The sequence below is a fragment of the Saccopteryx bilineata genome, chromosome 12 (genome assembly GCF_036850765.1).
Source record: "Saccopteryx bilineata isolate mSacBil1 chromosome 12, mSacBil1_pri_phased_curated, whole genome shotgun sequence".
Taxonomy (NCBI): Eukaryota; Metazoa; Chordata; class Mammalia; order Chiroptera; family Emballonuridae; genus Saccopteryx; species Saccopteryx bilineata.
This window is the reverse complement of record NC_089501.1, coordinates 50,656,000-50,944,357: the sequence shown is the minus strand read 5'-3', so window position 1 is coordinate 50,944,357 and position 288,358 is coordinate 50,656,000. Positions and strand designations below refer to the sequence as shown.

General features: G+C 47.5%; 3 protein-coding genes, 2 long non-coding RNA genes and 3 other non-coding genes across 12 annotated transcripts; 3 read left to right on the top strand and 5 right to left on the bottom strand.

Annotated features, from left to right (window-relative positions):
- Window positions 1-5,103: 5,103 nt before the first annotated feature.
- Window positions 5,104-6,625, bottom strand: LOC136316381 (uncharacterized). The gene is made up of 3 exons (XR_010727697.1): window positions 6,561-6,625; window positions 5,694-5,843; window positions 5,104-5,325 (listed from the first exon to the last, which is right to left on the bottom strand). It is a non-coding gene; the product is annotated as an uncharacterized lncRNA (long non-coding RNA).
- A 1,776-nt stretch (window positions 6,626-8,401) lies between these two features.
- DYNLT1 (dynein light chain Tctex-type 1) lies at window positions 8,402-15,029 on the top strand. The gene is made up of 5 exons (XM_066248436.1): window positions 8,402-8,453; window positions 10,984-11,025; window positions 13,686-13,809; window positions 14,232-14,309; window positions 14,593-15,029. Exons 1-5 carry the CDS (start codon window positions 8,427-8,429, stop codon window positions 14,661-14,663), a joined length of 342 nt encoding a protein of 113 aa, XP_066104533.1. The 5' UTR covers window positions 8,402-8,426; the 3' UTR covers window positions 14,664-15,029.
- A 638-nt stretch (window positions 15,030-15,667) lies between these two features.
- On the bottom strand, window positions 15,668-77,868 carry TMEM181 (transmembrane protein 181). 3 transcript variants are annotated; one of them, XM_066248433.1, is made up of 18 exons: window positions 66,256-66,385; window positions 54,788-54,819; window positions 54,568-54,671; window positions 49,569-49,624; window positions 47,453-47,543; window positions 45,574-45,695; window positions 40,576-40,686; window positions 31,871-31,951; window positions 30,272-30,371; window positions 29,689-29,819; window positions 29,354-29,445; window positions 27,938-27,995; window positions 25,260-25,362; window positions 24,611-24,662; window positions 21,863-21,945; window positions 20,780-20,869; window positions 19,225-19,291; window positions 15,668-18,846 (listed from the first exon to the last, which is right to left on the bottom strand). In XM_066248433.1, exons 3-18 carry the CDS (start codon window positions 54,659-54,661, stop codon window positions 18,768-18,770), a joined length of 1,410 nt encoding a protein of 469 aa, XP_066104530.1. In that variant the 5' UTR covers window positions 54,662-54,671; window positions 54,788-54,819; window positions 66,256-66,385; the 3' UTR covers window positions 15,668-18,767. The 3 variants fall into 3 exon arrangements, with proteins under 3 accessions (XP_066104530.1, XP_066104531.1, XP_066104529.1); XM_066248434.1 differs by lacking the exons at window positions 54,788-54,819; window positions 66,256-66,385 and adding an exon at window positions 77,718-77,868; XM_066248432.1 differs by lacking the exon at window positions 54,788-54,819 and having other exon boundaries at window positions 66,256-66,396.
- TRNAG-ACC (transfer RNA glycine (anticodon ACC)) lies at window positions 36,212-36,287 on the top strand. The gene has a single exon. It is a non-coding gene; the product is annotated as a tRNA-Gly (tRNA).
- Window positions 77,869-90,201: 12,333 nt separating the features above from the next.
- On the bottom strand, window positions 90,202-274,935 carry TULP4 (TUB like protein 4). Of its 3 annotated transcripts, none has more exons than XM_066248421.1 (15): window positions 274,251-274,935; window positions 215,528-217,710; window positions 165,762-165,890; window positions 150,347-150,508; window positions 132,865-133,045; window positions 129,759-129,893; window positions 122,828-122,994; window positions 116,219-116,443; window positions 114,512-114,746; window positions 110,919-111,063; window positions 107,849-107,993; window positions 106,740-106,833; window positions 102,192-102,335; window positions 97,337-99,849; window positions 90,202-94,895 (listed from the first exon to the last, which is right to left on the bottom strand). In XM_066248421.1, exons 2-15 carry the CDS (start codon window positions 215,849-215,851, stop codon window positions 94,779-94,781), a joined length of 4,716 nt encoding a protein of 1,571 aa, XP_066104518.1. In that variant the 5' UTR covers window positions 215,852-217,710; window positions 274,251-274,935; the 3' UTR covers window positions 90,202-94,778. The 3 variants fall into 3 exon arrangements, with proteins under 3 accessions (XP_066104518.1, XP_066104519.1, XP_066104520.1); XM_066248422.1 differs by lacking the exon at window positions 274,251-274,935 and adding an exon at window positions 273,438-273,556; XM_066248423.1 differs by lacking the exon at window positions 150,347-150,508.
- On the bottom strand, window positions 198,572-198,647 carry TRNAS-AGA (transfer RNA serine (anticodon AGA)). The gene has a single exon. It is a non-coding gene; the product is annotated as a tRNA-Ser (tRNA).
- On the bottom strand, window positions 222,062-222,217 carry LOC136316545 (small nucleolar RNA U109). The gene has a single exon (XR_010727773.1). It is a non-coding gene; the product is annotated as a small nucleolar RNA U109 (small nucleolar RNA).
- On the top strand, window positions 273,550-275,025 carry LOC136316378 (uncharacterized). The gene is made up of 2 exons (XR_010727692.1): window positions 273,550-273,658; window positions 274,916-275,025. It is a non-coding gene; the product is annotated as an uncharacterized lncRNA (long non-coding RNA).
- Window positions 275,026-288,358: the final 13,333 nt, after the last annotated feature.

The following is a 288,358-nucleotide window of genomic DNA, read 5'->3' as shown; positions in this document are numbered from 1 at the left end:
TCACTGTGAAGATCACCTCCTTGATGGGCAGCTTTAGGTGTTCAAATCCTACAATCACTGCATACTGAGTGTAATTCAAGTAGCCAAGGTGAGCCACGATCATTTCTGCACACTTCTGCAAATGCACAAGGAAGAACTGTGTCTTTAAAGCGAGCAAGACTCACTCTCCCACCAAGTGACCCACGAAGTGACACATTTCAGCAACACATGATGTGAACAGATCATCTCTAGGAAGCTTGTCAGAAGCCCAGAAAACTTCAGATGCCAGCCAAGAATAATTCTTAGAAAGAAAGACCCAAATGGGTATTTTTGGAAACAAACAAAAATGATTTATAGTCTTTAGCCTCTACTTTGGATGATTCAAAATAATGCGCACCTGCATGAAAAAGTGAACAGTTAAGACAAACCCGACATTTCCACAAACACACGTGCGCAGGGGGATGTAAGCTGAGACACCACCGAGCAGACCCTCCCCCCACTCCCCCACCCCTGGCCCACTTGTGCAATCGCTGTAACGACAAAGGGAGCAGACTGGGTTTTTCTCTCTCTCTCCTATTGGCCTGTCACCCTGACAGGGAGCCCCCTGCAGTCTTTGTCAGGAGGTCAGGACCCATCCAAGGCAGAGGCTGTGAGAAGCGCTAGTGTGACTATGCTGGTGAGGGTGCCCAGTTCCCCCAGAGCCCCTTTCTTTGTCCTTTAGAATTAAGAACTGGGTCTCCTCCTTTCAGAGTGGCAGGGGGACCCAGATGTGTACTCGTGGCCAGGTGATGAGGGATTCTGCCCACAGTCCTCTGCCCAGTCTCGCTGGCCCTGGCCTGGCCAGCAAGCTGCCCCAGAACTTCTCTCAGTATCTGACACGAGGCGCCATGTATGCCCCAAACAAACAGGTACTCTGTGGCTTTCTGGTGGCATTTGCTAGAGGGGTGGCTCTAAACAGGCAGGATCACCCTTCATGTTAATCAAAGGCTTCCCAAGCCAGGGATGTCCAAGCCCAAGGGAGGAAAACAGATCTGGGTGATCCATAAGAAACCCTACAGAGATAGGATGACAATCAGCAGGGGGGTGCTGACCTAAAGACCATCGATCAGTGGGAAAATCCGTGGGGGTGGGTGGTGCTGACCCCAAGAGACCATTGGCCGGGGAGCTGACCTAAGAGACCATCAGGGGGGGGCTGACCTGAGAGACTTAAGGGGGAGCCCACCTGAGAGACCTGGGGGGAGCTGACCAAAGAGACCTGGGGGGAGCTGACCAAAGAGACCTGGGGGGAGCTGACCAAAGAGACCTGGGGGGGAGCCCACCTGAGAGACCTGAGAGGGAGCTGACCTGAGAGATAGGAAAGGCAGAGAAAGGCACGTGTGTGTGCTGTGAAGACAACATGATGGTACCAGTCACACGTCTCAAAACCCTCAGGGGACCGGGTGACGTGGGACTCATGAAGCCCACACGGCGGGCCCGGGAGGCACAGGAGCTCTCGATGCCCTGGGCCTGCTCGCCCACAGTGGATGCCCAGCCAGGTGCTGTTCATATTGTGTCTGAGCTGTAAGTTCTCGCCCACCCAGTCCACGTCCCTTTGTGTACTGGCCCCCTGTTCTCAGGGCGTGAGTGTGGGGCCCTGGTCTCACAGAAACCAAACCCACCTTTCGTCTGCAACACTCGGGCCCAGGATGGTGGGGAGGGCAGTGAGGACTCCGCAGGATGAAGGTTTGCATTAGTGCACATATATATTTGTGCTGCGTAGACAGCGATTCTGACGGTGAAGAACCGTCTGGATTTAGAGGGGATGTTTCAGCTAACAAGAGTCCTATCTCAGGCTGTATGTCTCTCCATGTTTACGGCCCTCCAGTGAAACCACCTGAGGATCTGGAGCCCCGAGTTCAAGCCGTGGTGAGTGCGCTGATTACAAGCCCCTCTGAAACTCGTCGTGAGAGCACTGCAACCTTCTCACCTGCAGGGTGCAGACCACCTTGTTACCTTAGGTCGACCATGTTTTTCTTTACATCAAAAAAGGTAATATGAAAAAATGTGGCCAATGTCTCTGTGACATAAAAATTCCATCTTTTTTTAAGTCAGGGCAATGTTCCTGGCAGGGTTAGGGGAGACCTGAGCAGAGGGAAACCACGGAAAGAGAAGTCCCCAACGCTGACACAGTGTCAACTGTTGCAGGCCACCAACAGGGAGGGGACCACGGGGAGGCACGGAGGACCACCGTCAGGTGCACAGCATGGCAGGTGCTTCCAAGCAGCAGCAGGGGAGACAAGTGGCCTCTGGGAAGCCTGGTTCTGGTCAAAGCCCAGGCTTCGGGGGGCATGGCGGCCGAGTCACCCCAGGGGGCCCGAGACTTTCCCATTTAAAACAGGAAGTCCTGGGCAACCCTTTGGTTTCAGATAAACCAGCAAGATCAGTCATACCAGATTCAGGACAAAGTCACTGACCGCCTGTTCATCACCCGCTCAGTCCAAGAAGCAGCAAGCCCAGGTACTGAGGCCAGACTCCAGGCGGCTGCTTGGGCAGTGGTCCTTTCAGACTCCACACCCGCAGTCCCTCCTGCTGATTCAGCAGCCCTGATGCACACCTACTGTGCGCAGGCACGGTGGGGATCGGGGGATGCCTCCTGCAGGCGCCGACACTGCCCGCTCTCAGGCGACATGCGACCTGAGCCCTGTCCACAGACAGGCAGAGGTGCAGTCCTGCTTCGCTGAGCTGCAGTTCAGCACCGTCCCGTCACAGTGGTAAGTGGAGGCAGGCGTGAGCAGTGCTTCCCCAGGCAGCACCCACCTGTGCACCTGCCGGCCCAGCGCGGCAGAGCCGCTGCTCAGGTCTGGGAAGGGACACGGCCATGATTCGGCCAGGAGAGGGTAGCACTGCTCCTCCTCAATGACCCAGCCCCTTCAGGCAGTGGTTCTGTCCCACCTCAGGGTGTCCTAGAGCCGTCAGCAGAGAGAGACCACAGCCCGGCTCACCACTGAGCAGCAGTCCTCCCTACCCGCACCCTGCTGGCCAGGACGAGCAGGCTGCGTCTCCTTGCTGTCAACGAGGTGCGTGCGTGCGTGCGTGCTGCGGCCGCCATCTGCAGAAGGAAGGAGCATGGCCTGAAGCCCTGGCCCCGCCCTCACCATCTGGGTCACTCGAGGCCAGTGTTCTGACTCCCTGAGTCTTGGGTCCTTCCTATAGGAAACGGGCTCTAATAACAGCCCTGCCCTGCAGTCCGCTGGGAGGGATGAAGGCAGTGCCATCCGGGAGCACCTGGCACGAGGCCCAGCAGGGGAAGCACCGTCCTGACCCTGGGCTGAAACGCAAGCTCTGCCCGGTGCTCCCCACGGCCCCTGCCACCACGCAGTCCTGACGGCTACCGCAGGGACCTGGCCTGCTTCTCCCAGTTCTGACGACAGCAGGTGCTGACGAAATCGAGGGTGAGGGCTCCCTTCCTGCTCTGGGCAGCGGGTCTCCCGGCCCACTGCCACACGCTGCCCGTGAAGTACACGCTCAACAGCAGGCCACTCTTCCCACAGGCCTGCGTCTCAGCCCAGACGGGCCAGGGCGTTCATCCCACGGCGGAAAACGCAGAGCCCGCGATCAAACTGACCACGGGACGGTGGCAGGCCTTCGTATGCGACAGTGGCCTGTCGACAGTCATCCACGGACACCGCAGGGGATAAGTTACACAAACAGTGAAAGCAGATATCCATGTACTCGGGGGAGTGTTCGTGTGTCTGTTGTCTGTGCATGTAGTAGGTGTGCATGTGTCTGTGTACATGTTTATGTGTGTGCTTGTGCATGTGTGTCTATCACGTGTGTACGTTACTAAGGGTGTCAGTGGTTAGATGAGTTTTCCATACCAACAGTGGCATGAATTCTTTTATTTAAGAAAGCAAGTCTGGCCTGACCTATGGTGGCGCAGTGGATAAAAGCATCGATCTGAAATGCTGAGGTCGCTGGTTTGAAACCCCAGGCTTCATTAGTCAAGGCACATATGGGAGTTGATGATTTCTGCTCCTCCCTCCTTTCTCTATCTATCTCTGTCTCCTCTCTCTAAAATGAATAAATAAAATTAAAAAAAAAAAAAAGAAACCAAGTCTGTGATCAAGCAGCACGGTAGGTAATCACGGACCACGTGAGCACACTCACCCCTGCACATGTGAGGGTCCTGGTCCGATTGTGAACTTTGTTGTGAATGAACATGATGGTTCCATCTTTACCTACACCATCAACTTTTACAGTCATGGGAAAGCTTGTCTGAATAGATGTCTCTACAAAAGAAAGAAATTCAGTGTCAGGGACCACGTCCCACAGGAAAAGGAGCCTGCCTGGCTCTGCGACAACCCAGGAGGGTCGTGAGCGCCTCAGCACCTTCGAGAACCCCCACGTGCTGCGAAGGGAACCCTTTCTGTCTGCAGTCCTTCCCCAGGGCCTGTGTCAAAGCCTACACTTCAGGTCCATCAGTTCCATTCACAAAAGGACAGATATTTCATGGCTAATGAATTATTTTTCATTTTGCACATACATTTTTTTTTTTTTGTATTTTTCTGAAGCTGGAAACGGGAGAGACAGTCAGACAGACTCCCGCATGCGCCCGACCGGGATCCACCCGGCACGCCCACCAGGGGGCGACGCTCTGCCCACCAGGGGGCGATGCTCTGCCCCTCTGGGACGTCGCTCTGCTGCGACCAGAGCCACTCTAGCGCCTGGGGCAGAGGCCAAGGAGCCATCCGCAGCGCCTGGGCCATCTCTGCTCCAATGGAACCTCGGCTACAGGAGGGGAAGAGAGAGACAGAGAGGAAGGAGAGGGGGAGGGGTGGAGAAGCAAATGGGCGCTTCTCCTGTGTGCCCTGGCCAGGAATCAAACCCGGGACTTCTGCACGCCAGGCCGACGCTCTACGGCTAAGCCAACCGGCCAGGGCTTCCATACATTTTTAATATAATTTTATACCAACATAAAAACAGATTTTTTTTCTGATTAGACAATACCTTTTTCTGATTACATGCTCAGTGTTTTAAAAAATCAGAACAAAACCTGCACAGATGGCATTAAACACTAAACTCGCACCACTGAGAGACAACCAGTTACCACGAATGTGGCCAGCCTCCCAGACCACTTTCTAGGCATACCGACTGCCCACAAAAATTATTACTTTGCTAAGGCCGCTGTAACCAATACCGTGGACCAGAGAGCCGAAGGGCAGAAATGGGTTTTCTCAGCATTCCGAAGACCAGAGGTAAGTGTGGGCGGGCTGGCTCCCTGGGCCACCTGATTGGCCGGCTAACAGTCGTCTCTGTGTCTTCAGGTGCTTCTCACTCTGTGTGTCTCTCTGCCGGAGTCCCCTTTTCCTATAAGGACACAGCCAGATTGCACAAGGACTCACCCTAACAGCCTTATTTTAACTTAACACCTCTCTAAAGGCCCTGTCTCCACGAACAGAATGTCTCATTCTGAGTTTCTGGTGGTTAAAGCACTGGTCGTGAGAAGACAGGCCAGCGGAGGCTCCTGCTATGACATGCACTATCCCTTAGCTGTTCTCTCGGGGCTGCGGTCCGAGGGATGCGCAGGGCAGCCAGGCCTGGGAGGAGGAGGGTCCTGAGGGGCTCAGAGCATCAGCCATTCCCAGCCGGTACCACGGTATTTCGGTCCCATTGTGCCGGCCTTTCCCAGCTGACAGCATCTCACTAGCATGTCATTCCTCAGCCTGGAGTCTCACCTCAGGTGTGTGTCGGCCACAGCTTTGTCTTCTCCTCCTTACAGCCTCAAATCCCTCAGACTGGAGGGTTTCGGCATTTTCGGCTTCACTGTATTACCACCAGTATTCCTGGCTTGGCACGACTCCACAGTGTGTCTCAGGAACACTCTCCTAGGCACAGGAAAAGGAGGAACCACTCGAACATCCAGAGGGTTGCACCTGGATGGTGGGGGGCGCACATCACAGGCAGCACTGTGAGACTCAACGGTGGCCGTTGACTTATCACCCGAGGTGACCAGGCTAGGGTTATTAGGCTCGCACTTGCTAAATAAAGGCATTGGCAACGTCAATCCCTATGTCTACAGAGTCCGTAGTTAAGAGACTTGGCTCAAAGGAAGAAAGCACGCAGTACCTGCCAATCTGCGGCTGACTCCCAGATTGAAAGGCAAACCCAAGATTACTCCGCTGATTTACTGCGTAGAAACTCACCATTACTCTAAACTGTGGCTGGGTCCCAGAGGTTTACGAGCAGCTAGCTATGGGTCTGTTGGACATTCACTCCTGGGCAGTCGGGGAGCTGGGAATGGCAGCTAGTCCCAGTGATTTGAAATTCCTCAGCCCCCCCAGAGTGGACATCCACAATACAATGCCATATTGCTGCCTTTTCCCAAGAGCTACAACATCACTGAGCCCAGAGAATTCAAATCCTATTTACAGAAAAGTAGTTTTTAAAAACTATCCATGGAGACACATCTTAGTCAACTTTGTAACCTCAGCGCCACTTCAGGCTGGCACAAAGCCAGTGCTTAATGTAAGTTTGTTTCAAATAGTGAACAAAGAAGAAGAAAAAGCAAATAAAGAGTTCACAATATAAACAGACCGACTTACCCACTTCTGGGACAGACACAATATGCTGTATTCCATGAGCAGTTAACGAATGTTCTTGGATGGTTATAATTGGAGAGTGGTACCCAATACATAAAAGCTAAAGTCATGTAAGTCTTTTAGAATTCACATTTACATGTTTTCTGTTGATTTCTATACATGCGGCGATTGTCCGTTATGACATTGCTAGGGCTCTGCATTGCTGAAGAACCACCCCCCCCCGTCATTCAGGACGCTTATTGGGACCAAGAAGTTCCTAAGAGGCTGTGGCGCAATTTTTAAGATACGTTCCAAACCTCGTCTGCCTGCTCACTCTCACTTTGCACATCATTCTGAGACATGCAGCTCCTCCGTGTCCACAGCGGAGGAGAAACCTGGAAGAGAATGAAAGGGACCCTTTTCAGAAGCGTGGTGCCACTGAGGGCCCGGAACCGGGAAGGTGAGCTCAAGGGAAAGGAGAACACCTAACAGGGATCTCAGGGGCAGCTGGGGTGTCAGGAAGACAAAACAAAGACACATCAGAATTAGAATCACATGTAGACCACGAGGCACAAGACAAATACTGGAACAGGTGAGACGAAGCCAGATAATGGGAAGAGAACAAAACTCAAAAAGTAAATCATGTTCAGAATTCGAGAAGCAGAAAGCAGGTGTTGGAAAGCACCCAGTCCCACCAGCAGGTCTCCTTGTTCAGGCCAGGTGTCCAGCAGCCTGTGTCCTTCCCAGCTCTGCCCTCTTCTCCCCACCCCAGTTTCCTACAAGGAGGCAGGCAGGCAATTGTACCTTCCTCCTCTCCCCAGGTCTCTGCTGTTGGGTATGGGCAGCACTAACACCTGTGGGGAGAGCGTGCATCCATTCAATACAATTTCATTGTGTCTCTACCTACTACGTGCCAGGCACAATTGAAGTGACAGTGAATAAAACAGATTCCGCCTGCATGAAAATGAGGTTCGATACCGTACAAACAACAAAGGTTGCTGATGGGCTGAATGTGGACTCTGCAGCTTAATCCCACCTACTCTCAGGTCTTGTGGTCAGCTCTCCCCGGGTGGGGGGATGGGATGTGGGTTTCAGCAGCTGGGCCTCTGAGAGTTAAGAAGTTACAGCTTGACTTCAGGGGTGTGGTGAAACCAGAAGAGCAGTCTGCAAAGTCCAAGATCTTAACCTCGGAGTCCATGCAAGCAGGTGACTACATCCCAGCCCTTCTTGGAGAATCAGAGCCCTGAGCAAGTGCTGATTTGCATAAGGACTGCTATAGACACGTCAAGTGTATGTCATTACGGATAAAGGCAGCCAGAAAGTGCGTAGCATTTTACCAGATTTTTCATCCAAAAATGTTTTTATAAATGGTGCTTAAAATAAAAATAAATTATATGGAAAACTTGCCTCTCCAAAGGAAGGAAAGTTTCCATCAGAACTAAAGGTTCCTAACCCTGGAGCCCCGAGGGGCTGTAATCAGTATCTCACACTGCCCATCAAGGTCAGAAGTCACATTTCCATTTGTTACCAGGAGCCCAAGCCCGTCTGGATATGCAGATTAACCCAGACCTTACAGAACAGGCTAGACTCGGAAGAGGCCAGCACGACTCTCCCCTCCCGAACTGGCTTCGTGCATTTGTTTTACTTGCTGCGGTCTAGTCCGCGGGCAGGCTACTCAGACGGGCTCCCGCGGAAACCACCACTCGGGGAGGACGAGAGGAGACTACGATCTCGTTTCCCCGCGCGTCAGAGGCACTGCGGGGAGGGTCCGGCCCTCGAGCGGGGAGGGCGGGACCAAAGGGGGCGAGGCCAGGTAGGCGGGGCAGGGTCTAAGTGCGCCGGCGCACTGCGCTCCTCTCCGAGAGGCGTTGGCGACGCGTCAGAGGGAAGATGGAAGACTTTCAGGGTTCCGAAGAGGTAACCGCCGGGTAGGCGACTGGAAGGGTGGAGGCTGGGGTCGCCGGGCCCAGGTGGGCGGCTGCAGCCAAGTGGGTGTGTGTGTGAGTACCTGGGTGGCGTCAGGACGCCGGCAGCGGTCGTCCCCCGCGCAGGCTGGCGACTCCGGCCCCTGCCGAGCGGTTGCGGGGACCCAGGCCCGGCCTGCCCCGGGTGTTGTCAATCAACGTGCGGGGGGGCGGGCCGACAAAGGCACTGCCGGCGCGGGGCGCACCCCGTCCCTCCACACCCGCGGGCCCAGGAGCGGGGCCCCGAGCCCCTCGTACTCAGTGCTGCAGGACCTGCTGCTCGTCCAGGGGTGGGAGACAAGGTCCCTGGCTGGGACCGTATTTAACGTGGGACTCCAGAGTAACAGGCACGCGTGACACGCCCGTGCAGTCCCATCTCTCAGGTCCCTTCGTTTGCGGATTAGATGCTCGGGCTGTCTGCAAAATGCAGAAGCACAGGATAGGAGGACCTGCCTTTGTCTGCCGGTCCCCACCTTGCGCTGCAGTGCCATGCGCACTCCCACCCGGGCCCCGTCGCGGACTTAGTGGGAGACAGCGGAAAGACAGCCCCGGTTTGTGGGGACAGAGGCTCTCCTTGCCTCTGTGAAGAAGCAGGGGACAGCCTACCGTTCTTGGCCGAGCAGAAGACACTCATTGTAGCTGAGTGCTGTTAAAGTGGGCTTCTTTCAGGCTAAAAAGCAGCATTCAGGGAACACAGCTGATGGCTGCTCCTACTTTGGAAGAATGGTTGCCCATTTTCTTCTTGCTCAAGTTTTTGTTGAAATTCAAATAAATTTGAGTCCTATGCACTATGCAGCCTGTCAAAAATAAAAACTAGGTAAATTTGGTGAGGTTTGACATTGTTACTGTTTTGAAGGCAACAGATAGAGAAGGCTTAAGGAGTGATCTCAGATTTCAGTGTTGATATGATTTAACGAGCAGAAGCGCTGCGCCCGCATCACCAGCAGAGTTTGAATGCTGGTCGCAACCCAGCGAACGATAATGAGAAGACAGGTTTCAGAAGCAGCTTTTCCCTGCAGATTGTTAGCTGACGTAATATTGGGAAATGGCTCGTATAATAGGAATATTGAGTACAACTATAGAAAAGGAAATGGCAGAGTCAGAGAAAGCCCTTACTGCTGGCATTGGAATATTGTGCACTCTAATTCTGGCTCTCCCCAGTGAGGTGGCCCAGTGACTTCATTATTCCAGGGCTCAGTTGCAGGTCTGGGAAAAGAAGGGGCTGAACAGAGTGGCCTGTGTTGACAACAAGCTACAGCTCTGCAGGGATGCAGCCATGACTGTTCCTTCCAGTGGGCACGTCTTCAGTTCTCACTAATTCATGCCAGTCCTCCTGACATCCTCTGACCCAAGCCTTTTCTGCGTCTCCCCTAACTCCATGTGGACACCTAGGCCTCGATAACTACTCTCGAGTCACTGTTTCTCTTGCCCGCAGAAGTTGAAACTGCCCCGTGGATTCTGGACACCTGCTCTGCTTCCCACGAAAAGGCCACTGAAATGCCCCTCAAGCTTTTTCATATTTTAACCACACAGGAAGTAATCTAGGGACCTTCCTGTATGGTTTAGGGTCTTTGAAGTCCCTTGGAGGATCCTCTAAACTTTGAGAAGTAATTTAATCTCTAAGGTACTTGGACTCCCAAGTCTGACTTCTGAGTGGAGCAGGTGAGAGGGCTTCCAGCCATGCGTGTTTGATCTCCCCAGAAAGAAAGGGGCCTCGCTGGAACAGGCCATGGAGGTCAGCTGACAGCAGGGAAGAAAACTTTGTGTCGGGGGCAGGGCCTGCTGCCTTCGTCCCCAGGATGCACACTGACTGAGCGCTCAGGGTGGCTTCCGCAAGGCATGTTCAGAGCTGAGCACTGTTCCCAGGATTCAGGTGACACCCGTACCCATTCATATGTACCACACGTAAAAAGAAAGAAAATAAAGCCACTTATAAACTCCTGGCACTAGACTACCACTGGCAGCGCACCTCGCCCACTCCGACCTCACGGCTGTGCTAGCAGCTGGTCGTCTAGTCCCCAGAGTAGGACAGCGCTGAGAAAGAAAAACAACCCGAACACCGTAAGTTTCAAGCCTCCTTATCGGTTTATATCAGGGAAAGTCAGTTAATTTATACAAGTCAATAACTCATTAACTTTGTTTTTTGTCAGTGATCCTAGCTGAAATGGATGGAGAGATTAAATTCTAGTTTCAAGTCAGTCATTTGGATCATGGCATGATCACAGCAAAAGTAAAACAACCTTTTATATTATGAATACATGAATTGTAGTCTCCCGACTGCTACTCCCAGCTCTGTGACGCTCAGAGCCACTTAGTGTTTCTGAGTCTCTGTCATGTTTTCCTCAGTAAAATGAACAGTTCCGTTAGATCCTTTCTAAGGTCTTCATTTCTAAAGTATGCTTCTTACCAAAATTTGCATTTATCAATGCTACAGTGGGTATGAATCTTTTAAATCAAACTTAGCTCATTTTTTTCCCTTTCAGACGACTTTTGTTGTTGATGAAGTGAGCAGCATTGTCAAAGAGGTAAGAGGAGAAATGCCTACTTTTTAAATACTTGATTAATGGCTTGTATGCGTGAAAGAATGTGTTTTAAACACTGTCTTGGAATTGTTTCAGCGGAGCCTGTGTTTTGGCATTTCAAATAACAGTTTTTACTTCATTGAATATCTAGATAAGACTTACTCCCATATTGTAGAAATTACATGTATGTATGGTTGGGGTGTTTATTGGGGAAAATATATTTTAAATCAGACAGGAACTTTCATATACAAGCATTAGTGTTGAATATTACTAAGGCTTGAGTCTATAACTAGAGCATGAAAGACTGGTGGGATACAAGTCACTGTTTCCAGTGATTAGTGAAGAAAGAGTGGATGTAAAAACTGAGCCAGCTGCCAGTTCCTCAAGGCCTCCTGTTGGTTCAGTTGAGGCTTGTTTTATTTTTCTTACATTCCTATACTGCCCACTTTCTCATTGACCAGGTTGTTTCCCTTGGTAATGAGAATGGGAGACAAAAAATCGACAGCTAGTCTTCATTGAACAAAGAAAATCCGTCGCCCGAGCCGGATAGCTGGTTGGGTAGAGCCCTGTCCTGAAGCGCAGAGGTTGCCGGTTCGATGCCGGTCAGGGCACATAGAGGAGCAGCTCGATGTCTCTGACTCCTGCTCTCCCTTCCCCTCTCTAAAAAATCAGCCAGTAAATAAAAAGACAAACCAAGGGGGCACGCAGAGGACTGACCGTCACAGAGTTTCCTTGTAGGGGCAGAAAGGGCAGGCGCTGGTCAGATAGCCACGTCGGACAAGTGACCTTGCACTCCCCGTGCGGTCACTGCACGGTAGGTGGTGGGTCCAGAGCTGGACTCCAGAGTTGGGACAGCACGAACTCAGCGAAGAGGGGCCACATGGCCCAGCGGAGGCTGGTGGAGGGGGCCTGCAGGAGTGAGGGGAACAGGCAGGGCAGCCACTGGCTGAAAGAAAGCCAGCAGATGGTCTGAGAGAAACAGACCCGTTTGAGGCACGTTTGATTTGGAATTGATCCTAATGCAGATTACTGGCTGCTGCCAGAGTGGTCAAGAGCCACAGCCTAGTTCCATGAACATCAAAAACAAAGTGACTGCGTTCTACCGTATATATATTTACACATTCATCTTCGTCTAATAGTGTTTCCCGTGGAAGGAGTGTGGGGCGCAGGAAGGTGGGCGAGTCACAGCAGACCTGTGGGAGGGGCGTTGGTGAGGAAGTAGCCTTTGGCCCCAGTTTTCTGCAGTGGCTGTGACTGGGTTCCCAGGCAGCAGTGTAGCTGAGGCCGACCTTGCCAGTGTCGCTGGCAGCATGGAGCACTCTGGTGTGACTTTCCCGTGAGCACCAGCCTCGACAGCTTTCCTCTGCTGAGGAAATGGCTACTCGAGCTATTTGAACTATTGGGTGGGTCCAAAATGGGAGGCAGGTTTTTCTCCTTCCCTGAAAAACAGTGATTCCCAAAGTGTGTGTGGAGGGTCCCCAGAGTTAGAGCTGTAGCTTGAGCAAAGGTTCTTGGACGGAGCCCAGATCTAGTAATAACCTGGCCCCTTTAAACCAGGGCTCCTGGGCCTTGGCCCCAAGTTGTGCCCAGAGCTGGGGAGGGGAACGACCTGGCAGGGAACGCAGGAGCTGAGGTAGAACGGGCAGTGGGCTGTGGGTGGAGGCAGCAGGGGCCAGGTGACTTGGGTTTCATGTGATGGCTCGTGGTCCCGGGAGCAGTAGGGGTTTCTGTAGGCTGGAATTGGGGTGTGACTGCCGGTGCATTCTTCCTCAAAAGCAGGCTCACTGGGCTTATGCTGAGGAGCAGACCCGTCGCCAAAGGTGCACAACTCAGACCCTGGCACTGGCTTGCTCTGCGTGCCCCGGACAGAACTCAAAAGGCACCGGATACTTGTTTTAGGCCACTATTGTCATAAAACTCCACGTTCTGGTTTCTAGCACAGAAGTTAAAAGAGGAGTGGAGAAGAACACAGATTAGAAGCCGGAGCACTGGCATCAGCACAGAAGGCCCAGAAAATCATAAAATGGGAATATCCTGACATAGACTGGAGCCAGAGTCGGGGCGAGGGACCTTGCGTACCCTGAATACCCCTTACGGCATGTACCCTTCCCAACAGCACACAGAGAAGACAGGGAATTTCCTCAGAAAGAAAGAATTCATCATCAACTTAAATTTTAAGATACATAAGGCTGTTTTTCATTTATCTGAAAAATGTCCTTATGTGGTCAAGAAATTCCCAGAAAATGCTGACTAAAGGAAGTACTTATAAACACATGAGAATTTGGATAAGTTTGTATACTGTCAGTCATACAAACAACTGATACAGATTCCTGTATCTAGTATACTTTTAAGAAAGGAATTGACAAAGGAAAATATTTTCTGTTGTAGGAAAATTATTGCTATTCTCCAGGTGCTAATAGCAACAGTTAACATTAAGTCAAAATGTTAACAGACCCTATATAATTATGAATTCTTAAAAAACAAGTATAAAACCTAAATAAGATGTTATTTAACAAAATATATATGCAAAGGAGTACTCGTGAATACAAATAAACTTACACTTTATTCAGACTCAGCTGTTCTGAAGGCGATGGGCTCCCTACTCACCCGAAGGTGTCTGGCTGTGTCCTGCTTGACAGCGTCCTCTGTGCTTTGTCTTCCAGGCCGTGGAAAGTGTCATTGGGGGCAGCGCCTACCAGCACAGCAAGGTCAACCAGTGGACCAACGACGTAGTGGAACAAACTCTGAGCCAACTCAGCAAGCTGGGAAAACCATTTAAATACATTGGTAATGGGACTGGGCTTCTTGTATATGTGGGTGCTGGTTCTGGGAACTGACCAGAGGAGGGTCTGGTGTCAGAAGAGAGGGATGGTGTTAGTGTTAGAGGGATGGGTGTTAGCCCGTCCTCCAAGTTCCTGGTACAGGTGTCCCTTGTGATGTGCACATGATTTTACTTTAGGTCGTACTGCCTTAAACTGGCCTGTGTGGCCGCTGGGACAGCTGCGGGATCTCACGCAGGTGCCTGTAGAACGAGCGCAGGGAAGGAAAGGGACATGCATGAGCTGTCCAAGTCGTAGGACGAGGCGATCTACCCTTAGAACTTTTATCATGAGCCTCAGCCATGAAATCAACATGCACATGCTAAAAGTGGCAGAAGGGAATTTGTGTTGCCATGGAGATTTCGCTAATAAAAGCTGTTTTCATTGAAGTGACATGTGTAATTATGCAGAAGAACGGAGCAGGATTGCACTCGGCGAGTTCTTGCTTCTGGGACAGCTCTACTGACGGTATGGTTCTCATTCACTGGGCGCAAGGGTGTCTGGGTATTTTCCTGAGAGGTTAGCAGTGTCTTCTTGCACTGTCCTGAGATCTAGCTTGTCCAGAGCAGTGTTTTATGACCTGTGTGCTGGGCTGTCGCATGTCTGGGGGTGCATGTGTGTTAGTCATCTTTTAAAGCATTTTGTAGAGAGAGGATTTCCACAGAGGTGGAGACTCGAGCGTGTTGGCCCTGTGGTGAGAACTGGGGACCGGTGGTGCCGTCCTCCTGACCGCTGCCCGTCTGCCCCGCAGGGAGCTGCACCGTGCGGTGGGAGAACAAGACCATGTACTGCATCGTCACCACCTTCGGGCTGTCCATCTGACCTCGTCGTCGCCCGCGCTCTTCTCCTCTGGCACCCTCTCTCCTCCATCTGCTAACCACCAGCCGTGAATTCAGTGAGCACCTTCCCCGTTCTTTGTTTTTGTAGCACTCTCAGAATGGAGAGAAAACACCAAACGACCGCACTGTTCTGCAGTCGGCACACCTCGTCAGAGGAGTCGTTCACCACAGGCAGTAGAAGCCTGGGCCGCCACTTGTCTTAACTCGATTTCTGCTCAAAGGTGCTAAAAGCTCAAATCTGCTAGTGTGAAACTTTCTCTACTCTTTCAAATGATTCAATCACACTAAGTTTTCACACTTTGTACTTTTAAAAGTTAGAATAAATTTAAAGTTTGTGTTTTTCTTCAGAGTCTAAATAGTATCACAGATGAATTCTTCATATTTAGCGGGCTCAGCACCTCTAAAACCATAAAAAGTGAAAAATCAAAGCTGTGATTTGGCTTTGGCCCTCTCCAGTCCTAGGATTTGCTAACATCCCCCATGAGCTTAGCTGTGTTCTGGTTAGACTTCTGTCTGCCCGGGGAATCACACCCTTCATCCTCAAGTCCCCTCCTAGGGAGCCTGGGCGGTGGGAAGCAGGCGAGCTGACTCCGCTAGCCGGGGGTGCTAATTCGCACACGGGCCTGGGGCTGCAGCTCCTGTGTTCTCTATGTACAGGAACAGTCACACCCACAGAAAAATGCTGTAGTCTTTCAGGGTTTGCAGAATGCCTTCCCAGTCATTCACTTTGTGCCTGTCACAATCACCCCATCATTTATGAATCAGAAAGTGTCTGGAGGACATCCGAGGGAGTGAGGAGGTGGGCCTCAAATGCAGGCCTTGGGGCCTCATCGCACTCCTCCAATCACAGGCACGTGGTGATAACGGCACCTCCACTCGCCTGCCGAAGGAAAAGCTCTCTCTTGTCCCTGACGCATTCATGTGTGAGTAGTTCACTTAACTCCATATGCAAAGAGCAAAAAAAAATCAGTATACATAAAAAAGATCAAATATTAAAAATTTATTAACATTTACCCAAAAGGTAGTATCCAAATATCAAAATGGAGCCATTCCCAAAGTTTGCCATAAATAAACATTTATTACCTTTTAATTGATTACAGTGCTCATTGTCACTAGGTTGCCTGTGCTCACGGACAGAGTTCCGGGGTCTAACTCACAGCTCTGTCCTTTGGAGCTTGAACTTCAGTTTGTTTTATTTACAGATATTTATAGTCTTTGTAAAAAGGCAGTTTTCAGTAGCAGACGATCCTGTGTTTCATAGTATGGCATGAGAGTTATCAGGATATCTAAAACAAAATTACAGTGAACAGGACGAGATGTCACAGACGGAAGCAACTTCCCTTTGGCCCGGGGAAAAGATTTTTTTCAAAAGTCTAATCTCTAAGGCAACTGGTTTCTAATACCCTTAAAATACATAAATATACTTTAGTGTTTTAAGTCCAGTCTTCACTAGACATCCCTTTTAATCATCCCTTCCGTAGATCTGTGTTTTTCTCTGTGAAAGGAAGTCCAGGAAGTAAGTTACTGACCACATTATAACCTATTTAACATGACCATACCTTTATTAAATAGTTCATGAAAGACTTGAGGCTGGTGACATTTGTCTTAATTATCTGCCCATGTAGTGGGCTGGGCGTACACAATGGATCTAACCCTACTGCAGTCGGTCCAGGAGCGGCCTGACAAATCTTGAATGTAGTTTATGTGTCCCCTTCTCTAGCCTTTCCAATGGGGCTTGAGAGAGAGACCGCATCCCTTTGCTGCAGTGATGATTTAATAGTAAATCAAGCGGACCGGTTACCCACACGGATAATGCCGCTCTCCCTAGGGAAAAGGAAGCCCCAGTGAGTGCCCTCCAGGTCCCCCAGACGGGACCTGTATACACAGTCATCCCAAAGATGATCTTATTTAAGCTGTTACCATGAAAGAACTAAAGTTAGCCCTTTGATTTTATAATTTCAGTTTGCAAAACTTGATGCTCTCCAAGAAAAAAAAATTTGCTACTGCCTAAGTTTCTGGCAGACTTTAGCATTTTAACCTAACACCAATGGCACATAGAGTACATGCTAAGTATACTTTCAGCAAAATTTTACATGGATTAGGTACTATGTTGATATAGATCATACACCAGGAAGAGAAATTAAAAATGCATGATTTAAGAACCTTTTTTCACCTTTCATACTTTCTCTTGTAATTTTTTCTTATTTCCAACTTTGTTACAAAAAGTAAATAAATATGCCCACATTTTTCATTTCCTTGACTTGATGGCGTGTGAATCAATATATGAAGATATAAACCATCCGTTTATAATGATACTTTTGGACAGAAACAGGTTTTTAAGAGTTCTACATTGTACGGCCAAAGCCCTCAAACATTTTACATTTACTGATAACAGCATTCCTAATTATGGACAATTATTTTTATAATGATTAAAATGTAAACTATATTGCATACTAGAATACATTATTCAGTAAGTTTTTGTCAATTTACATAAAATTATTTATAGTTTTAACAGAGGTTGGGAAATTTGGTAACAAAATTTTACAATACCTCTGAGTACACAATCAAAATAAGTAATCACACCATTGCAAATATAAAAAACCAAAAATTTGACTTACCCTTGCGATAATACAGTTGCTCAATTCAAGCACTCGTATTTATAGCGTTTTAAAAACAAATGGAATCCATATTAAAGGTGTTGTTATTACTATTTAAATTAAAAAAGAAAGTATGGCGTGGTAGTGAGTAGTCTCTCATGAACCTCTGCAAGGTCCCAGCACTACCTAAGTGGAGTCTAGTTTTCGGCTCGGCTGGGATTTGAGAGCTAATGCAGAGGAGAAGATGAAGGTGCTGTTTGCAGGGCAGAACAATCGTCCTAGACCTCTGTACTTGCCAAGAGGGCCTCCCTCAGGACGTCTGCAGGATCCCATGTTAACAGGTGGAGACACTACTGAGCATGTCAAAGCCAAAGCAAAGGAGCATCTGCACAGAGTTCTAAGCTGCCTGACAGAAGGAACGGGAAGGCCCCAGGCCCTGTGATGCCACATTCAGCAGCTCCAGACAGCTTCCCCCAGGGCAATCCAGGGGCTCACTGACCGCGGCCATATGACAGTCCCAGCAGGTACCTTCTACCCAAAGACGTTCTTCCACAAACCATCTAAAATGCTTTACTTTCCTTCATCCAGTCTCCAAATAAGAAACTGCAAAACCTTTTTGGCAGTAAAGAATCTGTAACAAACCAATCGTTTATCTTTCATTTTGAAAAAGCCAACCTACTGGGCGGCAACTGCAGCAGAACTGCAGAAATGCAGGCTTTCTGTAATTGAATGGACACTCTCCTCCCCACCTGGCCACAGGGACACACATGTATCCACATATGGAACGTGCACACGTGTGCGCACAACCACGGGAGCACCACATGGCAAGACCTTTCCCACTGAAGCTGCAGCCTATCTTCCCCTTTCCTTAGAAACCCTATCAGACCCCTCCACGCTCCACAACACTACTGCGTGGGTGGGCAAGGGGCTGGAATCTGCCATCACCACTTCCCCATTTCACATCAACAGGAGTTACGGTCACTTAAGGTGCTCAGTTATCCGGAGCCACAGGCCACTCAGTGGCGGAGGACAGCCCTGGTGAGGCAGCCACACAAACAGGCTTCCCTGGGAGTTGAAAGGGTCGAAGCACTGGAAGCCCTGGGCAGCGGAGGAAAGGAACGGTGCCATGCTGTGGACCTCATTCAGAAGGGCTGTCCACGAACTGGGAGTAAGTTATTTTTAAATAAGTACCTAATTCTTTTTACTATAAACAAGAGTAATTCCCTCCTCACCACTGAAAGCAAGCTAGCTCTCATCTGAAATGTTTGAAAAAGAATTTGGCGACTGACCATGGTCTTTCTTCCCAAATAAACGCAGCCACTCTAACAATCAAGTTGGCCAGATGTTACTGAACATTTGTCCTCGGTTTTGGTTTTCCTTTCAGAAATATGTAAACAAATAAGGACCAGGAACTCTGCTTATAAGAGAGTCTGAGCACGGGCAGGTACGGGGAAGGCGGGGGTGGCCACTGGGTCCGCCGGCCACCCAGCTCAGTCGCTGTCGGAGCCTTCCTTGTACTGGGCCCGGATGGCCTGGCCGTTCTGCAGGGGCATTTCTTCATAGTCACTCCTGTTAGAAAAGGGACTGCTGACACGGGTCCGCCTGGATGGCTCTCAGCCTCCCGCACTGATAGCCACGCTCACAGGCACGCAGCTCACAGCTCCCCCCTTCTCACGCCAGCTGTAGGGCCCCACCCCACCAGGACCATTAGCCCAGATGAAACTGGCCTTTCTGTGGTCACTTGCTGGGCCTGTTCAGCAAAAAGGAAACCACTGAATCTAAGCCTGAAAAACGTAGAAACAAAACCACAAGACACTGCCAGCTAAAGAAATGTTATAATACCTTGTAAATCATTCTGGAACGATTAGCCACCTGCTCAGTAAAGGTGCGAAACCAGGATGAACGCCCGCCCGGGGGGGGGGGGGGCCTTCCAGAGGCGGGACTTACCCGTAGATGACATCGTCGTCAGAGTCGTTGAGCATGGAGAACGCGGGGTTGTCCTTCAGCTGGGACTCTGCAAACCGACAAGAGCGTGTTTCATGTTATCAGCCTGGAAAGACTGTCGGAAAGAGCTGGATTCCGATCCCAGCTGCCACCACTGTCTTTGTGACCGGAACACAACACCTGTCATGCTGCCCTGAGCCTGCTGTGCCGCCTCCCTCACAGGCAGCATCCCTGCTAGGTGCCCGAGGAGTGCGACGCCCCTGCAGGGAGCCACTCACATGGAGATGCCATTTCGGAGGAAAGCAGCCAAGCCAAGCCTGGGCCCACCCTCCATCCCTCGGGCCACAGCAGGTGTTTCTCCATCCCTCAACCGGAGGGGCTGCACCTTTATCCGTGAGGCTCAAGTCAGACTTCTCACAAGGTGCTTTGAGAAGTCACAGATGTAAAAGTCAGAGGGTGGTCCTGACATGCTAGACCCCTGCCCGGGGCCCAGGAAGCTCCCATCCTGTTCGTTCCCTGTGCGACTGAGCTGTTCTGTTTCTGGTCTTGCTTCCTGGGGAGGGGGGGGGGGACAGGACATTCTGACATTCTTCTGCGTGGTCACAGCACTAGTATTCAACACTCTCTCATGTGGCTGATGGCCATCCTTGTGCTGGGACCCCCTCACGGTTTTTTCATCCTGAGCTGTCATGACACATGCTGTGTTCTGAAACTTGGGATCGCTATTTAAAGTGAAGTGTCAGGGCCCTGGCTGGCTGGCTGGCTCAGCAGTCGAGCATCAGCCAGGCATATGGAAGCCCCAGATTTGATTCCCAGTCAGGGCACACAGGAGAAGTGACCATCTGCTTCTCCATCCCTCCCTACCTCTTCTTCTACAGTCATGACTCGAACAGTCGAGCAAAGTAGCCCTGGGCATTGAGGATGGCTCCATGGCTTCACCTTAGGCACTAAAATAAATTGGTTGCTGAGTAACAGAGCAGTGGCCCCAAATGGGCAGAGCATCGCCTGGTAGGGGGCTTGCCAGGTGGTTCCCAGTCGGAGTGTATAAAGGAGCCTGTCTCTCTGCCTCCCTGCCTCTCACTTAATAAGGAAAATAAAAAATAAACTGGGTCTGACCAGGCGGTGGCGCAGTGAACGGAGCATCGGACTGGGATGCAGAGGGCTCAGGTTCGAGACCTCAAGGTCACTATGAGCACGGGCTCATCTGGTTTGAGCAAAGCTCGCCAGCTTGGACCCAAGGTCGCTGGCTTGAGCAAGGGGTTACTCTGTTTGCTGTAGCTCCATGGTCAGGGCATATATGAGAAATCAATCAATGAACAACTAAGGTGTCACAACAAAAAACTAGTGATTGATGCTTCTCATCTCTCTCCATTCCTGTCTGTCCATATCAATCTCTCTCTGACTCTGTGTAAAAAAAATAAAATAAATAAATAAATAAATAACGTGACCGTGTCTCTCTGCGAGGGAAGGAAGACACAGAGTCACGGGCCTGGCACCAACGGGAAACCCAGGAGGCGGGTCCTGAACTTCCGAGCTGTCTGACCCCGGGGCGGCTTACCATACAGGGCAGTCTTCGATGGAGAGTACACAAACGCCAAGGTGTAGAGGTAAAAGTTCAGCAAGCCATAGAAAGATAAGAATTCAGCTGGTGACACTGTCAAGGAAAGCAAGCCGTCCTGGACACTCCACATCCAATACTGGTCAGCATCTCTGCTTCCCGCCTGTTGGCTCCTTCTCACCACCACGGCCCTTCCTACTACTGCTGACCGCCGCAGACCTCGGGGCCCCAAAGCCAGGCCTTGGGACACCACAGGGCAAGCTCACGGCCAGAGGCTGCAGTAACCTTTCACGGTTCCCTGCAAGTCAGGTTAACTGCTCTCTGCTACCCATGGGACCTCTCAAGGGGGCTGGACCCAGCGTGATTCAGCAAAGGACAGGAAGGCTGCCCACGTAGGGGTGAATCAAGAATGAGGTGAAGAACTGGACACAGACCCCAAACCAGTCATTCCTACCCATTTTCTGGATTACAAAACCCTTTGAGAATCAGACAAAAGGTTAGTGTGACATTCACGAAACTTTGAAAAATCATGCATTAATTCTAAGGATGCAAGAGGCCCCAGGGAAAGAACGCAAGATGTAAAGGAGTAACCCCCAAGCCTCCCTGGGTGGCCCTCGCTCACAGGGCGAGTGGACACACACCCTTACCCTACCACGTGCCCAACAGTGTCCCGTGCAGGCTCCGGCCACAGGCGCCCACGCAGACACATGGAGGGCCCGCTGGGTCATGAGCCTTTCCTGCAGACAGGCTCCGGCTTAACTGCCACAACCCGGGGCACTGGTCAGACAGGCCGAGAATGGCCACAGACACTAGGTCCCTGGGCCTGAATCTACCTGGTCACGGACCAGGGGGCCGGGCTACCGCCTGTGGAGGAACAACAGGTCTCGGGGCTGAGTGTGTGTGAGTGTGTGTCGGGGAAAGTGAGCACACCTCTCTGCAGACAGGTGTGGGGGCCGCTGGGGGCTCTGCAGTACAGGCCACAGGAGGGCACGTGCCTCTTCTCGAGGCTGAGAGACCTAACACACTAACCACTCCATCTAGAAGGCGTTCCTGAGGCCTGATGTCTTCTCATGAAAAGGATATAATTCTGGTAGTGAGTTGACAGTTCAGCTACAAAATTGTCTTGCAATACTTGTGCTCCAAACCTTAAATAAAGGATGACGATGCTGAAAAAAGGGGGAGAAATATGTGAAATACACAGAAATAGCACTGGCTCCCGAAGTTGTTACATTCACCCTATTAACAGTTAGTCTTGTTACTATTCTTGCTGCATGGAAACGTGTCCAGGCACACACACACCCAATCTCTGCCGCTAGGGGGCCTGCCGCTGGGACAGTCAGCTAGTCCTGATGTCGGACACGTCACAATCTCAAACTGGGGGCCTTGGCACCCACCTTGGCTGACCCCTCTCTCTCACTCGCTTAGTTCCCATCATCAAAGCCTTCTCCAACAGCTCCCAGCTCCCGAGGAAAGCCTGCTTCTCCACAACCACCGCACCCACCCCCGCCCGGCCCAGTGACCACATGCCTCTGTTCAGACACCTGAGCCAACACAGAATGGCAGAGGCCTGTGAAGGGGAGCTGGCAGCCAGGCTCTGCCCCGAGCCGCCCTGACTCTCCACCCCACACTGGCTTTCCTGTCCCTCCCCGCGGTCCATTCTCCACAAACACAGACAAAAGTGTACACTGGCTCCTTCACCTGCGGCCTAACACCCTCAGTGGGTTCCTGTCACTGAGAGTCACAGCCTGGCCCCTGCCGGCGGCCTGTGGGTCTCCCCAGCCTCTCCTGACCTCTCCAGCGACCAGCCTCCCTCGTATCTTCACTTGCTGGGGTGCTGCTGTTCCTCCTGCTCCCCGGCCACCTGCTGTCTCCTCTGCCTGGGCAGCCAGCCCTGTATTTCCAGGGATCCTCCTTCAGGCCCTGGCCCAACGTTACCTCCGAAGAGCCATCCCCTCCCCACCACCTACGGCAGCCCCGTCCCGCCTGCTGCCGTCACCTCTGCTGTGTCTGCGTCACAGCACTCAGACTGCCCGTCTCCTTGTTCTCACTGTCCTCCTGCCGCTCCCCTCTGCTGTGTCTGCGTCACAGCACTCAGACTGCCCGTCTCCTTGTTCTCACTGTTCTCCTCCTGCCGCTGTCCCCTCTGCTGTGTCTGCGTCACAGCACTCAGACTACCCGTCTCCTTGTTCGTCACTGTCCTCCTCCTGCCGCTCCCCTCTGCTGTGTCTGCGTCACAGCACTCAGACTACCCGTCTCCTTGTTCGTCACTGTCTTCCTCAACAGGAACACAAACGCCACGACGGGGAGGCCATCTGCCTGGTGCCACGTTGGCACTCAATAAGTGTTTGTCGGGTACATGAATGAACCCCCTTGAAATGTATGTGACAAAGAGCACAGAAATATAACAACTTCTGAGACAGACTGCACAGAGGTCACAAGTAGATATTAGCTCCCAACCTGTGGCCGGGGGTAGCTCAGGCATAGATGTGTGAGGGCTGTGAGGAGTGTATAATAGGGTGTGAGAGTGTGTGTAATGGGCTGTGAGGAGTGTGTGTGTAATGGCGTATGAGAGTATATAACAGGCTGTGAGAAGTGTAAGTAATAATGTGTGTGAGTGTGTGTATAATGGGCTGCAGGAAGTGTGTAACGGGCTGCAAGGAGCGTGTGTGTAATGGCGTGTGAGTTTAACAGGCTGCGAGGAGTGTGTGTGTAATGGTGTAATGGCTGTGAGAAAGTGTGTGTAATGGCGTGAGTGTGTAAGAAGCTCAGAGACTGCCTGACCAGTGGTGGCGCAGTGGATAAAGTGTCGACCTGGAAATGCTGAGGTCGCCGGTTCGAAACCCTGGGCTTGCCTGGTCAAGGCACATATGGGAGTTGATGCTTCCTGCTCCTCCCCCTTTCTCTCTCTATCTCTCTCCTCTCTCTCTCTCTCTCTCCCTCTCCTTTCTAAAATGAATAAATAAAATTAAAAAAAAAAAAAAAGAAATGGTTTAGAAGCTCAGAGACAATGTGGCTCAGAGCCACGCTGCAGGGACCACATGTAATACACGCTCTACACTTCCAGGTGAAGTCAGATGCTGAGCACATCTCCAGCTCATTCCCAAGCCCACGGAGTTCTCCCACTCGGGTGAGCACGGCGCGCCTCCTGGTGGGATGCCCTCAGGAGTCCCCACTCAACCGGGGAAACCAGCCTCTCAGAGTCCCCGCGTGGCTCCCACCCAGGGAAGGGGCTGATGGCCACTTACTTGCCATCCAAACAACCAAGGGAGAAATGCAGAGAACTAGCTTTCCCCCCTCTGGATTTTGATTTTAGGAGAAGGAGAAACCAAAAACCACCAAACAATGACATGGAACGCATTCAAAGACACAACCTCCCGGGTGCCTCTGCGGCCCCTGCCACCCCGGGCACCTCCGCGGCCCCCGCTGCAGCTCTCTCAGGCCCTGTTCTCTGGGCTGTGCTCAGCTCAGTGATGTCTGCTGTGCGGAATTTAAACAGAAACAGCTCTCGCTCAGAGTCCTGTCCTCAGAGCATCAGCAGGATGCCAGTGCTAAGGACATCGCACGGCGTTCTCATCTCAGACGTGTGTTCCATTGTCTGCTCCCTGCGTGGCCAGCGTCAGAGCAGGTCAGTAACTCCACCAGCGCCGGGCAGCACGCTGCAGTCACGCTCTGCACTCCTCCGGGCACTTCCACAAACCGTGTGCCCTCTCTGACTCACTGAACACATCTGACTGCAAAGACCCAACACTTAACTCCGTGAAAGAGAAAGGGCGATCGTGAGAGTATAATAAAAATGCAGTCTTGCTTCTTTTCGGAATAAAGTTCTCTTACCTAATGATAAGCACTGCAAAAGTCAATGCAGTCAGAAATTTTAACCTGAGATCTGAAAGAGAAAGAAATGCTCCCATTACACCACCACGGATGGTGCGTTCCACTTACACCTCAGACAAAAATAAAGCAACCCCCCCGAACAAACCGTCTTCTCTCTGGATTTGAAACCCGTCTGTACCTGAAGCCCAGGAGAAATGCTCCCACATCCCCAGAAGCCAGAGGGGAGGGACCCATAGAGGCCATGCCATTGTGATTTGTTGAGACAGACTGGGGGAGAGGACCCCACGACATCGTGTGATGTTTCCTGACTCAAGGACTAAGAAAAGCACCCAGCCAGCCCTTCCACAAGGTGTGATGCTGGAAGGATCCAGGCAGGCCCATTGGCCACACTGGTACCCAGGGCCCAGCTGGCTTCCTGCCCATAGGCCTCCCTCCTGCGCTGGCCCGAGGTTCTGTCCATATGGCTCAAAGTTATCCCGTTGTGGCTCACCAGGGACAACAGTGCTGGTCCTGGCCTGTGGGAGAGGGGCAAGTCCTTGGGTCCCCCCTTCCAGGTCGGGCCACTAGCCTGGTGGCCTGCAGCCGCTCCTCCCACATGTGAATTGAGCCTGACCCACCTGACACCGGGCATTTGTGATGTGGCGCTTACCCACATAAGGCATGTGCCGGAGCTCAGAACAGGCCCGCACGACCAGGAACAGCAGGTACAGAACGTAGGCAGCCGCCACCACCATGAAGAAGACCTTCATTCCCTGCAATAGAGCCACATGGGCACCTGAGTAGGAATGGGGCCTCGAGGTGGCCTCGCCTTCCCACGCCACACCGCAAAGGGGAAAGGCAAGCATTTTGAAAAGGGGCGTAGAGCCTGAAGGTGCCCACAAAACAGAACGAGAATGCACTCCCACCGCGAACTGTCTTTGTCCAGGCTCAGCCCTGCACCCTCTCTGTCAGTGCAGGTGGCCCGCCCAGTGAGGGTGCCAGCTCATGGGCTGGGAAGAGTCCGAACTCCTTCCCCTCCAGACGGAAGCCCAGCCCACGCAGGGCCAGGAGTGCTGTGGGTGACAGGAAACGGCAGTGGCTTCTGCTCGCTCCCCCTGGGGGGCCCCCTGGGTGGGCCCAGCTCCCCGCCCTGCCCCCCCATGAAGGTTGTGGCACATGTCAGAGACAGACTCCACAACCTGATCCTGAGAATTCCTCAGGCAGGTCTCAACTTTCTGGAGCTCGGCTTTCTTATCGTAAAATTAGGGGACTAAAGTCACTGCTCTAGATTAGAGGATGGTGGGTCTGTAACTCTGTTGCAGAAAAGACAAGAACACTTTGTCCTGAGGTTAGGGGCTGTTTCACGCCACAGGACCAGCTCCGCATGGCGCGTGGCACACCCTCTGCTGTTCGAGCTCCCAGCCGCCCCCATCCGTGCCCTCTTCTCCGAGCCAGCACCCCTCCACGTCACGGGCCTGCCGGCCATGGCCATGGGCCGGGCAGCTGCTCTGCCTGGGCAGAGCCTGTGACTCTGTCTGGGCTGCCTCTTCCTGCCTGGAAGACCAGAGGGCTTCACCACACCAGCTGTGGGTCTCGAGCGTCCTTCAGCTCCCAGAAGTCTCCTTCCGTGTTTCCTCCGGGGACAGACCAGGCCACGCTGTTCTTCCCAGGGGCTGCGACGACTCCTGAGCCCGGAGCGGCTGCTTCGCCACCGCCTGAGGGGGACGGCCGGTGGCCGTGGTGACAGATGCCTTCCCAGGTACTCCTTAGCGGACATTCCACTGTTGCCCCATCGTACAGATGAATACGAGAGGCCTAAGTGGGGACTGCCCTCCAGGATGGCTCCCAATTCAGGCGTCTGGGAGCGCTGGTGGCCGGGGACCCAGGACAAGCACCTTCGACCCCGCCCCGTTTCCTCACACGGACAATGAGGGGACCGTACCAGACAGAAGCCCTGGAAACAGCCGAGGAGTGTGAATCTGTATCATTTTATCTACATCTAGGGTTACACCCAACCAGTACCTCAGAGTATCTGTCACCAAGGCCTGCAGGCCTGCCTTAGGAACGTGTCACAGCAGTCCTTCCTCTCCCTTCCTTCAGTGTCCCCGTTCCCAACTAGAGAAGCCCCCTCTGGGGCCCTGCCCCTCACATGACGTGGCCTCTGCCTTCCTAGGGCGCGCGATTCCTTCTGCAGCACGGCCCCACGCGCCCGCCTGCCTGGGCCTCCCTGCCAGGCGCGGGCGGACTGACCCGCCCCGGCCGTCCACACGTCCTGGACCAGTGTCTCTTCCCCGGCCCTGAAGGCCTCCCCCTCCTCTCCGGCTCAAGCTGCTCTTCCCTCCCCCCTTAAAACTTACTGAAGCATTCTAAGGTGAAGAGTCAAAGAAAAGGGACAAAACACAAAGATGCCAGTCACTTGGGCCCTCTGTCCACGGGATGCTCTGGCTGGGCACTGCACACTTGGTGGTCCTGGCCTGTTTTCTGTGCCTTTTCTCCCTCACAAGGTCAGACCTTATTTGAGGGCAACGGTCATGGAATGTTGTCCGTAAGGCATACATACATTCAGTGACCTTCACAACTCCTCCAACGGGTAAGTCATCGACTGGAAAGGCTCCGGCAACCCTAGCGGATGCCAGTCAAGAATCAAGGCGCTGACGCTGTTTCCTGTGGCACTCACAGTCTCAGCACCCGTTCAAGATTTTTCAACATCATCACCCATGATACCACCCTCTTTCTCAGGGGCCATTCCCCAGATTTCACTTCACAGGAAGCTCTGCAAAGTCACTCAGAGAATAGCTGGACGTCACCCAAGGTCAGGATTCACCTCTGTGCATCTGCGGCTGCCTGGCCTTGGGGGCCAGAGGGCTAACTGGTCCCGGGCACCGGCTACATGCAGTAGAGAGAGAGCCACACTCAGGGCTGACTGTATCGAAGGAAACGCTTGGACCCCTTGTTTAAAAAGGACAGGGACTGCAGGAGAGAGATGGTGCAGCACCTCACGGGGCAGCAGCCTGGCCATGCTGTCCACTTGCTGGAAACCTCCTGCTACTTTACAGAATTAAATGAGCAAAAATGTGTTCTTAATGCTACATGTTCCCAACCTCTAACACACCTTCTGGCCCTGGCGCTTCAACCATAAGCCAAGACCTGGGAGTAACAATGGATTTTTTAAAAATTTAGTTTTCATACAATTCAAACACGTTGTTCTAAGATCTCCATGTGAAGTTTCTATACTCCTTCCCAAATAGCCAGTTAGCAAATTCTTGTCTACAGCACGGTTTGTTACAAAATTCATTTTTTAAACCAGCATTGAAAAAACAACCCTCACTGGTCATGAACAGTTCTTACCTGAAAATTTCCCGTGTCCACTCGATACTGGTACATTGGATCGTGTAATTCATTAATTCTAAAAATATATTATTTAAAAAAACACAGATTAAAAACTAGTTTGCTTTTTACCTTACCTTTATACTTTCACTTGGATTTTTTTTTTTGCATTTTTCTGAAGCTGGAAACAGGGAGAGACAGTCAGACAGACTCCCGCATGCGCCCGACTGGGATCCACCCGGCACGCCCACCAGAGGGCAACGCTCTGCCCACCAGGGGGTGATGCTCTGCCCATCCTGGGCGTCGCCATGTTGCGACCGGAGCCACTCTAGCGCCTGAGGCAGAGGCCACAGAGCCATCCCCAGCGCTCGGGCCATTTTTGCTCCAATGGAGCCTTGGCTGCGGGAGGGGTAGAGAGAGACAGAGAGGAAGGTGCGACGGAGGGGTGGAGAAGCAAATGGGCTCTTCTCCTGTGTGCCCTGGCCAGGAATCGAACCCGGGTCCTCCACACGCTAGGCCGACGCTCTACCGCTGAGCCAACCGGCCATGGCTTCACTTGGATTTTAAAAAACTTATTAACATAAACTACTTGCTAACCAACAATAAAGGACTTGTAAAAAGTAACCGAAATTTAGAAGACTTAAACTTCATACTGACGACACATACGAAGCTATGAATGTAACTGTCCACAGTCAATATTGGGAAGCGAAGTATTTTCATTATGAAAACCCCTCTAACTGTTACTCTTGCAATTTTCAGTGCTGTGTCTCAAGCACCTGTCAGTGACATATGTGGGCACTAGCAAACAGATGAGGACACATAAAAAGCAGTAAAAGGAAATATAAACTTCCGTGACCCTTGCTGCAAAGTGAGACCGGTTGGCCGAGAGGACAGTAGGCGGGGAGAGGAGCAGAGAAGGTGTGAGCTCAGTCCTGTCATTACTGTGCCACGAAGTTCATGTGCCAGGTACCGAAATCAGGCCCCTAACAGGGAGCTAGTTCCCCAGAAAGTCCAGGCTGCTGCGGCGGTACCATTTTACAGGAGCCCAGGGATGTGGAAAAGGTAAGCCCCAGAGGGTGGTGCACGGACGGGAAGTTTATGGACGCACGACAGAGGAGCAGCACAAGCGTCTGGTGGCCAGTGGCAGGCCAGGAGCGACTGAGCGTCACTGCTACAGATAAACGAAGGCGTCTTCGCCTTCCTGCAGGAGGCCTCCGAGACGACACGGCCTTTCCGTTTTCCACCGCAGGTTAGGAGGATCGTGTGCATCCCCACATGCCATTCTGGCAGAGATGACACCTCAGTTCAAGTCACACTGCCCAGTCGTGAAACTCGGTGACAGAGCTTCTCTGATGAGCACACAACACACAGCCTTCAGATCTGTCCACAGCACTAAATGCTTTCCAGGACAAGTCTCACACACGATAAAGTACTCACGTCTGCCATATTCCTAGGGTCACAGAAGCCAACCACAACAGTCCAACAATGAGGAATTTAGGCAAATAGAAAGTCAAACACTTCCTTTCTCCCTAAGAAGCAAAAAGAGTAAGAAATCGAGGTTAGTAATTCTAGCAAACCACTAGCCCCTAACATACCAGCTGGACCACAGACCCTGACGTCATTTCCGCATGGCATGCAGTCTTCTCTCAACTACGAGGTCAATGAAGACAGGCTCTCTGGGACAAGCTCACCCCAGGCCGACCGGTGGAGACGGGCCCAGAGGGACAGGGTCCCGCTCCCTCGGTGGTGCGGTGCCAAGGGCTGGCACTTACCTGCACCCGGATCCCGTGGTACACACACAGCCAGAAGAGCAGCAGGGCGCACAGGAACACGGACTGGAAGAGGTCGTCCAGCATGCCCAGGGCCCAGCTGTTCACCAGGAAGGAGAGTGGGAAGAACGGATCTGGAAGGCAGAGCCAGAGGGCCTGGTGAAGCCGGTGCACTGAAGGCTGTTTTGTTTTTCAAAACACCTAAAAGCCAGTGAACAGATGGCCCAGTGGTGGTTACAGAACGGCGTCTGCTCCCGCCATCCGAGCCTCTGCGGGCCGGGAACCCTGAGGCTGCAGCTCCGGAGCCCGGGAAGAGGAACAGACGGCACGCTCGCGGCCTTCAGCCAAGTTCCCAGGAGGCTGTGTCTGCGGCCTTCCAAGTTTCTGCCTGCAGAGCAGTCTCTCGTTTGTGAATGCTCCGGGCGTCCTCCGATCCCGGTACAGCACACCCCTCCCACGCTGGGGGGCACTCTACCTGCTCCTCCAGGGGCCCTGGCACTTCTGGAGGCAGGGTCAGCCCCCCTTTCGGGTGCCTCCCAGCTTTCACTCCTACAGGGGACAGCTCCACAATAATAATGGCACCTACCGTTGTAAAGCAGTAGCAGAGGCAAAAGAATGGCCATCCACTTGTGCTCGATGCCCCAGTCCCGCATGGAGAACTTGCGGAGGGAATGCGCAAACAGACACTGCAAAGCAGAGCAGGCAGTCACCGAGGGCTCGCCTGGCTGGGTGCCGGGCGGCTCTCCCCAGACATGCGGAGAACGCCGCATTAACCCCTTGCAGTGCCAACTGAGACGAGATGGTAAACTGCTGCATAGGGGCCAGGTCAGGGGGCAGGAGGGGACCAGAGCCACATGGAGAACTCCCAGGGCACAGGCCACACAGTCCCATCAGGATCCCAGCAGGACAATGCTGCCAGACGGCACAGGACTCCCAGAGGAGAAGCCAGGGGAACAAGTCCTACAGCCAGGATCAGAGGATACGTTTCTTTCTAAAAAACCTCGAAGAAGGTGTGGTGGCTTATGGGAGATGTTTCTTTAAACTGCTTTAAAACATTATATAATTTGGGATTGGGGGGGGTTGGGGTTAGTTTTTGCTTTATCTTTTCTATAACATGATACAAACCAATCATTTCTCAGCAGTGTGGACTTCCTGAGCAGATGGCCGTTTCCGCTAGTCTATTTGTTAGGCCGTCTCCCTGTGTATGAACGCGGGGCCCTCGGTGCCCGTGCTCCGGGCCCGACTGCGGGAGCAGAATCCCAGGCACCAGGAGCGCTTCCAGAGACAGCGAGGATTGCTGGCTGACCAGCCACAGATGGCGGTTCTCCATCATCCTGTGGTCAGGTCACGAGGGAAGCCCTGGGTCTGGCCCGAGCCCCAGCTCTCTGCGTGTTCCAGTGGCTGTGTCCTGCCCTCCGTGCAGCAGGACCCAGGCCACCATCGCCTGGCACCTCTCTCATGTCCCCCTGAGCTGTGTCCTTCTGTTTATGGCCAGTCTGCAAAGCACTAAGCATTCCTCAGGTGGCAACTAGAGTGGACACAGCTCCTAAATGGCATGCCCTCTGCGTCCGCACGGGCCAGGCAGCGGGTGCAGTCGGAATGCCACCCTTCAGATGGGGGTCAGCCACCCCGTGAGGCAAGCTTCCCCCTCCTCCAGTTCATAAACCCCGTCTCCACGGATGGGGCTGCTGTAGGGGCTGCTGGGCAGCAGGGAGGGGTAAGCATTTCCCCAAGTCACAATGCGCCTGTGGACACTGAGCGCAGATCCTACAGCCGCCCGTCTGGGCCTCACTCCCAAAAGGCCAGACGGAGCGGTGCCGTACAATTCTCCAAACGCGAGAGCCCAGGAATTGAGCCTCCTCCGCGTGCAAAGGGCACTCAAACAGGGCGGCCTCCCTGACACTTGGGGTCAGGGCACTGTCACTGCACACTGACGAGTTTACCCGCAAGTCGGTGGTCTGCGATTACTCTCACATAACACAGAAGTCCTTGCTAACGTCACCACATGGCCATGCGCACTGCGGCATCCGGCGGACACGCGGAATATTCGGTAACACCAGGCCAGCCGCCAGATGGGGTGCCTCAGAGCTCAGATCACGCTACCCTGCGGGGCGCACTGTGTGGATCACACACCGACGTTGCCCTGTCAGGAACCTGGCGTGTCTGTCAGGTGAACGGTACTCACAGTGACAATGAAGGTGAGCACCACGAACACGAACCGAAGCCAAATCTCCAACTGGGAAAATGCAGGGTTGTAAGTCTTCCACTGAAACGGAAAAAGGGGAAACCATTTGAGAAAAACAAAAAAGGCATCTATAAGAAGTACACCACGGCATAGGGAATGGTCAAGAATACCGTAAAAACTATGCATGAAGCCAGGTGGGCAGGGGAGGGGAGACCACTTGTAAGTACATTTGTCTAACCCACGCGCTGTACACTTGAAACACAAAATAATACTCAGTGTCAACTGTAATTGAAAACTAAAACTAAAATAAAAAGCAAAAAAAAAAAGAACAGTATACCAGATTATTAATAGTAATCTATAGATACAAAACTGCACATAATTTAAAATGTTCTCCTTTCTTATAACTTTCTTATATGTCCTAAAATTTTAACACTTAGTACATTTTATTTTTATATTAAAGAACACAGACATTGAAAATATTAATTACCTAGAGCTAAAAAGTTTTTTTCCTAATCATTTTTCATTTTTCAAATACAGTTGACATACAATATTATATTAGTTGCAGTTGCACACCGCAGTGGTTAGAGATTATATAACTTACTAAGTGCTCATCCTGACGAGTCTAGTACCCACTGGGCACCATACACAGTGTTCCTAGCACTATCGCCTGTGCCCGTGCTGTACCGCACACCCCGGCACTGTTCTGCGACCTCCGGTTTGTACCTCTTAATCCCTTCACCTTCCTCACCGAGCCCCCCCCCCCCAGCCCCCTCCCATCCGGGAACAGTCAAAATGTTCTCTGTATCTGAATAGTTTCCAATGGCATTACACTAATGATGCATCTGGCAGCTAAATTAGTCTATAATCATAATAAGGACACTGGGCTTTTAAATCTTATAAGAAAATCTACACTGTCAATCGCTTTATTAGAGATTGCCAGGCTTTCTATTAAAAGAAACAGATTTTTTAAAAGATGTAAACTGTGAGTAGGTAGGATGTTCTAAAAAAAGATGAAGTGAAAGGTAAACATATCCACCTAAAAAGCACAGTGGAGTCGGTTGTCGGACCGCATGCTGACTGAGCCGTTTCTATGGAACTAGGGGGCGTGGTTTCTACAGATATTTTTAAGCACCAAAATGTATATTAGAAATTAAAAAGTAAAATAAGTAAAAGGAAATAGAGTAAAACCCCAGCAAACACGCAGGTTTTAGACTTTACTTGAACATCTTACGAGCTTACTGATCCCTTCTTGGCTTTTGTGTCAAGATTCTTTGCGTCCACAAAGCTGTCTTTGTCCTTTCAGAGACTGGGCTCACCGTGTCATACTGTGAACTGACATTTGGAATGAGACTTGATTTTATGACCTGGGTCACTTCACCCTCAGTAAAATCTCCAGGTTCTGGTCCAGTTCCTCTGTTCAACACTTGCTGAGCACCTACTCTGACTATAACGGGCACATATGACGTTGAATCTTGTGCGGACATGTAACGATTAAACTTAAAAAAAAGTAATGGGAAAAATGCCTCCAGGAGCTAATGTTTTGGCAGAGAACACAGATGTTATGACACGCTCAGACTCCTCCGACAGGGAAGGCTCAGGAGCCCAGGCGAGAAGGGTTGGGCGGACGCACACACCCGGGAGACCCGTGCTGCTCCCGGCCGCCTGTGCAGCGGTCAGCAACGCCCCGGGAGCCGTTCCCATGCTCAGATGCAAGTCCTGAACACCGAAGTGAATGATACGACACAGAACCATTTGGGGGAAAGCCCAGCACGTGCGTTTGTAATCTGTCCCATGAGAACATTGTCGAGTGTGGTCCCAGCAGTCAGTCGGTGCTCATCAAGCCAGTCTTCCCAATCACAGGGAGCCCAGAGTGTCCACTGGACAGGAAACTGAAGTACTAGGGAACACGGGTGTTTCCGTCTCACCCCCCAGTGGAAGGTCGTGGCTCAGGAAGAGAGCAGAGGAAACAAGCTGTGAACAGCTGCCAGAGTCACTCAAGAAGCCACCTGAAGAGCATTTAACCAGAGGGGTAAGAGGCCAGCGTAGCTGTGAGGACACAGGAACTGATGTGATGTGTGCAAAGCAGATTCTCACAAGATTTAGGACAAAATGACAGAAAAAAGAGTAGAAGCAACCTGCATGGCCTAAAGTCTACATTCCATTGCATATGCAGAGTGTGGCCAATGAAACAAACTTTTTTTTTTAAATCAGTTGTATTTTTTAAATACTTTATTTATTGATTTTACAGAGACAAGAGAGAGAGAAGGGAGCACGGAATGAGAAGTACTAACTCATACTTGCTTCATGTTAGTTGTTCATTGCTTGTTTGTGGCACATGCCTTGACCAGGCAAGCCCAGGGTTTCAAACCGGCAACCTTGGAATTCCAGGCTGAAGGTTTACCCACTGCGCCACCACAGGCCAGATGAAACAAACTTTTAAAAAAACACAAAAGACAAACAGTATCTCCTAAGTACCTGCAAGACCTGGAGGGTGGTCTTGACTTGCAAGTGGCAATGGAGGTGGGCAGGACGCATTCAGAAGACTAAGAGCCGATAAAACAGGCAGAATGAACCAAATGATCACAGAACTGCGGTTCAAGACAAAAGGAGAGAAATCAAGCTTCTCAAGTTCAGGCGAGGTGGCGACAACAAGGCCAGACAAACCTCGATGCCTACACGCAGGCTGAGACAGGAAGGGGGTGTCAGCCATCCAGACTGAGCTGCAGGGCAGACGCGCTGTGCTGAACACAAAGCATCGGCCGGCCGCGGTGGGCTTGCCCGGTGAGGATCCCCCCACAGGGTACAGAGACAACTAGGGTCATTTTCACTCGGAACTTGACCTTCCTCGAGGAGGAAGAACTGGCAAGTGAAACAACTGCTGAGCCCAGAGGAAGGTGACCCTTGGCCCTGGTGTCTTACGGAAGAGCCCAGGACACCACGACGCACAGTGGGAATGGACCCTAGACTCTGAGAACTCAGAACTCAAAACTCCAGTTGCCAAAAGTTTCCAAAATAACGCCAAGAAAAGGAACAGACACTCTCCTGATGAGCTCTGGTTCTTACAGTGCGGGATGTATTTTGTTAAGTTTTCACTGAAAGATAATACATTTACCAAAAACGGTACACATCTCCTATACGTACAGTTCAGTGAACTGTCACAAACTGAACACACCAGTGCCAACATTTCTTTTTTTTTTTTATGTATTTTTCTGAAGCTGGAAACGGGGAGAGACAGACAGACTCCCGCATGCGCCCAACTGGGATCCACCCGGCACGCCCACCAGGGGCGACGCTCTGCCCACCAGGGGGCGATGCTCTGCCCCTCCGGGGCGTCGCTCTGTTGCGACCAGAGCCACTCCAGCACCTGGGGCAGAGGCCAAGGAGCCATCCCCAGCACCTGGACCATCTTTGCTCCAATGGAGCCTTGGCTGCGGGAGGGGAAGAGAGAGACAGAGAGGAAGGAGAGAGGGAGGGGTGGAGAAGCAGATGGGCGATTCTCCTGTGTGCCCTGACCGGGAATTGAACCCGGGACTTCTGCATGCCAGGCTGACGCTCTACCACTGAGCCAACTGGCCAGGGCCTACCAGTGTCAACATTTCTGATCAGAAAACATAGCCCCTTTGAGTCACTCGCCTGCCAAGAGAAACACAATTCTGATTTAACCACACAGATTCGTTTTGCCTGCCTCTGTCATCTATATGAATGGAATCGTCCACTCTGTACTAGTATTGCTGTTTGGGTTGTTTCATTTGACAGGATGCTTACGAAAGTCACCGGCAATGCTGCATGTCATTGCACGCATCGTTTGGATGCTGTGTAGTACTCCGTTTCGGGGACAAACCACTCTGTGTGCTCCTAGTGTGCTGAGCAATGACGGTCAGCAGCGACTGAGGACTGTGCCACCGAGACGGATGGGTAATGCATGTCTTATGGCCGGTCCGCGCCCGTGCTCCCAGGCGGCCGGTCCGCGCCCGTGCTCCCAGGCGGCCGGTCCGCGCCCGAGCTCCCAGGTGGCTAGTCTCACTCGCCCCAGCAAGGCAGGAGATTTGACACCTGCACCCCTGCCAGCTCAGGCCTTGTCTCGTCATTGTCAGTCAGCCATTCTGGCATGTGTTTACTAGTGTCACAACATACTTTTAAGATGCATTTTATTGCTTATACATTGTTTACTTCCAAAAGGAATAAAGGCAGCTTATAATACAAAAATGGTTTTGATTCAACAGAAAAAATTTTTAGTTTTTTGAATGGTAAGAATATAAATAAAGAGGGTAAATAACTACACCTGAAACCTATGCCAGAATGATAGTAGTTACTCCAATTCAGCATAAAACTCACTTCTGAGCCCTGGCCGGTTGGCTCAGCGGTAGAGCGTCGGCCTACCGTGCAGAGGACCCGGGTTCGATTCCCGGCCAGGGCACACAGGAGAAGCGCCCATTTGCTTCTCCACCCCTCCGCCACGTTTTCCTCTCTCTCTCTTCCCCTCCCGCAGCCAAGGCTCCATTGGAGCAAAGATGGCCTGGGCGCTGAGGATGGCTGTGTGGCCTCTGCCTCAGGCGCTAGAGTGGCTCTGGTCGCAACATGGCGACGCCCAGGATGGGCAGAGCATCGCCCCCTGGTGGGCAGAGTGTTGCCCTGGTGGGCGTGCCGGGTGGAACCTGGTCGGGCGCATGCGGGATTCTCTCTGACTGTCTCTCCCTATTTCCAGCTTCAGAAAAATGAAAAAAAAAAAAAACTCCTGAAATGTCAGCAGCTGACACCGCACTGGCTGTGTGACGGGCCCACGGCTCCATTCCTTCACTAACGGGGTCCCGACAAACGAGCAAGAGGAGCTCCGTTTGGAGGGTCAGGTCACGCTTCTCACCGGGACGCGTGCTGTCTTCAAGGAGAACTTCATCAACGAGACAGGCAGGCATTGCTGAGGTTCTCTAACTGCTGAACGGGGCTGTACAAGCTGCAGACACAATGTTATCCATGATTCTGAGGTAGCTTTCCAGTAACTGAGCTTTTTAGAGTGAATGGCCAGAGTGTATCCTGGACTTCCCCTTCAAGTTTTGCCTTAGGAGCCTTTTTAAAAAAATAATTCTCTCCTCTGATTGTACAGATAATAAGAGCTCATTATAAAAAAGAAAGACAGAAAAATAAACATTAAACCCACCACCCGGAGACATCCTTCTGGGCAGTTTATTACAATATTTACAGCAATTATTCCTAACAGCCAAAACAGGAAACAGCCCAGATGCCACTAACTGATGGTGGGACACACAAAACGTACGAGACACACCCCGCGTGAAATATTTTTCGGCCAACAGAGCAATGCGGTACGGACACCCACAACAGCACAGGTGAACTCTGACAATGTTACACTGAGTGAAAAGAGTCGTTCACAGAAGACCACACACTGACGACATTCACCGGAGATGTCCCAGCAAGCAAGCCCACAGGGACAGACAGAGGAGCAGGGACTGCGGGGCCGGGGGAGGAGTGGGAACAACCACTGACAGACACGCAGCGGGGTGGGAAGACACTCCGCTCAGCATCAGGCAGCGGGGCAGGCGCGCGGCTCAGTGAGTGCACCGGAAACCACTGAAGAGTCCACTTTAAAGGGAACGATCTCAGGTTCTGTGAGTTCAATAATGGAGCATTATTTTAAAGAAGGAACCCATCAGAGCAGTCACAGCTTTACGAGGTAGCCATTTTACAGATAAGGAAGTGGTGGCTTACCAATGTCCAACTATAAAGGGCGGTGCCAGGGTGGGACCCCAGTTCGCCTGTCCAATCTGAAATCTGTATTCCCAGTCACTGTGCTGGTTATACTGAGTCCCAGTGAGTGGAAGAAATAAGGAGGTTGCCTTCAGGGGACACGAGAAGAAGGTCTAATAGAACTGCCACGTCAGAGCAATGCCGTGGCTCCCAGGGGTTCCGGCAGGGCCCACTCATGGGGCTGGAGAAGGGAGCCCTGCCTTCCTAGGAAGGTTCACCTGGTGACCTCTTAACCACCCTTCACCTGAAAGCACACCGCTCTACTCTCTCGTTCTAAATCTCAGAACACTACAAAGATTTTCCAATTTCATGTTGTTTCTTTAAGCTACTCTTGGTTCCAAATCCTTAAAATACAATGGTTTTCACAGGTTAAAAAGATGTTCAGCCTGCCAGGCAGTGGCGCAATGGATAGAGCATTGGACTGGGATGCGTAGGACCCAGGTTCGAAACCTCAAGGTTGCTGGCTTGAGCGCAGGCTCATCTGGTTTGAGCAAGGCTCACCAGCTTGAGCCCAAGGTTGCTGTCTTGAGCAAGGAGTCACTCGGTCTGTTGCAGCCCCCCAGTCAGGGCGTGTATGAGAAAGCAATCAATGAATAACTAAGGTGCCGCAACAAAGAATTGATGCTTATCATCTCTCTCCCTATCTGTCTCTGTCTCTGTCCCCCCCCCAAAAAAAAGAAAAAATAAATATGCTCAATCTCAAAACATCAACAAAGATGTATGAAACAAAAACAGAAACAGAACACATTAATTTTAAAAAGCCCAGTCACAAATGAGTACAGTAACTGAACTAAGGGCTACATTACAGAGAATCAACAGTAGAGCAGATAAAGCAGAGGATCAAATCAGCAATTCAGAACATAAGGAAGCAGAAAACACCCAATCAGAACAGCAAAATTAATCCAAAAAAGTGACAGTATAAGAAGCCTCTGGGACAACTTTAGGCATACCAACATTCACATGGGGGGGGGGGAGGGTTACTGGAAGGAAGAAGAGAGAGCAAGAAACTGAGAACCTAATTGAATAAATGACAGAAAACTTCCCTAACCTGGTGAAGGAAAGAGACACAAGCCCAGGAAGCACAGAGTCCCAGACAAGGCAAACCCAAGAGGTCCCACCAAGAGACATCATAATTAAAATGCCAAAGGTTGAAGGAGAAGAGAGAATCTTCAAAGCAGCAAGAGAAACATAGTTACCTACAAGGCAGCTCCCATAAGACTGTGAGCTGCCTTCGTAACAGAAACTTTGCAGGCCAGAAGGGACTGGCATGAAATCTTCAAGTTGGTGAAAAGCAAGGAGTATAACTAAGATAATTCGACCCAGCAAAGCTATCATTTAGAATTGAAGGACAGGTAAGGGGCTTCATAGACAAGAAAAAGCTAAAGGAGTTCATTACTACCAAACCAGTATTACAAGAAATGTAAAAAGTCTTAAGAACTAGAAAGCCTGACCAGGTGGTGGCACAGTGAATGGAGCGTTGGACTGGGATGCAGAGGACCCAGGTTTGAAACCCTGAGGTTACTGGCTTGAGCGTAGACTCATCAAACCTGAGCATGGGTTCATCCGGCTTGAGCGTGGGGTCTCCAGCGTGAGTTTGGGATCATAGACATGACCCCATGGTTGCTGGCTTGAACCCAAAGATCGCTGGCTTTGAGCAAGGGGTCACTCACTCTGCTGTAGCCCCCTGGTCAAGGCACATATGAGAAAGCAATCAATGAACAACCAAGGTGACGCAATGAAGGCTTGATGCTTCTCATCTCCCTTCCTGTATGTCTGTCCCTATTTGTCCCTTTCTCTGTCTCTATAGCAAAAAAAAAAAAAGAACTAGAAGAAAAAAAAGATTAAAAGTATGAATAATTGGCAATAACTATGTATCTATCAATAATTACTTTAAATATAAATGGACAAAATGCTTCAATCAAAAGATATATGATGGTTAAATGGGTAACAAAAAAAGACCCTTACATATGCTGCCTACAAGAAACTCACTTCAGACTTAAAGACACACAGACTGGAAGAAAAGGGATGGGAAAAGATATTTCATGAAAATGTAAAAAGAAAAAAAGAATAGGAAAAAAAAAAGCTTGGGTAGTAATACTTATGTCAAATAAAATAGTCTTTAGAACAAAGGCTACATAATGAGACAGAAAGGACCCAACAATTCTGTTTCTGGGTGTGTACCTGGAGAAACCCAAAACACTACGTAGAAAAGACGTAGACATCCGTATGTGCATAGCAGCACTGTTTCCAATGGCCAACATAGGGAAGCACCCTACGTGTCGCTCAACAGATGAGTGAATAAAGAAGACGTGGTGCAGATACAGTGAAATAGGACTCAGCTATAAAAAAGAATGAAATTTTGTCATCTGCAACAACACAGATGGACCTAGAGGGCACAATGCTGAGTGAAATAAATCACAGACAAATGCCAGACGATTTCACTCAGGTGTGGAATCTAAAAACCAAAATAAGCAAACAAGCAGAACAGAAGTACATTCGGATAAAGAGAATTTAACGGCTGCCAGAGGGGAGTGGGGTGCGGCGAGGGGTGAAAGGGTGAGGGGATTAAGAATCACGAATTGGTAATGACTAAGTAGTCACAAGGAAGTAAAGTACAGCGCAGGGAATATGGTCAATAACAGTAATAACTATGTACAGTGCCAGATGTGTATCAGAGTTACCAGGGTAAGCACTGTATAAGTAATATAAATGTCTAATCACTGGGTTGTACGCCTAAAACTACTATAATATTGTACATCAGATGTAACTGAAAAACAAAAATATTATTTAAAAAAAGAAACTGTAGTTTTCCTATAACTTTTTTTAAACTGTCCACGTTTCCCACTATCCAAAGTAACCTGACTTCGATGCTGTTATTTCACTCACTCAGCAGAACGGGAGCTAAACAAATAAGCCATGAAAACAAGGTCAGCTGCCATACTCACTGTGAAGATCACCTCCTTGATGGGCAGCTTTAGGTGTTCAAATCCTACAATCACTGCATACTGAGTGTAATTCAAGTAGCCAAGGTGAGCCACAATCATTTCTGCACACTTCTGCAAATGCACAAGGAAGAACTGTGTCTTTAAAGCGAGCAAGACTCACTCTCCCACCAAGTGACCCACGAAGTGACACATTTCAGCAACACATGATGTGAACAGATCATCTCTAGGAAGCTTGTCAGAAGCCCAGAAAACTTCAGATGCCAGCCAAGAATAATTCTTAGAAAGAAAGACCCAAATGGGTATTTTTGGAAACCAACAAAAATAATTTATAGTCTTTAGCCTCTACTTTGGATGATTCAAAATAATGTGCACCTGCATGAAAAAGTGAACAGTTAAGACAAACCCGACATTTCCACAAACACACCTGCGCAGGGGGATGTAAGCTGAGACACCACCGAGCAGACCCTCCCCCCACACCCTCACCCCTGGCCCACTTCTGCAATCGCTGTAATGACATAGGGAAGCAGAGTGGGTTTTTCTCTCTCTCTCCTATTGGCCTGTCACCCCGACAGGGAGTCCCCTGCAGTCTTTGTCAGGAGGTCAGGACCCATCCAAGGTAGAGGCTGTGAGAAGCGCTAGTGTAACTATGCTGGTGAGGGTGCCCAGTTCCCACAGAGCCCCTTTCTTTGTCCTTTAGAATTAAGAACTGGGTCTCCTCTTTCAGAGTGGCAGGGGGACCCAGATGTGTACTCGTTGCCAGGTGATGAGGGATTCTGCCCACAGTCCTCTGCCCAGTCTCGCTGGCCCTGGCCTGGCCAGCAAGCTGCCCCAGAACTTCTCTCAGTATCTGACACAAGGCGCCATGTATGCCCCAAACAAACAGGTACTCTGTGGCTTTCTGGTGGCATTTGCTAGAGGGGTGGCTCTAAACAGGCAGGATCACCCTTCATGTTAATCAAAGGCTTCCCAAGCCAGGGATGTCCAAGCCCAAGGTAGGAAAACAGATCTGGGTGATCCATAAGAAACCCTACAGAGAGAGGATGACAATCAGCAGGGGGGTGCCGACCTAAAGACCATCGATCAGTGGGACCATTTGTGGGGGCGGGTGGTGCTGACCTTAAGAGACCATTGGCCGGGGAGCTGACCTAAGAGACCATCGGGGGGTGGGGGCTGACCTAAGAGACCATCGGGGGAGGGGGAGCTGACCTAAGAGACCATCGGGGGAGGGGGAGCTGACCTAAGAGACCACCAGCAGGGGGTGCTGACCTAAGAGACCATCGGGGAAAGGGGAGCTGACCTGAGAGACCACCAGCGGGGGGTGCTGACCTAAGAGACCATCGGGGGGGGGGCTGACCTGAGAGACCCAGGGGGGAGCCGACCTGAGAGACCTGGGGGGGAGCTGACCTGAGAGACCTGGGGGGGAGCTGACCTATGAGACCATTGGGGGGGAGCTGACCTGAGAGACCTGGGGGGGAGCCCACCTGAGAGACCTGGGGGGGAACCGACCTGAGAGACCTGGGGGGGAGCCGACCTGAGAGACTTGGGGGGGAGCTGACCTGAGAGACCTGGGGGGGAAGCTGACCTGAGAGACCTGGGGGGGAGCCCACCTGAGAGACCTGGGGGGAGCCCACCTGAGAGACCTGGGGGGGAGCCCACCTGAGAGACCTGGGGGGGAACCGACCTGAGAGACCTGGGGGGGAGCCGACCTGAGAGACTTAGGGGGAGCTGACCTGAGAGACCTGGGGGGGGAGCTGACCTGAGAGACCTGGGGGGAGCCCACCTGAGAGACCTGGGGGGGAGCCCACCTGAGAGACCTGGGGGGAGCCCACCTGAGAGACCTGGGGGGGAGCCGACCTGAGAGACCTGGGGGGGAGCTGACCTGAGAGACCTGGGGGGGAGCTGACCTGAGAGACCTGGGGGGAGCTGACCTGAGAGACCTGGGGGGGAGTTGACCTGAGAGACCTGGGGGGGGGCTGACCTAAAAGACTATCGGGGGGGAGCTGACCTGAGAGACCTGGGGGGGGAGCTGACCTGAGAGGCCTGGGTGGGAGCTGACCTGATGACCTGGGGGGGAGCTGACCTAAAAGACCATCGTGGGGGAGCTGACCTTAGAGACCTGGGGGGGGCCACCTGAGAGACCTGAGGGGGGAGCTGACCTAAGAGAGCATCGGGGGGGAGCTGACCTGAGAGACCTGGGGGGGGTCCACCTGAGAGACCTGAGGGGGGAGCTGACCTAAGAGACCATCGGGGGGGGAGCTGACCTGAGAGACCATGGGGGGGGAGCTGACCTGAGAGACCTGGGGGGGAGCCCACCTGAGAGACCTGGGGGGGAGCTGACCTGAGAGACCTGGGGGGGAGCCCACCTGAGAGACCTGGGGGGGTATCTGACCTGAGAGATAGGAAAGGCAGAGAAAGGCACGTGTGTGTGCTGTGAAGACAACATGATGGTACCAGTCACACGTCTCAAAACCCTCAGGGGACCGGGTGACGTGGGACTCATGAAGCCCACACGGCGGGCCTGGGAGGCACAGGAGCTCTCGATGCCCTGGGCCTGCTCGCCCACAGTGGATGCCCAGCCAGGTGCTGTTCATATTGTGTCTGAGCTGTAAGTTCTCGCCCACCCAGTCCACGTCCCTTTGTGTACTGGCCCCCTGTTCTCAGGGCGTGAGTGTGGGGCCCTGGTCTCAGAGAAACCAAACCCACCTTTCATCTGCAACACTCGGGCCCAGGATGGTGGGGAGGGCAGTGAGGACTCCGCAGGATGAAGGTTTGCATTAGTGCACATATATATTTGTGCTGCGTAGACAGCGACTCTGACGGTGAAGAACCGTCTGGATTTAGAGGGGATGTTTCAGCTAACAAGAGTCCTATCTCAGGCTGTATGTCTCTCCATGTTTACGGCCCTCCAGTGAAACCACCTGAGGATCTGGGGGCCCCGAGTTCAAGCCGTGGTGAGTGCGCTGATTACAAGCCCCTCTGAAACTCGTCGTGAGAGCACTGCAACCTTCTCACCTGCGGGGTGCAGACCTCCTTGTTACCTTAGGTCGACCATGTTTTTCTTTACATCAAAAAAGGTAATATGAAAAAATGTGGCCAATGTCTCTGTGACATAAAAATTCCATCTTTTTTTAAGTCAGGGCAATGTTCCTGGCAGGGTTAGGGGAGACCTGAGCAGAGAATAACCACGGAAAGGGAAGTCCCCAACGCTGACACAGTGTCAACTGTTGCAGGCCACCAACAGGGAGGGGACCACGGGGAGGACCACCGTCAGGTGCACAGCATGGCAGGTGCTTCCAAGCAGCAGCAGGGGAGACAAGTGGCCTCTGGGCAGCCTGGTTCTAGTCAAAGCCCAGGCTTCGGGGGGCAGGGCGGCCGAGTCACCCCAGGGGGCCCGAGACTTTCCCATTTAAAACAGGAAGTCCTGGGCAACCCTTTGGTTTCAGATAAACCAGCAAGATCAGTCACACCAGACTTAGGACAAAGTCACTGACTGCCTGTTCATCACCCACTCAGTCCAAGAAGCAGCAAGCCCAGGTACTGAGGCCAGACTCCAGGCGGCTGCTTGGGCAGTGGTCCTTTCAGACTCCACACCCGCAGTCCCTCCTGCTGATTCAGCAGCCCTGATGCACACCTACTGTGCGCAGGCACGGTGGGGATCGGGGGATGCCTCCTGCAGGCGCCAACACTGCCCGCTCTCAGGCGACATGCGACCTGAGCCCTGTCCACACACAGGCAGAGGTGCAGTCCCGCTTTCTTCGCTGAGCTGCAGTTCAGCACCGTCCCGCACCGCCCCGCCCGTCACAGTGGTAAGTGGAGGCAGGCGTGAGCAGTGCTTCCCCAGGCAGCACCCACCTGTGCACCTGCGGGCCCAGCGCAGCAGAGCCGCTGCTCAGGTCTGGGAAGGGACACGGCCATGATTCGGCCAGGAGAGGGTAGCACTGCTCCTCCTCAATGACCCAGCCCCTTCAGGCAGTGGTTCTGTCCCACCTCAGGGTGTCCTAGAGCCGTCAGCAGAGAGAGACCACAGCCCGGCCCACCACTGAGCAGCAGTCCTCCCTACCCGCACCCTGCTGGCCAGGACGAGCAGGCTGCGTCTCCATGCTGTCAACGAGGTGCCTGCGTGCGTGCGTGCTGCGGCCGCCATCTGCAGAAGGAAGGAGCATGGCCTGAAGCCCTGGCCCCGCCCTCACCATCTGGGTCGCTCGAGGCCAGTGTTCTGACTCCCTGAGTCTTGGGTCCTTCCTATAGGAAATGGGCTCTAATAACAGCCCTGCCCTGCAGCCCGCTGGGAGGGATGAAGGCAGTGCCGTCCGGCGAGCACCTGGCACGAGGTCCAGCAGGGGAAGCACCGTCCTGACCCTGGGCTGAAACGCAAGCTCTGCCCGGTGCTCCCCACCGCCCCCGCCACCACGCAGTCCTGACGGCTACTGCAGGGACCTGGCCTGCTTCTCCCAGTTCTGACGACAGCAGGTGCTGACGAAATCGAGAGTGAAGGTTCCTTTACTGCTCTGGGTAGCGGGTCTCCCGCCCACTGCACACGCTGCCCGTGAAGTACACGCTCAACAGCAGGCCACTCTTCCCGCCGCCTGGGTTTCAGCCCAGACGGGCCAGGGCATTCATCCCACAGCGGAAAACGCAGAGCCCACGATCAAACTGACCACGGGACGGTGGCAGGCCTTCGTATGCGACAGTGGCCTGTCGACAGTCATCCACGGACACCGCAGGGGATAAGTTACACAAACAGTGAAAGCAGATATCCATGTACTCGGGGGGGTGTTCATGTGTCTGTTGTCTGTGCATGTAGTAGGTGTGCATGTGTCTGTGTACATGTTTATGTGTGTGCTTGTGCATGTGTCTATCATGTGTGTACGTTACTAAGTGTGTCAGTGGTTAGATGAGTTTTCCATACCAACAGTGGCAAGAATTCTTTTACTTAAGAAAGCAAGTCTGTGATCAAGCAGCACGGTAGGTAATCACGGACCACGCGAGCACACTCACCCCTGCACATGTGAGGGTCCTGGTCCGATTGTGAACTTTGTTGTGAATGAACATGATGGTTCCATCTTTACCTACACCATCAACTTTTACAGTCATGGGAAAACTTGTCTGAATAGACGTCTCTACAAAAGAAAGAAATTCAGTGTCAGGGACCACGTCCCACAGGAAAAGGAGCCTGCCTGGCTCTGCGACAACCCAGGAGGGTCGTGAGCGCCTCAGCACCTTCGAGAACCCCCACGTGCTGCAAAGGGAACCCTTTCTGTCTCCAGTCCTTCCCCAGGGCCTGTGTCAAAGCCTACACTCCAGGTCCATCAGTTCCATTCACAAAAGGACAGATATTTCATGGCTAATGAATTATTTTTCATTTTGCACATACATTTTTTTTTTTTTTTGTATTTTTCTGAAGCTGGAAACGGGAGAGACAGTCAGACAGACTCCCGCTTGCGCCCGACCGGGATCCACCCGGCACGCCCACCAGGGGGCGACGCTCTGCCCACCAGGGGGTGATGCTCTGCCCCTCCAGGGATTCGCTCTGCTGCAACCAGAGCCACTCTAGCGCCTGGGGCAGAGGCCAAGGAGCCATCCCCAGCGCCTGGGCCATCTTTGCTCCAATGGAGCCTTGGCTGCGGGAGGGGAAGAGAGAGACAGAGAGGAAGGAGAGGGGGAGGGGTGGAGAAGCAAATGGGCGCTTCTCCTGTGTGCCCTGGCTGGGAATCGAACCCGGCACTTCTGCACGCCAGGCCGACGCTCTACCGCTGAGCCAACCGGCTAGGGCTTCCACATATATTTTTAATATAATTTTATACCAACATAAAAACAGATTTTTTTTCTAATTAGACAATACTTTTTTCTGATTACATGCTCATTGTTTTAAGAAATCAGAACAAAACCTGCACAGATGGCATTAAACACTACACTTCCACCACCGAGAGACAACCAGTTACCAGGAATGTGGCCAGCCTCCCAGACCACTTTCTAGGCATACAGACTGCCCACAAAAATTAGGGCTATTTTATCACTTCATTTCTGAAATATCCCTCATTTTTGTGAGCAGTGTGAATACATGGCAATATCAAATCTATCTTCTTAAAATGTTACCAAAAAGAGGATTGTTTTTTTCTCATGTGCATTTTTTTCACTTAATTTACTGTGGCTAAGGGTTCTTTTCAAATTCTTTCCCAACCAGAGCACCTCCTGTGAAAGACAACGCAGAAACCGGCGTGGGTGACGCCGCTTGGTCTCCCGGCGTGCACAGCTAGTGCCCATCCGGGCGGGCAGAGCTCACCCAACAGAAGCCACGGCTGCTCTGGGCAGGCTCTCAGCCCCGGCACCACTGCTACCGGAGGCCAGGGGAGTCTTTGCTGTGGGGCTCTGTCCTGTGCACTGTGGGGTATCTAGCAGCCTCCCTGGCCTCCACCCACTAGCCACCTCCTTCTTCTCCCAGTTGTGACAATCAAAATGTCACAGTGTCTCCAGACACGTCCAAGTGTCTCGGGGAACAGAGCCTCAGCCTTGGGACACCAGGACTTAGTTTTCTCCCAGAACCCCCGACAAAAGCTGCAGCAGCAGCACCTGCCCTGTGCGGTCGCCGAGCTGAACGATCTAAGCTGACCGGCACTCCCTGGAGGTGGGGGACTCCCCGGGGGAGGACCGGAACTCCCTGAGGGGGCCAGCACTCCGAGGGCTGCATCATAACTCACTCTGGAGGACATGAGGGCATCTGAAGGACTTCCAATCTGTTACTATTATAAGGAATAAAGACCATCCTTGTAATCCACCTTAAAACACCTTTTAAAAGATTTCAAAGCTCTTTCAACTTTTAAAATTCTGTATGGTGCTTTGTACAAATAAACATCAGACCAAATGTCAGGCTTCTTACCTTTTGATTGATTCAACTCAATAACACATGTCAGCCACAGTTGCTGATTATACGTAGACAGTGGATTTGAATACACTTTAATTGGCTTTAGCTGAGGGAAAAGAAAAAAAAGTTAAGTAACCCATGTGACCTTGTCATTGCACCGACCAAATACCTCATCTCAACATCCAAAATCTACATTTAGCAAAATAATTTGAGCGTTAGTGCTGAAATAGAAACAGCGTGCAGTTTTCCTTTTGACAATGTGAGTAAAATTCTACCTTTCAGGAAGAGAAAGAACTAACGTGCTGCTGCAGTTCACTTCTGTGCCTCATGAGAATCTCTAGGCAGGCGGTTTCTACCGCCCGCTGCCCTGGGACAATACCCTACTTACATAGCAAGAGCAGGCCAGCTTGGAGAGAAATTCAAAGTGCGTATAATGAGAGGTATAATAAGATAATATGGATACCAAAGAAATATATTTGCAAGAATCACTGATTTAGTATCACTATGCCAGACATGTCGCTGTTTGATGTCTGTTACTCTCAACTTTAGAAAAGTCTTAACACCCGTGGGGATAAAAATTAGAGGGGACTGCCAGTGAGACTTCTGCAATTGTCTGTTAAAAAACGCAACAGTGCCAGTGTCCACGGCAGAGGGGAGGGAGAGAGTTGCTTAAGCAGCTCACCCACGGTTCCAGAGAAAAGCCCTGTTGAAATGCAGTCTTTGAACAGGAATGCGTGCTTTTTGTGTTTTCGTACTTCCAAGGGATAATCTATCACCTTTTAGAAGTGAGGATGATCCTTAGGAAGCAAGTCAGTTCTGTGGGACTGCTGCTCATTTCAGTGTCAAAAAAAAGGATTGACATCTTGAGAGACAGAAAATGCAAAAGACCAAACTACAGTCAGGAAACCATGGCTGCACCTCTTCAAATCCCCTTCTTGGACTGAGCATTAAAGAAAACGAGGAGGAGATGACAAGAAAATAGGCTACGCAGGGGACCCTTCCAAGCTAGCAGCAGCAAAGAGGGGAATTAAAAGGTGTATGTTTCAGGCCATCTCTCCTTTTGCCTATTTGATAATTGGAAGGGTGGAACCACAGCAGGGAGCACACACCACACAAGGGGATATTTGGGGTCAGATAATCAGATTTAAGCCACACAGTTATGGTGCCATGAGAAGGCAAGTATGTTCAGTTTACAGAGAAACAGTATGTTTGATATGCAGAAAAATAAAAGGGTTTAGTTGTTTGAGCTCTCACAAGTTGGTGTTTGTAAAAAAATAACAAAATTCCCTGGTTGGGAGACCTTTTTTTTTTTTTTTTTTTTTTTTTGTATTTTTCTGAAGTGAGAAGCAGGGAGGCAGAGAGACAGATTCCCGCATGCACCCAACTGGGATCCACCCGGCATGCCCACCAGGGGGCAATGCTCTGCCAATCTGGGGTGTCGCTCCGTTGCAACCAGAGCCATTCTAGCGCCTGAGGCGGAGGCCATGGAGCCATCCTCAGGGCCCGGGCCAACTTTGCTCTAATGGAGCCTTGGCTGTGGGAGGGGAAGAGAGAAATAGAGAGGAAGGAGAGGGGGAGGGGTAAAGAAGCAAATGGGCGCTTCTCCTGTGTGCCCTGGCTGGGAATTGAACCCTGGACTTCCATATGCTGGGCCGACGCTCTACCACTGAGCCAACCAGCCAGAGCCCTGGTTGGAAGGACTTTTGTTTTTCCCTAAAGATGGTGAAGAATGGAGGAATATTAAAAAGGAAAAAGGATATTTCATTGGAATTGAGTTCGTGTAAGGAAGAACTGTTACTGTTAGACACTGGACAGGGAGATGACGTCTTCACTTGGGCACATACAAAGTGAGCGCTGTCAGAACTGAGCCTAGTGAGACAGGACGTGAGCGAGCCGGGTGAGTTTATCCACCCTCCGAGCTGAACGGCTGCACCCAGCATGACCCACGACCTCTGCAGTGCTGAGGCCCCTCCTCCAGCAGAAAGGCAGTCTGCGCCAGGCCAGTGGGGACCCGGAGACGGCTGCCAGAGAAGCACCCTGCAGGGCACAGCGGGCCCTCCCAGGCAGGTCCATTTCCCGGTGACCTGAGAGTTTACACGCCCCACCGTCTGCCACTCACACCCAGTCTTACCTTGTTGCTATTATTCAGTGAAAAATTAGCTTCAGAAGTCTGGATCACTTTGGGCCCTGAAGTGTAAACAGAGAAGGAAAAAAGCAGGTTATATCCCACATTGGTAATAAATTTATTAATATTGTTTTTCTCAAATGCCAGGAAAGACATACATTCTATGGAGGTGATCTTATTTTTCTGGCCGGCCTTTAGAGGTTTCATCCATATGTAAAACCCCGACACACAAGCACAGACACACAGCACCACTGGGTGAGCCCAGCACTACCACCACACAATGCCGAGAATCTCCATGCTTCCATCCGTGCAAGAGCCTCTCTGCTTGCGCCGAGGGCTCTCTGCACTCTGGGTCCAAGAAGCATTTGTGAGCAGCTTTCTACTTTATAAGGCATAAAGATTTCTGCTAAAAAACTAAGACACTTACCTATTCATCTAGTTAATCCAGTCCTCAAAAAATATTAAGTAGCGCCCTGGCCGGTTGGCTCAGCGGTAGAGCGTCGGCCTGGCGTGCGGAAGACCCGGGTTTGATTCCCAGCCAGGGCACATAGGAGAAGCGCCCATTTGCTTCTCCACCTCCCCCCTCCTTCCTCTCTGTCTCTCTCTTCCCCTCCCGCAGCCAAGGCTCCATTGGAGCAAAGATGGCCCGGGCGCTGGGGATGGCTCCTTGGCCTCTGCCCCAGGCACTAGAGTGGCTCTGGTCGCGGCAGAGCAACGCCCCGGAGGGGCAGAGCATCGCCCCCTGGTGGGCAGAGCGTCGCCCCTGGTAGGTGTGCCGGGTGGATCCCGGTCGGGCGCATGCGGGAGTCTGTCTGACTGTCTCTCCCCGTTTCCAGCTTCAGAAAAATACAAAGAAAAAAAAAATTTAAGTAGCGTATATAGAAAAGCATAACGGCTAATATGTACTCAAGGTCTTTCCCGAAATAACTGATAAAGAAGCTTCATAGAATCTTACATGGCAGTTTTTCTAAGCTTTGTTCTTCAAAGGAGAGCTCAAAGGAAACACTGTGACTGACTTCATCCAGTTTAGAGCTGCATTTGCCCGGAGACAAACAGCCTGATGCCAGTTTCCAGAGCGGCCTCAGTGACCACCCCCCCAGCCTGCCGCTGGCCCCGTCTCTGGACGCCCTGAATACCACAGAGTTGGTTGGGTTCTAGAGGATTAAATTATTAAGGGTGGGTTTCCCATATATTGGTTCTGGGGTTTCTGGGATTGGGTCTCTAACCTGCTCCAATTTAAAGATGCCAATGACTCTGCCCAGCAGTAAAGAGAGCGCTGACAGTCCATGCAAATATGCTAAAGATCTCTGTCGGACGTTTTCAATTAACCCTGATGGAAGCAAGGAGTTCAGAGACTGTTGATGACACTTGGGAACATGTATGCTCAGCTCACAAGTGTAATGAGGTTGTCCGGTGGCTCCCGATGTTACTGGACGGCGTGGTGGAAGAGACGGGTGAGCAGGGGCTGCATTCCCAGCTCAAGGGCAGCATCAGTGACCTGCCAGCTCCTGTGTGCCCTGAGAGCCCCGTGCCTCCGCGCCACGGCCGAGGCTGCTGACAACCGACCCGACCCGCACTGCCGCTGGCTGACCGCACCTCCCCGGGAGCTCCCCACCTCGCAAGGTGTCCCACGGGCCAAGCGAGGGCTCTGACTGGGAAGATCCTGACAAACCAGGGGAGGGAGGACCCTGAGCCACGACATTCTGACGCGTCCTCTTCGTCAGTGACAGAGTCCCCACTTCCAGAGGAAGCAGCCTTGCCCCTCCGTGAAATTAACCCTGCACTGCCTACAAAAATGGTAGCGGCCTCGGCCTCGGCCACTGCCTATGGGACAGTTCTGAGTCTTCTCAGGACCTCACTCTTTGCTTCCATAACTCTAACTGGACTCAAGTCCCCTGGCCCCTAGGAGAGGTACAAAGGGTGACCTGTGAGGAGGTGTGCTATACCCAAAAAAAACTCCCTGACTTTCCTGACTTCCACAGACAGACATCAGAGAACGTGCGGTGGAAGGAACGGAAGGCGGGGGCAGGCCGAACTGGGGGACACGGCTCACCTAGCAGAGGCTCTGCACTGAGCGCTGTAGCTCGGGGAGTTAGGAAGGACCCGAACAATTTGTTTGGTTGGTTGGCTAAACCATGGTCCCCAGTGAGCCGATCAGAAATGTGGCACCTGCCTCGCTTTAATGTGGAGGGAGGGATTCAGAGGCTTGGGGGATTTGCCATTTAAGACCTACTGTGAGGTTCAGAGACATCTCTTTTACCATTCTGCAGATTAGTGAGGGGAGCCCTGCATCCTTAAAGCCCGTGACTGCCTTCTCTGTAGCCAGACCTCACTTACAGTGGGCACTGCGGCCACCGAGTTGGGAAAACAAACTCCACTGGTAAAGTGGAGTTACAAAAGTAACTGGTAAAACTGGGAGTGGCACCACCACTCACTCTTACCTCTAGTGACCCCTAGGGACCCCACAGCACCATGCTTGCTTCTGTTCCCTGGAGGCCTTACTTCTACCAGGAGACACGACGATGATTCCGCTGAAGGAGGCTAAGACTGCCATGCGGGCACTTGGGGCTCCTTGTGCTTCTAGATAAACAAAGGGAGTTCCTGTGCGGGTGGGGCGGTCCTGACCGCCAGGGGACACTGGGCTCCTGGCGCGGTCTCTTCGGATTCCCACGTCCTGTGACTGCAGTCAGTGGGCTAGGACCATTCAGGAAGGAAGGTCTGGGTCACCCCACCAGGTAAAGAGCCATGACCACCGGAGATGCCTGCTGAAGGCAGCGGGATAGGGAAAGGGTAGTGGGACAGGCAGTTAGGAGTCCAGCCAGGACCACGTAACTAGTAACAGAAACAAGGACTTGGACTGTCCTAAGTATTTCCTGGGACAGGTAGTTAGGAGTCCAGCCAGGACCACGTAACGAGTAACAGAAACAAGGACTTGGACTGTCCTAAGTATTTCCTGGGACAGGCAGTTAGGAGTCCAGCCAGGACCACGTAACTAGTAACAGAAACAAGGACTTGGACTGTCCTAAGTATTTCCTGGGACAGGTAGTTAGGAGTCCAGCCAGGACCACGTAACGAGTAACAGAAACAAGGACTTGGACTGTCCTAAGTATTTCCTCCTTATTTTGTTACACATGTCTGTTGTATGCATAAATATATATAAAGCAAACATCTGTTTTCATACCTTGCTTATTCCCTAATCAAGTAACACAAGATGTATTATTTTTATAACACAGTATTTAAGTACCATTAACTTTACATCACAGTATTTAAGTTACAGGATATGCGAAGAGTGAACATCACTCAAGGACTTATTCTCTTCTGGGGAAAGGGTTTGTGTGTTTTTGGTTGTATGCAGGGTGCTTGTGCCACATCAGGTGGGATTATGCCTTGTTATTTTCTTTTATCTGGAGATTGATTATGATTTAAACGAGATGCATATGGATGCCAGGCAGACAAGGGGTAGACTTGTGATGGTTAATTTTATATGTTAACCTGACGAGGCCACAGGGTGCCCACGTATTAGGTTAAACGTCACTCTTAAGTGTGTGGGGGGCTGTTTGTGGATGGGGCTGACACTTGAAGGGGCAGGTGAATAAAGCAGTCTGCCTTCCCCAAGAGGCTGGACCCCATCCAATTAACTGGAGGCCGGGTTAGAAGGAGAAAGGCTGAGTAGGGGAGAATCTGCGCTCTCTGTCTTCGAGTGGGGACATCGGTCTCTCTGGTCTTTGGACTTGGACTTAGATCGGAACTTACAGCACCAGCCTTCCTCCTCTCAGGCCTTAGGACACAGGTTGCAACTCCACCGTCCACCTTCCTAGGCCTCCATCGTCACATGGGCTACTCCTTATACTAGATCTGGACCTCCAGACAGCCTCTGGGTCTGTTTCAAACTATTGGTCCGTTTCTCTGGAGAACCCTGACCAATTCTAGTGCTCTATGGAAAAGGGAAAGGATGAGAAAATCCAGACAATTGTTTTTCTTATCTCAGCCTGGAAGCACTGCCTTTCACTTCTGCAAGAGAGAAGGTGGACGCAGTTCCGGATGTCTGAGAGGTGGCTGAAGGAAACAAGGTGTCTGAGGTCCCGTGAGACGGCAGACCTCAAGAATACTAATGCTCCCCTACCCATCTTAAGGGACAGCTGTGAAAATCAAGTAAGATGATGACTGTTGTCTTGAGCTGTGATTAATGGAATTGCTATTCCTTGGTGACTTCGGGGGAAGGAAAATGAGGTTGGCTATAGTCGCCGTTGTCACCATCATCATCATTTTCATCAGCAGCAGGAAAATGGCACTGAAATGATACCCTCTCCCCAGTTTCCTCAGTCTGTCCACCAACCCAGGTCTCAGTGTAGCCTAAGGAACTAGTTTTTTGAGGCACAGACCATAACAATTTTAGCTTCAAAAATGCCCTTTAAATGGTCCTGTTCAACCCCCTCTCCCAGAGATGAAAAACTGAGGACCAGAGAAGTCGGCTGGTTTCACGAGGTTCTCAGAAATCCATTTCTCTTCTGCTCAAACAGCACACTAAGGGTCCACGGGGCACCTGGGGCCCTGACAAGGCCAAAGCCACTCACAGGCTCCTTCCTGCCAGGAGCTGGGGTGTCACCAGAGCGGCCTCCCTGCGCCCCTGCAGCCACGCAGCCGCATGCTCCCCCATCTCGGGCCCTCCCCCCACTCGCGCACTGGACGCTCACACGGCCTGTCTCCTGCGTCAGCCAGCATGCCCCGGGTTCCCTGCGCCCAAACACAATCCTGGCACACAAGAGACTCTCCAGAAATGTTTGTCCAGTCAAACGTACACAGTGAAAGCCGCCCAGGGCTGCCACACTGGACTTAGGCCCTGGCTGCTGTGCGGGGCGGGACAAGGGTCACTCCACCCAGCAGGTGCGGAGAGAAATGGCTTCACCCCCCAAGATGGGCCTCGGTGGAGGAGAACAGGGCTCAGCTGGGCCAGGCTGGGCCAGGGTAACAGTACATGAGAAGATGATCAAAATCTGCAGCTTACCTCTGATCCCGACAATGACGGTGAGGCCAAAACAGACGAAGAAGACGACGAACACAAGGACAAAGTGGCGCTTGGACAGCGTGTACAGCCGCATGGGCGCCAGCCTGCGGGGCAGAAGCCAGGGTGAGGGGCAGCAGGGGCAGCTCAGCCCACGGGAGGCCCTCCCCACCGGCCACCCCTCCCCTCAGAATCGGGCCTACTCTGAAACCAGGTGACCCACCTGACAACACAGTCTCAGTGACCTCGTGGCCCCTGCAGGGAGTGGGTGACATTCCGGCATGCTCATGAAAAGGGCCTTTGCCACCTGGCAGCGCCAGCCAAACCCCACCCCTTGTGGCAGGACGACAGGCTGTCTTCCAGGCCCACACAGGGCACATTCCTCCACACCACATACGGAGGGCCGGGCCCTCTACACACATCCCACCTCCAGCCGCCAGAGCAGAGCAGAGCAGAGCCGTGGTGGAGGCCCGAGTCACTCCCGTGCAAGCACACAGCTCTCCCTGCCAGCTGTCACACTCAGGCCCAGACTGGGGACTCCCGGTGCCGCCAGCACCACCTTTCCTCCCTGGTCTTCCCATGGACCCGCAGGGTTCTGTTCCCTGACCTCCACTGTGAGGGTCTGGTTTCGGTGCAACTAAGCAGGCTGCCTGCAGTTTTCCGTAACTGAGCACCAACACGGAAACCTATCTAAGACTAACCCTCTCGGGTCCCCTCTTAGTCACCCCTACTTGTCCCTTGGTCAGGAGAAAAAGGAGGCGGGGTAGGTGTCACTGCTCTTTTATAACTCCCTCCATCAGAAGTGGACAAACTAACGAAAAATCGGTGAAGGCCAGAAGACACAGGTGTGGGGCTCGGCAGGACACACGGCCATGTCCAGTCCTAGGGGCGGGGCGGCCTCAGACATGACAACACGCATGTGCAAGGCTGTTCTACTCCAACTCTACTACACAGAGGGGGCTGACTCCGCCCTGGCGCCTGAAGAGGAGCCCGCAAACCCAGAGAGATGAGAGCCAGGGGAGGGATCCTCCGCCTTTGCTTTTCATGCCTCTAGCACTTCCTGGTCTAGGAAGCTGAGACAGCAGGAGGGAATTTTTCTGCCTCCTCCTGCCTCATAGGTAACAGCACACACCCCACCCCAGGAGAGGGAGGGACAGGCTTTGAACCAACAGGATAAGGTTATTTGCTTTGTGGTGGGAGGCTCACAAGGCTCTTTGCGCGCGCGCACGCGCGCACACACACACACACACACACACACACACACCCTTTCCCTTACAAGGCCAGATTCCAGCTGGGTGGATCTCAGGGCAAAGGTGGGGCCCATAAGCCAACGTGGCCTTGTTCTCTCCAGCTGGACCGGCTAGGCCTCTGGGCAAGTGATGGTGAAGGTCAGTGTCACCCTGAAGAAATATAGGACTGACCTCAAGTTTTTCCTTTAGGGCTCAGGCCCAATGACTGAGCCACATGCAACTCTGCTGTGTGTGAGAAGAGACAGCCAGTGGATGAAGTGGCCTGGGCCCAGCTAGGTTTTAGACCCAGAAATATTAGAGCCAGAAATTACCTCAGGGAGGAAGTCCACCCCCTTCAATCTGCACATGGAGAAACTGAGGCCGGGGAGGGGGAACCTGCCTAAGTGGTCACAGCTCTTGCCCCAGCAGTAACTGCCACTCCCTGGGGAAAGGCTCTGGGAAGCAGGACAGCTAAGGGAAACGGCTCCACGAAAGCCCTTCCGGGGAAGCCCTGTGCAATGCAGTGCTGGCGGAGAACAAGGTCTCCTCTGTCACTTGTCTGTTATCCCCAGGTGTCCGGGCTCTGGGCGCTGCCCCAGCACTTCTGAAATGCACGCTGACACCCTGCAGAAGGGGAGGTCTCCCCGCAGCTGCACACGGCCTTCTCACTCTGAAAACGTTCCACAGACTGAAGGGATGAGACCCTGGGGCGTGCAGTCAGTGAAGACAGCACTGCACCCACACTGGTCTCCCAGTCGTGCTGAGTGTGCCCCGGTTCCGAGAGGCCAATGTGAGGGCAGCGGGCGAGGGTGTCCCGGCCCCTCTTCTGTAACCTGAGGTTGTTTAAAAAATTACACAAGGTCATGCATGGTACCCCATTCTGCAGCTCTCAGGGCAACCTGAACCCCATGGGGCCAAGGCTTTGAGGACTAAGGGCTCCCAGCCAAGGCTAAAGCAGAGAGGGAGGTTACTTGGGAGCAGAGGAAAACAGAATAAGAGTAGTGTTATTTAAATGTCTTATTTTTAGAACACATTGTCAATGACTGGTTACAAAAGCAGTTATTATTAGCAGGTGAGAAGGAACCTGAAGAGACTTAAGGAAGGGACCACGCAGCACAAGACCGAGCGGCAGCACACCACCCTCCCCCGTGTCTCCCCAATTTTCTCCCCAAACTTTCGGCCCTGGCCGATCACGTCAGTCGGTTAGAGCGTCATCCCGAAATGACCAGTTCCATCCCCAGTCAGGACACACGGGCAGCCACCAGTGAATGCATGACTGAGTGGAACAACAAATAAATGCTTCCTTTCCCCCTCCCCCTTCTCTCCCTTCCTCTCTGTCTCTCTAAAAAATACATACATATAAATGGGGGTGTGTACGTATACGTGTAAACACACACACTAATATATATATAAAATTAAGCCCTGGTCAGATACGTTGGTTGGTCAGAACATCGTCCCAAAGTGCAGAGTTTACCAGTTTGATCCCATCAGGGCACACAGAGGAACAACTTGATGTTCCTGTCTCTATCTCTCTCTGCTTCTCTCTAAAAACAAATAAACAGCAAATAAAAACTTCCACTTAAATTGATTTTACTAGAAAATTTCCTGGTGCAAGAAATTAGAAAATCAAGCATCACCCAATTCAGAAAAAAGACAGAGAAAGCAGCCCCTACTTAAGAAAATGTCGCCAGGCACAACCACCCCGGTGACCAGGCTTGCTGGGACAGGGTGGGCAACAAGCCTCATTTCTGCTCCGTCTGCAGTTTCCTGACAAGCAGTAAACCTTTTAGGGTGACTCCTTCGGGGGGGGCCTGGGGAGCAGAGATACCCTCCAGTCACAGGGTGGGGAGTCAGCACCACAGCACAATTCCATGCGACAGTGCCTCCCTGTCCGAGTTCTTTCTGCCTAGACTTCCCGTCTAAAAGCTTTGAAGCTGTAACACTAGAGACTCTGACAGCCCAGGAACATCACCCTATTCCAGACAAATAATAAGTCTACACTGTCACACAGGATGACAAAACTCGGAGATGACCACATAAAGACAGGAGGAGCGGCCACAGCAGCAGCGAGGAGTCAGGCCATGGTGAGACCGCTCAGGGCACATGTCCCCCGCCAGTTCACCTCCACCTCTCACACCCCCCGCTGCCTCACAGCACACTTTTTCTCTACCAACTTCCTGTTCCACCTCCCTGCTGAAATGCCAACGTGTTTCGTGTTTCTAACAACCAAGCTAACTGACACCAACCGACAGTCCGGCACGCCTCGGTAAGTGGACAGCGTTTACACTCCACGATGAGATCACTGACGGGGGAATGTTTTTTTTTGTTTTTTTTTTTTGTATTTTTCTGAAGCTGGAAACGGGGAGAGACAGTCAGACAGACTCCCGCATGCACCCTACCGGGATCCACCCGGCACGCCCACCAGGTGCGATGCTCTGCCCCTCCAGGGCGTCGCTCTGCCTCGACCAGAGCCACTCCAGCGCCTGGGGCAGAGGCCAAGGAGCCATCCCCAGCGCCCGGGCCATCCCCGCCCCAACGGAGCCTCGGCTGCGGGAGGGGAAGAGAGAGACAGAGAGGAAGGAGGGGAGAGGGTGGAGAAGCAAATGAGCGCCTCCCCTATGTGCCCTGGCCGGGAATCGAACCCGGGTTCCCCGCACGCCAGGCCGACACTCCACCACTGAGCCAACCGGCCAGGGCCGGGGGAATGTTTTTGTAAATGCTCAGAGGCAAGACGGTGATGCAGAAAATACACACCGTCTGCCAGCCAGACGCCTCTGCCCACCCTTGGTCTCCTCCTCTGCTCTCACCCTCCCTCTTCTGGACGTTCTCCAGCCCGAGACACGGGACAGACCCTGGGCTCCGATGCGGGCTGACCAACAGTCCTTTCTGCCCCCAGGAACCATCCCTGACGCCCCTCGGAAGCAGCGCCCCCCAAGACATTTTTACTTAGAAGTCCTATTGCACTTTATGATCGACAGATTTAAAACTGAACCCGCCCTGGCCGGTTGGCTCAGCGGTAGAGCGTCGGCCTAGCGTGCGGAGGACCTGGGTTCGATTCCCGGCCAGGGCACACAGGAGAAGCGCCCATTTGCTTCTCCACCCCTCCGCCGCGCTTTCTTCTCTGTCTCTCTCTTCCCCTCCCGCAGCCAAGGCTCCATTGGAGCAAAGATGGCCCGGGCACTGGGGATGGCTCTGTGGCCTCTGCCCCAGGCGCTAGAGTGGCTCTAGTCGCAACATGGCGACGCCCCAGAGGGGCAGAGCATCGCCCCCTGGTGGGCAGAGCGTTGCCCATGGTGGGCGTGCCGGGTGGATCCCGGTCGGGCGCATGCGGGAGTCTGTCTGACTGTCTCTCCCTGTTTCAAGCTTCAGAAAAATGAAAAAAAAAAAAAATTAAAACTGAACCCATTAAAAAACAAAACAATGTAAATGAAAAACCTGCTTCCGCTCCCCATTTCCTGCCTCTACACATCCTGAAACCTTGCGGTCCCTTCTTCCACCATCCTCCCTCCGCCATCCTCTCGTCCATCCCACACTCCCCGCTGGGAAGCAGTGCCTGTCCTTCCTTGGTTCCCTTCCTTCCCGCACACTGGTCCTGCCCCACACAGCCCACACCAGTCCCCTCCTGCACACACACACGCACACGCACACAGCTTCCTCTGTGGGCAGCCGCGCTCTCCCCACGCGGCCCCTGCACAAAGCCTGCGTGACTCCCCGGAGCCAACTTGACCAAGTTCACACTGTTCCTAACAGCTTTCAATGCCCCCCAGATCGTTCCTTAGTCACCACCACCACTTTCTGAGGGAGGCACGAGTGCCCCCTGCCCAGATGAGACAGCCCAGGCTGAGAAGGGCAGGTACCTGGCTCTGGGCTGCAAAGCTCTGAGTGCCAGGGGCAGTCCTGGAACGCCAGCATCAGGCTCCGGGCGTGAATTCTGCAGTGCTTCCCAGCCCAGCCACGCAGACCTGGTACCAGCCCGCTCGTGACAGGCACTCAGGAACCTCAACTTTCTTTAGTTATCGCACGAGTGTTCATGTCGTGCCCTCAAATTGGTGACAAGAGGCCCGGGAGCAGGGAGAGGGCTCCTTACTTCCCCCAGGGCCTGGCCAGGTCAGGCACGGCCGCTCAGGAAACCTCCAACCTAGATACCCAGGGCAGGGAGACTTCCTACAAGAGCCTGCCAGCTCGGTCTCTCAATTCCTTTTCCTGACGAGACCCACGGTCAGTCTTCCTCTGCAGGCCCCGCACCTCTCCACACTCAGCACCCAGCACACATACCCTAAAACTCTGGCCTACTTGGAGCCCCAGGCCCTCGGATGACCTTTCAAATGCAATGGCACAGACTGTCCCTTTAGGGCCAATGCGGAATCTAGGTACCTTCTAAATTAATTTCAATTTCATGTGTGATTTAAAATTTCACAGACATATTTCCTGGAGAAACTAAAAATACCTTTATTGGAAAACCAAGCCCAGGGATGAGGCCATGATCCAGTCGCATGTGAGCCTGGCCTTCCCTCACTACACACATTCCTAGCCACTCCCCCAAGGACCACTCCAAATAAGGCACGGTCTGTGGAGACATCGGTTCTCATTAGAAGACATTCTGCAGGGCTCTCCTGTCCAAGTGTCATATCTTCCTGGGACATATTTGCATAATACTGCTCTGTCTCTCCCACCTCTGCTCCCCCTCCCCTGGTGACTCTCTTCCTGTTTCCGGCTTTAGTGACAATGAACATATGAACAATTCCCATGTCAGCCCAGCTGAACTCCAGACCTACGGGAAGTGCCTGCTTGATGTCTTCACTTGGCTGTCTGGTCAGCATCTCAAATATGATGTGCCTAAAACCAGACTCCTGGTCTTCCAGTGACCCTGACCTGCAGCCTTCCCACCTCAGGAAATGGCCACTCTAACCTTCTATGGGCACAGGCCAAAAGTTATGGAGTCGTCGTCAACATCTGTCTTCTCCCCACACAACGTGTCCGCAAAGCCTTCGACACATACCGAGACCCAGCCCTCCTCACTTCCCTGGCCTGGCCTCTGCCCCTTCCTCTGGGCTGCAGCGCCGCTCCTGGTCTTCCTGCTTCCACCCTTAGCACCCACACTCTCCTCCCCACCCAGCCACTGCAGGGTCAGCCAGCTGTGGTCAATCTCCACTCAAAACTCTCCAATGGCTTCCCTGTCACTCGGAGTGACAGCCAAACGCTTCGCAACCAGCTGTCACTGACATCCTGCTCCATGTTGATGCGTGTTTGTTCACTGGACACAGCTCTCCCACTGCCAGGCCCACATCGTTCTAAAGAAGGAAGAGGAGGCACGGGAGGTGAAGTGGTTTTCTTTGGGGCAGGACAGAAGCACCAACTGCTGTCTGACCAGGGCCACTCTGCCCCCTCCCACCAGGTCCCCTGCCAGCGAGACCAGCCTCCTGTAACAGAGGCCAACCATGCCGGACCCTCCCCTCCCCAGTGTACCCCCCCACTAGGGTACAGCCCCTGTGGGAAATTGACCCCGTGCTCCAAGGAAAGGTTTCCCCATCTAATGCAGAGCTGGGTGACAAGGAAACCCCGTGTCCTCCATGGACATCACTGCATACATGAGCACTGCCCAGGTGGCTGAGGAAGAGGTGGACACTGCCAACAGGCCCGGGATGGAGAGCCGAGACAGGGAAACCATCCTGGTCACCAGAGACACGGAGCCCCTGAGTTCACCCTGGGCCTACCCAGCTCAATTTCCGGAGACCCCTCCCTGTTGCTTAAGCCACTTTTTACAATGTACTCTTTTTTTTTTAAATTTTTTATTTATTCATTTTAGAGAGGAGAGAGAGAGGGAGAGAAGAGAGAGACAGAGAGAGAGAAGGGGGAGGAGCAGGAAGCATCAACTCCCATATGTGCCTTGACCAGGCAAGCCCAGGGTTTCGAACCGGCGACCTCAGCATTTCCAGGTGGACGCTTTATCTACTCCGCCACCACAGGTCAGGCCACAATGTATTCTATTAGAACTAAAAGCTTCCATTGATATGCATACTCAAACAATAAAACAAAGTTAAAAATCACACAGGCATGGAAACCCGCTAGCTCCAGGCACCTGGCACAACCCCTTCAGAATGCGTGATGGTTGACACGCCCTCCCCCACCCCTATCTCCAGCTGGCACGTAGCCATCCTTCCCAGCTCAGTGGAGGTCCTGACTCCTGACCACCGAGGAAGCAGCTGTACCCCCGGCTGCCAGACAGGAGGTGCTCACTCGCTGCCCATTGCTGGATTTCACTGTGGGTGACAATTGCTCATACACTTTCAAGCATCCCATGACCCGGGGCTCCTTCTGGCCTCTTGGGGCCCAATGCTGTCCCTTACGCACAGCAGGTGTTCACTAACTATTGATTACTCCATTTCTATGCAATCTTCCCTGGTTTCACTCTGGTTCCCTACGTGTTCTACTATCTTCCCTGCTACCTCCGATAAATTACCGACCAACGAATTGCAGAATTTAACTTTTTTTCTCCCAACGTGTCTTTCAATGTTTTCTTGTGGCTCTGGCCTTTGGCCTCTACATCTACGAACTGGCTGCAGTGGCTCTAAGCAGACGCTGCCTCCGGGATGGCAGCCCCCCAGGTCACACATCCCCATCACACGACCTTCCTCCCTGTTCCTCCAGGGGGAAGGCCAGGGTCCCCATTAGGGTGGCTGAACTCTCCAGAACCGCTGAAGCCAACATTCCTTTTCCCACTCAGCACCGCTCCCTCCCACACGGACCCAGACAGAGCTGATGCCAGAGCACTAGAAGGAAGTGGGGAGGCGGCAGGCAGGGTTCCTCTCCAGGGGCCTGGCCAGAATGACTGCACACGGAGAGAACCTGGGTGAGCAGAGGGTGCGGGAAATCACCCGGCGGTGCAGGGGGAGGGGCAGGGGCAGGGAGGGCAAGCCAGCAGCACACCAGCCGGGACCACCCGCGTGCCCCACTGCAGCGGGAGGCCGAGGGCTTACAAACTCACTCCATCCTGTGTCAGGACCTCGCAGTAGGGCCACCGCAGGTCAGGCCTAGGGCAGGTAACTCTGACTGAAGAGTGCAGTAATTACTAAATTTGCTACCTATTCAACTCAACTCACGCCTGGAGTTCCACAGAAGAATTAAACACTGGGATCCGGAAATTAGGAAGAGACTTGCACTCTCTCAGTCCTCTTTCATTTTAGTTAAGGTTTAACTTTTCTTGTAATCTGTATAAAAATAATCTCTTCTGCGATCCAAAGTCCTAGCCAGGTGCCTGTCTGCCTGGGTTCAAATTCTGGCTCCCCCACGTCCTAGGTGGATGAGCGTGGGCCTCGGTGCCCACATCTGTGAACCAGAGACAAACAGAATGCGCACAGGGCTCAGGCACCGCCACCGTTACTGCGCAGAGGTAGAGTGGACGTCAAGAGCGTGAGATCTGGGCCGGCTACCCAGGCTTCAGCCTCAGCTCTGCACCTTACTAACTGAACTTGAGACACTCACCCGGCTTCTCTGTACCTCAGTTTCCTGATCTGTCACATGGGGATGACAGAAACTCCTTCCTGGGGTGGGTGGCTCTGAGGATTACATAAAATGATGTATATAAAGTATATATTTACAAAGTAAACACTCTGTTATGTCTTAGTTCTAGAGATCATTTTGGTCCAGGGCAGGGGTAAAGGGGAATATTCTTTTTTTTTTTTTTTTTCTGAAGCTGGAAACGGGGAGAGACAGTCAGACAGACTCCCGCATGCGCCCGACCGGGATCCACCCGGCACGCCCACCAGGGGCGATGCTCTGCCCACCAGGGGGCGATGCTCTGCCCCTCCGGGGCGTCGCTTTGCCGCGACCAGAGCCACTCTAGCGCCTGGGGCAGAGGCCAAGGAGCCATCCCCAGCGCCCGGGCCATCTTTGCTCCAATGGAGCCTTGGCTGCAGGAGGGGAAGAGAGAGACAGAGAGGAAGGAGGGGGTGGGGGGTGGAGAAGCAAATGGGCGCTTCTCCTATGTGCCCTGGCCGGGAATCGAACCCGGGTCCCCCACACGCCAGGTCGACGCTCTACCGCTGAGCCAACCGGCCAGGGCAAAGGGGAATATTCTAAGAGACACAATCCTAAATATCATAACTCCATGGTTGCAGGACCAGGATACTGACCGAGGCCTGGTGTTCCCTTAAGCACCAGGACTCTCGGGAAGCCTGGGACACAGAAGCCACGGCAGGGCTCCACTGTTAACCAAGCTGAGCCACCCCTTCGCTGCTGGCACTTAAGTGTCCCAGGATGAAAGGGACACGTAGAATACACTCTCTAAAAACAGGATGTAAATGCCAAGCAAGACACAGACAGCACACCAACCATATTTAAGTTTATAGAGAAATGCTTCAGTAAGAGTAAAGCAACAAATGTACCTGAGAAATCTCAACTATGTGCAGCAGGAGCTCAACAGGAAGTCTCGACAACTATTTGAGACCTGCCCTCCGTCCTTCCTCCTGAACTCCCAGCATCTCTCACTTCCCCGGTTATCAGGAAAGGCCTTTGCAGGAAACTTGAATGCAAAGCTTTAAGAACCGGAAATGCTTTATTCTAACTGGTTTGAATGGCACTCTCTCCTGTCCTTTTTAAAAGAACAGGCTGGGCGGCACGTGAGCAGGGTGGTCATGGGGCCAGGACCTGCGTGCCACGGACCCCACTGAGCGCCCTGGCCCTCCATTCTCTTCATTCTTCCCCACCCCATTATTTCTCCAGCTTCTCTTCCTGTTCTGGTAACTTGTCATCCTTCTCAGCACTGGGCTCAGTCACACCTGCAAACAAGAGCACTCTGACCTCTGACCCCCTCTCCTCCGGGGCACTTAAGTCCAGTACACCCTTTGGATTTTCAGGCTTGTTTTCTCCCAGGATTTTTATTTGCTGCCAAAGACTTATTCTGATTCCCAGGTCGGTACAGTTCTGAAATCTGGAAGATGGTGGCTGGCTGACCTCCAGATAAGCACATCCACCACTCAGCACTTGCTTAACGGAGCCTGATACACAGCTTCCAGGGCAATCCACGCTGCCCACCACTCCACAGTGGGGCAGACTGCCACTAAGTCACCGGACAGACAGCACAGGACTCCAGCAGGCTCACACTCACACCACGTCAAACCCTCTGCTTCTCAATGTCCTATGAAAGGGATTAATACCACCACACACACACCCAGGGCTGCTGTGCAGACCCAAGGAAAACCATAGGCCACAGAACCTCCTATAACATGCCAGCTGTCAGTCTGCTACAGGCTTACAACTTGCCCACCTCCAGAAGGCACCCTTCCTGCGGTGTTCCACCTGCTGCTAGTCACATATCGCACAAATGAACAGTGCCTCCTGGCGTGGTGCAGAGGCAGGCATGCTGACCCACCTCCACCTGGGGTTTAATTCAAAGACCTTTAAACCTGTTATGGAGAACTGACATTTGATGCTAGTGCTAGTCTGGTTGCCTCTACTGTGCTAAGGTCAGAAACTTCCGAGATAGCAAGAAGAAAAAAACTTTCCTTCCATCATACGTGTTTGCATTTGGACAACAGCCCGGAACTTACTCCCCTATGTCCACAGTCAGAGAAAGCAGCAGAGGTTCAGGGCAAACCCTTCGGGCCTCTGACACCCCAAGCACACAGAGAAGCCCAGTCCTGTCTTCAGTCTGCCCTGGATTGTGGGAACCTGCCCTGCAGTCGTCGGCCATAGAGCAGAAGCTCACGGCGTCCGTGTCCGTGACTTTCTGCAACTGTAACTCAAGTGCTAAACTTCTTTTTAATTCTCTCTCCTTTTCTGGAGAGTCACCGAGGTGACTGCTACGTCAATAGCAAGCTTCAGGGATGGCGTCTCTGGGGCCCTGGACAGGTTCTTCCTCATTAAAAGCCCTGAACTTCACGGAGGTAGTGAGGCCCAAAGTCAAGAGACTGTAAAACCCCTAGGACTCGGCATCCCCGAGATGTGAAGAAGCTGTGGCGGGCCCCCAACGCGCCAGCGTCACCGAAACGCCCCCGGAAAGCGCGTCCCTGCACCGGCGCGGCGCTTTTCACGGAGAGGTGATGAATGGGCCACGGACCCCGCGGGGGCCGCGCCTTTCCGGGGGGAGGACCGGAGTCAACCGAAGAAAGGGGGCAAGGGGCTCCAGGCGCAGCCCACGCCCCCGGCATCCCACCCGGGCTGCCCGGGGGGGGGGGGGAGGACAGGGCCACCCGGAGCATCTCGAGGGCCCTCCCAGGCGCGCTCGGGCCGAGGCCGCTCCCGGATCCCGGCCGACAACCCCACTGCGCAGGGCGGGCGGGCAGGCCGGGAAGTCCCTCGCCGAGCCCCCCCCACGCAGCCCGGCGGCGCCCCTCCTGCGTCCCCGTGGGCGGAGGACCCGGCTGCAGGGCTCGCGGGAGCGGGACGCCGGAGCCCCAAGCGCGGGCCCGGGCGCCCGGGGACACCCCAGCCCCGCCACCCGTCCTCCCGGGCCCGCACTCACGGTTCCATCGCGGCGTCCCGGGGGTCGTCCCCGGCCCTGGCCCAGGAACACCCAGCGCCGCCCCGCCCCCGCGGCAGCCAGAGCCGCAACCCCAGCGACAGCTGGGTCCGTGGAGTCCTCCGAGCGCCGCGCGGTCACGTGCGCGGAAGCGGCCGGCGCGGCGGTGGGCGGGGCCAGGAGGGGTGGCCGGGCAGCCGGAGGGGGCGTGGCCGGAGTGAAGGGGGCGCAGCCAGGAAGGTTAGGGGCCGAGCTCTGGGAGCCCGTGCGCGCCCAAGCCGGGGGCTGGGGTGGATGGGCGCGCGGTGAGTCTAGAGCGCAAAGATCGGCCCAGAAGTCTAGAGCACACAGATTGGCTCAAAGGTTCACGAATGACTTAATTAACAAATGGTGAATGAATGAATGAATGAATGAATGACTTGACCCTTACTCCTTGTCCTTAGCGGAGGGGACCACTCAGCCACCCCTCTGCTTCCAGGACATCTTAATGGGGCACACGAATGGAATCCATGAATGCCCTGCGGTTGTCTCAAAGACACTATGGTGATTGCATTTTTCTGGGAGGAGTCTCTATTAACTTTCCATATTCCCAAAGAGGTTTGTGACCTCAGAGAGGGAAAAAGCCAGGGCAGACCTCTGACACCTTGAGTGATAACAGGAAAGCAGTTCTGGCTTTTTCTGGTACCTTCTGCAAATCTTTTCTAGATAACAGCTGCAGTGCACGCAGATGTTTAGTCCCCAGTACAAGCGCTGTCCCTCAGGAAGTGTGGATGTGGCTCCCATTTTCCACAGAGCTGAAAATGTCACTGATGGTGCAAGCCCTGAGCCTGCGGAGGTGCAGTAGGAGCGAGTGTCAGGGGACCATCCTTGTTTCTGCAGAGTGAGGAGATCAGCTAACCAAAAGCATTTTCTTGATTTGGGACGTTGACTGTCAGTTGTGGATTGTAAATAGCCGAAACCCACATCCTGGATAGTTTGAGATTTTCTTGGGAGCATTGGTCAAAATGTCCCCTTCCCCATGCTGCTGTGGGCTTAAAGTCAAACCAAGCAAGGAAAATAAAAGTCTCAAGGTTCCTTTCTGATTTATTCTCATTCATTCACTAAGCTGTCAACAGGATTGGTACTGGTGGGAAGATACCAACATGAATAAGATATAGTTCCTGCCCTCAGCAAACTTACAAGCAAAGTAAATTACCAAAAGTAAATGTGACCAGCACAGGTTGCTACAGTGGCACTGAGGAAGGGCAGCTGACTCATCTGGGGCTTGGGTAGAGAGGGCCAGGTCGGAGAGAGAATGCCCGATGTCTGAGCTGATCTCAGGGAAAGGAGAGGTGGGGAGGTCAGGGAGTCGGAAAGCAGTGGGTATAGCAGGCAAAGCAGCGGCTGGAACACGCAGTACGAGATTAAGACAAATTCCATTAGCACTCTGGACCCTAAGCCGCAACTCTTACAGGAACCTGAACAAAAGATTACTTCTCAAATTCTTCTTATAGCACTTGGGGAGAAAAGGCAACAAGACCGGGGGACACGATCACCAGTGCGGGGACAAGTAAGTAACAAGGTGCGGGTCAGGTGGTTACCATGAACTGGAGGTGAGCATCGTCTAAAGGTGCAGCTGCCATTCAGCACTTTGAAACAGCTGGATTTCAAGTAGGACTTTTCCTGTGATCCTTATGATCCTAAAATGTTAGAAAGTAATTCAAAAATTATTTTAGACTCAGCGAGGATGAAACAAAATGTCGAGGCAGCCAGTGTGTACCTCCTGTCTGAAGCAGTCTCTTCTGGGGCAGAAACGCCTGCTCGGAGGCCGGCTTCGCTGAGACCCGCCCACAGACCCATGCTGTTTCCGCGTGACTCAGGATTTAAAATGAGTTGACATCTGTGAGGCCCAAACTGCCCCTGGTAACTGCCCCTGGTAACTTGCGTTGCTGTTGCCCTGAACTGCTGATGAGCATTGCTTACCACACTTTTTCTCGATTATTTTTTTCTTCCATCCTTAACTGTGATGGAAAGGGAAACAGAAAGGTGCTATGGTGACGGGAGAAGGACCCAATCGATTCTGGGGCTCCAACAAAGCTTGTCCGGTCTGTCAGCTAGGCCTCCCAGTGAGATCCCTCCCGCTCACCTCCAGGCTTCCCTTCCTCTCCAAGCTCAAGCTGGAGCACGTTCCATGTGAGGTTGCTATCAGCTCTGAGAACAGTGTGCGTTTTGGCAGCATCCCACCCCCACCCCCATTCAGCCCACTCTTCCAAGCTCAGGATGATCCTCTGCTCTCTGCGCGGGGTCCTGCTATCCAGTGAGAATAACCAATGACTGAGCACCCAGGAAACCCAAGGCCTGAGCCAATAAACCCTCTTAAGACTACTTTTTTTTTTTTCAGACCAAGTTCTCACAATGGAGTATCTACCTTATTCTTCTTTTCTTTCCCACTTTTGGATCCAGCTCTGATAACTGGAATTTTGTTTTATTTTCTATGCTTTAGACCTCATCTTGAAACCTTCTAATATTTCCAGGCCTTTGTAAATAAAGACAGAAATGTCAAAAAACCTTGCAGCTCCAAGTGTGGGTCACAGACAGGCCACTCTGGCATCAGCTGGGACATTTTGGAAATGCAGAATCTCAGGCCAGAGCTACCGACTGAGAATCTGTGCTGTGCAGGGTTCCCAGGTGTGTACACTGGTTGGGAGACCGTGAGTAGGTGACAGCTGCTTCGTCCATGCCCAGCCCTGTCTTCTACAAAGACCGGAGTCCTTTCTTTGAGCCTCAGCCCAGGAGGGTAAGAACCCTCACCAACACCAGCCACCTGTCCTTCCTGCCCCTGGCTACCCTGTCACCAGGCACGTCACAGGGCCTCCAAACCAACATGGTCCTGGCCGTCTGCCTGTGGTCTCGTCCACGCTCTGCAGAAGCTGCCGCCTGTCCACAGGACTGGATGTCCTCTCAGCACCGAGCAACTCTAGCTCCATGTCCCCAGCCTCCCAGCACACCCCAAATGGCCTTATTGAATGCCCCATCCTAAGAGTCGGTGCTGTGTTGGGGGTTGCACAGATCTTTTCTTCCTGAATAATCTGAATTCTGGAAACTTCTACCACACTGGTTATAGGCAAGTACTGTAAGGATGCATAGACTTAAATGTGGGTTTTGGCTCTAAAACGTAACCTTGGGCAAGCTACGTGGTCTTTCTAGACCTCATTTTCCTCATAGGGCTGTTGAGAAGATTCTTTAAGATAATACGTGTAGCCCTGGCCAGTTGGCTCAGCGGTAGAGCGTCAGCCTGGCGTGCGGGGGACCCGGGTTCGATTCCCGGCCAGGGCACATAGGAGTAGCTCCCATTTGCTTCTCCACCTCCTCCCCTCCTTCCTCTCTGTCTCTCTCTTCCCCTCCCGCAGCGAGGCTCCATTGGAGCAAAGATGGCCCGGGCATGGCTCCTTGGCCTCTGCCCCAGGCTCTAGAGTGGCTCTGGTCGCAGCAGATAGACGCCCCTGAGGGGCAGAGCATCGCCCCTGGTGGGTGTGCCGGGTGGATCCCAGTCAGGCGCATGCGGGTGTCTGTCTGACTGTCTCTCCCCATTTCCAGCTTCAGAAAAATACAAAAAAAAAAAAAAAAGATAATACGTGTAAATTCTTAGCCCAGGACCTTGTCCACAGTGAGTACACCATAATCTATCTGACAAAATATAATTCAAGGGACAAAGAAGGGCATTATATACTACTAAAAGGAGCAACAGGGCAAGAAGTTCATTATACACATAAATACCCCCAACAATACAGCCTCAGAATAGATCGGCCTTTGGCGGTGTGATTAGAGGGATTGCTAATAGAAGGGTAACAGACTCCGGCCTGGAAATGATGTCCAAAGGTTGGAGGGAAAAGGTGAACGCAGCCCTGTTTCCGCACGGGCGGACCATCACGGAGGGACCAGTGCTGGATGCTGCACGTTAATAGGGGCTCTGACAAACCAGCGTACCACTTCCTTCCTCCAGTCCACCACCCCTTTCTTAAGGGGGCATCACTGATTTTTCCGCTGGCTATGGTAAACCCCTCACACAGTTCCATGGCAGTGACACGATTCAGGCCTGGCCAGTCACATCGCAGGGATTGGTTCGGCTATCGACATTTTACCCAATATGAGCCAGGGCAAAAGAAACAAAGCTAAAGTCTTAACTGTAGAAATATAAAAACTGAAAACGAGAAGGCACACATCAGACCTGGACCAGAAGATGGCTCATGGGCCAAAGCAGAAAGGTGACAGTGATTTGGTCTTTTGGCAACCAACACATACCTCCATTCCCAGCCCAGGCCCTCATCCCTGAGAAGCAGAACATTCATGTCCTTTGAGGGCCAGGCAAGGGTGTCAAAGGCTGCCCCCTGCAGCCAGTCTTCCCCCTGACTCACTGCAAGACTGTGAGAGCAGGCGTCCTGGCCTTCCTACCAGTGGCCAACCCAGTAGAGAGGTTAAGAGTCTGGCCCTGGACTTGAATTTAAATTTTGAATCTCACCTGACCTGTAGTGGCGTGATGTGTCAAGCATTAACCTGGAATCCCACGGTCACCGGTTCAAAACCCTGGGCTTGCCTGGTCAAGGCACCTACAGGAAGCAACTATTATGAGTTGATGCCTCCTGCTCCCCTCCCCCCCTCTCTCACTCTGTCTCCTCTTTCTAAAATCAATAAATCTTTATATTTTGAATCTCACCTGAATATTCTCTTTTCTGGACCATATAGCTTATTAAAAAACATCCTCAAATGTCCCTGAATGTGACCTGGGTTCATGACACTGTCCCAAGGCCATGACAAAGAACAGGAATTCTCGGAAGTCATGGAATGACCAAGAGCAGGTCCTGATGCCCTAACTGGGGGTTTCCAGGGTGACACAGATGTGACTCCGCCTCTATCTTCTGGGGACCGATGCTCACCATCTCCTGTTGACCTGAAAGCCTGCCCGACAGGTCACGAGAGCTGCTAGTGTCCAGTTCATACAATACAACTCTTCTCAATCACACGTGAATACCATGCGGAGGAAAGGGTCACTGTGTCACACGTGTAACCCATCTGATAGGTGGTTTGAGGCAGTAAACAATAATATTCCCACTTCCACTGCTGGGATGTTTAATGCTGTTAATCACAGTGCCATGGCTCCAGGAAAACGTGGGATCCATACATTCAAACAATAAACAAGAAGAGGTCTGTTTCTTCCAAAAGCATGTAAAGGACAAGGAGGTAGGAGAACATTATAGAAGGGCATCACTGGAGCCCCTGCATGGGCAAAAGAGAGTCCCAGCTCCAGTCAGATCCTTCAGGATTACATAGTGTGAGGGTCTGGACAGGATCACTGGGTTTGATGCTAACAGGTCACCAGTGAAGTGGGCAAGAGCAGTTAGTTCCAGGACATGTGGTGAGTTCAAGGGTATCCCGCTCCTAAAGGAAGAGACAGGACCACCAGGTGGCAGTGTTGCCAACAGCTTCAGTGGGCGGGACTTGGGCAGGCTGCATACAGGGGGAGGTCCCTGTCAGCAGGAGACCCTCCTGGCCTCGAGGTCAGGGCGGTAACCCGGGGAGGCGGAGGACACGTGACCTCCCAGAGGAGAGGGGAATCGTAGAGGGGGCTTACATGCCCAGTCACTCAGCAGCACGGGGAGGACACTGGGCCGCAAGGCTCCGAGGGCAGCAGCAGTTTGCGGCCCGTCATAGCCATAGGCTTTGTCACATCTATGGCTAGCCTGTGTTGGGTGCAGTTTCACAGGTATGCAAACTCTAAATGGCTAAAAATAGGCTCCTTGCGACTGTATTTAATAAAGCAATTGGGTGTGTAAGAATTTGAGATAGTGACCTGTGGGAGTGAGTTAGGCAACTTCTATGAAATAAGTGGGGACACAAACAACATGGGGCCGATGTGCAGGAGCCACCCTCACCCGGCTTACAGGACAGCGTGGAGGGGGAAGGGCCGGGCTGGCCCGGCTGCAGAAGGAAGTGTGGGTGCTCCCAGAGGAGGCGGGCTGAGGGAACTTGGTCCAGACAGAGTTATAAGCGGACAGGAAGGAGTCAGAAGTGAGGAGCAAACTTGAGCCATGAGGATGAGCAGGGACCACTGATGGGGGAAGGTCCAAGAAGGAGCGGAGAGCCCTCAGGAGTAGAGGGGGTGGGGGTAGCACAAAGACATGGATACGTCTGGGGGGGCTGACCATGCTGACACCAGCCACGGGCCCCTCACATGTGCTTGCTCGGTCCTCGGAGCCTGGCCCGGCTGGGGCCTGTATCTTGTCCCAATAGGAAACAACAGTGCCAGCCTCCCTCAGCAGACCGGGCTTGTCGCTAACTCTAAGTCCCGAGCATGTTAAGTTTAATGAAATTCTTTGTCTAGCTTTGACATAATGGAGATGGAAAAGCTGGCTCTAAAATCACAGCCTCATCAGGGATGCTGACCATTCTTCCCACCAAAAAAGAAACAAGACAGAGAGGGATGTCAGGACTCCGCAGTCAGAGCGGGTTGTCCCTGAGAAGTTGAGAACGAGGAGAAAAGCCGGCCTGCTGGAAACATGGACACTGTGTCGCTTTCCCTGATTAGGAAAGCGGTTCTCAGACCCTGCAACTGGACTGGAACCCGACAGGACGGTTTCATCCAGAAGGGAGCTGGGCAGCCTGGAGGCGCGCACCCCGCAGCATCGGCCGGCCGAGGAGACCGCTGACGGGGCCGCGGGGACCGCTGACGGGGCCGCGGGGATCGCTGACGGGGCCGAGGGGATCGCTGACGGGGCCGAGGGGATCGCTGACGGGGCCGCGGGGACCGCTGACGGGGCCGTGGGGACCGCTGACGGGGCCGCGGGGTGTCGTGTCGGGGAGAGGGAGCCTCGCCTACTGACTCTTGGTACTCCTGCCCCCTGAGGAGCGGGTGCACCAGGCTCTCTCGACCTGATGCTCTAAACGTGCCACTCACCCCTTTCTGGGTTCTCCGTCCTGGCTAAGACCCAGTCCAGGCTAATTAAACCATAATCCTCAAGGGTATGGCCGGGGTGTTTGTATATTTAAAAGCTCCCCAAGGTGATTCTGATGCACGGGCAACATTAAGAATCCCTGATCTAACCAATTCCCCTGCCTCGACGCTGTGCCCACCATTACCTGTGTTCTTGTGGGTCTGCATCAGAGAGTTTAATAAACTGGCATCTGATTCTGTACATCAGTCCAGAGCTTGGTTAATGCAAAGCCTTCACTGAAAACAGGCTATCTAAAATAGGCCAGCAAGACCGAGGGCTGGCCCGGGGGCCGGATGAATCCACTGAGGGGGTGGAATGTTGCTTCCAGGAGCTTTTTGGGTGAGGACACTGCGGGCTGTCACTTCACTGGCCAAGAAAAAACAACCCCAACTCTGTGGCTCATACATTTTACAGAGGCAAGGTAATCAATCGCATGGGACACGAAGTACGGATCAGCCAAAATGGCCAACCACAAACTCTTCGAGAACTGAGCTCCGGAGGAACCTATTTCCTGCCCCTCACACTGCGTCGGCCCTCTGTGTGCCACGGACACAGCCAATCGCCTCGCCTGGCATCCGTTCCTCATGTCTTGTTCCTAGCAGAACCCCAGTTTGGTCTGGCCCTCTACCACTCCTCCCTCAGGGAAACTGGGTCCACCCTCAGCTCCTGGGCCCCCGGTTCGCTCAAGTCCGATTCCATTCCCTCGTCAGTATGTGCTCAAGAAAGGGCCAGGGTCCTGAGCTCATCCAGGAGACCCAGAAGTTGGTTTTCTTTTCAGCTTTCTATTGAAGCATAATGAACACACGGAAAGTACATACAGCATGTAAACGGCTTGATAAACGTTCATAAATTAAATGGACCTGTATGACTGGTACCCAGATTAAGAAGCAAAATATTTTCAGCACCGAGAAAACCCTCTCCTGCTTCCTTCCATCCACAGTCCCCTTAAGGAGAACCACTACCCTGACTTCTTTTTTTTTAACAGAGACAGAAAGACAGAAAGACAGAAAGAGGGACAGATAGGGTCAGACAGACAAGAGAGAGAGATGAGAAGCATCAGTTCTTCATTGTGGCTCCTTAGTCTCCTTAGCTGTTCATTGATTGCTTTCTCATATATGCCTTGACCCAGGGGCTCCAGCCACCCCTTGCTCAAGCCAGTGACCTTGGGCTCAAGCCAGCGACCTTTGGGCTCAAGCCAGAGACCTTTGGGCTCAAGCCAGAGACCTTTGGGCTCAAGCTAGCAACCATGGGGTCATATCTATGATTCCATGCCCAGGTTGGCAAGCCTGCCTTCAAGCTGGTAAGCCCACACTCAAGCCAGTGACCTCAGGGTTTTGAACTTGGGTCCTCAGCGTTCCAGGCCGACAGTCTATTTACTGTGCCACTGCCTGGTCAGGCAAGTACCTCAGAGGAACTGCCGGGGCAAAAGGCATATGTACGTTCACTTTAGGAGGCACTGTCCAACAGCTCCCACAGTGAACGTATGAATTTACCCTCCACCACCCCATCTGCAGGGAATGAAAGTTCTATTATGTCCCTGTCTATACGTGTCTGTCTTCTTCACTGCTATCGTTTTGGTGGGGGTGTACTAGAGTTTCTAGAAGTCTTGCTGTGGGCTTCGAGTTATTCCTTCTCTTTTAGAGAGCTAAAGAAAGCTCTCCCATGAATGTGAATGAGAAGCAATAGCCCAAATGCTTCTTAGCAGCCAATTGCAGCCCAGATAGAAAGAACGTAATGATATCACGGACCTGCGGCTCACAACTCCACCCATTACCTCCCTGCTTCGGCTGGCTGCTCCAGCTCCTCTGCATCTGTATCTGAAGGCATCTTAGTGTTATCTTCATCAAGCACTTGACCTCACAACAGCCTAGCTTGTTGTTTTCTGATGTGGAAATTGATCACCAGTGAAATCTGATGGTTTACCTCAGGCAGGGAGTTAGCGAAGGGCAGAGACGGGACTGGAAGCCAGGATTTCAGACATCCAGCCCACTGCCCTTGCACCTGCACCGGATGGACTCCTCGTTCCCTACCAGGCAGGACAACTGTCATCTCTCATTTTGTGAAAGTGATTGTGAGGCCTTTGATCTATAGCTGCCGCTTTCTGCTGATGCCAAATGACATAGCTAATATGCAAAGCGCCATGCCAGCTAACGGGGTGGGGGGCACCGCCTTTTTAAAACAGAGCATTAGCAGCTGTCTCCTTGCTGCACCCAGTTCTGAGGAAACTGTCGGCTACATGAGGTGATCCCAGTCCTCCAGGGAATAAAGGACAGGTGCATTTTAGTCATCAATCCCTAATGAGGAAATGAAGATGGTGAGGAGAGTAGGAGCGAGTTCATCTCCCAGTCAGACAGACGCAGGAGCTGTAACTCAGCTTCCCCACTCAGAACCCCAGCAGTGTTCACTGAATTCTGTAAAGGTGCCACCCATTGATTGATACAAACACTCAGCGGAGCAGTGGAAGGCAGTTCGGCGACCTAAAAGCTCTCCCATTATAAAAGAGTCTCTGTGACTCAGCTCAAGTACCCTGTCGTCACACGATACTATGGAGCATGCTGCAGTTAACTTGTTTTCAAGGCAGGAGGGCAGAATTCACCACGGTTCCCTCGTATCCATGGTGAATCTGTCTTTGGGAGCCAACTGAAATAATGAAGTTGCTCCTGGAGCAAGGATTCAAGTGCCGGCTGTGGGACCGGCAGCTAAACTGCTGACATCACTTCCCCCACCTAAAACCCTTCACTGGCTTCACACTGGAACTCTAATCAAACCCACCCAACCTGGTCTGGCCTTCGAGGCCTTTCACGACCTGGCCCTACCTATCTATGACCACTAGTCTCCAGACACGCTGGTCTTCAGTGTGTTTAAGGTCTCAGGGACTTTGCACATGTCCTTCCCTTCTGGAACTTTCCTCTCCCAGCTCATTGCCTGGTGAGCTACCCATTCTTCAGTTCTCAGTCAGATGTCCTCTTCTCAAAGAGCCTTCCCTGACCACCTTCTCTGAAGTAGAACCCCCGTCATGCTGTATGATACTACTTTGTTCATTATCTTCCTAGCATTCATGGCGATATGTAACCACTTTCTTGTTACCCAGAAGCCCCACGACAGCAGGTACTGTCTGCCTTGCTCACTGCTCTATCCCCAACAGCTAGAACAACAGCAGAACCATAGCAGATGCTCAACAACTGTTGGTTAAGTAAATGGATGCAGGGATCAAGGATAGTCCAGTTGTGGATTAACCAGTAATGCGGCTTCGTTCTCTCCTCTGCTACCTGCATTAAAACTATTTCTCTATTCATTTAGTCCTTAGCCAAAGACACGCTCGCAAGAAATCAAAATATAAAGAAAAAACAGCAGGGTGTGGGGGACTAGTGGGAAAAGAGATTGAAACATACATCAAAAATAAGATTTGAAACTATCTGCTGGTGGTTGGGTTTTTTAGAAATACTGTCCCCAAGGAGGCTGCAATAGACAGATTTTGAGGCACATACAAAAGCTACACCATATGACACTAGAGTTACATTTTTTAAAAGGCCCTGTATAACTGACTCAGTAACCGGTTGTGGACGAGCCCTTGGGAAGCCACTGGGCTTCGGGAAAGATCTGATGACAGGTGTGATTCTTGCTCTCCTGAGCACGCATGTGCGGCTACCACCACCTGCAAGATGGTGAGCAAATCCGTGCACAGTGAGCAGATCACAGAATCCCGACTTTCAGAAAACTTCTGGTTCAAGCTTCCCATTTTACAAAGAAACCTGAAACGCAGTTAGCAGGTAACCTCCAGAGGGTCACAGAGTTAGATGCAACAAAATCAATCCAGGCTTCAGTCTCCAGCTCCTGATAGGGCCCTTTCAGCCAGCACACAGGAGGCATCAGGTAAGCCCAGCCATTGGCAATGAACACACTTTCCCGTTAGAACAGCAAAGCCGGGGGAGAAAGGGGCTAGTGCCCTGTGCAAGGGTGTGTGGGCCCCCACAGCTCTCACCTTAGCTACAGGAGAGGGTACAGAAATGACACAGACAAGCCCAAACCAACAGCTCCTTGTGCTGCTGATGAATGGATTCCCACGCATCGTCACCGATGCTGCTTGGCCAGCCTCAGACATTTCTACGGAAGCCCAGGGGCTCGAGGACGTCAGCGGAGAGGCCAGCGCCCTCCCTGCCCAAGGCTAGCGTGGGAGTGACCTGTTCCCAAACCAGGACCAAGCAAGGCCGAAGCAGGAGGCAGCAGAGGAGGCGGGGAACAATGACAGCAAGAGAAGGGAGAGAGGGAGGGGCGAAGCAGGGAAGAAGGCCAGTGAGTCCCTTCCTCGGGAGCTCAGGTTTCTAGGGAATAGAAAACAGCCCCTCACCCCTTCCCCCCGGATCTGCCCTGGACCCCCAGAACGCGGCAACGCCCCCCACTCCCAGCCCGCTCCCGCGGCGGGGCAGGAGCGGCCGCAGCCCGGGCTCGCCTCTCCCCGCAGGCCCCCGCCCCGCGCTGCGCCCACACCGCCCCTACCTGTAGAAGCGCTCATCCCGGAATGGCGTGAGGTCCTCCTTCAGCTCCCGGTACGCCTCCTGCAGTCGCTTGCACAGGACCTTGAGCTCGCTGCAGAGCGGGGGCTCGAAGGCCGGGTACTCTGAGGCCATGCCTGCGACCGCCCTCCCGAGCGGAGCCCTGACGACCCCTCTTCCCTCCGCTCCGCCCTTTGTATCGCTTCAGTCGCCCCCTCTCTCTTCCCAGCTCGGGATCGGGGCTGCCAGCGCGCAGGGCGGGCGGGCGGACGGAGGAGGAGGAGGAGGAGGAGGAGGAGGAGGCGGCGGCGGAGGCGGCGGGGGAGGTGGGGAGGGGGCGTGGAAGAAGGTGGGGTCAGCGTGCTCAGGGGGCCTCGGGGAAGGGACGCGGGGAGCAGGCCGCGAGGGTCGCGTAGGGATCAGCCCGCAGCCCGCGGCCCTGCGAGGGGCCTAAGAAGAGGGGGCGCCCGTCAGTCGAAGCCCAGGGAGTTGGAAGAGGAAACGGGGTGGGAGAGGGACTCCTACACAAGATCCTCTGCCGCCCGAAGAAAAACATAAAGGGCCACTCTCGCCACTGCTCGTCCTGGGAAAGAGAAGAAACTTGTGGTGAGAGCAGAGAGAAAAATGGGCTCCCGGACGGACGGAGAGCCCTTTCCTGCTGCGAAGGTCAAAGGTGGAGCCGGCTCCTGGGTTCAGCACCACGGACAGCTCCCGGGAAGCTCTCCCTGCCCCGCCCCCCTCCTCGTGTCACACTTGGCGCAATGCAAAAACACTTACAATCAAGCCCGTTATGGTGAAATCATCATAAACATTATTTTTAACTATCAAAGAACGTGCCCAAATGAGATGTCTTCTCCACACGTTCTACAGCCACTAAAACAACAAAATCTGGGCAAGGTTCTCATCCTCTACAAAGCTCTGCACCAGTGTGTAAAATAAAAACTCACAAATCATCATGGACGGCTTGTCCAAAGATGATGTCGTGTCCTCTTGTGAATTTTTCCAATAAGAAGTGTTGGAACAGTTGTCCCAGGTAACGGTGCGTTTCCACCTGAAGCTGGGACAGGCTTCCATGCGAGACTGATCTTGTATGCATTGCAGGAACCTTTTACAAATACACATTTGGGGGGCCTAACTTATACTATTGAATCTAAATTACATAATGTGGGTCCCAGAAATCTGCATTTTTCAAAGCTCCTTAAGTGAATCTACTGATCACTAGTGTTTAGTGTCAGATTTCCTACATTTTCTGCTACCTTAACCTATGCTCTTATTTTCATCCACTCTGCCTTGCTTTTTATTTTCATGGCCACATTTTACTCCCCCTCTTACATTTTGGAACAAGTTTTTGTCTGCTAGTCATGTTCTCCTGTCAGGCCTTGCAAATACTGCCATAACCTCTGGTCACCCTGCAGTGTGCACACTTAGGTGTTAGCCTTAATCCATTAACATGAGCATTATTTGTATTTAATCATCTCAGGAGCACAAAGAATGGAGCTTGGAACTGGCTAACCTCAAAATACAAGGCAGAGGAATGCTAAGAAGAGCTCCTTCACAGACACACATGCTCATTTGTTTTCTATAATGGAATAGAGACTGCGAGACCAGCATATACCATATTTCAAATAATTTATAATTGGTTACAGAGAGCTTATCATTAGGGAAAACATTAACCAACCTCAAAAATACCACAAAACACTTAAAATCTGTTGGGAAGTCTTCCCTCCCTCTCCAGCCTTGCCCCCACCCCTTTAAATGACAGGAGTCCCTAGAGGACAATGCTAGTTTTCTAGCTCCAGCATTGTGGAGTACTAATCTATTCTGTTACTTTGTTCACCACAAAGAGATACGCTAGGTAAAAGATAGCATATACACACATGCATGCACATACACGACTGTGTAAATGTTACACACAACTGAGCTATATAGTATACCATAATTACTATCCCCTCTGTATATTTTATTTGCATTATGGTTATGTAATAATAAATATTATTTTTTAATTATAAAGGAATATGTCCAAATGAGATGTCTCCTACCACACATTTTAAAGCCACCAAAAGAGGGGGGTGTAATCTGTTCCTATTTCTATAAAAATTTAGGTTAACTTATTCCTCCTTTTGTTTGAAACTAAAAACACTGTGAAAAATGCCAAACCAAGAAAAATTTAAATAAGTGAAATAATATGGGACTCTGAAAGCAATTTTAAACATTAGACTGGTCTGCCTCAGTTTTTCTGAGTTAACCCCAAAAAGGAAATTCACACTTAAATGGCTAAATATTGGTGATGTGAGATTTGTCAGTTCAAATACCAATTTTCTAGAAAAGAAATAAAATGTGGCAGTCATTTCTTAAGTGAGAAGACCTGTTACTTCCCCTTTTGATATGGTTTGCGTATCAGTATCCTGCTCTCATGGTGAGAGGGGGGTTTGTTTTTTTTAAATTTCTAGAAGTGTTTGTATAACAGAGGAAGGATAAGTTACTTGAACCTTGATAAGATTTATCAGTAAAGCCACTTGGCTTGGTGTTTTCTTTGTAGGAAGATTTTTAAACTAGCAAGTATATCTCTAAATTTTCCAATCTTGTGCCACACAATTATTCAAAGTATTCTCTTACCTTTTAAAAATCTGTCTGCAGATATTTCCCATTTTAATTCCTTTGTATAAAAATTTTTATTTATTGATTTTAATGAGAGAGGAAGGGAGACCGAGAGAGAGACAGGAATATCGACCTGTTCCTGTACGTGCCCCAACTGGGGATTGAACCAGCAACCTCTGCTCTTTAGGACGATGCTCCAACCAACTGAGCTATCTGGCCAGGACCCATGTTAATTCCTAATATCTATTTGTGCTATTTTTTTCTTTATAAATAGATCATGCCAGATATTTGCCAAATGCATCAATCTTTTTCAAGAACTAACTTTTGACATCATGGATCCTCTTGAATGTAATTTCTGCTTTTATATTAATTAAATTCTGTTGTCATTATGCTTCCTTCTCCTCTTTTTAAAAAAAGCTTTTCTGTTATTTTTCCAACGTCTGAAGATGTGTCCTTTGATCACTAATTCTCAGGTTTCGCTCCTATGCAAAAAATAAGCATTTAAGGATGCAGACTTATCCCCATTTTCATGGCATCTCTTTTTTTTTTTTAATTTTAGATAGGAGAGAGAAAGGGTGAGAGAGAGACAGAGAGAGAGAAGGAGGGAGGAGCTGGAAGCATCAACTCCCATATGTGCCTTGACCAGGCAAGCCCAGGGTTTCGAACCGGTGACCTCAGCATTTCCAGGTCGACGCTTTATCCACTGCGCCACCACAGGTCTTCATGGCATCTCACAAGTTTTCATTCACTATCACACAGTTCTTTGACCTTTGGGTTATTTAAAAATTTATTTCAAAATTTCAAGTGTTTAGACAGTTTTGTCTTTTTATTATTAATTGAGATACCTCAATTGCATTGTGTTACAGGGACACAGTCTACATGATACAGATCCTTTGAACTTTGTTGATACTTCCCAGCCTAGTTAGTATATGATCCATTTTTATAAATGTTTCAGAAGATTTGTTTGTGCCAGCCTGTGTGGGTGTCCTGCTCACTAGCTGGTGACTGGGCCCAGATTATGTGGCAGCTCCGTATTTGGCTCGCCACCTGAAGAATGAGGATAATGTACTGCCGTGAATGGGGGAGTCCTGAGGGTCACGTGAGCCAGCAGATGTGAGGTGCATGGAACAGTGCATCAGCACCCGATCACCACCATCCCTGTGTAATGCTGTACAGGGCCCGGCCTCTGCTCTGTGCTCCGGAACCCGGTCCCTCTGCACGGTTCCCCCACACTGCCCCCCCATACCCGAGGAACATTTCTTCCAGTATTTGAAAACTATTATCCGATGTAGTGAAGAAATCACTCATGTCATTAACATGAGTGTCGAGTTCTGACACGTCACTGAACATACAACTTTGTTGTTTCACTTATGTCTTGCTCATGAAATCTAAATGAAAATATCAACCAACATTCATGTCGGAACTACACCCATTTGTCAACTGTAACCACAGGCTGGCCATGGATAAACGTGGTTGGCAAACATCAATGAAACCGTTCTGTGAGACTCCGTTGGCTGTATAGAATCATAATGAAGGGTATTGTGCATTTTATTCTTTGTCTTTGGGTGCTAACACCCTTCACATCATTACAATTTATAATGCTTACGTATGCAGACCGACGCATTGGGTGTTTGGTTTGTGTCCGGAGAGCTGGTTACCAGCACGCCACCGTGTTCAGCCCTCTGCTGAAAGCATCATTCTCATAAAGAGGGAGCATGAGGGAGACAGTGTCCACACAGGAGGGCGCTGGGTGGGCAGAGGGGGCATGCTCACGTGTCTGGGTGGCAAGGGCACGGGCAGGCCCTTATGCCCATGGGAGTAGAGAGATGTCAGAGTCCTGCTGAGGCTGCCATCTGCATTTTATCCTTGCCACCTTCTACTGCGAGCCAGGCTTGCAGGTTCAGTGAGCTCTGGGCAGAGAATTAGATGCTCTGTGAATTTCTGACACATTGGCTTTAGTGCTCATGCGCAGCTAAGCGCTCTCAAGGTGCTCCTCCAGCAGCCTCCCCCGCAGCGGGGCTCAACCCACTCTCCTCCGTAGGATGGCGTTACTATTCAAAGGTGGGAGAATCCTTATTTAAACCTTTCAAAAGCAGGTGACTTGGTGACTAACTGCACAGCCCCGTTAGGGGTGGGCACATGTCCCTGAACTAATAATCCCTATCAGTGAAGAGAGTCATTGTTTCAACTCCGCCGCGGAACGCGTGAAGCTTTCAAGAACTCGCCACGTGCACTGCAGGGCCTGCTTCTGTGTTCCCGAGGCGTGAACTAAGAAAAAGGAAGCTTGTGGTAAAATGTTACTGTAGCTGGAATACGATCTACAGAGTATTTCCTAATGACCTTTCTCCATCACTTCTAGTGGTTCCGGGGCGGCTCTGCCCTTGGGATTACTTCGGAATGTGTGTAGTTGGCATGCCCTTCCCATGTTTGCAAGGTCAGAGTAGAAACCGGGGCGAGATGCACATGTTTGGACACATTTGTTCCTCCTTGTGTATTTAAAGGTATAATTGTGCAACTCTTAAGATATTCTTACTAATGTCAATTAATTTATCTTTCATTGGGGGTAAGCTGGTTTCATTCTTATGATGAAAGAATTCAGGAAAATTCAAAATTTGCTTATTTAAACTGAGAGATTGAATATACAAATGGACAATGGCCAGACCATGTATAAAAATTCTGTCCTAGGCCCTGGCCGGTTGGCTCAGCAGTGGAGCGTCGGCCTGGCGTGCGGGGGACCCGGGTTCAGTTCCCGGCTGGGGCACATGGGAGAGGCGCCCATTTGCTTCTCCACCCCCCTCTCCTTCCTCTCTGTCTCTCTCTTCCCCTCCCGCAGCCAGGGCTCCATTGGAGCGGGGATGGCCCGGGCGCTGGGGATGGCTCCTTGGCCTCTGCCCCAGGTGCTAGAGTGGCTCTGGTCGCGGCCGAGTGACGCCCCAGAGGGGCGGAGCATCGCCCCTGGTGGGCGTGCCGGGTGGATCCTGGTCGGGTGCATGCGGGAGTCTGTCTGACTGTCTCTCCCCGTTTCCAGCTTCAGGGAAAGAAACAAAACAAAACAAACAAACAAAAAAAAAACCTCTGTCCTATAAACTACTGTAACCAGCCCAGGAAGAAAGCCTAAATCAGACTTATAGGAAGTCAGACTGCTATCTCTTCCAATAGTCCAGGAAGTCAAACAACACCTTCTGTAACAATTGGCCCCAAATGGCCAGGACTTGAATAATAACTGGCAGCTTCCCTAAAATTTGTCCTTGCTTCTAATTTAGAACCAACCAGAGAAAGCCAAATACGTACCCTAACCCATCACATGGATGCCCCGCCTCTAGCCAGCTGCCTCCAGCTTCCACGCCCACCACCCCCATCAGGGCACACCTGGGCCTGCCCTTTCCGCTACTTAGAAGTTCTCCCCCTCTTCTGCCTGCCTTTGCGTCTCTGCCAAACACCAGTGATGGTGGCTGACTCCCTTGCTACAGCAAGTTCTGAATAAATAGCCTTTGCTTGTCCTTGTTTGGTTGGTCTCTGTTCATTTCCACAAAAGTAAGACAAAAAGGCACCCCAGATCATGTTGAGTCAACCCTGACACCTGGGCTCTCTCCCAAGAACCAATGAGCACAATTTAACATCTTTCTAGTGGTGCCTTTCAGGGCTCTCAACTCTGAGCCTCGAGAGGGAGGTGTCACCAGAGGCTTGGGAACCTCCCGGGAAAACAGCGAGGCCCTGTTCCCTTTTCATGTAGCCATCTCCAGGTGGACACCACCTGCTTCCCTCCCTTTAGACGTCTCCAGGTGGACAGCAGCTGTGCCCTCCATTTAGGCAGTCCCCCAGGTGGCTGCTAGCTTTTAGGGACTCCCAGAGGACATTGCTATCAGACCTTCAGGCCAGATGAATATTCTCAGCCTTTGGCTCTTTATTTTTTGCCAATTGGAGCAACAAGTCTTTTGCAAGAGAGTTCAGACGAGATACTGGCTTTTGAAAATCACCTACTCAACCTGATGGAGTTCTATTTAGGACATTTCTGGATATGCATTTCCAACCCATGGAGAGCACAGAACTCAGCATGGAGCCTGGTGTAACCCACTGGCTTCAACCTCGATGAATGCTTGGTTGACTCTTGCTGGTTCTCTTCTCTAACTTGAGTAAATGAGGAACGCCTCTTCAGTAAATGGTGCTGGGAAAATTGGAAAGCCACATGCAAAAGAATGAAACTAGACTATGGTTTTTACCCAGGTAGAAAAGTTAATTCAAAATGGAACAAAGATTTAAACATAAGATCTAAAACAATAGATTACCTAGGGGGGAAAAAAAACCCATAGGCACTAAACTTATGGACCTTCTTTGTAGATAACATTTTATGAATTTGACCCCAAAGGCAAGGGAAATAAAGGCAAAAATGAATGAATGGGACTATATCTGCAGAGCAAAAGAAACTGACAATAAAACAGAAAGGCAACTGATTGAATGGGAGATGATATTTACAAATGACAGCTTCAGCAAGAGGTTAATATAAAAAATATATAAAGAACTCATAAAACTCAACACCAAATGAACAATCCAATTTAAAAATTGAAAGGACCTGAACAGACACTTCTCCTAAGACATACAAATGGCTAACGGATACATGAAAAGATGCTCAATTTCTCTATTAAGGAAATGCAAACCAAAACTACAATGAGATACCACCTCACACCTGTTAGATTGACTGTTAACAAGACAGGTAAGAACAACTGTTGGAGAGGCTGTGGAGAAAAAGGAACCCTCATTCACTGCTGGTGGCAAAGTACACTGGACAGCCACTATGGAAACCGTCTAGCAATTCCTCAAAAAATTAAGAAAAGAGTTACCGTATGCCCCAGCAATCCCTCTACTGGGTATCTACCTGAAAAACTAAAAAAAAAAACCATTTGTTCGCAAAGATATGTGCACCATATATTCATTACAGCATTATTCACGGTGGCCAAGACCTGGAAACAAGCAAAGTGTTCCTCGATAGAAGACTGATAAAGAAGATGTGGTACATATACACTATGGAATGCTACTCGGCCATAAGAAATGATGACGTATTGCCATGTGCGACAACATGGCAATTGAGAGTATCATGCTAAGTGAAAGCCAGCCAGAACAAATCATTAATGTGGTATGATTACTATCTATCAGAAGAGTGCCTGTGACCCAGCCTTTCTCAAGGGCTTTCCATGCAAGCGTCCTCCAATGCGCACAAGCAGGTTAGGTGTTTGGCATTATGCTTGTTAAGGAGATATACTTCAGAAGTTTTTAATAAAACCTAAACTGTTTCCAATAAAAATGCCTGGGTATGCATGCTCAAATCCTGCTGACTTGTTCCTATTCCCCTTACCTGTTTCCACGCTGGTCCAAAGACGCGCTGCACAGAGCGCCTCCCAGTGGAGATGACTAGGCATGGCCAGGTACCAGGTCTAGCAAGGGCTGCAGCATTCAGGGCCTGGGAAGGGGAAGGGAGCCCTGGACACTGCACAGCACAGCGAGCCTGAAGGAGACCCCGTGCAGCGAGGGTTGGGTCAGGCCTCTCTCATCTCATGCAGCTCTCTGCCCTGCCGATGTGGGAGGTTCGGAGATGAACTCTGTCCTTCCCTTAGGAAGGCGGCTGGTGTGGGAACCTGGGGATGTTGTCTTCTCTTGTCCTTCTCTTTGACCAGGGCCCTTTACAGCCACTCCGTGGGTGATCCCCCCACCCCCACCTGGTCCAGGCAGGTCTGGGAACTTGGGCTCAGATGTCAGCTGTCTGGGAGAGCGACCCCTCTCCTCTGAATTCTGACTTGCGGAGTTTCTTCTCCCTCTGAGACGTCCAGGGCAGGGCTCTGACTTGGGAGCACGGTGTCCCTTGTGGGAAGCTGCCTGCAAAGAGAAAGGCTGAGATGAGAGCAAATGTCCTGGCCAGCTCTGCCTTCCAGCCCTGGCCACTGGCTGGGGAGTCGTTTCCCTGGAAGACGGTTCCACAGTGAGGTGCCAGCTTCCAGCTTCTGCTCCCCCGGGGGGCCGGCGCCTGTGCTGTCATTTATGAAGCTCCGTAGGGGCTCCGTCACAGAGGAGCTTGGTTTGGTGGCTCAGAGCTGTGCCCCTAGCCCTCTCTCAACATGGCCTGACTTTGAGCAAAGTCACTAGGATTTCCCATCTCCCATTTCCCCTCTAAACGGGGACCAGACCTTCCGCTGGGCTTGTGAGAAGGGGCTTATGGTGTCATGAGAGCTGCTTCTGCAAGGACGGGGTTGCAGAACTTGCTGTTACTGTGCAATTGGGTTGTTGGGGTCATTTCTACCTTTGCTTTGCTTTTTTGTGGGATATTACACATAAGCTACATTCTTATGCTGCATGTGCCATTTAGAGAGATGATTTTAGCTAATTACGTTTTCGGCTGTCTCTATAGCATACTGAGGGGTAAAAAAAGGTGTCAGGCTCCATGTAAAAGTCTCTTGGTACAAATGCACTCATCTCTGGCTGGTTTATAAAAAATTATTATTTTCAAATCTAAGTTTACTAGTCCTTTACTCCACTCAGAAAAATCAAGGTTTTCAAGTAGCGTCTCCAGACTCACATGATGAAAATGGGATTAAGAAATGAGAGGCTGGGTTGGCGCCAGCACCTCTGTTCTGTCCTGCCGCTGCCCTGGAGGGCGGGGCTGCTGCAGGGAGCTGGGGACAGGAGTCAGCCCTCATTGCTCCGTAGCTGCATGCTGGCCAAGAGCGCGGTGGGGCTGTAGAATGAGACCTTCTCAAGTGGCCAGTGCAGTCTGGTTGAGGGTTTCCTGGGAGCCCTGCCTGGTTGGCTCAGCGGTAGAGCATCGGCCCAACGTGTGGATGTCCTGGAGAAGAACCCATTTGCTTCTCCACCCCTCCCCCTCTCTTTCCTCTCTATCTCCCTCTTCCCCTCCCACAGCCAAGGCTCCATTGGGGCAAAGTTGGCCCGGAAGTTGAGGATGGCTCTATGGCCTCATCTCAGGCAGAGAATGGCTTCAGTCTCAACAAAGCATTGCCCCCTAGTGGGCATGCCGGGTGGATCCCGGCCAGGTGCATGAGGGAGTCTGACTGCCTCCCTGCTTCTCACTTCAGAAACACACACACACAGGGTTTCCTGGGAGCAGTCTGTGCAGAAACTTGGCTGTTATACTCACTCTGCCTCAGCCTCCCAGGAGGTTAGCACTCATTGGAAGTGTGGGTGCTGGAAAGGAGAGTGTTTATAAACTCATCCTGTGGGTGGGGAGCCCTGGGAGCCCAGGGGAGACCCACTGAGGTGCAGCCAATGCAAGTGGAAGGGCTGATCTGTGATGGGATCTGAGGTCATCCAATAAAGTACTTGGTACTTGGCTGGGGTGGTCTTTCGAGTGGAATGAATGGAGATAGGCTCTTCCGGCGACAGAAGTGTTTCCTTTCAGGGTCTAACACGAAGGAGCCTGTACTGGTGGGAAGGTGGGAAGTCATGACCGCAGGACTTAAGAGCCGCTTGCGGTCAGCATGGTCCACACAAGGCTGGAGGGAGGCGGGATATGAGACACAGTGGCCCCGGGGTGGGGGGCAGAGGCACAGGAAGAAAAAACTGACTCAAGGACTCTCCTCCTTCCGGGTGTCCCCGCGGCCCTCCTTTCTACTGGGGACAGTGAGAAAATAGAGCAGCAGTGAAGCCCAGCTTTCTGACACCACCTGAGTAAGAACAGGGATTCAAGAATTTCTTTGAATATAACAGGAATTACACCCACAACTGGGTTCAAGTACAAGATTTGATAGATAGGTGGTTCATACAAGACCCCGTGTGGGCAGGAAACACTGAAGAAACTCACTGGAAAAGAGGAATAACAGACCATTTGAATGAGCTGGAAGCCTACCCAGAAAGACATGGTGACCTGATTCCCTGCGGGCAATGGGAAGTGGTTCCACCATACTTCCCCCGTTTTGGAAAAGAGTGGGAACAGTAAGCCCAAGGTTCCCCATACCCCAATGGTCGAAGATGGTGGAAAGTGGCTGGCATAACGGAAGGAGGCAATGGGACCAGCAGTGTGAGACCCTGCCACTCGAAGCCTTCACCATCCAAAGCCCCGCCTCTCCTGGGTGGGGCAAGGGGTTGTCACTGTACAAGAAGTGGAGATGGGCTCAGGAAGTGCCTGCGACACAGCAGAAGCATGAAAGTCAGAGAAGGAAAGCATGAGGTATAACTATTCTCCAGACCCGATGCCCAATTTCTTTCTGGGGTCCTGCTTCTGCGCGGGTGTCCCTTCTGTATTTGAAGCGATCATCCTAACAGGAACTTAAAGCAAATTTGGGAAATGAGCCGATTCTGCACATGGATGATTTAATAGTCTTTAGTGCACGGAGCAATTGTTCCTAAGATATGCAGGGAAAGAAGTCGCAGGCCTGCTCCTTTGTGTCACCCAGGTGAGTAGCAGCCGGGAGCCCCAGCTCACTCTTAACAGCTCAAGGACTAGCGTTCTCGGCAGCAGGACAATGAGCTCACCTGCTGCCGGTGAGCGCACGCAGCCGACCTCGATGCTGCCTTTCTCAGGGGAGGACTAAGTGTAAGTAGCTCATGGCTCATTATAGGCAAATCATTACGAAACACCAGAGAGAGAAGCTGGCAATAAGCTAGGTCTGTTCATTAATGTGACCCAGAAATCTTGGATTCTACTTCAGATCGTTTTCCATTTCAGATCGAATTCAAAAGTCACTTCCACCTCTCAATGCTTCCATCTCCTCCGGAAAGGGAGGGAATGGAGCCCGGAGGTTAGGGGCTCGCTCTTGGAGAACTGCAAGGCAGCTGTTTCTCTTCTACCATGAGTTTTTGGGGCAACAGTACAAGAGCTAACTTGATGCCCTATTCTCTTAATGTTCCCAGGAAAAGAACACTGAATACTAGACTAAAAAGAGCATGTATCTTTTTCAAGACAAGTTTGTAGAAGGAAAGGGATTTGCTAAGTTTTCTTACCAGGGCTTGAAAAACAAATCACTTCTGGAGACGCTGACTCACACTGAATGAACGGCCCCAACGCTGACCGTGGGGCAGGTGGGGACAGTGATCCTAGCATGGGTCCTTAGCACAGGCTCGCACCCTGCCTGCTCTTAAGGTTTTGGTCCCTTGTTTGTTTGGTTTTTGAGGGAGAGGGAAAGTGGGAGTTTGCTTTCCGACCAGGTTTCCTTGCTTCCTGGTTCAAGTAATAAAGATGCAATGAATGTTAACTTAAGTTCACAAAGTTTCATAATAAAAGCTATATTTTGATTCTCATACAAAATTCAGGTCAGTTAGCCTTGTCTGACTGCTACTATTTAAAGCACAGATGTCTAGTCCTATGATTATACTCGCTTAGAATTTAAGAGTTGACAGTGGTTTGTGGTTCTGTCTCCTGAAGACTGCATGATCGCATGTCTATTTTTACTGCTGACAAAAACTAAGGGGCTTTTCTGTAAACATGCACAGGAACCAGTGTTTACAGATAAGCCTCCCCTGCCCCCAAGCCCAGACTCCCTCCCACGGGCAAGGTGAAGAGGTGCACTACGACTCACTAACAACGACAACACTGAGCAGCTCCACTAGCACTTAGAGAGGAACTGCTGAAAACCTGGTTTTAGTAAGTGTTCTACGAAGCAGCAGCAAAGGTGTCAGTGTACGTAGCACCTCTGATTTTATAGGTGCTATGACAGCTGTACCTCGAATGGGTCCTCTTTGAAAAGAAAAACAAGAAAAAAACAAACACAAACTCAAACCAACTCATCAGGAAGAGAGGCAACCCCTGACCTCTGAGCAAGAGCAATAATGGTAAGAATCTCAGTGTGGGAGCCACTGGCGGAACCCTGGGATCACAGAAGCAATTGGAGGGTGTGTCATGCTAATGAAGAGCAGTGATTTCTGCACACAAGCAATTGATTTTTTTTTTTTGATCTGCAAGATTTTATTAAGCAATAGCTGGACAACTCTTACAATTTCAAATCATCAAGAAAAAAATGAGATTAACCCCCATCTCAATAATAAAGACAGAAAACAACTTGGACAAACCGCACCATTTTGAATGCAAACCATGAATGCCTTCTAGAACACCTCCCTCCCAAACTGACACACAAGGTATGTAAGAAGAGAGGCAAATCGGGCGAGCTCATTACAATGCAGCTGGGAGTCTCCACATACCTTGCTTGGAAAGGAAAACAAAGCAGGATGCTGACTGAAAACCAACCAACCAACCCGAGAGGTGCTGAGGCCCACGGGGCAGCACGCCCCTCCCCACGCCGGGGAGAACGTGCGGCCGGTCTGGTCTGGTCTCGGACCTGTGCACCTGCATTGTGCACTTAGTTAAAAAACTCAAGGAGAAAGAAAATGGCAGTAGTAATAAACTCAGAAATTATCTCCAAATTTACAGTACCAAAATATGCATTTATAAACAAATGCGAAAACAATACCCCTTTGGTAAATAATACAGTGCCTTTTTCAGTCAAATGCATAACCCATGCTTTTCTATAACATGAAAAAAAATTTTTTAATCTACAATAAACAAGATCTTAAAACCCTAACCCTCCCCTTAAAAAAACCTGTAAACAGAAAATATAGGTACAAATAAAGGTACAAGAAAATTGCACAAAGCCAAAGGGAAAAAAAAAGCCACAACCCTTCAGAGTTTCATCAGCTGGAGGTAAGAAAATACCTGTACACAAATGGTAAAGAGTTTTGAGTGTGTGCCATTACAAAATCCCAGGAACTCAAACATTTTTGACACATTTGTCTCAACTATCTCTGTTCACAACCACTGACTTGGCCAAAGACGGCCCCACACGGACACAATGAGTTCCTTTTCCAGAATCTGCATTTGAAGAGAGGGTAACAGTGCAGAGCACACTCAAGAATTCAAGACAAGCTAGGCCCACGCCTTTGCCTTTGTCTTCTTTCAATTCTCTCTCTCTCCTCTTTGGGGCAGACAAGTGGCCACTCGTTTCAGGGCTGTTCTCGAGGGCGGCCACTGAGCACGGTGTACTGGCGGGAGGCTCCTGTCTCACCTGGAGTCGGTGCTGTTGTGTCCTTTTATGAAAACAAACACGATTCCAGATGCATTTTTCTAGAGGTAATCTTCTAAAGACATTACTTGAAATTCCCTGACTTACATTTATTAACACAGGAAAAGAAACAGTCTCTACAAAAAGGCAATGTTTTGAAACATAATCTTGGGAGTGTGTAAAGTGGGGTGATGAAACAGTTCACATTTTGAGCCCTCAGGAGTTTAGAAAATTGTCCAGATCATTTTACAAATGGACAAATGGAAGCCCAAGGTCACCTCCAACTCTGGTAGAGTAGGCTCACCCTGGTCCCCTGACTTCATGCTCCGATTACAGGATGAACGTCCCCGTTTTTGCATGTCCTCGTGGGGACACTCGGCAAGGGAGCAATGGCCATGGATGAAAATACTAATGCACACAATCCTGACATGTCCTGCCATCGGAGCTTTGACATTTTCTGCTTCCTCTGAACCAAGTTTTTCAGAATATAGCCAGTCGCTGTACCGTGTAGGAATCTGCGCCTTTGGTTTGACGAGGTTCAAGTTAAAACAAGTTTAAAATTGGTTTTTATGTTTGTTAATATATCGCTTCCCTCAAAAAGGCATGGATTTTTAATGTTTACTGGGCTAATATTTTTAAATGTAGGGATTCAATGAGGTTTCTTAATAGTTATAAATTGTTATTAATAACAAAGTATGTAGAGTTCAATGCTTATAATATTGACTTTAGTAGCATTTAACAAACTGAGACTGACTTAAATGAAAACAATTTTTAAAATAAGTAAAAGCACCACCATTAACTTAAAAGACCCCCGCGGGCTGCAGACACGTGTTTAAGCAATCCGGGCATCTGAGCCACCTGCTCCCGTGGCAGGTGTGCAGGGTGGTAGCGCTGGGCGTGCAGAGGCTCGCTCGCTCGCTCAGTGTGCAAACCACCCAAGGTGGGGGCCTCGCCTCCACATGGGGAAAATGCTTGTTGGGGAGTGGGATAAGAATTTAGTAAGTTAGGCAATTATTTGCTACAAATACCTTCTCTTCACACATGTATTTGTGGCATTAATTCCAAGGATTTCCCACTATAGTTGCTCTTATTAAGAGAGGTTCTAAAAAGTACCACCCTTGATGGTCTTTATATCTCAAAAGCCAATCAGAACTTTAAAAACTGAAATTTATTATCCAATAATTCCTTCCTTTGGGACTCTCATTCTAATAAATCTCCTCTCATCTCTTATCACCTTTTAAATTAAAAATAAAATTTTCAAAAAAAGGGAAAATACTTTAGCATATGCTATCTCAAAGAAATCTCCTTTGTATATAACCAATACCACAAAAAATTTACTTTTAAAGGATTAATAAATTTTTTCCCAATTAGAAAAAGATACAAACTGTCCAGCAAACAAACCTTATCATATCCTCTATATTTCTTGCAACAAAATATACCACTATGGAGTCAGTCATTACAAACATGTTATTTTTCTAAATAAATTATAATATGGGCATAACTCATCACTACATAGTAATAAAATACTTCCTAACACTATTAAAGCAAGATAAATAATTATCTCTTGGACAATAAAACAGAACTGCATTTAAATTATTTTAGAAATAGGCTATAACCATATTGCACAACTAATAATAACCATGAAAACATATCAAACTACAAAAACTACATAAAAGAATTGTATAAATCTGAATAGATTAATAAATTCTTTTTAGAAGAATTTACCCACCAAAGGCTAAGTTCACTACTTTGAAATATAAGACGCGAAACTGGTGGGAGCTGGGACGCGTCCTGCCCATGTCTGAGAAGCCCCTGTGTTCTCTGTGGGCTGGGGGGGCTAACATATGGCATCTTGTCTGGGGGGGGCGGGTGGTAATGCCTGGCATCTTGTCTCTGGGGGGACGTAGGGAGTAATGGATGGCATCTTGCTCTGAGAAAACAATGGGACAGTTTCTTTTCTAAGCTTTAAACAAAAACAGAATTGAAAAAATTTTTTTAATTAATTTTCTACTTTTGTTTTCAAACAGAATCCCTATTTCGATAGTTCTTGTGCTCCTGCCCTAGGCGACATCTCCGATATGAACAACTGAAAACAGTGACCAGGGTTGCATACTGAGCAGTGTGTCCCCGGAGGGTGGTGTGTGGTGGGACTGGATAATCTCAGGGATTGTTTTTGCAGTGAGCAATCAGTCGGCAGCCACCCTCCTCACAGACTGAGACTTGAACCCACATCCCACGGCCCCTGTGCAGCGAGCAGCTCTTCCTGGAGAAGTCCACCGTCTGTCCAAGTGCAAACATACCTCTCCCTCTGAACCCTGGCAAATGCTTACAAAGTTTTGCTTACATTTCTCATCTGTTGAAAAACATCTGTAGTCAATTGAATTTTAATGTAGCTGAGAGAGGGAAGGAATGCTTCCAAATCAGTATGGTCAGCATTTTTAGAAAAAATGAACAGGGTGTCTGATGGGAAAGATAACGTCTATGGTCACATTTCTCGATTCAACAATAAAAGGGGAGAGGGAATAAGGGTTGCTTGTCAGCAAGTGGGCACCCGGTGACTCTCCGTGGCTCCAGCTGAGAAAACCACTGCCTGCCACACGCTGGGACATCCCCACATCTCCTACCTTCTCAAGTCAGCTATGCCGGCCCCACGAACTTCTGACACATTATAAAACTAGTGGAGTCTTCAGTGTAAACATCCTCCAGAGAGGAGCATAGCCCTTGTACTGCTGCAGTCATACGACGCAGACTGCGCATGCGCACGCGCACGCACACGCACATGCGCTCTCCCTGGCCTGCCGCCCCTCCCCACGCCCTCGCCCTCGGGAGCATGCCCTGTCCACTCCCGGTGACAGCACGCCCGTGAAAAGCCTACTAAGTCAAACAGTACATTTGCCAAAACACCCTTCATTAATCAAGTCTCCTTTGGGGGAGTAGCATTATACGTGTGAATTAAATGTCCCCCCAAGAGAACCTGTACCTTCAGGATTTTTGGTTGTGGTTTTAAAAAAAAAGTTTTGTTTTTACATGAGTGATGTGGAGAACGAAAAGAACGCACACTCACATGTCTAACAGAATCGCAGGCTGCTGTCTTCCTTCGGAAGGAAGGGCCCCTGTCCGCAGTGACGGAGCAAACCCAGTGGAACCTTACCACAAGCAATTATGTTCCAAAAAGAACAACAGCAGGTGCCTCACACCTTGGCTTCCAAATACCACTGTCCTGTATACTGTTTTGTTTGATGAAAAAGAGGAAAAGAAAAGAAAAAATAAAGATAATAAAGAGTAATAAAACCCCAAACAAATGACAACGCTAGGGGTCAGTGTCCTCCCTGGGCCTGATAGACGTCTCCAGTTTGCGCTTGTCCACTGGTCCCCGGCTCCGGGCCCCATGCGGGCTCCTCACGCAGCTGCGGCGGCAACCAGACCTCTCTGAAATGCCCCTCTGTCCCTTCCTGTGCCCCGAGCCAGTCTCTTCACTTGAGGCGCTGGGTCACATTGGCCAGGGCGACGGCGAAGGCTTGCACGGCAGAGAAGGGGTACTGGAAGTCCAGGATGTACGCGTTGCCATCGATCCTGCCGAACTGCATCACCTGGGGGGGGGGGCATTGAGACAGACGTTACAGGGAAACAAGGCGGGGCAGGGCGCCAGGTCTGTGCGCTCATGGTGGAGACTGGCAACACGGTCCCATAGACTCTATGGGATCTTTCTGCCAGCAAAAGAGACTGGTTGCCTGGCCTATGGCGGCACAGTGGATAAAGTGACGACCTGGAACGCTGATGTCATTGGTTCAAAGCCCTGGGCTTGCCCAGTCAAGGCACACAAAAGAAAAAACTACAAGTTGATGCTTTCTGCTCCCCCCCCCCCCCTTCTCTCTCTCTCTCTCGCTCCTCTTTCTAAAGATCAATAAATAAAATCTTTAAGAAAATAAAGTGACTCTGGTAGGCTTCCACCCCTAACAATGAGTCCGTCAGAAACAAGGGGTTGGAGGAACACTAACGCAGTGGGGAGACGACGAGCACAATTCAGGGCATGGGAAGCCCGCCAGTCAAATGAAGGGGTTTCTTCCCCAAGGAAACAGGAGAAAGTACAAAGAAGAAACCATGGGCTGAAAAAAGCCAAGAGAAGTATCAGTTGTAACTGTTAAATGTAACTGCTCAGAGAGGGACAGACACGGCACACCTCCTTCCCACACGGCTCACCTCACCAGCTGCTCTCCTTTGTCATTTCAGTACCGACAGTGGCCGTTACATAACTGTGACATTATGGCACATATATTTATTTGTTTATGCTCTTTCCTTCACTCATCAACTCCATGAGGACAGGGCCTTTCTGGTTTTGTCACCGCTACAGTTTCTGTACTTATAGCAAGGGTTGCCAAACCCTCTGTCTTGGGCTGATAATATTTTAGGCTTTGTAGATCAGATGGTTTTTACCACAAACATCTGCCGCAGCTGTTGTACGGTGAAAGCTGCTATAGAGACTATTTAAGTGGCTGGGTATGGCTGTGTCCCAATAGAACTTTATTTATAAAAAGAGGAAGTAAATCCAGGATCGGTCTGTGGGCCCTAGTTTGCCTATTCCTTGCTCAGAGGATTGCCAGGCATAGAGCAGATGCTCAATAAATATTTGGTGGGTGAATTAATGAAAATGAGATTTAATACGAAAGGTAAAGGGAATTCCCAGGATGGTGGAGAAGGGTAGTCCTAGAACAACTTCTATGCAGCAGGGCTAGAGTGAGCTTTTGGGGTTGGAGCAGGAAGAACTGACAAACTACCCACTAAGTTTACCTGTAGAGAGAGGAGGCGTACATCCTGCCACAGAACTAGGGAATGACTTAACAATACATAGAAATAAGCTAACAAACACGACTGGGTAATTATCATGGCTAGCGGGGAAAACCTGTATGAAAAAAATGGGAATGTAATTAAATCTTACTACACAGCTCAGCTGTAAAAAATATTTACTTACTGGCATAATAAGGTAACCAGTGCCTACTGATTCAACTAAGGAGGGGAGGCCCAAGCCGGCTGGCTCAGCAGTAGAGCACTGGCCCGGCGTGTGGAAGTTCTGGGTTTGATTCCCGGCCAGGGCACACAGGAGAAGTGCCCATCTGCTTCTCCACCCTTCCCCCGCTCCTTCCTTTCTATCTCTCTCTTCGCCTCCCACAGCCAAGGCTCCACTGGAGCAAAGATGGCCCGGACGCTGAAGATGGCTCCATGGCCTCTGCCTCAGGTACTAGAATGGCTCCGGCCACAATGGAGCAATGGCTCAGATGGGCAGAGCATCACCCCCTGGTGGCCGGGTGGACCCCAGTTGGGTGTATGCAAGAGTCTGTCTCTCTGCCTCCCCACTTCTAACTTAGGAAAAATTAAAGAAAAAAAAAAAAGAAAAAAGAAAAGGAGGGGAAAGGGGCCGAGTTCATGCCTGTGGCAGTCTCTACTGACCCCATCCAAGAGGATTACTGTATTTGTTTCCCATATTTCCCATGTGGCCTTTGGAAAATGCTCATCAAAGGCCAAAGCACTGAGACCCTTCACCTGGTTTTTTATTTTATTTTATTTTTGCATTTTTCTGAAGCTGGAAACAGGGAGAGACAGTCAGACAGACTCCCGCATGCACCCGACCGGGATCCACCCGGCACACCCACCAGGGGGCGATGCTCTGCCCACCAGGCGGCCATGCTCTGCCCATCCTGGGCGTCGCCATGTTGCGACCAGAGCCACTCTAGCACCTGAGGCAGAGGCCACAGAGCCATCCCCAGCGCCCAGGCCATCTTTGCTCCAATGGAGCCTTGGCTGCGGGAGGGGAAGAGAGAGACAGAGAGGAAGGTGCGGCGGAGGGGTGGAGAAGCAGATGGGCTCTTCTCCTGTGTGCCCTGGCCGGGAATCGAACCCGGGTCCTCTGCACGCTAGGCCGACGCTCTACCGCTGAGCCAACCAGCCAGGGCCCCTTCACCTGGTTTTAAAAACCCGGAAACACCTGCTGAGACCGGGACGCTGCAATTCTGGCCAGGGCCTGGGGCACCCTTACCTGCCGCCCCTCCAGCTCAATCTGGAAGTTCTTGGCCGACTCCTGGGTCACGCGCCCCCCGAAGTCCAGCTGGTACACCTGGGTAGCCTCGTTCCAGAGAGGCTGCTTGTTGGCCATAATGTACACGAAGCCCTGGCTGCCCAGCCGCCCATCCTCGCGCTCGCTGGCCTTCCGGCACTTGAACTCGTCCAGCTCGCTGGCCGTCCGCAGGCTCCGCTTGCTCTTCCAGCTCTTCTTGCCGCCCTGGCTCTGGTTCATCAGCTCGTCCCCGCTGATGAATAGTTCCGGCTCACTCTCCGAGCTGTCCTGGAACTCATTGGTTTTATTTAACTTCTTTGACTTCAGCTGGTCTTTCTGACTCTTCACTTTCTTCTTCTCTCTCCCCAGGCGGGGACTGGAGATCAGGGAGTTAAAATCACTCAGAGTCCGTGCCTCCTTCTTCACTTTGCCCTCCGTGATGGCCTGAACGTTCCCTTCCTCTGCTCTGCTGTCCAGGCGCTTCCGGTTCTTCTTTCCAAACTTTTCTGTCCGCTGGGGGACGGGGCTTTCTGTCAGAGAGAGCACCTCCTGGAAGTTGTCTGCGGTCTCCATCACCTCTGTCCCCAGGTGGCTCTGGAGGTCAGTGGGCAGTGGGGACACGAGGGGCTTCTCCACCACTAAGTGTGCCTTGGGGGGAAGAGTGCCCTGGGGGTTCTGCATGGGTGGGCACGCACTGTAGGAACTCCAGGGGTGCAAGGCGATGGAGGGCAGCTGTAAACTCGAGCACGTGCTGCTTCCAGGATACATGGGGGGCAGGGTGCAGTAGGACAGGCTGGGAGGGTAGGCCGGCTGCAGGACCACAGTCGGCTCCTGCTGTGCAAACTGTGTTGGGGACAGGGTGTCTTTCGAGGAGCATGGAGCCTGCACTCCTGGCAAAGGGGGGTTGTTATAGCTTCCTGAATATGGTGCTCCCATCCCATAGCCTGTCTGGAAAGTGGCAGTAGGGCTGGCGGGAGACTTGGGGGAGACAAAGGGCACGCGGGACACGTCCAGGTGCTGGCTCTGACCTACGACCAGTGGGGGCAGTTTCAGGGGGTTGGGCACTCCAGTCTGTGCTGTCCTTTCCTGAGGCACCCAAATGTCCTCCCCCAGCACAGGGTCCCACTGGTACGGTGGCGGCCGCTTGACAGCCACAGCGGCCTCAGCCAGCGCAGGGTGCCTGAGGGGCTTCTCCGACGGACAGTGCGGGCCCAGGGCCTCGTCCTCGGTGAAGGCCGAGTTAACGTAGTCGGTGCGCTCGCGGACGCCGTCGGCTGGGCTGAGGAGGCTGTAGGAGGACTGTGAAGCCAGCGGGGAGGTGCTGGCTCCCTGTGCGCCCCCCAAGCTGGCCTCTGGCCGCCCGGCCCCGCCGCTGCACTGGCTGCAGGTGTAGAGGGTGGCGGGGGGCCGCGTGGCGAACTGTGCTGCACCCTTGAGCTTGGCCGGGTGCTGCAGGGACAGGTGCTGCAGGGGCGGGTGCTGCGGCGGAGCGCGCGGGGGCTCAGGGGGCGCCGTGGCTCGGAGCACCGCCTCGCGGTTATTCCTCCGCAGCGTGGCGTGGATGAGGCCGCTGTCCAGCCGCTGCGCTGTTATTCGGCCAGGAGCCAGTGGGCCGGCCAGGTCTGGGTAGGGGGGCGGATCTCCCGTGGGGACAGAGTAGCGCGGCACCGTCAGGCGGTTCAGGGTCGCGCTGGTGCAGGGTTGGGGCACCTTCTTCTCGGTGGCAGTCAGCCTCAGAGTGGCCGAGCTGCCCGGGCCGGGGAGGGTGTAGGTGTTCTGCGAGCAGAGCACCCGCGTTCGCGGCCGGCACACCTCCTCCACGTTGCCGCTGCTGTCGAAGGTGGTGATCCTTTCGTAGCCCAGGGGCGGCTGGTAATGCACCGCCGTGGGGTACAGCGAGAAGTCGCCCTTCTTCAAGCACACGTCCACTGGGAGCTGCGGGGGAGGCGGCGCCGCAGTGGTGGGGGCGGCGGGGATGGTTCCTGGGTAAGGGGGTGGAGGGTTCAACTTCGCCACCTGGACCTCCTGGGGGGCCCCAAACACCAGCGCATCCCCCTCAGCAGCCAGTGGCGGCGGCGGCACGGGCCGCAGGACCTTGGCCGGCTTCTGCAGGTGCTCAAGCTCCCGGTCTCCGTGCTCCGCCGCCGACAGCTGGACCGCCCCCTGCACAGGCGGCGGTGGAGGCAGGGGCAGCTGCGGGGGGTTTGGGATGAGACGGCCCATGTCTACGCCCCCGAAGATCACCTGTCCAGGGTTGGAGTAGCGGTTGGAGACTGGGTACTGGGTAGCATTGTCACTCGCATGCTCAGTTGCCCCCACGGCCGTGGTCTGATTGGTCAGGATATCCAGCTGCACGTTCTGATTGGCCAGTAGGGACTGCACCAGCCCGATGCTCTGCGTCGGGGACATGGCTTGGGCTGAGCTGTGGATGGGTGCGATAGGGATGTTCGCCGTACAAGGTGGGTTGTTCTCAGGTACTCCAGATGCTCCGGTCACTGGAAGAAAGTAAGAAAAGCTGCTTACAAAATACTGCCATGAAACTGGATCTGAATAAGCAAAACTTCTCAACTTATCCAGTCCTTTTGTATAAAAAATGCAATTGCTATACATGGAGATGTCTTTGCTTGAGGTAAGATGGGCCATGGCAACTATGTAGTACTAAGCAGAACTAGGATTCGACAGAGTGACAGGAGAGGCTGGCTGACATCCCCCGGAACCAGAGTGAAGCCAGCAGGTTCATCAAAAGCTGAGCTCACCCTTCCTGTTAAGAGATGCCCCCCTTCCCTGGGGTCCTCTAGTGAGATGTAACTATCACCTGCTGCATGAATGTGGGTTCTATCTTGAGTTTGCTATTGCCCCTATTCAAGACCTCTCCTTCCAGATGTTATCACATCTGTATGGAATACTGTGGACAGGCATCTTCCCTGCTAAAAGAGAGTTTCTTTGTCATGTCACCAGAATTAAGTCCTGAGACAAAATGTTTCCCCACTCCCTGGAACCATGGACAGAAGCAGCAGCAGCAACAGGAACTGAGCATCACGGGGCGGGGCGGGGGGTGGGGTAAGAGACTTCTAAATCCAAGATTCTGAAACGGCAGGGAGGGCTATGAAGCTCCCGTGTGTGGGGCTTCACTGCCCTGCAGGTTTCTGTGGTTGCCAACCTGGCCCATCAGGACTCGGTACCCTAGAACATGGGCACCACCTATGATGGGTCCTGTCAGAAAGCACAGGGCAGATAATGTCACAGGTAAAAACCTGGGCTGAGAGGTCAACCCCTCCCCCAAGGTGACAGCTTAAGTGGGGATGCACGTCCCTCCCTGTCCCACATCGGGACAAGGGCTCCTCTGTGTGAGAGCCGAGCCAAGAGAACGTGGGGCCCCTCTGGCCTGGGACCAGACTTTGAGAACCTTGCTTGGGTGTAAGTAGAGAAGTCTCTACATTATTTCTAATGCTGAAGGAGTACTTCTTTGAGAAGAGTTACAAATACATAAAAGGCAGACGAATTAGAAATTATTCTATCCTATTCATCAAGAGAGGATCCCCTACGAGAAAACACTATAGATATTTGAATGATTGTAAGCTGGGATTTTAAAAATGTGTACCAGACTTTACCTTTACGTCAGAAAAGGTTTCTACACACTGAGACCTGCACTCCACGTTGAGAGAGAGATTTAATGCACAGGTGTCCCGCCAGTAGCTGTGCAGTCTGAGACACCGGGCTCCATGGGAGAGATTTAATGCACAGGTGTCCCGCCTGTAGCTGTGCAGTCTGAGACACCGGGCTCCGTGGGAGAGATTTAATGCACAGGTGTCCCGCCTGTAGCTGTGCAGTCTGAGACACCGGGCTCCGTGGGAGAGATTTAATGCACAGGTGTCCCGCCTGTAGCTGTGCAGTCTGAGACACCGGGCTCCGTGGGAGAGATTTAATGCACAGGTGTCCCGCCTGTAGCTGTGCAGTCTGAGACACCGGGCTCCGTGGGCACCACGGGATCATCTGAATCATGCCCTGCTTTAGCAGGGATTAAAAGGGTAAGGACTAGCCTAGGGTCAACTAGCCCGGGGTTCAGCCCTGATCTCACCGAGCCCTGATTAGTCCTTCACTTGCTCTGCATCTGGGCAAGTGACTAAGGATTGCTGTTAGGATAGAACGGAACAGCACAAGTCCTCCGTGACCAGGAGGCGTCATGACCACCTTATTGTCCTTGCTCTGGCAGCTTCCCTCTTCCCCAATGACTGACAGCACGTGACCTTTCACCTGTGTCATGCCTCACGCCCAGTAACCTTACTGAGAAGTTATACCTTTCCCAAACTAAGGCAGCGGGCACAAACGGACAGGCTCTAATCCTGTTGGAGGTCATCAAGAAGACGAGACCGCCACCAGCCGACCTGAGAGCTGGACCCGGACAGTTGGGGCTCCCTCTCCCCGTCCCTGTCCCTGGAATGTGTGTCCTGCTAGCCTCCTGGCTCCCAGAGATGCTGCGAGGACACGGCCTTGAGACAGCCGTGTGGCGCTGAGACTAAGTGGATGGTGAACGTGACCGACCCCAGTCAGGGCCTCCACACGAACTTGTAGGAATCTGGCAGTGGGTGTGGAAATCTACTGGTCTGCCCACTGCCCACGATAAGCCTCATCAAGTTCCTCTGCTCATTAAACCTGCCGCCTCCCACCTGGAGCGGCCTGCCTCTTTCTTGGGTCTTTTTCTGCCTCGAGTAAGGGGCTGGTTTCAGATTTCACCCAGGAAGCTACCATGGAGGTTATGGAGCAACAGCCGCTCGGTCCCTGTCACAGGCCCCTAAGTGTGGGCTCATGAAAAACTACGTGACGTGTGCGGACACACCTGGTAAGTCATCTTCATCTTCACTAAATACATTCGGGTTGAAGACAGGTAAGTTCACGTACTCCATGGAAATCTTTCGAACCTCTGGGAGATAGATGGTCATCTGCCGCGGCTGGAGATGCAGGAGGCTGGTTTTATAGATTACTGGTGGGAGGAGGAAAGACGGTCAGTAGCCACAACAGGACAACAGCCAAATGCCAATGGGCTCACGGCAAGAGAACGGGGGTGTGTGTGTGTGTGTGTGTGTGTGTGTGTGTGTGTGTGTGGCAGCTTCTCTGCCCTCAGAAGACAGGTCTGCAAAGGCAGGGCACAGTCTAAGGGCAGCTCTCCCTCCCTCACTGGGCACGACCAGTCACCCTAGCCCCAGTCGGGGTTCAGGGACACCAAATTCTTGGTCTAGACTAGCCACTTTGCCAATGGTTTGTCTGCAGAACCACACATTTAGAATGTTAAAACCTACCTTAGACTTAAGTTCTTTTTTGGAATGAGCTGGGGTATGATAGATACAATTTTAAAAACCTCATTTGTAATCAGAAGGATCATTTAGTGGGAATAGCTGTGATAACAAGCCTGCCAAGCTCAGGGCAATCTTGAGCAGCGACAGAGTGCTCTGAGAGCAATGACGAGACTAGGGTGACGTGGCTCAGGCGGAAATAAATGCCACCCTTACTCAGGACGGGGCTCTTGTCTTCATGACTTTCAATTCCAATGTCATGATCAGTATAGAGGTTTTCTTGGGCACTTCTACAAGGTTTCTTTAAACACTAAAATTTAATTTGATGAACAGGTATATTTAAGAGAAAGCCTAGGTTGCAACTAAAATATTTAAAGGAGACAAAATAAGTTAAACAATAATGAATTTGAATTTAAATTTCATAGAAGGTTAGAATCAGGATGAAATTGCCTGTCAACTTTCTTTTATGTTTGATACTCTTACTTGTGAGCTAGGTAAAAGTATTTTATTACTATTATTCATTATTTTTGTTTTGTCAAGATAAGCCAAATCCAATCCCCACAGCTGTCACCTCTGACAGCCCGCGGGCTAGCCGGCCCGGTGGCGCCCCACGGTGTGGCAGGCCTGCTTTTCTGAGAGCCCTCTGAGGCGGGTGCACGGACGGGCGTGCGCCGAGATGACTTTCCAACCCAGTGGCCACCACGGGCCTCACTCGTGTTCATCTCTCTTGCCCACAGGAGGGAGTATGAATTTTGACTTTAAAATTCTGGATGGTTCCATGTAGCTTAAGAACTAATGTGTTAAAGTGCTATTCTGTGTTTAGATTAACAAAAAGAACTAAAATATCTCAAGAGGAATTTTAAAAATAACATGTCTATAGGGGGGAAAAAGCAGATGGCTGGGGTTAAGAATGAGATTTTACTGTACTCTTAAATCTTTTGAATTTATTCCATTTTTCAAAATTAAGAAATGCAGGCCCTAGCCCTGGCCGGTTGGCTCAGCGGTAGAGCGTCGGCCTGGCGTGCAGGGAACCCGGGTTTGATTCCCGGCCAGGGCACATAGGAGAAGCGCCCATTTGCTTCTTCACCCCCCCTTCTTTCCTCTCTGTCTCTCTCTTCCCCTCCCGCAGCCAAGGCTCCATTGGAGCAAAGATGGCCCGGGCGCTGGGGATGGCTCCTTGGCCTCTGCCCCAGGCGCTAGAGTGGCTCTGGTCACGGCAAAGTGACGCCCCTGAGGGGCAGAGCATCGCCCCCTGGTGGGCAGAGCGTCCGCCCCTGGTGGGCGTGCCGGGTGGATCCCGGTTGGGCGCATGCGGGAGTCTGTCTGACTGTCTCTCCCTGTTTCCAGCTTCAGAAAAATACAAAAAAAAAAAAAGAAAGAAAGAAATGCAGGCCCTGGCTGGTTTGCTCAGTGGACAGAGTATTAGCCTGGCGTATGGATGTCCTGAGTTCCATTCCCAGTCACGGCACACAGCAGAAGTGCCCACCTGCTTTTCCCTACTCCCCTCTACCCCTTTTCTTCCTCTTCCCTTCCCACAGCCTGTGGCTTGACTGGTTCGAGCGCTGGCCCTGGGCACTGAGGATATCTCGTTGTATCAGCCTCAGGTGCTAAAAATAGCTTGGTTGATTTGAGCATGAGCACTGACCCCAGATGGGGATGGCCAGGTGGATCCCAGTCGGGGCACATGTGAGAGTCTGCTTACTATCTCCTCTCCTCTTGCTTAAAAAAAAAAAGAAAAGCAATGCAATAAATTAAAAATGAATAAAACTACATGGGCCAATTATTCTAATTGCAGGAAACAAATTACCCAGTATGTGAACAGCACTCACTTTTTAAATCCACTAGAGTGTCAAAGATTATTTAATAGGGTGCCATATGTAATAGACCGCCCAGGATTCAGAACTAAATTTCCTTTCTTTAGTAGAATAAAGTGGAAAATTGTTTTAGCTTGACATTAATATGCCAAAATGCTTTTGTGTGTGTGTGTGTGTGTGTGTGTGTGTGTGTGTGTGAGTGGGGGGGGGGGAGAGGCAGAGACAGACTCCCGCATATGCCTCAACCTGGATCCACCCAGCAAGCCCACCAGGGAGTGATGCTCTGCCTCTCTGGGGCCCTAGTTCTGTTGTAACCAGAGCCATTTTTTTTTAGCACCTGAGGTGGAGACCACGGAGCCATCCCCAGCACTCGGGGCCAACGTGCTCTAATTGAGCCTTGGTTGCAGGAGGGGAGGAGGGGAGGAGGGGAGAGAGATGAGGGGAGATGTGGAGAAGCAGATGAGCACTTCTCTTGTGTGTCCTGGCTGGGAATCAAATCCGAGACATCCACACACCAGGCTGACGCTCTACCACTGAGCCAACAGGCCAGGGCCGCAAAATTTTTTTTTTTGACTGAGACAGAGAGAGAGGGGGGGGGATAGATAAGGACAGACAGAAAGGAAGGGAGAGAGAGATGAGAAGCATCAATTCTTCATGTGGCACCTTAGTTGTTCATTGATTGCTTTCTCATATGTGCCTTGACCGGGGGGCTACAGCAGACGGAGTGACCCCTTGCTCAAGCCAGCAACCTTGGGCTAAAGCTGGTTAAGTTTTGCTCAAACCAGATGAGCCCGCGCTCAAGCTAGCGACTTTGGGGATTCAAACCTGGGTCCTCCGCATCCCAGTCCAGTGCTCTATCCACTGCGCCACTGCCTGGTCAGGCCCAAAACACTTTTTAAAAAGGTTAATGATTGCTCTGGCTGGGTAGCTCAGTTGTTAACAGCATTGTCCTGATACGCCAAGGTTACAGGTTCGATTCCGGGTCAGAGCACATAAAGGACTCAAGCAATGAATGCATAAATAGTGGGTGAACAAATCAATGTTTCTCTCTCTCTCTCCCCTCACCCCAGATTCATAATTTTTTTTTCTTTTTTGATGAGGGGAGATAGTGAGATAGACTCCTGCATGTGCCCCACCTGGGGTCCACCCAGCAACCTCCATCTGAGGCCTTTGCTTGAATCAACTGAGCTACTTTTATCACCCAAGCCTGACGCCCTCAGACCAATCAAGTTATCCTCAGCACCTGGGCTGATGCTCCGATGAATCGAGCCACTGGCTGCAGGAGGGAAAGAGGGAGAGAAGTAGGAGAGGGAGGGGGAGGGAAGCAGATGGACGCTTCTCCTGTGTCTTGACAGGGACTCAAACCTGGGATGTCCATACGCCAAGCTGACGCTCTATACACTGAACCAACCAGCCACACAGCCCAGAATTTTCCAAAAATCATTTTATAGGTTACACACAACACACTCAAGATGGGGGCCACCAGCCACAGGTGCACCCAGCCCGGCTAAGCCGGCTTTCCAGAAACGTGTGCATGCTAAAAGGTTAGGTGGCCTAGCAGGGTGGGGGGCAGCCCAGCTCCTGGGCCCATGCAGGGACACCCGTGCCCGTCAGGACGATGGCGCACGAAAAGGGCCTCCTGCGTGTCGTACTTTTCGGCCCTGTGTGGCGGTAAGTGAGCCCGGATCACTCCCCCCACTCGAGCACAGACAGGAATGCCGAGCTCGGGTTCTAGCCTGGGTTTGGGCTCCCTTACTTCCATTTCCTCCCTGTCTCGTGCTCGCCGGACAGGATATTTACTTGGTACTTAGAAATAACATCTATAAGATTTGCCACTAAGCTGTGCTCACAGCCAGCCAGCTGCTTCTTTGAGTCAAATGTTGTCTTGGGGAGTTTCTTTTAACTCGGGAGCCTAAAGACACAGGTACCAAAACCAGCCCACAGTGAAAGGCCAGAAATAAAAATGACCAGAAACCAACTTATCAAAACTTTGATAGAGATTTCAGCTATTTCTGTCATTTTTATAAGTTAGGGATGATATTTAAAAAAAAAAAAAATGAAAGCACCACTGGGAAAAAAATAATTCAAGTGATCATTCTAATTTTTGTGAAATCACACTGGCTGCAGTCGAAGCTGAGAGGTGAAATGTATCCTAACGCTTTGATGCTGTGAGAGCTCATTTTATACGGAAGGCCATGGTGGCTGCCATCATGTTTCCCGGGCCGAGTTCCCACCAGGAGGCCGGGCCAGGACGGCAGGCCGGGGTGGGAGTGGTCTTACCTGCACCGAGGTTGGTCGGCAGGAAAGCAGCCAGGCCCACGATCTTAAATTTGGTTCCCCAGATGTTAGACGTGACCTGAGCGAGATAGTTGTGCTGTGGAGACAAACAGGGAGGAAATGTCACCATTTTCACACTTCCTGTTAAGTGAGAATGTCAACACTTCTTGTTGAAAAAGTCACAGGCGCTCCCATTCCAGTCCGGAATCTTCATTCCCCGCGCAGTACCACCCAGAAGACCCGGAGCCCCCCGTAGCACATCAGGAAGCTGCTTTTAAGCGGGCGTCACCAAGCGGTGCCGCTCGGGCTGGGACTGAGAGGCAGATGTGCATCTGCATGTGTTTCGGATCAAAAGGCCACCAAAGGGATCTGGGCACGTCTGTCGGCTCCCCTCCTTTCGCGCAGTCCCTGGACTGGAGAGGGTGTCCGCTCTGAATCCATTTTTATCCTTGATGTTTCTTCTGGAATTATCAGCTGTTCTACCCCAGCCTGAAACTACCCAGTGACTGTTTTCTCAGTCAATGAAGTCCAAAAGAATTTAAAAGCTATCACAGCCGTGCCTGCATGAGTGTGTATGCAAAGGCAATCACTAAGCTGAAAAAAACACAGCTCCCCAAAGAGCCCGCGCCCTAAGGCAGAAGACAAGGCAGGTAACTGTTTATCTACAAGGAAGTTGCTGAGAAATGTCACAAGGGAGTTCTATACAAGAGGCTTTGGAGTTAAGTGTGGCTGAGCCAGGGAAGGAAGCCTTCCCGGAGGAGGTGAAGCTAGGACTGGAAGCATGCAGGCTTCCAGTGACCTAGGCAGAGCAAAGACACAAAGTTGAGAAGAGGCAGGTGTGGCTGTGTCACCCGGTGGGAGAGGGGCGAGGCCTATGAGATTGCAGGACGTCCTATGGGATGGGATGTGGAAGAGCGGTAACAAGCCCGCCTGAGGGGAGGGGCAATGAGGAGAACAAAGGAGCTCCGGTGGTTTACACTGGTGCCCGTGGCCTCTGGGCCAGGCATGGAGGCGGGAGTGAGAGCCCAGCCACCACCCAGTGCGCACTGGGGAGGGCAGGACACGCTGTGGCGCCTCAGACCCGTGTGACCAGCACGGAACCCAGACACTACCTGAGTGATGTCTTCAAAGGGAAACTCTCTCCGGGTCAGGCTGGGCGAGCCAACGGAGGGCTTGCGCATTGGCAGCCGAGGGGACCTGGACATCTCCTGAGCAGCCCGGGACAGCTTGGGGGACTTCCGAGCCTCGATGTTGATTCTGCAGAGATCAGGGAGGGGTCAGGCACCCACAGCAGGAAGGCGTGGGCCGCCCTGGCCCAGAGGCACCCACCCACACTCCTGGCACACCCTGCACCTTCCAGCAATCACCGGTGGGTGTCCATTCTTAGGAGCCAGGCCCTTCAACTTAACCAAGTCCCTCTGGCCTATTTCTGTTTTATGAACAGAACAAAAGGAGGACAAACTGTGTTCTGAATAACACATTTTAAAATAAAGTGAGATTAGATCAAGAAGTCATTTGTAAGGAGCTTCAGAGAATTAACTATCTTTCACTTTCTACTAACTTACAGTAAATTTAGAAATGTCCACAAGGGTTTGCAAAATCAGTCCCAGGGAAAATGGCAGCTAGAAGAGTCGCTTCTCACCTCATGGCTACAATAATTTTACAATTCCTAATATACCATTTGGATTTCAACAGACATACCTAGCATTTCACGCCTGCAATATTTAAATCGCATCAGTGGAATGAAAGCCGTTCTGCTGCCTCTTGATCCTAAGTTCTGTCTGTGGTCCTCAGTACCTTTGTAACCTGAGGACACACGTGCTTAACTCAGTCTAACGCAAAGACAGTTACACCACTGAGTATGGTAAGGCTGGGGACATTCTAGGAAAGCCAAGCACTACACCTCACAGGTGCCGCTCAGCCCAGTAAGACACCGAGCACTCCCACAGAACGGGAGAGGGGGCTGGGCTGAGCTGGCTCAAGCCCCGTGTCAGGAGACTGGCCTGCCTGCTGCATGGCGGGGACTCACACAGGGAAAGACGGAAGGAAGAAGGACCCACTGTGGGAATGGCAACATCCAGAAACCTTAAAAGGACATTCACAGGTAAAGGACTTAGTTATGTGTTAAATGTCCTCTCTGCTTAAGTAACAGGAAAAACTGAAACAGTACTTAAATGTAGAAAAGTACATAATTTTATTTGCAATTTCAATAAGCTTCTTAGAGCAAAAATGAAAAAATAAATCAGTCAGATGGCTGAAGCAATTGGATATCTGTGTGGGGCAAAAATGGATGCTGGCCTCCCACTCACACTAGACACAACACTGACCAAAGATCGAAGTGTGCAAGCCTGACTATGGAGTCGCTGGAGAGCAGAGGCCTGGCTCAGGACCGCACAGCAGACACAGATGTCCTGAACTGGGCACAAGAGCACAAACCGCAACAGGGCACCTTCATTAACGCAGGAGACGGCGCGGCAATGCACGTCTGACAGAGGGATCCGGGCTCGAACACCTACAGAATCTCCCCTCTCAGTAAGAAGTGGGCGAAGACTTGAACTGACACTTCACAAAGAAGATGCCCACATGGCCGATAAACATGTAAAAAGCTTTTTAGCATCACCAGTCATTGGGGATATTAGGACTTACAATGAAATACCACTGCATGCCCTCTCGGACGGGTAAGATTATTCTTTTAAATGACTATATGAGTATAGGTGAGAATGACAGCAGCTGGCACCCTCACTCTCGGCTGCCGGGTCCACAGCAGTCCATAAAAAGACACGTACTAAGTTCTGCAGTGGTTTCATTCACCATAGCCCCAGGCAGTAGACCACCAAATACCTATGAACTGGTGAATGCAGTGAGCACATGTAGTATGTTCAGTATAGTAACTTCTATAATGCACACACACACAAAACTACTGACAGACATGGTAACGTGAGTGAATCTCAAAGTCATCATATTGGCAAAAAAAAAAAAGGCCAGATATCAGAGTACACATTGTTTGGCTCCATGTATGTGAAGGTGACAGAAGTCAGAACAGTCATTGAAGAGTGAGGGCTGAGTGGGAGGGGGAAAGGACCCTCCCCAGGCCCATGAAGAGTGAAGAACACACTGCCCTCCCGACTGGGCAGCTCCGCATCTGGACGGAAACCGCACCTCACCCTGCAAAGCAACACGGGACTGCAGCGCTAGAAGGGATCTCTGCGAAGGCCTGGTCCACCCACGAGCGGCTGCAGACACGGACATGGTGTCCAGGCCAGGGCGTGTCCGTCTGTACAGCCCAAAGGTGGCGGAGGCAGGGTGAGGAAGGTGCCTCTTCCCTGCCACACCACAGCCCTCCCCTCTGCTCTCGGCTCCCTGCCATTCTTTTTTTTTTTTTTTTGTATTTTTCTGAAGCTGGAAACAGGGAGAGACAGTCAGACAGACTCCCGCATGCGCCCGACCGGGATCCACCCGGCACGCCCACTAGGGGTGATGCTCTGCCCACCAGGGGGCGATGCTCTGCCCATCCTGGGCGTCGCCATGTTGCGACCAGAGCCACTCTAGCGCCTGAGGCAGAGGCCACAGAGCCATCCCCAGCGCCCGGGCCATCTTTGCTCCAATGGAGCCTTGGCTGCGGGAGGGGAAGAGAGAGACAGGGGGGGGGGGGTGGAGAAGCAAATGGGCGCTTCTCCTATGTGCCCTGGCCGGGAATTGAACCCGGGTCCCCCGCATGCCAGGCCGACGCTCTACTGCTGAGCCAACTGGCCAGGGCCTCCCTGCCATTCTTTACCACAAACGTTCAGGGTCTCAAAAATGTTTTGTTTCCTCTTTTTTCCCAGTTACAGCACTATAGGCATTGGATCTGGTATTCTCTTCAGTACATCACCTACACTGTACAACCTCTTTCTAATTTTTCTCACACTGGAAAAAACAAGCCAAGGAGCTGTGGTCCCCTGAACCCCCACCCCAGTGCTGACCCCTGGAGAAGCCCTGGGGTTCAGCCAACTTTCTGCTGGGCGTCCTGTTCTGAAGAAAGAAGAAAGGGGAGCTGGGAGCCCAGCCACTGACCTTCCAGGGCGGGGCGGGCGCCCAGGCTCACTGTGTGGCGGGGGTGGTTTCAGCAGGCCCTTCTGCAGGCACGACACAGACCCACCTCCAGAGACACAAGAGTCGGGACACCCTGCAGATCAGGATTACCTGGGGAGTTTGGGTGACTTGCTCGCTTGGGAGATTTTGGGAGATTTCTTGGCAGCCCAGTCGTCACTCAGTTCGATGTCACTGGAGTCCGAGCAGTTGCAGCTGTCGATCACAGTGGAAACCAAGCTGTTCCCGCAGATTTCATCTGGGAAGGCACCACCAGCAAGTGTAAGGAAGTGACGTTACGAGACCTTAACAACGATGGTGACTGGACGCTGCAGGACAGACTGATGCTGCAGGACAGATTGACTCTGCAGGCCCTTTCAACCCTCTGAGCAGTACAAACGTGCGCGTGCGTCCTCGTGCCTCCTGACCATCCAGAGTACGGTTGGAACAAAAATTTTATTTAAGAAATGTGTAAGACAACATTTAAAAAAAAAGGCAAGTGCATGTTCTTCTTGTTTCCATAAACTGATTATCAAACAAACATGATTTTAAGTTAATAAAACTGGAACTGGAACTAATTTCATTTTTTGAAAAAAACAAACAAAAAACTCACTCCTGGGGGTCAATGAGCATGAAAAAAACTCACTACTCAAAGGGTTAAGTTACTTGGAGGACACTGACTATAGTGGACTTCAAATGCTGGAGCCCGAGTCCCCTTGCGGATTTCCAGGCCACACCCAGTCCCACTGGACGGATGTGGGCGCCCTGAAGCATGGCTGCCACCTGCGGGGGCAGAGAGACCCAGGTTCCTCAGGGCAGGAGGCCCCTCCCACTATGGGCCTCTAGGCACCACTCAGAGGGCCGGCAGGCAAGTTCGCCTGAGTGACAGGTCTCCTGTTTTTGTCTTGAGGTATTTCAATCCTGACTTTTCTACTGGATTTGTCAAGCGTTGAGCTGTTTACTACCCAAAAAGGATTACAAGCTGCCTGAGAGTAGACACCTGGCATTTCCTCACGACCACAGGAGACTCAAGGGCCGTGCATGAGGCAGACTCTGAACACGTACTGTTGGTTTGCTTTGCTTTACGGCACCATTCTTTTAATTACAAACATAAAACATCTCTTTCTCCAAAGGACTGTTAGCCGTTGAGTCAGGGTGTGTGTGGTGTGAGTGATGAAGGGAATGCTACAAAGAGGAGGAGGAGGAGGAGGAGGTAGAGGAGGAGGAGGAGGTGGTGGAGGAGGAGGAGGAGGAGGAGGTGGAGGAGGAGGAGGTAGAGGAGGAGGAGAAGGAGGACGAAAAGGAGGAGGTGGAGGAGGAGGAGGCGGAGGAGGAGGTGGAGGACGAGGAGGAGGAGGAGGAGGAGGAGGAGGAGGAGGAGAAGGAGGAGGAGGAGGAGGAGGAGGAGGTGGAGGAGGAGGAGGTGGAGGAGGAGGAGGTGGAGGAGGAGGAGGTGGAGGAGGAGGAGGTGGAGGAGGAGGAGGTGGAGGTGGAGGAGGAGGAGGTGGAGGTGGAGGAGGAGGAGGTGGAGGAGGAGGAGGAGGTAGAGGAGGAGGAGGTGGAGGAGGAGGAGGTGGAGGAGGAGGTGGAGGAGGTGGAGGAGGAGGAGGAGGAGGGAAAGTAGAGGAGGAGGAGGGAAAGTAGAGGAGGAGGAGGTGGAGGTGGAGGTGGAGGAGGTAGAGGTGGAGGAGGTGGAGGTGGAAGAGGTAGAGAAGGAGGAGGAGGAGGAGGAGGAGGTAGAGGAGGTGGAGGTGGAGGAGGAGGAGGTAGAGGTGGAGGAGGTGGAGGAGGAGGAGGTGGAGGTGGAGGTGGAGGTGGAGGAGGTGGAGGTGGAGGAGGTGGAGGTGGAGGAGGTGGAGGAGGTGGAGGAGGTGGAGGTGGAGGTGGAGGAGGTGGAGGTGGAGGTAGAGGAGGTGGAGGTGGAGGTGGAGGTGGAGGAGGTGGAGGTGGAGGAGGTGGAGGTGGAGGAGGTGGAGGAGGTGGAGGAGGTGGAGGTGGAGGTGGAGGAGGTGGAGGTGGAGGTAGAGGAGGTGGAGGTGGAGGTGGAGGAGGAGGAGGAGGTAGAGGTGGAGGAGGTGGAGGAGGAGGAGGTGGAGGTGGAGGAGGTGGAGGAGGTGGAGGTGGAGGAGGTGGAGGAGGTGGAGGTGGAGGAGGAGGAGGTGGAGGTGGAGGAGGTGGAGGTGGAGGTGGAGGAGGTGGAGGTGGAGGAGGTGGAGGTGGAGGAGGAGGACAAGGAGGAGGGCAGTCCGAGGCTGGGCTCCCCCACCCCAGCCCTGGCCCTTAGCACACCACTGGCTCCTCGCACCCGTGCTTAAGTGGGAAGACAGGCACCCACGGGGCAGCAGCAAGCTCCTCACGCCAATTCCCTGCAACGCTTAGCGTGAGTGCAGGTCTCACAAAACTGTGTACCGGGAGGAGCCTGAGCGACAATGACACTGGACGAGAGGCTGCCGCACGTTCTGGTTCAGCACCTCGCACACTTCTGCCCTCCTTCGGGCACCTCTGGTCATCAGGGGCCCCTTCCTTCCACCAGGCCCTCACCCATGGTTTCCTCCGGGTCCACACCCGCCGCCTCCTGGTTTTCTCACATTGCTTCCTCTCTTCCCAGTCTTCTCTCCCAGTGTCCACCCGCCTCCCTCCCAGCCCCCATGTCTGTCCCTCACTCTCCTGTGCTTGGCACTACCGGAGTCAAAAGACAAAAATCTATCCAATCAAATACTGGCTGGGCAAGGGAGGCCAAGGTTGAAAAAGCCATTGCACTGTGCCACTAGGGTAACTGGCCACACATGTCATGTGGCTTCAGGGACATCAGGGGCACTAGCCAGTCTACCGGGACGTGGAAAGAACAAGAATGAAACCAGTGACAATAGCCCTGATTTAACCCACTTTGTTTCAAGGTCAGGCTTGCCAGGCACTGGGGGTGCAGGGCTGACTCAGCTCCCTCCCCACTGGCCCTCAGGATGTGGGTGGGGGCAGACAGAACCCCAGCAAGACTGCCGTGTGCCTGACACAGGTGACAGGCACAGAGCATGGCGCCGCTCAGTCTGCTGTCACACCGAGCAGTTTCGCGGGGGATGGGGGTGGGGGGAGGACGTTTGGGCTGGCAGGTACTAATGACAGGCACGCGGGCCTCAACAGTCACTGGTTGAGGACCCTGGGAGGGCGCAGTGGGCACCAACAAGAACAGAGCCCTCCTCTCTGGAGATGAACAGGGCAGACCTGTAGCGACAGGTGTGCGGTGAGCACCTGAGCACGCCCGCCGAGCAAAGGAGCAGCCACGCAGAGGGCATGGCTGGAGAAGGAGGGAGTGCCCACCATGTAAGATCTCTGTGAGGGAGTTCGGTATCTTCCTTGGTCACCAACTAAAGGGCAGCTGGCAGTGATTGGTGAGGGCCAGAGGCAGTCTGCAGCAGGGCGCCAAGGGGCCGGCTGGGGGTGGGGGCACAGACCTCACCGTGCTCTGCAGGCAGTCTCAACAGCCCCTTCCGGCCCCGTGAGCACCACCCACCGAAGAAGCTGCCACCCCAGAGCCTGTGCCAGCCCCCTCACTGGCAGCCCCAACCACACGAGGCCTCGGAACAGCTCTGAGCCTATTCCACGCCAGCCCCACACAGGCTCACGTTCCCGAACTGGGCATGCGCTGTGCATGGGCTGCAGGAACCGCACCTGACAGCGAGGTCTTCAGTCCCTGCGGCGAGCGGGCCCACCTGATTTGCTATCCGTCCGGGGGTCCATGATGACGAACTCCGGCCGCAGCTTGCTGATGCGCCGCCCCTTGAGAATGGGCACGAGCCCGCCCAAGTACTCCAGGTAGAGAGTGTAGCATGGGCCGCCCACCTCCGGGTCGTCCTCTGTGCGCTTCATGGTGCAGTGCAGACGCTCGTTGCCAGCCGAGGGGTAGCTGACAAAGTCTCGCATGTTGTTGGGGTCTGGAATCGGGGGCTGGGGGCAGGAAACGGAGAGGAAGGGGAGTGTGGGCTCACTGGTTGCTCCCATGGAGCACACCTGACAGACCAGCGGGGAGGGCTAGCCACATGGCATGGAACACTGACTCGTAACTCTGGGTGGACGTCACTCTCCCAGGAGCTTTTTATAAAACACCTGAGCCAGGCTCCCACCTCAGACAATAAAGCTGGAATGGGGGGGGAGTGTATTTCCTAAAAGCTCCCCAGGTAACTCTAATGTGCGGCCGGGCTGAGAACTACTGGTGCAGAAGCAAGACTGCAAAGCAACTCGAAAGGAAAAATCACAATAGAGTCTAAAACTAATGTTTCCGTACAAAGGAACCAGTAAGTCAATCTAGTACTCAGAAGCAGAGGCAGAGTGCAGAAAGGGAATGCAGAAAGGAACCTACGGCCCGGGGAGCCCACAGCCCAGCAGCACCTGGCAGACACACCCCGCACACGATCACTGAGCGCAGTGGTGTCTGAGTTGCTGTCAGGGTAAAGACGCTGCAGGCCTGGGCTGGGTAAGGGTGGCTCCTCCTCCTCACAGCAGGGCAGGCGGCAGGCCCTAATGCTGGGCTGGGTTCACCCGGACTGTCCCGGTAAGTAGCTCTGGAGAAAGTTACTCAACTTTTTTTTCTTTTTTGCATTTTTCCAAAGTGAGAAGTGGGGAGGCAGTCACACAGACTCCCACATGCACCTGACCGGGATCCACCCGGCATGCCCACCAGGGGGCGATGCTCTGCCCATCTGGGGCGTTGCTGTGTTGCAGCCAGAGCCACTCTAGCGCCTGAGGTGGAGGCCATGGAGCCATCCTCAGCACCCAGGCCAACTTTGCTCCAATGGAGCCTTGGTTGCAGGAGAGGAAGAGAGAGATAGAAAGGAGTGGGAAGGGTGGAGAAGCAGATGAGCCCTTCTCCTGTGTGCCTTGGCCAGGAATCGAACCCGGGACTTCCACACGCCAAGCCGATGCTCTACCGCTGAGCCAACTGGCCAGGGCCAGGAAGTTATTTAACCTTTAGAAGCATAATTCTTGCTTTCTTAAGTGGGAACAATGCAGCATCGGCCAGGAAATCAGGACTGAATAAAGCAGACTGATCAGCAGGACGACACAGCAGTCAAGCCTGGAGCACTGCCTTTGCCGTGAGAAAGCTAATGTCCATCACGCGAGGCGAACCTCTCAATGGACACATGGAATACAATGCAGTGTGGAGGAAGGTGGCCAAACTCTGCGGCACTGGACTCCTTTCTCACCCAGACACTCTGGTCAAGGGCAGGCTTGCTGTATGTGCTCCTCTCTGGGATTCTCAACCGTCTTCTCTGTCTTTGCCCTCCTCTTTGCAAGGGTGGGGAGGATGTGGGGGAGGGGGTGGAGGAGGGGGGAGAATGGAGAGAGGAGGAGAGAGGAAGGAGGAGAAGGAGGAGAAGGGGAGGGGGGAGGGGGGAGGGAGGAGATGGGGAGGACTTTACCTTGATGGTGGGGATGAAGGCAGTGGAGAGGTAGGAACAGAGGCGAGGGGGCAGGGTCAGCTTGCTGACGTCCTTGTCTTCCCGCAGGGCACTGGCGATGGCCTGCTGGCACAGCAGCTGCAGGCTGGACACCCGGTGCTCCACGCGCACCACGTACAGGGCTGGTCCCGATGCCATCAGCAGCCTGGAGTCACGGTGGCCCCAGCAGACGGAGATGATGGGGCGCTGTGGGCAGGGGGGACACTGCGTGTCAGCTTCACTCTCACGGGCAAAGGAAGGTCATGCACGCTTTTCTGAAGCAAAATGAGCTCACTTGACAGTTTTAGAGACTACTGGTTCTAAATACAGCAGAAAATGCTAAACAGTATATTATGCAAATTTAGGACCTTCACTGAAGAGCCAGGGTAGAGTCCTAGAAGAGCATACAAAGTTCCTTTACAGGCATTACCTCGTTTAATCGGGTGCCATAAAACCCAACAAAACTGTGGCAACAACATGTCTACCAGGGTGCAGTCGGCCTGGGTGTGCTGTGACATTCTGACTGCAGCTCTGATTATCTGGGTCCCCATATAACCGGCGGTGGTGCCCATGGCTTGGGCAGGTGGTGAGGAGGTGGACCAGGTGATGGCCCCTCTGTTCTGTCCTGGCAGGGAACATTTCAGAGTCAAGTCAACACTGGGTTTGCGCAGGCACTGTGTGACCTGGGGGCTATTAAATACCCCCTGCAGGCGACTCCTTTCTCCTGAGTCAGGGCATGGGCATGAAGAGATGAGAGGCGTCCCAGTGCTCCCGGGGCCTTTCCCACCTCGCTACAGCTGTTATGTCACCGTGGTTCTCAGCCATCCTCCAGCTGAGGGGGCCAAGAGGAAGGACAGGGCTACCTGGGAGGGGAGAGAGGGGCGCACAGCTCCTGTGGCAGCCTCTCGAGGGGCCTGTGGCCATCACTTGCTTTGAAAAGGCAGCAGAAACTGTGTGCCAGCAGAAACTGCTTGAACTGAAAAAACTCAAAGCTCAGGGGTGCCATCTAGTAAGATCAGCCAAGGAAGAAAGAAAGAGGTGAAGGGCCGTGGTAGAGACGCAGCGAGAGTTTGTTCACTCTGAGCCAGGCAGATGGATTCTAATTTAATGAGATCTTGAGGGGTTTCAGAGACCAGAAGTGGGGATATCATATCTTTTACATGAATGAGAAAAGAACAGAATTTTTACAACCCTTTAGTGACAAACATCAAGATAAAAAGAACACATGAAGACACATGCTTAAAACAGCTCCCAGGGTCAGCTAATCCTGGTTTCAACTTCAAAGAAAAGCACTGGGCTGACGATAATTCGGCTTCCGTTTCCATGCAGAGGCCGTGGCTCTGCACGGGACCGCCGAGGCCCGGGAGGGGGACTGCGGAGCCCAGCACTTGTGTCTCGGGGTTCCAGAGCACTTCCACAATGGGCCTACTAACAAGAGGGTCCCACACAGAGGGAAGACCCTCCAGAGGCACCTGCTAATCCAGAACAAGGCTAGTCACTGCTGAAGACAATGCAAACAACTCCGAGAGCCCAGGGAAGGACTCACACCTATAACAACAGGCAGGAAAGCAGCCTATGAGCTTCCTGAGAACAGGGGAGTTAACCCTCAACGAAAGGAGGCAAACGCACTCTTGCTGAGAGATCCTCCTTCAAGAGTGTAGAAGTCTATGACCATAAGTGCAATCTCTTATTGGATGTTTCCAGTTCCCACCCCTGCCTTCTTCCTTCCTTAATTTTTCACCCACTATCTTACACTAATAATTAAACCTTATAGAATATAAGGTGACCCTCCCACTTGTTTTTTTTAATGTCTATTTTATTGATTTTAGAGAGAGGAAGGGAGAGAGCAGTAGAGAGACAGGAACATCCATTCTTGTATGTGCCCTAACTGGGGATCAAACCGGCAACCTTTGTGCTTCGGACGACACTCTCACCAACTGACCTATCCGGCCAGGGCATCAACTTGCTTTTAATGCAAGAAAAAGTTCATAGAGCTAAAAACAAAACAACTGACTGACCAACTGATAACCCAGACCCAAATTACTGATGTCAGCAAGCTTCAGTCAATAGTGCTAACTCTGAAGTCTCGTCAGAGACTCAGACGTGCTATTATCTATAGTAGTTATAGATAACAGCTAATGAGATAAATTATGGGGTTTTAAATTACAGCAGGTAGGAGGGAAAGGAAATAAATTACAGTATATTTCCTCATAAAAGCTTCAGCCACAGGCATTGCTATTATGAGTAAATCAGGAGAATCAATTTCAGAGCTGAGGCCGCTGCAAGTCTGGGCTTGGCAACAGCTTTTTACGCAATAACCTACAATCTAATTAACTTGGACATAAATTATCCATTCTAAACCGCATTAAATTATTTTTATAAACAGTTCAGTAAATTGGCTAACTTCTGTCCAGCTAAGAAAATGTCCCTGCCTTTGCACTTCTTGACTAGTACAGCACAGATAACGTGATTTTAGAATCACCCCAGAGAAGAGTAAATTGGTGTTATGTATAATTAACATTGTACTTGGTTTTTAATAGCATCATTATTTAACTTTATATTATTGAGGCAATTTTTAAATGGTTGAAACAGACCTTCAAATGAAAAAGAATAATTTATTAAAATGCTCAGATACTATATGGACATATTTCTCCAAAGGAAGACCAGCCAAGCTCCTCTCTTATCCCACAAACCCAGAGAATTTAAATTTAAGACCCATGATACTTTTATGTCACAGCTGATGAGAACTTTTACGGTAGGTAAGGCCGTCGGGCTCTATTGTATCTAGGCACAGTGAAGATTAGAAAAAGGAAGACAACGTAGTCTTCAACTTCAAGAAAATAAAATGAGTACAGAAAAGTGTAATCCATGGCGAGGCATTAAACACCCCAAGGATTCATAAAGAAGGGCTGAAATCGCTGGACAGATTTACAAAAGAATGTGACTAGTTTGAAAGGAGAATGGCAGGAAAGGACACTCCCTGCAGAGGGAACAGCATGATGCCCGGAAGGGCGCCCCGAGTCAGCCAGAGCAGTGGACAGCGCTGCACGTGCCTGTGTGTTTCAGCACTATCATACACACACACTCTAACAAACACAGAAGCCTTACAACACAGCGTACTTGTGTGTTTCAGCACTATCATACATACACACTCTAACAAACACAGAAGCCTTACAACACAGCGTACTTGTGTGTTTCAGCACTATCATACATACACACTCTAACAAACACAGAAGTCTTACAACACAGTGTACTTGTGTGTTTCAGCACTATCATACACACACACTCTAACAAACACAGAAGTCTTACAACACAGCGTACTTGTGTGTTTCAGCACTATCATACATACACACTCTAACAAACACAGAAGTCTTACAACACAGCGTACTTGTGTTTCAGCACTATCATACATACACACTCTAACAAACACAGAAGTCTTACAACACAGCGTACTTGTGTTTCAGCACTATCATACATACACACTAACAAACACAGAAGTCTTACAACACAGCATACTTGTGTTTCAGCACTATCATACATACACACTCTAACACAGAAGTCTTACAACACAGCGTACTTGTGTGTTTCAGCACTATCATACATACACACTCTAACAAACACAGAAGTCTTACAACACAGCGTACTTGTGTGTTTCAGCACTATCATACATACACACTCTAACAAACACAGAAGTCTTACAACACAGCGTACTTGTGTGTTTCAGCACTATCATACATACACACTCTAACACAGAAGTCTTACAACACAGCGTACTTGTGTTTCAGCACTATCATACACACACACTCTAACAAACACAGAAGTCTTACAACACAGCGTACTTGTGTTTCAGCACTATCATACACACACACTCTAACAAACACAGAAGTCTTACAACACAGCGTACTTGTGTTTCAGCACTATCATACACACACACTCTAACAAACACAGAAGTCTTACAACACAGCGTACTTGTGTGTTTCAGCACTATCATACATACACACTCTAACAAACACAGAAGTCTTACAACACAGCGTACTTGTGTGTTTCAGCACTATCATACATACACACTCTAACAAACACAGAAGTCTTACAACACAGCATACTTGTGTTTCAGCACTATCATACACACACACTCTAACAAACACAGAAGTCTTACAACACAGCGTACTTGTGTGTTTCAGCACTATCATACATACACACTCTAACAAACACAGAAGTCTTACAACACAGCGTACTTGTGTGTTTCAGCACTATCATACATACACACTCTAACACAGAAGTCTTACAACACAGCGTACTTGTGTGTTTCAGCACTATCATACATACACACTCTAACAAACACAGAAGTCTTACAACATAGCGTACTTGTGTTTCAGCACTATCATACATACACACTCTAACAAACACAGAAGTCTTACAACACAGAAGGAGCTGGGAATTCCCATCCTCTCTTACCTGTCTTCCAGGTAGGCTAGAGACAGCTGGTATGAGATCTGATTGAGACAGCCACACAGCCTGCCAGTTCAGACAACCAACAAAAAGAACTAAAAATATATATAAATATGTAACTCAACAACAAAAAACAATCCAACAATAAACTGGCGAGGGTCTTGAAGAAACATCTCTTCGAAGAAGCAACAAATGGCCAATAAGCAGGTGAAAAAGTACATGAAAAGATGTTCAAAATACCTATCAGGGAAATACAAACCAAAACCTCACACCCATCAGGAGAGCTGCTATCAGAACTAAAACAAAACAGAAAATAACAAGTGTTGGCAAGAATGTAGGGAAGACAGAACCTGGGGCACTGTTGGTGGGAATGTAAAAGGTGCTCCCACCAGGAAAAACAGCATGGCGATTTGTCCAAAAATCAGAAATAGAACTACCATAGATCAAGCAAGTCTGCTGGGTATTTATCCAAAAGAACTGAAAGCAGTGTTTCAAAGAGAGATTTGAAACAGAAGTATTTCCTGTTCACAGAAGTATTATCCAATAATAGCCAACAGATGGACAGAACCCAAATGTCCACTGATGGATGAATGGATAAAATGGTGTGTGTGTACATACGTGTGTGTTGGTGTACGTGTGTGTATGGCATATTATTCAGCTTAAAAAGGAACAAAATTCTGACACATGCTACAACATGAATGAATCTCAAGAATGTTATGCTAAGTGAAATAAGCCAGTCACTAAAAGACAAACACTGCACGATTCCACTTCTATGAGGTATGTAGAGTAGTTAAATTCATCGAAACCGAATAGAATAAAGCTTCAGTTTTACAAGATTAAGAAGTTATAGAGATTGGTTACACCACAATGCAATAAATACACTTAACACTACTAAACTTTACACTTAAAAATGGTTAAGAAGGCCCAACCTGTGGTGGTGTAGTGGAATGTTAATCTGGAACACTGAGGTTGCTGGTTCAAAACCCTGGCCTTGCCCGGTCAAGGCACATATGAGAAGCACATGAGCTGACGCTCCCCCCCTCCCCCGATTTCTCGCCTCTCTCTAAAATCAATAAGTAAAATCTTTTAAAAAAATGGTTAAGATGGCAAATTTTATGTTATGTATTTTACTATACTTTTTTAAAAGATATGTTTAGCCTGACCAGGCGGTGGCTCAGTGGACAGAGCGCCAGACTGAGGTGCAGAGGACCCAGGTTCGAGACCCCAAGGTCGCCAGCTTGAGTGCGGGCTCATCTGGTTTGAGCAAAAAGCTCACCAGCTTGGACCCAAGGTTGCTGGCTCAAGCAAGGGGTTACTCGGTCTGCTGCAGCCCCACAGTCAAGGCACATATGAGAGAGCAATCAATGAACAACTAAGGTCTCGCAACGAAAAACTGATGAATGATGTTTCTCATCTCTCTCTGTTCCTGTCTGTCTGTCCCTATCTATCCCTCTCTCTGACTCTCTCTCTGTCTCTGTAAAAAAGGATATGTTTAAATAATTAATGTCTGTATCTAATTACAAAATACTCCAATCTGGTATACCTGCCTCTCTGATGAGCTGCATAAGGTTAGGACATTAGTCCCAAGTTTATCATCACCCCATCAATCGTCCACTCACTTGCAGTTCTCTCTCCAGTACACCCTGCTAAGAATTTTATCCTCTATTATAAAGAACCCAGACAAGAAATGAACTGGTCTAAAAGTCTCTGGAACATAAGACCAAACAGAAAGGTGCCTATCTGTACATACTTTCTCTAGACCATTAAGCTTTTAACCACTGTTTAAGAATAACTTAGTAGAAATAGAAAAGTACGTTACTGACATAACAAACATAAATCGGAGTGAATATTGAAGACTCAGCAAGCACTTCTGCGTGTTTCTGATTTCTATGTCAGACTGCTTGACGATAAACATCAGGTCGCTCTGCCTACTGCCCGCTCATTTGGCTGGGTGATGAAATAAAGTATTTTGATAAACAGGCAAAAACGTCTTTCTCCCTATTTTTCTTGGTTCATACTGCATAATTTAATTAAAGTCAACAAAGGATTAAAATCTGTCAAAGACAAGTGCAGTGAGTACAAGCAGCTCACAAGGATTAGTGGAGACCGGGCGTCCCAGCAAGTGCCCCCACGCATCCGTACTTGCACAAGTGTGTCCAGGGTGAAGATATGCTCCCCACGAACATTGTAGAACTTGACCATGGCGCTCTTCAGGACAGGGCCGTTGGGAAGGTCCCCAAGCTGGGTTTGCCGTTCCATACCAGCGACTGCCAGGAGGTCCCCCTGCGTGCACCACTGGGCCACCACCTCTGAAATCACAAAAAAGAAACGGTCGGCCTGCAGACATGACCCTCCCTGAGCTTTCACTTATGTAGTTTGTAAAGCAGATGCCCAACAAATACATCAGTCTCTCTCCTTTTCTTTCATGAAGACACCCGCTGCCTGCTTCTCTGAAGACACACAGACTCTATGAAAACCAAGTTTATTACTTAGAGAAGAACTGCAGTTCCCCTGAAACATAACTGCGCCAGGCGAAGACCATCTGTGATAAAGCTGGCGTGTTAAATCTCTGTCTCTAATGCCAGCATTTCCATAATGGGGCCTGCGGAACTCTGAGCGAGCAGGTCAGGGAATACAGCCCAGGACTGTACGTCCTAAGTGTGCTTTTCCCACTGCTGGGTCCCCCGGCTCCCTGAGATGACTCAAAGAAGTTATAAATGCTAAAAGTAAAAAGTAAACCACGAGCCAAGCCTAAGTTGATACTCATTTGAGTTCTGTGCACCACAGCAGATAATGTTCAGGTAATGGACATACCTGCATATGAAGGCCCTAACTCTTCCTCAACAGTTATGGGGCTTAGAAACGAAGATAAATACTTCTGTTGTGTGGCAGAGTTGTCAGAGAAATGTCCACAACAGAGATGAGATGCCCTCCTACCAGACTTTCAGTGCCTACAAGAAATGGCTATTAAATGGTTTGTCTAATACTAATGTGAACCAATTACTTATTCTTGCTGGTAAAACAAGCTGTTAGTAATAAGCTTTTCAGGATAGTATAGCTTTTCTCCCTCAAGACCCTAAGACTGTATGTGCCTTACACAGAGGTCCCCAAAATCTGGAACTCTGGGTCCATTCTGCACAGAGGCTGGACAGGGCCACACATGAGAGCTGGATCTAGAATTCAGCAGCTCCTAAGTGCTAACAGGTCACATGTGATCATGCATCTGTCTTGTTCATGTATGGTACTGATGCTGACATTGAAACCAGCCATTCTGAGGTCACCAAAGTACTGAACTTCCCTTGAAGACTGGACAGTGACCCCTGGGGTAAGATTCCTCTCCAGACTCAGGGGAGCCAGAGCTTGCTCATCCCGCCAGCCACAGACAGAAACCGTAGGTAGAGGCAGCGGAGGACTGCCCGGAGGTGACTGCAGACAAGCACCAAGAGAGAACCCTGACAGCGAAGAGCTGATGAGAGGAGACTCCCTTGCTCTTCCTTCTAAAAGGATGTGGATAAGGCTGAGTGCAAAACAGCCAATGAAAAATAAAAGAACCAACCACATATCTAGATGAACAGATTTTTCAAAAATAACAGGGAAGTGAGAGGGTTTGTGCATGCACTAAAGTGTGCTCTGGACACCCAGATGCCACAACCCTTCCAGCGAAGGGCCTCATCATAACGATGAAACTGAAATGGCCTTCTCTGGATGGTACCTTTAAAAACGCAAGGACGTCAAAACGAGGAGCCACTAATACTGACAGATGCACATGACGGAAAGATGGAGCCGACCACAGTTTAGGGGGGAAACGTCCTGCAGTCCTGTAGCAGTGAAGACAGCACTGAACTCCCAGGCTCCTCTGCTGGCCCGCTCTGGTCAGTGCATGAGCAAATCCCTGCACCATCCTTTTTGTTATTCATTCATTTTAATAAGAGTCTTTGCATTTTTTCTTTTCCTAACAGAAAAGTGGGTTGTTGCCCTCACAGGGCTGACCTAGATACACAGTCACATTCAGAGGCTGCTCAAAGATGAGCCCTGAGCACTCTAGGTCATTGATTCTGTGTACTAGGTGGGGGCTGTCTGAGTTAAGAATGAGCCTAAATATTTACAAGTCAATGCTTAGGGATTTCTTTAACGGAGTTGAGGACTGGAGTGAATAAATAAAATGGAGTCACTATGGTCAAGCTGCTAAATTATTCAATAAAGTAGGCTGAGGCATGAGAAAACGATTCTATTCTTTAGTCCCGAAATTTAACTTTCTGGGCTTTCCAGTCCTACGTCAATGTGCGGATGCACCTTGGGTCATTATGCGTCAGTCAATGCCTGAACACACATCAAACCCTTGGATGAGCCTGGCCAGGTCGTGTCGCAGTGGATAGAGTATCAACCTGGGATGCTGAGAACCCAGGTTTGAAACCCCAAGGTTGTAGGATTGAATGTGAGCTCATCTGGATTGAGTATGGGGATGCTGGATTGAGCGTGGGATCATAGACATGATCCCATCGTCACTGGCTTGAGCCCAAAGGTCAATGGCTTGATCAAGGGGCCACTGGCCCAGCTGGAGCCTCCCGCCCAACCCCAGTCAAGGCACGTATGAGAAACAATCAATGAACAACTAAAAAAAAGTGCTGCAACTACAAGGTGATGCTTTTCATCTCTCCCTTCCCATCTCTCTCACTCTCTCTCTCCCCCTCTCACTAAAAAAACAAAAACCCCTTGGATGACCATCTGAATGAACTCAAGAAGAAATTGCTACCTTGTCCAGACCACTAGACATCTGAAGACTGCCATCTTGGATCAATGCAAGGGCTAAGAATGCAGGACTGATTCTTCTCAAGAATGTACTTTTTATTATAAGAACCCTTAGCTTTTCTTTCTCTTTTGGAACAGTTTGGGTATTGCCTAGTTGTGTTTCAGGTTTGTAAGTCCTAAGACCCTTAATAAATCTTTACCATTTATTTCTAGACAAAGCCTCCTGACTGAGTGCATTAGACACAGTTATAAAGTTATCCTGAGACAGTTATAGTCTACAAAGGCAAGTCAGTCTTTCAAAAGGAGTGAGACAGCATAAACCAGTTCTGATACAGATGACAAGGACACCAGTTATTAAGGCAACAGGCTACCTCCTAACACCCTGACATGAAGTGGGAATACATGAGTGGGACTAAGGAAACACCAGGGCTTGTCCGATTTCAACCAGGGGCACAGCAGTACCCTAAGGAGCTGAATTCCTAGTGCAGGAGTTCTAAACCCTCATAAACTAGAGCAGAATGAAACAAAACTCAAATATTCATTCACTTTTTGCCACTATACTGAAAAGACAAGGACGTAGAAGTCTAGATGTAGTCTGGTCAGGACCTGTGTTGTCCCAGAAACGTTTTGTAAGCTCTGCCTGACCTATTTTAGAAAATAATCCCTAATATCTTTGCCGAATGTTTTAGTAACAATTTAACTTTTTTGAATCTCCAAAAACTAGTTTGAAAATATAACTTAGAAGGGACGAGCTCCTGCTTCCCAGGGACCTCCTCCCACCCTCCGCGGCTCAGCGCTGGGCCGGGCGGCTCCCAGGCACAGAACACTCCCATCTTCCCCAAGCACTGGCTTTTCCGGATGATTCTGAGGGGTGTGTGGATTTTGGGGCTCTTAAACATTTTGCACAAGAAAGTCAGCAAAATTACACTATTTTACTTTAACCAACAATCTTATAAATCTTTTTTGGTAAAATATGGAGGCTCAAAATTTGACATGCAGTCAGTGACGAGAACATCTGGTTCTTCTGTGGTAGCAAGAGCCCCTTGCACGGCATTGGTGCTGTGTCCAAAAGGCAGCCGAGCACTGGTGGAGAAAGAGCAGCATCCCTACCAAACAGCATGTGTGCTGCAGCTGTCAGGTGGAGGTCTGAGGTTCACTTAGGCCCCTCCCCCTTAAATGTCCCTGTTAATAATTCGTCTTTTTATTAGCCAATTAGATACATGTACTGGTGTGTGTGCGCGCACGTACGCATGCGAATGTCCGCATGTACAGAGAGAGGACAGAGGAACAAATTAAGTAGTGAAACATGATGGTAGAATATCAGGTGAAATCTTTTCTTTAATAAGAGTGCTTTTAGTGAGCACAGCAAGGACTGAAAATATCATCGTCAATGAGGACAATGGGAGAAATCTTAGCCGGAACTGTGCAGTGACAGCTCCACCCAGCAGAACCGCTCTCTGCAGTGACCTCCCACTTGCCAATCTCAGTGTGCTCAGTGAAATGATAATAAGAGCAACTTCTGCAAAACAAAGAAACAAAATAAAGCCCAGTCTGAATTCCTTTATTTTACTGCAGTGTGGGGTGGAGTGAGTGAGACATGCTTTTGAAAGCTTGCTTTACTGCCCGAGATGTTCTTCTTTGGACGTAGCAGAATGTGCCACCCAAAATATGCCTCATTGGTTTAAGGGATTTTCTGAGAGGAGGCAGATACAAGACTAGCTCTCTACTCTGCCTGTTTGCCTAAGCAAGACATAAATTTATAAATGTGTACAACCTCCCACCAGGAAGGACATCAAGTAATCACTGAAGACAGCTTCAGACCCTTACCAACCCAGAGAAGGCCCCGGACGAATCTACACAATGAACTTTAGGAACTAGCCCTTATCTTCCATCAGTTCCCACAATTTGCTACCCTAGAAATGAGTCTTTTTCCTTTGTTTTGTCACTTCTCCAAAATGTACTGTTCTATTGTTAACATGCCGTGTAATCCCACATTACAACCAACGCTTTGTTACTCATCACTGAGTGCTTCCCCGGTAAGCACGTAAGCACGACGCCTGATTAATCAACTTCTGTTTGCTTTTCTCTTGCCAAGCTGTCTTTCATCAGTCTCATTTCAGGGCCCCAGCTGCAGAACTCCACCTGGTAGAGGAAAGTGTTTTCCTTCCCTGTATCCTCAAGGAGTAAAAGTCACAATGGAGGGGAAAAGCCCCAAATATTAGAAGTCCCTGAATTTGTGATTCCCAGATTTTTATTCAAGACACAACTTGCTCAGGAAAATTCTGCAGAGCAAAAAATCATTCTCCTCTCCCTACACACACACACACACACACACACACACACACACACACACACACACGAGCGCGCGCGCGCCTGTGTATGCGTGCACGTGTGACAAGGTGAGGAAGAGGGTTTGGTCATGGGGACCATGAGCTATTGGGCATACTAAGTTGTTTTGCACATGACATGATTACGGTTTGGTGATAAACTAAAGAATATCATAAGTCATCTCTCTTGCTAAGACTTCTTTTTTAAGTGAGAGGAGGGGAGATAGACTCCTGCATGCGCCCCAACTGGGATCCACCCAGCAACTCTGGTGCTTGAATCAACCAAGCTATCTTCAGCGCCCGGGGCCGGCCCTCAAACTGCTTGAGCCACTGATTGTGAGAGAGGAAGAGAGAAAGAAAGGGGGAGGGTCACACTGCAGTAAAAAGAAAGATGGTCGCTCCTCCTGCATGCCCTGACCGAGGATCGAACTCCAGACATCTGCAGGCTGGGCTGACGCTCTACACTGAGCCAGCCAGCGAGGGCCTAAGTCTTCTTTCTTCACTGGAAGCTCTCTGATGATGTTTCTTTGACAATAACAGAGAAAGACAAAGTGAATCTAGGATAAAAGTTAGAATAAAACTAGAGTAAAAAACTTTCACATTTGGGAGGGCTACTTTGCATCATCTCCACAAATCACGTGTTCCTAAATCCTCTGCTGCAAATTTGATGTCAATGTTTTGGAAATGCTGCTTTAATACAATCTAGTCTGATACAGGCAGGTATGATGCAGTCCAGCCAATCAACAGTGAGGTACATGGGCTTGATTCTCCACTTCCCTGTGCTTCTGGAATAACACAGCCGGCACGCAGAGCACACACTCGAGACGCCAGTCTGGCAGCCAGGTTTTTTTGGTTTTTGTGGGGTTTTTTTGTATTTTTCTGAAGCTGGAAACGGGGAGAGACAGTCAGACAGACTCCCGCATGCGCCCAACCGGGATCCACCCGGCACGCCCACCAGGGGCGAAGCTCTGCCCACCAGGGGGCGATGCTCTGCCCCTCCGGGGCGTCGCTCTGCTGCGACCAGAGCCACTCTAGCGCCTGGGGCAGAGGCCAAGGAGCCATCCCCAGCGCCCGGGCCATCTTTGCTCCAATGGAGCCTTGGCTGCGGGAGGGGAAGAAAGAGACAGAGAGGAAGGGGGGGGGGGGTGGAGAAGCAAATGGGTGCTTCTCCTATGTGCCCTGGCCGGGAATCGAACCTGGGTCCCCCGCATGCCAGGCCGACGCTCTACTGCTGAGCCAACCGGCCAGGGCCTGGCAGCCAGTTTTAAATGACAGGCGCAAGTTCAACCGAATGTTCTGGGTTGCCCCACCTCCCATTTAGATTATAGTCGGTCCTGAGAATGTCGAGGACCAGACAGTGCAGGAATTTCTACATTGCACCTTTCAACCCTGAAAAGCCAATTATTTTTCAAAAAAACCAGGGTCATACAATCAGTATTATTCTAAAATTGCAAAATTCAGAACATTCTAAATGCCAGTGGACACTGATTTTCTCTTGAGATGACGGCATTTCAGACAGTGGACAGGAAGAGATCAGCCCCGTTACAGCCACGTCTCAGTCTGACAACTGCAGGGTCTCCATACGTCTGTCAAGGTAACTAGACTGCAGAACAACTGGTCCCTTAATAAAGCCCTAAAAGTACAGGGGCTTCTTTGTGAAGGTGGCTCACGCACCCGCTGCTGCCTCCCGCCCGCAGGAGCTGCTGTGCAACGCTGCAGACCGGGGCAGCCGGAGGCACACACCGCGCACGGGGGAGGCCCACCCTGTGCGGGGAGAGCGGCAGGTGAAGACGGAGACTGGCGGTTCAGAATCCCTCCTCCGGGCGAGACTCGGGAGCGACTTGTCAGGTAGGAAGCGGAGTGAAAGGATAAACAGCCTTTACTAACAGGCTCCCGAAGTCAGGAAGAGGTCACTGAAGACCAGGTAGGTCCTGGGTGTACGACAACCAGCCTGGAAGGCCGGCCCCTGGGCCAGGGCTCATCCGCAGCCTCCGTACCTTTCAGTCCTGAGCGGATGACAGTGGGAGACAAGTCATCGTAGTTGTTCATCAAGCTGATGTCCCCCGAGGTGAAGCTGACGGTGAGCAGTGGCTTGATGTTCTGCACCGGGATGGGGTACGCTGCCGGGCCATCTGTGGGGACAGAAGTGCCAAGTGGAAGAGCCAGCAAGCACATGATCCTACCCCAGGGCCACACATTGGACGGATCTACCAAAGAAAGCACTTCTACACCACCCCCAACCTCACGGCCATGGCGGTGCTCACCAGAGAACCCTGGGTCTACGGCAGTGAAAATATGGGTGAAAAGTTTTAACCTGGCTGCTAATGTGCTGTGGTCTAATGATGTGTACATGTAAATTACTTGAATGTCATAAAACATACAGGGTGGAGCAAAAGTAATGCATGAATTAATAAATAACACAAGAATAAACTGTTTTGCGTGCTCACAACTGTGACTCTACTCCTGTCCCACTCTGTAGAGCAGGGGTCCCCAAACTTTTTACACAGGGGGCCAGTTCACTGTCCTTCAGACCGTTGGAGGGCCGGACTATAAAAAAAACTATGAACAAATCCCTATGCACACTGCACATATCTTATTTTAAAGTAAAAAAACAAAACGGGAACAAATACAATATTTAAAATAAAGAACAAGTAAATTTAAATCAACAAACTGACCAGTATTTCAATGGGAACTATGCTCCTCTCACTGACCCCCAATGAAAGAGGTGCCCCTTCCAGAAGTGCAGCGGGGGCCGGATAAATGGCCTCGGGGGGCCGCATGTGGCCAGCAGGCCATAGTTTGGGGACCCCTGCTGTAGAGGAACGGCAGGAAGAGGCCCAGGCTGCACAGCTCAGCTGGTTGAAGCGTTAGGTTGCGGGTTTGATCCATTTCAGCGCACACACAAGAATCAGCTAACGAATGCATAAATAAATGGAACAACAAGTCAATGTTTCTCTCTCTCCCTTCCACTTTCTCTAAAATTAATCAATAAATAAAAAAATTAAAAAATAACATTATAAAAAAAGAATGGTGGAAAGAGGGATGAAAGTGCATCTTGATCCTGGTCTAACATGCAGAGAAAAGTGGCTTTCAAGCCTGCTCTCTCAGGGACCCTCATGAGAACGAGCGGCCTCAGCAGTTACTGTGAGTTCTCCATGAGGCTGTCAACATGAGAGCCCCAAGTCTGCAAAGAAGGCTGCGGGTGCACACGGCTCAAAGTTCTGCTTTGTCCGCAGTGCACACTCAGCATAAAGGAAGTAGAATGCTCTGTAAATTCAAGAAGTATTCACTGAATGTCAAGAAAGGAGTCATGATGGACCACATTCTGGATTCTTCCATGTGTTTCAGAAAGTAGAAGCCAGTGCCTCCCATGGGTGACTCAGTCACCTCCCACAGGGTGACTCGGGGCTCCCTCAGAGGGTGACTCAGTCACCTCCCACACGGGCTCCCTCAGAGGGTGACTCCGGGCTCTCTCAGAGGCTCTCTGAGGCATCACACCTGTGCCACACTCACCTCTGGCAGCCGCCCCAGTGGGCCGGCCTGACAGCTGCCCTCTGTACTCAAGCCTCCTTGCTACCAGGAAACGCCACTCTACCTGAAAACCAAGCTCCGTCATCTCAAAATCACTGCACTGCTTCTGAGAAAGGCAACTGGTTCAAGCAGCAGCAGGCACCGAATTCTGTTCTCACACTTACTCTGGACTTGCTCATAACCTTGGTCTCTAGATCTTCTTTCTTACACTTGTAAGTAAATCTGCATTCAATCTCGTCAAGTTCTATGGTAAAAGCACACTGAGTCCAATGTTTTAAGGCACTGACTTGACCACTCTGAGGCTGGAGAAATGATCGACACTGCATTCCAGGCTGGGTCCTCCTAGGAAAGGGCACGGTCACCTCCCTAATGGATCTGTGGGAGCTAAGAACACTTCCTCAAGGTCTACCGATTTCTTTTTTTTAATGTGTAAACATCGTCATCTATTAAAATAAGTAAAAAAAAAAAACTCCACACACATACATGAATAAATAGGTACATATGTTCTCTGGGAAGCATCACATCTGGGACAGGAGGGAGAAGACAAGGCAAGAGCACTGGAGTCCAGCGGGCCAGGTGCTGACGAGGTGATTTTTAAAGACTTCCTCAGACCAGGACTTCATGGGGCAAAAAGGCCTCACAGTCACAGGATAGGGTAGAAACCGTCCAGCACGTGTCCTTGACCACCGGGCACTGGGCGCAGTGTGAGCAGAGCCGCCCAGGCTGGGGCAGAAGTCCTGCAGCAGTGTGACCACTTCTACTCAGGCGGTCATCCCTTCCACTATTTCCAAATACGACTTCGTTTTGTAAAAACGGGTGAGTGCAGCAAATGGGACACTGGGGACGAGCCAGGGCTCTGGGCAGGCCATTGCTGACGTGTGCTGACACTGGCTGGTGACGGCCACAGCAGCGTCAAAGGCTGCCCCTTCCCCTGGGCTTCTCACACATGTGGGGGAAAGATACTGCGGGGGTGAAGGAGGGTGGAGTCCAAACTCATCCCCACCAAGTCTGACACCATCTTTCATTACCGGGCCCAGTGTGAAAAACAGACCCCAACCAATCCGGTTTAGTGTCACTGTGAGATCTGTGGGGGTGGGCAGCAGGTTCTTCAGACTGAGAGAGGGGAGAGCGCCTCCCCAAATTAAAGACAGGGACATGGATGCCTGCCCAATGTGCCAGCCTTCGTTACGGGAAGAACTAATGATCCTTTCCTCATAGGACTGAAGCCTGGACTCTAACATTAGGGATGTGGAGCACCACACACTAAATTATTGTAATAGCACAGCACTTTTCAGCTTCAGCTCTCTTTATTCTCACTACGCCCCAGGGACGCAGAAAGGGTCGTAAAGTCCCATTTTATATCGAGGGAGACCTAAGCCAGTGGCATTCATCACCCTGGCCAGTGATAGCAAGAAAGGGGGAGGCAGAGAGAAGACAGTCACTTGGAGCACAGAGCAGGCCGACCGGCCCTGCCTCTGGGTTCAGGAGCTCTTCCCAGTGAGGCAGGGCGCTGTGCCCCCAGCAGACCTTCCCCTCCTCCCCACATGCTGTCCCTGCTGAGCAGCCAGCTACCTTGGGGCGGGGAGTAGTCATCGGAGTCTGTGTCGCTCTCGCTGCTGTCCTCTACCAGGAAGGCCGGGTAGTTCCAGGACATGCTGAGGATGCCGTCGGACTCGTGCAGGAGGACGTGGGCCAGCATCCTGCCGTGGCAGTCCATGACGATCACCTGCCCGTCAGCTGTGCCAAACAGCACCTGCAAGTGAGGACCGGGACTGCTGTGATGGACAGGGAGGAAGGGCCTCCACTTCCCACAACCCTCGTCGCCTCAACTTGTTTAGAAGGACTAAATATATTTAGAACCAGAAACACAGACCAGTTCAAGTAACTGGGGGGGGGGGGGGGGATACACAAAGCATTGAGTTGTAAAACTTTAACTAGTTGTCATTGCAAGAATTTCAGTCCTCTAATACTGAAATATGACCAGCAGCACAATAAACACTCATTATGGGCCTAACCTGTGGTGGCGCAGTGGATAAAGCGTCGACCTGGAATGCTGAGGCTGCCGGTTCAAAACCCTGGCCTTGCCCAGTCAAGGCACATATGAGAGTTGAAGCTTCCTGCTCCTCCCCCCTTCTCTCTCTCTTTCTCTCCCCCCTCTAAAACGAATAAATAAAATTAATTTAAAAAATATTTTAAAAACCCCCACTCATTATGTTGTGTGGACATTATCAAATAATACAAGCAAAATCTTGGTTTCATTTTTTGTGGGTTATTTTGTTTACTAGGGTTGGAGAAGAAGGGTTAAAAAGATAATATTCATTATTTTTCCGGAAAATAAAGAAGTGGCAGAAGTTTGTTATTAAGAATTTCTCAAATTTATAAGACAAAACTTAGGTGTTTTATCTTAGGTGACCCAAGAAAAAACACATTAGGTTATGTAAGCATGTTATCTAACCATATTTGGAAAAGAAGATGCTTCTGAAATAGATTGTCTAATGTTTTCACTGTGAATAAGGTGTTAATGTATCAAAAGTTGTATCAATGAAGTATTAATGAAGTCAGCACTTCACTGAGTGCTGACTTTGTACTAAGCACTATACTAAAAGCTTTATCTCATTAACTGTCAATAACCCTGTGAGCTCAGTACCAGCAATGCTGGAATGCAGACGTGCTGAGGCTGGCCTGAGGGAATTCCCCGGGGAGGTGGGGCCCAGGGGTGGAGCTTGCACTCAGGGCCACGCTGGGGGACTGGACAGGCACAAGGCAGAGCCAGGCACTGGCGGGGCAGAGGAAGGCAGGTGGGGGTTACTCCCTCCCATCAGCACAAGAGCATCTCACAGCAGTACTATCAGGCTGGATGTCCCCGAGGGGACCCTGGGGCCTGGGAAGCAGGATGTCCACAGGGAGCACACTGTAACCTTCTGCTCTGTGGGGTGGGAGCTTGCCTCTGCATCTGTTGCCATTAAAACTTCCCACATTTTGTGTCTAATGAGGTTTGTCTATCCCTGAGCAACTCAGCATGACAACCAACCTATGTTTCCATTGCACAGATGCAGAAACAGCCCGAGAGGGGCCAGGCTAATGATGATGAGGCTGTTATGCAGTAAGAGGCCATCTGACTACAAAGAACGGGGTGCAGGGCTTTCTACATCCCTGCCTCTTCTGCTTTTAAGATTTTGACATTAAGCTTGCGGGAAAAGAGCTTTGGTCACAGTGGACAACTCAGTATGTATTTTGTTGTTGCTGCTGTTAAATGAATGAATTAAAGTCAGTGATAATCAAAAGGCAATTTTAGGACATACAGTAAATGCTGATGATTAAGATAGATTAATTGCAAGGGAAGATATATTTCATTTAAGTAACAATAAGCTCACAGAATTTATAAAACTGTTAGAATAAATCAATTTGCATCAAATATTTCTGTAAACATGATCTACATTCTAATGACTGAAAGCTAAAATAAAAAAAGAAGGCTAGAGCTGTTTTTTCCCCAGAGCACACCACTTAAAGAAGAAACAGAGAAACCCAACAGGAACACAATAAAAAGCATTTTAGAAACAGCTGAATTCTTGGCGGCCCTCAGAGGAAATAAGTCTGCATGGTGTGGCTGCGAAGGCCCAGTGAGACCAGTGGGGACAGAGACCCTGGGGCAGCCTGGCCAGCCCAAACTCCGGAAAGCCAGACCCTGCACAGTCAGCAGTTTGAACAATAATACAGAACACGCCTGACCTGTGGTGGCGCAGTGGATGAAGCGTCGACCTGGAAATGCTGAGGTCACTGGTTCGAAACCCTGGGCTTGCCTGGTCAAGGCACATATGGGAGTTGATGCTTCCAGCTCCTCCCCACCTTCTCTCTCTGTCTCTCTCCCTCTCTGTCTATCTCTCTCTCTCTTTCTCTCTCCTCTCTAAAATGAATAAATAAAATTAAAAAAATAATAATAATACAGAACACAACTGGCTGCACCTTTAACTGAAATGTACAATTTACATATCTCAAATGTAAAAGATATGTGGGAACCCCACAGTAAGGTGAGGGTCACGGGCGATCAAGGCTCCCCTCGCCCTGTCCCTACCCTCACTCACTGGTCCAGTGTGTCCTGAAGAGCAGCTCTGTACCTCGGTGCTGGCTGAAGTGATCATTTGTCACTGATGACCTTTAGTTTTTAATAACAATAACGCATTAGCAAACAATCACTCTTCACAAGGACCCCGGAAAGGAGTTCTCTCACCCCTCCGTTGTGGGTTCTCGAAGTCCCCAGTCTTCCATCGGTGGAATCATCACTACTTTCATCTCTTTTTTTTAAACCTAATTGGATAATGTTTTAAAATTTTATTTCTTGACGAGAGAGAGAGAGAGAGAGAGAGAGAGACAGAAACATCAATCTGTCCCTGCATGTGCCCTGACCGGGCATGGAACTGGCAACCTTTGTGTCTCAGGATGATGCTCCAACCAACCGAGCTGACTGCCAGGGCTACTTCCGCATCTTCACTGTGCAGTTGTCTGATTTCTGACTCCCACAGAGCCTGTCGGCTCTTGAGGACGGGGTGTGCTGGCTCTGCTCGCCACGCCCTCCCCAGGGCCTGCCAGGGTCCACACAGGAAGTGAGTATCTGTGGAGGGAGGGAGTAAATGCCTCCGCACTGAGGCGTCCTTTTTCGTTATAGAGAAACAGATGCCAGAGAACAGAACAGAAACCTGTTCCTGAACTAAGGACCAGTGTACTTAGTGCGTTACCAGTGCTCAGCATTACATTACAGCCAAGTATAAAAACTGGCCCCCACCCCACCCAGCCCACCCCTGCAGTTCCCACCATCAACCGGTGGCAATCACAGCTCTCTTGGGAAGAGAATATGCGATAAAACTTGAGAGAAGGAAACATCAGCACTAACAGCCTAGTTGTCACACGGTGACGGAGGGAGTTATGTTTTGGAACTAGTACGTCACAGATAACGGAAGAACACTGGTACAAGAGGAAATCAGATTTTTAAGAATCGCCTCTGTTACAAGATTTTCATGCCTCATCTCCTCCAGTGAGATAAGGCTTATGTGAGCCACAGCCTTGAAAGGAACAAGAAGAGCAGCCTAGTCATGATGAGCACACACACAGCCAGTCTCTGCACTTCTACTGAACAAGGACACACTGCCCCCCATTCCGGTGCTCTCTCCCGGGAGCGGGCAGGCTCCTCCCCCTGAGCTGACTTTTCCAGGCCTGGCCAAGGCCCTCTTCTCTCTCCAGATCTCGGGCATGCTCCTGGCTTCAGGGATCCCACTCACACTAGCTCCCTGCCCAGGCCTCTCCCTAAGCTCTGGACAATCACATTCAATTGCCTACTGGCCACTTCCATGTGTCAAAGGGCCTCAGAGTCCACGTGTCCCAGATGAAACGAGTGATCTTCTCCTTCCCCCATCAATACACACACAGCCAGGCCCTCTCCCCGCAGACTGTGGCCAGGGCTTTCTCTCCCACGTCCAGTACACGGTCAGGTATGTCACAAGTGCTCAGACATCATGTGCGAAGGCCTTTGGGATGCGTCCACACAGCATGAACCTCCCTCTGACTGTGGACCCCACCACACTCGGAACCTGGCTCTGTTTGCGTATCTGTCTTCCCCTTTAAAGCACGGGTTCTCAAGGGCAGGTCTGCAGCCAAGGTTCTCACGTGCTGCCTATCACAGGTGGATGCCCAGCGACTGTGAGTGAGTTTCTGCCCAATGCTCTGGCCTTTGCCCAAGTTTTCCTACAAATGAAGGAAGAACTTCTTTAATTTTTTCTTTAAGCTATAGACCACTGCTCTGCTCAAATCCTCCCATAAAACTGGTCTCCAAAAACACTGAATTGTAAATGATGATGAAATAATTTAATTTCTGTCTCCTATTTTTCCTGCTGTTTCTTCTCTTCTGTGGCTCTGCAGGCTTCATGTGTGGGCTAGGGACAACGCCCTCTGGAATGTGGACACCAAGAACCAACAAAAGGGTAGAAATCTGAGGGTCCTCAGACCAGATCCGTTCAGTGGCGAACTCTCATAGAAGGGCAGTTTTTACTATCATTGCCATTTTAAAATAGTTATGGCACCCATATGTAACCTCTTAATTTCAAAGTATTCCACTCATAACTATTTTTAGATGTATTATTTAAAAATATAGATCAATCACCAGTAGTTTAAAATGAACCAAGCCATAAACCAAAGGGGTTAGGGGAAAGGATACAAAATCATTCGAAGGATTTACCTTTTGGAAGATGATGCTATATCATCAGTACCATTATCTTTGGACCCTAGCACGCATCTAAACTCCTGAAAGATGACCACATTAGAAAATTTCAGCTACAAAAAATGCATGCTCCTGTAACTGCTCCCCTCACCTGCAGTCAACTAGCATATTGGAGCTGGTTCCAAGGGAACTGACTCTTTCCTCATTTACTTGCTTCTGTGATTTACAGCTGGGGGAGCAGATAACAAAGTGATTACAAATTCCTACTTAGTAACTTCAGCCCCACTGGTGGCAAATGTCCCCATGAGCAACTGAGGATGGGGCCCAATGGGCCAGCACTGGGATGTCCCTCTACTCTGTAGGAGCAAACGTCTGTTCTGAGACGCCACTGAAGACACACCATTTGTGTAACATCTCCCTGGTGGGTGTCAGAATATTAGCCTTCAAATGTGCATCAGAACTTGATTTGAATATTCTGCAACTAAAGGAACAGAGCCACCAAAATCAAGACAGCTGGAAATGACAAGTTGTTCAGTTGATTAATATGCTATTTCCTGGTTTAAAAAATAAGATATAATTTCACAGTTGACTATAATAATCCTTTCTAAAACAGGTATTTTAAGACTCATTGTGATAAATGTGGGAAAGACATCTCACCCAAAATATCTGTAATAAAATAAAATTGTATCTTTGGCTCAATGTGTAATTTTGGAGCTGTGTCATATACTCACAGCCAAAAAGACCACTTAGAAACGACCCATAAAAATGAGAGATTCTCCTCTGTCCAAAGATTTTTCAGAGAAGGAAGACAGTCTATCTGTCCCAGGCATCAAATTTAATGTTAAATAATTCCCATTGCTAGAACATTCTTCCTCAAGTCTTTTAGGCTCCATTTTAAAGTTTATTCACCCTTCTAAAACACCTACCAGGTGTCTGGAAGAGGAGGGGAATGGTCGGACTACAGAAAGGACAATTAAAACTCACATATAACTAGAATATCCCCAGAAGGATACACAAGTAACTGGGATCACCAGTTGCCTCAGGGGACAGAACTGGGTGGCTGGGACAGCAAAAGAAAAAGGCCTCTCATCATACATCTTTTTAAACATTTATGTAGACTTTTATACCATGTGAATGTACTATTAAAACATATACATTTAAGTATATGTATTTAAGTACCTATTTGAACGGGGCAGAAAGAAGTGCTTCAGGACTTATAGCTCCATCAGGCCTCTGGAGCAGGTGCAATGCCCGGGGCAGCCACTCACTGGGCAGTCTGGGGGTGACTGTGCACCTGTAATTCGGACAAAGATGCTGAGTAACGCAGGGAGGGATCTTGTATCCTGTTTGGTGCAGACAGTCCAAACCTGTTGGAAACACCCTTTCCTTTGCAAAGGACTCAGGACTGGGAGCTGGCTGGTGGGAGTTGCGGGGTTGGTGCTATACTGCTCACAGAAATTAGGGGATATTTCAAAATGAGTATGAAGCAATAAAGTATCCCCTAACTTTCGTGAGCAGTATATTCTGCCTCATAACTACTTTCAACATTTTTTAAATTTATTGATTTTAGCGACAGGAGAGAGAGACAGAGAAAGGCAGTGGGGAGAGAAGCAGGAAGCACAGCTCATAGGTAGTTGCTTCTTATATGTGCCTTGACCCAGCAAGCCCAGGGTTTCGAACTGGTGACCTCAGCATTCCAAGTCAGCACTCTATCCACTGCACCACCACAAGCCAGGCTACTTTTGTCATTTCGAATTGATCATCCACCTCCAAGTGCTGGTCTCTTCTGTCAGCTAAACAGTTAGATTCGATGAGCTCAAATCCTTTCCTGTTTCATAATGCTATGAATCTTTAAAATTCATCTAAATATGTTTCCTAATATATAAAAATAGTAACTCTTCCTGTGGGTACTAAGAGGAAATAATCTCCTGCTCTGGGAGAGCGAAGGGCTCTGGCCAGTGGCTGTCAGGACGTACAGTGAAGGGAACGAGCCCAGCAGTGCCTGTGACTGGCCAGTGGCTGTCAGGACGCACAGCGAAGGGGACAAGCCCAGCAGTGCCTGTGACTGGCCAGTGGCTGTCAGGACGCACAGCGAAGGGAACGAACCCAGCAGTGCCTGTGACTGGCCAGTGGCTGTCAGGACGCACAGCGAAGGGGACAAGCCCAGCAGTGCCTGTGACTGGCCAGTGGCTGTCAGGACGCACAGCGAAGGGAACGAACCCAGCAGTGCCTGTGACTGGCCAGTGGCTGTCAGGACGCACAGCGAAGGGAACGAACCCAGCAGGGCCTGTGACTGGCCAGTGGCTGTCAGGACGCACAGCGAAGGGGACAAGCCCAGCAGTGCCTGTGACTGGCCAGTGGCTGTCAGGACGCACAGCGAAGGGAACGAACCCAGCAGTGCCTGTGACTGGCCAGTGGCTGTCAGGACGCACAGCGAAGGGAACGAACCCAGCAGTGCCTGTGACTGGCCAGTGGCTGTCAGGACGCACAGTGAAGGGAACGAACCCAGCAGGGCCTGTGACTGGCCAGTGGCTGTCAGGACGCACAGTGAAGGGGACGAGCCCAGCAGTGCCTGTGACTGGCCAGTGGCTGTCAGGACGCACAGTGAAGGGGACGAGCCCAGCAGTGCCTGTGACTGGCCAGTGGCTGTCAGGACGCACAGTGAAGGGGACGAGCCCAGCAGTGCCTGTGACTGGCCAGTGGCTGTCAGGATGCACAGTGAAGGGGACGAGCCCAGCAGTGCCTGTGACTGGCCAGTGGCTGTCAGGATGCACAGTGAAGGGGACGAGCCCAGCAGTGCCTGTGACTGGCCAGTGGCTGTCAGGATGCACAGTGAAGGGGACGAGCCCAGCAGTGCCTGTGACTGCTGGCAGAGGTCCAGGCCTTGCTGGAGAGCTCAGCTGGGTGAGCACCACCTGATAAGCCAAAGTTGTGGGTTCAATCTCCACTCAGGGGCATACAAAAACCAACCACTGAAGGCCTAGTAAGTGGAACAAATCGGTGTTTCTTTCTCTCTCAAATCAATCAATAAAAAAAAAATTAAGAATAAAAAGATAAACAAAGCCAGATACCAGTTAAAGGACAGATTTGGGGGGGGGGGGCAGAGACAGAGAGAGTCAGAGAGAGGGACCGATAGGGACAGACAGACAGGAAGGTAGAGAGAGATGAGAAACATCAATACTTTGTTGTGGCTCCTTAGTTGTTCATTGATTGCTTTTCTCATATGTGACTTGACCGGGGGGCTACAGCAGACGGAGTGACCCCTTGCTTGAGCCAGTGACCTTGGGCTCAAGCTGGTGAGCTTTGCTCAAACCAGATGAGCCCACACTCAAGCTGCCGACCTCGGGGTCTCGAACCTGGATCTCCCACATCCCAGTCCGATGCTCTCTCCACTGCGCCACCACCTGGTCAGGATAAAGGACAGATTTTAACCAGTAATAACGACTCCAATACTGAAGAGTCCAGCCTGAACTGAAATCAAGTTCCACAAGTCCCATCTCTGCAGAGACGACTGACTGAGCATTTTAAAGGGACAATGAGGGAGCGGGAAGTAGGAAGGCAGGAAGGGATTCGGCCAGAGTCAGCAAAGGGGAAAGTCACAGAAAGCAGGAGGCGGGTTTGCCCACGTGATTAGGTCATCTGGGCTTGCAAACTGCTGCTTATCCAAGTTGGGGAAGGACCCTCCCACAGACACCCTACTGTCAGGGGTTGTTTGGAAGCCTTGAGCTTTACCAGGCAAGAACTTAAAGGGCTGGAGTTGTCATCTCTAGCAACACAGCCTTGAGTTGACAGAACTATGCTAGTGTTTGTTCAAGTCTGTGCGTGCGTGCACGAGAGAGAGAGAGAGAGAGAGAGAGAGAGAGAGAGAGAGAGAGAGAGAGAGAGAGAGAAATCATTTGTGATGGGAATCTAGTTTTCTAGGCCAAAGTTGAGGCCTAGTTAAGAAGAGGGCTCAGCAGGGGCTGCCTAGAATTTAGTCAGGAGAGTGTCCGTCACTGGTAGTAGCACACATCACCTCCCTCCAATGTGACACGTGGATAGACTTCAATGCTAAGGATGGGGTTGTGAGCAGAAATGCATTCGTGGCTCAGAAATGCCACCCTCGTAAGCTCAGCTTTGCAGTTCAGCTATCTAGACAAATCTTGGCATTCAGGGAGGGGTTCTGCGTCACACGCCCCACGTTCTCACACGCACAGTACAGTCCGGGTGACTGCAGGCACCGTGTGGCCCAGCACCATACTTCAGGGATCATTTCGATAGTTCGTAATCGTCTTGCACAACTGAAACTTTCCACCCACTGAACAGCAGAGGCCCTGTTCCCCCCCATCCCTCCTGGGCCGCTCCCCTTCTCCTCTCTGCGTCTATGGGTTTGATTACTTTGGATTCCTCAAGTGAGTGAGATCCTGCAGTACCTGGCCATCAGAGACTGGGTTATTTAATTTAGCACAATGTTCCTCAAGGCTTATCCACGTGTTACTCAGCCTTCCTTTCTAAAGAAGGCTTCATTATTTCTTTGGTGTATATACACATATTCTCTTTTTGGTTGATGAACATTTACAGTTACACTGTTTCTACATCTTGGCTATTGTAAATGAGGGTGCGATGAATATGGGGTACAAGTACCTCTTCAAAACCCTACACCCAATTCTACTGGACAGTACCCACAAGGGGGATTTCTGGATCACACAGTAGTTCTGCTTTCAATTTTTTGAGGAACTCCCATATGGTTTTCCGTTAACAGCTGCAACATTTTACATTCTCACCAACAGTGTACAAGGGTTCCAATTTCTCCACTTCCTCACCAACATTTATTACAGCCATCTTGACAGGTTTGAGGTGATATCTGATCCTGGTTTTGATATGCATTTCCCTCATGATTAATCACGTTGAGCATTTTTCATCTATTTGTTGGTCACTAGGATGACTTTTTTGGAGAAATGTCTATTCTAATCCTTTGCCCATTTTTAAATCTGGTTATTTAGTACTTTGTTTTGTTTTTTTATATTGAGTTGAAAGAACTACCTATATATTTGGATATTAACTACTTTTCAGATATATGGCTTGCAAATATCTTCTCCCGTTCCTGAAGTTACCTTTTTCCTCTGTTGTTTTCTATGCAGTGCAAAAACCTTTTAGTTTGTTACAGTCCTACTTGTTTCATTTTGCTGTTGGTGTCACATCCAAGAGGTCATTGCCAAGACCAATGTCATTTTCCCTAGTGATCTCAGTTCTGAGTTTTACAGTGTCAAGGTCTTACAATTAAGTCTCTAATTCATTTTCAATTGATTTTTTACACGACGTAAGACAAGAGTCCAATGTTCTTCTTCATGATCATATCTAGTTTTCCTAGCTCCCTTTGTTAGAGACTGTCCTTTCCTATTGTGTGTTCTTGGCACCCTTGTTGAAGATCATTTGACTGTAGGATGCGTGCGTTAATTTCATGGATATCCATATTGTTTTACTGGCCCCTATGTCTGTATTTATGCTAATGTCAGACTGTTTTATTTAGTGCAGATTTGTAATATATTTTAAAATCAGGACATGTGAATCCTCCAGTTTTGTTCTTCACTCTCAAGATTGCTTTGGTTATTCCTAGCCCTTTGTGGTTTCATTTAAATTTTAAGAATTTTTTTTGTATTTATGTAAAAAAATACCCTGAGATTTTTATATGGATTGCATTTAGTATGAAGATTTTAACAATTTAAGTCTTCTAACCCATGAACACAAGATGTCTTTCCACTTACTGGTGTTTAATTTCTTTCAACATTTTGTTGTTGTTGTTTTTTGTTTGGTTGTTTTTTTGTATTTTTCTGAAGCTGGAAACGGGGAGAGACAGTCAGACAGACTCCTGCATGTGCCCGACCAGGATCCACCTGGCACGCCCACCAGGGGGTGACACTCTGCCCACCAGGGGGCGATGGTCTGCCCCTCCGGGGCGCCGCTTTGCTGCGACCAGAGCCACTCTAGTGCCTGGGGCAGAGGCCAAGGAGCCATCCCCAGCGCCCGGGCCATCTTTGCTCCAATGGAGCCTCGGCTGTGGGAGGGGAAGAGAGAGACAGAGAGGAAGGAGAGGGGGAGGGGTGGAGAAGCAGATGGGCGCTTCTCCTGTGTGCCCTGGCCGGGAATCGAACCCGGGACTTCTGCACGCCAGGCCGACGCTCTACCACTGAGCAAACCGGTCAGGGCCTTCTTTCAACATTTTGTAATTTTCAGTGTACAAGTCTTTCACCCCCTTGGTTAAGTTTCTTCTTAAGTATTTTATTATTTTTGATGTTATTATAAATGGGATTTTCTTAATTTCCTTTTCAGATAGTTCACTGCTAGTATATAGAAATGTATGGTAACTAATTTTTGTATATTGATTTTGTATCCTGCAACTTCAATGAATTCATTTATTCTAACGTGTGTATGTGTGTACTCTTTAGGGTTTTCTACATATTCACATCATTTGCAAACACCAAAAAGTTTTACTTCTCCCATTCCTATTTGAATGCCTCCTTTTCCCTTGCCTGACTGGCTAAGACTTCCAGTACTATGATGACTAGGAGTGGGGAGAGAAGTCATCCTCATCTTGTTTCTGACAACAGAAGAAAAGCTTTCAGTTTTTGACTGTTGAGCATATTGGCTGTGAAATTTTCATACATGGATTTTATTATGTTGAAATCTTTTCTTTCAATTCCTAGTTTGTTGAGAGTTTTTATCATGCAAGGGTTTTGAACTGTCAAATACTTTTTCTGCATCTATTGAGATGATCTTGTGGTCCTTATGCCATATTCTGTTAATGCAGAATATCACAATTCATTTTCATATGCTGAATGTCCTTGCATCCTAGAAATAAAACCTACTTGATTATTGTGTATAATCCTTTTTTTTTTTGTATTTTTCCGAAGTTGGAAACGGGGAGGCAGAGAGACAGACTCCCGCATGCTCCTGACCGGGATCCACCCGGCATGCCCACCAGGGGGCGATGGTCTGCCCCTCCGGGGCGCCGCTTTGCTGCGACCAGAGCCACTCTAGTGCCTGGGGCAGAGGCCAAGGAGCCATCCCCAGCGCCCGGGCCATCTTTGCTCCAATGGAGCCTCGGCTGTGGGAGGGGAAGAGAGAGACAGAGAGGAAGGAGAGGGGGAGGGGTGGAGAAGCAGATGGGCGCTTCTCCTGTGTGCCCTGGCCGGGAATCGAACCCGGGACTTCTGCACGCCAGGCCGACGCTCTACCACTGAGCCAACCGGCCAGGACCTATGTGTATAATTCTTTTAAAAAAAATTGATCGATTTTAGAGAGACAGAAACATCGCTCTGTTCCTGCATGTGCCCTGACCAGGTACTGAACTGGCAACCTCTGCACCTTGGGAAAATGCTCCAAATGACTGAGCTATCCAGCCAGTGCTGTGCAGGATTCTTTTACTGTGTGGTTGAGTTCAGTCTGCTAGTATTTTGTTGAGGATTTTTGCACTTAGGTTCATCAGGGACATTGGTAATATTTTTGTTCTTATAGTGTCTTTAGCTTTGGTATCAGGGTGATACTGGCCTCATAAAATTGAGATTGAGAAGAAATGGTATTAATTCTTCCTTAAATGTTTGGCAGAATTCAATAGTGAAGCCACCTGGCACTGGCATTTTTTTTGTTGGGAGGTTTTTTTTTTATCACTAATTTAATCTCCTTACTAATTATAGGTCTGTTTAGATTTTCTATTTCTTCATGATTTAATATTGGTAGGCTTTTATTCTCTAGGAATTTATTTGTTTCATTAAGATTATCCAATTTGTTAGCTTGTAATTGTTCAGAGTAGTCTCTAATGATGCTTATTATTTCGGTGACATTGGTGATTATGTCTCCTCCTCTGTTACTGATTTTTTTATTTGAAGTCATCTCTTTCTTTCAGTGTAGCAAAAGGTTTTTCAATTTTGTTGCTCTTTTCAAAAACCTCAACTCTGAGTTTTATTGATTTTTTTGTGTGACAGAGACAGAGAGAGTCAAAGAGAGAGAGAGAGAGACAGCTAGGGACAGACAGGAAGAGAGAGAAATGAGAAACATCAAATCTTTGCTGCGGCACCTTGTTAATTAATTTCTCTCTCATATGTGCCTTGACCGGGGAGCTACAGCAGACTGAGTAACCCCTTGCTTGAGCCAGCAACATTGGGCTCAAGCTGGCGAGTCTTGTTCAAACCAGATGAGCCCGTGCTTGAGCTGGTGACCTCGGGGTCTCAAACGTGGGTCCTCTGCATCCCAGTCCAATGCTCTATCCACTGTGCCACCGCCTGGTCAGACTATTGATTTTTTTTTTAATTTATTTTACTTATTTAAGGCTTAAATTTTTGTTTGTTTGTATTTTTCTGAAGTTGGAAACGGGGAGGCAGTCAGACAGACTCCCACATACGCCCTACTGGGATCCACCCGGCATGCCCACCAGGGGGCGACGCTCTGCCCACCAGGGGGCGATGCTCTGCCCACCTTGGGGCATCGCTCTGCCGCAATCAGAGCCATTCTAGCGCCTGAGGCAGAGGCCACAGAGCCATCTTCAGTGCCCGGGCCAACTCTGCTCCAGTAGAGCCTCAGCGGTGGGAGGGGAAGAGAGAGACAGAGAGGAAGGCGAGGGGGAGGGGTGGAGAAGCAGATGGGCGCTTCTCCTGTGTGCCCTGGCCAGGAATCGAACCCGGGACTCCTGCACACCAGGCCGATGCTCTACCACTGAGCCAACCGGCCAGGGCCAAGGCTTAAAATTTTTAAAATTGATTTGAGAGACAGAGAGGGAGAAGGAGAGAGAGAGAGAGAGAGAGAGCGCGCAGCATTCATTTGCTGACCACTGAGTTGTGCACTTGTTGGTCACTTTCCGTACACACCCTAATAATATGCACCCTGACCAGGGATCGAACCCACAACCTCGGCATATCAAGACAACACTCTAACCAACTGAGCATGCTGGCCAGAGCAATTTTTCTATTGTTTTTCTATTTTTCATTTCATTTTACTTGGGCTCTAATCATTGTTTTCTTCCTTCTGCTAACTTTGGATTGTCTGTTATTTATTTTACTAGTTCTTTGAGGTGTAAAGTTGGATTGTTTGAAATCTGTCTTCAATTTTTATATTTGTAATGTCTGAATATGAGCAGAACAAAAATTGAGGGAAGACCCTGGTCAGATAACTCAGTTGGTTAGAGCATCTTCCTGACATGCTGAGGTCGCAAATTCAATCCCTGGTCAGGGCACATACAAGAATCAGCCAATGATGGCATGTACACGTGAAAAAGAGATTGATGTTTCTCTCTCCCTTCCTAAGTCAATAAAAAAACAGCTGCGAAAGATTACCCCAAATGTCACCTCTAAACTATCTACATCAGGATTTGAAAGAGAAGAATCCATGGATGGAATCTATGAGCTACCAAAATTCTACGCAAAGCAATGCATATAATCATGTATGTGTATGTGCACAGTTTTCTTAGGAATAGGCTCCCAATTTCTATTTGATATTCAAGTTGTCTACAACTCCCAAAGGGTATATAAATCACCACTTTAGAATAAAGAAAATACATGACAAATAGGAAAAAACGGGGACTTCAAACTCACAGCTTATTAAACAGTACTGCTTATATTTTAAAGAGTTAACAGGAAGCAGCCTAAAATCCCATTATGAACAGAACTATCTCAAGATGTGAGGAGGTGGTTTCACCATGGAGGCTGTCTAACTACACGAAGGGCATGCGTTGTCCAGGGGACAGGAAGAGACACAGTGGCCTCTTGCAGTCCACACCTTGAGACTGTGCAGGCACCACTTTAAACATACATTACTATCATTAGGCTGTCTTCATTCTTTCTCATATTTTTTTTTAATTTTTGAGAGAGCGAGTGAAGAAGACAGGAAGGGAGAGCGAGGGTGAGAGGCATCAACTCATAGTTGCTTTCGCTTTAGCTGTACATGAGCTTCTCCCACGTGCCTTGATGGGGGCTGTGCCAGCATGCTCTTGCTCAAGCCAGCGACCTTTGGGCTCAAGCTGGTAAGCTTTGGGATCATGTGGACAATTCCCTTGCTAGCCAGCCACCTCACACTGATAAGCCCATGCTCAGAGCCAGTGACCCCAGGGTTTCGAACCAGTGATCCCAGCAGTCTGGGTTGACGCTTTATCCACTGCACTTCCACTGGTCAAGGCATACTCTTTTCATCAAAAATTTTCAAAACAAGAGAGATACGTGTGACAGAGATGAAAAAGGAATATTGTCTTTCTGTGTCTCAGTTCAAACCTGACCCACAAAGGTATCCCATACCTTTCTTCTCTGTGTTCAGTTCTTCCAAGGACCCTCCTTGCAAGTGACCTACTGCCTTTTAAAGCAGACAGCAAGCACTTTCCTTGAACAGCTCTTGCCCATTAGCCTGAAGTACAGAACCAGGAAGGGCAGTCGTGGGGACAGAAGTTGTGGGCCAGGAGCCCAACCACCCGCCAACGCCACTCTCTCGGCTTCCCAAAGGGTCAAAGAAACCAAGCCCCAGTGCCTGGCTTGGAAGCTGCAGCCTGTTTCCACTGTCACGCCCATAACACCAAGCTGCCTGCTAGCTCAGCGACTTTTCCAGGACGCAGCACATGCTGCCGTGTCTGTCTCCTCAATGACTGCTTGTACCTCAAAGACGGGCCAAGCCTGATTGGCTGTGCCCCAGCATCTCCGGGTCTGGTGCCTATCACACTCTGGGTGTGCAGTCTGCCGGAGACACTGGGGGGCCAAGCTCAGCCGGGGACTGTGACAAAAGCCTGGCGGGTTCCACCAGTCTAGGCGAGGGAAGAATGCGAACCCAAGACTTCCACTTATCTATTGTTAAGTGACTTCACTTGTTTCTTCACTTGATCATTACAAAACCCTGGGGATTAGGCTTCTGTGTCACATCCCTGTCACAGAGGAGGAGCTGCAGGGAGAGGTCAGTGACCGTGCAAGTAAGGGATTGTGGCCCGTTTCCCTTTGAGACTCTATGGACAGTACAAAGCTACAAAATAAAACGCTGTCATACATAAACCCAAATGCTTCATTTGGACACACGCATGTTACTGGATAATCAGAGGCCTTTGGGGGTGGGCAAGGGAAAAAATGTAGAGCTGAGATGATCTTTCTAGAATTCTCACAACGCTAAGTTTTTTTTGTTTTGTTTGTTTTGTATTTTTCTGAAGTTGGAAACGGGGAGGCAGTCAGATTCCCGTGTGCGCCCGACCGGGATCCACCCAGCATGCCCACCAGGGGGTGATGCTCTACCCATCTGGGGCATCGCTCTGTTGCAACCAGAGCCATTCTAGCGCCTGAAGCAGAGGCCATGGAGCCATCCTCAGCACCCAGGCCAACTTTGCTCCAATGGAGCCCTGGCTGCAGGAGGGGAAGAGAGAGACAGAGAGGAAGGAGAGGGGGAGCGGTGGAGAAGCAGATGGGTGTTTCTCCTGTGTGCCCTGGCCAGGAATCGAACCCGGGACCCCTGCACGCCAGGCCGATGCTCTACCACTGAGCCAACCAGCCAGGGCTAGAATTCTCACAACTCTAAGTTTGAGAAGAATAAAATACTGACCATTTCTACTTGAAAAAATGGAAACATGAAACATATAGTGATGAGAGGAAAGCAATTCAGTAAAAGAAAAAGTGATTCAAAATAAAAGTAATAGTTCCATATTATACCACTTACTTTTACTAAATTACACTGCAACTTCTGGTATGACCTGTTCTTGCATTTTAAGGATTCTAATGTACTTGGAAAACACAAGTTTTATATTTACAAAGATTTTAACTAGTCAACACAATATTTAAAAATCCATGATCAATAGATAATTTTATTAGATTATTATATATTGTTTTAGCATGAAAGTAGAACAGGCACATTAAATAAAATTTTGAGATTGTTTATAAAAAATGGCCCAGAGGCTCATCACCATAGAATCACAAGGTGCTCACGGCAGGTGGACTCCCTTCCTTCGTTCCTCACACCACACACACAGTTTCTCCCGGGTGTTCACGATGTGGTCATCATACCACATTTACCACTTAGAATCCTGACTTTTTCTCTTAGTGTTTTATCATAAGAGCTCTTCCAGATTATTACACCATCTGTTTAACCACAATCTACAATTTAAGTAACTCCTACGTAATACTTTAAGTGGTTACACCACAGTTTACTTAACCATCCTATTTTTAAACAAATAGGCTACTGCCAAATTTTTACTACCATAAAGAATGCTTTAATGAGGAGCTGTTATTTTCTTCCCTTTGTTCCTTTTAGATAAATTCCTAAAGTATATTAACAGGACAAAGTGGATGACATTTTTTAAGACTTTTGACATATTCTACACCAAAATGCTTTCTTAAATGTCCAATACACTCTGGTACTAGCAATGAATGAGAATGCTTATTTGACTGTATTCTTATCAATAATCAAAATCATCTGTATTAATCACTAGTTTTGCTAGTAACTGAAAACATATCCTTGCTGTGCTATTTTGCATTTTTTCCCTGAGACTACTTTTTTACCATATGATTACTAAATTTTTTTTAAAAAATGATTTATGTCCATTATCCACTTATCAATGGGCTTTTTATATTGATTTAAAACTAAATTTGTCTCAATATATTCTATAATTAAAATGTTAATCCAATATTAACACATTGGTGGGAAATAATATTTTTCCAGTCTATGGTTCATTTCAAATTTTCATTTTAATATTTATATGTACACTGTCATTGTCCTTCCCCTTTGTGGTTCTTTAAAAGGCTTTGGAGCCAACTCCCCACCCCTTCTTCCTCCCCCTTGTGGTAGGTAATGTCTAACTCATTTCCTCCTGAGCTTTCAGGGTTTTAACATTACACACCCATATTCAAGATGTATTACCTGCTGGTCATCAGGAGTCCATATGCCACATGTGATTTGACTTTCCAAGTTGATCTCAGATGACCAATGTCTTTGTCCACTGACAGAACCAACCAGGACAAACCCATCTCGATATGAAATAAGCGCTTGAGTCCCATCGTGGCTCCACGTGAAATCACTCACCTTTGAGACACACAGAGACAAAAGCGGTCAATTTGTAACCTTAAAGGGGAAGCACTTTTATAAAAGACTAGATAGAGTCATTAATTTAGCCTTTGGCTAAGATCAAGATGGCTTTAAAGAGAACAAATGTCAATATATTTTTGTATTATAACAATGTTATATAATGTAAAAGACATCATTTGAAAAGCATGTGTCAGGGTGGTGCTAACGATAAACCTTGTAAAGACCCTCTGTAGGAGGTAACATCATGCTTATTTTACAGAGAAAATAGGCACAGATGGTATAACCAAAACTGGCAAGACCTTTTGTAAACACATGGTTTCATTTCTCTTGAGTAAATACCTACAAGTACAATTAACTGCTGGTTCATATGGTAAGTGTTTAACTGAATAAGAAACTACCACACTGTTTCCCAAAGTGGTAATATCATTTTGCACTCCTCAGTAGTAGGAGAGATCCACACTTAGTGTTGTTGGTCTTTCTATTTTAGCTACCCCAGTAGCTGTGTAATGGCATGACCTGCATTTTAGTTTTCACTTTCCCCATGACTAGTAACTTGAGCACAACTGCATATGCGTATTGATCATCTGTACATCATCTTTTGAGACATGTCTGTTCAGATCCCTTGCCATATGCATCAATTCACATATATGTATGTTGACCTATTCATACATGTCAAGAAGTTGGCCTTCGCCTGACCAGGCAGTAGTGCAGTGGATGGAGCATCGGACTGGGATGCGGAGGACCCAGGTTCGAGACCCCGATGTCGCCACCTTGAGCGTGGGCTCATCTGGTTTGAGCAAGGCTCATCAGCTTGGACCCAAGGTCGCTGGTACAAGCAAGGGGTTATTCGGTCTGCTGAAGGCCCATGGTCAAGGGACATATGAGAAAGCAATCAATGAACAATTAAGGTGCCACAACAAAAAACTAATGATTGATGTTTCTCATCACTCTCCGTTCCTGCCTGTCTGTCCCTATCTATCCCTCTCTCTGATTCTCTCTGGGGGGAAAAAAAAAGAAGTTGGCTTTCAAATTGTGCTGTGAAAATTCTAAATACAATCTGGTTTGCCTTTTCATTTTCTCGGTGGTATCTTTCAAAGAGTAAAGGTTCTACATTTTTAAGTCTAGTACCAATGTTTTCTTTCATGGTTCATGCTTCTTGTAACTGATCCAAGGAACTTTTTCCTAACCCAGGCTTGCAAATCTGAGGTTTTCAGAAGTTTAACTTTTACATTTATGTCTGTGATTCCCTTCGAGTTAATTTTTATAAAGGATGAGAGATAAAAATCAAGGTTCCTTTTTTTCTTTCAAAATACAATCACCAGTTGTCTCAGTACATTGGTCAGACTGCTCTTCCCTAACTGAAATACCCGGGCATTATAAAATCACCTTTGGCTAACTTGTAACCTACAGTATCTACAGTTGTATCCAACTTTTAATTTATAAAATTGTTTATTTCGGTTTTCTCTTTCTCCTCTTAATCACTCTTGCCAGCCGTTTGTCTATTTTGTTAATTTGTTTTCAAAGAACAAATTTACTTGTTTATTTCCTCCACTGTATCACTTTTCCTATTGCATTAATTTCCACTTTTAAAAAATGATCTATTTTTATTGTATTTACTGTTGCTCATTTGGTAACTGTAAGAAAGGCAGATACTTATCTGATTAATGATCCTTAGATTATATTAGAAGAATAGAATTTTATTTCTTTCTAATATAAATAAGGACATAAATTTCTCTCATATTACCACTTTAATTCTATCTCACAAATTTATTTATTTCTTTTTTGTATTTTTCCGAAGCTAGAAACGGGGAGGCAGTCAGACAGACTCCCGTATGCACCCGAATGGGATCCACCCAGCATGCCCACCAGGGGGCAATGCTCTGCCCATCTTGGGGCATCGCTCTGCCATAATCAGAGCCATTCTAGCGCCTGAGGCAGAGGCCACAGAGCCATCCTCAGCGCCCGGGCAAACTTTGCTCCAGTGGAGCCTTGGCTGCAGGAGGGGAAGAGAGAGACAGAGAGGAAGGAGAGGGGGAGGGGTGGAGAAGCAGATGGGCGCTTCTCCTGTGTGCCCTGGCCGGGAATCAAACCTGGGACTCCTGCACGCCAGGCCGACGCTCTACCACTGAGCCAACCAGCCAGGGCCTCTCACAAATTTTGATATGTGACTTCATCATCATCCAGATCTAGGACTTTACAAATTTCCATAAAATTTATTCTTTAACCCATGAGCTACTTAACAATGCGCTTTAAAATGACCAAATTTCACATGACCCCATGGTCGCTGGCTTGAGCCCAAAGTCACTGGCTTGTGCAAGGGATCACTGGCTCTTCTATAGCCACCAGTCAAGGCACATATGAGAAAGCAATTAATGAGCAACTAAGGTGATGCAACTATGAGTTAATGCATCTCATCTCTCTCCCTTACTGTCTGTTACTCTTCCTCTTGCTCTCTCTAAAAAACAAAATTATCAAATTTCAACAATTTCTTAGATTTACCTTTTGGTATTAACTTCTAATCTAGTTGCATTGTATTCAGAAATCATGGTCTATTAAGCATAATACCTACCAATGGAATTTTGTTGAGGTTTTATTTACACCCTTAAAACAGGGGTTGGCAAACTGGCCAGTGGGCCAAGTCTGTCCTACCACCATTTCTGTATAACCTATAAACTGAGAATGGTTTAAAATGGTGAAGAAAGAAATAAATAGAAGAATGATATTTTGTTATATATGAAATCATAACATTCAAATCTTAGTGTCTATAAATAAAGTTTTACATTTCATCAGTGGAAATTTTCTGGAAAACCATATTATTTTTTGTTACATAGTAATTACATAATAGCCTCAATTTTGGCTCCTAGTCCACAAAGCCTTAAAAATTTACTATCTGGAGACCACACCTAGAGAACAGAGGCCACACTCAGTGGACTCCAGTGGCCAAAACCTTCTTTTACACAGAAATGAGAAGGCAGAGAAATGCAACACAAATGAAGCAAGAGAAATCCCCAGAAAAGGACCTAAATGAGTCAGATATAACCAAATTACCAGATGCAGAGTTTAAAATAACAATTGTTAGGATGTTCAAAGATCTTAGAACAACAATAGATGGTCATTACAAACACCTAAATAAAGAGATAACAAATATAAAAAAAGACATTGAAATAATAAAAAAGAATCAGTCAGAAATTACAAATACAATATCAGAAATTAGGAACACAATGGAAGGAATTAAAAGCAGGATGGATGAAGCTGAGAATCGAATCAACGAGTTAGAGGACAAGATAAATGAAGGCACAAAAGCAGAGCAGAAAAAAGAAAAGAGACTCAAAAAGTCTGAGGAAACTCTAAGAGAGCTCTGTGACAACATGAAGAGAAATAACATCCACATCATAGGGGTTCCTGAAGAAGAAGAGAAAGAACAAGGGATAGAGACTTTGTTCAAACATATGAAAGCTGAAAACTTCCTTCAATTAAGGCAGGAAAATGTCTCACAAGTTCAAGAAGCACAGAGAACTCCATTAAAGAGAAACCCAAAGAAATCTACACCAAGACACATCATAATTAAAATACCAAGGCTAAGTGATAATGAGAAAATATTAAAAGCCGCTAGAGAAAAAAAGGCTATCGGCCCTGGCCGGTTGGCTCAGCGGTAGAGCGTCGGCCTAGCGTGCGGAGGACCCGGGTTCGATTCCCGGCCAGGGCACACAGGAGAAGCGCCCATTTGCTTCTCCACCCCTCCGCCACGCTTTCCTCTCTGTCTCTCTCTTCCCCTCCCGCAGCCAAGGCTCCATTGGAGCAGAGATGGCCCGGGCGCTGGGCATGGCTCTGGTTGCAATATGGCGACGCCCAGGATGGGCAGAGCATTGCCCCCTGGGGGGCAGAGCACCGCCCCTGGTGGGTGTGCCGGGTGGATCCCGGTCGGGCGCATGCGGGAGTCTGTCTGACTGTCTCTCCCTGTTTCCAGCTTCAGAAAAATGAAAAAAAAAATTAAAAAAAATAAAAAAAAATAAAAAAAAGGCTATCAACTACAAAGGAGCCCCCATAAGGATGACTTCCGACTTCTCAACAGAAACACTTGAGGCCAGAGGGAATGGCAAGAAATATTCAAAGTAATGCAGAACAAGAGCTTACAACCAAGACTACTTTTTATCCAGCAAGGCTATCATTTAAAATTGAAGGAGAAATAAAAAGCTTTCCAAACAAAAAAAACCTCAAGGAATTCACTACAACCAAATCAATGCTACAAGAAATGCTAAGGGGGCCCTGGCCAGTTGGCTCAGCGGTAGAGTGTCGGCCTAGTGTGCGGAGGACCCGGGTTTGATTCCCGGCCAGGGCACACAGGAGAAGCGCCCATTTGCTTCTCCACCCCTCCGCTGCACCTTCCTCTCTGTCTCTCTCTTCCCCTCCCGCAGCCAAGGCTCCATTGGAGCAAAGATGGCCCGGGCGCTGGGGATGGCTTTGTGGCCTCTGCCTCAGGCGCTAGAGTGGCTCTGGTCGCAACATGGCGATGCCCAGGATGGGCAGAGCATCACCCCCTGGTGGGCAGAGCGGTGCCCCATGGTGGGTGTGCTGGGTGGATCCCGGTTGGGCGCATACGGGAGTCTGTCTGACTGTCTCTCCCTATTTCCAGCTTCAGAAAAATGAAAAAAAAAAAAGAAATGCTAAGGGGCCTGTTGTAAACAGATCAAAGGAGAAAAAGAATATAGCAAAAGAGAAATACAGTTTTAAAGAATAAAATGGCAATAAACAAATACATATCAATAACTTTAAATGTAAATGGATTAAATGATCCGATCAAAAGACATAGGGAATAAGAAAACAGAACCCATACATATGCTGTCTATAAGAGACACACCTTAAAACAAAAGATGCACAAAGACTGAAGATAAAAGGATGGAAAAAAAATATTTCATGCAAATGGAAATGAAAAATAAGCTGGGGTAGCAATACTTATATCAGACAAAATGAACTTGAGATTGAGACTTGTTTGGAGGTTCTAGCAGGGGAGCGCAGCTACTCGTATACCCTTGACCGAAGAATTGTCCTCTCCTCTAGTGGGGAAGGTCGTCCTCTTCGACCGAGCACGCAGCTTCAGGAGGGACACACATGGAGCGGTGAGGGAGGAAGGGGACACCCGCCTAGCCAGCCAGATCAGCCAAATCAAACCTGGCGATCAATGGGGTGAAAGATGTCGCAGCCAGATCGCTCTCACATCCGACAAAATGAACTTTAAAACAAAGGCTATAGAAGAGATAAAGAAGGTCACTACATAATGATAAAGGGAGCAATCCAACAGGAAGATATAACCGTTATAAATATCTACGCACCTAATATAGGAACACCTAAATATATAAAGCAGATTTTAATGGATTTAAAGGGCGAGATCAACAGCAATACTATAATAGTAGGGGATTTTTTCTTTCTTTTTTTTTTTTGTATTTTTCTGAAGCTGGAAATGGGGAGAGACAGTCAGACTCCCGCATGTGCCAGACCGGGATCCACCTGGCACGCCCACCAGGGGCGACGCTCTGCCCACCAGGGGGCGATGCTCTGCCCCTCCGGGGCGTCGCTCTACTGTGACCAGAGCCACTCGAGCGCCTGGGGCAGAGGCCAAGGAGCCATCCCCAGCGCCCAGGCCATCTTTGCTCCCATGGAGCCTTGGCTGTGGGAGGGGAAGAGAGAGACAGAGAGGAAGGAGGGGGGGGTGGAGAAGCAAATGGGCGCTTCTCCTATGTGCCCTGGCCGGGAATTGAACCCGGATCCCCCGCACGCCAGGCCGACGCTCTACTGCTGAGCCAACCAGCCAGGGCCAATAGTAGGGGATTTCAATACCCCACTAATATCACTAGATAGATCCTCAAGAAAAAAAATTAATAAAGAAACAGCAGACTTACAGGACACACTAGATCAACTCAATTTAACAGATATCTTCAGAGCCTTTCAACCTAAAGCAGCAGAATATACATTCTTTTCATGTGCTCATGGTACATTCTCTAGGATAGACCACTTGTTAGGGCACAAAAAACAAATTTAAGAAGATTAAAATCATATTAAGCACTTTCTCTGATCACAATGGCATGAAATTAGAAATCAACCACAATAGAAAAACTGAAAAATACTCAAACACCTGGAAACTAAATAGCATGTTATTAAATAACGAATAGATTAACAATGAGATCAAAGAAGAAATAAAAAAACTCCTAGAAACGAACGATAATGAGCATACATCAACTCAAAATTCATGGGACACAGCGAAAGCAGTCCTGAGAGGAAAGTTCATAGCATTACAGGCATACTTAAAAAGCTGGAAAAAGCTCAAATAAACAACTTGACCCTGCATCTAAAAGAACTAGAAAAAGAACAGGAAGTAAAGCCCAGAGGAAGTAGAAGGGAGGAAATAATAAAGACCAGAGCGGAAATAAATGACATAGAGGTTAAAGAAACAATACAGAGGATCAACGAAACCAGAGGCTGGTTCTTTGAAAAGGTAAACAAGATCGATGAACCTTTAACCAGACTCACCAAGAAAAAAAAGAGAAGATTCAAATAAATAAAATTAGAAATGAGAGTGGAGCAATAACTGACACAACAGAAATACAAAATATTGTAAGAAAATACTATGAAGAACTTTATGCCAAAAAACTTGACAACCTAGATGAAATGGACAAATTCCTTGAAACATATAATCTTCCAAAAATCATTCTGGAAGAATCAGAAAACCTAAACAGACCAATTACAACAAATGAGATTGAAACAGTTATCAAAAAACTCCCAAAAAAGAAAAGTTCTGGGCCTGATGGCTTCACAAGTGAATTCTACCAAATATTCAAAGAAGAACTAAATCTTATCCTTCTCAAGCTATTTCAAAAAATTTAAGAGGAAGGAAGACTTCCAAGCACCTTTTCTGAGGCGAGCACAATTCTGATTCCAAAACCAGGCAAAGACAACACAAAGAAAGAAAATTATAGGCCAATATCCCTGATGAATTTAGATGCTAAAATCCTCAACAAAATATTAAACCGGATCCAGTAATATATGAAAAAAATCATACACCATGATCAAGTGGGATTTATTCTGGGGAGGCAAGGCTGGTACAATATTCGCAAATCAATCAATGTGATTATCACATGAACAAAAGGAAGGAGGAAAAACACATGATAATTTCAATAGATGCAGAAAAAGCATTTGATAAAATCCAGCACCCATTAATAATCAAAACTCTCAGCAAAGTGGGAATACAGGGAACATACCTCAACATGATAAAGGTCATCTATGACAAACCCACAGCCAACATCATACTCAATGGGCAAAAATTAAAAGCAATCCCCTTAAGATCAGGAACAAGGCAGGGTGCCCCCTTTCACCACTCTTATTCAACATAGTTCTGGAAGTCCTAGCCACAGCAATCAGACAAGAAAAAGAAATAAAAGGCATCCAAATTGGAAAAGAAGAAGTAAAACTATCATTACTTGCAGATGATATGATATTGTATATAGAAAACCCTAAAGTCGCAGTCAAAAAACTACTGGACCTGATAAATGAATTCAGCAAGGAGGCAGGATATAAAATTAATACTCAGAAATCAGAGGCATTTTTATACACCAACAATGAACTGTCAGAAAGAGAAATCAGGGAATCAATCCCCTTTACCATTACAACCAAAAAAATAAAGTACCTAGGAATAAATTTAACCAGGGAGATTAAAGACTTGTACTTGGAAAATTATAAAACATTGATAAAAGAAATCAGGGAAGATACAAACAAGTGGAAGCATATACCGTGCTCATGGTTAGGAAGAATAAACATCATTAAAATGTCTGTATTACCCAAAGCAATTTATAAATTCAATGTAATACCAATTAAAATACCAATGACTTACTTCAAAGATATAGAACACATAGTCCAAAAATTTATATGGAACCAAAGAGAACATGAATAGCCTCAGCAATCTTAAAAAAGAAGAAAAAGTGGGAGGTATCACACTTCCGGATATCAAGTTATACTACAGGCCATTGTACTCAAAACAGCCTGGTACTGGCATAAGAACAGGCATATAGATCAATGGAAAGAACAGAGAACCCAGAAATAGACCCACACCTTTATGGACAACTGATATTTCACAAAGGAGGTAAGAGCATACAATGGAGTAAAGACAGCCTCTTCAACAAATGGTGTTGGGAAAATTGGACAGCTACCTGCAAAATAATGAAACTAGACCACCAATTTACACCATTCAAAAAAATAAACTCAAAATGGATAAAGGACTTAAATGTAAGCCATAAAACCATAAGCATCTTAGAAGAAAATATAGGCAGTAAGCTCTCTAACATCTCTCGCAGAAATATGTAATATTTGCCGATTTATCCCCACAGGCAAGTGAAAAGACAGGATAAACAAATGGGACTATATCAAACTAAAAAGCTTTTGTAAAGCTAAAGACAATAAGAACAGAATAAAAAGACAAACTACACAATGGGAGAACATATTAGACAATACGTCTGATAAGGGTTTAATAACCAAAATTTATGAAGAACTTGTAAAACTCAATACCAGGAAGATAAACAATCCAATCAAAAAATGGGCAAAAGAAATGAATAGACACTTCTCCAAAGAGGCCAACAGGCATATGAAAAGATGCTCAACATCACTAATCATTAGAGAAATGCAAATTAAAACCACAATGAGATATCATCTCACACCAGTAAGAAAGGCGCTCATCAACAAAACAACACAGAATAAGTGCTGGCAAGGATGTGGAGAAAAGGGAACCCTCCTGCACTGCTGGTGGGAATGCAGACTGGTGCAGCCACTGTGGAAAACAGTATGGAGATTCCTCAAGAAATTAAAAATCAGGCCCTGGCCGACTGGCTCAGTGGTAGAGCGTTGGTCTGGTGTGCAGGAGTCCCGGGTTCGATTCCCGGCCAGGGCACACAGGAGAAGCGTCCATCTGCTTCTCCACCCCACCCCCTCTCTTTCTTCTCTGTCTCTTTCTTCCCCTCCCACAGCCAAGGCTCCACTGGAGCAAAGTTGGCCCGGACACTGAGGATGGCTCTGTGGCCTCTGGCTCAGGCGCTAGAATGGCTCTGGTTGTAACAGAGCTACGCCCCAAATGGGCAGAACATTGCCCCCCTGGTGGGCGTGCCGGGTGGATCCCGGTCGGGCGCATGCGGGAGTCTGTCTGACTGCCTCCATTTCCAACTTCAGAAAAAAAAAAAAAAATTAAAAATCAAACTGCCTTTTGACCCAGCTATCCCACTTTTAGGAAAATACCCCAAGAACACCATAGCACTGTTTCAAAAGAAGAAATGCACCCCCATGTTTATGGCAGCATTGTTCACAATAGCGAAGATCTAAAAACAGCCCAAGTGTCAGTCAGTGGACAAGTGGATTAAAAAGCTTTGGTACATATATACTATGGAATACTACTCAGCCATAAGAAATGATGACATCGGATCATTTACAATAACATGGATGGACCTTGATAACATTATACTGAGCGAAATAAGTAAATCAGAAAAAACTAAGAACTAAATGACTCCATACATAGGTGGGACATAAAAATAAGACTCAGAGACATGGACAAGAGTATGGGGGTTACAGGGTGGGGGGAGGAGAGGGAGAAGGTTGGGGGAGGGGAGGGGCACAAAGAAAACCAGTTAGAAGGTGACTGAAGACAATTGGACTTTGGGTGATGGGAATGCAGCATAATCGAATGTCAAAATAACCTGGAGATGTTCTCTCTGAACATATGTAGCCTGATTTATCAATGTCACCCCATTAAAATTAATAAAAATAAAATAAAATAATGCTAGTAATAAAAAAATTACTATCTGCACCTTCACAAGAAAGTTAACAGAACCCTAGAACATGATCAGTTTTTGTAAATGTTTTATGTGTGTTTGAAAAAAATGTATGTTCTCTTATTGGTGGATTCAGAATGTATACATGTCCATTAGGTCAAGCTTATTAACTGTGTTGTTCACATCTTCTAATATCTTTGTTGATGTGTGTTTTTGTTGAAACCTCTGAGTATATCAATGAATTTATCAAATTTCCCTTTCAGTTCTATTTTCTTCATAAATTTTTAAGCTATCATTATTAATAGGTATATACATATTTAAAATAGCTTCTTGGGAAATAAACTAAAGCTTTTATCACCATGTATTATCCTTTATAAACCAAACATTGCTTTCGGTCTATGTAAAATCTATTTTAGCTGATAGATCTATCAGCTACTTCAGCTTTGCTTATTACTTGATATTTGTCTAATGTATCTTTTCCATTCTTTTTTTTTTTAATAATTTTATTTTTTTAATGGGGTGACATCAATAAATCAGGATACATATATTCAAAGATAACAAGTCCAGGTTATCGTGTCGTTCAATTACTTGCATATGCTTTTAAGTTTTAGGTGTGGTTCTTAATAGTGTACAGTCATTTTTTAAAAAATATAATCTGCCAAACATTATCTTTTGATTTGTGAATTTAGTCATTTATTTTTATTCTAGTTAGTTATACTTGGTCCTGCTTCTTATCACCTTAAGTTTCTGTCTCAGTTTACACTGCCTTTCTCTCTCATCTCTGCTTACTAACATAAAACGTTGGTACCTAGTGTTCACCATTGTTTATATTTAGAAATGTACTTTCTTTAAAATTTGTGACATTAAAAAATAATAAAAAATTTGTGATGTTACTAAATATACCACATTTCAGGAAATAATAAAATAAATGAATACAAACCAAAGGGACACGAACTTTTTGCTGCTTTGCCAGCAGGGGTTATAAGTTGACGCAGAATGATCAGCAATCTGCAGTGCGACAATGGCAAGGATTTGCGAGAAAATTCTTTAACAGCTAGCTGGTTTGGTTACTGGAAAAAGTTGTTTTCTTGGGTAAATTCAGAACCTTGATTTCACTGGTCTTATGCTTTAACCAATTACACTTCCTAGTTTTCCTTAAGAACTTAAAACATGTTTTAGAGACACATTAATTCTGCAAATAAATTTAAAAAGTCTTTCCTTCCACTTTGTAAAAATAACACTTCTATTTACATGCATTTTAACTCATTGATCTTGCACAATACTTGTACTAAAAGGAAAAACATCTTAGTAGAAGGCTAATAGTCATTTAAAAGAATCTCGGCCAGCCCTGGCCGGTTGGCTCAGCAATAGAGCGTCGGCCTAGCATGCGGAGGACCTGGGTTCGATTCCCAGCCAGGGCATACAGGAGAAGCGCCCATTTGCTTCTCCACCCCTCCGCCGCGCCTTCCTCTCTGTCTCTCTCTTCCCCTCCCGCAGCCAAGGCTCCATTGGAGCAGAGATGGCCCGGGCACTGGGGATGGCTCCTTGGCCTCTGCCCCAGGCGCTAGAGTGGCTCTGGTTGCAACATGGCAACGCCCAGGATGGGCAGAGCATCACCCCCTGGTGGGCAGAGCGTTGCCCCAGGGTGGGCGTGCCAGGTGGATCCCGGTCAGGCGCATGCGGGAGTCTGTCTGACTGTCTCTCCCTGTTTCCAGCTTCAGAAGAAAAAAAAAAAAAAAGAATCTCGTCCAAGACACCACCAATCTTACAGTCCCAAAAATGGAAACAGGATGTTTACATGAACTAACTGGGTTGATTACATTAGGTCAGCAGAGTGATGAGAACATGTCACAACTGAAAGAAGCAAAAGCAAAAACAGTTGTGCCCAGTGCTGTATAGAAGGTGAGCAGCAAGCCTCTCCCACTGCTTTCAGTTGCAGAGGGTCCCAGTGCTCTCCTCATTCCACTAACCAGTGTGCTCAGACGTGGACTGGCTGAGGCTGAGCAGGGCCGGGGATAGCTTTTTCTTAGACCTGCCTCAGTGACTACACTATGAAAATATGCATGCACTATTCCAGACTCAATCATTTCCTAAAAGAGGAACTCTTAAAGCATCACTTAGCTTTTGCCAGATGTTTGATTATTTTGTCTCAATGAAAGGCATGTTATATAACAAGGATCACCTGTCATTTATTCTAAAGAGTATTATTTTTCTCTTAGCAGATTTCAAGGATCTTCCTCTTTCAAGTCACAAACTGCCCTGCCTCCCACCAGAGACCGTTTCCGGTGCACAGAGCCTCCGCACCCTCCGCCGCTGGTTCCCCTCACCAAAATGTGTTCTCTGCTCAGATCTGACTTCTCCACAATTAAAAGCAACCATACCTCCTCAAAATGTAGGCATTTAATGATGACAACTGCTCAATGGGTCCTGCAATGTGTAGAATCAGTTCCAAAAAGTAAAATTATATAAAAGCATGAATCAGAGTACAAGACACCCTTTACGCTGGTAGAACCCAGCAGGCACAGGCACTTGTGACATTCTCAGTGATCCATGTAAGCTCATTCACCCACAAGTCTGAATTCAGCCTTCCTTTCTTCTTTCTAACATGTCTGTTTGCACCCAATTCTGAATGACAAGAAAAGCTGAGGAATATGATGGTGGTAGAGACCACACAGCTGTTGCCTCTACCGAGGGTTTTCCAGATTCAGTGTACTTTTGTCCCTTAATGCCAGGAAGCACCTTTCCTGGGTGTTATGTACTTTGTGAGAAGGAAAGTGCGCAGGCTGGCACCCCGATGTGGTCACACCTGAATAACAGGGAGGGGTAGGAGGGAGATCTCTCGGGCAGCTCCCATCTCAAGTCTGATCTTAGAATTATAAATACAGTAAAGGTACAGCAGAATTGAAAGAATTAAATATGCACTCTGGGAAGCAGGAATAAAAACATGAAGCAACTAAACAGTATTGCTACCTCAAAAATGTTAAAACAATCAATATATTATGAATGCAATACACACATTTCTGCTAAAAGAGAAAAGTTTTTGTCAGGAAATGAGGCAGTGTGATACAGCACTTTGGACTCAAACCTCAGTTCAAGTTCTGCTTCTGCACCCGTGAGCTTATTTAACAGCATCTCCTGAAAGGGTTCCTGTGGAGACTGAGCCAACACGTGGACGGGAGGCACTGAGCTGGCATCCCCGGCTCCCGGTCACTGCAGCTCTCTGGGTAACACTTTAAGGACCTCATGCTGTCCTAATGAAACCACGTCTCACCTGACCACGGGGCGCTTCTGAGGAAAGAGTTCACACCTTGGTGAACAGGAAAATTACAGCACCTTAGAGACTCTTCCGGGCAAATTCAGAGAAGTGTCTGCAGGAAGCCATGAGGACCGCTGCCGCCAGACCTGAGGCGAGTCTCTGGTGATGACATCATGGAGACTATTCTAGGGCAGGTGGGTTCTATGCTCGGGTGCTATAGAGGCACTAGCACCTCATAATTCTGTAGACACTCCAACAACTTCTGGAGAATATCCTATGCAGACAATGCCACAAGCATTCCCCACGTTTAGTCTTCCTTAGTCCCAGTAATCCCCTGGGGCAGGCACCGTGAGAGGCCCTATGTTACAGATGAGGGAATGAGGTACAGAGGGGTGTCTCCACTGAGGAGTCACCCACCAAGTGGCATTCCTGGCCTGTATGGTTTCACTCCAGAGCTCATGCTCTTTTTATTTTTTATTTTTTTGTATTTTTCTGAAGCTGGAAACAGGGAGAGACAGTCAGACTCCCGCATGTGCCCGACCGGGATCCACCTGGCACGCCCACCAGGGGGCGATGCTCTGCCCCTCCGAGGCGTCACTCTGTTGCAACCAGAGCCACTCTAGCGCCTGGGGCAGAGGCCAAGAAGCCATCCCCAGCGCCCGGGTCATCTTTGCTCCAATGGAGCCTTGGCTGCGGGAGGGGAAGAGAGAGACAGAGAGGAAGGGGGGGTGGAGAAGCAGATGGGCGCTTCTCCTGTGTGCCCTGGCCAGGAATCGAACCCGGGACTTCTGCACGCCAGGCTGACGCTCTACCACTGAGCAAACCGGCCAGGGCCAGAGCTCATGCTCTTGACCACAACATCCACCTTCTTGGTGACACAAACTTCTCATGGTCATGGACATCTCCATATCTGTGGCTCTATTAAGAAGGCTAATTAGTAGTCACATGGTAGGTTCTAACTCCTTTTTTTATCACTCTATGGAAGAATGCAGGAAACTAACATGACCTTTTCAGTCAGTGAAAAAATATTATACTTACCCTATCAAATAAACAGCCTCACAAAGAAAGAAAATTCTACTTTACCCAAAGGTAGATTTGTCTTGTGTGGTGACATCTTATAAAAATCCTCAATCTGCTAATAATCACTGCTAATACCTTTACTCCTTGCAGTGTTATGTTGTGTCACTGGTCTCTGTCTTTCAGACTTGGGGAGCTCCCAGCTTGCTTAAGCCACAGAGCAGAGAGGAAAGGGTGAGAACCCTGTCCTCAGAAACATGAACGCCAGTCCCAGGGAAAGCATCTGGGCGAGGAGGGCAGCACAGTCGTCCTGAGGACTCGGTGCTGGAGCCCTCACTGCTCACCGCTGCGGACAGGTCACAGGGGAAGGTCCCGTGTCCTCAATCAGAGAGGAAAGGGTGAGAACCCTGTCCTCAGAAACATGAACGCCAGTCCCAGGGAAAGCATCTGGGCGAGGAGAGCTGCACAGTCGTCCTGAGGACTCGGTGCTGGAGCCCTCACTGCTCACCGCTGCGGACAGGTCACAGGGGAAGGTCCCGTGTCCTCAAGCACAGAAAAGGCGCTCCCTGCAGCCATCCCCACGTGGGAGGAAGAGCAGAGCTGTCCCCTGAGCCAGAAGGCTTTATGGAGTGGGGTTTTAAATAGCACAGCTCTGCAGGGTGTCCCTGGAGCAACTATTTTCCTCTAACGGGGACAAATCTTTATCGGAAAGGAGGAGCTGAGGGAGGACCACAGGCAGCTGTGCTAATTGAGACCTGACAGAAGAAAGTGTAGAAACTCCGCTGGTGAGTGGCTGGGAGAGAGCCGTGCGCTCCCAGCGAGAGACCCACGAGGCTTACAGCACAGGGAAAACACCCTGCCGACGGGAGCTAGCAAGTGATCTTCCAGGAGTGCTCCCCAGGCCCCCAATTTACCAGGCACTCCCAACACTGCGTGCACAACAAATCACAGGGTTCATTCAAGCTCTAGAACGGAGCATCCTCACGGCAGCAGCACGGCTGAGGGGAGGAAGTAGGATCCTTCTGGTGATATGCCCAGGAAGACAAAAGGTGGGGTCCTCCTTCCACTTATCTCTACTCCCCGTTTCTGGGAAGAGCTTACTGTGGCCCTGGAACACGGGGTCTGGGCTGCCTCTCCAGCAGTCTTCCACTGCAGGAGGCCCCGGTCCACCCACCTGGGCCCCTCGGTCGTTGACCAGCTCCACAGACCACCTTCCTTCATACTGAATCCACACAAATATGCCTCCATCCGCGTCGCACGTGGCCAGCTTCTGGTAGGGCTCGTTCCACCTCACCAGCACAACCTAGGAAGAAACCAAGAAGGTATTTACCCCCAGAAAATGAACCAGTGTGCCCGAATTACGCCCACCGAGAGCTCAAACTTCAGAACTAAACAGAATGCACAGTTAGAGGAAAAGACTGGGGGAGGGTGTGGGGATTAGGGAAGGGGACAGGGCACGGAACAGAGCGCGCGCGCGCGCGCACACACACACACACACACACACACACACACACGGCAGAGTCACAGGGAACCAGACCCACATAAGGGCTTCCTGACAAATGATAAACTATACCATGAAAATGTCCATCGCTATAAAAACAGAGGGCCCAGAGGCCGTCTGTGCCCTGCCTCACCTCTCACAAGTGCAAGGATCTCTCATCTGATGGTCCTGTATGATGGGAAAACAATTTTCACAAAATCTACAGTGTATTTGAATCAGGGTATTACTTATTTAGTGCAGAGAGAGGAAAAGATAGGTCTATTTAGTTTCACTTCCCCCCAGTGTGAAATTTCCTATCTCTTTTCCAGACTTTTATTTCCAAATAGTTCAGCATCTAAACAAGGCCAATTTGGAAAACATACATGTTTGAAATATCTAAGTTATTTAGGATTTACCACAGAGGAAAGAGGAAGAAATTTTAAGTTGCAAAAATGTCTGAGTATAAAAATTTAATTTTTAAATTTGAAAAATTCGCCTGACCAGGCGGTGACGCAATGGATAGAGCGTCGGACTGGGGATGCCGAGGACCCAGGTTCGAGACCCCGAGGTCACCAGCTTGAGCACAGGCTCATCTGGCTTGAGCAAAAAGCTCACCAGCTTGGACCCAAGGTCACTGGCTCGAGCAAGGGGTTACTCAGTTTGCTGAAGGCCCATGGTCAAGGCACATGAGAAAGCAATCAATGAACTAAGGTGTCGCAACAAATTTGAAAAATTCTGCACTTGGATAATCACTTTCATCGTCCTCAACTCTCACTCCCTCAACTGAAAGACAGGCCCTGTGGGGGGTGGTCTATAGAATTGGATAAATGCCTAAGGACAGCCCTCAGAGAGCCCAGGAGAACCTTTAAGGACATCGGGCTATGACATCATCCCAGGAGCCTGGGAGCCACTGGGAGCCTGCGTTCATTGTGGTCAATGTTGCCTTAGTGTCGTCACCTGTCTGGCCCATGCTGGTGATCATGTCGACTTAAGTCACTCAGTCAGACACTCAGCTCACACTTAGGCTCATGCTGTGTGGTGCTGTGACCGATACAAATATGGAGAAGATCTGGCCCACTCTTCCGAACAGTCCAGCTGGGAGCCGGGACATCCACAAATATGTGGACATAGACCAACGTGTGCCCGTCAAACTGGGACTATCAAACTAGGATCAGTAAGAGCACAATGACGTTCATAAGAAAGCTCTGAATCCTGTCTCCTCCCAGGGCCTTGTGCCTAACAAACTACTAACCCTCGTGAACACATCGCACCTGTATAAATGTGTCTCCAAATTCTAACTTATACCACTGACCCCTGAACAACACAGGGGGCTTGGGCACTGACCCTACTCAGTCAGAAACACACCTATACTTTCTGATTCCCCTGAACCTTAATTAACTACAGCTATCCATCAGTTTCCATGAGCGATCGGTTCCAGAACTGCAATATGCCAACACCCACGTAGGCTCCAGGCCCCTGTATAAAACGGCACAGACTGATGCACAATCATTGGCCATCTGCCATCTGCAGTTGGTAGAACTGTGGATGTAAAACCTGGGGGATAGAGACGGCTGACTATATATTTATTTGGAAAAAAAGCATATGGGTAAACTCATGCAGTTCAAACTGTGTTGTTCGAGGGTCGATCGTGCAGCAGACTGTCAGGTACCTCCACAATGACCAGACCCCTCCTCATGCCATATCTGTGTCCAAAACACAGACCAACACAGAGGCCCAGTCACTTCTCAAAGTTGTACCATGGGCACACCTGATTTTAGGTCCTCAAGTTTGTTTTCAAGGCCCCAGAAAGATGGGAATCCCTAGCATTGGTCCGCCATGCATATTGGTATTAGCAATAGTTGTAAGATACAAAATAAATTCCTCAGATTTTCAAGAGGATACTCTTACCCACTTCAAATACACTGCTCACAAACATCAGGAGATATTTTGTTGCTTCATATTCATTTTGAAATATCCCCTAATGTTTGTGAGCAGTATAGTTGCAAGAATCAGAGCTATGAGGCTGCAATGTTGAGAGATGGCAAGCACCAGTCAAATCTAACCTAGTTGATGGCTCCCACGCCAAAGGCAACTTCCCTGGATGCGGTCAGACCCCCAGCAGCCCACGCACCCACCCCTCTGCCGAGAGCGCCTCCTAACTCTGGTTCCTGCTCTGCGTGTGTGGCGCTCACACCACCCACTGTGAGAGTGGTATCTGTCACTGCACACTCACCCTCCCTGCTGAGCCATCCTGCTTGAGAAAAGGACAGTCAGGATCATCTCTGAATACCGACACACAGTCATTTTGAATATGTTGTGCCAAAGAGTAATATGTAATTAGAAGTTATGATCCTTAGTTATATTTTTGAACTATAAAAGGTTAATGTAAACTATTTCAACAGGTTATTTTCAACTCCCAAAGGCATTTTAACAACAGCGAGTGATGCCTGACTGTTAAAACGGTTAGGTGCTAAGGCAGCTTTGCCCTTAGAGCGTTCAGTTCACTGAGTGGACATACTCTGGTGCTCTAATTGCAACTAGAGAGCTGTGAACACACACAGGCGGGCCCTCGACACAGGTGAATGGGGAGCAACAAATCCAGATTCACTTCTTTAAGTCTAGATTTTCAAATTCTCTATTTAAATTACCGATCTAATTTTTTTAAATAGTAAAACCACGACAGCAACGAAAGTCTTGAACTGCACTGAGCATGTCATGAAATTTAGAATTCCCAAATGATCAGTAAGAGCCAACTGTATAAAGTTCTTTCAGACCCAGTGATGCTCTGACCCGAGCCCTGGGGTCCACAAAAGCGCACACAGCTGCCTTCCAGTCCCCAAGGCCACAGGGTCGCCACTGAAGGCTGCGATCACTGACAGCCTCCGGAGTGGCTGCCGCAGGACGGACTACGGCCAACGACAGGATACGCACTACAGACCAGGGTTCAATTACTTTCTTAACACAGTGACCACTTATCTACCATGACCCTCCTTACAAAACAGTGTTTGATGACAAGGTGTCATATTTGAGAGCAGAGAGGTCAGTCACATTTTCTATACTTCTGTCTTTTTTGCTTTAACATCCAGGAATGGTTGCATATTTGGTTCACATCAATAATCAAAACCCCAAGTCTTCATGAAAACAGCCGGCATAGCCACAGCATGACACACACACAAAAGAGCAGACATAAGAAAATTTTTAAAGTTATTTCTGATGTCAAAGATTTCTTGGTCTTCTGAGAACAGTGGCAGTTTTTGGATAAGCAAAAAGTTCACACACTCGGCTCTGGCCAGTGGCTCAGTGGATAGAGCGTTGGTGTGGCATATGAACATGTGGGTTCAATTCCTGGTGAGGGTACACAGGAAAAGCGACCATCTGCTTCTCTCCCTCTTCCTCTCCTGCAGCCAGTGACTTGATTGGTTCGAGTGTCAGTCTGGGGCAATGAGGATGGTTCAGTTGGTCCAAGCGTGTTAGTCTCAGGCACTAAAAATAGATTGGTACTCTAGCACTGGCCCTAGGTGGGGGTTGCCAGGTAGATTCTGGTTGGGGCACATGCAGAAGTTTGCCTCACTATCTCCCCTCCTCTCACCTGAAAAAAAAAGTTCACAGATTCAAGTGCATCCTTTTGTAATTCCTCATCACCTGAGACGAGATGCAGCAGTAAATGGAAACGTACTCTCCACACGCCCCCACACATGTGTACTGTGAATTCTCACCAGTACAACTGAGTGAGTGGGTAGCTCCCCTAAGTTTGGAAAATAAATCTTTTTAAGGATTCTGGGTTGTTTGTTTGTTTGTTTGTTTATTTATATTTTTCCAAAGCTGGAAATGGGGAGGCAGTCAGACAGACTCCCGCATGCGCCCAACCGGGATCCACCCAGCATGCCCACCAGGGGGCGATACTCTGCCCATCTGGGGTGTTGCTCTGTTGCAACCAGAGCCATTCTAGTGCCTGAGGCAGAGGCCATGGAGCCATCCTCAGCACCCGGGTCAACTTTGCTCCAGTGGAGTCTTGGCTGCGGGAGGGGAAGAGAGAGACAGAGAGGACAGAGAGGAAGGAGAGGGGGAGGAGTGGAGAAGCAGATAGGCGCTTCTCCTGTGTGCCCTGGCCAGGAACCGAACCCGGGACTCCCACATACCAGGCTGATGCTCTACCACTGAACCAACTGGCCAGGGCCAGGATTCTGGGTTTTAAAATAACGTCAAACTGCTCACGTTGTTTCTCTGAGGTCATGTTCTCATTTCTCCTTTCACTGCCAGGTCCAGCTGCCCACCTTCTTGCGGGCAGCTCATTTCCTGTTCTCTGAATCCTTCCAGGCTATCTGGCCACATCAGGACGTGCCAGAATGTGCTGAGGTGGGCCAGCTGTGTTCTCAGTCGCCAGACTAGGTGGCAGAACGCAGGGTGCTCAGACAGTCTCAGGCGGCACTGTCCTTCCCTTTTAAAGGAAAACGGGGCTCGGGCTCATATTGGGCACAGAAGAACCTCGGAGTTGAGGCTGTTGGCTGAAGTGCGAGTTCTTCTACTAAAAAGACCAAGGATAAGCTAAGCTTTGACCTCGGTCTTTCATTATTCAAAAAAAATGCAGCCTGTTACCCTCTCTAATGTAAGCTGAGCTATCATTTTATAGGCTTTGCTAGCAATAAATATTAATTGAGGACCATTAGGAGTAGAGAATCTATACTAAAAACACAGGAAGGTCTGCTGGATGTCTGGGCTGTAATCTAACACCCTAAATAAGTCACTTCGCTACTGACGCCCAGAACTATTTTTAGGAAGAACAAAACTGTGTCAGTTAAACCAATTCAAGGATATTCACCTTTTACAAGCAAGAATCCTTCAAATGGTGTTAATAAGTATGAATATCATTTGTATTTTATAGAAATATATGGCACCTCAGTGAATAGCCAGTATCATCACTATTCAGAAATATTTCTTTCAACCTAAAAAGAATATAATTTGAATAAATGCTAGATACAAATAGCTCCAGCAGTAACTCGCTGTGAATGATTATTACCACTTGGTTCTTCTTATTCTGTCATTTATTAAGTAAAAGAGCAATAACATCAATTGTACAAGAAAAACAAAATGAGTGACAGTTTAATTTCAGATACATTTACTCATTTAAACAAAGAACCAAGAGTGTCTTAGAATATAGGCTGGAAACAATTCACTGTGAACAGTGGTCTCCAGACTGGTACCCCCTGGCAGGAAGCCCCAATGAAACTGTGGTCGTGGTGACAGCTGAGCCGCCCGGTGCCCCTCTCGGGCCGGCCGGCAGCGCAGAGCCCTGTGGAGTCGCGAGGAGCATGAGAAAGGACAGCGCCAGGCACACAGCGAACCTCCAGTCAAGTGGAGCTCCGTGTTTATCTGTGAGCTGAAACCTCGGGAATATGTCTGGTTAGGCACAGTCTTTAGTCTATGGTTTCCTCTTCTGATAAATGGTTTGGAAGATGGCCCCTCTTTCGAGACCCACCTCCTGTCACTTGCACTGCCCACCCAACTCTGTATCTTAAAAATCCACACCCCGCAGTTCCTGCCCCCTTTGGCCTGGACAGCCCTCTGGCTCTTGGCACCTGGTGGCGAAGCTTCCCCGACGGCCCAGCCACGGCCTCTCGCCACGACCGACCGCAGCACTGTCCCAGCAGCCAGCACAACCACTCAAGCCCTGCCTCACCCCCTAGGCGGCTGTGCGCCTTACCAGCCAACAACTGCTTTGCCTTCCTGTTCTCGGGGCCCCAGCGCTGCATCAGGCACAGTAGGCATGCCGAAAATATTTCTAAATTTAATCCTGAGAACGATTAACCATATTTCTGTAGAATTTTATACCATTCTCTCTCTCTCAACAGTAAGATGTTAGAAAAGGATCAAATAAGAGTTTCTCTTTAGAGGGGACGGCTTTATTGAGACAAAAGTCACATACAATTCACCCATTAAATGTTCAATTCAATAGTTTCAGTGTACATATTTAGAGTTCTGCAACCATCACATTAAATTCTGGAGCATCAACCACTCCCCCCACCCAGTATTCCCTCCAAAGCTAGGCAATCACTAATCTTTCTATCTCTATGGATTTGCCTATTCTGAACATTTCGCATGAATGAAATCATACAATACACACCTCCTGAACCTGGCTTCTTTCACTAAGAACATTCTGTAGGTTTGTCCATGCTATAGCATGTATCAATACTTATTTCCTTTATGTGTCCAAATAAATATTCTGTTGTATTGATATGCCATATTTTGTTTAGCTATTCAGTTGATAAACTTTTGGGCTGTTTCTATCTTTTGGCTATTATAAGTAATACTGCTATGAACATGTATACAAGTTTTTATACGAACATACGTTTTCATTTTGGGGGGTATATACTTAGGAGTGGAGTTGCTGGGTCATATAGTAATACCATGTTTAACTTTTTAAGGAACTGCCAGACTGGTGTCCAAAGTGGCTGTACTGATTTACATTCCCAATAGCAATGTACGAAGGTTCTAATTTCTCCACATTCTTACCAACACTTGATATTATCTTTTTGATTGTAGCCACCCTAGTCAATGTGAAGTGTTTTCAATTACGTTTCTCTGATGGCTAATGGTGTTGAGCACTTTAGCACCTTTTGAATTGCTTTTTGGACATTTGTATATCTAAAAGTGACATCTGGGTGAGAGGGGAGAGGAGAGGGACAGATATAAGGTGATGGAAAATGATTTGACTTTGGGTGATGCGTACACAATGTAATCAACAGTTCAAATATTATAGAAATGTTTACCTGAAACCTACGTACTCTTATTGATCAATGTCACCCCATTAAATTTAATTTTCTAAATAAAAAAAATTTTTTTAAAGTTACATTTAGTCAAAGGAAAGAAAAAATGACAAGCTGTCCATTCCTTGGCTCTCTCCTCTCCCCTCCCACTCAGTCCGCCAAGGACTGGCCCTTGGCTGGGGCGAGGTGGCAGGCCAGGCCCTCTTAGATGAAGCCAGCAACATGGAGGGGCATCTCCTCAATGGAGGTGTTGTAGAAGCTCTTGATGTCCCAAAGAGTCCTCTTGAATTCTTGTCACCATATTAACAGCCACACCCTTACAGCCCAAACATCCACCCCGACTGACTCTGTGGCTGCAGGTTTTCCCACGGGCAGAGTTTCTCTTCTTAAGCCATCTGAAACACTGTATCTAAAAAAACTTTTGCTTTTATTTCCATGTAATCCAATTTACTTCTCTCATTTACATGTTCACAAATCTCATCTCCATTCATTCACTTAGTTCAATTTGTTGATAAGAACTAGAAGGAAATGGCCCAAAGACAATGCAGGTATTCAGAAAACACAGGTCTGTGGTTAGAGCCCTGAAACCCAAGGGCCAAGCCTGGTGCCTCCAAAGGGCTCTGCACCTGCATGCCGGGGGGAGAATGACTTTCTCAGTCCTAGCTTCTCTAGGACACTTGCCAGGAAACGCACAGCTCCACATTCCTTACCGATGTTTGCCAAGCCTTCTTATTGGATAGAGTTTATATCATGAGGCAGGACTACACCAGGGATTAAGAACTCTACCAAGACTCCTGATAGGAATGCAAAATTACCATTCCTAGACTTCACACCTGCTAAATGGCACCAAGCCTTCCACTAAGACAGTCTGTAAGAAACCCAGTTTATACCTCCATCTCTTGTGCAGTTAGAGTCACTGTATTGTGTATACCTCAAACTCCATATCGTCTGTGATCTAAGTTCCATCCTTTTCCATTCTGTCTCAGTTGCCATCTCCTGAGTAGAAATTTTCCTGCAGAGTATTTTCCATCACAAACACTATTCGTTGAAGTTGCAACACACCTTTCCGTGTTTCTCCCCTCTATCTCTAATATTTTGATACACTGGAGTCTATTTGGACAAGTATGACATGCCCATACCTAAGTGAAATATCCTGCAAAGCTTAAATATTCACCAGTCAAGAAAAACATCTAGCACGTGGATCATGACATGCTGTATTTTGCTTCCTGTTAAATGGCCCTATATGACACCTTAATCCAAATAATGGGTATTCACCTTCCTCTTATTAACAGCTGAGTTTCTCGCATCCCCTTCCAACAATTCTATTTCCTGTCATCATCTTTGCACAACTAATGTTTTTGAATGATCTCACATTTCTGCATTTTGTATTTAATCTAAACCACAAACTCACAGGTGGCGAAAAAACCCTTCTCACTCCTCTCCCCACATCATAAGACCCTGTTGCTAGGGAAGAGTGGCTTTTTAATAAAGCTCTTATTAACCAACCGGGAAATTCATGGGAGTGCTCCCTCAATGCCACCACGGACCAATCTCAGATAGAGTCCTAAACGAAAATGATGTCAACCAATGAGGTAGCAAGGGCTCCCAGCCTGGCACAGCTCTCCGCTGGACGAGGGATGCTGAGCTAGAGTCCCAGCTTTCTCACTCACCGCAGCTGCATGAAGGCACGAGCCAGCTGCTGCTACGAGGAGGAGAGAGGACCACCTTCAAGGTGCAAGCTGCAGCTGAGCTGACCTCCCACAGGAAGCTTTTCCTGCCAGGGGAGCCCAAGCCCGTTCCCTGCCCTGCTTCCCAGTCAAACCCCCCCCCCTTCTACGGTGGCCCCTGGGCCACACTGCGCTGCAACCCTCAGTGTCTCCAGGACCTGGCACAGCCCTGCCCCAAGGGCGATGCTCAGCTGTTGTCTGAACTGATCCAAGTGGAAAAGAGGGCACACAGATAGAGTCACATATTATAGGTTTTTCTTTTATTCATTTGGCAACTAGTGTTGACCATGGTTACAGCTTCAAAATCATTTGTATCACAAAATCGGGGAAGGTGAAGAGTGGTGTCTGTACTGCAGAATCCTAGTCACATCATATTAAAACTGACTGACCCTCCTTTCACTTCCCAGTCAAAAGTGGGGAAGACTCCGGCATTTAAAAATGATTGCCGGAGAATCCATAATACCTTAAAAACACTGTACGTTTGGTTACGATTCAGTTTTTTAAGACATGGTTATTAGCAAGGTCATACCACATGGAAGGTTTGAATCATCTATGGGAGGTCAACTGAGAACTGGATTTTAGGTAATATTCATGCTTCTGAAGCTCAAAACAGCCCAAGAATTGAAAGTAATTTGTCCTCATAATATTCATGTGAGCCTTCATAACTTTCTCATCAGTCAGGGAGCATTTTTCTTTTTTTTTTTTTCTTTTTTAGTTTTTGATTTTAGAGAGTGGAGAGAGCGGGAGAGGAGGAGGCAGGGAGAAGGAGAGAAAGGGGAGAAGATGGGAGAGAAGGGGGGAGGAACAGGAAGCATCAACTTGTAGTAGTTGCTTCTTGCATATGTACATGCCTTGACAGAGCAAGCCTGGAGTTTCGAACTGGGGACCTCAGCATTCGAGGTCGACTCTATCCACTGCGCCACCACAGGCCAAGCAGTCCAAGAGCATGTGCAGAGAAGACAACATACACAAAGTTTCATCTGACACCTTTCCATGACTTATCCGCAGAGCTACCAGTAAGATTCGGGCTCCTAGAAATAAGTCCAGAATACTACACTGTTTGTGAGTGATTAACTCCATGGCCACTCAGAATTAGAGAATCCACACACATCTGAAAAAAGGAAACGGAAGAGCAGCGGGGGTGTATCTCACCGAGGACGATGCCATGCGCAGTACAAGTCAGAAGACAGCACCTGACAGGAAAGAAACCAGAAGGCCCCACTCAGGTGAGCTACAGACTGATGGGTCTCCACGTGCGGGAGAGCTGCCTGCTTCTCGCTCACGTCTGAGGCCCACGGCTCCCCTGGGCACGGGGCCCCAGAGCGCCTTCCGATGACAGAATACAGCTCCGTCTGTGTCACCCGCCACCGTCTGACATTTACTTTTACTTCTGAGCTTGTGGGACGCTTGCACTTAGGACCCAGAACATGCTCAACAGAAAAGTAGCTAGTACAGGCACGCATGCGCCCAGGGCTGCCTGCAGCTCTTCTCCCTCGGGGGCCGACTGAGCCCTCCTGCTACTTCCGTGCTCGGCCACATCAGCCAGCAGGGCTTCTGTGCTAAGAACTGAACCGCCCTCATTCTTTCTAAGTTACACAATACACAGAAATATACAAAATAAATGGGAACCGTGAGAGCAAAAATCCGGCTGGGTTTCTTACCAAATTCAATTACAATTCTTTCATATTTAAAAGGCTAGAAATAAAATTCTGCATTAGCAAAATTATTACCAGGATGATGTATGCCGTGTCTTACAACACAATTATTTACTGAAGTACTGGGTTGGCCAGACTACACAATTAAGAGGCAAATGACACTGGGCTGCACCCCAATGAAAATGGAGGCGCCCAAGGTACTTGCACATTTACTGAGCATTTATTCTGCAGCAGACACCAGGCTGGAGCCAGAGAGACAACTAGGCCTGGCATTGGGCTCACACACCGGGAAGGGAAGGGCCGGGGTGGGTGGGTGGCGTGGGGGCAGGGTGAGGCAGGAGAAGGGGTGTGACTGGTTACTGGCTGGTAGGTAAGCACAAGACTGAGCTCAGAGAATGCTGGGAACGCAGGCAAAGAGCCCCAAAAGCAGTGCGGAGGGAGTGGGAGGCTCCCTGAGTCAGTCTCTGCAAGAAAGGGATTCTCAGATGTCCCAGCATAGCACAGCACAGCACAGCACAGCACAGCCAGGGGAACTTCAGCACGCCCTGCTAACACACTAATTATCTAGAAATCTCTTCAGCAGGCAGGCAACTTCTATTCTGCCCAGAATTCCCTTTCAGAGTGCAAACTGCAGTGAGCTTATTAACAGCTGCAAACAGAAAATTATAATTACACGTTGCCTACACATGCGACACTTAGGATTCCAACCTCAAAATACTGAAGTGTTTAGTGTCCCGTGTACAGCTGGTTGTCCCCATCCTTCCTCCCTGATGAAGGACAGAGGACCCTCCTGAGAGGTGCCCTCCCTGGGCCCAGAGGAGGGGCGTGGAGAAGTCTGAGCCGATGGGGCTTGCTGAGTTTCCCCAGTAAGTCCCCTGAGCCTGTGGCCATGTGTCTGATCACACTTCCTTCCACTTCCCGCCCTTCATCAAACACCCAGGCTGAACCACGTCTTCACCTTTCATTTCCTTATGAAGGCTTTCCTGTCATGTAAAACTTTCATTAATAAAACATGTATGCTTCTTTCCTGTGGATCTGAGAAGAGACCCAGCTGAGAACTAAGACAGGGATGGGGGGAGACACTCTTTCGGCCCTCTACACCGGGTGGGCTGCTGCAACCCAAGGGCGCAAACCGAGCGCTCGCCAGTTCCTGGGATGGACTGCTCTCGCTGCTCTGCAGACAGCTCTCTCTCTTTCTGAATTCAAATCTTCACAGTTGCCCTGTTCACTGCACCCATGGAAAAGCAGGAGGCCATCAGTATAATTTATACACCCAAACCAACCTGTTCTTGACGTGCTAGGACGATAGAATTGCAATCTAAAGAACAGCAATTTTCCATCTCTATCTCATGGCACAAACTAATTACTGAAATTCAGTAGCACACCAAAAAATATATTTTTGCCGATCTGACAAAAAAATAGGTATAATTTTGATTAATGCGTACCAGACAGCTATTGTGTTGGCTGTTGTCATTTTCTCATCCGACAGATTGAGGGAAGAGGTCAGCGTCCCTGAACAAAGAGCTAGGTTAAAAATTCTTGTGTCACGCAGTTGCAAACTGCTGTTACAGAAGCAATGTTATAGTCCCACTTGGCCCAAGGAACACAGGAACAGGAGAATTGGTTCGGCAGGTGCGAACAAGGGCTGATACCACTGTCAATCAAGAGGAGGCTACTTTTACTGCAATAATAATGCTCCAAATGTCACACGCTTCTCTCCTGATCCTGCTTTACACTGACGAGGGTGAGTGGGCCCTGCCTCATGCTTTGTTTACTCAGGGCCACCAATAACGGAGCCTCTGATACCTACACCATCATTGACTGCACGCCGAGAGAAGGGGTGTGAGAATGAAGTTTTTCAAGGTTTTGCATGCATTTCATTGGACAAGGTGAGTGAGATGTTCACATCTAACTTGAAGGGAAAGGAGGACAGCGACCCTACGACGTCCCCGGAGGAACGGAACAGCAGTCTGAGTGCCATGCGGCAAGCATGCCCTGATGTCCTGGTTCCAGCAGGGGCCTGACCCGGCCTGGGCCCTCGGGGTTACTCTGAGACAGAAATGCCTCCACTCATGCAGTTTCCAGAAAGGCCCTCAAAGAGCAGTACCCTGGCTTCCGGGTGCTTCCAGGACCACTTCCCACAGGCTCTCCACATGGGTGTCAGTTTCCACCTAAATTCCTCTTACTGTTAAACATTTCTCTCCCACTGACAAACACACTCCCACTTTTCATAATTATACCCACTCTTCAATCGCAGCATGATCCACTTTCTTCAATTCCTAGTAAACCGATGTAAAAATAGCGCCGCCGGCACCCTGGTCCCCACCCCCACCCTGCTACAGATGGGGCAGGCGCCCGAGGCTCCCAAGGCGCCCGCACTTCCCCGACCCTGCCCTCCTGACTTCACCCAAGGACACGCGCACAAACACCTCTCCTGGTGACTCAGTTCTATCACAGTGTGCCTGTGGGCAGACAAGGGGTCTGCAAGGAGACACCCTGTGTAAACAATGGTTACGTCTAGGAGATGGGATTACAAACATTTTATATTCTTCCTGCTGCATCTTTTTTACAAAATAAGTAATCATTTATATAACTCATACACATACACTCACACACACACACATACATACACAGTTACATAAAAATTAGGAAAGACGTATTACATTTGGTCCCCTCAGTATATTTTCAAAGGATCTATTTCATAATGTACTCCTTTTATATATATTACCTCTTCAACGCTACCTTTTTAAACGTATTGCACCTGAAGTACAGAAAGCAAAGGCTGATTGTCACAGGATTGACTTGATTTGTAAAGAGGAATCTTTCTCAGAGGCAGGTAGGGTTAAGCGCTCTGTAAGTGTTTCTATCCTCTGACTGAGTTACCTAAAAGCAAAGATGATCTTGCCAAGAACAAGCAAGTGATGAAGTCGGTGCAAGAGCAAATTGGGAGGAGAGGGCCAGGGCCCAGCTCTGCCCACGACAGCTGAGACAGGGTGCGCTGGAGGGGAGGGCTTCCAGCGGTGTGACAGCAGTACTAGAGCAACACTCCCCGGCCGCCACCTCCTCACTGAACTCTGAGGAGTGCTCTACTAGTGAAAAGCATCAGCAGACTTTTAGAATGAGAGAGCAGAGGCACAGGAGGCTCCCTCGTGTAGGCAAGGTCTCACAGCTGCGTGGCCTGAGCCACGGTGAGAAGCTGGCAACCGAGTCAAGAGCTAGCGCTGTGTACCTCACGTCACATTTCAGACCCACTCCAGGACCGAGCAAAGTATAGAAATATCAAACAGAGCACATCAGCATAAAACAAAATTGTGGCCCTGGCCGGTTGGCTCAGTGGTAGAGCGTCGACCTGGCGTGCATAAGTCCCGGGTTCAATTCCCGGCCAGGGCACACAGGAGAAGCGCCCATCTGCTTCTCCACCCCTCCCCTCTCCTTCCTCTCTATCTCTCTCTTCCCCTCCCGCAGCCAAGGCTCCATTGGAGCAGAGATGGCCCGGGCACTGAGGCTGGTCTGTGGCCTCTGCCCCAGGTGCTAGAGTGGCTCTGGTCGCAACAGAGCGACGTCCCAGAGGGCAGAGCATTGTCCCCTGGTGGGCAGAGCATCGCCCCCTGGTGGGCGTGCCGGGTGGATCCCGGTTGGGCGCATGCGGGGAATCTGTCTGTCTCTCCCCGTTTCCAGCTTCAGAAAAATACAAAAAAAAAAAAAAAATTAAAAAAACAAAATTGTACAGGTATAACCTTTTTGAAAACTGACAATTTTCTAAGTTTTGAGGCCATAGGAGAAAATCAAAGAACAACAACATACTCCTCCTCTAAAGAAACATGCACCGGCTACTGTTTAGGCCTGCAGTGGACACCCCCGTTTCTCTATTATCAGCACTCTCGGTTTCTATGAGGGAGGGAGCCACTGCTCGTCCACACCGTGCTCATGACCGCACTGCACGCCCTGTGCCTCCCAGCCAGCTGGCTACAGAAAGAGCCATCACTCAGGCTGGCCTCCCAGACCTTTCACACTGCTCCTCAGAGAACCCGACATGTCAGCCCCTAGGGATAGAGGAACTATTTTTTACCTGGCACTATAAGCAACTGGGGTCGTGGAAGCCTGGGGCTATCAAAAACTACCTTCTCTGGGCCCTGGCCGGTTGGCTCAGCGGTAGAGCGTCAGCCTAGCGTGCGGAGGACCCGGGTTCGATTCCCGGCCAGGGCACATAGGAGAAGCGCCCATTTGCTTCTCCACCCCTCCGCCGCGCCTTCCTCTCTGTCTCTCTCTTCCCCTCCCGCAGCCAAGGCTCCATTGGAGCAAAAGATGGCCCGGGCGCTGGGGATGGCTCTGTGGCCTCTGCCCCAGGCGCTAGAGTGGCTCTGGTCGCAATATGGCGACACCCAGGAGGGTCGCAACATGGCGACGCCCAGGATGGGCAGAGCATCGCCCCCTGGTGGGCAGAGCATCGCCCCATGGTGGGCGTGCCGGGTGGATCCCGGTCGGGCGCATGCGGGAGTCTGTCTGTCTCTCCCTGTTTCCAGCTTCAGAAAAGATGAAAAAAAAAAAAAAAAAAACTACCTTCTCTGGAAGGAGCTGGCAAGAGAAGACAGTCAACACATGGAGAAAGGGGACCTAAGTGTGTGGAACGAAATGTGGACAAAACCAGACCCTCCCAGGGCATTTCAGCTCCAAGAGGCAGTATATTCCTGCCTCTTGCAAGGTCATGCAACTTGCAACCAACCTTTTTAGAGAAGTTTGTAATTTTATTAGTTAAAACCTAAGAAATAATTTGTACAATAAAATCCCCAAATCCATTCTTTGATCTTCCCATAAAACGTATAGTTTTATGTATATAGGAAATACAAGGGGAAAAGCTTTCACTTTTATCGCAGGGAAAAGTTGTCCTTTATTGATTTTAGTTGCAGGATTTAGTGAGAAAATGAAATCCTTTGCCTATGAAGTAAGGTATTTTCAGTAAAAACGTACCCAAGCTGGAAAAATTATGAAATTGTCTATTTGGATTTCATATAGCTCTTTAAAACTTTGATTCAGCAAAACCACATCATCCTGAGCTGAGACATTCCTTTTCAAACCTCAGAGAAGCATCAGAGCTAAGAACACTGGCCAGAGTGTCAGCAAGCCTGTGTTATCCACGAATGCCCAAGGCAGGAGGCCCCCTGCTGTCACCCGAAACTCAGGTAAACTGCAGTCAGGTCAGTCCAGTCTGTGCTTGATCGCTCCTAGTGAGATTTCAATTAGGACAGTACCTGGACATCATTTACAGAGTAATTTACCTCAATGACTTCAGAAAGCTACTGAGAACATTTTACTTTTCAGGTGTTTTGCTTGTTAAACAATAAAGTAACTATACCTATAGTGGGGGCTTTGCTTGAGTCATTAGAAAATGAGTAGTATTATTTTTATAAGCATTTTATATGACAGATAAGACCAATTTCATTACCAGCTTTCTATATAAACAAAATTTCAAGGCTAATTATTTGCTAGTTAAACATAGAAATTACTAAGTCTTATCCTGTATGAATTAGATGGAATTTGGCAATTTGCTATAATAGCTAGAAAACAAGAAAGATGTGATTATTTATATTTACTCTGGCTAAGCCATTTTAGATACTTGGATTGCTTAAAGCAGCAAGTCTCTCCAAACAGTTATGTTAAAAATGACAGCAGAATAGATGAACTATATAGAATTCATTTTTTTTTTCATTTTTCATTTTTCATAAGCTGGAAACAGGGAGAGACAGTCAGACAGACTCCCACATGCGCCCAACCGGGATCCACCCGGCACGCCCACCAGGGGCGACGCTCTGCCCACCAGGGGGCAATGGTCTGCCCATCCTGGGCGTCGCCATGTTGCGACCAGAGCCACTCTAGCGCCTGAGGCAGAGGCCACAGAGCCATCCCCAGCGCCCGGGCCATCTTTGCTCCAATGGAGCCTTGGCTGCAGGAGGGGAAGAGAGAGACAGAGAGGAAAGCGCGGCGGAGGGGTGGAGAAGCAAATGGGCGCTTCTCCTGTGTGCCCTGGCCAGGAATCGAACCCGGGTCCTCCGCACGCTAGGCCGATGCTCTACCGCTGAGCCAACCGGCCAGGGCGAATTCATTTTTGAGGGAAATGTGTTTGAGACATTTACATGCACACTCATGAATATGAAAACTAACTTAAATTTTCAAAGACTCAATAAAGGCAGGTCACTAAAAAAAGATGTCAGTTGACCTGGAAACACTGAGGTCGCCAGTTCAAAACCCTGAGCTTGCCTGGTCAAGGCACATATGGGAGTTGATGCTTCCTTCTCCTCCTTTCTGTCTGTCTGTCTGTCTGTCTCTCTCTCTCTCCTCTCTAAAATGAATAAATAAATAAATAAAATAAAATAAAAAGACCTGTTTCTTAAAAAAGAAAAAAAAAAAGATGTCAGTTGAATCAAGTAAAGGTGGTACAACTGTCAAGATTTAGAAAGAATAATTTAGATAGGGATGGTGCACACTGTTCCTTTCCAAGAGGCTTCAGAGGCCTGCTCCTAATACATGGCTGTACCATCAAACAGTACATAAAGACTTAAGTGAACTGCATGGTATGTGAGTTACAGCTCAGTAAATTGTTTTTGTAAAAACAGAAACCGATGCATGTGTGTGTGTGTGTGTGTGTATGTGTGAAGAAAACAACCTGAACTCCCACCAGAAACTTCCGTGGGTGGAACACCGACACTGCTGTGTTTTACACCGATTAGCACGTGCCTTGCACAACAGAGAAAACATCATGGCGTCCGTGTAATGAGCAGATGGAAACGCTACTTTCTGGTTAGTCTGCTATTCAAAAATTATGCTCTAAAGTACTGGAAAAGTATAAGGTGCCCATGTACCATTTTCTTTTTTTTTTTTTTTTTTCATTTTTCTGAAGCTGGAAACAGGGAGAGACAGTCAGACAGACTCCCGCATGCGCCCAACCGGGATCCACCCGGCACGCCCACCAGGGGCGGTGCTCTGCCCCCCAGGGGGCGATGCTCTGCCCATCCTGGGCGTCGCCATATTGCGACCAGAGCCACTCTAGCGCCTGAGGCAGAGGCCACAGAGCCATGCCCAGCGCCCCGGCCATCTTTGCTCCAATGGAGCCTTGGCTGCGGGAGGGGAAGAGAGAGACAGAGAGGAAAGCGCGGCGGAGGGGTGGAGAAGCAAATGGGCGCTTCTCCTATGTGCCCTGGCCAGGAATCGAACCCGGGTCCTCCGCACGCTAGGCCGACGCTCTACCGCTGAGCCAACCGGCCAGGGCTTTTTTTTTTTTTTTTCCATTTTCTAATAACTCACTTTTTTAAAGATTTTTTTATTTATTCATTAGAGAGAGAGAGAGAGAGAGAAGGGGGAAGAGCAGGAAGCATCAACTCCCCATATGTGCCTTGACCAGGCAAACCCAGGGTTTTGAACCAGCAACCTCAGTGTTTCCAGGTTGACGCTTTATCCACTGCGCCACCACAGGTCAGGCACTCACTATTTTAACCAACTTTTCTGCCTCTCCTTTTATTTTTTGGATTAACCATCCACCTGCTAGTCCCAACCCCTTAAAATAAGGACATCTACTATGGTATGCTGCATTGGAGAACTTCATGAAGTTTTAAATACATATGTGACGGACAGGTGGTGCTTTACTATATTAGGCATACAGTGACTCTGATGTTCTTAATAAGAAGTGGTTTTCAACTTTTGATTTGTGCTTCGATGCAACGCAATGAACTTGCACTGCAAGTTTAAATTTGACTGACAACTTGAAACACAGTTGCACATTCATGATGCAGGCCATGCAGGCGTCTCTCAGCTTCCGCCCCTCCGTGCTGGACCCACTCGGCCAGCTGTAGCGCATGAAGTTTCCTTCTCATTTATCTTCTGCTTTTACAACATCTTCCCATGTTGGCTACTCGCTCCTGATTTTTCCTATTTCCATAATTACTTCAAGATGAGAGAAATAAACAGAAAATAAATGAATTCTTTCCCAATTTTCAAAGTTTTAAAAACAGCTAATGCTGTGTATTAGATAAAGTTCTCAGCACTTTCTAGGCATTAACTCATTGAGTCCTCTTATAAACCTATGAGACAGCAACTGCTATTGTCCTGATTTTTCACATAAGAATATAGAAAACAGAGATTTAAGAATAGCCCAAGGTCATTCAGCTGCTAAATGATTAAGTGATTAATTCGGATTTCTACCCCAAGTACAAAGACTTGTTATCTGACCACTATGGTATACTGCCTTTCTGAGATAAGAAATGTCCAGGCCCTGGCCGGTTGGCTCAGTGGTAGAGCGTCAGCCTGGCATGCAGGAGTCCTGGGTTCGATTCCTGGCCAGGGCACACAGAAGCGCCCATCTGCTTCTCCACCCCTCCCCCTCTACTTCCTCTCTGTCTCTCTCTTCCCCTCCCGCAGTGAGGCTCCATTGGAGCAAAGTTGGCCCGGGCGCTGAGGAAGGCTCTGTGGCCTCTGCTTCAGGCACTAGAATGGCTCTGGTTGCAATAGAGCGACGCCCCAGATGGGCAGAGCATTGCCCCCTGGTGGGCGTGCCAGGTAGATCCCTGTTGGGCGCATGCGGGAGTCTGTCTGACTGCCTCCCCGTTTCCAACTTCAGAAACACACACACACACACACAAAGAAATGTCCAGTCTGGCCCAGGTTGGTTGGCTCAGTGGTAGAGCACCACTCGGCGTATGGATCTCCCAGGTTTGATTCCCAGGCAGGGCACACAGGAGAAACAACCACCTGTAAACTACATTTTGTCACAAAGACTGGCCATCCTCTAAATCATTTATAATAAATTTTTGCTTTGTTGAATTTCAAAAAATCACTTTTATTAAGATTTGAGCACTGAAACGCCAAATTTATCTGAAATTGTAAAATTAACAAAGGTAAGTAATCAATCTGATAGCCACAGCTAGACCTAACTAAAATGTTTGAAATGATTATTTCAGCTGTTTGATTGCAACCTTTATAATCAAGGTATTATATAATGTATTTGTGAGATTTTTCCTGACTGATATAAAAGCCAAGCTGTATGGTGCTATGTTTGATAAGACTCTTGTGGAGAAGGGGGAGGAATAAAAATTAGAATCAAATAAGGGACTTTATGTACCAAACACTACACTATATGATACACATAATTTATAAATAATAATGTATAATTAAAATATTTATATATTGTATATACATATTATAATTCTCATTAACTTTTTTTTTCTTCTTGATATTTAAAAAAACTTTTTTTTTTTTAGCCATGGCTGGTGGCTCAGTGGATAGAACGTCAGCTTGGCATGAGTGTGTCTGGGGTTCAATTCCCAGTGAGGGCACATGGGAGAAGTAACCATCTGCTTCTCCCTCCTTCCCTCCCTCCCCTGCTCTCCCTCTTCCCCTTCCGCAGCCCAGTGGCTTGACTGGTTCAAGTGTTGCCCCAGGTGCTGAGGATGGCTCAGTTGGAGCGCATCTGCCTCAGGTGCTAAAATAGCTCAGTACTCAAGCATCATCCCTAGATGGGGTCGCCAGGTGGATACCAGTTGGGGCACATGTGAAAGTCTACCTCACTATCTCCCCTACTCTCACCTTAAAAAAAAAAATTATTGATTGGTTTTAGAGAAAAAGGAGGGAGAAAGAGAGTGAGAGAAAAAGGAATGTTGTTTTATGTTTTCCTGTTCCTGTATGGGCCCTGACTGGGGATTGAACAGGCAACCTCTGTACTTCAGGGTGGTACGCTAACCAACCAAGCCATCCAGCCAGGGCACTCATAACTCTTTGAGGTAGATGATGTCACCATGTCATAGAAGAATCTGAAGTTCAAAGAGCAGGCTACTCAAGGTGATACACTTAATAAGTTAAAAGGATTTGAAACCAGAACCTGCTGACTCCAGAATCCTTCTGCCACAATGTGTTCCTTGTTTTGACTAAAACCGCCCCCTGGGAGCCATCATCCATGTGGTACAACCTGATAAAGGGGAGCTGAACTGGATGGCTGACTGTAGAGACGTGGTGACAGCAGCCAAGGACAAGAAAGTCAGTGAGAACAGTCTTACAATGTTGTGTCTGTAGTGAACCGTCATCATAAACCTCTGATATTTTTACCAAGATAATAAGTTTAGTTGGGGCAGAGGTGCCAGGCCAGCCAGTGAGCATGTACTTTTTTCATTTTTCTCGGGAATTATTGAGTGGTTTACTCAGCTAGAACCTACAACAGAATCCACTGAGGCAGGTAGGACAACACGGGAAACAGCCTTCCAGATAAAAGTATTGTTTATTTTGGTCAATCAACTCTTTTTTTTTTTTTTTTTTTACAGAGACAGAGAGAGAGTTAGACAGGGACAGATAGGAACGAAGAGAGATGAGAAGTATCAATCATCAGTTTTTCGTTGTGACACCTTAGCTGTTCATTGATTGCTTTCTCATATGTGCCTTGACCGTGGGCCTTCAGCAGACCGAGTAACCCCTTGCTCGAGCCAGATGAGCCCACGTTCAAGCTGGCAACCTGGGTCCTCCGCATCCCAGTCCGACGCTCTGTCCACTGCGCCACCACCTGGTCAGGCTAGTCAACCAACTCTTAACCAATTAAAAATCTGACTTTGGGGCTGGGTACTGGAAGATATAATCTGGAGTTAATTTCAGAATTTCTAAAGGTACCTCTGGGATGTTTTCAGAGCCGACGGTTTGACTGCGCAGTCCCCTCACGTTGCAGACTCTCCAAACACTTGTGAGGTAGCCCCTGACTATGCTCTGAACCAACGAGACCCTCAGTCCCACAGACCCCAGGTCTTCCCCCACAATCCACTGGCCGCAACCAACAAGGGCCCGTTTAGGTCTGATGCTTTGGATGTGGAGTCAACTACTCATCCCAGTTGGGGTGAGGTTTCCTCACCCCAACTCAGACAGCTGGCTAATGACCTGTCACACTTGGCCTGAAAAAGGACCAACAACTGCCAACCAGTAAGAAGCTATAAAAGTTAATACACTAAACAAGCACAGAGTTCCTGTGCTAAAAGTCAAATTCAAATTATCAAAATTAAATTACTTCATCATAATGTATGCTACATTCAGGGAATAAAAAAATTGGCTTCATATGCAAGAAAAAAAATTGTGTTCAGAATATTTGAGGTGATGTGTATTTTAAGGAAAGTATAATTCAGAAGGCTGAGACGCACTCCCAGAACCCCACCACCGCCTCCCTGCGTCCTGCCGACGAGACCAGCAGCACCAGCAGACACTCCTCTAACCAGTCTTGTGAGGACACTGGTTCTGAATAGGGAACATCACTTACTCCCTGCCAAATCCATCTTCTTCTCTTCTTCTCCTTTTCTTCCAAGCCTTATCCAAGCCACCCCCTTGGGAACTTTTAAAAAGGGGGTTCACCAGGTATGCCCATCTAATCAGCTCTGCTGAAAGTCATCATTCACTCCCAAGGATCAAATACCAATTCCCTTTCATTGTGCAGTTACCTCACCAGTCCCTGCACTAACTCCATGTGTCGTGTGCCCTGAAACGCCATCCCCGGGTTTGTAGGTTTCACTCAACCCCTGCCTGCACGTGCAGTGCCCCACGGCGCCCGGCCGGGAAGCTCTCCAGCGTGCCTGCAGCCTTTCAGGTTTGGCACAGAGCACAGCTCCCACCTGATAATATGTGGACCCACCTGTCACCCCACCCTGGGTGCCGTCTATCCACCCTATCATCCTAATGGTACATTTCTGTTCATCTTTATAAAGTTCATCTCCAGATTAGTAATCTATGACCTTGAAAACAGGCACTACCCCAACCTAAATGATGTAAATTCAAACCTTGATAATGGCTAAAATATGTATAAAATGATTGTGTGTGCCACTTGTACTTCAGCCATTCCATTCAAGTCCTCACAACAGTACCACAGAAAAGTAGGTACAGCTAAGATTTCACTGACTGCACAAAGTGATGTCTTCACCATCAGACACCGATGGAATGTACACTGGGTAGACGTCTTATTCTAAGTAAGGTAACAGGAGATAGAGCACCCCAAGTCTGAAGTCACCAGAGTGAATAACCACGGGACTCTGAGGTGGGTGTTGAGCAGAGTGAACGGTCCAGGACAAGATGGGTTGAATTTTGTCACAGATTCAACACAATCTGCTAAACTGTTGCAGCAAATGCTTCTTATGACCCATTGGTGGCTAAATTGGCTGTGACCTTGATTCTTGAACCCAACTTCTCCTTCCACTTTCAGTACTGCCTCTCTTTGCCTCTCAAGATCCCCTTTTTGACTTCTCGCTCTTTTTTTTTTTTTATTAAATGAGAGGTAGGGAGATAGTGACAGACTCCCTCCCGCATGCGCCCAGACTAGGATCCACCCAGCAAACCCCCTATCAGGCGATGCTCTGCCTAGCTGGGGTCATTGCTTCATTGCTCTACAACTGAGCTATTTCAGCATCTGAGGCGAGGCCATAGGAGCCATCCTCAGTGCCTGGGGCCAACCTGCTTGAACAATTTGAGTCATGGCTGTGGGAGGAGAAGAAGGAGAGAAAAGAAGAGAGAGAGAGAGGGAGAGAGAAGGGGGAAGAGGAGAGGTGGAGAAGTAGATGGGCGCTTCTCCTGTGTGCCCTGGCCGGGAATCAAACCCAGGACTTCCACACACTGGGCTAACACTCTACTGAGCCATCCATCCAGGGCAACTTCTCAAGATTAATGGTATTATGGTACTGGACTCATTTATGTGAAAAGGACATTGCTGTAATTAACAGCTCAACCCTTGCTTGCTATAATGCCATCTCAACTTCTCAAATGAATGCCAGCGTTAACTGTCCACTGTCTCATGGCACACAAAGGGACTGTCAGTGATGAAAGAGAACCACATCCATCCAAGCTTACTACGTGGCGTGTCCTATACCACATTATCAAAAGCATCTCATTTCATCCTACTGCAGGCTTATGAGGTAGAGCTTCTCTATCGATCATCAGCATTTCGGAGGTGGGAACCTTGGGAACCTGGCTCAGAGATTTAAGGTAATGTCACCAAAAAAGAAACTAATAAAGAACGGCAGACAAGGATTTAACCTTTGGTCCATTGGGACCCAGAGCTCCTCCTCGCCCACTCTGCTGCTTGAAGGCACATGGCAAATGGAAGAGAAAGAGCAGGAGTTCCACCATGACGAGATGTGCAGTGATGGAAGGCTATTTTTCCCATTCAACTTTTTGAAGGAAGTCCCCATGACTTCATAGGGCACTGAGCTCAATTCCTTGCCCTCTCCTCCTTAAGGGTCAGTGGGACACCCTAGACAGAGCCCAAAACGAAACAGACATACACACATGTAGAAAAATTTTCCTGAACACCTGAACAGTCCAGTCAGATCAATCCCCAGAAATCTGTTTCTTAAAGTTGTGCTCATGACAGTAAGATAAGACAGCACAGTGATGTCTGGGAGGTTCTGGGAACCATCAAACCAGAGCAGTATACTCACCTCCCCTCATATTCCCGCTTCTCCTACAGACATGTACATGAGTGCTTGCCACACCAGACGCCAGCGACAACAGACAAAACACCAGGTTCCCTCCCTGAAAGCTTCACTATCCAGTGAGGGAGACACAGACGTGTGCGCAGATTACTGCACTGCACACGATCAAGTGTGGTGGTGCCCAGTCCAAACAGTTAAGCTCGAATCCTACTCCATTCATTACCTACTTTGACCTTCAGGTTCCTCCCTTCCGAGCAGTGCAGACCCGATCAGACTTACTCAGAACCAGCAGGGCACGCTGATGCCGGACGCTGTCAACAGCGCCCGTCGTTATGCATGAAAATAACCTAGGGCAGTGGTCAGCAAGCTCATCAGTCAGCAGAGTCAAGTATCAACAGTACAACGACTGGAATTTCTTTTAAGAGCCAAACTTTTTAAAGTTAAACTAGATAGGCAGGTACATTCCTTATCGAGGTAGTGCCCGCACGTGGTACTTTGTGGAAGAGCCACACTCAAGGGGCCAAAGAGCCGCATATGGCTCGCGAGCCGCAGTTTGCCGACCAGGGATAAGTCATCAGCTTACCAGCTTGGTTCCTAGTCATTTATATGTACGCCTAATGTCTCCTCACTAATTTGCTACAGCTACTTTTTCAAAATGTACAAGTAATGAAGCAGTAAAAACAAAAACAAACCTATGTAGTTATTGGTAATGAGAAAACTACACGTTAGAAATATGGCCTCTGGGATGAGATAATCATATAAAAGTCCTAAGGGACAAAGTGTCAGGATTATTGTAGATGGGGGCCATGAGCTCCATACTCATTAGAAAGAATTTTATTTTAAAAATCAGGTTAGCTAGAGTGTATAAAATGCTTGTCATTTCAGAGTTCATTTCTATTATTAAGAACAATGACTCCTAACCATTACTGGAGCACTCCAGAGCCTTTTAAATTATCTCACGCTAGTCAAATTCTTGAAATAGAAATTGATTTTTAATTCAATTTCCTCTCTAAGAAATACGCCACACTGCACTTTTAGGAGAGTGTTGAGATGTCAGAAAACCAACAATGATATTTCTGATATTATGTAATCCAATAGGTTCTGTGGTTCAATGTTAACAGCTTTAAATTTTTTCCCCCATCTCTACAGTAGCTTGATGGTCTGATTTTTCTGCCTCAGAGGAGCTAGAGAAGAAGAAAGGGCAGTTTAAATCCATGCAGTCATCTCTTCCAAAGGCCTGCTCAAAGGCTATCTCTTCCAAGTCCTTGCTTGTTTTGTTACTGTTGAGTCTTTGGTTTGCTTTCTTTAAGTCAACTTAAACAAACTGGTTTTTTTTTTAGAAGATAGAATAGAAGCCCTTATAATGAAATAAAAGCTACACAAAGCAAGGGCTATCCTGATGCTAAAGTCATGGCTTTTCAATAAATTTGCATTTTTAATTGATTAAAAAAAGATACAAAAGGAGACATTTCTTGCAATTGGCATCATACAATATTTCTACAATGGCTTTTTGGCACTAGAAGATAAAATAACTATAACAAGTATCTTCAGATCAGAGAAAACTACATAATGGCAAAGTTATGGTAACGCAGAGATCTAAAATCACACCATAAGGATTCTTTGTACATTACGGAATGAACAAATAATCTGCTGAATACTGTACAAATACTGCAAAGATAAACTTATTTAAAATTTAACTCTTTGCCTGTCCCACCAGGGGCAACCGTGTAATTATGCACTTGAAAAAGTGTGTGTGTGTGTGTGTGTGTGTGTGATAATGGAAATGGTACTGACATATGCAGTATGCTCAAGTCATGCACCGGAAGTTGTTTTGGTGATGCCAATGAGAGGATCCACTCCTCTTTGGGGAGACCAAGGCTCTGTGCTCAGAACACTAAGAAATTAACTGGCTGACGCAGGAGTTGCAGCAATACTTTGCTCCATCCATTGAAGTGTAATAACCAACTAAGCTAATTAACCCAATTCACAAATGCCATCAGAGACTATTAAAGATAGATGAGTTCCTGATATGCTTTAAATATAAGAAAAAGGCTTATCAGATGCTGTTCAAATGAGCTAGGAACATTAGAAATTGCACTGAATCAAGCAGTTTAATGGAAAAGAACAACTCAATTTGTTATAAATCATTTTAGCATTAATGATCAAAATTTTACATGCAAAAAAATTGTAATAATTTGATAGAAGGTCTTCTATTTTACCGACAAACCAATCATGAAGAAACAGAACCATCAAAAGGAAATTCATGGATAGTTTAAACTTTCGCTTGAGATGTTATGTGTCACTTTTGATGCAAAGTTTTGAAGGCCAGGTATTCTAAAAACCAGGTAGCACCTCTGTGTGTCAGAGTCGAGGGCTACGTCAGAGGGAGGTCACACGGGCACTCAGGTCAGAGCAGCACCATCTTCTGCAGGTCCCCTGAGGCCCCATCCTGCCCCTGTTACCACCTACTTCCTTGCCTGCCTTCCTAATGCCACTCTCACACCCTCTTCGCTAGCAGCACCCAGTTCCCTAAAAACGGTAGTCGTCTCTCTGACCAGTGGTGGCACAGTGGATAGAGCTTTGACCTGGGTTACTGGGGTCCCAAATTCGAAATCCTGTGGTTGTCGGCTTGAGTGTAGGGTTGCCAGCTTGAGTGCGGGATAATCAACATGATCCCAAGGTTGCTGGCTTGAGCCCAGAGGTCACTGGCTTGAATTCCAAGGCCACTGACTTGAGCAAGGGGTCACTGGCTCAGCTGGAGCCCCCTGGTCAAGGCACATATCTGAAGCAATCAATGAACAACTATAATGCTGCAACTACAGGATGATGCTTCTCATCTCTCTTCCTTCCTGTTTGTCTCTCAAAAAACAAAACAAAAATAAAATACTGTAGTTGTCTACAATTCCTCTTCTGTTGAGAAGGTTAATTATAACAGAATCACTGAGAACTAACAAGACTGGGACCAAATTAATATTTCCTCAGAATTTCTGCTTGCCAAATTTAATATGCCATTTGTAAAAGTTTTAAATTCTTCAGTCTAATTTTAAAATTTAGCCATAAATGGTTAAATATTACTTTTATTAAAGTGGAGGGCAAGTTTTGGGTTGTGCTCAGCCTTCTTGTAGGTCTGTTTTTTAAAACAGACTCTGACCTCCAGTTTTAAACAGATATCATATGGCTTCCTCCTGGCTAAGTTATTTTTCAAAAACTGTTAACGTCAATTTTGGCAGTTCTTCATTAAACATTATTTGTCAAACATAAACAACTCTAGTGATCACCCATGAAGAGACTTCAGCAGCTTGTAAAAAGTAAATTCCACTTTCTTTTGACCGACAGTGACCCCTCTCCATCCTTTCTTGAGTCCCCTTTGGGCCACCCTGGAGTAGTCAGAGTGCTGGGAAACCTGTCACTGCTTCCCAGTGGAAAATGGAGACGAGTCCTTGGTCCTTCAGTGGCTGTCTGTGGAAGCATCCAGGTCTCTGAGGTCGCAGAGGAGAGGAGATGGGGGGGGGGGGGGGTGATAGCGGCCGGCAGGCCAATCGGAACTCCTGTGGTTTAGAGAGATTGTGTTCTTGTTTCTTCCTTCAAAAGCCAAGTCCAGCATGAATATAGTAACCAAGAAGGCAAATAATAGCAAGAAAGACTTCTCTGCAGAGGTCACAACACTTTGGACATATTTTTAGGTCAATAACTCATGACCTTGTTTGGCTCGGCTCTGTAAGGACTGCGAAATTATTAGTTCGATTGTAATGCTCCGAACACCTGACTCCACAGATAAACTTCTCTTGTTGCCGGGCGCACATGGGGAAAGTAGAATTTTTGGAGCTGGAAGGGACCTTCAAGAATATTTAGTAAAGCCTGACCAGGCGGTGGCGCAGTGGATAGAGCGTTGGACTGGGATGCAGAAGACCCAGGTTCGAGACCCCAAGGTTGCCAGCTTGAGCGTAGGCTCATCTGGCTTGAGCAAAAGCTCACCAGCTTGGACCCAAGGTCGCTGGCTCGAGCAAGGGGTCACTTGGTGTGCTGAAGGCACATAGTCAAGGCACATATGAGAAAGCAATCAATGAACAACTAAGGTGTCGCAAGGAGAAACTGATGATTGATGCTTCTCATCTCTCTCCGTTCCTGTCTGTCTGTCCCTATCTATCCCTCTCTCTGACTCTCTCTCTGTCCCTGTAAAAAAAAAAAAAGTTATTAAAAAAAAAAGAATATTTAGTAAAGATGAAGAAACTAAGACACAGAATTTCTGGGCAGGATGCCTTGTGAGTTCAGATTTTAAATACCATTCACTACTCCAAATGATAGCAATGATAGATAAAATACTTTTAGGAAAAAAGGAAAGAAGGGAGGGAGAGAGGGAGGGAGGGAGGCAGGCAGGCAGAGAGAGGAGGGAGGAAGTCAGTCATGTTTACAGAGAAAAGCACCAAGACACACAGAACAAAAGCAAGCTAGCCACAGGGGCTGAAGCCACAGCTCCACTGTTCAGAACCAGCTAGAGGCCCAAGTGGAAGCAGCAGCCAAAGGCACAAACTCACAACCGGGCAGGATGAAGAGGACAGCACCCGTCTCAGAGAAAGGCCTGGTGCATAAACCATGCGGCTGGATGAAGCACATGGTGCCTGTGCAAAGAAACCAAAACGGCTTCTGTGACCATGGTCGGAGGGCGGTCGAGGGCTGTGGCTGAGACAAAGCTGACACCCGGCGGGAGCAGCAGGACACACAGAGCTGCAGCCTGCACCTGGCCAAGGGAACAGATCGGCCTCATCGCAGCATCAAGACTAGCAGCTGAACCTCCAGTCGAGACCCGCTTCTAGTGGGGGGCGTGGTGGGGGGCTGAGACAGCTGTAAGACCACTCACTTCACAGGGGCAGGGCAGGGCAGGGCACAGACTGGACAGAGACTCCCACTTAAAACAGGCTTCCAAACCAAAAGCCCAATACAGAGGGGAAACCCATTTCAAGAAAGACTGACAAAAATTCAACAATCTGATAAAACCACTCCTGGCAAGATGAAAATATGCAAACTGAAAATGACTTTAAAAACATAAAATGTGTTAAAACCTTGAAAGAGATAAAAAAAGAAAGATACCATTTCCATTTTTTTTTAAACAAAATCAGTTAGACAATGAATCAAGCGGTAGATTTGAACACAAATATTGATCTGAAATTCCGGAAATGAAAAATATGGTCACTGGTTAAAAACTCAATAAATGGGAGAAACTCAACACCAGGAACAAGGAGAAAGTCAAGCTTCTAGTTTGAAGCTTGATTAGAGTATAGAAAAAGAAATAAAATACCTATAAAGAGTCAAGTAACAGGTGAGAATAAACATAATCTAATAGTATGTCCAGACATGAGCCAGAAGGAAGGGTGGAGGAAGCAATACAGAGCTAACACTAACCATCTCCCTGAACTGAAGACGGGGCTCTTGATCTGAACATGCACAGGCAGGCCAGGCAGACTGGATAAAAGTAAACCTTCTACATGGACTGTTTAAACATCAATGATGAAGAGAGAGTTTTAGAAAAAAACAAGGAAAAAAGTGATAAAAAGAGTTAAAAGGAAATGATCATTAATTAGAATGCAGTGGATTTCTCAATAGCAGCAATGAATTCTAGAAAGCAATAAAGTCCTATTTTTCCAACTTTTACGGGAAAACCACTGTTAACCTAGAATTTCATACCGAGGAAGAGGAAGGATGAGATAAGGCATTTTCTGAAACAGCAGAACTGGGCTTACTTACCTCCTGCAGACACTTACTCCAGGAAATAGACTGCTCACAGAAATTCAGGGACACTTTAGAGCTTCACATTCATTTTGAAATATCCTCTAATTTTTGTGAGCAGGATACTTGACTAAAGGATACACATACCTCAACAAAAACAAGTTAAGAACCCTAAGGGAAGAAAGGTAACGCAATAAGCTAAGAGAGAACCCAAGACGTGTGCAGGTTTCAAGAGTAATGGCTGAAGGCCCTGGCTGGTTGGCTCAGTGGTAGAGCGTCGGCCTGGCGTGCAGAAGTCCCGGGTTCGATTCCTGACCAGGGCACACAGGAGAAGCGCCCATCTGCTTCTCCACCCCTCCCCCTCTCCTTCCTCTCTGCCTCTCTCTTCCTGTCCCACAGCTGAGGCTCCATTGGAGCAAAGATGGCCCGGGCGCTGGGGATGGCTCCTTGGCCTCTGCCCCAGGCGCTAGAGTGGCTCTGGTCGCCACAGAGCGAAGCCCCGGAGGGGCAGAGCATCGCCCCCTGGTGGGCGTTCCAGGTGGATCCCGGTCGGGCACATGCGGGAGTCTGACTGTCTCTCCCCGTTTCCAGCTTCAGAAAAATACAAAAAAAAAAAAAAAAAAAAAAGAGTAATGGCTGAGACAAGTAGGCACCTGGGCTGCTGACTCTCAAGTCAGCATTCTTTCCTCCAACTCTCTGCCTCGTAATGGTACACTTTTCTATTTTAACTTCCAGTTAGCTATAAAACCACAAGTGGACAGCTCCTAAATATTATCAAATATGTTTCACAACATTAGATTCTTATTAATCCTCTCTAAATTTAAGTTCTCTGGAGTGTGATTATAATGAGAAAAAATTCCAAGAGAAGTTTTTATAGTTATTTCACTTGCTGTGCATTTTCTTGGTCAAATTACCTGTCCCTCAGCAATGTGTTCCATTTCCTCCAAATTCAACCAAAAATCATGATTTTTTTCACCTATTTTAAAAAGTGAAACCATAATTATCTTTGGTTTGCACCTAAATGAGGAGAAAGTTTGTGCGTCTCTAAACAAAACTGCATTTTTCTTTTAATATGTTAGGTCACTATTTTGATATGTATACATTAAAGTAAGATGTAAATGCTAATATGTAGTGACTTAATAAAAAACAAAACACATGTGATATATCTTTAATCCAAATGGAAATAGGATTTAAAATAACAACAGATAAAAAAATCTAGCTGGCACTCCTAGGTGAAAAAAAAAAAAGATACTCTCAAAAATATAACAGTGATTCATATATAGATATTGGTTCCTTTGCACAATCTGCTATATGTTAACATGTTCTCTAATAAAGTCATCTCAGAATTTCTACATCTTAACTCAAGCAATTATCTGCTTACTATCAGACTCTGTAAGTTATTTGAACTTTTGTACACACTGCCAGCAAGAGGAATGTCCATAGTTTGTCATGTGATAAAACAGGCAATAAAACGAGTATTAATTTCAAACAGCATATAGTTGGGAAACAAACCCTGATCCTAATACAGAGACTATGGCTTTGCAACTGACTTTCAAGTCAGATTTATTATACAACACTGTCTGTGTACGGGTTAAGTGCAGACAGACATCTCCAACCCCAGGCACCGAAGACTTCACTCCGTGTTGGTGGTCAGACCTTGACAGACACCTCGTGCAGTCCGTCCGCTGCTGTGCTATCAGGGACTACAACAGTACTAGATTTTGCTGGAACAGCTTGGCATTTCTGTGAAGGATTATTTGGCCAGGCATACTAGAAGCCAGTCGATGGTTAGAGTCAGTACAAATATCCAAAAGAGCGCGGGCTCATATCCCTGGGCAAGAGCTGATGCTACTCAAATGCTATTTTTAGACACAGAACAGTTATGCAACAGAGCTACTTCAATGATGCTATGGGATCTTCTATGTAGAAGCCAATCAAAGCAATCTCAAACCAGACTTTCAACCGAGAGGTTTTCAAAGCTGCAGAGCTGGAATGTTCTTGGGGCAAAATGAATAAGCCACTGACAATTTTTACGCTGGTGATAGTAGAAGTAGACAGAACAAACACCCTCGTCTGTAAGTTAACCCCTCAAGCCAGGAAGAAGTTGGTATAATTTGGGGAGTATGCATGCTTTGCTAGAGAAAAAGCATGAAATAAACGTGGAAGTGGTAACAGATAGCTGGCTCTTCCTAGGCCAAGAGATCTCCTCTCATTTCACTCCAGGATTGCTATATGGCAGGGGTCAGGAACCTTTTTGGCTGAGAAAGCCATGAACGCCACATATTTTAAAATGTAATTCCGTGAGAGCCATACAACGACCCATAAACATTACTCATTATCCAATAAAAATTTGGTGTTGTCCTGGAGGACAGCTTGTGATTGGCTCCAGCCACCCGCAACCATGAACATGAGCAGTAGGAAATGAATGGACTGTAATACATGAGAATGTTTTATATTTTTAATGTTATTATTTTTTTATTAAAGATTTGTCTGCGAGCCAAATGCAGCCATCAAAAGAGCCACATCTGGCTCGCAAGCCATAGGTTCCGGACCCCTGCTATACAGTCTGGTCTTTACATGGAGAATGTACATGCACGATTAAAAAAAAAAAAAAAAGCAGCATGCAGCTATCAACAAGGTAAACACTTAAAACACTGACTGATTTGAGGAATAAGCTATAAACTATAGAGGCACTTTTAATTAAATGGAATATATAGCACTAATCCACCAGTTAAAGAAAAACTAATGAGAAGCCAGACAATCCAGAATATTGATTAAATGGACTTCTGAGGTTTTCTTTCAGGGACCTAAGTTCTCACCTCTTTCCATGTGAAGGAGCAACATACAGCTCCTTTTCTTTTCTTTTTTTTTTTTTTTTACTTTTTTTTTTTTTTTTTTCATTTTTCTGAAGCTGGAAACAGGGAGAGACAGTCAGACAGACTCCCGCATGCGCCCGACCGGGATCCACCCGGCACGCCCACCATGGGGCGACGCTCTGCCCACCAGGGGGCGATGCTCTGCCCATCCTGGGTGTCGCCATGTTGCGACCAGAGCCACTCTAGCGCCTGAGGCAGAGGCCACAGAGCCATCCCCAGCGCCCGGGCCATCCTTGCTCCAATGGAGCCTTGGCTGCGGGAGGGGAAGAGAAAGACAGGAAAGCGCGGTGGAGGGGTGGAGAAGCAAATGGGCGCTTCTCCTGTGTGCCCTGGCCGGGAATCGAACCCGGGTCCTCCACACTCTAGGCCGATGCTCTACCGCTGAGCCAACCGGCCAGGGCTATACGGCTCCTTTTCAACAGTGGAAAATACTCTACTCCCCATTTTATGAGAATTAGAATGAAATACCACTCTATTCAAATCATCAGTGGATCTGAATGTACTGTTAACAGCAAAAGCTACTTTTTGTGTGTGTGTGACAGAGACAGAGACAGAGAGAGAGACAGAGGGACAGATAGGGACAGACAGGAAGGGAGATGAAAAGCATCAATTCTTCGTTGTGGCTCCTTAGTCTCCTTGATTGTTCATTGATTGCTTTCTCATATGTGCCTTGACTGGGGGGGGGGGGGCGCAGCAACCTTGGGCTTCAAGCCAGTGACCTTTGGGCTCAAGCCAGTGACCATGAGGTCATGTCTGTGATCCCACGCTCAAGCCAGTGACCTCACATTCAAGCTGGTGAGCCCACACTCAAGCCTGTGACCTTGTGATTTCGAACCTGGGTCCTCTACGTCCCGGTCTGACACTCTATCCACTGTGTCACCCCCTGGTCAGGCGCAATAGCTACTCTTGATACTCCTCTGCTCAAAACCCAGCTCACTAAGAGTAAAAGGCGAGGCCCCATGGCAACAGCACCAGGCCTGGGAGAGGAATAAATGGAACTACCCTCTGCAGGGCTCCTGTATTTTAACCAAATTCAATGTTAATGCAAAATACATTATGATAAATCCAAGATGATGCTATAGAGTAGTTCCCTCCTTATCCATGGGGGGCAAGAGCCACCGTGGATGCCTAGAACCATGGTTAGCACTGAACCCTACATATACCACATATTTCCTATACATAAAACCTATGACAAAGTTTAATTTACAAATTAGGAACAGTAAGAGATTAACAACGACAACTAATAAAATGCAATATAAGAATATAGTGTAATAAAAGTTACATGCACGTGTCTCTCAGAATATTTTATTGTACCGTATTCACTTTTCTTGTTGTGATGTGAGATGACACCGCCACGTGACGAGACAAGGTACAGTGAATGACACAGGCGCTGTGACACAGCGTGGGGCTACTAGGAGTTACCTGCACACAGCACTGCAGCCCCTCTCGGCAGTCGATCTGATAACCAGCAACTAAGTGGCTAATGGGCAGGGCATGCACGCAGTGTGGAATGCTGGACAAAGGGAAGATTCATCCGCGGAAGAACAGAGTGGGACGGCGTGAGATTTCATCATGCTACTCAGAACAGCACACAATTTAAACTTATAAACTAATGCTGTAGTAACTTTGTATGGTGACAGAAGGTAATAACTTGGCCTACCATGGTAATTACTTTGTGATTATATAAATACCGAATCACTATGTTCTACATCTGAAATTAATATTGTAAATTTATAAATTATTTCTAAAATTTTCCATTTAATATTTTCAGACTGAAGTAAACAAGGGAAACTGAAACTATGAAAAGTGAAACCATGGGTAAGGGGAAACTACTGCAATTTTTAGACCAACCATTGAAAAAATACGGCAAAGAAATAAAACTGAAAACCAACGGAAAAGTAAAAGATGTATGAAAAAATTTTCAGTTAATACAAAAGGCGGCAAGAAAAGAGGCTCAGAGGAACCAAATAAAAAGGGGATAAGACAAACAGAAAACAGCAAAATGGCAGACATTAAGTCCAACTGTATCAACATCGAAAGTAATTCTGCAACACAAATGCAGCAGCAAGCTAATTCCTGGTGGGAAACGGCCTCGCGGGCTACGTCTTTGCTAGGCAGTTTTAGCCAGCAGAGCTCCGCTTGCTCGCGGCCCACTTTATGGACGGGCTCAGAGCCTACGACATGTTGTTATTACATTCCGCCTCTTCTAGCGTTCAGTACACATACGAGCAACAAATACCTACCAAATAAATTTTAGTGAATTTCCGTCTTCCCCTCCTACCTGATTCTGTTATTGGTACCCACTCACTTTGTAACAGAACCCAATTCTTCATAAATGCCATATTCTAGCTGCTGCCACTGCAGGCCAACAATATTCTTTTTTATTCCATCTTCTACATCACTCAAAAAGCTGTGTTAATTTGGAAGGATGATTCTTAAGGCATATGAAATATAATAATCCATCCTTTTACGCAGACACTGATATTCTCATTAGAAACTGCAAACCAAGAAGAAGGTGAGCTAAGGGTCTGTCAGTTGCTGGAGGTTTCCATTTCCTGCCAAGACTCCCAGATGGACAGATGAGCACCAACAATGCCGAGTGTGACGACAGAAACAAGGAACAGTGCCACTCAGCACCTTATGCCAGTGTAGTATCTGTAATCCCTGTTGTGTAGTTCCCAGCCTCACGCTTTGGGAGGAAAAGGAGGAGGAGAGGTGCAAAGGCTTCAATTAGTCTATTTTATCAAAGTAAAAAATTAATTTTGACCATTAGTCCAGATGGCTCAACAGGTACTGAGTCTCCAAGTCCAGACGAAATGAACAAGCAAAGAATAAGAGCTGACCAACACATGAAAAGACAATCCACAGGGGCCAATCCCATAGAGAAGTTCATCACATATGAGACAATGTAATCTTTTGTGCGAAGGTTGATTTAACTGACCATATTTTCTGCCTTTGATATACCTAGGAAAGAAGAGGGCCAAAATTAACAAAAAAATATATTTTCCTTTTTTTTTTTTTTTTAACAGAGACAGAGAGTCAGAGAGAGAGAGACAGATAGGAATGGAGAGAGATGAGAAGCATCAATCATCAGTTTTTCGTTGCGACACCTTAGTTGTTCATTGATTGCTTTCTCATATGTGCCTTGACCATGGGCCTTCAGCAGACCGAGTGACCCCTTGCTCGAGCCAGCGACCTTGGGTCCAAGCTGGTGAGCTTCTGCTCAAACCAGATGAGCCTGCGCTCAAGCTGGCAACCTCGGGGTCTCAAACCTGGGTCTTCTGCATCCCAGTCCAACGTTCTATCCACTGCGCCACTGCCTGGTCAGGCAAGATTTTCCTTTTTTTAAAAAAAAGAGGGGCCTGACCTGTGGCAGTACAGTGGATTAAGCATCTGCCTGGAATGCTGAGGTCGCTGGTTTGACACCTTGGGCTTGCCTGGTCAAGGCACATATGGGAATTGATGCTAAATAACACTTTACTAAACAATGACTAAATTAACAATGATATCAAGGAAGAAATCAAAAGATACCTTGAAACAAATGAACATGAGAACACAACATCCCCAAATCTATGAAAAACTGCAAAAGCAGTCCTAAGAGGGAAATTGATAGCATTACAGGTCTATCTCAAGAAACATAAAGAAGCTCAAATAAACAATCTAAGTTTACACTTAAAGAAACCTGAAAAAGAACAGCAAAGCCCAAAGTGAGTACGCAGAAGAAAATAACAAAGATCAGAGCAAAAATAAACAAAATAAGAGTGTAAAATAATGCAAAAGATCAGTGAGACTGCCTGACACAATAAAATGCACCGATTAAAGTGTACCTTTCATTAATTTTGACTACGATTCCATTACCCCAAATATCCTCTTTCTTCCATTGCTGTGGCCTCAGGACACCCGTTGTGCCTAGATTTCTGCAAAAAGCCCCAAGTTCCAGCTCCCAGCCCCTCCTCTCCTTCAGTTCAGAACCTGCACTGTACAGACAGAGCTTGTGCAAATACAAACACACGCAGGTCACCCCTGCTTTCACTCCCTCAGCTGCTCCCCATCAGCAATGGCACAGCACCGTCCTGTACTTGACACACAAGGCCCCCCACTTGTCAGTGTCCTTCCCGACGAGGCTGACTCTCAGATAAACAAGTCTTTGCACAAACTTCTACTTACCCTTCAAAGCTGCTTATAGCTCACTGGTCTGAACCATCCCCTGAAGATTCCCTCATACTCTCCTCTGAGCTTCCCAAACATCGGTCCATACCTCTACCCAACCTCTATTTCACTGTATGGCAAACTTTCTTTGCACTTGACAATGAGCATCTTGAGGACATGTTCTATCTTTTTCACATTTATTGACAAGTTGCCTCAACAAGTATTTTGGTGTTTTTTATTTTTTTAAGTACTGAAACAAGAGAAAACTGCCACTCTATTTAGGCTGCCTATATATTTGCCCATGGTGACATCAGTCAGCAAGTGCAGTGACACGGAATGGGAAATGCTGGCCTGTCACACACCACCATGTGCTCCCAGGCTTCACTTGCTCAATAATGACGTAATGCAGTTGGACACTCTCCATGCCTTAGAGATGAAATAAAAGAAGTTAAAACACATAAAAGTTACTTACACTTTAGCTTCTATCATAGTATTTCACTCGTTCTTTCTGTCAGTTAGCAATTATTAAAAATCCCTAAGTTATAGTGGTTATATAATCACCTCAAAAATCCCAGAGGCACCCCTAAGCAAACAGCAGCAGTGAGCAGTGATGGACACCCGAAAAGATTCTTGGAGTAAGGACACAGTGTCTCCTGGGTCAGTGAAGGAACTTCCCTGCAGGTTCCAGAGCCAATTTCCACAGATAGCACCATGGCTAATTCAAAGGATGAAGTGTCCATATAAAATAAAACTACTTCAGAGAATCTCAGAGTCAGAGGCTTTACTTAGAAGAGTTTTACTGCTAGCAAATTCACATTGTTTCAATTTCTGGGTAAAAAAGGAATTTTAGTGCTTATAGGGACTTTAAGAATGATCTCAGAGATCTAAAATTTAAAGACAGAAAATACAAACATCATTGTTTTTGAACAGGTCAACTAACAAGCAATTCAGCATTACAACATACTTGTTATGTCTCCCCACAAACAGCACTCAATAAAAAGATGTCTAAACTTATTAAAGAATATGAAAATTCATAGTTGGAAATTGGAAAGCTATCTTCAAGTCGAGTAGAAAAGAAAACACACAATAGGCCCTGGCCGGTTGGCTCAGCGGTAGAGCGTCGGCCTGGTGTGCGGGGGACCAGGGTTCGATTCCCGGCCAGGGCACAAAAAAAAAAAAAAGAAAAGAAAACACACGATCAACTTCACTAAGTGCACTACATTCAACTTATCGAGTACTGCCGGACCAGGTGGTGGTGCAGTGGATACAGTGTCAGCCTGGGACACTGAGGACCCAGGTCCAAAACTCTGAGGTTGCCGGCTTGAGCATGGGCTCGCTACCTTGAGCGAGGGGTTGCCGGCTTGAGCGTGGTATAAGACATGACCCCATGATTACTGGCTTGAACCCAAAGGTCGCTGGCTTGAAGCCCAAGGTTGCTGGCTTGAGCAAGGGGTCACTGGCTTGGCTGGGGCACCCTAGTCAAGGCACATGTGAGAAAGCAATCAATGAACAACTAAGGTGCTGCAACAAGTTGATGCTTCTCATCTCTCTCCCTTCCTGTCTGTCCCTGTCTATCCCTCTCTCTCATTCTCTCTCTCTCTCTCTCTCTCTCTCTCTCTCACACACACACACATATAAATATATATATAATGTTTATTGTTCTACAACTTCAAATTTTTCAATTAATTATACATAGCTATAGAACCAACTAATGAAACTGTAAAGCAAACACATCTGCAGTAAGAATAATTTGGGGCAGTAACTTAAAATAGGATTTAAGGAATCTAAAAAAAATTATGAACCAGGTGGTCTGAGCAGACAGACCACATGCCACAGATCAGCGTCCATCCCATGTAAAGATTTCTATGTATTTGGCTCGCTCTTATTTATTTATTTTTGCATCAGCGAGAATCTACACTTTGCAGCCCTAGTTATTTATCAGGAGTAAAAAGTAATAGCAAGATTTATCAGGAAACTTAAGTCAACACAAATACCAAAGAACATTTTGAATGGAAAAACAATCTTATTTGCTATTTCTTTGTTATTTAAACCTAATATTTTAATGGGCGGAGAAAACATGATGAACATAACATATAAAAATTTACTATGCCCCCAAAATTAAAGAAGCAATATCAGTCTATGTAGATGACAAATTGATATTATTTAAAAATTTCAACCTAATTATTGAATGAAGAAAGAAAAACTAGAACCATAATATACTACTTTATAGCCCTTAATTAACCACAAAGAAATTAGGAGTCCACAGGATCTAGAAATTCTAGACTCTAGAAGTCTTTTAAAAATTCTGGTGTTGGCCCTGGCTGGTTGGCTCAGTGGTAGAGCGTCGGCCTGGTGTGCGGAAGTCCCGGGTTCGATTCCCAGCCAGGGCACACAGGAGAAGCACCCTTCTGCTTCTCCACCCCTCCCCCTCTCCTTTCTCTCTGTCTCTCTCTTCCCCTCCCACAGCCGAGGCTCCAATGGAGCAAAGATGGCCTGGGCGCTGAGGATGGCTCTGTGGCCTCTGCCTCAGGCGCTAGAATGGCTCTGATTGCGGCAGAGCGATGCCCTAAGATGGGCAGAGCATCAACCCCTGGTGGGCATGCCGGGTGGATCCCGGTCGGGCGCATGCAGGAGTCTGTTTGACTGCCTCCCCATTTCCAGCTTCGGAAAAATGCAAAAAAAAAAAAAAAAAAAATCTGGTGTTCATCATTTTGCCAATCCTTCTGGGAAAAAATAATCTGGAAATATACAACAAAACTCTGCTCACCCCAGAACCACAGCACTCAGCATGGCGGCCAACAGAGAAGATGCTTTGTATTTTTTCAAAGGAGCTGAATGAAAACAGAGTGAAAATACCTTCCACGCTTTTTCTATCTTTAAAAATATCAACAGTAAAACAATCACCACAATTCATCTTCACTAAAAAAAAAAATATGAAAAGTTGACTTTCCAGGCATAGATCTATTCTAGAAAAGAAGCCTTCTATTTATAGTAGTTATTATAAATCCTTAGAAGTTAAATGAATTTCCTACTTCATGAAAGTCTTGGCACTTCCAGATTAAGCTAAATCTATTGACTGTTCTGTGGCAACATGAATTGTTTTGTCCTCCTGGTCATCACAAAAGAGATGTGGGTTACCTCAGGAGAACATCTGGCTCTGGATCAGAGCTTTGAAAATTTAATTGGCTCTTTTTCCACGTAAGAAAAATAAGACAGCTGCTCAACAACAGGGCCAAACGTTCCTAAGAAATGTCATACCAGCTGAGAATGAATTTTCTTTTAAATAATTAAATTCTCTATTCTTCAGACATGAAGAAAATTCCATTATACAAGTGAAACGGCTGACCACAGCTGGGGAGCAGGGGGAGGCGAGGTGGGAAGAAGAATACAGAATATAGTTTCAGTATGAATTCATTTCCGTACTTGAACTGCTTTTCAAGTCACTGGGATGGATCTGTCAAGATCAAGCCACACGTCCACCCAATCCACACCACCAGTGAATTTTCACAACCCTTCGCAATAGTTACAGAAGGTACAAGTTAGGGCCATGGAACAGTCAAGTTACTGATATACGAGGTCATAAACTTGAAACAGTAAGGCCTACCTCAATGTCACCAAGTCCCTAGAACTGTTTTCTCCTTCTAGAACTGAGCCACACCAAGAAGAAATACACTACTTGTCCTTTAAAATGCCAGACCTATGTCCCTGCTTCTCCCCAAGAAGCTCACACTCAAATACAAATGACAAAATATCAAGTGTAATCAACTTACCTGGGCAATAATCTTAAGACCAAGAATGTTCAAAGAGAAATTTTTAGAAAGAAGTGAATGTTTTATTATAAAAAAAGGAACAACAACTCAAAAGTACTTAGTTTGGGAAATGTAACAAATATATTAAAAGTAAGGGAAAAAAAAGAAAAAAAACCCAAAATAGAATAATTTGAAAGCTTAGAGCTGGAAAACTTCTTAGAGATCACTTGGTTTTCAAGATAAAGAAAAGTAATGGTCAGAAGGTAGCTGGTTGCCTGACCTGGACCTGTGGTGGCACAGGGGATAAAGTGTCCACCTGGAACACCGAGGTCGCCGGTTCGAAACCCTGCACTTGCCTGGTCAAGGCACATATGGGAGTTGATGCTTCCTGTTCCTTCCCCCTTTCTCTCTCTGTCTCTCTCTCTCTCTCACTTACTCTCCTCTCTAATAAATAAATTAAAAATTTTTTTAAAAAGGTAGCTGGCGAAGGTCACCCATCTGGTGACATTTGGCACTGGAGCAGAGAACCCAGCTCCTTGCTTCCCAGTCCTTCACTTTGTGGGGAGTTCAGAGACATGGCTCCTAATCAGCCCCTGCTCCCTGGCCCCCTCTTCACTCGTCAGAGCACGGAAACAGACCACTACAGCATCATTTTCAATTATTCAGTAGCTGAGGGCAGCCCGCTCTCTCCCGGCCTCTGAACTGTGTCAGCTCCTTCGGAAGATGGACCTTTCTCACAAATCTCTACAGAGAAAGGGCTCTGAAGACCTACAACCATGTCCCCTGCCTGCTCCACACAGAAATAATCACTGTCCCAAGTCTCGCTTCAGTCGGGGTCATGGAGAACAGGCTAAGAAATGTCATGGCCTGGAATCTCTCTCGAGATAACCCTGGCTCTGTGGCAAAGTGCTCTATGAAATAAGAAAGAAACCCCTTGCCTGACCAGGCGGTGGCGCAGTGGATAGAGCGTCGGACTGGGATGCAGAGGACCCAGGTTCGAGACCCCAAGGTCACCAGCTTGAGCGCAGGCTCATCTGGTTTGAGCAAAAGTTCACCAGCTTGGACCCAAGCTCGCTGGCTCAAGCAAGGGGTTAATTGGTCTGCTGAAGGTCCACGGTCAAGGCACATATGAGAAAGCAATCAATGAACAACTAAAGTCTTACAATGAAAAACTGATGATTGATGCTTTTCATCTCTCCGTTCCTGTCTGTCTGTCCCTGTCTATCCCTCTCTCTGACTCTCTCTCTGTCTCTGACTGAGAGAATTTTTACTGACTGAAATTCTAACTTTGCCTAAGTGGCAATCTCTTTGTTCTTTTTAGTTTATCCTCTTTGCAGAGGGAGTTTAAAACCCACCTGCCTGGCAGGTCTGAGAGTGCACAATCGTCATCTTCCTGCTGCAAGAAGACATGGGTGAAAGATTCCATAACAAGTACAAAGGATATCTCGATTGTCTTCCTAACACTGTTCTGTCAGGAGTCTTTTCCTGACCTACAGAAAATATGGGTGAATTCCTCTATAAACCAAGGTGTTGGAAAAGGTTTTCTAATTATGAATCAAAATTGAGATGCAATTAGAAAAACTGATAAATCTGACTAGTTAAATTTTTTTTAAATTTCTGCATGGGAAAAATAAGCAGTCAAAGATAACAAATTAAAAGAAAACATTTGTAATACATATCACAAATAAAACACTAATATCCCTAATACAAAGAACTTATAAAATTTGAAGGCAAAGTGATTAAAAATTCTATAGAAAAATGGATAAGAGATATGAGTTGATGCTGCCCTGGCCGGTTAGCTCAGTGGTAGAGCATCGGCCCAGCGTGCGGATGCCCTGGGTTCAATTCCCAGTCAGAGTGATAGGAGAAACACTCATCTGCTTCTCCACTCCTCCACCTTCTCTCTCTTTTTCTCTCTCTCTCCCCCTCCTGCAGCCATGGCTTGCTTAAAACGAGTAGGCCCCAGGTGCTAAGGGTGGTTCCATGACCTTTGCCTCAGGCACAAAGAAGAGCTCAGTTACTGAGCAACAGAGCAACACTCCAGATGGGCAGTGTGCATTGCCCCCTAGTGAGCTTGCTGGGTGGATCTCAGTTTGAGCACATGCAGGAATCTGTCTCAGCCTCCCCTCCTCTCACTGAATAAAAAAATTTTTTTTAAAAATATGAATAGACAACTCATAAGGTATAAAAATGGTCCTTACATACTTTAAAACATATTCAACTTCACTTATATTAAACAATATCCAAATTAAAACTTTACTAGGATGTCATTTCTTATCTAGCAGATTGGAAAGGCTTTAAAAGCTTCACAATACACTCTGCTGGTGAAACTGTGGGAGAAAAGTATATTTTCATACATTGTTGATGGAAATGCAAAACGGTTTAATCATTATGGAAGAAACTTTGGCATTATCTAACAATACTACATAGGTTATCACACTTCAATACAGCAGTCTCATTTCTAAGAACTTACCCTAAATATATACCTCTAACAATACGAAAATAGATGCTGTATTATTCACTACATGTTATTTATAGTTACAAACTATAGGAAACTCCCTACACACTCAAACTGGGAGACTCCATGAACTGGTACGCCCACACGATGGAGCCTGGGAGTTGCACGAACAATGAGCACGGCCTGCAGGAGCGGGCACGGAGTTGCTGCCAGGTGGAAAGTGGAAAAGCAAAGTACGGGAATGCACATACATAAAACTAATACAACATTCTGTATCAATTATATCTCAATAAAACGGGCAAAAGAATACACATATATTATGCTCTCTTTCATCAAAGAAAGAAGAGAAAATAAAACACACACACACACACACACACACACATTACAGAAGGTAATAGAAAAAAATAAACCAGAAAATAATGAAGTATGTATAAAGTGGGTGGAGGGGGTAGAAGGAATGTAGGAAGAAGTGTCAGTTCACTGATTATACCTCCTTATATAATTTTACATTTTTAATGCATTCAAAACATAAAATCAACAAGAAAGAAAGAGGAAACATCCAGAAACTGAAATGAAAACGACACAAACCAACCCAGCTACATTTCAAATGAATTAGTTACCCACACGGAAGTAGAGGGGAATGAATCTGAACAGACGAAGACCACCTGTACTTCACCATGAACAATCAGTGTGGTGGGAAGAGCTGTGGGAAGATTCTGAATTCTCTTGTCTTTGTCAGCTAAAGCTGTCATAACAAAATACCATGGACTGAGCAGCTTACACAGCCAAAATTTTATTTCTCCTATCTGGAGGCTACAAGTCCAAGATCAAGGTGCTAGCAAGGTAGGTTTTATAATGAGGCTTCCTCCGTGTGTGCCCACATGATCACTTCATTGTGCACTGCGGGGAGAACAAGCTCCCTGGTGCCTCTTCTTATGAGGGCACTAATCCTATCATGACAACCTTACCCCAAGTGGCCTCATTTAACCATAATCACCTTCCACAGGTCTCATTACCAAACATCACCACATTGGGAGTTAAGGCTTCACATATGAATTTTAGGTAAACACAAAGTCCACTAAGACCTTTTTAGCCTGACTGGTAGTGGCACAGTGGATAGAGTGTCAACCTGGGACACTGAGGTCCCAGATTCGAAACTCCGAGGTTAACAGCCTGAGCATGGGATCATAGACATGAACCTATGGTCGCTGGCTTGAGCACAAAGGTCTCTCTGGCTTGAAGCCCAAAGACACTTGCTTAAGCCCAAGGTCACTGGCTTGAGCAAGGGGGTCACTGGCTGGGCTGGAGCCATATGAGAAGCAATCAATGAACAACTAAAGTGCCACAACTATGAGTTGATGCCTCTCATCTCTTTCCTCCCTCTCTCTCCCCCCCTTCCTGTCTCTCTGCCAAAAAAAAAAAAAAAAAAAAAAGCCAATGATTTCAACTCTCAGATATCCACGTTTGTGGATAAAATACGCTGAACTGGGCAGTAATTTTTATACTCACATTTAATTTTGTCCACACTTCTATTTGAATACATCTTCTAACAGTCTTTGAATGCAACCCAAACCAAAAGCCCCACCTTCCCTCATCCCATGAAAATGTATGACTACTGTGTTCTTATCGTGACCGTCAGAGCCCGGCCCGGCCCAAGCAGCTTGCCCTGCACTCCTCTCCAATTCCACCGCAAACCTTTCGCCCTCCTAAACGCAGGCCACAGCCACCTACCACTGTTTCTGGGCTCAGTGTGGTTCGGCTTTGTGAAGCAGCGTCTCACAGAAGGAAAACACACTGATACGAATTGAAATCCCAGGTCTGCCATCTTCATCACCCAGCTCCATACCTTGGACAACTTCCACAACAGCTCTGAAAGTCAGATTCTTCAACTTCACAGCAGGGATAATAATAAAGCAAAGCTGCACTAGCTGTTACGAGGGTTAAACAGAACAACAGGCAGAAAGCACACAGAAAATGTGGCCGTATGACTGATGGCCACTGGCAGCAGCAGCAGCAAACAGCATTTCCATGCAACCCATACCCCATCTGACAGCAGGCCAGCTGGGCGGAACCAGGTCCTTCCTCATTGTGTGACACCAGCAGTATCCCGCCCATGTGGGCTCTCCATGTTCACAGAACCAAGGGGCTTCAGATCCAGTTTACACCCCAATGCCACCACCCGGCTGGCAGCGCTGGCCTGCGAGCATCACACCCTCTGCCCCTCTCTGTCCTCTGCGCCCAGCGCCTCTGCCACTCAGGTTTCCTTGCCCGGTCTGAACAAGAAGATACTCTCACCAGCAAAATAAAATTAACTATGCTTGTGCTCAGGAAATTTAAAAATCTATTTTTAAAATACCACGTTTCCTTCATTCGTATATTGCTCCTTCCTCCCAGTCTAACTATGAAAATCCTTTTATTCTCTTTTTCCCCCACTCAGGAAATCTTTAAAACTTACTAAAACTGGCAGATAAAGGTAGAGCACCTGCCAAACTCTAACAGGTACATTTTATTACTTTAAATTCCTTTCCAGGATACAAACTTAGATAAGTTTTCATGATCTGTTTCACTTTCATTATAATAAAAGTTTATCTGCAAAAAGTACAGGCAAATCGGGGGACGGCGGTTTTGGAGTCCGTCTCTTTAACATCCGAGAGCCCTGCAGTCCGCTGTGCACCACATCCAAACCACAGCGCTCCCAGACGGCCTGAGCATCGTGTCCCCCTCCCCCCAGCCACACCCGTGTAAAGAGAGCATACCCCCCACCCCGGACTGCAGACACCCAGCCGCAGCCCCAGTGCACCCTCGCTGGACTCTGTGTGCCCACGTGATACCACATCAAAAGGGCCTGCCTGGAAGGGCACCAGGCAGGCACGGTCACCTGGCATGCTAAAACAGAATTCAACAAGGTGGCTGCTGTGCTAGGAAAGCCACACAGAGTAAGTCATTAATGCCAAGTCACTGACAAATTATCTTTAGCTCAGAGAGGTCATGGACACACGCACGCATAACTTTTCAAACTTGACTACAACTGCACACAAATATATCAAGCACAAAAACTGCCGTATCTGTGCAAATTATTCAGGCAGCCACTTGGTTAAATCTTCTGCCGTTGAAACTGATCATGGTGCAAAATACTGCAAATGGATAGCATCCTCATTACAACCCCAAATATTTCACAGCACAGTGGAAAGGCGCAAAGAACACTGACTGTGGCCCAGGCTGGTTGGCTCAGTGGTAGAGCATCGGCCTGGCGTGCGGAAGTCCCGGGTTCGATTCCCAGCCAGGGCACATAGGAGAAGCGCCTATCTGCTTCTCCACCCCTCCCCCTCTCCTTCCTCTCTGTCTCTCTCTTCCCCTCCCACAGCCAAGGCTCCACTGGAGCAAAGATGGCCCAGGTGCTGAGGATGGCTCCATGGCCTCTGCCTCAGGCGCTAAAATGGCCCTGGTCGCAACAGAGCGACGCCCCAGTTGGGCAGAGCGTCGCCCCCTGGTGGGCGTGCCGGGTGGATCCCGGTCGGGCGCATGCGGGAGTCTGTCTGACTGCCTCCCCGTTTCCAGCTTCAAAAAAATACAAAAAAAAAAAAAAAAAAAAGAACACTGACTGCCTATCCAACAAGGACAGTTTTGTCTCAGGGCAAGCAAAACACTTACAGGTCTTTGTTCTTGTCCAGCCAGACTCCGAAAGCATCCCCCCAGAGACGCACCTGGTGTGATAAGGTGAATATAGTCACATGTTTAGGCTGGAACCAAGGGAAACATGAGATGTCCATGTCACAAGGAAGATAGATACCACTTCCTGCAGCAAGAATGTGACCAAGTCTTCTTGCATCACTCAGAAAAAGACTACCTCAATTCTAGCTATTTCTCAGTGACCACTCAAAGGTCATTTTCACCACAAGACCTGTGGTAATCTTCACCCTTAATTCCTCCAATGATCCAAAGCTTTCTTTCTGTACTTAATTAAATGCAAATGCAGAAAGAGATGTCCAGGGTCCACAAGTCACCGTCATTGCCGGGCTGTGGACTCCATGAGGCATAATCCATGGCTTGTCCTGCCCCACGGTGGCAAGCATGTACATTCAGCACACACAACAGAGATGCAAATACATTATCTGCTGACCGCATATGTGATTTCAAGTCTTAACTATGAAACAAATTTAAAAAAAAACATTGCCTCTGGCCTCCTGAGTCGGACTGGTAACTGAATTTAAGGGTTGTAAGTGATATCACAAGGACTGGAAAAAGTATAATTAAGTAAATAGAGTATGAGGTGCCTTAATATCACTATATACATAACATTCACCATTTCCAAAGACCTTTCAAAAATACATTCTCGGCCCTGGCCAGTTGGCTCAGTGGTAGAGTGTCGGCCTGGTGTGCAGAAGTCCCGGGTTCGATTCCTGACCAGGGCACACAGGAGAGGCGCCCATTTGCTTCTCCACCCCTCCCCCTCTCCTTCCTCTCTGTCTCTCTCTTCCCCTTCCGCAGCGAGGCTCCATTGGAGCAAAGATGGCCCAGGCGCTGGGGATGGCTCCTTGGCCTCTGCCCCAGGTGCTAGAGTGGCTCTGGTCACAACAGAGCGAGGCCCCGGAGGGGCAGAGCATCGCCCCCTGGTGGGCAGAGCGTCGCCCCCTGGTGGGCGGGTGTGCCGGGTGGATCCCGGTCGGGCGCATGCGGGGAGTCTGTCTGACTGTCTCTCCCCGTTTCCAGCTTCAGAAAAAAAAAAAATACATTCTCATGGATTCTCACAACTCTACAAGAAAGGATTATTTCAATTTAACCATGAGTAAACTAATGACTTAGCCAGGACCACACCAGCTAGTTAGGTGGTGGAGCCAGAACTTCACAGTCGAGAGAGAAGGAAAACGCACCGACGGAGGGGGAAGACCAGGCATCGTCGCAGGAAATGGCACACAACCCTCTGTGTCACTCATCACTATAACACCGTAGCGGGCAATTGCAAATCTACCAAGTCACTTTTTATCAAGAATTTATAAGGAAGATAGAAAACATTTTGCCTGGCCTGTGGGGGCGCAGTGGAGAGAGCATGGACCTGGAGTGCTGAGGTCCCAGCTTGAGGGCCGGGGCTCATCGGGTCAGAGCACATACAACAAGCCAGCAATGGACAACTCAAGTGAAGCAACTAGGAGCTGATGCTTCTTGCTCCCTCCCTCTCTCCCCTCTCTGTAAAATCAATGGGCAAAATCTTAAAAAAAAAAAAAAAAGTTACAGCGACTCTTCACTGGCTTTAATCCAAAATTAGTCAAATTTTCTCACTAGAATTAGTATATACAATAGATCCTTAAACATGTTAAATCCTGTATAAATGTTTTAAAATCAAAAGCGGTTTTCAAATCTTTAAGTTTAAGAAAGTTGATCTCCACCATGCACAGTGATCCAAAAACAGGACGAGGTTCAGCAGTCCACAGTATTCCTCTGGGTCTTCTGGAACGGAAGTGAACCACGGGAAGGAGGGTCAAGGTTAAATCTAGGTTTTCAGACTCAACGCAGAGCTCAATGGAAACCTAAGATTCAACTACAAAGGAGATCATTCCTTTTTTTCTTTTAATTGATTTTAGAGAGAGAAGAAGAGAGGGAGGAAGGGAGGCAGAAAGAGAGAGATTGATTTGTTGTCCCACTTACTATTTATGCATTCACTAGGTGATTCTTATATGTGTCCTGACCAGGGATCGAACCCACAGCCTTGGCATATCAGGACACTGCTCCCTCGGTTGATCCACAGTTTGAGATGCTGTAACTGACATCCAGTTTTGTATCTCACATATCAAGTCTGAGAATGAAGTCTGGAATTAGAGGGTGAAGGTAGGTGGCAGATATAAATTTGGGAGTCACCAGCAGATAGGTGGATTTAAAGCCAACTTGGAGATCCTCCAGAAAAGGAAGTATGCCTGGGGCCCTCGGACAGAGATGGAAACAAGCAGAGCACAAAGAAGGGTGAAAAGTAGAGGGCAAGATCATAAGAGGAGAACCAGAACAGGGCACTGTCCTGGAAAGCAAGAAAAAGGGACATTTCAACTCCATGGAATGCCACCAGACATCAACTGCACTAAAGTGGCCTATGATTTTAACAATGTGAGGTCCGTGGAAATGTGACCGTTTCAGTTAGAAAGGTAGGGAAAAAAGCCACACTAAAGTGGGTTAATAAGTTAAAGGTAATAATAAACGGCATTTGAAAGAATGGGAGGTGAGGAAGTTAAGACCACCAAGAACAGACATTCTTCCAGAAATTTTACCGACCCACACAGCAAATTACTGTCACTACCAGTACAATCACAGAAAGCTGCTCAGAGCACAGGAAGGGCAAGAGGGCTGTGGCGAGGAAAAGGGAACAGGGGTTCCCAAAGAAGTAACCAAATCCAAGGATCCAGGTGAGCCCATTCCTATGGTGGTGTATCCCTATAACGAAACCAATTCCACAAACATGCACGACTGCCTGTCTGCTCCTAAGTAAAGGAAATCCCTTTGGATAAAGAATCAGTACTAACCACAGCTAACTTGCAGGACCACGATATATCTGTAAGAAATTGTTTTCTGGAAGAAAAACAGCCCCAAGTTTTTCACTTCTGACACGGGCAGATCACTGAAGCTCTACAGCCAGGGCAGAGTCCAGACGCCACCAGTCCCTCACCGGAGCTCCAGGGCCCCTCAGGTGGGACCAGGGGTTTGCTCACTGTGGTGGGCAGGGTGCAGAGATGGTAACTGAGCAGTGACGCTGGGTCCGCCCCAGCACTTTCCCACCAAAACACCAGAGACAGAATCCAAGGTCTGCAGAGTCTCACTCGGCAGCAAATCTAAAAAACTGAAGCAAAGCAAGTGTCGAGTCCACGGGAGGTGGGAGGGGGGTGGGAAACGACTCAAAAATATCTCTAGAAGTGACAAATAGAGAAAGGAAGCCCCAGCTCACCTCGCTATTGTGGCCCCGCAGGTTGAAGTTTATTCTCTGTGGGGTGTTCCTGTCCCTGCGGCAGTGGCTGGAGGTGAAGGTCACGCCCACGACGCCGCGGCCGTTGCCCGTGGCCAGCCAGCCCTCCTCGTAGTAGCGCCTCCTGCACACGGGCTTCTCCTTCTCGCTCTTGGGCACGCGCCCCTTCCAGGACAGGCAGAGGATGTTTGAGTCGCTGCAAAGGACAGGCCCCTGTTCCACTGCTGCATACATACTTTTTCCAGAGGACTGTTTTACTTCAAAAGTAATGCCAATTGCGGAAAATTTTAAACCAGTTTCTTTCATTGACTTACTCTATCTTTGTGGTTAGCTTGCGCTGTTTTCTCAGATCCCCTTTAATTAAGATTGACCTGGATCTAATTAGAAGGTCAGTATTTTATAAAGATCCACCAAATGCATAGTGAAAAAATTCCTCTATAAAAGATGACGGCAGTCTGCTAAGAAAAGGTAATGCTTAAAAAAACGTGGGGTCCGTTTTTATTTTCAAGTTTTTAGAGAAAGAGTGGGCTGACCCTTTGGAGAATGAATGTCATTAGTCAGGAAGCTGAATTTTCTTCTTTTTCACTCAACTTGGTTATTCTCATTCAGCCTGAGATTCCAGTTTAGTGTAATATGATTCCAGAGACCAGGGCTTGCAAATACATAGATTTCAAGTAACTTAAGGCTTTAAGAACCCTTCGAGCTGGCTTTTCTCTTCAGGATTTCAGGTGCAGAGACGGAGCACGGGCTCATCCTCTTTCTGAAGCTGCCTCTAGTGTTTCCTCAACTACACAAATTTCCACTGCTGAAGCTGAAAAAGATTGCATAAAGGGGGAAAAGGCACACAAACTGTGCGAAATGACCAGAGTTTGTGCAGACAGCAGTCCAAGTTTGGAAGAAAAGACTTGTCTGCTGTTCAGAACCCAAAACGTCCCACCTTCAAGCCCAACCCAGTTTCCTGGCAGGTCACTGTGTCCCCAGGGAGAGCGGGGCTCTATCTGACCGCCCCCCAGAGGCCCACACAGCCCTCAGTGCCATGGCGGTATCGCGAGAAAGCCCCTCCACTATGCAGGGCCAGCTCGTTCCAACGCGTGGCACACGCTCCAGGGTTTGGCTCAGTGAGTCCCCAACCCTCCTGCTCACAAAACAAGCCTCACTCAGAACTTCCTCGCCTTTGCCTCTCCCCCACCCCTAGCCTAACTTCGCCTTTCTGCTCCTAAAAATCACATTTTTTCATCTTGAAGGAAAAAAATATTAATCTCAGAATTAAGTCCATCAAGTAGTTCTCTTCTTATATATGCAAGTCTTCCTGGACTCAGCAAAAAAGAATCCCTTAAAAGGGAGACACAAGCAAGGGCCGGGTTCTCCACCACGCTGTGCCGGTGAGCCCTTTCCTGGGCACATTCAGGGCCTGTTTCCCACGCCACACAGAGAGTCCAAGGAAAAGAAACTTTGCTGGGATGTTCCTTGATATGTATTTCGTAATTATCGGTTTCAACTGCTACCTAAGATATCATCCTATAGATGCAGAAAAGGAAAGGGAAATAATAAATTAACATTTCTCGAGTCCAGTCAAGTGAAAGAGGCAGAGAAACCAGTTCATTGTTCAAACGTGTCCCATCAAACCTGAACTGGCTTCCCTCCAGTCATGACCTCACAGGAAGAGTCACTGGTCAGTCCAGAATCTCAGTCTGTCCACATCCCCAATCCACTGACAACTAAAGTGCAGACACTGCGTGCCACCACCTGCAACGCTGCGGCCCACGGCTCCCTCGGCCGCCGGCCCGCAGCGCCTTCTGCACTGCACAGGTATGTTTGAGGCTGGGTCTGTGCGAGGCTTTTTTCTCTTCTTTTTGCAAACTTTCTTTACCCGTGAAGACCATATGGAAAATTGGCCGTTAGTGATGTGTTTTTCTCCCCAGGCGTCTGAGCCCAGTGGTGTCAGGTTGCTCCATCTGATTCTTAAATTAATTTTCATCGGTTGTAAAATGCTTCAAGTGTGCACCAGAGTGAGCCTGTCTCCCCGTCTAAGTATGTGTGCATAGAAAGGTTTTAAATATACACAGACATACACTCTTCAGCGGGCGTGCAAGCGCTCTGCTTTCCTAGTTGCTTCAGGAACCGTCTGATTGATCACAGCTTGAAGGCCCTGGAGTCTTACAAATCTGTAAAACAAAATAGGATATAAAAAAACTTTAAAATGCTGAAGAATAAACCTTCTAACCGAGTAACTGCTGTAACTGAATTTAAAGACCCATCATTATACTTACAAATACCGAATGGAGCTAGAAGTTGGTCAAATTCAAACAGCAAAAGGGTACACCTCACCAATGTAGAGACAACACACAACGTAAGTCTGAATGCCATGTACCGTCTGTGAGATTGGCCAGTGGCTGGGCATATCCAGAATAAAGCCACTGCCTCTGTGCTCCCCCATCTAACTGACTTTCCTAAGACTCTGGGCCCTCAATGTACACCCCAGGCAGCAACCAGGAGACTAAGAGGCTCGGGCAAGTCATGTGACCTGGTTTTTATACTGTCAGTAAAAGATGTTCCCTGAAGACACAAGGCAGCAGGGCCTTTTAAAATCCCTCCCTCCCTGATTGGGGGCAGGTCACAGGGCAAAGCACAGCTGTTTTTCTCAGCTTTTAAACTGTCTGCTAGCAGCAAAGTCCTACAAAATCTATCTCCAGCAAATCCACCCTCCCCTCCCTCCTACTCCCTCAGTCCAGACCTGCATCCCATCCACACTGCAAGAGACTGAATGCAGAAGCGCAAATGAGAACCCATCTATCTTTCCATCAAAGGCTAAAGATAGTAAATATGTTTAGTCAGAAAACATAGCTATTTTTCAGAAAAAATATATTATTGATAACATCCATTAGGTCCATTGTTTTAAATGAATTCTTAAATTTTTAAAACTTCTCAGTTTTAATTTCTAATATTGTAAGCAGCAATAGCAGACACCCATATAAGCAAATGCTCTTTTGAGTCTTAAATAATTTTTAAGAATATAAAGGGGCTTTGAGATCAAACACTTTGAAAATCACTGATATATGCTAATGCTCCAAAATGTAAGCCTTAAATAACTAAAGTATACAGAATAAATTTCCAAAGCAAAAGCTCAGAAAAAACTGTTTCATTTTATGTACATTGCTAGTTTTTAACCAAACCTTGGAAGTTACAAAGTATCATATATATTCTAGATAAACAAGGCATATATTTTTAAATCACGTTACTTTATTATGATTCAAGTGGATAATGGATACAAAATGTAACAACAAATACCACAATCACAGTAGACTAATTACTAAAGGCTGGCTCCTATTTTAGTGCTACCATTAACAGAAATGTGCCTTCTTCCTGTCTTATATTCTCATAAGGATGAGAAAATGAGGATAAAACTGATTAAGTAGCTTTTGAGGTAAATTCGCAGTCAAACCAACACTAGTAAAGGGGTTTAGCATAAAGATTAAAAAGCAACTATTCAGCCTGACCAGGTGATGGCGCAGTGGGCAGAGTGTCAACCTGGAATGCTAAGGACCCAGGTAAGAAACCCTGAGGTCACCGGCTTGAGTGTAGGCTCATCTGGCTTGAGCACGGGGCTCACTAGCTTGAGTGTGGGGTCTCTAGCTTCAGTGTGGGATCATAGACATGACCCCAATGGTCTCTGGCTTGAAGCCCAAGATCACTGGCTTGAGCAAGGGGTCACTCGCTCTGCTATTGCTCCTATCAAGGCATGTATGAGAAGCAATCAAGGAACATCTAAAAGTGCCACAACTATGAGTTGATGCTTCTCACCTCTCCCCCTTCCTGTTGGTCTCCCTGTGTCTGTCTGTCTCTTGTTTAAAAAAAAAAAGAAAAAGAAAAAGAAAAAAAAGGAAACTATTCAATTGAAAGCAGGGCCACAGATATTTGTCTAGCCCTGTTCATAGCAGCAATATTTACAATAGCCAAAAGGTAGAAGTGACTCAAGTGTCCACCAACAGATGAGTGGATAAATAAGATGTGGCATATACATTCAATAAAATATTCCACCTTTAAAGAGATAAAATTCTGTCTGTTACAGGCTACAACAGGGGTCAGGAAACTTTTTGGCTGAGAGAGCCATGAATGCCACATTTTTTTTCATTTTTTAAAAATTTTTTATTTATTTATTCATTTTAGAAAGGAGGAGAGGGGGGGAGAGAGAGAGAGGAGAGAGAGAAGGGGGGGAGGAGCAGGAAGCATCAACTCCCATATGTGCCTTGACTGGGCAAGCCCAGGGTTTCGAACCTGCGACCTCAGCATTTCCAGGTCAACACTTTATCCACTGCGCCACCACAGGTCAGGCGCCACATATTTTAAAATGTAATTCCATGAGAGCCATACAACGACCCGTGTACATTACGCATTATCCAATAAAAATTTGGTGTTGTCCCAGAGGACAGCTGTGATTGGCTCCAGCCACCCGCAACCATGAACATGAGCGGTAGGAAATGAATGGATTGTAACACATGAGAATGTTTTATATTTTTAATGTTATTATTTTTTTATTAAGATTTGTCTGCGAGCCAGATGCAGCCATCAAAAGAGCCCCATCTGGCTCGCGAGCCATAGGTTCCCGACCCCTGGGCTACAACATGGATGAACCTTGAAGACTTTATGCTAAGTGAAATAATCCAGACATATAAGGACAAATACTGTATGATTTACCATATATGAAGTACCTAGAATAGTTAAGTTCACAGAGAAAACAGAATAGTAGTTGCAGGGGCTGGGAGTTAGGTAAGGGGAAAGGAGAATTATTATTTAATGGGTACAGTTTCAGTTTGGAATGATGAAAAAACTCTGGAGGTGGTTGCACAACAATGTGAATGTGCTTAAGACCATCAAATTCACTTAAATATAATAAAAATGGTAAACTTTGTTAAGTGTATTTCATCTCAATTTTTAGTATCAGGTAAGTTAAGAACAGCACTTATTCAACAGTCTTTCAATGACAGACTGAAAATAAATCTCCTCAGTTTGGCATTATGATATTTTTTACCCTAAACACTAACACAGGCCCATGAGTGATCCTGGAGTTTTTCATTAGGAACAAACGATGCTAATTCTGAATTCTGCTGGTGGTAATTACATCTTATTTTCAGACTATTCCTATAAATCACTAAATAACCCATTCCTGCTTTTAGAAGACTACAATCATAAAAGAAACAACACGTGCATGATTGGATTAATGTCCTGAAAGCGGGCTGAGAGTCAGAAAACTCCTAAGATGCTTCCCCCGTTCTAACTTTCCACACTATCTAGTTCCAACAGCAAATGGGGAGCCCGGAATCAGGGAAAGTACACCACAGAGATAGAATGGTACATTGTTGAGAAAAGGAAGTCTTAGAGGAATTACAGTTCTGCTGGATTAATTAACCAACAAATCTTAACTAAACATCTATTACGCAGAAGGCGGGGTGCTTCGTTCTCTGCCTCTCTTGTCCCCAGTTAGATTATTCTCTTTCCTAACTAGAATCTGATTCCTACTTTCCACCAACATGAATAAAATTCACTATTGGGGGGGGGAAATGCACTTTTTGGTTATTTTTTTAATCATTTAAATTAATGTTAGATATCAGAGATGACTTAGTAAAGATATTTTCCATTTTACAATGTTGATAAAAAATATTCACTAAAAGTTGTAAGAGGCCCTGGTTGGTTAGCTCAGTTGGTTAAGAGCATTGTCCCAAAATGACAAGATTACGAGTTCAATACCCAGTTAGGGCACATATGGGAACCCAACCAATGAATGCCCAACTGAGCGGAACAACAAATGAATGCTTCCCTCCCCTCTCACTTTCCTCTCCCTTCCTCTCTTTGTTTCTTTCAATAAATAAATTAATTAAGTCCTGGCTGGAGAGCACGGGCAGTTGGAGCATCGTCCTGGCCAGTTCCATTCCCTGGTCAGGGTACACACTGGAACAGCTCAATGTTCCTGCCTCTCTCTCCCTGCCTATCTCAAAAAAAAAAAAAAAAAAAAAAGTTGTAAGAATGTAATCTCTCTGGAAAAATCTGGCATAACTAGTACTGATGAAGGTATGAGCACTCTGCAAACAGCCACTCCACTTCTAAGTATGTGCACCAGACACATTCTTCACAGGACCCAGCGGACAGACACAGTCATCGGCAGCAGCAGCACTGTGTACATTAGCCAAAAACTGAAACCAATTTTTTTGTGTGTGTGACAAGACAGAGAGAGGGACAGACAAGGACAGACAGGAAGGGAGAGATGAGAAGCACCAATTCTTCCTTGAGGCACCTTAGTTGTTCATTGATTGCTTTCTCATATGTGCCTTGACCTGGGAGCTACAGCAGACCGAGGAACCCCTTGCTCAAGCCAGCGACACTGGGCTCAAGACAGTGAGCCTTGCTCAAACCCGATGAGTCTGCACTCAAGCTGGTGACCTCGGGGTTTCGAGCCTGGGTCCTCATGTCCCAGTCCGACGCTCTATCCACTGTGCCACCACCTGGTCAGGCCCAATTTTTTTATGTAGGAGAAATATACTGTGTATTACTCAACCTCAAAACTATAAGGTTGGCAGCTCTGAGAACTCCCTTTTAATGTAGCATTCTATGGATATATTCCAAGAAAATGCATATTAATAGTAACAAAGGGAGATAAGAGGAAATTTCAGAATGTAATTCTATTTCTTTCTAAAGAATAGAAATTTAAGAGAGTGGTTAAGCAGAAGGTTGAAATCAGAAGCAAAAAGTAGATTTGAGGAAAAAATATACAGATGTTAGATGAATGTACAGCAGGAAAACCATAGTAGAAACTCTTGAAATGTTCCAAACACCCTAAAGTTTAAGGTTTTAATTATAGACTTGTTTGGCGGTTGAGTTTTTCTAGTTGGTGATGCACACTGAACACATCCTAATTTCTCCTCTAGGGACAACAGCTCTGCAGCTGCGGTAGGCTAGTCTCTCAGATCCAGCTCTCCGGCTGGTAGGGGTGGGGGGCCTTCCCTCACTTCCCTTTCCACACGTGGCACCAGACCCTGAACTCTTCTGTTAACTGAAGCAACTAGATGACCTGTCTCTAATTACAGTTACTACTTCCCCTGGGGAATTCTCCACAGCCCACAAATATCCAGAGTCCAAGGCTGTTCTAACTGGTTCCTAATGAGCTTCAATAGCTGCCTAGAGGCTAGTTCAAATTTGCCAAGACTGTCTTTTAAGGCAAGGCACTTTCAATAATCTACTTGTCATGTGGCTACCAACACATGTAGGGACACAAGTACATACATGGAAGGTTTATAACACCACTGCCAAGATAACAGAGCTTAATAATACTTCTTAGTAATGATTATACATATATCTATATATAGTAGTACCATTCTCAAAACATGCTAGTGAGACAGTAACTAAAGACATGCACGCATAGTTACGCCAGGGTTACTCCCAAGATGCATTTTTACTGTCACTGTGTCAGCATCAAGTCCTTTTGCCATTCACTTGCACTGCAAGTTTCAGAGCTGTATTCCACAGGAAAGCTGTCTTATTTAGAGCAACACCAGCCCTTTAGATGCAGTGCACTGAGGCCCTGCAAAGACTCACACGTCAAGGGTCTCCTCTGCTTGTGCTACACCTGTTTTTCTGTTTAACTCATCATCATACTAAACCCCAGACTCCTAGACCCCAATGTTCATCTCATCCGCAGTACCCAGCAGGGCTGCGTTTAACTGTTTGATAAGGCACTAAGTACGCTACATCTTCTAAGAAAAGAGGAAACAATAAATGCTGACTGCATGAGGTTCCCTATGAAGTTGGGGTCAACACCAACCACTCAGAATCCGGGTCTCCTGAAAGCCCAGCGACAGGCACTGCAGCCCGTGTGAGCAGAACAAGGCATGGTAGAGGTGCGGGTCCGCCGCTGTGCAGAGGACAGCAAAGGGGTCCAGTTCCAGAGAAAGCTGCCCCCTCTCTGCTTCCTGCATGCAGGTTCCACAGCCAGTTCCGAGAACACCAGCACCTAGTTATCTGTATGAAGAGAGGCGGGCATGGAGGATCAGGACAAAGCGCGGCACCACCAGTTTACAAGAGAGTGGGAGCGGGATTAAGAGCGAGTCTACACCTGAAACTCAGATGGTGAAACACTGGGATACCATAAATGGGGTTCACTGGTATCAAAAGTCATGTGCCTTAATTTAAAAAGGAGGCCGTTTCATTTATCAAAGTGACAAAGACTGAAAGAAATGGTAATTCCCAATGTCATGTACAACAGTGGTTTTCAACCTTTTTACACCAGGGATGGTGAAAGTAGAATTATTTTGGGAACAAGCATAAGCAAATTCGACTACATCACTGGCTCTATACTCTCCATACAACATCAGAACGGTTGACTCTTTTACGGACCAGCACAAAATTTCTGGCAGACTGGTCCATGGACTGGCGGTTGAAAAACACTGATGTAGGTACAGAGAAATGAGACACAAATTCAGTGATACAATTCAAGACTTAAAATGTTGCCAACCTTTTGATTCAGCAATTCTACTTCTGGAAATTGATCATAAGGAAATGATACTGGATTGTACAAAGACTTAGAAGGACTTCTACCACAGCATTTTTATAAAAGAAAAATCTAAAATAACCTTTATGTCCAAATGGGATATTAGTTCAGTAAGTATTGGCACAGACATAAAACACAATACTAATTCCATTGTAGAAGACCCTAGGGTGAAATGGTAACTGTTAGGTTCAGATCCAGGGGCCCCTAACAAAAAACCTCTACTAAACCAGGCTGAACTTGAAGTATCCGGCGCCAGAACAGCTCCTAGAAGTCCCCACCTGAGTGAAGCCGACTGTGTCCCACCTTCCCTCACCCACCCTCCCACGGGGACAGCTTCCTCAGTCAGCAACCCCTCACCCACCCTCCTGCTTGAGCACATCCCTTCACCCGCCCCATATTTTCCTGCCAAAACGAGCCCCCTGGCTAAGTCTTGCTCACTAACCTGATAAACCCCCAGATGGGGTTGATGCCTCTGGGGTCTCAGCCGTAGACGCATAAAGAAACTGCTTATAAAACTCATCTAGCCTGTGTGTCCCTCCTTTGGTGACCTAACAGTGACATGTTCAGTAACTAATGTAAAAAGGGAAATTAAAGGTTACTCTCCCAGGATGTTCTGAAGGGCCTGTCCACTACTATATAACTAGATCTTCAGTAAATTACAACAAACGGTGTTTGCTGGACTTGCAGAAAAGTGTGGGAAATCTTCTATTTCTTATACATGTCGACACACACAAACATATGAGAAAGTTATAGAGTTATCTGGCAAATTCAGATAAAAGATATAAATTTGTCCATAATTGATCAAATGCTCATATAAGCATCAGAATCAGAATTAGGGTGCCTAATTGTCCCAATTTCCCCAGAACTGCCCCAGTGTTAGCACTCAAAAAGTCCCACATCCCAGGAAACCTCCCAGGTCTAGGCAAACCAGACAGGTGGTCTCCCTGTCACATCTCTAAACGCGGTCCAACCTCAAGGTAAAGACACATTCAGCAAGGCCTACAAAGAAAGCTAAACCTGTCCCAGACTTCTAGCACCCTGTCGTTCTAGGTCAGAGCCATGCAAATCTTGTCTACAGAAACATTCTGTTCTTGACAAGGCCTACCCCCAGTACAAACTATTTAACCAGGGCCTAACCAATCAGGATTATTGGTCAGAGCCTAACTGACCTTGGGGAAGAGAAATGCCCAACTCCATCCAGCCCCCTCTCGCTAACCTGTCCTACCTAAGAGGGGTGGGAGAAACAAAAATATACCTGAAGATAGCTCAGAGGCAAAAGTGCACTAAACACTCAGATCCAAAGTTCCGGGGATGTTACACAGAGCGTGAGAATAATGGTTAATGACTATTATATACTCAACACTTAATAAATCAGCAAATCTTAAATGTTCTCACCACACACAACAAAAAGTAACTATGTAAGACAATCAAGGCATTAACTAACTCCAAAAAATAAAAAGACTACCATATGATCCAGCAATTCCACTTATATAGTTATATGACCAAAAGTACTAAAAGAAAGATCTTGAAAAGATATTTACAGACCCATGTTCACAACAGCATTACTCATGATAGCCAAAAGGTGGAAGCAACCCAAGTGTCCATCATCAGATAAATGGATAAATAAAATACACTCTACACATGCAAAGGCCCATTATTTGGCCTTGTGAAATTCTACAACATGGATGAACCCTGAGGACATTATGCTAAGTGAATAAGCCTGTCACAAAAAGGCAAATATTATGTGATTCCATTTATATGAAGAGGCCTGACCTGTGGTGGCGCAGTGGATAAAGCGTCGACCTGGAAATGCTGAGGTCGCCAGTTCGAAACCCTGGACTTGCCTGGTCAAGGCACATATGGGAGTTGATGCTTCCAGCTCCTCCCCCCTTTCTCTCTCTCTGTCTCTCCCCCCCCCCATCTCTATTTCTCCTCTCTAAAATGAATAAACTTTAAAAAAAATTTTTTTTTAAAAGAGCCTAGAGAATCAAATTCATAGAAACAGAAAGTAGAATAGGGTGTCCAGGAACTAGGGGGAGGGAGAAGTACGCAGTTGTTGCTTAATGGGTTTAGTTTCAGTTCTGCAAGATAAGTTCTGGAGATTGGTCACACAACAATATGACTACACTTTACTAGAACCAGAGGCGGACTTAATGGCGGGTGTACCAAGTGTGCTCCATGGGCCCTGATTTCTGAAGGGCCCCGCAAAACCCCAACTTTACACTTTTTTCCTAATGACAGGGGCCCAATATTTTCTTCTGCACCCAGGGCCTCAACCGACCTTAATCTGCCTTTGACTAGAACTGTACACTTAGAAATAGTTAAGATGGCAAGATTTATGTTATGCACTTTTCACCTTAATAAAAAAGTGTGTTAACACACACAGATTGAGATGTAATCATTGGACTAGAATGCTTTCCTCTCCCCATACCTAATCATCACATCACTAAGAGCTTATTTACAACAGTACATCATGTCCAACTATCAAGAAAATATTACAAGGCACAGTAAAAGGCAGAAAACACAATTTGAAGAACCAGACCAAACATCAAAATCAGACTTAGAAATGGCAGAGATGCTGGAATTAACACACAAGAAATTTAAAATACCTATGTTTAATATGCTAAGGGCTTTAATGGATAAAGTAGACAGCATGTGCCTGATTAGTGGTGGCACAGTGAACAGAGCATCAACCTGGGACACTGAGGTCCTAGGTTTGAAACCCAAGGTCACTGGCTTGGGTGCAGGCTAATTCAGTATGGGCATGGGCTCATCTGGCTTGAGCAAAGGCCCACCAGTTTGAGTGCAGGGTCGTTGGCTTGAGCGTGGGGGCACTGATATGATCCCATGGTCGCTGGCTTGAGCCCAAAGGTTCCTGACTTGAGCCCAAAGGTCGCTGGCTTGAAGCCCAAGGTCACTGGCTTGAACCCAAGGCTGCTGGCTTGAAGCCCAAGGTCGCTGGCTTGAGCAAGGGGTCACTGGCTTGGCTGGAGCTCCCTGTTAAGGCACGTATGAAAAGCAATCAAAGTAGAACTACCACAGGACCCAGCAAACCTTCTACTGGGTATCTACCCCCAAAACTCAAAAACACTGGTACATAAAAAACACATGCACCCCCATGTTCACTGCCACAGTATTTACAGTGGTCAAAACATGGAAACAACCAAAGTGTCCCACGATAGAGGATTGGATAAAGATGTGGTACATATATACAATGGAATACTACGCAGTCATAAGAAATGATGACATGGTGACATTTATAACACATAGATGGACCTTGAGAACATTATATTGAGTGAAATAAGTGAATCAGAAAAAGCTACGAACTGTATGATTTCACACATAGGTGGGATATAAACCTGAGACTCATGCACACAGACAAAAGTGAAATGGTTACCAGGGAGAGGGGATGGGGGGACGGATCGGGGAGGGGGAAAGGTGTAAGGAGGGACAAATATAAGGTGACAGAAAATGATTTGATTTTGGGTGACAGTTATACAACATAATATACAGTTCCAATGCTATAAAAATGTTTACCTGAAACCTATGTACTCTTACTGATCAATGTCACCCTGTTAAAGTTACCATTATCACACACACACAAAAGATAAAAAAGCAACCAATGAACTAAAAGTGCTGCAACTACGAGTTGATGGTTCTCATCTCTCTCCCTTTCTGTGTGTCTCTCTCTCTAAAAAAAATACAAGAAAAGAAAAAAGGAAGAAAATTGCTCATTTTGGAAATTTTTCCATTAAGACAGCTGAAAATCTAAAACACTGACTCTTGGATAACAGTAAATACATCAAATAAAATAATAAAATCTGTCTTGAAATGTTAATACCATTACAATACAGAGCTGCAAGTAGCTAAAAAAAACAACCCATAAGCTCCTGAAGTTGACTAGGATACCAGTAGTGCAGGGTCTTTTCACAGACGCACAGCAACGCAGGAAACTCAGAACAGTTACTTTATGGTCTAGCGTACACAAGAAAAAACAAGTTTAGCTTAGTGAAGAAGTTATCCTCTTGCTCATGGCTACAGAGGAGATACAAAACACAAACAGCTTCCTTTTTAAAAAGAGAAAGAACACATAAATAGCTGCTGAAGAAAAACAATGTGGTAAAACAACTGTGCATCAGCCCCACTACCACATTCCACTTTCCTAAAAATTACGATGTCTGTACAGAAAGAGGCACTACTGACTCAAGTAAATCTGAAGTTTAGTATGTCTTCTGGATTGTTAGTTACTTAAAACTTTTAAAGTTTATTTAATACTAAGATAAATTTCAGTAATTTTTTGAAACTTACAACTTAAAGTTCTTTCCAAAGAACTAAACTAGATTGTAACAGATAATGGCAGTTTATTTTTCTTAATTTTTTACAGCCAAATATTTTCATGAATACCTATACATTGTTTAAGTAGAATGAAAACCAAACACCAATTTACATCCTGATGAGGAAATCTGTTTTCACATCTGCTGCCATCTTTTCCACTTGCAAATATAATCCCCTATCATTTTCATGTCTTTCATACAGAAAGGGCTCAAATGGATAGCTGAAATGTGGCCAGCAACTGCTCAAACAACAGAGTCCTGGCTTTGGCCCAGCCTCAGCTGGGCTCCATGGGGGGGGGGGTGACTCCCACTGGTTCCCTCCTGGTTCCAACAGTAAGTAGGAGAGTAGGAGTGCCTGACCCTCAGCCAACAGAAGGACAAGGCAGACACAGAGGGCATGTCCGACCCTTGATCCAGGTCATGCTCTGGGGCAGATGGCAGGGCAGGGAGGCAGGGGATCAGAGCTAACCAATGGCCCAGTGCCCACACAGATGGTCATACTTCCAATTCTGAACATGTGCTTGGGGCCACACAGAAGCATGTGAGATATTCAATAATCAACAAAAAGAGAGCATCCCAGCTTGGTGAGCAGCACTTACAAATGTGCCTTACACTGAATGAATGGGTAATCCTCGGCTGTAAAGAAAACTAAACTGCAGCAGAAAATCAGGTGGGAATCACCGTTTCAATCACGACAGAGAGAGCAGGATACAGAAGTCTACCTCATAAAGAAGGCAGCAAAAATATTTTCCCACTTCACCCTAACTCTCACAAAATGACTATAAGACCTTTCCATTTTTGTTTTTTAAATGACCCTAAGACCTTTAAGAACAGAATATTTCCTTTTCCTCATAACACTGGCATTGCATGCTTAATCAAGCAACAATAAATGAATATTATAAAATGGCTACGAAGTAGTCATCCCAAGACTAGCTAATATAAAGTTAATACAAAAATACTAAATCTGGTCCCTGAACTTAAACAGTTCACAATCTACCTGTGGAGGCAAGCTCACAAACATGAAATAATCAGAGGACAATTAAGAGCGGAAGTGTGGGGCTCTGTACAGGCTTGAACAAGAAAAGATCCCGTGGAGTTGAACCAGCAGCACAAAAGTATATATTTAGCCTGAAAACCAGGAGACCCAAGTCCCTACACTATCTGTGACGTTAGGGTCATGGGGAAGGAAGAAGAGGCATGTATGTGGAAGACATGGAACTATCCCCATTCTAAAGACCTGAGATTCACACCTTGGTCATTAAGTGGTTACTTAACTACTCAGTTTTTTCACGTGTAAAATAAATGGACCAACATAAATCAGTTCTGAGACCAGCAAAGCACCAGAGTTTTCTAGCAGGAACTCAGAGCCCTCAAGTGGACAAAGCCTCTGGTCAACAGCCCAGGACCCAATTCCCCAGAGAATGTCTGCAGCTGTGACCCAGCACTGGGAGGAGTACCTAGTATATAGTGAGTGATGGACAAGAATGTGAGGCATTGGCAGATGAAGAGATGGGACAAACAGCACAGAACCCAACTCCAAGGTGACTCTCGTTCGTGGTGGCTCATTTCCTCGGCCATGTTTTTGTCCTCTGCTCTCAGTTTAGAGCAGTGAGTGGTCCCCAACCTTTTTTGGGTCATGGACCGGTTTAATGTCAGAAAATATTTTCACGGACTGGCCTTTAGGGTGGGACAGATAAATGTATCACGTGACCGAAACAAGCATCAAGAGTCTTAGACGGATGTAACAGAGGGAATCTGGTCATTTTTAAAAAATAAAACATCGTTCAGACTTAAATATAAATAAAACGGAAATAATGTAAGTTATTTATTCTTTCTCTGCGAACTGGTACCAAATGGACCACGGACCTGTACAGGTCCACGGCCCGGCGTTGGGGATCACTGGTTTAGGGCTTATAATCAGTGGGCTGCAGGTGGCTTTGTTACAGAAGGGATCTGAATTTACTTCTGCTGAGCCCTGGGGTGCCTCCAACCCAGGAGCACTGAGACGAGTTTCTCAGCCGGGGGGTTTCCAGACCATGCAGGTAGCACAAATTCAACTCCCAAACCCAGGAGATTCAAAGGAAACTTTTTATTTAAAGCTAAGAAGGCTATGGCTGGTGACTCAAGTGGTTGGAGCGTCGCCAAGGTTATGTGTTTGAAACCCAATGATGGGACAAACAAGAATAAACCAATGAATTCATAAATAAGTGCAACAAATTGATGTTTCTTTTCTCTGTTAAAACAAACAAAAGCCCCAGCTGACGTCTGGGTTAGAGCTTGGTCCCGAAGCACAGAGAGTGCAGCTCGATCCCCAGTCAGGGCACACACAGGAGCTCCTCCTCCCTTTGCTAACGCATGTTCTCACTTCATCCCACCACCGCCCTTCAGAGAGGTCCAGATGAGAGTCCATTTCCCTGAAATCTAGGTCCCTGGTATCAGCAGAGATCCCTCAGGGTCATGTCTCTCTCTCCCTCCCCTCTCAGGAATGCTCACTCCTCTCTCTTTTTCCCCTCTTGTAAGTTTTTAACTTCTTAAAATAAAGATGATCAAAGGATGTTTGGTTTGTCTTCTCCAGTATTTCTACTGGAAGTGGTTATAGCAGGAGGGTTTCCAGAATATCCAGGTCAGCTTCCTCTCCAGGAGGGCTCTCTACTCTATCACCTATCACCTCCAGATGTGGGGGCAGGAGTCAGGCAAAGGGTGAGCAAGAGCTGACACCAGGTAAAGTGGTCAAAGCAGGGGATGCCCAGAGCAGGTGAGGGCTTCCAACCAAGCAGCCAATACAGGAACCAGGCTAGGGCTGGCTGGAGAGAAAGACAGTCCTGAGGAGGGTGGCAAGAAAAGACCTGTCAGGGCAAAAGAAAAAGGCAGCAGTAATCATTATTTCATAAAGATAAGGAGACCAATCGGAACTTCAGTTCTGAAGGATGACTGAGGATTAAAGAATAACAATGCTTACCTGACTTTAGGGGTTCTTCCATCAATTAAAGAGGATAGTTTAAGAATGTAATACTATAACTTGTGTATGAAGCCTAACAAAAAATTCATGATAGGCACACAGATTCAAAGTGAAATTAAAGTCAAGTATGAGATAGCACATAGGAAACCCCACCTGCAGGAAATGAGATGAATGAAGTTGATATTCCATTATTGGAAACAAATTATCAGTTGTGCTATGCTACTGTGCAATCATAAGATTCCGAGCACAGGCCAAATCTTGTCACATTGTATATCACAGAGCTGTTATCCACAGAAATTTGGTTCTACAGCTTGGGGAATAAGTGGACCATCACCAAGGGCTTGGAAACACTTATTATTCTGATTCAATTATTATTGGATGGAGCCAGGCATATGCTTCCAGATTTTTTTTATTATTTCCTTCCAATGTTACAATAGCCATATGTGGGAGATAGTTACAGGTTATTAGCAAAATGAAGCTCAAAGAAGCTGGATAAAGACCCACTCACAACTCTGATTACCGCAAGCACGTACAGATGCACATCTCTATAAATTTTCATGTATTAACATAATATCCTATATAGAAAATGAACAAATTGAGATACTCAATTGAGATAGAATTGCCCTGGCCGGATAGTTCCTTTGGTTGAAGCATCGTCCCAATATGGGGAGGTTGCAGGTTCAATCCCCAGTTAGGGCACATACAGGAACAGACTGATGTTTCTCAGAACAGACAGAGAGGTCTCTCCCTTCCTCTCTCTCTCAAATCAATAAATGAAAACATTTAAAGAACTGAGACAGGACTGATGTAAAATGGGGTTTATCAAGGAAGATGTCTACATCCCTGTAGGATCCAAATGCCTGCTTTCAACAGGTGTTACAATAACACTAACGAGATTGAAAAGTGGCAGAAAAAATCAGTTAATTTGTAGTACTGTCAAGTAGTTACATAAATAAAACATGAAAAAATGAACTGTAGAATTTAAATCTCTACTATGCCTCTATCTGATCAGTAGAGTAACCCTTCTTCCCAGAAAATGCTGTTACTTAAACAAGAGAATAGACACTGAGTAGCAGAAAAAAGGATAATGATCCAAATTTTCCCTTAAACCATATTTCAATTAAGTGCTATAATCATAGCTGGAGATAATGAAGAGGAGACTCGGATTCAGGCGATGATTTATATCACCCAGATTCTCAGTCATTTATCAACAGCTTAGCTTTTGGAAGAAACAAATCAATTCTGTTTCCTTTAAGTTCTTATACTATAATATCAAGGTCTGAAATAAAATAGTATTTGTATACCTAAATCTTTATTATATGTGGCTTAAGTGTCTGTTTGTCGCCGATAGCTTATTGGTTGCTTGTGTAACTGTACTAGCCAATGGGGTGAAGTTGCCACGGCATTGAAATAGTCCCACCTTCTGGCATGCCACCTCACAAATTGAGGTTAAAGATTGGAGCAATTATTATGCTGTTAAGAAATCTTAACACCAGAAGGGGTCTTTGCAATGGTACAAGACTAGAGGTTCTCCAATTGAAAAATAATGTCATAATAGCTAAGTCTTTGGCTCCTCTAAAGGTGAAATACATGTCATTCCAAGAATTGATTTGGCTCCATCTCAAACAGGGATGCCGTTTCAATTGAGACGAAGACAATTTCCTGTAAAACTTGCCTTTGCTATGACCATCAATAAGTCTCAGAGCCAAACGCTTAAACGTGTTGGCATTTTTTTACCTGAGCCTGCATTTGGACACGGTCAACTTTATGTTGCCAGTTCAAGAGTTCGTGAAAGAACGGACGTAAAATTAAAAATAATTGATGGTCCTCTGCAAGGCGAGCTTAAAAATGATGGAAAGATCTACACAAGAAATGTTGTGTACAAAGAGATCTTTGACATGTGAATTAACATTTTATTATTTAAATCACCTTTATTTATTGAGCTAGCGGTGGATCTTAAGAAAAGTACTGGCCCTGGCCAGTTGGCTCAGCGGTAGAACGTCGGCCTGGCGTGCGGGGGACCGGGGTTCGATTCCCGGCCAGGGCACATAGGAGAAGCGTCCATTTGCTTCTCCACCCCCCCTTCATTCCTCTCTGCCTCTCTCTTCCCCTCCCGCAGCCAAGGCTCCATTGGAGCAAAGACGGCCCAGGCGCTGGGGATGGCTCCTTGGCCTCTGCCCCAGGTGTAGAGTGGCTCTGGTTGCGGCAGAGTGACGCCCCAGAGGGGCAGAGCATCGCCCCCTGGTGGGCGTGCCGGGTGGATCCCGGTCGGGCGCATGCGGGAGTCTGTCTGATTGTCTCTCCCCGTTTCCAGCTTCAGAAAAATACCAAAAAAAAAAAAAAAAAAAGGAAAGGACTGCCAGTGGTTTCCTTCATTGCACTCTAAGCAATTAAGCAAGTAGAAGGGGGAAACCCCATGGGGCAGTAAGCAAAGGGGCGTCCTCACCGCCTGCCCTGGGTAATTCAGTTTGAATTAGCAGACACCTTTGCACAAATCATTTTAATTACAATTTATAATATCTAGAACAGCGGTCATTTCGTATGACCACCGGGCTTTCTAGTTTAGAGATATTCAGCATGGCCCAGGAGAAACAGGAAAGAAAAAACAACTGCACTTAGTTAGTATTGAGAATTTGTAGCACCAACAAGCATAAACTCAAAGCTTGTGCTTAATGAATAATAAATATGTACTGTTGTTTTAATCAATCTATTAAAAACATAACTCTGCCTGACCAGGTGGTGGCGCAGTAGATAGAGCATCGAACTGGGATGCGGAAGACCCAGGTTCAAGACCCCGAGGTTGCCAGCTTGAACGCAGGCTCACCTGGTTTGAGCAAAGCTCACCAGCTTGAACCCAAGGTCTCTGGCTAGAGCAAGAGGTTTACTCAGTCTGCTGAAGGCCTGCAGTCAAGGCACATATGAGAAAGCAATCAATGAATAACTAAAGTGTCACAACGAAAAAAACAAACAAACTGATGATTGATGCTTCTCATCTCTCTCCATTCCCGTCTGTCTGTCCCTATCTCTCTCTCTCTCTCTCTGACTCTGTAAAAAAAATAACAAACAAACAAAAAAAACATAACTCTCTCCAGAAAGAATTTAAAATACTTTATAAAAAGTGCATATAAGGCCCTGGCCGGTTGGCTCAGTGGTAGAGCATCGGCCTGGTGTGCAGGAGTCCCGGGTTTGATTCCTGGCCAGGGCACACAGGAGAAATGCCCATCTGCTCCTCCACCCCTCCCCCTCTCCTTCCTCTCTGTCTCTCTCTTCCCCTCCTGCAGCCAAGGCTCCACTGGAGCAAAGTTGGTCCAGGTGCTGAGGATGGCTCTGTGGCCTCTGCCTCAGGCGCTAGAATGACTCTGATTGCGGCAGAGCGATGCCCCCAGATGGGCAGAGTATCGCCCCTTGGTGGGCATGCCGGGCGGATCCCGGTTGGGCACATGCGGGGGTCTGTCTGACTGCCTCCCCGTTTCCAGCTTCGGAAAAAAAGAAAAAGTGCATATAAAATAAAATTACATTATTTATCATCTTATAAAAAGAAAAACAGTTAAGAAAAAGGAGACAGCAAAAATGTTAACAATATGAAGCACAAAAAATTTGGCCTTAAGTATGCTTGTAATCAGGGAAAAAGGAGACTCCGAATGTCTTACAGAAATCTTATTATCAGAAATGAGGAAATTCGTTACCCAGAGAGAACGTTTTCCCTATTATTTAATTCTGAAAAAAATTAAACAGTGCAGCACTACAGAGGGTCATCAGAAGATGTTAAAGATAATGTCCATGACAATCTCACATGAATGTACAACAGGACTTACACTTACTTCCTATAGCAAACCTGAATAAAACTTAACATCAAAGTATAATTCTGTAAAAGTGGTCTTTTGAGGGCTCAGGTAATGTGGTAAAAAATGTACAATGCATCAAATAGAGCAATGTCCTTCTCATTCTTCCTCAAAGCATGACTCTCAATCAGACTAGTTAACAAGAACCATGGAGCTTTCACTGGTCTTCCTGTCTCCTTCTGTTTACCTGTGGAATATTGCCACTTGTCCCTGCCATCCTTTGGAGTGACAGAAGGATAAAAACCAGATTGGGAAAGAAGACCTCACTATTTACTCAGGCTGGTTCTGTAAATAAGAAAATTAAGGCAGAGACTTCAACTTAGGAGTCCAAACTTCGAATTACCCTCTCAGATACCAGTAAAATGCATGGAAACAAATGAGATTCTGGTGTCTTTCTCCCTCTGCCCTTTTGAGTATCTTCCCCAGAATGTCCTTAAACGGAGGCACCTCAGCTGGCCCGTGGGACAGGCCATTTCCCTCACAGGCACTCACCCAAAGCACAGGGACCACAAAGGATTCAAAGCGGCTATTTTTTTCTCAGATTTAATGCATCTACTACTGTTTCTTTTCAAATAAAATATTTTAAAAATAAAAACCAACTATTTACCCATACATCTGTCTATCCATTCACTCACTGAACAAACACTGAGTGCCTTACACCCTAACCTCTGTGCCAAGCAGTGGAGAAACTATGAATAAAAGACAATCTTGACTTTCTAATTTAGATGACAAATGACAGTGTTTCTCTCTCCCAACTTACACAGTTAAAATGTGTACTACAGGATAAGAGTGCATCTTTCAAACACTTTTAGAATGTAAGACTCTCTCCTGCTAACCTAAAGATGGCCCAGGACCTCAATTACAAAATCCTATCAATTCACCACCCAACTACAGCCATCTTCCCAAGGACAGCTGGGCTTCCAGCTCCGTACCCACAGACAGGAGGAACTGTGCCAACAGTGTTCATAGCTCCAGAGGCACTGAGGAAGCCATTTATGGGGGAATTCAAATTGTGCAGGGATTTCTCCTGACCATGGTTTTCTCCCTTGGTGCAAAGCAGTTTTTCATTTCCCTAAAGAATTTCTGTAAGAAACTAATTTTCTTTTTTAATTTTTCTTAAGTGGGGGGTAGAGAGACAGAGTCCCACATGTTCCCCGACTAGGATTTACCTGGCAAGCCCCAATGGGGTGATGCTCTGCCCATCTGGGCCACTGCTTGGCAACCAAGCTATTTTAGTGCCTGAGGCGAGGTCATAGAGCCATCTTTAGCACCTGGGGCCACCTTGCTCCAACTGAGCCATGGCTGCAGGAGGAGGACAAGAGAGAGACAGAGTGAGAGAGGAGAGGGAGAGAGAGAAGGGATGGGGGAGTGGAGAAGCAGATGGTCGCTTCTCCCATGTGCCCTGACTGCAAATCAAAACCAGGACATCCACATGCCTGGCCGATGTTCTACTGCTGAGCCAACTGACCAGGGCCACTAATTTTCATAATAAAAATAAAATCCACATTCAGGCAGCCACTTCTTCCTAAAAGCTAAGAAAAGAAATTCCTAGTAAAAAAAATGAAGAAAAAATGTCTTTAAATAACCAAGGAAGGCCTGACCAGGCGGTGGCGCAGTGGATAGAGCGTCGAACTGGGATGCGGAGGACCCAGGTTCGAGACCCCGAGGTCGCCAGCTTGAATGCAGGCTCATCTGGTTTGAGCAAAAGCTCACCAGCTTGGATCCAAGGTCGATGACTCAAGCAAAGAGTTACTCAGTCTGCTGAACGCCCACGGTCAAGGTATATATGAGAAAGCAATCAAAAACTAAGGTGTCGTAAAGAAAAAAAACTGATGATTGATGCTTCTCATCTCTCTCCGTTCCTGTCTGTCTGTCCCTATCTATCCCTCTCTCTGACTCTCTCCGTCTCTGTAAAAGAAAAAAGAAAAAAAAGAAACAAGGAAGAAGAGGTAATAAATGACCAGTGGAAAGTATCAAAAATAAAAAAGCAATTCCAAAAAAAAAAAAAAATGCAATGGCATAAGAGGACACAGCACCGTGCACCACACCCAGCTTCAATTACCCATTTTCTAACAGACAGATTTCTTTTCTTTGAATGCATTCATATTACATTGGGATTGCTACCACAGATTAATGTTGGATCTCAATTCGAATTAAAATTCACACTAAGGCCTACCTCTTAACAACAATCATTCAAGTTGATAAATAAAAGGAAATGAAAGAATATGTATGAAAAATGCCATTTTCTCACTATATTGTCAATTGTGACTCCCCAGTTATTAGGAACACCAGAGCCTTACACCTACTGTAATGTAAGTCCTGTCTACCCACACAGCCAATGCCTCACGTGTGGCCTGCTCAGGAAGAAGCATCGCCTAACTCCACAACACCATCCAAAACATCAGTCCTAGGGTCTAGGACAGTGGTTCTCAAAGAGCATGCCAGGGCGCACTAGTGCGCCCTAGAGGATTTCCAGATACACCCTATGGTATTCCAGAGAAATATGTGCCTATTTGGGACCAAAAAACCAACAGGGTTTTTGGAGTTTAGATTTTTGCTGGACAGAGGTGTGGGGAATAGGCTATAAGCTGACAGTCTGCCCAACCCCCCTCCTCACTTGCCCGATTAGGTTACAAAAGGCTGTTAAGCTGTGGTGCTGGATTGTTTACACTATCCCCCATGTTCCCCGGAAAGACTGGAGGCAAGTTTCTTCTACCCTTTGTTTGGTGTCAAGTTAAGATGATATGTATGGTGGGGGTTTTCTGCACTCAACACAATTAAGAATAAAAAGAGAGGAATTCTTCAATGTATTGACGAGGAAATGAGAGTTTGCCTTTCAAATATATGCCCAAACATTGAAGAAATTGCTAGGACACATCAGGCCCATGTTTGTCAGAAACACAAGAATGAAAAAACTTAACACATTCGCACCAGGACCTGCCGAATATACTAAATCTTACCAAGAATGTATCTATATATATAAAAAGATAAATTTTGTTGGTTTTTTATCTTTTAACCCTTTTTAATGAATTCTAAAAAGCATAACTCAAAAAATGTAACATAAAAACATTTTTTAATGTCAGAATACATTGAATTTTGTCATATTTGTTTCATCTAATTACCATAAAATCATGCTTGGACTTTATTTTTTTCTTTAATATTTGACTTAATTACTATAACATATTTCTCAGAAACTTGTATATATAGTGCGCCTACAATTATTTGTAGGATTTTAAATGTACCTCGACTTCAGAAAGTTTGAGAACCACTGGGCTAGGGAATAACGCTCTAGGTAGAGAAGTTCACATGCTAAATTCCAAGCCAAGCCAGTATGCAGCTGTCTGCTGCATCTGAGAACCTCCTGATGAGCAGGAGTAAGTCTGCTGCATGTCTCAGCAAGATGATGGAGGGATGCCCCGCCCGGTCAAGGACACTGTCCCAGTTACTCTCGTGTCAACGACTAAGCCTGGAGAGGGACAGTCTGCTTTTCTCTTTTAATTATCTGAAATTAAGCACTAATGAAGTCATTTTAAACTAATTTTTGCACTGTTTAAGCCATGTGTTAAAAGACTTTGCTCATGGATACAAATAGACTATCATATACTTAGACTAGGAAGTATAAATATTTTCTAAATATAATCGTACCAACTCTATTACTTTCTTCCCATAAAACTGAAATTGGAATATAACCGAAGGGAAGAGCACACTTTCTACCACACATGGGCTAAATCATGTTTATATGTAAATTAACAGTATCTTTATAAAGTTTCAACTAGATGGTAGAAAACATATATAAGATTTGAATTCTAAACTATTATTAATTGTTCTATATCATCCAAAACCACTCCCAGTCTTCTGTCCACTCTTGTCTGTGTACGGGACAGCTGACCTCACCCACACAACTCCCTATCATAGGCTGTGACCTATTTCCTCACTTTCACCAGTCCTGACATGGTGCTCTCTGCAAGTATTTGTTCAACTAGTTGTCCTAACGGAGGGGAGAATCAGAATAAAAAATAAATTAACTAACTAAAAATCAGGATTAAATAAATACTTGCTGGCATCTATTAAAAAACAAAATAAAGGGCCTGACCAGGAGGTGGCGCAGTGGTTAGAGCATCGGACTGGGATGTGGAGGACCCAGGTTAGAAACCCCGAGGTCACCAGCTTAATTAAGCACAGGCTCATCTGGTTTGAGCAAGGGGTCACTCAGTGTGCTGGAGCCCCCCAGTCAAGGCACATATGAGAAAGCAATCAGTGAACAACTAAGGAGCCACAACTACGAGTTGATGCTTCTCGTCTCTTCCTTCCTGTCTTGTCCCTATCTGTCCCTCTCTCTGTCTCGCTCAGTCTCTGTCACAAAAAATAAAATAAAATAAAACAGGTAAAACAATCAAGATGTAAAAACTCATACTGTCAAAGTAACTGTTGTCCAAACCAATGATATAAAATTTTCTCAAATCACACAAGTATTATCAATGTAAAATCAAAAGAAAGAGCTAAGCATCCAATCAATTCAATCAACAGAAGCATAAACACCATCTTTTAGTTCTGATAACAAGAACATCTTTTGGAAAATGCAGGATCATTTTACATTTAAAGCAAAGGACCAAAATAAACCCCCCAAAACCTTTTATTCTACATTTCCCCTTTAAACGCTCCACCCAAGGGAAAGGTCAGGCGCTGGACTCGGCTGTTCCTCACGAAGCTGCAGTGTCAGTATGGCTCACTGTCCTACATCAAGACTGGACACCTCGCAGAGGAGCCGGGCTGGGAACACAGACCTGGCCCTTTCCCCACACCTCATCCAAAGCAAACACGGCACTGCACGTGCTGGACCATCAAGAGGGTTAAGACCCCTCGCAGCTCCGTCACCCACGCCTGGAACGATGGATTTAGCATGAAAGAGAAAGCCCACACCGCCTATGCCTCTAGAAGAGAAGGCCTGACATGAACAAAGGCCCCAGGATCAAAGGGGCTGAGAGCCCCAGGAAGGGGGGCCGGAGGGGTGGTCTATGAGTGAAGAAAGCAGAGCATGAGACAGCCCAGAAAGACCAGAGATTACCGCAGCCAGAAAAAGGGGAGAAGGGACATTTCTGGCCCCCACACACTGGGGCTGCCGCAGGAAGCAGGGGGCCATTTCAGGGTATCCGCTTTGCTGAAGCCGCTCACGTCTGAGAACCATCAGACGTGTCCTGGTATCAGATGTGCATTCCAGACGCAGAGCAGGCGCTTCCACACAAAAGCCAAGTTCTTCTCCAGGCCACCAGTCACTCAGAGCCAGCAGGCCTCGTGTGACCCCAGAACAGAACCGCACACAGTCCACACCGCGCTATCCCAGAGCGGGAAACGCAGCAGAGAACAGGGAGGAGGAGCTGCCCCTGCCGCCACGGCCACGGCCTCCTTGCTCCTGGTGGCCCCGGGAGAGATTTCCCCGAGGAGTCCACAAACACGTGGGTAGCTTATTTGTAAGTGGGTGCCCCTAGCTGTGACTAAGTAATTCTAAAGAGGTAAGGTCACCATGTGGTCGCTGCTGCACAGCTGGTCCACGGAGGTCCAGCTCCAGCCCCACAGTCCTCCCGACCCCTCTCTGAGGTCTAAGAACACACCTCCCTGCCCTGACCTCGCACTGTAGGCGGGGCAGGGTGACATTCAGGACCGAGAAAAGAAGGGAGAAGGATGTCTGCAGTCTAATAACTTGGGCCTCCCTGTTTGCTAAGACACTCCTCGGTACTTCTGCAGAGCAAGGGCTGCTCTCTGCCCATCACTTCTGTTAGTCCAAGTTTAAAACCAAGATTGCTGTGGCAAAGGGATCCTCTGGCATGAGTGTTACCAGTGGGGCCCATCTATACTGATTTACTGATACCTGTCTGGAAGATGGACTTAAGAGCCCAGAACAACCAAAGCTGTCAATAACGGGAGTGAAGAAAGGACAGGGGACAGGAGTGCTATGAACAGGGCCTACGGAAGCAGTCCCATTTCACAAGTTTGCATTGTTTGTGAGACATCCAAATGTCAAGATCAAATAAGAAGCTGGACACATGAATCTGAACATCAAAGGAAAAGTCTGGACGAGAGGTAGTAACTTAAGAGTCATCCACAGAAAGCTGAGTTCTCTACAGAAACGGATGAGTTGGTGAGAGAGGATGAAGATGGAGAAGAGGTCTAGTGGGGAGCCCTGAGAGCCCCAGCATTCCAGGCCAGGTGATGGTGGGGAAGCCAGCGGAGGAGGGTGAGAAAGGCAGTCCAGAGGAGGAAGAAAGCCAACAGCGAATGCGGTCCTGACAGCCAAGCAAGGAGAGGCTGCCAAGAGGTCACCATGGATGACGACCTCGGAGGCAGCCTCCGAGGTTACTGGTGATCCTGATGATTTTTAGCATCTTACATATTCTTTAAAACTCTAACTTTCATTCACAACACTATCTGTAAAAGCAGATGTGTTCCAAGGAAAAACTCTGACCTAGGAGTGAAGGGTCCTAACTAAGTTCGAGCTCCAGTGAGGTCTTGAGGAAGTCCCTCAACAACAAGGGCATCCACTCCCTCCACAGGTAACACGACTAAGTTTGCCCAGATTCGCAAACACAGGTCCTGAGTGTCCTACGTGCCTGAAGCCCACGGATCAGACCTGGCCGGTTAGTCAGGCAGTGTTCTTTACAACTGCCAGTCCACATACTGGTGCCAGTCCACCAGAAATTTCGTGCCAGTCCACAAAAGAGTTAACCACCCTAATGTTGCATGAAGATTAAAGAGTCGATAATCTATCACTTCTGGGAGAGCATCACCAGTATAGAGACCAGCAGTTGAAGCATCATTCCAAACCATCAAAGTTGTGGGTTTGATCCCTGATTAGGGCACATAGGGTAACCAACCAATGAATGCACAACTAAGTGGAACAACACAGGAATGCTTCTCTCCCCCCCTCCTTCAGTCTCTCTAAATTCAATCAATTAAAAAATTAAAAAATAAAATAAAACCCACTAATCAAAGTCCATAAGCTATTTTCCAATATTTAAAACATGTAGTGATCTATTCTCAGTCTGTTATCTAAGTATGAAACATGGACTGAGAACTATGCGTCTAAGTTACACAAACAAACTGCCACACTTCTTTGTTCTTGGCTGAAATCCTAAGTGGCTGTGGAAACACTTGTCAACTTGGGAGGCAGCAGTGGTTAAGGGACTCTGAATCTGAATGCCTGGCTTCAGACCCTGGCTCGACAGTTCCCCTCGCTGCATGACAATAGCTGTGCCAGGTCACCACTCAAGTCTGTTTCCCCAGCTGTAACCTCAGGGTTACAACAGCACCTATCTCAGAGCAGGTGAGGGTTTTCAATGAGTAATCCTAGGAAGATCTCAGCAGGACTGCCGGCTGGCGTTCCCCCTCCCTTTTCACTGTTCCTCCTCAGTCCCAGCTGCAGTCTCCTCCACGGCCTGACCCGGATGCCGAGTCCACGGGGCTCCCTCCAGACCCCCTGCTCCTCCTCCACTGTCCCCTCCACGGCCTGACCCGGATGCCGAGTCCACGGGGCTCCCTCCAGACCCTCTGCTCCTCCTCCACTGTCCCCTCCACGGCCTGACCCGGATGCCGAGTCCACGGGGCTCCCTCCAGACCCCCTGCTCCTCCACTGTCCCCTCCACGGCCTGACCCGGATGCCGAGTCCACGGGGCTCCCTCCAGACCCCCTGCTCCTCCTCCGTCCCCTCCGCAGCCTGACTCGGATGCCGAGTCCACGGGGCTCCCTCCAGACCCCCTGCTCCTCCACTGTCCCCTCCGCGGCCTGACCCGGATGCCGAGTCCACGGGGCTCCCTCCAGACCCCCTGCTCCTCCACCGCTACCCTCTCCCTCACCGTGCTCACCACGAAGCATATAATTAAGTACAACTGACCTTGAACAACACGGGTGTAAACTGTGCAAGTCCACTCCTACATGGATTGTTCCCAATAAATATACAGTCAGCCCTCCATATCTGCAGATTTTACATCCACAGATTCAAACAACCACAGATTGAAAAAACTAGTTTTCAATGTGCAGTTGGTTGAATTTGTGGATGTGAAAGGTCAACTATAAAGGTGAGTCAAAGTTACACAGACTTCCTCCTGACCTGTGGTGGTGCAGCTGAGGCAACCAGCTGGAATGCTAAGGGTTCCAGACCCCAGGCTTGCCGGGTCAGGGCAAGTACAAGAAACCACTGCGATCTGGTGCTTCCCACTCTTCCCTCTCCCTGCCTTTCTCTCTCTCTCAATCTCTTCTCTCTCAAGTCAGTAAGTAAAAGTCCAGAACAAAGTTACATAGATTTTCAACTGTGTTCGGGCAGAGATGGCGCCTCTAACCCTCTCATTGCTCAAAGGTCAACTGTACAGAACAAACAAGAGCTGTTAATTAATAGCATTACCTTATACTGAACAAAAGTTCTCAGCTATTAATAAGATCGCAGTCATTTCTGGGGCATAAAGGGAAAATAATACAAAGAATAGGATGGTAAAAATGTCTGTGACCACTGGTCTAACTCCTAATTCTGGATGCCTGAAACACATCTGCCCTCCTATCACATGAAACTCATGAAAATCTAGAAAAGAAGGCTTCGTTCGCTTCCCTACGGGCCTGCAGTCTCCCTGAGTGAGGGCCGCGTCCAGTTGACTCAGCAACAGCCTGTTAGCAGTTGTTGAACTAATCTGTTGGTACTTAAACTCCTTACTCCTAAATCCCACTCCTAAATTTCTAATTTAGGAATTAAAGGTTCTAAATTAATTTCAAGTCTCCCAGTAATGCTTTCCACAACCTGCCCCCTTCTCAAAGCCCTTTGTCTTTCCTGAAGCAGATTCATTCGCACTGAAATCTAACTCTAAAATCCAACTTTCAGAACCTTTTTTTAAACTTTGGGAGGATAGTTAGATCTAAATTAGAGCTATCCTTTTCAAAATTTCTAAAGAAAGAAAAAAGTCCTGAGCTACAAGAGACGAAGCATATGTGAGTTAGAAAGTTCTCTGCCCTTCCTCTTCAGTGACTCGTGACACAACCCTGAGGGGGCTGGACCAAAACAGCTACCCACCTGTCGACTCAGATGCTTTCTTGATACGTGATAAGCAACAAGTAATAACAAAACAAACAAAATAAGAGCAACAATTAATAACAAACAAAATAGCCTGACCAGACTGTGGCTGAGTGGACAGTGTCAACCTGGGATGCTGAGGACCCAGGTTCGAAACCCCAAGGTCGCCAGCTTGAACCCAAGGTCACTGGCTTGAAGCCCAAGGTCGCTGGCCTGAACAAGGGGTCACTCGCTCTGCTGTAGCCCCCCAGACAATGCATGTATAAAAAGCAATCAAGGCCCTGGCCAGTTGGCTCAGTGGTAGAGCGTCGGCCTGGCATGCAGGAGTTCCGGGTTCGATTCCCAGCCAGGGCACACAGGAGAAGCGCCCATCTGCTTCTCCACCCCTCCCCCTCTCCTTCCTTTCTGTCTCTCCCTTCCCCTCCTGCAGCCAAGGCCCCACTGGAGCAAAAGTTGGCCCGGGCACTGAGGATGGCTCTGTGCCCTCTGCCTCAGGCGCTAGAATGACTTTGGTTGCAACAGAGCAACACCCCAGATGGGCAGAGCATTGCCCCCTGGTGGGCATGCCAGGTGGATCCCGGTTGGGCGCATGCGGGAGTCTGTCTGACTGCCTCCCCGTTTCCAGCTTCGGGAAAAAAAAAAAAAAGGCAATCAATGAACAACTTACCTAACGCAACTACCAGCTGATGCTTCTCATCTCTCTCCCTTTCTGTCTGTCCCTCTGTCTCTCTCTTGCAATAATAGTAATAAGAAAGAGCACAGACTACCAAACAACTACCCATATTAAATAAACCAATTGTAATTTGTTTACAATCAGCTAGTATATATAAACTCTGAGACAAAAGTGAAGGCAGTCTCAAAAGGTGTCACAATTCAACTCAGTGGAGACTGGGTAAATTAACGCTAACTCAGACACTTCATCAGTGAACGGCTCAGACTTTCAGGAAGAAATATGCAAAGCTTAGGAAGGCTTAAAAAAGGCAAGCATCAAAACAATAGATGACGTGTTTTAATTTTAGCTGCAAGAGGCCAAAATGAATTGTGAAATGAAGAAAGCAGCCAAGGGACACTCACGCAGGAAATGTTCCCTGAGTGCCCCGCCCAGGCCCAGGCCCAGGCAAGGGCTGGGGGCTAGCATGTGAGGTCCAGCGAGGCCTAGGACCTGCCTAGAGGAGCCCCCTGCAGAGTAGGAGAAGCGAGGCAATAGACCAGGGGTCTCAAACTCACGGCCCGCTGAACAATTTTGTGCGGCCCGCAGACTAATCCACGAAGTTCAAAATATTTTGGATAAAATTAAGTAAGCCTAGGGGCCTACTTGTATTTTTCATTTCTCTAGCATCCTAGCTAGATATTAGCTTAGTTAACAGCAGTTGTGATGCGAACTACAGTTTCTGGTCGTTTTGTGACACTGAGTAAACTGCATGTACGATTGTGCTTGTTGTACTGATTTTTTTTGTTTTCAACTGCAGTGAGAAAAGTGTTGCGTAACAGTTGCCTTTTGTAGACCTAGTGCGGCCCGCCGAACGGCTGTGATCTTGCTCTGCGGCCCACATGCTGAGTTGAGTTTGAGACCCCTGCAATAGACAGACTTCAAAACCACCAGATAAATGCTATAAGCCTTAGCCAGCAAAGTGCTCTGGGGCAGAGCTCAGAGAATCTTGACGGAAGGACTGATCCCTGGCAACATAAAGCTAGGTAGGGTCTTAAGAGAATGATACAAAGGCAAAAAAAAAAAAAAAAAAAAAAAAAAAAAAAAAAAAGAAAGAAAGAAAGAAAGAAAGAAAGAAGAAGAAGAAGAAAAAGAGAAAGAGAGAGAGAGAGAGAAAGCTCAAATTTGGCCAAAGAAAGGAGAATTTACTGATGTGAACTATACTGAAAAGGCTACCCAAATAATAACATGGAAGCAACCCCTCAAGTGTCTACCAATAGATGAAGGCAAAAGCAAAATGTGGAATATCCATACAATAGAATATTATTCTGCCTTAAAAAGTGTTGGGACACAAAGGAGCTCTATCTATAATAAATCTAACCAAAAGCAACCTCACAGGATGGTCTGGTCATACATTCTCACCTGGGCAGGTCATGGTGGGTAGGTGCACCTCAAGCTTATAACTTCCATAGTAACTGCTTATCTTTGCCTTAAGCAAGCCCTGTCCGTTGTTTCTCTGCATCTAGGTTAACACACTTTGAAAGCCTCTTTTCCACATTCCTGGGAAGCAGAGGCATGACCACCCTCAAGAGAGCACACAATCTTGTTAACTGCCCTGTGGCCCAACCCCTGCCTTGCTCTCTCCCGCCTCCAGGTCATCCTCCTTCCGTTCCCTCAATTCCAAATACATAAAAGAAGCTGCACACTGTCATTCCAAGGAAGCATTTTTCTCAGTTTGTTGAGATATCGCTCCCAGTGTGTCCTCTGTTTTGTTTAAATAACCTTACTCAAATTTTCTATAGATTTGGGCACTCTCATATAAACAAAATGGCCTGACCTGTGGTGGCGCAGTGGATAGAGCATCGACCTGGAGTGCTGAGGTTGCTGGTTTGAAACCTGGGCTTGCCAGGTCAAGGCACATATGTGAAGCAACTACTAATGCTTCCCACTCCTCCACCTCCTTCTCTCTCTCTAAAACCAATAAATAAGATCTTAAAAAATAAGAAAGGACATTCTGACATATGCTATAACATGGATGAACCTGGGGGACATTGTGCTAAATAAAAAATAAGCCTGTCACAAAAAGACAAATACTGTATGATTCCACTTATGTAAGATACTCTGAGTAGTCAAAATCACAGAGAGAGAAATTATACAGTGGTTGACAGGGACTTGGGGGGCAGGGGTGAACTGTTTAATGGGTAGACTTCAGTTTTATAAAATAAAAAAAGTCTTTAAATATCCCAATACTAAAGACTTTATAATACTCTAGGACAAAGTTAAACCAGGGTTCTACAGAAACAGTACAAGGTTCAGATCTGGGTGGCAATTTCAAGAAGGAATAAGTAAAGTTATACTGCCTAGGTAAGGAAAAGTCTTGATGCTACTGATTAGAATTAACATATTCAATAGACATGAATGCCCTATATTTGACACTTGCTTTCTAATTTCATAATAATTAGCCTGTTCAAAAACTCAAGATTAGCCCTGAGTTTGCCCTCAGATAGCTTGGGGTCAGAGCACTGTCCGGAAGCGCAGAGGTCGTCAGTTCGATTCCCGTCAGAGCACATACAGGAACTGTCTCTCTCTCCCCTTGTTCCTCTCTCTCTAAAATCAATAAAATAAACATTAAAAAAACCCTCAGATTATTTTTCCTATACCTATCTCTACACACACACACACACACACACACACACACAAGCAACAGAACAGGTTTTAAAGGAACAAACCCTTCAGGACCACAACAGTGGTCCATGGGCAGCAGCTGTCACCTGTACAGCTCAGACTGCAAAAGTGTGCAGCCTGGGCCCTGCTCCCAAACTGCATAACCTTTCTTTTTTATTTTTCTTTAATAAATTTTTTTTTTTTCATTTTAGAGAGGAGAGGGAGAGACAGGGGGGGGGGGAGACAGAGAGAGAGAAGGGGGGAGGAGCTGGAAGCATCAACTCCCATATGTGCCTTGACCAGGCAAGCCCAGGGTTTCGAACCGGTGACCTCAGCGTTGATTTCCAGGTCAACGCTTTATCCACTGCGCCACCACAGGTCAGTGCATGACCTTTCTGTGCCTCAGTTTCCTATAAAGTAGGATTGTTGGGAAGACTAAATAATACAAAGTACCTTAATTACCTGCCTGCCACGTAGGTAAAATTGCTCAATAAATGTTAGATATTGCCGTTATAATTGTATTTATATTCTACCCATTAAGTGGTTTTTAAAAATCTAGAATAAAGTAAATTATTTAAAGGATATGTAAAAACGATTACTCGGATTTCGATTTGAAAATTAAAATGGGATAAAGAATAATGAAGAAAAAAAGGCAGAACTTTATCTCAGATTAAAATGAAAGTCTACCAAAATCCTAGCCAATTCTTTGGGAATGGCCATGGGATGCTAACAAGCCACTGGGGAGAGAAGAGGCTGGAGCAAGGACTGAAGGTTCTGATGACTAAGAACCCACTTCACATCTTACTCCACAACCACAGCCTCCCTGTGAGACAGGAAAATCTCTGTTTTACAAATGATTAAACCAAGGCTCAAAGACTTTCAGCTAACCTTATCAGAAATCACCAGGCTATTAGTAAGAGTTAATATTTGATATCTGCCTCCAAGGCCCATATGTTTTTCCCACTAAAAACTTGTGTTGCACCTGACCAGGCTGTGGCGCAGTGGATAGAGCATCAGACTGGGATGCGGAAGACCCAGGTTAGAGACCCCAAGGTCGCCAGCTTGAGCACGGGCTCATCTGGTTTGAGCAAAAATTCACCAGCTTGGACCCAAGGTCGCTGGCTCCAGCAAGGGGTTACTCGGTCTGCTGAAGGCCCACGGTCAGACAGGCACATATGAGAAAGCAATCAATGAACAACTAAGGTGTCGCAATGCGCAACGAAAAATTAATGATTGATGCTTCTCATCTCTCTGTTCCTGTCTGTCTGTCCTTGTCTATCCCTCACTCTGACTCTCTCTCTGTCTCTGTAAAAAAACAACAACAACAACAAAAACTTGTGTTGCCAGGATCAACAGTAATTTCAACTCTACACCGTGTTGCTTTGGAAGAGGAAGGGCAAGTTGTGTACACTAATTTGATGAGAATAAAACGATATATGATTGTAGGCCAACTCTCTTCTCGTGGACTCCAGAATTTCTAGAGGAAATAACAAATGACCAAACTCAAATTTTATGATAAAATGTCAGAACCGCCGATAAGAAGAGCTTCCCAAAACTCTGGCCACTCAACGAGGATGTGGGTGATGTGCACACTTCAATTCTAGTCCATCTTTCCAGAAAGCCATTTGGCAATATGCAGACAGTAATTAAAATCAACAGTGCTAAAGGCGGTCTGGCTAAGGTGAGAATTAATCAAAGATGTCCACCAATATGTTATTCAATATCACTTTAGAAATTCCAGGAAGTGCACTATGACAGGAAAAATAAAAACAGCGTATAAAAAGAAAGATCCAAAAATCATTATTTATATTTATAAATACTATAATGTTCCATATGGAAAACTCAACAGAACTGAATGAAACAGTACTATTAAAAGAGTTCAGTAAAATGGGAAAACATAAAAACCAAATGTATTCATGATAAATGAGCCCTATTTGTTTACTACTCCCTTTCCCAAGTTACCATTTAAATGATCAAACAAATATAAAAGCACAAGAACACTCTGCAGGTAACAGACAGGTCCCATCAACAGGCCACTTGAGGAGCTTCTAAAAGCCATGAAGCAGATGCTGGGTTGATAGAAAGTACTAAGGAGCCTTCATTCAGCCAGGCAGAGGCGGATGCGCCACCCTCACTGCAGGGCGTAGGCTGCAGCTGGCCACACTGGACCAGTGAGGAAAATAAAGCAACATTCCAGTTAACGCTCAACTGCCACAGCAACAAGCTGACCGGTGAAGGAGTGAAAGTCCTTGATGGTCTTCAAGACTGACTATTAAATGGCCACAAACTGTACACAGAGGCCTAACATGCCAGCAGTAGACGGGAGGAGGCAGGATATCAAACAACTGTCTAAAACGCATGTGAACCCCACCTTGATTACTCCTAGGCCAACTTCTCATATCACTTACTTGTTTAGTTTTTCTAACTGTTTGACATGTTGCCATGCCAACCTGGACGTAAGATCTTTGAGGGCAAGAGAGACATTGTTCACACTAGCTCTATATTCACAGACATGCCAATGACTGGTACCAATGAAAATAGGAAGAGAAATAACAATTCTTTCCCAGCATGACTACTAGGTCTTATGAAAATTATAGTTTCAGCATTGTACGTGTTTTATTCTCAAAGATTTGTGTAATCCGTTAATCAGCCAAGAGACTCTTCCTGCATACTGTCTTGAGATGTGTTCTTCAACTAGTGCAACGTCAATCACTTCTGACAGCAGAAACCACTGCATCATGGTCTCTCACGGAAGTGGCACTCTGCCAAGTAAGGTAAGCATTCTTTACATAGCCTTCCTCACTAAACTAAGGCATGTATTTCCTTATTTTATTTATTACATACACCTAAATTCTTTTTATCCAAATGTTCAACCTAACCTCTGAGTAAATAGCAAACAAAACTGAACATCAGGCTTGACAGATAGTGATGCAGTGGAGAGAATGTAGACTCAAGACACCGAGGTTCCCAGTTTGAAACCCAAAAGTCACCGGCTAGAGCAGGGGTCCCCAAACTACGGCCCGTGGGCCACATGCAGCCCCCTGAGGACATTTATCCGGCCCCCGCCGCACTTCCGGAAGGGGCACCTCTTTCATTGGTGGTCAGTGAGAGGAGCATAGTTCTCATTGAAATACTGGTCAGTTTGTTGATTTAAATTTACTTGTTCTTTATTTTAAATATTGTATTTGTTCCCGTTTTTTTACTTTAAAATAAGATATGTGCAGTGTGCATAGGGATTTGTTCCTAGTTTTTTTATAGTCCGGCCCTCCAATGGTCTGAGGGACAGTGAACTGGCCCCCTGTGTAAAAAGTTTGGGGACCCCTGGGCTACAGCATGAGCTTGTTCACTTGAGCGCGGGTTCATCTGGCTTGAGTGCAGGACCAATGACATGATCCCAAGTTCACTGGCTTGAGCCCAAAGGTTGCTAACTTGAAGCCCAAAGTCAGTGCATTGAGCCCAAGGTTGCTAGCTTGAGCAAAGGGTCACTGGCTCGGCTTGGGCTCCTGGTAAAGGCACATGAGAAAGCAATAAATAAACAACTAAAGTGAACAAAACTATGAACTGATGGCTTCTCCTCTCTCTCCTCCCACCTCCACACTTCCTGTCTCTTTCTCTTTCTTAAAAAAACCTGAACATTGCCTGACCAGGTGGTGGCGCAGTGGATAGAGCGTCAGACTGGGATGCAGAGGACCCGGGTTCGAGACCCCGAGGTCGCCAGCTTGAGTGCGGGTTCATCCAGTTTGAGCAAGGTTCACCAGCTTGAGCCCAAGGTCACTGGCTCAAGCAAGGGGTCACTCGGTCTGCTGTAGCCCCCCAGTCAAGGCACATAGAAGAAATTAATCAATGGACAACTAAGGAACCACAACGAAGAATTGATATTTCTCACCTCTCCCTTCCTGTCTGTCTGTCCCTCTCTCCAACTCTGTCTCTGCCACATAAAAAAAACAACAACCCTGAACATTGGTAACTATATAATCCATCCAAAATAAGGATTAAAAAGTAGGACAATATTGGCCTGGCTTGCGGTGGCACAGTAGATAATGCATCAACCTGGAATGCTGAGGTCGCTGGTTCAAAACCCTGAACTTGCCTGGTCAAGGCACATTATAGGAGCTGATACTTCCTGCTCCTCCCCCCTTTCTCTCTCTCTTTCTAAAGTGAATGAATGTTTTAAAAAGTAGGACATCCTGACCTGTGGTAGCACAGTGGATAAAGTACCTCGAATGCTGAGGTCACCGGTTCAAAACCATGGGCTTCCTCAGTCAAGGGACATGCGAGAAGCAACTGCTATGAGTTGATGCTTCCCGCTAAAAAAAAAAAAAAAAAAGTAGGACAATATCAATCACATCTTTTTTTTTATGTGAGAAGATTCCCCCATGCACCTTGACAGGGATCCACCGGGCAACACCCCCCCCCTCCCCCCCGTCTGGGGCCAATGTTTGAAATCAATTGAGCCACTGGCTGCGGGAGGAGAAGAGACAGAGAAGAGGGAGAGGAAGGAGGAGGAGAGAAACAGATGATCACTTCTCCTGTGTGCCCTGACTGAGGGTCAAAACCGAGACATCTGCACGCCTGGCAATGATCTATTCACTGAGCCAACCAGGCAGGGCCTACATCTTTAACAGCCCAAACTCAGAAGCAAAGGAAATATCCAATACTAATCAAATACAGAAGTAGATTGTGATTTATCTCCTCAATGGAATATTAAACAGTGTTCAAAAAAGTGTAATAACCCAAGTGACCCTCGACAGATAAATGGATAAATAAAATGTAGTATATAAATATATAGGATATTATTCAGCCTTAAAAAGGAAGAAAATTCTGATATGTGCTACAATGTAAATAAACTAAACAAAATAAGCCAGACACCGAAGCAGAAATCACACTAAGCAAAATGAGCCAGTCACCAAAGCGGAAATATCGTGGGACTTCACTTACAGGAGGTCCCTCAAGTAATCAAATTCAGACACACAGAGCAGGAGGGTAGTTGCCAGGTGCTGGGTTTGGGGGACAGAGCAGGGTAGAAATGGGAAATTATTATTTAATAAGTACAGAGTTCCAGTTTGGGAAGAAAAAGAAAGTTCTAGAGATGGATGGTGGTGATGTCTGCACAACAGAGTGAATATTCTTAATGCCACTGAACTGTACACTTTAAAATTATTAAAATCATAAACTTTATTATATATTTTATCACAATATAATTAAGAAGACCATATAGAAACATGAAAAATACACATGCTATGAGAAATTTTTTTTTTTTTTTTGTATTTTTCTGAAGCTGGAAACAGGGAGAGACAGTCAGACTGACTCCCGCATGCACCCGACCGGGATCCACCTGGCACGTCCACCAGGGGCGAAGCTCTGCCCACCAGGGGGCGATGCTCTGCCCCTCCGGGGCGTCGCTCTGCCGAGACCAGAGCCACTCTAGCGCCTGGGGCAGAGGCCAAGGAGCCATCCCCAGCGCCCGGGCCATCTTTGCTCCAATGGAGCTTTGGCTGCGGGAGGGGAAGAGAGAGACAGAGAGGAAGGAGGGGGGGTGGAGAAGCAAATGGGCGCTTCTCTTATGTGCCCTGGCCGGGAATCGAACACGGGTCCCCCGCACGCCAGGCCGACGCTCTACCGCTGAGCCAACCGGCCAGGGCCGAGAAATTTTAATAAACGCACAGAGGTGTTTGTAGTCTTGATTATAACTGTGAAAAATACTTATGAGAAAAGAATTCAAAAGAACACACATTGTACTTAAGAGTTCTAATAATGGTGGCAACTATAAGTGACTTTCTTCCAGTTTTTACAAATGGACTGTAGTATTTTCTGCTTTTTATGTTTAAATTTATAACAACATCAAAAATTGACATACCAAGTATAATACCAAAAGGGCCACAGCTCCTTCACTTACTGCCCCTTTTTCCATTCATACATCCGAAATTTGGGGCCAAACCCTAACCTAAAACCTGGTGGTGAGCTCTGAGTACCCATAGGATTTAACGTTAACCAAATGAACAGTTTTATCTTCATTTTCAAAGTTTAAAAACAAACTCAACTTGAGCCAAAATTTTCTCTCCACCTCACTTCCTTCTTAGCCACTGTTTTTAAGCTACCTCAACTCTTCTGTGTGAGAGGCTGGGTTCTAAATAAGTAAATAAAGTGGTCATCAAATAAAATTCCCTTTTAAAAGGCTGAGCGGGAAAGTGAACCAGAAGAGAATTCGACCAGGAGCGGAGCCAGGGGTCGGCCCTGCGAGGTAACAGCTGGGAGAGCTCAAGCAGTGAGCAGCTTCTCCCAAATTCAATTTCCATCTGTACAGGAACGACTACTTGCTCCACCCTTTTACCATTTTTATCAAAAGGTCGAAGGTGATATTTATAAAAATGCTACAAAGAATGCAACGTGCTTCATAAACCAAAAGATGGTGCCTTGCAAATGTCCACTGTTAGATTTTTCTGTGCTGTTTGTTATATGGCACTACATGAAATCAACTCCCTCGTATATGATCTGTTTTCTGTTTTTACATCGTTCCTTCTAACGTTTGGAAGGCACTGAGTTTCCCCAGTCTTCAGAGCTCCCTGGCTCTGCACTTTTTTTTTTTTTTTTGTGGCAGAGACAGAGAGTCAGAGAGAGGGATAGGGACAGACAGACAGGAAGGGAGAGAGATGAGAAACATCAATTCTTCGTTGTGGTTCCTTAGTTATTCATTCATTGATTTCTCATATGTGCCTTGACGGGGGCGGGGGGCCTACAGCAGACCGAGTGACCCCTTGCTCGAGCCAGCGACCTTGGGCTCAAGCTGGTGAGCCTTGCTCAAACCTGATGAGCCCACGCTCAAGCTAGTGACCTCAGGGTCTCGAACCTGGGTCCTCCACATCCCAGTCTGACACTCTGTCCACTGAGCTACCGCCTGGTCAGGCCCTGGCTCTGCATTTTTAATGAGAAGTATGGCTCAAGACAATCTCTTTAAGACAACATTTCCGGGCCACCCCTCTGCTATGTAGAAAGAGGCCCAAGCAGAAAAGGCAGGCCGCATGGGATAAAGGGTTTTCTACAACCTACAGGCAGCACTCCTCATTTCTTTCTTTTTTAAAAAATATTTTTATTTATTTATTCATTTTGGAGAGGAGAGAGGGGGCGGGGCAGGAAGCAGGGCCCTTTCTGCACTATTTTAGAACACCACCTGGCTTTCACGTCCTTTCTAGCAGTAGTAAACGTCTCCAACCCTGCTGAAGGGAGGGGATTTGGGAGGGTGAGGGGCATGCAAGAGAGCCTTCCAGGGGCCCCTTCCATTGCGGCAATGTCTACGCAGATGCTAATCTCAGTCCCTGCCGCTCCAGTAATAACTTGTACTTAGACACAATCCACACACTCTGAAAAAGGAAAATAGTTTGAGTTTTAATTTTAAATACATTAATAAGTCAAATGAGTAATAAACCACCTTTATGACAAATGTGCAATAATGTAGATGCTGAACATTTGAAAAGACAACAACCAACATGTTTGTCAGTTTCCAAATTCTCACAGGGCACTAATTCCGAGAATTATCAGACCACTCCTCTTCAGCTTGTAATCACGGAGGGACACTTTCAGATCTCCTTGGGTTACTGCTCCAGGCCCACAGTTCACACGGGGTTTTCAATCCCAATGTAATTTCCATTCATGCAGGGCTCTCAGATTCATGCAGGGGTCTATGGGTGTGACCACACACACTGCTTTCCATCACCCCAGAAATCAGTGGCATGTGAGATCTATTGATGAACTGGTGACCTGACAAGACAATAACAGCAAGGAAGGACAACCCACTAGTCCTCTTTGACCTCAGTGAATGTGACACAGAAAAATCCAAATTTACAAAGTTCAATTAGTGAATTTTAAAAAAACTATAAAAGAATTCCTTGTAATAACAGGAATCCCATGCATTTAAAAATTAATAAATTTAATTTAAAATATTATTTCCTAAAAACTTGAGTCTTCAGGAATATATCTCCCATATCAAGTTATTATGCTTAAACAAACTTTAGCCACGATTTCTATGAGTTCAGCTAATGCTAACATGAAATTGGCTATAATTTATTTTACTGAAAAAGAAGTATAATTTTTAAAAAGTAATTCCACAACTTGTTTAGCAGGTTCATTTTCTCAACCTGCTAAACAGTGGTGGTGATAGTGTTGTATTTTGCTTTAGTTTTTGGCTTGTTTTGCTGTGGTTTTGTTTTAATGCAAAGCTCAGTTGTTCCACAGCCTGGGTCCTTTCCTGATTGCTAACCATTAGGGGTGTCCCTTACACTTCTGTAAACTTGTAGCTTAATGTTCTAACTGCTCCCATCCTCCCTATACTTATCATTTTTTATGGCAACTCATCGGTTCTTCCCAGAATTCCAGAAGTTTCTGGAACAGAGAATATAGTCTCTCTCAAGACCGTAAGGTCGCAATATTAAAAGGGGCAGCCATGTCTGCCACATGGACCGAGGAGTTGAGGATACTTACTCTTCTGTGCTGAGGGCAGCTCAGAGATGGGGGGAGAGAGGAAGGAAAGAGCTCTCCAGATCCAAGAGCAGCAAACCAAAGCCAGAGACACAGGGTCACAGCACTTCCATTCCACTAGTCAACTCCCACATGAAAGGAAAGTGAACTGAAGCTTAAAACCCAAAGGGACATCATGTTGCTGGTTTTCTTACACATTCTGGTGCACAGTAAGGAAGCAGCCACCATTTTTTTAGGTACAGCTGGCCCTTCATATCCATGGGCTTTGCATCCATACGCTGAACCAAGCACATATTGAAAATATTGTTTTTTTAAGAATCCCAGAAAGTTCCAAAATGCAAAACTTGAATTTGCTACATAACCAAGTACTATACTCAACCCATGTGAATCAAGTTATGTAGGTATACCCTGCTTTAGCCTATATACAAATACAGGTTACATGCAAATACTACACCATCTTATATAAGGAACTTGAGCATCTGTGGATTTTGGTACCTGTGGGGGCCTGAAACCAACCCCCTAAGGGTACCCAGAACATAAAGAACACGCTGAAAACAGCACAGTGATGCTGGCACAGCAACAGAAATGTACTTGATGCCGCTGAACTTTACACTTTATGAATGATTAAAATGGTAAATTTTTTATGTATTTTACCATGATTTTAAAAACATGACGCATTAAAAGAATTACAGAGACTGAATCCCTCAGCAGCGGACACTATGCATTGATGTTATGCGTGACAGTCATATAAATAAGGTGTTCCCTTGCCATGGACAAGTACAGAACTGGGGTGACTTGGGTGGGCAAAAAGAGTTGTAGTTTTGGGGGGTGGGGACTGTTGAACCCATGCAGCTGTCTCCTGAAATCAGTAACAATGAAAACACTCCACACTGGCTATTTTCCCCCACCTCCCAGTTCCTGATCAGCACTGTCTTAACATTACTAATTCCTAAGTATTTCGACATAAACTCCTCCAAAGTCACTGCTGGTTTCCTATCAGCCACAAACAGATGGCAGCCCAGAAGAGTCCTGTTCCCATCATGCCAACTTGGCAGGAGGCTCACCTGCCACCACCTGAAACACGATCCCTCCCACTTGTACGCAGAAGGCTCCCAAACACAACTACAATCCTGCCCGGATGCCCACTGATCAGCATCCTTAAAAGCATGGGGGGAAAAGTCTCATTACAACTCCACTAATTAATGAACATAGAGAGGGACCGCATCACATCCTGATAGCATTATAGGAAGACTGTTTCCACTGCAGCTCCACTCCATGGTTCAGGCAGGTTCCCCGCCTGATGGCACTGGGATGGAGTCCAGTTTTCTAGTATATCCATATGGATGCGAATCAGAGAACATCTTATCATAGCAAACCTGGGAAAAAACCTTTGGAAATGCCAAAAGTTCAATTTCAGATATATTACTATATCCTTAAAATTGTATTTACAATGAAACCATCCATCCTATTTTTATGACCCCAACATAGATTTCTTACTGTAATTTTTTAACCTAAATGATCAAACATTATGACAGATTATTCACAAATTCATCTAAGTTAGAAAGCATGAACAATGTACACGCACATACACACTCATGCATACACACTCGTGCACGTGTAAAGAACAAATCTACGCTGTTTACTTCTTCAGATTCCAAGCAGAAATGTTCTTCTGTGCTTTCTGGATGTGCCAAGACCTTAAAATTAAACATTGTGCTCCTGGCCAGCTCAGCAAATCAAACTTGACTCTGGAATGCTAAGCCAAGGTTTTCTTTAGCAGGGCAGCTTAACTTACCTATAACTCACTGTACTCCTGTCTTTTTGCAGTATTGAAACCTTCAATGTCTCTGCTTTTGCAATGAAGACCAAAATCCTTAAACATAGGAACACAAGGCCAGCATGAAGAGGGAGCTACCTCACCAAGGCCGCAGCACCTCCTCGGGGAAGCCATCGCTGACCCTGTGACTAGATCAGATCCACCCAGTACTTCTTCGTGGCAAATGCCTCGGCCTTGGTTTCTTCATAAAATAACAACATGTGCGCTTGACATAATGTGTAGGGTTGCTATGAAGATCAAGTAAAATGGCACATGTGGGAAAAGGCTTGCTAAACTAAGTGTTATGCATATGAAAACAATGATATTGCTTGCAAAGGAAAAAGCTACATGCCACTGTGAAAAACTCTGGTGGGAAGAAAGGCTGACTCCTATTTTAGGTACAACTCCTGTAAGAATTCTACTTCTACTGGCGTACCTGTGACTTGGTTGGAGGCTCTCCCACATGATCTAGCAGTTCTCTCCAATAGCTGGGACCTACTGTAACACTCTACAGAAACTGCCTTCCTGGCCCACAGAAAGCCAAAGCCAGTGTCCTCTTCCCTGCTCCTTCAGTGACTGCCCTCTCCTCCTCACGCGGGCACAGCAATCATACATATGCTCACTGCTTTCTACATGGAAGTGTGTGTGGGGGGGGGAGTTCAAGTCAAAAAAGGTTAAGAAAGTTTCAAAGTGTTTTCAGTGATGAGAGGGAGACCGACTGAATGCACAACTAGGAGCAACTGATTCCCCATGATCAAGCCCCTCCCAGCTCACAAGAGTGAGTGACTTGCGAAGCCTGAAGATAGGTAGGCAGTGAGAGGCATCTAAAGCCTCCCTACATAACGCCATTTTCTTAAGGGATTTTAGGAGTTTTTGCTTTGTTTTTTTTGTTGTTGTTGTTTTGTGACAGAGACAGAGAGAAGGACAGAAAGGGACAGATGGACAGGAAGGGAGAGAGATGAGAAGCATCAATTCTTCATTGTGGCACCTTAGTTGTTCACTGAATGCTTTCTCATATGTGCCTTGACCGGGGGGCTACAGCATAGCGAGTGACACCCTCGCTCAAGCTGGTGAGCCTTGCTCAAACCAGATGAGTCTACGCTCAAGCTGGCGACCTAGGGGTTTCAGACCTGGGTCCTCAGTGTCCAAGTCCTATGCTCTATCCACTGCACCGCCACCTGGTCAGGCCCTAACGCCATTTTCATCGGCAGTGTAGGCAAGGCACTAACATGGCTTCTGTTCTACTCAACTTCCTGCCTGGCCACCCCACCTCTTACTTCCCTTCATCTGCCTCCACCTAAGATAAGGGTAGAGGTGAGCGAGCAAGCCACTGAGATTTTCAAACCTATCTAAAGAATAGGACATGCACTTACTATCTATGTCAACCACTCTTCTCATTAGATACAACACACTTCATCTAGGCAATCAAGTTAGAAGACTGGTCCTGGCGGGTCAAAGTACTGATACTCTGGGTTTATTCTGATGTAAGCTCCCTCACAGTGAGGGAGCCTTTCTCCCAAAGACTTAAAAATCAACAACAGCCTGCCCTGGCCAGATAGCTCATTTGGCTATGCAGGGGTCAGCAAACTCATTAGTCAACAGAGCCAAATATCAACAGTACAACGATTGAAATTTCTTTTGAGAGCCAAATTTTTTAAACTTAAACTATATAGGTAGGTACATTCCTTTCGAGGTAGCGCCCACACGTGGTATTTTATGGAAGATCCACACTCAAGGGGCCAAAGAGCCGCATGTGGCTCGCGAGCCACAGTTTGCTGACCAGGGCCCGAGCATTGTCCTGATCACAAAGGTTGCAGGCTCGATCCCTGGTCAGGGCACATTCCAGAAGAGATTGATGTTTCTGTTTTTCTCCTTTCCTCTTTCTAAATTCAATAAATAATTTTTTTAGAAAATCAACAACAGCTTGACCTGCAGTGGTGCAGTAGATAAAGTGTCGACCTGTAACACTGAGGTCACTGGTTCAAAACCCTGGGCTTGCCCGGTCAGGGCACATACAGGAAGCAACTATAACAAGTTGATGCTTTCTGTTCCTCCCCACTCCCTTTCTCTCTCTCTCTCTCTTCCTCTAAAATCAATTTAAAAACATATCCTGATGTTCCGCTCTGGTCCAAGCAGAAAGAAGAATGAGGTAACAGTACAAGAGCAAAGACATCTCAGGGAATCACAATGGATGCAAAATGGAAGCAGCACTGTCAGTCTGGACAGGTTCCGTGTGGTCCCACACAGGCAGAACAGTGCCACTGCCAAGGCAGACACGTCTTAGGGGCAGATGTGTCTAATAAGACCAGTGAACAAAAACATTTTCCATGTGAATTATATATTGTAAACTGCCACGCCCCACATAAATGCAGTGTTTTGAGCAAAGCTCAGTGCATGTTGCCATTGGTGGTCTGGCCTCTGTAAATCCACATCTAATGCAGTGGTACCCTGAAAAAAGGACATTAGTGGGAAACTGGTGAAATCTTAATGAAGTCTAGAGTTTAGTTAATAGCAATGCACCAATGTGAGTTTCTTAGTTCTGACTCATGTCCCATAACTGGGTAGATGCTGATGTTGGAGGAACCTGGATGAAGGGTATACACGGACTCCCTGCACTATCTCTGCACTTTCTCTGTAAATCCAAAACTATTCCAAACTAGTAAGCTCATTTTAAAAAGTTTAAAACAACTGTCTGCTTAAAAGAGGAGAGGAGGAGGAAGGAAGGAAGGGGAAGGCAAGGGAGGGGAGAGGGGATGGGAGAAAGGGAATGGAAGGGAAACAATTAAAATATCCAAGGAAGATTTTCTAAGCAAACCATCAAAGTAGAAGCTAAAAAACTGATAAGAGTTGACTACAATGAAAATTTAAATTTTTATACATCAAAATACGTCATAAGTTAAGAGTTGAAAGGCAACTAACAAAGCAAGAACTATTTATAACATACACACAAGGGGTTCATATCCATAACACAGCAAACATTTTATTAAAGGAGGGGGCTACATGCCCAGGTGCTCTATCTGCCACAACTGCGTTCACAAGTTTCAGATCTGTGACGTGTGCAAACGCCAGCAGAGTCCCCTTCACCACGCCCATTTCCCCTCGCATCCGCCAGCCCCTAGCCGGGGAGCTCCACTGGAGGGCGTGGGCTTCCACGCGGCTTTCCCAGAGGCAGCTCGCTCTGTTTGTCTGACCACTCCTAACCAGTCTCTCAGAACCCAAACTCTCCTCCCATGAGTCCAGAATGTCAAGCTGAGCTACTTGGTGCCCACAATAGTGAAAGTACCTAAGTCAAACACAAACTAAAGTGTGATTTCTAAGAAAAGAGGAAAGTGTGCAAAGACTCAGATTTCTGCACCAGCCAATCAGATAGCTAGGAAAAAGGAAGCAGACAGCATTCACCTTGGGTAGGCCACCTGCAGCCCCATGTACCTGGACTCCTAGAGAGACTCATCTATTCAAAGAAAAAGCATCTTTTTAAATAAAATACAGTTATATCTAACTCAGTAGTTTATATTCAACTAATCTACTTATCTTAGTAATGTTTTAATTACTGTTATTTCTGTGTTTTTAAATTTAGAAGAGGACTAGAGAATTTGAAGAGATAATACCCCATATACAGATATTTTATATGAAGTAAGAATTAGAATTTTGTTAAGAATTAATATTAGGGCCCTGGCCAGTTTGCTCAGTGGTAGAGCGTCGGCCTGGCATGCAGAAGTCCTGGGTTCGATTCCAGGCCAGGGCACACAGGAGAAGCGCCCATCTGCTTCTCCACCCCTCCCCCTCTCCTTCCTCTCTGTCTCTCTCTTCCCCTCCCACAGCGAGGCTCCATTGGAGCAAAGATGGCCCGGGTGCTGGGGATGGCTCCTTGGCCTCTGCCCCAGGCGCTAGAGTGGCTCTGGTCACAGCAGAGCGACCCCCCGGAGGGGCAGAGCATCGCCCCCTGGTGGGTGTGCCAGGTGGATCCCAGTCGGGCGCATGTGGGAGTCTGTCTGACTGTCTCTCCCCGTTTCCAGCTTCAGAAAAATACAAAAAAAAAAAAGAATATTAGTCATATTATATTAAAAATTAAGCCAAAAGTTGTAAATCTCATGTGACAGTAGAGTATCACACATAAAACAATATAGACACCAAGAAACAAGTATTTTTCACATAGAACAGTGTGACCTTGATTAAAACCATGGAACTAAAAATTCAGTAGCAAAAACTTTGCATCCCAGTTGATTAACTGTCTTCTTTCAGAAAATTATGCAGACTTCTGTTGCCTTACTTACCTGGAGTTTACTATACTTTTGACAGTTCACTTTTTAAAATAACATTATGTGGTAACAGATAGTACTTAATAGATACCAGATAGACACAAAAATGAAGAGAAAGGAATTAAACCAAATCTTAACTCCTAGAAGCTCATTCATGACCTAATTTGTGAATGAGTCCAGACTCCCCCCATAAGCCGCCTTCTTCACATACTCTCCTTGGGTCCACCTCACCTTTCAACAGTACCAAAAGAGGTTCAACTCAAACCAATTTTGCTAGTCATTAAACAATCTAGTACAAGGTTTGGTAATAACTGACTGAAATGAAAAGGTTGAAGTGATTGGCTTAAATTGACCTCCAGAGAGCCTGACCAGGCTGTGGGTGTAGAGCATCAGACTGGGACACAGAGGACTCAGGTTCAAAGCCCTAAGGTCACCAGTTTGAGTGCAGGCTCATCCGGCTTGAGCGTGGGCTCATCCGGCTTGAGCGTGGCGTCATTGGCTAGAGCCTGGGATCATAGACATGACCCCATGGTTGCTGGCTTGAACCCATGGCAAGGGGTCACTCGCTCTTCTGTAGCCCCCCAGTCAAGGCACATATGAGAAAACAATCAATGAACTAAGGTGCCACAACTATGAGTTGATGCTTCTCAACTCTCTCCTTCCTGTCTGTCTGTCCCTTTCTCTCTCTCTCGCTAGAAAAAAAAATTGACTGATTTTTGGTACCTATCACATGACAGTGTTTACCCTATTACCCACAAAAAGTTATGGCTGTCTCGTATACAACATAGAAACAGATCAATTCCCCAAAGCCAAGCACATACACGTTTTTCCATGTCATGTGAAAGAGAATGAACTTTACCATCTGAACACAGACAAAGGACAGCCAAGGAGATTCCTCTTTTATGACCATTAGTCAGCCAGGAGACCACAGTTATTTGCAAAAGACAGAAAGCTAAGAAAGAGAAGACAGTGTGATATTCCATGGCTCTCAGAATTAAACACAATACTCACACCATTTCTGAACCATCAGTCAACCTTCAGTCAGTCTTCTCTACTTATTTACAATTTGCAATAAATTCATAGAAGATTGATCTCAAAACACCCTATAAGACTGTTGCTTCTTTATCTACCTCTGCAAAGAGAAGTATTCTCAGCCTAGGAGGGACCTACAACGGTACCTAATGTTTCTCTATCACATTTCTTGCACATGAATACACATAACATACAAATCCAATTCACTACATTGCACCACAAAAAATTTCAAAACAACACGAACTTTAATTGATTAAAAACATATAAATACATTTATACCACATAGAGTAATATAATTGTGCAGCTTGTCAATGGTCCAGAAAAGGTTTGGTAGTGATTAGTTAAAATTAAAGGCTGACATAATTACATAAAATTGAATTGTGGTAATTATTTGTGGACTTCACATACCAGCACTTTGATCTCCACCAATAACAGAACCTGTCAGAACCATAAGAATGGTGAGAAGGAAGGAGATACAAAATCAAGCACAAATTGGATGCCATAAATCCAACACGGTTGGGACTGATGCTCTAGTAAGCCGTAATGAATGGGTTCTGGGCAGCACCCAACCCTACACTCCGTTTATTCCGAGCCCCTCGGAAGCAAAGCTGGGTGTGGAGACTCAATACTCCGTGTGCCGCCTGCATTCCCACTTGTCACAGCAGTACTGCGGGAATGAGAAACTGTGAGTGTTCTATCTTCTGCTAAGAATTCTTGTGTTTTATTCCAAGCATTTTAAATATTACAGAATTTATTTTATTATTCAGGTATAAGGAAATTCAGAAAAATTAACTTATATAGGAAACACAGATTTCATGAAAAAAGATAAGAACAAAAATGAAGGAGATTTAAACTATTGGTAAACACTGAAAAATGTGATCTGAGTTTTAACTACATTCATCCACCTGCTGTTCCAATGACCCATTGTGTCTCAACTTCTTTTGCTCAGATAAATTAAATCCAGGTATGACTTTTTGAAGGCATTCTTTTGTAATCTGACAAATGTTAATATATAGATAAACTTTCTGATTATTTAACAATTCTAAGCACAACTCTGCCCATCTAAAGTGTCAGCTTTGGGCCCTGGCCGGTTGGCTCAGTGGTAAGAGCGTCGGCCTGGCATGCAGGAGTCCTGGGTTCGAGTCCCAGCCAGGGCACACAGAAGAAGCGCCCATCTGCTTCTCCACCTCTCCCCCTCTCCTTCCTCTCTCTCTCTCTTCCCCTCCGGCAGCCGAGGCTCCATTGGAGCAAAAAGTTGGCCCGGGCGCTGAGGATGGCTCCATGGCCTCTGCCTCAGGCGCTAGAATGGCTCTGGTTGCAACAGAGCAATGCCCCAGATGGGCAAAGCATTGCCCCCTGGTGGGCATGCCGGGTGGATCCCAGTCGGGTGCATGCGGGAGTCCATCTGACTGCCTCCGTTTCCAACTTCAGAAAAATACCAAAAATAAATAAATAAATAAATAAATAAATAAAATAAAGCGTCAGCTTCGGCTGACCAGGGTTTACATACACAGCATAAGCTAAAGTCTTATGATGCACGTTTTGACATTCTAACCACTGGAGCCAGTGGTGGGACTCAAATAATTTAAAAACTGGTTCACTGCCCTAATGACTGTTTTAAGTTTAAAAGGATATACTGAAAGGTAGTTTATTATTTCATGCATTTAATAGTTAAATAAGAATAAAAGAGGTACACAAAACTAGATTATAAGACTTTTAAAACATTAATGAAAAAATATTAAGTAATACATGACAAAAAATAAAACTGTTATTTAAGATATTTCCATATTACTTCTTGATTGGCGTCCTAACTTGCAATTTTTTTCATCTACAGACAGAATGAATATTGCTACGGGTGCTTAGAATATGCTGTTGCACAGATGACGTTAAAAGAGTAAGGAATACAAATTTGTGATTTCCACTTAGGTGGCTGCCCAGGCACCCACCTTACAGAGAACCCTGATTATAAGTGCCATTTTAACCACTGGTTCGCTGAACTCAACAAAAAATTAGGGATTGTTTCTACTTACTGAACCAGTGCAAACCGGCTGAATCCCACCACTGACTAGAGCTGAATTTGTCCATCTGGTTTTGTGGCTAACAGGGTTGTCTGAAGCTTAAGAAACTGATTATGTTCAAAGACAATCCTTATGGTCTCAACAAATGATAACATCACTACTGATCAACTTTTTTATGGATATTAAAATTGTCCACCAAACCTTTTTAGCTCAGCCTGTAGCTCATCAAGGACTTCTGAAACTAAACTATTTATAAGGCTCAATTAACAATACATGTGTTTCCCTGGGGTGGTAACATATATTCTTAATAGCCAAAGATGAAGGAAAGGCATGTAGTGGGACAGTAGTATGAAACTAAAAGGTTTTCTACACAAAACTCTTGATTCTCCTTGACAGAGACTGAAGATCACACACACACAAATCAGAAATAAATGTCTCATGGCTAAACTAATCTTCCTTTTGTCTTTTGTAAGAAACAGGTAAAAGAAACATTCAGTAAGATGAGAAAATTCTGAACCCAGTAAAGTCTGTCTATGACATTGAAGTGGAACTTGAAAACACTGAGCAAGTTTCTGTAAGTAGATATAGAATCCAGTAACTAATTGGATCAACAGCTGAGACTTGAAAGTAAAGATCGAAACTTCTGTCATAAAAATTATTCATTAAGGCCCTGGCTGGTTGGCTCAGCAGTGGAGCGTCAGCCTGGCGTGCGGGGGACCCGGGTTGGATTCCCGCCAGGGCACATAGGAGAGGCGCCCATTTGCTTCTCCACCCCCTCCCTCCTTCCTCTCTGTCTCTCTCTTCCCCTCCCGCAGCCGAGGCTCCATTGGAGCAAGGATGGCCTGGGCGCTGGGGATGGCTCCTTGGCCTCTGCCCCAGGCGCTGGAGTGGCTCTGGTCGCAGCAGAGCGACGCCCCGGAGGGGCAGAGCATCGCCCCCTGGTGGGCAGAGCTTCGCCCCTGGTGGGCGTGCCGGGTGGATCCCGGTCGGGCGCATGCAGGAGTCTGACTGTCTCTCCCCGTTTCCAGCTTAAGAAAAAAAAAAATTATTCATTAAAAGGGCTACCTTCTTAGCCCTAACCAGACACGAACAGATCTGATACAACACACTCTTTAACCCAATGCTTCTTTACTGCCCATTCCACTCTGGGAAAAAGCATCTAAGTATAAAGACGACTAAAAGAAAGACTAGCAGAAGTAATTTTTACAACATACTACTTTATATATATTATGTATTTCTTAATCTTTTCACATCCATTAAGGTCAAAATGAAATCTTTAAATTTTAAAAAGTGAGAAATGAGTCTCTCTTTTTTTTTCTTTTTTTTCTTTTTTTACAGATAGAGAGTCAGAGAGAGGGATAGATAGGGACAGACAGACAGGTACAGAGAGAGATGAGAAGCATCAATCATCAGTTTTTCGTTGCGACACCTTAGTTGTTCATTGACTGCTTTCTCATATGTGCCTTGACCGTGGGCCTTCAGCAAACCAAGTAACCCCTTGCTCGAGCCAGAGAGCTTGGGTCCAAGCTGATGAGCTTTTTGCTTGAACCAGATGAGCCTGCACTCAAACTAGTGACCTTGGGATCTCGAACCTGGGTCCTTGGCATCCCAGTCCGATGCTCTATCCACTGCGCCACCATCTGGTCAGGAGAAATTAGTCTCTTAAATTAGATTGTATATCTTTTTCAAAGCTCTTTCACATCCATTTCAACTTTAATAGTGCTTTTTTTTTTAAATGTAAGATTCTTGAAAGCAGGTACTTTCATCTCTTTTTATTTTTATTTATTCATTTTAGAGAGGAGAATGAGGGAGAGAGAGAAAGGGGGGAGGAGCAGGAAGCATCAACTCCCATATGTGCCCTGACCAGACAAGTGCAGGGTTTTGAACCGGCAACTTCAGCATTCCAGGTCTATGCTTTATCCACTGCGCCACCATAGGTCAGGCCTAATTGTGTTTTTGATGAAAAACAAGTGATGCCTGAATGGTGGTACAGTGGATAAGAGTGTCGACTTGGGATGCTGAGGCTCCAGGTTTGAACCCCACAGGCCCACCAGCTTAAGCGCGGGGTCACCAGCTTAAGCATGGGATCAAAGACATGACCCCATGGTCACTGACTCAAGCCCAAAGGTTGCTACCTTGAGCAAGTGGTCACTGGCTCGGCTGGGGCCTCCCAGTCAAGGCATATATGAGAAACAATCAATGAGCAACTAAGGTGCCACAACTATGAGTTAATGCTTCTCATCTCTCTCCCTTCCTGTCTGTCTGTACCTCTCTCAAAAAAATATATAAAATAAATTTAAAAATATATAACACAGTGAGAAAGATGTTCCAATAAGTCTATATTATCTGCACAGCACTTCTGTACACCTACGGAATAATTTTCTATACTCCACAACCTACTACAGTACTAGTGGAGGCTTTCCATAAACCACTTTTCAATTCTGATCTTAAAATACCTTCTCTCCAGGGTAGGTATCCTTGACACCACACAAGTACAAAGACTTCTATTCCTACATACTGACATGAGAGAAATATATCTGATTCTGAAACATATTTAAAGGGGAAAATATCATAATTTTAAAAATCCATGAATACTCCAAAATTTTTATTTTGACCCATCATTTTCTATGAAAACAAGAAACCAAATAAGATTTGCCCTCTGATATAGGTGCTAACAATGCAAAATGAGATGTTAAAGGAAAAAAGTCAAAATTTACCATAGTTTACAGTAATTTATAGAGATGAGGTAATTAACTCAACATTTCTGAGCAAAGATTTTATTTAATTTTAACTGAATACACAGTGGACATCTATCTCTTTGTCTCCCCTTTCATTAGTTAGAAGCACCCTCAACTCTATTCATGGCTCCTCCTCTATTCCTTATGGTTTTTGTGGGACTGTCAATTGAGAACTATTCTACACACACACACATACACATGGCCAAATGGTGGGCAAGCTATCCTAACCAGGAAAGCTGCATCTTACAACACAAGCATGAGACCATGGCAACTGAAACAGACTTTCCAATAGATGGTTTCTGAAAGCTATAATAGATCCTTGCAGCCCTGGTTCTTGGCTACTAAAGCCTAGTTGTTCATCATTTGCTTTGTCTACATTATATAAAAGTGCCAAGAGTCTGACCTGTGGTGGCCCAGTGGATAAAGCGTCAATCTGGAGCGCTGAGGTCGCCATTTTGAAACCCTGGGCTTGCTTGGTCAAGGGACATGTGGAAGTTGATGCTTCCTGCTCCTCCCCTCCTTCTCTATCTCTCTCTCCCTTTTCTAAAATGAATAATAATATAAAAAAGTGCTATGCTTACAGTTCTGTAACCTCCCTTTTTCACTCTAACATATCACAGGCATCTTTCCAGACTGGTTAATATAGATCTATATCATTATTTTCAATGGCTGCATGCAATGAAAGTACCATAATCTATTTACTCAGTTCCTTAGTTAAGGTTATTTACTATATAACTGTATATACTAAGTAGTATATACTTTACTACACATCTCTTTGCTAACTTTTCCTATTATTTCTTTAGGATAACTCCTCAATGTGGAGTTGATGAGTTAAAAATTATGCAAATCTTACATTTTAATACATAAAAGCAGTTACGGCTAGTGCTCGACTTACAACCACGATTGGTTCCGACAGACCAGTCGTAACACAATTTGGTCGTAAGCTGAGTAGGCTATATGTACAGTACTGTGAAATAATGTTATAAAAATCTTTAAGTCAGGCCCTGGCCGGTTGGCTCAGTGGTAGAGCGTCGGCCTGGCGTGCAGGAGTCCCGGGTTCAATTCCCGGCCAGGGCACACAGGAGAAGCGCCCATCTGCTTCTCCACCCCTCCCCCTCTCCTTCCTCTCTTCCCCTCTCGCAGCGAGGCTCCATTGGAGCAAGGATGGCCCGGGCACTGGGGATGGCTCCTTGGCCTCTGCCCCAGGTGCTAGAGTGGCTCTGGTTGCAACAGAGCGACACCCCGGAGGGGCAGAGCATCGCCCCCTGGTGGGCAGAGCGTCGCCCCCTGGTGGGCGTGCCAGGTGGATCCCGGTCGGGCGCATGCAGGAGTCTGTCTGACTGTCTCATCCCATTTCCAGCTTCAGAAGAAAAAAAAAATCTTTAAGTCATATTTTATCATAATTTTCTTTCATTATTGTTATATATAATTTTCTTTGTTCATTTTATGCCATTTGTATCATCTCTACACCATTTTGTTTCTTATTTTTACATTTGTCAGGTTTAAGTAAAACACTGCATTACCAGTACAACTGGTTTAATATTTGCAAAGACAATTTCCTCTTAGTAGACATCTTGGGAGAGGTTTGATGAAAAATATCCAAGACACAAAACACAAATTGCTGCACCAAGTCTGGGAAAACAGTTGAAATGGTGCACATGGAGATGGTAGTTCTGCCGGAAGCTGGTCCGCACTGTTGTGCGCCCAGCTGGGCAACGCTTGCGCTGCCAGACATAGAGCAGTCGTGGCTAGCGATTGTGGTAGTAAAGTCGAATGGTCGTTAAGTTGTATTGGTCATTAGTTGCATAGGTCGTAAGTCGATCAATATTTGTACTTAGAATGATCCATCAATGTCCACTTCTACTGAGTATACCTGGTATACTGGGAATTACCGTTATCCTTACCCCCATTCCAATCGGGGAAGTGCCCAAATGGTAAGGCAACCAAGACGGTTACCAGAGTAATCATAATAATGTAATATTTTACACTAAGCTTAATCAGTTTGTTCACAACCTGTAAAAGGTCTAAATTCAGTCTAAATTATATTACCACTATACTATTTGAAAAATGGTGTCTTCTTTGGCTTGGACTGCCATAACAAATATGGCATGGACTAGAGTGGCTTCAACAACAGAAATTCATTTCTTACAATTCTGGAGGCTGAGAAATCCAAGATTAAGATGCCAATGTGTAGGTTTCATTCTGAGGCTGCTCCTCTTAGCTTGAAGGCAGCTGCCATCTGGCTATGTGTTCACACAACCTCTCTATGTGCATGATTGGGACACAGGGGGGAGGGCGCAAGCTCTCTAGTGTGTCTCTTCTTATAAGGCCACTAATGCCACCATAGAGGCTCCACACCTTACCCTAATTACCTCCCAAAGGCCCCATCTCCAAAATACTATATAACTCCTGAGGATAAAGCTTCAGAGTACTGGACTTGGGGAAGACACATTCAATGTATAACACATTTCTTTAAATTTCATTTATTTAATTACTAATGAAACATTTTAATGTATTTGTTGGTTATTTATTTATTTTTTTACAAATTGCTCTGTTCTAATTCTAAATGTGGAACAGGAAGGGTACGGGATGAGCCTGAAACATCTTGTCATACCAGAAATCAAGGAAGCTACCATAGATTCCTAGAGGCATGCCTTAAAGACTTAGAGCCAAGCTGAATAAGCCAATCCGCCCAAAGATCGGGCAGTTTGAGCACTAGAAGAACAATAACTGAAATGGACTGAAACACATGACATACGCTAATAGAGTTCATAAAGAGACACACAAAGAAAAAAACCCTCGCCCATCGCTGTAGAAGGATGCTAGGGAACTAACTAAAGATATTGGGAAGTGGTAAATACCAGGATAATCATACATTATTCCTGCCCTTCCTATATCATCTATATTACACCTCAGCGTAAACCCTACATACTTTCATACAGCAAATATGCCACCATTAATTATAACATCAACTGGGAAACAAAAGCATCATCTGCATGAGCCACAAATTTCAGAAAGATGTACAACAAGAACATAATGTACGGATTAGTTTTATTCCCCATGGGTCCTATATTTTAAAAAGGAACTGTGCAGGCCCTGGCCACGTGGTTCAGTTAGTTAGAGCGTCATCTGGACATGCCGAGGTTGCGGGTTCAATCCGCAGTCAGGGCACATAAAAGGATCAACTAATGCGGGCATGAATAAGTGAAACAACAAAATCAATATTTCTCTCTTCCCCCCTTCTTTTCTCTCTAAAATGTCAATATTAATTTCTTTTTTAATTTAAAAAATAAAAAAGAAATGTGCATCTGTTTTCCTGTTTTAATTAAACAAAGATAGCTGGAATTTCCAGTGAGAACTCCTTATCGTGATGAGGTTACCATGGTTGTTGACATTTAATGTTAAAATTTTTATAAACAAAATGCAGTATGTATGTAATACAATAGTTTATTATTCAGCCTTAAAAAGGAAATTCTGACGCATGTAATATGACAAAACCTTGAAAACAGCACACTAAATGAAATAAGCCAGTCACAAAAGGACAAACACTGTATGATTTCACTTCTGTAGGTTCCTAATACAGACAAACTCCTGGAGAAGCAGAATGGTGGTTGCCAGGTCCCCCGCAGGAAGGAATGGGTAGTTACTGTTTAACGGGTACGAAGTTTCCGTTCAGGAAGATGAAAAAGTTCTGGAGAGGGATGGATAGTGGTGACCGTGGAACAGCAATGTGACTGTACTTAGTGCCACTGAACTGTACGCTCCAAAACAGTTAAAATGATAAATTCTAGGTTACGTATAGCATATCACAAAAAATTTTAGAATGCTTAGTACATTAAAATTTGGTAACTAAATTAACATTATCCCAGCCAAATGAAAAGAATCTGACATCTTAACTGCACAGTCCCTGCAGTCTCAGCAGTCTCACTAAGGGCAAATATATATAATAATTCAGTAAAGCTTTAGTGATACTGACACTACTTCACAGAATCCTAAAAGGGAACCAATGCAACAACTAAAGCAAGGCATCTGGTGAATCATGTGCATAGCTGGGCCACTCAACCCATTTTTAATCTTTCTCCCTCCACAGAAAGGAACAGGAAAGACAAGAATTGATCTTGTAAATGCAGTGAAACAGATGAAGAACCATGTCCTAGCTTAACCACGCACAAGGCAGGCACTCAATAAATATTCCTGACTTCCAATACCCAGTGAATCTGGAGTAAACCAAAAAGAAAACCTGATCCCCTCTGTACAGAATCGAGAAAGGGGGCTGAGATCAGCCAGAAGGAAGGCTGCCATTCTCCACCGGTCTTCTCTACTTGGGAGCCCAGCATCAATGTCGGATGGTTCAATGGAAAACGGGTTTCATGTACCAAATGTCCTTTTATGGGGTAAAAAAAAAAATTTCTACTTAAGAGTTTTGGTGGGGAAAAAAGTGTGAATAATCAAACTGCCACTCTTACACCTTCATACAAAAATTAGGAAGTCCAATATGATACATCGTTTCTAAATGAAAAAATCATTGTTTTAAAATACATAGTAGTGAATACATTATATTACTGTTTCTCAGGCACAGCTTGCACACCTAGCTTTCCGTTCTGCACCCATGTCTGAAAGCTCCATTGTGTTAAAAATGTGTTCCCTATATTATTCCTCTAACTCAGAATTACATACTTCTAACTCTAAAGGTCAACAATGCCTCCCCCATCACATGAAAACACTGCTTTCACAACCCTTACAAAGATAAAGCACTTAAAATTCTTATAGGAAATTCACATCCTCTAACAACTCTGTCAAACAAAGTCAGTCCTAGTATCTAAATTGAGGGACCAAACACTAGATGTGGCTACTCACGATTTATTCACATACTCATTTCCATGGCAGCAAACTAGGAAGAAATGGAGCAGTCCGAGGAGGCTGATGTGGCTATCACTGCACAATGTTGACACCAGCTTGCAAACTGCCCCGCCAGCCGCCAGGAGACTCGGTGGCGGCTCTCCGGATTGCAGTGTGGCTCTGTGCAAGGTGCCCTGTCGCTTCACATCCATCACAACCTCCACCCCGGCAAGCTGGTGCCGTGGGGCCTGCTGGGCAGCGGCTCTCCAGGGCCACAGCCCATTCCCAGTGGCCCTGCCTGCACGAAATAAACTCCAACGACTAAGAAACGGGAACCTGACACACACAGGCAGAGGCGGGAAGAAAGAGCCCCCCCTCCCCCAGGAATATTCACATTCTTCAAAACCTCAGAAGTAACTGGCTTTCCCGGTGCTTTTCTTAAAGCATGTCTACTGGGTACTGTATCCTTAAGTAAACGCGCTGAACTACTGCGAAATAGCAAGAGGGGTCCCCACGTAGAGAAATCCAGGAAACTGCTCCCTGCAAGGGGAGTTGTGTCCAAGGAGGGAAGTGTCTGAAGACTTCCCGATCACCATGGCAATTTAGCAGGTAAGCCACCACATCAACCCCCAATGGGATCGGGTCACCCTCATTTCCTTCCACCGAGCTAGATGGCCCTCACCTTTCCAACCTTGAAGTGGTGTCACAGGAAAAAGTGGACACGTCTCCCTGCTAATTGCCCAAGCGGGTCAAACTTCGGAGCAGGCAGCAGGCACTTGGTTTCGGAGCGCAGGGGAAAGAGGAAGGGTTGGGGTTCGGAGCGGAATCCCCGTGATTTGCCAGAGGAAACAGCACCGACCAGACAGCAGAAGCGTCAGCCTTTCCACGCAGCTGCCACGACAGGTGACCGCGCCGCTGTGCAGACAGCCCGCTGGCCCGGGGCTCCCACGGCGGAGGGCGGGCAGGAAGGGGCCGATGGGGGACAGACCCGAGGGCGAGGAGGTGGGCAGGGGCTGGGGGGCGAGCCGCTCAGTCCAGACGCCGGGGAGGAAGCAGAGGGGCGCGGCCCCGTCGCCCCGGGGAAACCGTTTTAAGGGGTTTTCTGGCTCCACAAGTAAGAAAAAAAATGGCTCCACGCCAAACGCCTCCTGATTTACACACGCGCGCACGCACAGCGAGCTCCTCTCTCGCCCCATTTTCTGATACGCGGAAACAAAAGGCGAAAGCGGCTCAGCGGCGGCCAGCGCCGCGCGGAGCCGGGTCCCCGCCACGCTCTGCCCCCGCGCCGCCAGGGGCTCCGGGACGGCCGCCCGCCGCCTGCCGCCTGCCGCCCGCCCCGCCCGGCCCGGCCCGCCGCCGCGTCCCCCGCCGCGCCCGCACAGGGGCCTGGCCAGGCTCGGGGCCCCGCGCGCGCCTCGAGGGGACCGGCGGCGCTCGGGCCCGCCTCCTCCGCGCCCCGGAGGGCGGTGGTGCCAGCGGCCCCCGCCCGCCTCACCTCCGGGCGGCCGAGTGGCGGCCCGCGCTCCTCCGCGCCGCTCCGCCTGCAGCAGCCCCGCCGCCGCCGCCGCCGCCGCCGCCACCGCCGCCTCCCCCCGCGTCTCGGCCGAGTCTCCGCCTCCCTCGGCCGCCGCCGCCGCCGTTGGGCCCGGCTCCGCGCCACGTGACCGCGCCACGTGACCCAGGCGGCTGGCAGCCACCTCGGCCGCCAGCCTCGTGCCCTCGTGCCCGCCGCCTCTCGGCCGGGGTCGGGGCCTCGCCGCCTCCCCTCGCGCTCGGCCCCCGCCCGAGCTGCCGCTTGGCCGCCCCCCGCTCCCACGAACGGCACCCCCAGTCGGCAGAGCCGCCCGCCCCAGTCCGCGCGCGCGCGCGCGGCCGCAGCCGTCGTTCCCCGCGGCCACTCCGCGCCTGGACAGCGGGGGAAACAGCTGGACTCGTCCCGCCCGGCCCGGCCCGGCCCGGCCCGGCGGCAGCAAGCTGACCACGGCCGTGTCCTGATTGGCGTGCGGGCCCCACTGCATCGCGGCCGGAAGCGGATATCCCGCTGTCCTCGCTCGGGAGCCACGGGAGCCTCCGCTGTACTCGGACCCGGAACCGGCGCAGCGCCCGGGAAGGCAGTCGTTCAAGTGTCTTTAAGGGTGATGCTCTCCGACTCTCTTTTAGGTGTCTTACCCAGGAAACACCGGATGGCATCATTTTAAGGCACACAGGGGAAAGGAAAGAATGGCTTCCCCCGACCTCCTATTAAATCGATGACCTGCCAGGAATGGAAACGTTCTGCATCCGTGTTTTATTTTCCAACATATACAAAGAAACAGCATTGCCAGTTGTGCGGCCACCCACATATGTGTAGTTCTTTTTAAAAATATGCGGGAGTCACCATACTTTCTTCCTTGACTTGTGGCATAAAATGCCCGATAGAGTTAAGTATAGCAGCCAGTTTTTGTAAAGGATCAGAACTTTTTTCCCCATTCTGCCTAATTGCCAAATTTCCCAAATCAGCTTCAGATATAAGAATTCCTGCTTCTATGAATTTTTGGATGTCAGAAAGGAAAGTTAGACTACAAGTCCTTAAATTCTGAAATTCCATGGCTAAGATTTCACAATCTTAGAGTATTGGCAAGTTCTACCTACATTTTTAATTTTTTAAAAAACGTGGTTTTTGTTTTGTTTTTGCGAGAGAGAAAAAAAGCGTGATGAGAAACAGCAACTCATAGTTATGTCACTTTAGTTGTTCATTGATTGCTTCTCATATGTGTCTTGACGGGGAGGCTCCAGCAGAGCCAGTGACCTCTTGCTCAAGCCAGCGACCTTGAGCTTCAAGCCAGCCACCATGGGATCCTGTCGATGAGGACTCCACACTCAAGCTGGTGACCTTGGGTTTAGAACTTCAGCGTCCGGGGTCAATGCTCTATTCACTGTGCCACTTCTGGCCAGGCTAAAAAAATGTGATTTTTTTTTTTTTTTTTAACAGAGACAGAGAGTCAGAGAGAGGGATAGACAGACAGGAACAGAGAGATGAGAAGCATCAATCATTAGTTTTTCGTTGCTCGTTGCAATACCTTAGTTGTTCATTGATTGCTTTCTCATATGTGCCTTTACCGCGGGTCTTCAGCAGACTGAGCAACCCCTTGCTCGAGCCAGCAACCTTGGGTTGAAGCTGGTGAGCTTTTGCTCAAACCAGATGAGCCTGCGCTCAAGCTGGCTACCTTGGGGTCTCGAACCTAGGCCCTCCGCATCCTAGTCCGACGCTCTATCCACTGCGCCACCGCCTGGTCAGGCAAAAATTGTGATTTTTAAACAAGCAATACTTGCCTTACATATGTATGCACATAAGTATAATGTATTTAAAGAAGTACTGATAACAGCATCGTTTGATAACAATATGAAACCCCTGAAATTAAGTTTGAAACCTTTAAGAAAAAAATACATTTAGTTTTAAAGTATCTCAAACAGAAGAAAGAATCCTCAATTTAAGTATTATGCTTCAACTGAAAGCTCGATATTATGCTAAACATGGTGAGGGATACAAAGGAAGTAAACAAGGTAGCTCCTACCTTCAAAGTCTCTCTGTCTTTCTCTCGCTGTCTTTTGCATGCATGCGCGCGCACACACACACACACACACACACACACACACATGCATGCACAGTGGGATAGGCAATCAGGGTCCGGAGAAAAAATTTTAAATCTGACCATTAGTGTCAGACTTAAAACAGTTAATAAAAGAAATAGCCTGACCAGGCAGTGGCGCAATGGATAGAGTGTCGGACTGGGATGCGGAGGACCCAGGTTCGAGACCCCGAGGTCGCCAGCTTGAGTGTGGGGGCCCATCTGGTTTGAGCAAGGCTCACCAGCTTGGACCCAAGGTTGCTGGCTCAAGCAAGGGGTTACTCAGTCTACTGAATGCCCACGGTCAAGGCACATATCAGAAAGCAATCAATGAACAACTAAGGTGTCACAACGAAAAACTAATGATTGATGCTTCTCATCTCTCTGTTCCTGTCTGTCTGTCCCTCTCTCTGACTCTCTCTCTGTCTCTGTAAAAAAAAAAAACACAAAAAGGCCCTGGCCGGTTGGCTAAGTGGTAGAGCGTCGGCCTGGCGTGCAGGAGTCCCAGGTTCTATTCCCGGCCAGGGCACACAGGAGAAGCGCCCATCTGCTTCTCCACCCCTCCCCCTCTCCTTCCTCTCTGTCTCTCTCTTCCCCTTCCGCAGCTAAAGCTCCATTGGAGCAAAGTTGGTGGGCGCTGAGGATGGCTCCATAACCTCTGCCTCAGGCGCTAGAATGGCTCTGGTGGCAACAGAGCAACGCCCCAGATGGGCAGAGCATCACCCCCTGGTGGGCATGCTGGGTGGATCCCGGTTGGGCACATGTGGGAGTCTGTCTGACTGCCTTCCCATTTCCAACTTCAGAAAAATACAGACACACACACACACACACACAGTTAGTAAAAGAAATAAGGATGAAAATATGCATTTGAAGAATTTCCTTGACTTAAATACAATCTATATAACAATATAAATACTTAACAAATACCATCAAGACTGAACAAACAGGTGTTTTTTCTTATGCAAAATGAAAAATACTAACCTTGAAACCACCCTTCCTGATAGCATAGTTTTCCTTAAGGCCCACATGTGTAAACTCTTTCATTCAAGTACAAATACAGCCAACTCTCAGCACATCTATAAAGGCCCTTAAGTTTGTTTTCTGCCTCTGTGGCTTCCCACAGTGTCCGTGGTTGTGTGAAAGGTCTTTGGAGCAAAAGTCTTCATTAAAATCCTGCTTCTACCGATTACAAACAAGTGACAAGAACAAGAGACCAAGCGCTGCTTCTTGAACCACGCATTCTGCTGCTTTTACTACCCCTGGGGCTTTTGAGATAATTTATGTAAAGTACTTAATATAGTGTGTGATACATAATAGGTACTCAATCAAAAATAATGGCTCCAGTTTATGAAATGCTTACTAAGAGCCAATTACGGTGCCTTGTTGGTTCTTATTTTTACTATTCCTTCTGTTCCCTGTGACCGCTGAGGGGTGCCCTCCATCGCCCATCTTACCCAACACCACCCCTTAGGGATCTATTCTCTTATTCTGCCTTTTCAGAATGAAAAGGGTTTAAGATATTTTAACTTGAAGGCTTACTTATAGTAATCTATTAAATATGTTGTGAATCTACATTTTAAGCTTTAACAAAAGTAATTATGAAATGAAGATGATTGCCTCTCATTTGGAAATCTGAGGCAATTGGGAGCCATTAGGAAGGAGACTTGACAATGAGGACCCTTCCACTGGCCTTTGAAATCCCACTCATCCAACAATTCTCATTTTGTTGTGTTTGAGAGACTCTTAAATATTAGAAAATTTGGCAACATGTTTGAAGAAATTAAACCAATCCGTAATGATTGTTAAATAGTAATTATTAATACTGGAAGACAGTGTTTCTCGTTTATGACTGTGGCTTTATTTACTGGCTGTCTTTTAGCTCTAGGTTCACCTTCGAGACCAACTTCTTACTACCCTGATCAAGCTCCCTCAAGTTCTGAGAGATAACGTGACCTTTCTTTGAAAAGTATACTATCCCTACATCTACCTTGCTTTGAGTCACACAATGAGTTCAGAGCTCAAACTGGACCTGATAAGTGCCTTGGTAACAGTATGACAATTAGGTTGTGATGTAAATATTTCACAATCATCACCATCTGGCTGTGCACCTGGGAATAAGTGTGGGCCCAGCACAGAGGCTGCACCCCACTGTGTGACTCTAAGGGCAAGCCTCAAGGCTGGAAAGGCATCAGAAACCATAGCCAGGTGCCTGGGTTGGTCTCTGTATCCCTCTCTCCCCATCATGTTACTCTAAGACATCCCACATACTGAAGATCCAGAAGCTCTTCTCTCAAAGGCCCTTTTTTGCCTTCCTATCACCCAGCATCCCTGGTCCTATCTCTCCTCCTTCCTGGCAACAGTATAATTCAGAACCCAAAGTTTGTGCTGACTAAAGCCCTTCAGCCACCAAGATATTCAGCACAGGGCTCAGGAAACTGGATCCTGGATGTAGGAATACGGAAAGTGTGCATGGCAAAGGAGCTAGAACTTTTGGAGAAAAAGATGCAAGCCTTTTGCCTATCAATAGATCCTGAGAGCCAGAAATGCCAGGGCCAGCTTAGGCTTCATTACAAAAAACATTCAGAATTAGGAGGAAGTGCCCACGGTCTGTTGTACTGTGCGTAGCCAGCTACATCTAACTGTTCCTCTCAGTTCTGCACACTACTGCAGTCACATTTTACCAAGGACATGAATTAGTGGCAGCACAACCTAGGTAGGGTGACCAGGATGGTAAGGACATTAGAAGCTATATTATAATGTTATACAGTTTTATAAATAGCTGCTGAAGACAGTGTTTAACCTGGAAAGAGACAAAAGGATATGTGGGTGAATGTGATCACGTGGGCATCCTATTACTTTTTAATTACTGAGCTGCTACTTTGGACGAGGCACTGTCCAAATCAAGAGCGGGTGTGCGTGGGTTTGCGGAAGGGATTTGGTTCAGGTAAGGAAGAGCCTTTGCAACAGGACGGTCCTGCAGAGAAGTGGCAGCCTTGTAAAGTAGCCTGGAGCCCACCTGCGCCTCTGCTTTCACTCTGGCGAGCAGGGCTGGATCCGGAAGGTAACTGCCGCGTCCTCCTGAGGGCGGGGTCTCCACGCCCAGAGCCTCTGCCTCGCCAGCCGCTTCCTCTCGCCCACCCTGCAGAGTGCCTCCTGAGCAAAGGCGACACTGCGGCTGCTGGGCAGGCCCCGGCACTGCTCAGCACTCTGGAAAGGGGAAGGTGGGACGCAGCATCTCCGCTGTCTCGGGGCCCTCACTTCAGAGGCCCGAAACGCAGAGCACAACAGATGGAATCTGTGCCCTGCACCTGGGCCTGGTCAGGAAATGGCTTTTAAAAAAGAGACTTGTTATAATTATCTCCTTCCCCTCACCCAGAAGAGAGGAGGTGAGCAGGCAGCCATACTTTGCCCCCCCCCCCCCAGTCGAAGTTTCATTCTACTTCCTCCTAATCCTTTCCTTTCTAAGGGTCTTCCTTGCGGCAGCCCAGAGTTCTGACCAGACCCTCAACAGGTAAATGCACTTGGGTACCATTTTTTCTTTAAGAGTAGTCAATGGTCTTCCAAAAGGGACTCAGTGTCCTTAATCCAGCAACTATGAAAACAGAGAGACCACCACTGTCTTGGGTAAACTTTCTGTTTTTCCTGGCAACGTCCTCAAACTGCCTCACCCCTTAATATGCAGAATTGGTCCTGACCTGTGGCGGCACAGTGGATAAAGCATTGACTTGGAATGCTGAAGTCACCAATTCAAATCCCTGGGTTTACGTGGTCAAGGCACATATGGGAGTTGATGCTTCCTGCTCCTCCCCCTTCTCTCTCTCTCTAAAAAATGAATAAATGCAATCTAAAAGAAACATATATGGCCTGACCAGGTGTGGCCCAGTGGATAGAGCATTGGACTGGGATGCGGAGGACCCGGGTTCAAGACCCTAAGGTTGCCAGCTTGAGCGCAGGCTCAACTGGCTTGAGCAAAAAAACTCACCAGCTTGGACCCAAGGTCACTGACTCCAGTAAGGAGTTACTCGGTCTGCTGAAGGCCCGCGGTCAAGGCACATATGAGAGAGCGATCAATGAACAACTAAGGTGTCACAACGAAAAACTGGTGATTGATGCTTCTCATCTCTCTCTGTTCCTGTCTGTCTATCCCTCTCTCTGACTTTCTCTCTGTCCCTGTAAAAAAAAAAAAAAAAAAAAAAAAAAAAAAAAAAAAAAAAAGAAAAGAAAGAAACATATATGTGCAGAATTGGTCCCTAGGAGGAGGACTGATTTGTAAAATAGGTCAATGGCCCACTCTACGGCCAGCCCCGGCCCAGGGCCCAGAAGCCTCTGTGGGGAGGCCCTGAGAGAGGGAGAGAGCAGAGCAGACAGAACCGAAGGCCCGGTCCTGGTGCTGCTCAGGGGAGCGGGCCTGGATGTGCTGAGGCAGTGCTCAAACCACTCCTGTCGAAGCTGGCTGCTCTCTGGGCAGCTGCTGGCAGGGGAGCCCTGGAGTTGCGAGCAGGGGGCTGTGGTGGTTGGGACGGCAGAGGGTCAGGCTACAAGGCTTGTAGCTGCAGTGTATGTATGAAACAGACTTCACTTAACCATCAAACACCTCAAACACTCTGGGCTTATCTGATAACCTGTTTGTCATACCTTGTTTTGTTTTAGCCACCACATGGATGAACTGAAGAACTGACATGGTCACCAGGCCTGGGTTGTCATCTGGACCACCACTTGGCGACTGTGACATTGAGCACATTACTCCATCTCTCCGCCTCCATCCCTCAGTCTGTAAAATGGGGAGGGGGTAATGGTCCCTGATCCCTTCCAACTCCAAAATCCTACAGCTTTCTCAATGAAATTGTCACAGGGAGAAAGACAGAGGGCACAGTCTTAACCTGTGGCTGCTCTACTGTTTGGAATATTTATACCAACCTACTATGAGGCTCATTTTACTAAGCCAAGGGAACGCAAAGAACAAGGTTAACCACAAGGGGCCATGGGCTTGGCTGCATGTAATTTTAGACCTCAGTACAATTCTGAAAAAATAAAGGAGCAAAATAAGTTTGCAAGGGGTAGACCTCCCAGTTAATTTACTTCTTCTGCAGTGAATTCATCCAATTTCTGCTTCCTCAGCTAGGAAGGCTGTAGAGGAAGAGACAGCATTTTAAAATGAAATTTCTATCTCCCCCCCCTTCCTTCATTTTCTGTCCCCCCCCTCCCCACCCTTTTCTCCCCTTGACCACAAAACCAAGATACACTTGGTAACCAGTAGAAAGTCACTAACAGGACAATGTTAAGTATTTCTCTATTTTAGAAGAGTCGAACAAATTTTCTGAGAATGTAAGTGCAGCAAACACAGTTGTGCCGATAGCCTCTCTCCCTCTGTGCTTACTAGTGACCCCACCTTATTAAGCTGCCCATATCCTCCACATGCAAGTGTGCTCTGGGAAGCCAGGCACCCCTGAGCCCCTGACTGGTCTCAGCTGGTGGGCCTTACTGCTGACCAGCCGACCAGCCGCAGCAGCACCTAGACGTTGTTGGAAATGCAAATTCTCAGGCCCCACCCCAAATTCCTGAGTCAGAAACCCTGGGTGGGGGCTGAGCAATAATCTGTGTCTTGTCACACTCTGCAGGTGGTTCTGGGGCACATGCCAGAATCATTGGAATAAGACAATCCTGCCAATTCTAATTTTTTGTTGCTTTTGGGGGGGTGTTTTTCTTTACTGAGAAGCACCAAGGCAGACAGACTTTCGCATGCACCCTACCGAGATCCACTCAGCATTCCTACCAGGGGGCGATGCTCTGCCCATCTTGGTCGTCTCTCCATTGCAACAGAAGCCATTCCAGCGCCAGAGGCGGAGGCCATGCAGCCATCCTCAGCACCCGGGCCAGCTTGGCTCCAATGGAGCCTTGGCTGCAGGAGGAGAAGAGAAAGAGAGAGAGGAAGGAGAGGAAGAGGGGTGGAGAGGAGGAGGGGTGGAGAAGCAGATGAGTGCTTCTCCTGTGTACCCTGGCTGGGAATCGAACCCGGGACTTCTGCACACCAGGCCGATACTCTACTACTGAGACAACCAGCCAGGGCCTCTGCTCTTTCTTTAGACACAGACAGGTGATCCTGTTGAGTCAATTAAACACGAGGGGACTCTGCTAGGGGAGCCTTCTGGAAACAGCTTCTTAGTTCTAAAAAGGAAATATAAGGACCCCTTCTCAAGGTATCTGTGGGGTCTGTTTTATAATAATACTAAGATACCATTTACATTTTTCACCTCACTCCCATGAATGGACACTGGCATTTCCCAGAGGTCACATGATATGCAGAATGCATCAGAATGAGCACGGGGGCAGAGGTATGAGAACCTACCTGCTCGTAAGCCCGAAATGAACAGATTCGTACAAATGTGAAACAATGCCACTCTTCTCATGAGAATTTTTTTATTTTGGAAAAGTTGTTTTTTCATGAAAATGTGTTATGCTAACTCATAAAGGTTTATTTGAAGTGAATAAATATTTTAATTGTCTGTTTTAATTTATAAAGTGGTAAATATAAATAGACATGACCCACATTTCTTTTTACAATGCTAAAAGCTCTTCGGGGCTTTGGGGTTCTTAATTTTTAAGGCTATGAAGGGAAGAAGTCCTGAGTGAATCCAAGAGCTGCTCTTTGGGATGAGGATGCGGTGGCCGGGCCGCTGCTGTCATCTTGTGACCAGGAGAGGAGCAGCCTACCCAGGGAGCATCTGGGACAGCAACAACTGGCCTGTGAGGCCGCTGTGTCCCACTGAAGTCCCAACCCTGGTGTGGATTTACGCACTTTTACCATCTTAGAACTTCTCGTTCTCTGCGCTGATAAATCCCCTTCTTGGTTAAGCAATTTTAGGTTGGTTTTCCTCTTATTAGCTAAAAAATCTTCCTAGATGTTTACCAATAGGACCAATGGATACAAATATCAAGTCATACCTATATACTTAAGTATTAAGCTCCAAAGAACACAATCACTTATAAGATACTCAGTAACTTTTGTTAATATAAAAAAACTAAATAGAGGAAGAGAATCTCTGAAAGGTTTACGTATTTAAGGACCAGACTGCACATGAACTGAGTCTCAGCAACAATTTACCTATATCGAAGTAAATTTACCCAAAATAATGCAAGTTTGGGATATTGTAGCAGAGATGGGTAATTGTCCGCCAAAAGCCTTCTCATCTGGTAAGAGTTGTAAATAGGACGTCTCTACCCAGACAGAGACTAGTGCCCTGCACACAGATACATCCCACCCCACCTCACCCCACATGCCATGACTGATGCTTACTGATCCGGTGTGAGAAGCAGCAATGTTTGTCACTTCTGACCAAGGCAGGTAAGAAACAGGTGCAATCACCACCCTGTCTCTTCCCCTGGCTGCCAGTTAGATGCAAGGAAGGTGAGGCCCCAGGATACAAAGCTACCAGATGAGAAGGGCCTGGATTTCTGAATCATTCTTGAGAGAAGACCACCAATAAGAAATACCTCGGTGTGGCTGCTAACAGAGGACAGAATAAAGTTTGTCCTGTTAAGCATCTGAAGCCCTGCAGCGAATGTTAACACAGGCACTAAGCTACCCTGAAGTGCTGAAGCTGTAAGAAGGCATCAGGAGAAACTCTGAGGAAAAAGCTTAAGTCTGATGTCTACTATTATATGCCCCTCTCTAGTGCCTAGAATTGTGCAAGTAGTGATTAAGTGTGATGACTAATGGAATGAATGAATGAATGAATAGATGGATGATGAATGAATAAATTAAGCTTTCATTTGAAAGCTGTTAATGGTTTGGAATCAAGTAACACTAAATTACATTTGTGGAAATGGCTCACATGTTAACTTGTATTTATTTCTGGATATTTTTGAGTAAAAGGATAACTGGAGGTATTCAAGAATAAACAGATTGGGCAGTTACTTGGCAGGCATGTTAGATGTGATAGAGAAGGCTCAGCTTGGACAGGAGACTGGACTAGTTTTGTCTTAATATTTTCTTTTATTTTTTTTTTTAATTTATCAATTTTAGTGAGAGAGAAAGGGACAGAGAGAGTGAGAGAGGAACATAGATCTGTTCCGGTATGTGCCCTGACCAGGGATTGAACCAGCAACCTCTGTGCTTCAGGATGATGCTCTAACCAATTGAGCTATCCAGCCAGGGCTGTCTTAATATTTTCTGATCTTTTAAATAAAGTGATTAATAAAGTTAAGGATTCTACAGTTAGCTGTTTTAATAATGAGTACTATTTTTAGGTTTTTAAGTTGTAATATTAAAAAGTAAAAATATGTGAGATGACAAATCTCTCTCTCTAAATGGTTTTCATATCAAACACCAAAGTAATCATTATAAATGAAGTACATGTAATTACAAGCAAGGCACACTGCAGGAAGTTATTAGCTTCTGGAGTGCTGGGCTTGCAAACCTAAACACATATAGTGATAATAAATATCAACTGGTATGCCATTATGAAAAATACTTGGTTTTGATATCAGTTTTAAGAAAGACTTAGGTCTTATATGAAAATTTTCAGAGGATGAGAAGGTAAACACACACTGACTTCCGCTGAATTTTCTAATGACTTTTTTTTTTAGTGAGAAGAGGGGAAGTAGAGACAGACTCCTGTATGCACCCCAACCAGGACTGTAATCCACTCAGCAAGCCCACCAGGGGGCGATGCTCTGCCCATCTGGGGCCCTTGCTCCGTTGCAACTGGAGGTATTCTAGCACCTGAGGCAGAGGCCATGAAGCCACCTTCAGTGCCCAGGGCCAACTCACTTCAATGGAGCCATGGCTGCAGGAGGGGAGGAGAAAAGACAGAAAGGGAGAAAGAAGCAAGAGGGGGAGGTGTAGAGAAGCAGATGGGTGCTTCTCCTGTGTGCCCTGGCTGGAAATTGAACCCAGGACAGCCACACACCAGGCTAATGCTCTACTGCTGAATCAAACAGCCAGGGCTCTAAAGGTTTCTAAATGTTAATTTTATATGTCTTCATAATACTAAAAGATGGAATAGGAAGTTGGCTTGGAGAAATAAGACAACACAAAGTCCACAGATTGGATAGTTTCTCTAGAAATGATTCTATTATATATATATATCTATTATATGATTCATATATATATTATATATTCATATATATATGATTCTATTATATATATATTCTATTATATATATTATATATATATATATATATATATATATATATCTGTCTTAAATGGTTCATACTTTCTGTTAGCCTTCCTGTATCTCCTGAACAATGGAAGAGATGCTGTGGAGTAGACTAGTTGCCTAGCAACCTGAAATTAGTAAGACATGTTCTCTTTCATTGACTTGATTTTAAATCAAGCTCTTCAAGGTCAACTATGAGATAAAGGACAAAAATGTAAAAACTCATAATGCTAGCACCACACAATCAGCTTTAGGAACAAAGTTACATATCATGATATTGATGTTGATTGAGAACATATTAAATTTAGTCTAAAATATTCTTTTTTCCCTTGGTGATTAAACTTATTTACAATGGCTCTTGTTCAAGTGGTAACTAGCTGAAGAGACAGACATGTTAATTAGCTGAACTATAATGATTTCACAATATATATGCATATCAAATCATCAAATTGTATACATTAAAAATGCAATTTTTCATTATAAAACATACCTCAATAAAAACAAAAGCAGCACTTCTGAAGACCACATAGGTTAAGAACAAATCAAAATAAAATAGGAAAAGTACTGGTACTCTGAATTTAATAAACATGAAGACAGAACAACACAAATTGCTCTTGCGGATGGAGATGGCTCCGCAGTCTTTTTCTTTTTGTTTAACAGTAAAAGTTAGTATAGATGCATAAGGGGAAATTCGAGGTCTGAGGCCAAGAAGCCTTTGTAAAGCTTTCTATACAGTGGTCTCAAAAGAAGAAAAATATACATAAAGATACTGTTTGTAATCCTCAACTGTGCATGTTTATAAAGTAGAAAATTACCCCTCCCCCCCTTTTTTGCCAGTAGAAGGAAAATGCATTATTTCTCTGGCAAGTCTAAAATCTAAATTAAGTTCAGTTATTCCAATATATTGCTTTTCAGAAAAAAAATACATAGTTTGTAGCAGCATTTTATTTGTCTACCCTGACACAGAGAGCAAAGGAAGGACAAATTCTAGGTCATGGAAGGTCTGGATCCCCAAAGCAGAGACAATGATGTCTGTAATAGAGCTCCCCTTACTGGAATAACTTAGTACCGTTCTATCAGACTGGCTCAAGGCTCAAATTTTTAACAGAAGTTAACAGTGTCACATATTCAATAGGTCACAAATTCCTTTTCTGTGGCAGAGGGAAAACTTCCACATTAAGTGTGAATTTTTAAAAATCCAAATTACATCTTCCATTTGCCTTATAACTGATATGTACACTGAGATTTGGGTTAACATTTGCACAGGGCTTATGACCTAAGTGTTTAAAAATATTCATTTAACCCTAGCAACAACTATATGAGGGAAGAACTGATACAATCTTTATTTTACAGGTGAGAAAACTGAGATACATAATAGATCTATTTCCTATATATTTGATATTTTAATGTTATAGCACATGGTATTTCTAAAAATGTCATTTTTCAGTTTTTCAGCTAGTATAAAAAATGATTGCTGTTTATTGATCTAGTATTCTATGATTTTGTTAAGTTCAATTATTGTCTTTTGCCCTGTCCGGATAGCCCTAATGGTTGGAGCATCATCTGGAAGCTCAAAGGTTGCTGGTTCGATTCCTGGTCAGGGCATATCCAGGAACAGACCAATGTTCCTGTCTTTCTCTCTTTTCCTCTCTCACTAAAATCAACAAATAAACATTAAAAAAATTGTTTTTTTCAGATTTTATAAGGTTTCAACATACACAGTTATGCGGTCTGTGACCATATCAGTTTTACTTCTTCTTTCACAGTCTGCATGCCTGTTATTTTCCTTGACTTATTGTACTGGGGAGGACGGCAGTATAATGATTAGGAATGGTCAAGGTGGATGGATATTCTTGCTTTGTTCCCAGTTTTAGGGGAAAGCATTCATTCCCCCCACACACACACATTAACTGTAGTTATTTTAATAGATGTACTTATCAAATTGAAGAAGTTACCATATTTTTCTAGTTTGTGGAGTTTTTTTTATCATGAACATGTGTTAAGTTTTTCAGATACTTTTTCTGCTTATATTTGATGATCATATGGTTTTTCTCATGTATTCTATTGGTGTAGTGAGTCATAACAATTAATTTTTGAGTGTTGAAATAACCTTGTTCAAATGGTCATGACATATTATCCTTGTTATATATTGCTGATTACACACACATTTCCTTGCTGCATATTACTAGATTCCATTGGGTAATATTTTGTAAGGATTGCTGTGTCTAGTCTCATGATATTTTAGTTGATATTTTTCTTGTAATATTTGTCCAGGTGTGGTATCAGGGTTATGTTGACCTCATAAAATGAGTTGGGAAACGTCCTCTACTATTTTCTCAGAGTTTGTGTGAGACAGTATAATTTCTTCCTTAAATGTTTGATAGCATTTCAACTGGGCCTGGAGTTTTATTTCTGGGAAGATTTTTTAAAAAATTCATTTTAGAGAGGCAGGGGTGAGAGAGAGGGTGAGAGAAAAGGGCGGGGGGAGGAGCAGGAAGCATCAACTCCCATATGTGCCTTGACTGGGCAAACCCAGGGTTTTGAACCGGCGACCTCAGCATTTCAGGTCGACGCTTTATCCCCTGCACCACCACAGGTCAGGCAGGAAGATTTTTTTATTAAATATTTAATTTCTTTAACAGTATAAGGCTGTTCAGCTTTTCTATTTTATGTTAGTCTTGACAAATTTTATTTTTTTAAGGAATTTATTTCATCTACATTTTCAATCTGACTGGCATAAAGTCCTTTATAAGTTTTCTTTATTATGCTTTTAATCTGTAGGATCTATAATGATAACCCCTTTCATCCCTGAATTTTCTAATTTTTTTTTTTCTATT

Bases quoted from the DNA above. Each gene is read 5' to 3' on its own strand.
- TMEM181 (XM_066248434.1), bottom strand. From the start codon at position 77,848: ATGGCCTCAGAGTACCCGGCCTTCGAGCCCCCGCTCTGCAGCGAGCTC. The intron at 54,672-77,717 runs GTAGGGGCGGTG...TCTGCCCCGCAG, and splicing joins CGGGATGAGCGCTTCTACAG to GCTGGCGCCCATGCGGCTGT. The intron at 27,996-29,353 runs GTGAGTACTTTA...ATATATTTTTAG, and splicing joins ACCCTAGGAATATGGCAGAC to AATTAATGAATTACACGATC.
- DYNLT1 (XM_066248436.1), top strand. From the start codon at position 8,427: ATGGAAGACTTTCAGGGTTCCGAAGAG. The intron at 11,026-13,685 runs GTAAGAGGAGAA...TTTGTCTTCCAG, and splicing joins TGAGCAGCATTGTCAAAGAG to GCCGTGGAAAGTGTCATTGG. The intron at 14,310-14,592 runs GTATGGTTCTCA...TCTGCCCCGCAG, and splicing joins CTGGGACAGCTCTACTGACG to GGAGCTGCACCGTGCGGTGG.
- TULP4 (XM_066248421.1), bottom strand. From the start codon at position 215,851: ATGAAAGAAACTGGTTTAAAATTTTCCGCAATTGGCATTACTTTTGAA. The intron at 150,509-165,761 runs GTGGGTGGACCG...TGTGTCTCAAAG, and splicing joins TCAACGACCGAGGGGCCCAG to GTGAGTGATTTCACGTGGAG. The intron at 114,747-116,218 runs GTAAAGTCCTCC...TCCTGCCCCCAG, and splicing joins CCTTCATCCCCACCATCAAG to CCCCCGATTCCAGACCCCAA.